This window comes from Ceratotherium simum, chromosome 9, assembly GCF_057802395.1.
Source record: "Ceratotherium simum simum isolate JZ-2026a chromosome 9, ASM5780239v1, whole genome shotgun sequence".
In the NCBI taxonomy this organism is placed as follows: Eukaryota; Metazoa; Chordata; class Mammalia; order Perissodactyla; family Rhinocerotidae; genus Ceratotherium; species Ceratotherium simum.
In genome coordinates, this window is record NC_141908.1 from 78,099,816 (window position 1) to 78,388,173 (window position 288,358).

General features: G+C 44.1%; 4 protein-coding genes and 4 non-coding genes across 15 annotated transcripts; 7 read left to right on the forward strand and 1 right to left on the reverse strand.

The window, feature by feature from the left end:
- The first annotated feature begins 54,000 nt into the window (after positions 1–54,000).
- FZD7 (frizzled class receptor 7) lies at positions 54,001–58,568 on the forward strand. Its single transcript, XM_004426869.2, has one exon. The coding sequence runs from the start codon at positions 54,741–54,743 to the stop codon at positions 56,463–56,465; it is 1,725 nt and encodes a 574-aa protein (XP_004426926.2). The 5' UTR covers positions 54,001–54,740; the 3' UTR covers positions 56,466–58,568.
- A 30,689-nt stretch (positions 58,569–89,257) lies between these two features.
- Positions 89,258–200,308, forward strand: KIAA2012 (KIAA2012 ortholog). Of its 3 annotated transcripts, none has more exons than XM_087434964.1 (23): positions 89,258–89,341; positions 90,529–90,813; positions 109,459–109,618; positions 111,682–111,837; positions 115,442–115,581; positions 116,627–116,810; positions 117,408–117,550; positions 120,276–120,444; positions 122,877–123,023; positions 125,861–126,031; positions 128,424–128,534; positions 137,862–137,930; positions 146,422–146,498; positions 164,741–164,878; positions 174,002–174,074; positions 188,476–188,566; positions 190,592–190,757; positions 192,697–192,811; positions 194,080–194,408; positions 196,415–196,617; positions 197,270–197,442; positions 198,250–198,469; positions 200,170–200,308. In XM_087434964.1, the coding sequence occupies exons 1-23, from the start codon at positions 89,258–89,260 to the stop codon at positions 200,306–200,308; spliced, it is 3,543 nt and encodes a 1,180-aa protein (XP_087291090.1). The 3 variants fall into 3 exon arrangements, with proteins under 3 accessions (XP_087291090.1, XP_004426858.2, XP_087291091.1); XM_004426801.3 differs by having other exon boundaries at positions 128,427–128,534; XM_087434965.1 differs by lacking the exon at positions 137,862–137,930 and having other exon boundaries at positions 115,442–115,575; positions 190,598–190,763; positions 192,700–192,811.
- A 3,249-nt stretch (positions 200,309–203,557) lies between these two features.
- Positions 203,558–227,581, reverse strand: SUMO1 (small ubiquitin like modifier 1). The gene is made up of 5 exons (XM_014784745.2): positions 227,426–227,581; positions 215,680–215,754; positions 211,508–211,585; positions 208,400–208,471; positions 203,558–204,113 (listed from the first exon to the last, which is right to left on the reverse strand). The coding sequence occupies exons 1-5, from the start codon at positions 227,435–227,437 to the stop codon at positions 204,045–204,047; spliced, it is 306 nt and encodes a 101-aa protein (XP_014640231.1). The 5' UTR covers positions 227,438–227,581; the 3' UTR covers positions 203,558–204,044.
- A 21,063-nt stretch (positions 227,582–248,644) lies between these two features.
- On the forward strand, positions 248,645–277,952 carry NOP58 (NOP58 ribonucleoprotein). 6 transcript variants are annotated; one of them, XM_004426804.3, is made up of 15 exons: positions 248,646–248,883; positions 255,839–255,915; positions 258,076–258,128; positions 261,992–262,113; positions 264,107–264,243; positions 266,967–267,031; positions 268,293–268,427; positions 269,192–269,337; positions 270,189–270,315; positions 271,971–272,134; positions 273,074–273,208; positions 273,454–273,515; positions 274,289–274,422; positions 276,929–277,089; positions 277,666–277,952. In XM_004426804.3, the coding sequence occupies exons 1-15, from the start codon at positions 248,839–248,841 to the stop codon at positions 277,714–277,716; spliced, it is 1,614 nt and encodes a 537-aa protein (XP_004426861.1). In that variant the 5' UTR covers positions 248,646–248,838; the 3' UTR covers positions 277,717–277,952. The 6 variants fall into 6 exon arrangements, with proteins under 6 accessions (XP_087291750.1, XP_004426861.1, XP_087291754.1 ...); XM_087435628.1 differs by lacking the exon at positions 255,839–255,915 and adding an exon at positions 258,326–258,444 and having other exon boundaries at positions 248,647–248,883; XM_087435626.1 differs by lacking the exon at positions 248,646–248,883 and adding an exon at positions 258,266–258,444.
- LOC147916352 (small nucleolar RNA SNORD70) lies at positions 257,434–257,521 on the forward strand. The gene has a single exon (XR_015553304.1). It is a non-coding gene; the product is annotated as a small nucleolar RNA SNORD70 (small nucleolar RNA).
- Positions 258,222–258,306, forward strand: LOC147916353 (small nucleolar RNA SNORD70). Its single transcript, XR_015553306.1, has one exon. It is a non-coding gene; the product is annotated as a small nucleolar RNA SNORD70 (small nucleolar RNA).
- LOC147916354 (small nucleolar RNA SNORD11B) lies at positions 269,398–269,482 on the forward strand. The gene has a single exon (XR_015553309.1). It is a non-coding gene; the product is annotated as a small nucleolar RNA SNORD11B (small nucleolar RNA).
- Positions 270,473–270,556, forward strand: LOC147916355 (small nucleolar RNA SNORD11). The gene has a single exon (XR_015553289.1). It is a non-coding gene; the product is annotated as a small nucleolar RNA SNORD11 (small nucleolar RNA).
- Positions 277,953–288,358: the final 10,406 nt, after the last annotated feature.

Below are 288,358 nucleotides of genomic sequence, written 5' to 3' on the forward strand. Positions count from 1 at the left end.
CTCATTATTTGTTTGCTTTATGCTTTTTACTTTTTTATTGAGGTAGAATATATACATTAAAGCCCGCAAATCTTAAGTAGAGAGCTTGATGGATTTTTACAGATACATACAGACATGTACCCTCCACCCACACCAAACTCTAGAACATTTCCAGGAGGCTCCCTCATGCCCCTTCCAAGGTAACATCAGCCTCCAGAAGTAACTACACTTCGGGCTTCCGTCACCATAGATAGCGTTGCCTATTCCAGGGCCCAGTGTAAGTGGGATCGGTACATACGCTTTTGTGTCTGGCCTCTCACACACAACATTTTACCTGTCACACTGGCTCATGTGGTTGAATGGAGGGGTACTTTGGTCTTTTTCATCACTGAGTTGTATTCCATCGTATGAAAATCCTTATTCTCCCCTTGTCCCTTCTGACGTGAGTGGCAGAGTGCTGCAACCTGGAGCTGGAGGCGAGGATCCAGCCTGGGGAGAGGAAATGAAGGAAGACTAGCTGCAGAGTCCTCAGGAAGGACGGGGGAGCCAGCACTGCTGTCTTGGGCCATTTGTCCCGGGCACTCTTGCTGAGCAGGAAGGAAATTTCCGCCCCGCCTCTCTCCCAGCCCCAGCAGCCAACTGCTCCTGGGCCATCACCCCCTTCCCCAAAAGCCAGCTCCCCAAGGACTGAGGGGAACCCAGGGCACCGGAGGCTGCTCCACAGACCAGTGTGAGGAGAGACCATTTATTTTATTTATCTCCCTCTGGCTGACTAGCCAAACCAGTCGAGCACGACAACAGTCTGCCCATTCACGCTGAGTGCCAGCCCCAAGCATTTGTTTCTGTTTCTCCTGTTTCCCGTGGGTGGTGGGCAGGCACTCTCTCGGCTCCTCTCCACTTTTCCCTCCTAATGACAATCATTTGTTTTAACAGGACTGCAGGCGACCGTGGCTACAGAGCCCAGGCAGGGCCAGCACCACGCCAGCGAGCGCAGCCTTCCCCATATCCCAGGGCAGCCTAACGTGACATATTTTTTTTTTTATAATTTTATTTATTTATTTATTTTCCCCCCCTCAAAGCCCCAGTAGATAGTTGTATGTCATAGCTGCACATCCTTCTAGTTGCTGTAAGTGGGACGCGGCCTCAGCATGGCCGGAGAAGCGGTGCGTCGGTGCGCGCCTAGGATCCGAACCCCGGGCCGCCAGCAGCGGAGCACGCGCACTTAACCGCCAAGCCACGGGGCCGGCCCTGACGTGACATTAAAGCAGCCTGCTCTGCCACTATCCTCTTGCTTGCTTGTTCTGCAGGGCCTCTGGCTACTTTTAGAATTTCCCCACTGCCTGACGTGGCCTCCAAATATCTGACCGTCTTTCCTCTGGTTTCCAAAGACAAATGCCATGACCTCGTTTACACACCCAGCGCCTTAAAGGTCTGAAGACCAAAGAACCGTCCTGGGCAAGGGCACCTGGCATGGCCGCTTTGGAAGGAGAAAGCCCTCACCCTGGGAGTGGGCTTTCCGAGTGAGTCCCAGTCTTCATGAAAACAGAAGGGAGCTTCCGAAAATGTGAAAGGGGCTCATTGCCGAGACAACAGAGCTGCCCACAGCCACCCTTGGCCACCTCCTCTACCTGCCCTTTTCCACCCCAAACCTAAGGGTCCTGAATGGCCACCCTCCACCCAAACCCTCACCCAACACCAAGTTATCAGCCCGGTCCCCTTGTCATTGCCACACACCAAGTCTGACCCCAGACCCAGCCTCCAAGTCTCTCTCCTTCGATTCTCTACCCAGCATCCCCCCTACACACATGCTTTGCCCATAAGGCCAAAGCTTTACCCTTGACCTCGATCTTTCCCTTTATTCGGAAGGGAAGTTGCTGCTGGTGACTCACACGTGAACTCAAGAATGGTGGCTTGTGGACTGCTCACCACACTTGGATTTGAAGGACCAGAGCCCGCCTGACTCCAGTGCCTCTGCCCATGAGACCTTGGGCTCAGGCCCTGTGCTGAGCCTCTGTTTCTACATCTGCCAGCTGGGGTTATTAATACCCTCCAGGCCCACTCCATAGAATTGTTTCTCATCACAAAGTAATACATGTTTGTTGAAAGCGATTCGAACAACCTCAGCCATGAGGGGTTGGGGTGTGCGGGGGGTGGCGGGCAGCACCAATCTCAATGGCTGCTTTTTTCTACACTGGGTTCAGGGAGCTTCTGCCCACCCGATTCCCTCCTTCACTGCATGTTTGGGCCTAAAGGACGTGCCCTGTCTGTCCAGGAATAATAGTCAAGCTCCCAGGCGCCAGGCAGTTACTATGTGCCCAGCAGTTACAGCCTCATCTCATTTAATCCTCACAAAAATTCTTTGAGGTAGGTATTCTTAATCCCATTGTATCCAGGAGGAAACAGGCCCAGAGAGGCTGAGCAACTTGCCCAAGGTCAAATACACAAATAGGAAACAGAGGAGCCAAGGTTTCACTTTAGAGCGACTTCTTTCAGTCACCAGGTTACACTGCTGTTGTGGGCCGACGTGTGTCCCCCCAAGACTCTTGTGTTGAAGCCCTGATCCCCAGTACCTCTGAATGCGGCTGTATGTGGAGACAGGGCTTTAAAGAGGTAATTAAGTTAAAACAAGGCTGTTAGGCCCGATCCAATCTGACCGATGTCTTTATGAGAAGAGGGAGAGCCCCCAGGGATGTGCACGCACAGAGGAAAGACCATGTGAGGACACAAGGAGAAGACGGCTGCCTACAAGTCAGAGAGAGAGGCCTCAGAAGACACCAGACCTGCAGACACCTCGATCCTGGACTTCCAGTCTCCAAAACTGTGAGAAAACACATTTCTCTTGTTTAAGCCCCCCAGTCTGTGGTATTTTGTTATCACAGCCCTAGCAAATCAACACGACAGCCTCCTACCCTCCTTTGAGAATGGCCCAACCCTTCGTCACTGCCCTGGCTGGCCGCACAGACTGCCCAGCACTCAGAGGAGGAACAGAGAATCTGGTGAAGGACAGAAGGAAGGGAGGAAGGGAGCTAACACCGTCACTCAGCCCTGGGCCCACTCCGACTGTCACGAGCCATTTTCTCCTGGGTGTCCCTGGGGTGGAGTCTCCTCTGAGCCCCCCAACTTCACCTGCTGGAAGAAGACCCCTGTTTCCTTCTAGCCAACACGACCACAGATGCATAGGGTCATGCATAGGCAACAAGCAGTGGGTGGGGATCTGTGCTGAGGTGAACAATCCTCCATGCGGAGCAGCCTGCATCAAGTCCGGGAACAGAAGGTGAAGAAGAAAGACTGTGCGTGGCACGGCTGCTGCAGGTGCTGGGGAGGCCTCCGGAAGGGTAGAGACAAGAACAGTTACCCTAGGCCCATGTGGGGGTCTCTGAACAGGGACAGACTTCAGAGCTGCCCATGTGGTCCCCTTTTCTGCCTTGTCAGCCACCCTGGCTTTCTCCCTCCCTCTCCCCACTTCCAGGCATTAGCCCGAGGCCCTGGACCTCAGTGACATTTAACCAGACCCAGCCAGGTCAAGAGCCAGCGTTGTATCCCTCTTCAGTCCATAACAATGTGGACAAAAATTTCAAGACTTTTCTCTCCTTTCACTCCTGAGACCCTGTCCCAGGTCCCTAGTATAAGTTTCCTATTGCTGCTGCTGCAACAAATTACCACAATTTAGTGGCTTAAAACAACACACATTTATTATCTTCCTGTTCTATAGGTCAGAAGCGTGACCCAGGGCTCCCCGGCCTAAAACTGCGGTGAGGGCAGGGCTGCAAGGGAGGATCCATTTCCTTGACTTTCCCAGCTGCCTGTGTTCCTTGGCTCATGGCCCCTTCCTCCATCTTCAAAGCCAGCAATGGCCAGTCTTTCCCAGTTGCATCACTGACTCTGACCCTCCTGCCTCCCTCTTTCACTTACAAGGACCCTGTGATTACAATGGGCTCCCCCAGTTAATCCAGGATTATCTCTTCATCCGAAAGTCAGCTGATTAGCAACCTTCATTTCCCCTTGCCATGTAACAGGGTGTATTCCCGGGTCCTGGGAATTAGGACCTGGACATCAATGGGAGGCCTTGTTCTACCTACCACATGGCTGGACTTACTGACTTCCCACGGAGGACAAGGAACCATATAAAATGTATTCCACCCCTCCCCCAACCTCCTCTGCCATCTCCCACCCCTCTTCCCCTTCATAACAAACCCCACAGCTCAGCCCAGCCAAGTGTCGAAACAGCATCTGCAGACTCGAAGGTGTCTTCCCGGACCCGCGGGGCACCGCCTCAGGATGCCTGTCCACGTGGCGCATGTTGTCCAGATTCAGGACCTGCCGTGGGAACAGACAGCTGAACCGACGGCTAAGGAGGTCAGGCTAGTTCCCCTGGTTCTTACAGCTCAAGGGGAGGACGTCCCACTGGGTTAAGGATTCCATTTCTCAACCCTTGTGCCCATGATGGTCCAGTCATCCAAAAGCAATTGATTCCTGAGAGACTTAAACCCACCCAAGATGCAGGGCAGGCTGGCCGCTCACGTCAGAACCCTGCTTTCCAATGTGGAGCCAGAAGGCTATCTGGTGAGCACAGAACCACAAGAAAAAGAACTTCAGTTGTCTGGAGGGTATGTTTCCATCAAATTATGGAGGCTCGATGACTCACGTTTTCCCAGTCTCCAAACACTCTTGTAAGGTGGCCTCAGAGTTTCCGAATGAGTGTTTTAAATAAGTGCTTCCTACACACACCCTCTCCCATCCTCACAGCTCCAGGATGACCCCAAGTGTGTGATTTCTTCCCTCCTACCCTGTCAAAATACCTCAGAACAGGCACCCAAGGACCACGTTCTTTTATGCAATGTACGTGCTAGAGCTTTACCCACCCACAGGTGTCTGGAGGAGCCACCAGACTTTGGCGCGGGTGGAGGGGAAGGTGGGAGAATGGGAGTGGGGCGGTGAGGTCCAGCTTGTCCATAGTTGAGAACTTTGCTACAGCTCTGTGAAATAGAACTACAGGATGCGAAAGTTGGAAGAGAGACCTCAAAGTTCATCTAATCCAACCCCAGCATTTTACAAATAAAGAAACTATAACAACTGTTTGGAAAGTTAAATGTTCTATATAATTATGGCTGTTGTCATCTTCATCACCGTCATCATCACCACCACGATTTGGGAGCCTGGATTCCACTGTCCACAAATGAGTCACTTTGCTCAGGATCTTTTCTAGGTTTTCTCACCTCCACTTATGTAGAGTCCCTATAAACTATTCTGGCTGTTAGAGGGAGAAGGGAGACAGCCTCAAGTTCAGGAGCGTCCAGGAGATGCTGAGAGCTTACTCTTGGGCAGGGCCTCCATGGGCATGCACTGGCCCCCGCGCCCCTGACTGCAAAGGGCTGGGAAGGCGAGGCTAAATACTCAAGAAGTCACTTTGAGTGGGATTATGACTACAGACCAATGTAGGAAATGCTGCAGGAGTGGGAGACTGCCAGGGGGCTTTAACTTAGCAGCAGCTTTAACACATGCATTCCAGACCTGGCGCCTCGTAGGCACTATTCCATTTGATCATCACACTGACCCTTCACAGTCACCCCAGTTTTGCAGATGAGGAACCTGAGGTACACAGAGGATAAGTAATGTGACCTTACCAAGGTTAAGAGCCTGGCAAGTGGCAGATTCAGGATGCGAATCCAAGGTCCGACCCCTAATCCCCATCTGCATTTCCCACTGGGTGCAGAACATTCTGGGACCCCATTTTCCCATCCCATCTCCTTTTTCTCTCTCACTCCAATATTCCCTTTCCCATTGATGGGGCTTAGGGCAGGCTGCTCCAAAATTATGCCAAAGTGGCATATTGATAATTTTGAATTAAAATTACTTGAGAAACAGCCGGTACAAGAAGGACACTCTGTCCCTCCTTTCTGTTTCCCTGAAAGCAGGAAATAAATCTCCCATGTGAAAGGTACCCTCTCTGCACCAGGAGATAGAGAGAGATCCTTATAGCCAGAGATTGGGAATTCAGGGCCCAGAAGGCAGTGTAAAAAAATTGTGTTTCGGGGGCCGGCCCGGTGGTGCAAGCGGTTGGGTGCATGCACTCCGCTGCAGCGGCCCGGGGTTCACCAGTTCGGATCCCGGGCACGCACCAACGCACCGCTTGGCAAGCCATGCTGTGGAGGCGTCCCATATAAAAGTAGAGGAGGATGGGCATGGATGTTAGCCCAAGACTGGTCTTCCTCAGCAAAAAGAGGAGGATTGGCAGATGTTAGCTCAGGGCCAATCTTCCTCACAAAAAAAAAAAAAAAAAAACTGTGTTTCATTTCTTCACTAATTAGCACCCAAGCCTAAGTTTCTTTGTCTTGTCAGTTCTATACAATTTATTTATTGTTTCTTTGTCTAAAAAGTATATAAACAATCTGCTTTGGTCACTTCTGGGGTCCCATATCTATGAGACCTCCATACATACAAAATTAAATTTGTTTTTTTCCTCCTGTTAATCTGTCTTGTGTCAACTTAATTATTAGACTAGCCAAAAGAACCAAGAGGAGTAAGGGGAAATTTTCCCCTCCCTGACATCACAAAGCTGCCAGGGGATTGACTCACATCCATTTCTTTGCCCAACCCCCTGCCCTCAGCCTGGCATGCTATTTCTAGAGGGAAGAAGCTGAGGAGGAGCACAGGAGTGGCTGTTTTTGACTCTAAACTCTAACGCAGCCAAAGCCAGAACCCAGCACTGGGCCCTGCCCACTAGGGGACTTCATAAGTGATGATGAAGATGGTGTTGGTGGTGATGACAGTTGGAGGGGAGCAGGAGGCTGAAACGTTAGGGACAGGGCAGGACAAACTGAGTAAGACTATAATTTGCCAAATCCTGCACCAAAATCTTTGCCAGCCACAAAATTGCTACGCTTATGCCTGGACTTCTATTGCAACTCGACTACTCTGAGCAGCCATCTTGCAGCCTTTCCAGATCCTGGGTATGGAGCCATAAGGTGACTTGTTCTCCCCTCACTCCCATGGAACTCCTGACGCCTGGAGTGTGGACGCGGCCTCCTCTGGGAGGCTCCAGGATGCCTGGAGTCAGAAGCAGGAAGATGCTTTCTGCTGTCCCCACCCCTTGAACCGGTTCCAGCTCGACAATGCACTTGTCAAAGCCCCTTGGAACTGCCAGGGTAGACACACTATAAACATTCATGTAGTTACAGGATCATAATTACACCTTCCATGTACAGAACACCTTTATTCCCCAGAGCAGGCGGCTTCTCACATTATCTCATTAATCCTCCCATCCCTGGGAGGCAGGGAGGGCCCAGGGTGATTACCCAAATTTCATTGAGGGAGAAGGGAGAGGGGGGAAGGAGGAAGAGGGGAGAAGGTGCTTGCCTGGGGTCACACACTTAGTCCCACACTTAGTCCCAGGGTTTAGGTAGAGTCTGTGCTGGGGCCTTGGCCAGAAGTCAGAGAAATAATAATAATGGCTGCCCTCAATCGAGTGTTTTCGTGAGACTACACCAGGCAGCCACAGGCACGTTTTTCCCTGGTCCTGGCACTGGCCTTGTGAGGCTGGATTATCACGGCTCCTGTCTTACAGATTGGGAGACTGAGTTCAGAGAGGTGAGCTCCTTGCAAAGGTGTCAGAGGCAGCCTGGCTCCACACACTTTCTTCTTCTTCCAGCAGACCCCTAGCGGCCTGCTCCCGAATCAGGTCTCCTTCCAGAGCAATAACAGGTAAACAAAGGCAGCGCATGTTCAGCGGGGGAGGGGGTGACGCCCTCCTCTGGCCCCGAGAAGGTCAGAGCTGTAGCAGGGCAGGCAGGAGGCCGCGAGGCGGCTCATTACGTAGCGTTATGGGATCAATAGAAAAGGCCTAATTCACTGAGAGCTGCACCCCACCCCCACCCTCCTCCAGTCCCATTCCTGTTTCCTGGCTCATCCTTTTGACACGGGGACAATTACCACTATTCATACCCACCCCGAGGCCACCTGCCACGGACCCATTCTCATGTACATGAAGCTAAAGATCAGGCACAAAGCAGGCCAATCTGGGGTTCTCCACCAGACCTGGGAGTGGACCCTCTGTGCATATCCCCCCTCAAGGCGGTGTAGGGGTGAGGGGCTCTGCAAATTCTGGGGATCCAGCCGGCCCTGGGAGCCCCAGTCAAGGAGCCTGATGCTAGAGACTCCTCAGGCCTGCTCGCCCACACCAGGGCCTCACATTTGTGACAGAGGCTCAGCCCATAGGAAACTGGCCTTTAAAATTAAGGCTGTGGTGGTGCTCCTGGGCAAAACACATGCTTTGAGGGTCCCAAATTCTAACCCCATGCAGAGTGCCTGGAAGGGGCTTTGGAGCCAGCTCCTACTGGCTCAAGGGAGCTGATTGTTAAATTTTCCGAAATTTTTTTCAGATAGTTGATGTCACATTGGTGGCTTGAAATCAGCTATGGTGGGAGTATTTAAACCATGTTAATCGGCAATGCTACAAACCACCTCCCCCTTCTCCCCAGGCAGTTGTTAAACGTTTACCAGCACACTGCTGCCTGGGGGCAGGAGCAGCAGCCTCCCCAGAGCATCTAGCGGGTCTGAAAACCAAGGGCCCAAATCTCACCGAGGCCGAGGTGTGGGGCGAGGGGTGTTCTTTACAGCATGGACTGTCTTTCTTCCTGTATCTTGCTGGGCGTATCTTGCCACCTTGGAGAAATGTTGTCCTCTAAGCTCCTTCTTGAAAAGAGGTGTTATTTGGACCCAAAGAATGAATTCTCGGTGTGGAGAGACTGTCCATCCTTGGCTGTCAGGTCTTTGCATGGTAACACTAGCCCAGATGCTGAACCATGCCTTCTGCAGAATTACTGCAGTTTTTTGGTGAATTAGGCTGCCTTTATCAATTGCTGCCTTTGAAATTGGGGTAACAACAAGGCCTTTCCCAGCTCAGCCCAGAGAGCACTGCCTGTGGCTGAGACTGCATTTGGAACTTCTCAAGTGTGTCTCAGAGAGACACGAAATGGCCCAGCTGATTTTCTCAAAACAATCACAAGCTCTTCACCCAAGAAACAGGAGGGCAAGAGAGAATCCTCCATGAGTACTTTTGGAGGTAATTTTCAGGGTGAAAAGCCTTGTGAGTAGTACTGACGACAGTGACAGCCCCCGGGCTTGCTGCTTTATGCTTGAGGGTGGTGTAATTAAGAATGAGAATAAATGGCGAGCCTCTGCCGCCCTCCAGACACCGTCCAGGGAGCAGTCAGTTAGACTGTCCCCACTGTGCCCTCTTTGACAGGAGTTCATTTCACCCCATTCACTCCCAGCTCTGAGCGCCCCTCACTCACGCAGACTCCTCACTTCCGCAACCCAAATCCCACAGGTCCCTGCAGCTCCCAACTGTGGCCGGAGGGCGAGGGCATCTGGTTCTGCCAGGCTTTTCTCAGGGTCTCCAGACCTCTGCAAGTTCTTGCTGCTCAAACCTCCTCAGGCCTTGTCTCTGGGCTGCACAGTTGAGCATCATGTGTCTTCACAGAGAAGGAGGAGACTTCAATGCCTTTCATTTGTGCAACAAATATTGATTGATCTTCTCATGTTCTGGGTGTGGTTCTAGACGAAGGGATGCTTCTAGTAGACTATCTAGGGGGCTGCTCTAGACTGAGCAGCCAGGAAAGGTTTTTTGAGGAGGTAGCATTTGAGCTGAGAGCTGAACTACAAGACCAGAAGATGGGGTGACATAACCTTTAATTCTTACAATTAACTGCCAGGAGGGAGTAACTGATGCCCATTTTACAAGTGGGAAAGTGGAGACTCAGCAAGGTTATGTAAGTTGCCCAAGGTCACAAAGCTAATAGGTGGTAGAGAGCCAGGATTTCAACTGCTCTGGGTTCAAACCCTGCCTCTAGCATTTATTTACTCTGTAACCTTGGCTAGTGACCTCATCTCAGAGCCCCCATACACTAATTATGAGCTCCCTCTTTTTTCCATAAAGAAGCACATCTAGTAAAACTTGTTCATTTAAAAAATATGTGTTGGGGCCGGCCCAGTGGCATAGCAGTTAAGTTCACGAGCTCTGCTTCTGCAGCCCGGGATTCGCAGGTTCAGATGCCAGGCGTGGACCCACAAACCGCTTATCAAGCCGTGGGGTGGCAGGCGACCCACATATAAAGTGGAGGAAGATGGGCATGGATGTCGGCCCAGGGCCAGTCTTCCTCAGCAAAAAGAGGAGGATTGGCAACAGATGTTAGCTCAGGGCTAACCTTCCTCACCAAAAAAAAAATGTGTTGAGGGGGCCCACTATGGGCCAGGACTGTTCGAGGTGCTTGGGACAATAAAGAAAAAGTGCTTGGGACAGTGAACAAAAAAAGAGATCCTCAGAGGGTGGGGGGGGTGGAATTTTTAGATAGGGTAGTCAGAGTAAACCTCATTGAGGAAGTGACATTTGAACAGATTCAAAGGAGATGAGGGAGTAAGCTACGTGAGTATTTTGGAAAAGAGTTCCAGGGCAAGGAACAGGCAGTGCAAAGGCCCTGAGGCTGGAAGTAGGTTGGTGCGGCTGGAGCAGAATAAGAGACGTGAAAAGTGGAGAGGTGATGTAGGGATGGCAGGGAGGGGTCAAGAAAACTCACTTTGGTTTTACCCTGAAGCTCGCTGTCTCAAGCCTCGAGCATCTGGATTCCGCCTAGGGTCTGTTAAAGCTCTACGATTCTGTGGTTGTGTAAGAGAGAGCACTATCTGTGCCCACCCCCACCCCCACCCCCCGTGACTGTCAGCTAGGCTTGCCTCTGCTCTAAGCAGTCTTCTGAGGAGAGAGGTTGGCACTGGGGAAAGCCTGGGAATGACTCTTCCTCAGATCCCAGACTGGAGAGTATCAACTAAGGGACAGTTGTCTGCAGGCTGAGGTGGCCTGGGTTACACGACACACCCGACTCTGAAAGCTCCCCAGCTTTTAGAAAATGGGAGGCGTTACAAGGGACATGTCAGATTCAGGAACCATGCAGGAGAGTTTCAAAAGTTTTTTTTCAAATTCTGGGTATTCTGCAAGACTCCACTGGTTCTAGCCCCATCCTAGGGTGGTAAGAATAAACTGAGAGGCAGGCTAGCCTCCAGGTTGCTCAAGAAAGACCCTGAAGATACCCTCTGCCATCTAGCTCTTTGTTGGGGAGGGTGGGGGGTGGGTTAGAGGACAGCAGGAGGGAAGCTTCCAGACCACTCTGGGACGGGCTTGACATCCATCCCCACTCCTATCATGAATCTAGTTGACTCTGTGTCCAGGTCTTCCAGGTTTTTTCTTTTGGGGATTTGTTTTTATTTTCTTCTACTTCTGTTTCTGAGTTTCATTCATTTGCCTTAAATAGATCAGTAATGGCCTCAAACTGGGTATGGAGCTGCGACTGAGACCACTGGGATTCCTAATAGCCTCCCTCGGGGTCCCCCTGTCTCCTATCACCCTGAGGAAGCAGCAGAGGGCCCAAGAGTATGGCCAGCACAAAGGTGAGGCGTCCCTCACTGACCTGCTCACGAGACAAATGCAGTCACAGCTCCTCGTGACTATGCAACAGAAACAGACGCTTCGTGTGAGTCTCAGGGAATTTCTTCTGTCCTTAAGGAGTCTGAAACCAGCCAGGTTCCAGTTCTGCCAAGAAATCCACTCTCTAGTCAAGGAAAATTCTTGGAGCCAAAAGCACGCTCCGCCGCCCCGCCCCAACACGCACCTCGGGGCACCTGTAAATAAATCCATTGTCCAGGCCGAGCTCAGCCTGAATTCCTCAGCGGTTAAAAGTGTTGGTTTGTTTTTTCCTGCTCTTTGGGGGCTGGTGCAATTTCATTAGATACATTTCCTCATTCCTCCCTTGCTGTCCCCAGCTAAGAATCCCTTTGCCCTTTGATATCCTTCTTCTTTGCATCTCTGAGATCCTCGCAGGGCATTGTCCTAAGTTATTCCCCCACAGGGACTGTCAAATAACCAAGTAGCCAGTCCACTCACCGCTCCATTTACTTCTTAACACTCAAGAAATGCACTCATTTAACTGAGGTTTTCTAAAGACACATCTAAGGGCGAGTGGAGATGCACAAAGAGACAAAGATAGCTTTATTCGCTCTAAAAATCTTTATTTTTAATAAGTCTTTTCTTTCAACAGAAAGCAAAGAAATTCCTGGGGAGAAAGATGACTATTCCCAAGCCAGCAGGGAAAGATGTCGCCTTTTACCTCCTTTGTCTTCTATCCAGGGCTCAACTGGACCATCTTCCGTTGGTCCTTCCGTAGAAAAGGCTCTTGTTGCAAACACCCGAGACCGGATGAGAACCGGATTGTTCAACCCTGCCTTGGAAACTCTGGGCTAAATAAAGCCCGGCCGAAGTCTTTATTACCTTAGTCACCAGGATCGCAGGCCCTGTAAAAAGTGGAGGCACAGCTGCGTTCCTGGGGCAGGGTCAGAGGTGCCCGTCGCTCCGCCTGGTATGACGGGGCCAGGTGGTCCCTGGAGAAGGGCACAGGGCAGGGTGTATACAGCACTGCCTCAACCTCTCTCTAGCTGTACTAGGTTGGGTAGGTTACTTGACATCTCTGTGCCTCATATATAAAGTGGGGATGATAAAAGTAGCTACCTCTTAGTGTTGTTACAAGGATTCAATTAGATAATCTATATAGAGCGATCAAAACAGCGCCTGATGCATCGTAAGCATTAGCTACATGTTCTTATTATCATTGCAGTAATATCTGATAATAGATAAAAGCACACGTCTCTCTGATAGGCTGTACAGAGCAAAGTTTGGGCAAATGCTTCATTTCTCCAGATATTTATATGCACCAAGCGTGGCCCCAAGAGCAGAACCTGCTTCAACCCCTCAGCCCCGGCCGCGATGCCCGGACCCTAAGCCCTCGCTGCGAGCCTGTCCTCTCGCCTCCTGGCACTGAGCTGGCAGCCAGCCCCAGCCCCACATCAAGCGCAGAGAGGAAAGGGACGGGGAGCCGGCTGCCCTGTCTTCTTCAGTCTCGGGGGGAGGGGGCGGGGGGAGGGGGCAGCAGGAAGCAGCAACAGTTGGGACTTTGGCAGGAGGAGTGAAGTCCTCAGCCAAGGAGTGACCAACCAAGCATGGGACAGTCTTGCTTTCCTCCTGTCACACACAACTGCCAGCACGCACCCTCACAACACCCCCAACACACACACAACACTCTCAACACTACACAACTCCCCAACACACACACAACACTACAACACCCCCCAGCACTACATGATAGGTCAACACACACACAACACCCCAAATACTACATAATACATCAACATACACACACCAAACACAACATCACAACATTACACAACGCTCCCCAACACTACACAACACCATAATACACACAACAATCCCAATACTACACAATACATCAACATACACACAACACTCCAACTTTGCATAATACCACAACATCCCCCCAACACGCATACAACACCCCAACTCTACACAACACCCCAACACACACAGTGCCCCTAACACTACATAATACGCCAACACACCTACAACACCCCAATGCTATACAACACCCCAACACACATAGACACTGACACATAGACACTCTATACGCTCCATCTTGCCCTTTTGTCTAGGACAGACCCTAACAGGGAAGACTCAATTCTTGCCTGTGATGGAGAACTAGGGTGGAAGGTGAAGGAAGGTGGCAGGACACCACAGAGACATTGGCACTAGAGGGACTGTGTGAATCTGGGCTGACGTGTGTCCCACCTGTGGAACTTGGCGAGGGGGTTCATGTCTCTGAGCTTCAGTTTCCCTGCCTGCAGAATAAGAATAAGGTTTACATTAGAAGAGCATCACCGGGATTACCCCAGAACAACGAGAACACGTGCGACACAGGCGCCCGGTGGCAGCATTGCCCTGTGAGTGGAAATGGCTGTGGTTGTCATGGTTCGAGACTCTTGCTATTGCTGAGAACAGGGGAGGGAGGGGATGCTGAAGATGCTCGAGGTGAACCATCGAAGGAAGGAAACCTCCCCCCAGTAAGAAGTCAGCCCCCTTTGTCCTCTCGGGAAGTTTCCACAGCGTCCCCAGAAACTCACATCTGTCATGAGCTCCAGCTTGGGTCCTTAAAAAAGGGGACAGCCGTTAGCAGATATATTAACTAGTGTCATCTTATTGACCCAAATGACTTATTTGACCAGAAGAGTCCTTGCTTTATTGTCCCAACTGCCTGTCAGCAGGAGACAACCTGGTTGTGTTTCACACAGCCAGAGAGAACACCAGCCCCCATCGCGTTCTTACACGTGACCATCCCCCACAACTGAGCCCTGGGCAGGATCCTGAGTCCTCGCTAATGACAGTCCCAGGGTGGGACATTCACCCAGGTTCTCGCTCCGGCTATCCCGTCTTCTTCTCTGACAGCGCTCTTTCCCTTTTCAGGGTCCCAGACTCTTTTAGAACCTGGTGAAAGGAACAAGCTCTTCCTCGCAGTTTTGTTCTGACTGATCCCCCTCAAGACCCCTGTTGCAGGAGATGAGGGACCCCAGCTCCTGCTTCCTGTCTTGGCTGTTCCCTGCAGAGTCGACGGGAGTTTGGCTTCCCCGAGGATCAGAGAGTCCTTCCACCTGGCAGCCTACGCAGAGCCAGCCTGTTGAAGTGGGCGGCCCAGTGTGCACCACGCGGCTCGGCTTAGAGCTCCGGTTCTGGCAGTGAACCCAGGGGGCCAGGCCAGGCGGACACACACGTCCCCTCTCTTCTCCAGCAGCGGGAGCCTATGTGTCTGTCTGCACGATTTTCAGATTTGCTACACTATCCCACATGTCTGAAGAAAACTGAAAAAAAACAAAGCATGGGCCAATTCCCCAATATTCTACAGCCAGAGAGGAGCCCGTGGTCCTGACCGGGTGCCGGGGAGAAGGCAGGCTCTCCCCTGGGCCACAGCCAGAGCGCAAGCTCAGCGGGAATGACCAGCGGGACCTGGGCACCCTTCTGTGCCGAGAGTCATGGCAGTCACTCAGCTAACTCCCTCAACACCCTGTGTGGTGGGAACTACGGTCCTCGTTTTATAGATAAAGAAACAGGAACACTGACGGAAAATATCTTGCCAAGACCCCAGCGTGGAGGAGCTAGGATCTGCCCCAGGGACTCTAACCCTGAGCCCAACCTGCTAATGTCTACACACACCACCTGCTAGCCGTCACCTCATGGTGGTTATTATAGACGTGGCGAGGGGAGAGCGGGAGAAAATAGACTTTCCCACAGTGCTCACCTCCGGCATCCTCTCCAATGACGTCACACTCCCGAAGATTTGAGTCTAGAGAAGTGAAGTAACCATGGAGCAGGGCTGGCTCCCTGATGCCCTCTGGCCTCACCCGCCCGCCAATTTCAGCTGCCCAGGAACAAAAGTCACGAGGGAGGGACAGGTGTTGAGCTTAACACTAAAGGGCTCCCTTCTTTTGCGGAATGAGGGCGTCCGGGCTTTCCAGACTGGACCAGAGGCCCGCACTCCCACGTTTCTCCACCCAGACCTGCTCCTTAGGGAAGTGCCTTGTCAGGGCTGGCGGCCAGTCCCTTTCCTACGTCCACAATAGCCAGTATATTGGAGGCTGGATCAGGACTCTAAACACATACCCTGGTGGCCGCCAAAATGTCACTAGAACACTTTCATCTGAGTTACAGAAAGTGAGATACAGCTTTCTACTCAAGAACTAAAACATAAGCTGCTTTGAGCCTAGGCAATAGTGTGTCCTAAGTCACATGTCCCTCACAAAAGGCCTCGCTACAAATTCCGGCCCCAAGCCCCTGCCATGAGCACACTCTCTGAAGTCCAGGCTATGCACAGAAGACAGCCCGCTTCACAGTCTCAACTCTACCAACAATGGCATGGGGTTGAAAACAAGACTGTATTTTTGACCCAAATCACACACTTTTAGACACCTGGCAGCAGATTCTACATCCAAAATGCCAGAGGTCCCCTATGGACATATTCCAGATTGATTTTATAACCATTCTGATCAGTACTGGAGAACAGCATGCAAGCAAAGCCCATCTCTGTCGCCACGCTGGGAATTTCGTGTAAAACCCCAGAAGCTACTCAAATGCACAACTTGACTTCTTCCCATAGTATTGCCAAGCTCCTGACACCCCTCTGGTTGACTTGTTCTTGTGGAGGACCAAAGTGGGAGAACAGTTTGGGAGATCTGAATGGAAGCCAGAGCACAGCCTTCTTCCACAGATGTGGAAAATGAGACCCAGGGAAGTTAAAGCACATCACTCAGTACATCTCTTGGGAAGGGCCCTGTGTTTGCAGACAGAGAATCGCGTTGGAGCGCTAGTTCTGCCTCCTCAATCTCGTCGGTAATGTTACTTATAAGCCTCAATTTCTCGTCTGTAAAAGGGGGCCATAAGCCCCATCTCACAGAACGGATGCAAGGATTACACAGCATACTGAAGCACATGGAAGTGCTTTATAAAATGTAACAGGTTGTGCAAACACAGTGTGTCATCAAAGGCACACCCCACCACATCACTCTCGTTCCTTTCTCTATTGAAAAGATCAGAGAAGCAAGGGCGGATGTCGGGATGTTTGTGCCGGCTTTACGCACACTGAATTCTCTTTTAATTAAGATCCTATCTTTTCTTTTCCTCAGGATGGGGGAGAGCCTGGCCTGGTCTTTACAGCCTCCAGACCTGCATATGTCACCGCTGTCAGTGGAGGACAAAACCCAAAAGGAGAAGGGAGAAAAATAAATCTTTTGTTTTTGAAGCTAAATAGCCCAAAATGCAGCTAGATAAGTTCCATAAAGGTTTGGCTTTCACCAGCACAGAGTGGAAACAAAGCAGGCCCCTCCCCTGGCCATGCCCTCTGACCCCTCGGCATGGAAAACCTCTGCTCTCAGCCTCTGGCTCTGGCTTCAGGGTTTCCTCAGGGGCTGTTTGCCTTGGGGGGTTGGGGAGGGGGCGGTTTAGCACCAGCCCAGCTTCCCAGTGGCTGGGGGAGATCACTGATTAACAGTCACGGGTAGCGTTTTGTGTCGGCTGTAGATTCTCGCACAAGGTGGGTTCAGAGGGAGGAACGTATTACAGAAATGAGCCTCCTGCCACTACCTTTGGAAATTCAGGGCTCAGGGCTCAAAGTGTAAATATTTCACAGGGTGACCCCCTTTCCTTCTGTTTTCTCCCCACTACCCCTCCCCTCACCCTGTGCATTAACCCATTCTCCCTGTCCAATAAGGGCCACCGTGTCTCCTCTGGGCTTGGTTCAGTCTGGGTCTGTGGCCGTAAATCCCTTCAGCCTCTATAACACAACCGATGGTAATTCTCTTTGCTCCTAAAGTCACCACTGGCCGCAGCCCTGGAGCTGGAAGTGCATTCTATTATCCTTCCTTCAGATGCAGCACAGTCGGAGGAGGAAGCCCCAGGCCCTCAGGATGAACTCAAGAACAAAGAGAAAACAGTAAGAAGGCTGGGGGAGGCGCTGGGCGGGGAGGTACGGGGTGGGGGGGTGGGGGGGTAGTATTCTCTCTTTCCCACAGTCAATCCCAGCAGAGCTCGAATATGCTATCAGCGTCAATATTCTAATTGGCAGCAGGTGGAGGCAGAAAGAGCCGAGGAAGCCAGGAAGTTGAGCACTCAGATCTGAGACCTATCTTTTTGTGTGTGTGTGTGAGGAAGATCAGCCCTGAGCGAACATCCATGCCAATCCTCCTCTTTTTTTTGCTGAGGAAGACTGGCTCTGAGCTAACATCTATTGCCAATCCTCCTCCTTTTTTCCCCCAAAGCCCCACTAGATAGTTGTATGTCATAGCTGCACATCCTTCTAGTTGCTGTATGTAGGACGTGGCCTCAGCATGGCCGGAGAAGCGGTGCGTCGGTGCGCGCCCGGGATCTGAATCCGGGCCGCCAGTAGCGGAGCGCGTGCACTTAACCGCTAAGCCACTGAGCCCCGTCTTTGAGTGAAGTTTTCTCATCAGAAAAACAGAAGAAAAGAGACTTACCTTCTGTACCTCACAGGAACGTGGGGAGGACGGAAGGCAATAGTGACCCTGGAGGCCCTTGGTGGGCAGGCGTGTGAGTGCCTGGGATGCAGAGCCCCCCTTCCTGAGTCCCTGCGGTGGCAGAGGTTGTTGCCGACAGCACAGCAAAAACAAAACGATGACATTGCAAATTCTGAGATGGACGTGAGCAGGGGCCCCGTGACGAGCCCTTCACCTGGATTATCTCATTTAACTAACTCCCACACGGCCCTTGTGGATCGGCTGCTTTTCTGATCCCCCTGGACATGGTGAGGAAAGAGGCCCAGCAAGGCTGAGGAGCTGGCTCAAGGCCACAGGACAAGGCGGTGGTGGATCTCGGCCCTGAACCTGCATTTGCTGTGTGACTTTGGGCAAGCTATTTCAGATCTCCAAGGCCCGGTTTCCTCATCTGCAGAAAATAAACAGGCTGCACAGGATGTTCTACAAGACCCCTCAGGCCTGAGAATACTGGACTGCCGTTCTTGACAATTCTACCCAAGACTGTATCAACAGGCCAGCGCACATTCCCTTAACAAATGTCTGTGGGGTGGACGAACTGGTGGCTCGGTTGGTCCAGCTGTGCACACACCCTGTGGAGGGCCCTGCCTGGCTGCCTCTTCCAGGGCGGTGGCTCCTGTTGGTCACAGCAGAGACCCGGCCTGTGGGGTCCGTGCCCAGTGATGGGCAAGCTCGTCAGTCGAGACGCCACAGGCCGCAGAGCAGGCCAGATGGACGTGGCTTTTCCCAAACAGAGGAAGTACTCTTCCTGGCACCCGGCCTCCCTGCTCTGTGAGCAAACCCAGAAGGAGAGCCACCCTGCAGCCTGCTGACAGGCACTGGGGTGGCAGCCCGCCAGCCAGGCCCACATCCCTCAGTCGGCTCATTCTCCTCTCGTCTGCCCCGGGGCGCTGCTCCGGTCCTCTCACAGGTCCCACAGAAAGGAAGCGGGGCCAGAGCAGACTGAGGCAATCCGCTCTCAGCCAGCCTCTCCACAAGGCGATTTCGAAGGCTCCACTCTGTGGGAGTTGCTGGGGACGCTCCAAAACCGGAATGGCTTCAGAGTCTCCAGAAAGATTTCCTGTCTCACCTTCACCCCCGCTGCCTGCTCTTCCCAGAATGTGAGATGAAGGTATTCCGGAAAGCTCCCGCTGACATGCGAGCTTACCTCTGGGCTGTCATAAACGTAGGGCAGGGAGAGTCACATTGTGGTTGGAGGGAGGGAGCGGGGCCGTCCACTGACTCCCTAGGCACAACCTTCGGTGGAGCTGCCACAACTCTGCCTCAGTTTCCCCCAGGGTAAAAGTGAAGCCCAGTCCAGTTTGTGGGCAGTTTGACTGTGGGAGTATCTCGGAGACTTCAATACATATGACCAGGGACAACATGACCCAGTGTCTTGCAGACCTGAGTCTTTCTTTCCAGGTTTATTGAGAAATAATTGACACATAACGCCAGCCAACGTTGTGTGAGTTTAAGGTGTGCGATGTGGTGATTTGATACATTTATAAGTTGCAAACTGATTACAATCATAGTATTAGCTACCATCTCCATCCTATTACATAGTTACCATTTCTTTTTTGTGGTGAGAACATTTAGGATCTACTCTCTTAGCAACATTCAAGTATACGATACAGTGTTATTAGCTATAATCACCATGCTGTACGTTAGATCCCCAAACTTGCTAACCTTATAACTGGGAGTTTGTGCCCTTTGACCAACATCTCCTAATTTCCCCCACCCCCCCAACCCCTGGTAACCACCATTCTACTCTCTGTTTCTCTGAGTTTGTCTTTTTAGATTCCACATAAGTGAGATCCTACAGTATTTGTCTTTTTCTGTCTGACTTATTTCACTTAGCATAAAGCCTTCAAAGTCCATCCAAGTTGTTGCAAACAGCAAGATTTCTTTCTAGATCTGAATTTTTATAGGATAAAATTTTTTTTCTATTTATCAGCTCTTGTCGTGCTAACCTATGTGCGCCTAAACTGAGATTCAGAACAGAGGAGGCATTAGTTAGCATTTTCCCAGACCTGATCCAAGTTAGAGGAACTGATTTTTTTTTTAACCTCAACAGAACAACCTGTTCCCTGCAACAGCTGGTAAGTGAACTGCACGTGAAAAATGCTGACCCCTGTGGGGCCCCAAAACCCAGTTATAAAGTGTCAGGGAGATGCCAAGTCGTCTCTGACAACCCTGGTGACCGGTTAGCTGGTCAGCCACAGGTGGTCAGGGCATCTTATCACTTCCCTCTTCCTTCTTCAAGATGCAGAAGCTTTTCTCCAAAGACAAAGGAAAAAACAGAGGGCCTAGAATGTGTTTTCAGATTCCTCCCAATCACACCTTCTTGCTTCTAGGCAATCCTGTTTCCTCCATTGGCCAATGGCAGGGAAAATGTACTGCCAGAGAGGGTCTGAGGATCTGAAGGTCCGCTGATGTGATAGAGCATCTCTGTGGCATGAGGACAGCAGGTAGGGTAAGCAGGGATAAGTGAGTGGGTCATGTAACTGTCACCGCCTCATTTTTCCCCACCTGTGGAAAGGGGGCTGTGCCTCCTTATCTCTTTGGGATGACAGAGAAGCACGTGACATAGCAGGGCGAGCATTTGGGGGGTAAACAAAACCGTACTGGAGGATTTCAGGGATGTTTTAAAGCTGTTTTCCTTTGATAAATGAGAGAAAATTATGGTTTGTGCCCAAATTTGCCTGGGCAACAACTGACATTTATATGGATTTGGTAAAATAAGCCAGATAGTTTTCCTTTACCAGATGCCATCTCTGGGGCCCAGGGGTCTTCACAGACCAAACTCTACCGGCATGAGGCCACCCTCCTGCACCCCATGTCTATGCCATCACGCTTCCCCTCCACCATGACTGTGCAGTCTTCAGATAGAGCAGCTGGCTTTGAAATGGCTGGAAGCTGGGTTTCCAGGCCCAGTGATGGTTCTGCGCACACCCATTCATTTCTTCTCGACTGCTCTCCTGGGAGGCCACAGTCAGGTTTGCCAGGGGAGGCTGGTCAGGGCAAGAGCCACACGTCTGGAGTTGTGGCAAGAACAAAGCTGATGATTCAGTGGGGCAGGAACCTGTGACCTCAGGCCCAGTGGGGCTATAATCAGCTGCGCTGAGCAGCCATTCCCCAGGACTTACAAGTCCCAAGACATACTTAACCGTCACTTAAGCAATTAGATAAGGCCACTTGCCCAGATCCGGGACTACAGCTCTTTAAATTTTTTTTCTTTTTTACAGATTTTGGCATATCTTGATAAATGTGTTTTCCGAGTTTTTTTTCTTTTACAATCTAAAACAACTTTGGCTTGTATACATGAAAAATCTAAGACCAATGCCCAGCACATTAGTATGGTATGCCATAAATACTTATTTTAAAAATAAATTCATTCATTCATTCAACAGATATTTACTGTGCACCTACTATGTACCAGGTATTATTCTAAGCTTTAGGGGACACTACAGTCCCACAAATAACACAGACAAAATTTCCTGACATCAGAGAGCAGGAAACAAATAAAAACACAATTTCAGACAGGAATATGTGCTATGAAGATAAGTTAGACAAGGTAACTAGAATGAAATGGTGACAACTACCACAGGGTCATGAGGGAAACCCTTAAAACATCTGAGTGAAGATCTGAATGATGTGAGGGAGGAAGCTTGGAGGAGCATTCCAGGCAAAGGCTCTGAGGCAGGAATGTGCTTGGCATATCTGAAGAACAGCAAGGAGGCCAGAGGCTGGAGCAAAGGGAGGGAGTGAAGATAAGAGGAGATGACCTTGGAGAGGCTGCCAGGGCCAGAGCATGCTGGGTCTAGAAGGCCATGGTAAGGCTGTGGGGTTTTACACTGAGTAGCTAAGAAACCGTGGGCGAGTTTTGAGCAGGGATGTGGTAGACGGCCACACTGTGGAGACTAAGCTGCAGGGGAGTGAGAATGAAGGATGGGAGATCATGGCGGGCCGAGCCCAGGTGAGAGAATGGTGCAGTGGAGGCTGAGAAGTGGTTATACATTGGATGTGCTCTTAAGGTAGAGCCAACAGGATTTGTAAATAGATTGGAGTGAATGAATTAAAACTACTTAAAAAAAATCCCTCAACAAATAAGTCAGCTAGGCCTCTCTGAGCTGAGAGAAATTTCGGTGGGGGCTTTTGTTTATATATTCATTTTTCTTAATTTTACTCAGTTCTTCAGTCTTCGGCTATTAGATTTACTATGACAATAAGTGGGGTTTAGTTCTACACCCAAATCAAACTCTCCTCGACCATGCTTCTGAGATGCCAGGCCCAGGAGGTTGGGACCACAAGAATTCATTCTTTAGAAATTCTGTTGCTGGGCCGGCACCGTGGAGTAGCGGTTAAGTGCACGATCCGCTACTGGCGGCCCGGGGTTCGGATCCCAGACGCGCACTGACGCACCATTTGTCCGGCCTTGCTGAGGCGGCGTCCCACGCACAGCAACTAGAAGGATGTGCATCTATGACATACAACTATCTCCCAGGGCTTTGGGGAGAAAAAGGGGAAAAAAAAAAAAAGGATGAGGATTGGCAATAGATGTTAGCTCAGAGCCGGTCTTCCTCAGCAAAAAGAGGAGGATTGGCCTGGATGTTAGCTCAGGGCTGATCTTCCTCACACACAAAAAAAATTAAATTAAATTAAAAAAAGAAATTCTGTTACTGATTTGCCTATTCTGTATGCTACCTCGAGATAAGTAGGCCTAGAAATACTACCTGTCTGGAAAAACATATTGCTAAACTTGAAGACAACAATGAAAAGTATTAACGGGAATTATGGGGCAAAGGCTGCGTGATTTTTCTAGCAATGAGAACTACGGGAAAACACTTGTTTTTAAAAAGAAAATATTTTAAAAGTCTAAACACATGGAGGGAAAAATCCATAACGTTTCAGAATCTAGCAAAATAAGCAAAAATAAAACAAAACAATAAAAGCCTCATAACTCGATTACTGATGTCGCTGTGAATGATCCTCTTTGTCATTTCCACCATAGCATAATGACAGACAAGTTACACACCTCAGGTCACACTCCAGGCTGAGGCCTAGACCTCCTTTTTTCCTAAATCAGACACTACTAAGGCAAGACAGATCTCAAAGAAACTTGGCGAGGATGAAAATAATATGGGAGCACCAATATGCTGTTTGTTGGTTTTAATGCAACATGCTTCATCTTGCACTTTATACAGAGTGTGCTTGGATCAGAATATCAGGGATTATAAAAAGATCAGACTTTTCCTGTCTAGAATCATAGACAGGTACACAAGAATGCTGAGATTATCTGGTCCAGATCTAAGGTATTTGACAACTGGAATGTCAGACCAGAAGGCACCTAGAACGCTGGGCTGGTGCATACTGGTTCAGCATCAGCCCTGGTCCAGCTCCCTCATTCCCAGAGGAGGAGCTTGGCACCCAGGGAGGTGTGATGACCTGACCAGGATCACATAACCAGCTAATGGCTGAGCTTGTCAAAAACCAGTGCTTTTTCCACTACAATATTCTGTCCCTTATTTAATACTAAACACCAAATATAAATACCAAATAATGAATTACCATGGTCTCAAGATAACTTTGGCTCATGTCCTAAAATTCCAGGAGTAGGGCTGACTTCAGGAGCAGCTCAAGAAAGGGATCAGTTTCTCTCTCCCTGTCTCTTGGGTCAGCTTCTGTGGGATTGGCTTCTTTCTCAGATGGGCCCCCCCCTCATGGTGATAAGGTGACTGCTAAAGCCTCTAGACCTAACGTCATCCCCTCAGGTCAAGTCTAGCAGGAGAAAAAGTTTCTCTCTCTCTCTCTCCCCCTACCCCCACCCCCACCCCGTGTGTGTGTGTGTGTGTGTGTGTGTGTGTGTGTGTGGCCTAGGGAACGGATGAACCGGATGAACCGACTGGCCGAGGATTAGGTCTCTCCCTACCCTCTGCCTGAAAGTGAAAAAGGGGTGTTTCCCCCAAAGGAGACCTGGGAACTCCACCCAGAAGTGGGGAGAATGAGTGAATGGATATGTGGAAGGAGGGGCTGCAGGGAGACCCTCTAGGACAGAATGTGGCAGTGGACAGGAAAGAGGAGGAGGACCCTGTCAGAGACTGTTTCCTTTATCATGTGGGCCTATGGCATTCGCAAACCCTAAATCCAATGGAAAAACTGGCTCTGGTGTGTTACAAACAAGGAACACAGGAGTCCAGAAAAAGGAGGAACAGTGATCAGCATGGGGATATGGGTAAGATTTATGGAATTGCTGGGTTTGAATCAAATTTGGGAAAAAAAGGGAAGCAGATGAACCAGAAAGAAGAGAGAAGTATTTCGAGTGGGCAGGTGGACCTGATGCTGGAACAACTGAGTGTGTGAGAGGTGGAAGGCCTTCACCCACTCACTCACTCATCCATCCCTTCATTCATCAATGAATATTGATTGAACACTCACTTGTGCCACACACAGCAATAGGTCCTGGGGCTGGGACAATGAGTAGGATACAGTTGCTCCCTCAAAGAGCTGGAAGCCTAGTGGTGTCCACAACAAAGAGGCTGGAAAAGTGTCACAACGAGGGAAAGCCCCGAGTGCTGTGGGAACGCATGCGGACGCCTCACTGAGACCCGGGGAAGGAGAACGTGAGTCTGAGCTGAGCCCCGGCAATGAGCCATGGAGAGCTAAGCAAAGGGGGAGAGAGAGTGGTCCCAGCTGAGGGAAGAACACCCACATGGGCTGGAAGAGCAGGTCAAGTGGATGAGGGGGTGGAAGGTCTTGAAGCCAGATGTGAGAGTGTAGACGTGATGAGACAGGACAGAGAAAACCACTGCAGGCCCTACACAGGGTCAGACATCTTGAAAACAGTGTAGAAGCAAACCTGTTACAGCGGGTAGGAGCAGGATAGGACTCAGGATACTATCTTGCTAACTAGGAGGTGGGATTTCTGACCTCGGGATATGAAGTCCAAATGGAAGGATACTTGAGGTTAGGAAAACAGCCCAGCTATGCCAACCAGACGTGCTCGTGGTTAGAAGAAAGTGGAGGATGAGTGAAGTGAAGATGGGAGCCTAGAGGAGCCACGGAAGGAAGGGCAATGGAGAGCAACGGCGGAACATTATTTCAGCAGGAGTGCTGATGACAGAAGCCAGAATGCTCCGGCAAAAAACCCAGGAAGCTGGATAATGCCAAGTTTTGGCAGGGGTCTGGGGACGTAGGGACCCTTGTACATGCTGATGGGAGGGTGGGCTGTTGCACCAATTCTGGGGAGCAATCTGGCACATTTGGTGAAATTAAGTATAGGTAGACATTATGACACAGCAATTCCACTCCTGGGTATAAATCTCAAATGCATTTCTAACCTACAGTAATGCTGAGTGCAGTGTTATCCGTGGCAGTGGAAAATTGGAAGCAATCCGAGGGTCCACACCGGGAGAATGAAAAACATACACCATGGAATATTACGTAGCACTTAAAAACCTGGCGCTAAACAAAAAAAAAAGCAAAAGACAAAATGAGCTACATAGCAGTACCATTTTTATAAGTAAAAAGTAGATGGTGAGAAAATGTAACACTGTGGTTTTCCCATCCTCTTCCGTCGGCACTCCTGATCCCCTTTTCTGGGTTATTTTCCCAAAGCACTTACCACCTTCTAACTACTGATAATTTTCTTGTTTTTATGCTTATAGATTACCGTCTTTCATCCCCTGTTAGCCTATACATTCCATGAGAGCAGGATCTGGATGGCTTTGTTCACTAATATCTCCCCAGATGCTTGGCCCATAGAAGGTAGTCAACAAATGCTTGTTGAATGAATCAATGAACAAGACAACGATACACATTTTCCAAGAACACGTACAAACCGAAAGATCCACTTTAAGCACGTGGGAATAGTGCTTAAACAAGAGCTCGGCCAGGAGGGGTATGAAGGAGAGATGGAGGCCAGAGGGGCCACGCTGTGTAGAACATCCTGGATTAAGACGTGTGTCGGTGTTTTCTTAGTTCCGTTTTCTCCCACCTGCCAGTGGCTGGCCTGGACCTGCGGGCAGCCGTGCCTGACTTTTCCAAGACATCAGGTCTTGAAAACACAAGCCTGATGATGCTGTGAGTCCTTGCTGGGACACCAGAAGTCTGAAGGATTCCAGGTGCATGGCTCTCAACAAACGCATTTTAGGAAAGGTGTTAGCTGGATGAGTCTGCCCTGGGGTCCACTCGGGCCCCTTAAAAGTTTGGCCAGTTCTTGGATTTGGAACTCCCAACCAGTTCACATGCATCAGCAGGTTTAAAACAAAACAAAGGCTGTATTCATGCTAGAAGGTTCCTTACAAGTCATCAGTTTCCTCATCAGCAGCATGAGAAATATCTAGAGAGCTTTGGAAAACACAAATACTCAAGCCTAATCCCCATGGAGATTCAGATTCAAAAGATCTTAGGGGGCCCAGGAATGTGTTTTGTTTTGTTTTAACTCCCCAGGGGATTGTGGCCCAGCCAGGCCCAGAGCCCCAGCACTGGGCAGTCAAATCCCAGTCCATGCCCAACAGCCAACCTGGCTCTCCCCAGGGAGGCAGGAAATCTGTGCTCTCCTCCACCCCCCCACTGGGAATGCTGGAGGGGGGCTTCAGGAGGGAAGCAGTCGGAACTCTGGGTGGAGGTGGGCAGATAATGGGCCAAACCACCCCCTCAGCCCTGCTCTAGTATCAGCATTCCAGGCCCACCCACCTGGGCCCTTGGTCACCAGGAGACCTCACGCGTACACACAGGCCCTAACCTGCCCTGAGCCCAGATCTGGTGCTTCCCAAGCTGCTCTCTCAGCCTGCTTTGAACAAAGGCGATTGTTCTCCCAGGAATGTACTGCGGGGAGATGTCTGTCCATCCTTCCCTCTCTCCCATCCCTTCTGTCTCTGCTGCCACCTTTAATCCCTGGGAGGGACGGTATTCTAAACACGACTGCTCTTGGCTACTTTTTCCTCTCTGACTTGAAAGTCACACACTCATGTGTGTGGTTATTTGTGCACGAGTCCCTCCTCCCAGGGGAGCGCCCTCCCGAAGTCGGAGGCACATTTTCCACCCTGGGGGCTGAGGTGCAGGGAGATGAGGGATTTTTAAAAATACACATTTGGAGCTGCCCACCTTCCTGTGGGAATCATCCTATTATTTAAAGGATGGATTGTGGCTGTCCCCGCCCCCACCTGATGAAGCAGTAAATTGTAACAGGAGAATCTGGCTCAACAAGTTTCCGATTCAAACGTTATCTGGTGGACAAAGAACTCTTTGAATATGGTTTTGTCTCTGGCTTCTTGTGATGGAACAGAAAGTTGTGTTTTCACTGCTGCTGGAATTCTTCTCTCCCTTCAGAAGCGTCCGGCGGCCACTCTCGGAGAAAGCAGCCTTGGGCCGGATGGGGGGCAGGGGAGGCCACGTGGCCAGGCCATTTCCTGCTAATTAACACATGGATATTGATAATATTTCTCTCTAGGAAGCCGATGCTGATAAGGCAGTCCGGTCACCACGTCAATAGGCAGAGGGCCCCTCTCTCGAAGAGCCCATAATCCAAACACGCTTGGGCGGGTGATTGATAGAAAGCTCCCATTTTAAAAGGATTCCAAATCTAAACAGAATGTGTCTGGTTACTGACAAAATTAAATTACCCTCTAGTGGAGGAACTTCCCCTTCCAGTGAAAACAAAGTTATAGTTACAGATAAAATAGAAACTTGGGTGTAAATTCTTAGAGGCTTCTAACAGCAAGCAAGCGTGATTGTTAAATTTATGGGCTTAATTTTATTTTATGTTTGTCCCACTTTGATATACTTCAAAAATGTGAAGGTACAAAAAACTTTGTGTGTAGCACTAGACGGGTCAAAAGTCCAATCGACTCTGGTTGAAAGCACCTGGAGGCCCAGGTTTTCCTGAACTCTCTCCTCTTTGGCTGCTCTGTGAAATATCTCTTTTTCTCCCTAGAAACACGATAACCAGGCTGCCCAGGAGAGAAGGGCAGGGTAGAAACTTTTCCTGTGCCGTGGCCTCCCTTTCCCAGGAAAAGATTGCATTTAACACCCTGCCTCCATGGACACTTCCCATCAGACTTTCTCCTCACTCTCGGTGCTCCCAGAAACCAGGCCAACATAGTAAAACAGGAAGCAGCCCGTGAGGGTTTCGGTTGTCAGATTGGCCAACAAGAGAGCACTCCAGTCCTTTGTTTTATTTATTCGACTGGTCTTTGCTGAGTGTCTGCTTCAGCCGCCAGAACCGTAGGCTCTGAGAAGAGCACAGGAGTCTTCAGGGGAACTCACGTTTGTAAATTACATTCCCCTTCACAACACGCTTTCGCCCTCTGGGACGGATGCTGAGCGAGAGGGAAAATGGCCTCTGGATCTAAAACGCTTGGAGACTGTGGAGGGAGGTCAGATTGCAGAGAAGAAATCTCCAGAGAAAGGCACAAGGCCTCGCTTGATCCAGACATATCAAAAGTGCTGCCGCCCAGAGAAGAGAGAGCAGACAACCCGCCCCCCAGGTGCTCCCAACCGAAGAGTCTAGAATTTCCAATTCTGAGGGTTTGGTTTGTTTAGTGTTTCAGCTGGAAAGATGTCTTCCTCCGAGACCCAAACCTCAACAATAAGCCCCCTCTCTTTCCTTTGAAGCCAGTTTCAAACCTCCTCCCTGACAGAGAAACTTTATCTCCTACATCCTCTGCACTCTTTCTGGTTATGTCCACAGCCACAGGGCCGGCGAGTCCAGCTGGACCCTGCCACAGCCCTGTTCTGAAGAGAGATGTGTCATCAACATGGTTTATGTTTGGGGGAAATTTGCTTGTATTTTGCTTTTGATTAATGAGCTCAGATGTTACATTAGGGAAGGCGCCCCCCCTCCTCTCCATTTGTGGGCCCCACCAAGCTGGGTGGGTTCTCAGGAGGGCCACGGAGGCAAATGCGAACACAAGCGTTCCCAGGGCTTGGCAGGGCTGCACGGTGGTCAGGTGATGGCTCTTCCATCACGCTGTCATCGCATTGCAGAAAACACCTGAGCAGCCCAGCTGCAGCATGCTGGCAGCAGAGAGCTGACCACAGCGGGAAAGGCACCGGCCAATCCCTCCCGTCCTTCACAGACTCCCTGCAATGTCTGTGGTAAGTGGTAGGTTCTTCACTGGCCATGAGACCACTGACCCACCCCTGGGCTGGAGCAGGTACTCAGTCGCCATGCTGAGCAGTCTTGCGAGGACTTTGGTGTGTCCCAAGTTAGCGTCAATACCATTTGTTACCACTGTTACCAAATCACCCATCCCTTGATACACTCCAAGACAGTCCACTTAGGCTCCCTTTCAACCAGATTGCCATCCCTTAAACTCTTCCTGTGTAGAAATTGTGGACCCCCAACTGTTGGTATGGCAGTGGTTTTAAAATTCAATTCAGAACAAATTTAATGAGCATCTATCATCTCCATTCATTTCACATTTATTGATCTCTTATGTGCCCACCAATGGGATACAACAGTGAATGAACCTGGCCATCAAAGTTCATTGAAGGAACTTCCAGGGCAGTGCGAGTCCTTTATTCTCCAGTCTTCCTGAAAAATTCCCAGATGCCCTCTCCCCATTTATTTGGCTCCCCATCTCCCCTAAAACCCACCCCAAAGAGAAATAGCTGTAACAGTTGGCTAGAGTATCAGAAATCAAGAGTACAAAAGAATGTGTTTAAAATCAGACATGGGTTTCAATCGCAGCTTTACTACTTGCTTATCATGAGACACTAAACTCCGTAACATCTCTGAGCTCAGTTTCCTTCTTTGTAAAATGGTGATGATAAAACGTTCTTTAAGGGAGAGCAGTGAAGACGAACGAGCTAACAAGTGCACATGGCTAGTCTGGGTCCAGACACAGCTGTGGGCCCTGTCGAGCAGCAGCTGCTATCCTGGTGGTGGTTATCCATTCTCATGACTATGTCTACCACTGTGTTAGTAACAGGTTTGTGCTTCATGAGGGAGAGTAGCCTTTAGTGACAAGCAGTAATATGGGGACACCTTGGGAGGACAGCCCCTCTAGGAAGCAGCATATCTCAAGTCCCAAGAGAGCAGATCACATTGTACCATTTGGATTTTTCACTGGAGGTGGCATTTTTCAATGACAAAAGCAAATATCCTATCGTTCTGGAGGAAAAAGCTACACTGAGGGTTTTTTTACTTACATGTGATCTTCAGTTGCTTCTTTCATCTGTAGAGTCAGTCTTCTTCAAAAAAATTAAGCTGTTCTCTGCTGCATCTGTGAAGCTCAAATGAAAGATGCTGAATTGGAATCCAGCTCTGAGTTACCAGAGGGAGGGATGGAGGCACAACAAACACTTCTTTTTCCTCAATTTTCTTTTAAAGAGTTGGCAGGTCATGATCAAAACATAATTGTCATCATCTAAAAATGCTTTATAAGTGAACAAGTATTGTTTGGTTTTTTGTTTTTCCTTTTTTTTAGCTTGAGGAAGTCAGAGTGCTACAAGGGAGAATTACAACGTGATGTCCCCTTTCTTCATCACCTTGCACAAGCAGAGAAAATAAATAACTTTATGAATTCACCCAGGACAGTCCATTCAGACCAGATCAATAGTTTATAGCTGAGTTTACAGTAGTCAGCAAGCAAATATAGAAAAACTTATATGTCAATTTGGGTTTTATTGTACAGAAAGGATTTTCATTTTTAAAGAGAATCTCTAGTTTTGGCTTATAAGGCCCAAGACGATAAACTAGACAGATACCCCCCATGCATAAAAACAATTTCCTTCAATCAACACAATAACTATAAAGTGGCTTTCATGATATCCCTTTTCAGATTTTGGTATTGAGCCCAATTCATAATTTGAGTACAGTTTTCCTATTTTTCTTGCCAATACATTGAGTGCATGTATTTCTCACTGTTTAAATCAGGGGGAAAGTTTCATCTAGGATTATTTATTTTCACTCTTTAATTTTAATTCATGTGCCTCTGGAGAATGTATCTTTTGTATGGTTCTATTTCCAAAAACTAAAGGAAAACAGAAGATGAGATGTGATTGGCCAGTTCCTTTAGAAGGTTGTTTGGAGGGGTCTCTCCTGAACTTTGTTTTTGTAAGTCATATTTCAACCCTTTGATCTTGACAGCCCTGAAATACTACCTTAAAATTACATCATAACTATAAAATGACTTTTGTTGGCTAGTGGAATGACTTTTCAAAAAGTTTCCACTAAATATACAAATATTACAGTGAAAGGATGTCAGAATGTTCCAAATGATTAGTGATGGTATTAAAATTGCCAGTATTGCTATATATTGTACCCCTAAGAAATTTAGAATATTTATGGGAAGGCCTTCATCAAAGTAGTCTGAGTGGTTTTTTTTCCTTTTAAAAGTAATTGGATATTTCTTCTTTTAGACTCTTTCACATGCTTTGCTATAACTCGAAGCCATTTAAACTATTGATTTTTTTCAGTGAGGAAAAATAGCTTTTATTCATGCAAGAGACAGTAGAGCAACAGAACCAAATAATATCTACTATCATCTCAAAATGTATAATTCAATAAATAGCTACTGTAGATTTACAACATCTCACATGATACAAATTCAACTATATGCACATGGCCCATCTCTCCCACCAAAAGAAAAAGAAAAAGAACACTTTCAATAGTGTGTACATTCCAATCCATCCACTCACTCAAGGACAGGCCCCAGAGTCAGCAAGACGAGGGGCACGGAGCTGCTGTTGGCTCTGCTGGTTTTACTTCCCTCGTTCCTCTCAGGGGTGAGGCTGAATGTAAGGCCAGGGTTTGAAAGATAAGCTAATGGTTTGGGGTACATCAGAGCCTCTAAATAAGACCCAGCTGATTCATCTGGTTCCCAACCAAAAACAAAACAAAAAAGCAGTCTGATCCATTGTTGGAGACAAACCTGGCTGTGTTGGACCTAGTGAGGGCTGTCCCTGTATTGTAGTTCATAAGCCATTGAAGAGACTTTTCAAGGATAATCTTGCCCTACCCCTTGTGGTAGATGCTCAGTACAATGTAATCAAGTAAGGTGCACATGTTGTATACAAAGCTTTGTGTTGAAATTAGAGGGGGAGATTCCTGGATCACTTAGTGGGCATTTTAGGGGTATGAGAACCAGATTACTCGCACATGTGTACATATATATACACACATAAAACTTGAGAACGAGTCACATTTTTGTCGAGTGGGCCAATCTTGACAAGTCTTTGTTTAACTAATCTTTACTTTCCTTATTAGGAACTGTGAGCATGTCAAATGAAAGAAATTTAAAAGGTGAGATAAGACAGATATTTGTTTTTAAATTTCTGCTTTTAGAATTAATTATTGATGGAGTTAGAGATTTTGTTGTTGGTGGTGGTGGTTTTTTAGAACAAGCTAGTGATTTAAAAACAGAAGTGTAAACACAGAGAGTTTATTTACTTGCTGATCATGAGCTACACTAGCCAACGGAAGGCTTTTGTGGGTAACATGTATAGTATGTATCCATTGTATACTCACGTGCCATAACATCAACCATTAGCTGATACATGCATGCTGGGTTCAGTGAATTGCCCCCCTTCCCCAAACAGTCTCAGTTGCACCAAATCTAAAATACATCATGCCAAGAATTTCCCCCTCATTGTTTTGTTTTTGTTTTTTTTTTTTAATTTTATTTATTTTTCCCCCAAAGCCCCAGTAGATAGTTGTATGTCATAGCTGCACATCCTTCCAGTTGCTGTATGTGGGACGCGGCCTCAGCATGGCCGGAGAAGTGGTGCGTTGGTGCGTGCCCGGGATCCGGACCCAGGCTGCCAGCAGCGGAGCGCGTGCACTCAACCGCTAAGCCACGGGGCCGGCCCCCCCTCATTGTTTTAACAGAGAATATTTTCAAGAAAAGCTAATCCACCTGTTTCTAATTCAGTTACAGCTTATTCCCTTAAGATGTTACCTTGCCTGAGCTAGCTCTACCCAAAAAATCCTTTCACTCTTTTTTTTCCCCCCCAACACCCCAGTAAATAGTTGTATGTCATAGTTGCACATCCTTCTAGTTGCTGTGTGTGGGACACAGCCTTAGCATGGCCAGAGAAGCGGCACGTTGGTGCACGCCCGGGATCCGAACCCGGGCCGCCAACAGCGGAGCGCACGCACTTAACCACTAAGCCATGGGGCCGGCCCCTACTTTTTTTTTTCTTCTTTTTTTTTTTAAAGCTTCTTTGCAAACAGGTGGTCCTTCAAACATCTGGGGGCCTCCGCAGCCCTCAACTCACGTTTGATTCAAACTCAGATTGAGCCTTTTTTAATCAATTGGACTCCCCAAGAGGTTGGAATACGTACCACGTCATGATCAGGAGGAGAGAGCTGTGAAACAAGCCCTGAATTTTCTCACAACTCACACCTAATCCTTCCCTCTCTCCTTATAGGATCAAGTGGAAATTGCAAGGGTTACACGTAATACCTCATTCAAGCTGACCTTTTCAGTTCAAGAGAAGACACGCTGATCAGATAGGGAATGTGACTTTTAGACAGAGGGCCATCCTGTCTGGGGACAGCGTCTTGTAGGGATTACATCAACCAATCTTGGTAGCTTTATTTTAGAACTAGAAAGGATGGCAGGAAAAGCAAAGAACATCCTCATTAAAGCTCATTTACAGGAGAGGCTCAAAATCCTCCTTTTTTTTTTTTAATAATTTTATTTATTTATTTTCCCCCCAAAGCCCCAGTAGATAGTTGTATGTCGTAGTTGCACATCCTTCTAGTTGCTGTATGTGGGACACGGCCTCAGCATGGCCGGAGAAGTGATGCGTTGGTGCACGCCCAACGAACTCCGGGCTGCCAGCAGCGGAGCGTGCTGTACATCATTATTTTAATTGTCTGCAGCCCTTGGGTGAGTTTTAATCATCTCACTGGGCTGGCCACAAGCAGGGCTTCGGACATTAGTTAAGAGTTTTCACAGAGGTATTTGGTGGCCACCAACTCAGGCGGAACTATAGGAACATAGTCGTTGACAAGCTTTGGAACAAGATTTGGGTTTGTTTGGTTTTTTTCCTTCTCTCATAACATAGGAGCTGATTGTCTGGTGATGTAACAAAAATAAACTGGAATCAGGCTCTGGCAAAGGTTTTGATTTGATCAACAAAACACTGCACATTTCCCTGCTTTCCACACAGCTCTCTCTTCTGTGGGTTCGTCCCTGCTAAAAGTGTTCCCTTTTCTCCAACCCTCCCCACAACTTTCCTAGAGAAAAAAGCTCCCATTGCACAGTGTTACTTATCAGGCAAGGGAGTGTCAGTTTCAGAGAAAGAAAGATCCAGCCAGAGAGAAATGGAGATCAGCCTGTGCTGGAATCAGCCGCACACGCGTCCTTTCTATCGCTATTATCCGTCCTTCGTACACCTTTCCCCTGGAGAACCACAGGCCTGTACCTCAAACCCCCTCCAAAGCCCTCAGCTGGAGAGCGGATGAACCGCTGGGTCTGGCTGTAGATTCCACCAGCAGCCTCGGGTGTGTCCCACCTCAACTCCTCTTTACACGAAGCCACCTGATGAATGGAAACTGGAAGCATTCTTTGGATGTTCCTGGTATTTGAATCACTGTCTAAACAGGTTTGACATCAAAAGTTTGGAAACTTTTTTAAGAGAGAAAGGGGAAAAGGTGAGGGAAAAGATGGGAACTATCTGTCAAAAACGTAGGTGATCCTGCATTATCTCAGAGCAGACCTACACAGTAAGCCAAGTGGTGGTCTCCAGAGGGCAGGGGTGGTGTGGGCTGCATTTGGACGGCCCCATCAGAGATGGTGATGCCTGCTAATATTGCTGCCACCCTTCTGTCTGGGCTTTTCTTGTCACATCCTTCAACATTGCTCTAGATTCCTGTGATTCTAAATCTCTGTGGCTATGCAGAGAAAAGTGAAGTCCAGCTGAAGCAGAAGTAAAATTACCTTCTTGTAGTTTTGCTTTCAAGTGAGTACTGGAAAACAAGGGAGTTGAGGAGGTGAGCTGGGCTCCCCAGAGAATCTCTTGGGTTATAAGGGAGGTGTAGCTAAGGGTGGCCCACGAGGAAGTTCTCCAAAGTAAAGGGCAAGACCTTTAGTGCCCACTGGAGTTGCCAGGGAAACTGGCATGGAGGAAGTCAGCCCAAATGGGCTTGTTAGTAAACACCTTAGATTCACTGTCACACACGAGGCTGGGGGATCGACGTGACATGGCAATGGATATGGAAAATGGTCAGGGCAGAGGGGGAAAGTGAACTAACCATAGTTACGTGGATACCAGGGGACAATGAAGGACTGCGGACTAAGAGTAGACGGCTGGTTGACATTGAGATTCAGAAAAAAAAATCTTTCTTTAAACAAATCAATACCATATTCCTGCTATGGAGATAAGAAAAGTGGTGATGAATCAGCCCAGAATAACCTCCACGGGTGCCAATCTTTTTGGAGACAGGACAATCTGTGAAGCCTCTGATTTCCCCACATTCTCCCTGCCGCTCCTTACAGCGCAGAGTGACGCTGATTTATTAAGCCTAAGTGAACCGAGGTTAATTTAATTTTGAGGATTTCTCAACAGGCTTCAGATAATTAGAGACACTTTAGGTTGTTGTGAAACTGAAGCTGGAAGTCACTGTCATCCCACAAATCTAGAACTAGCAGAGCAGACTGACCATCTCAGGGGAAAAAAAAGTATTAACAGAAACCCCCTTTTTCAGGTAAGGGCAAATGACAATAAAAAGAAGAAGCAATTTTATTTGATAAGTGATTTCATGGCCTCTGAGGTCCACCCTTCCGGGATCCAGCTGTGGGGCTCCAGCCTGGAGAGGTAGCCTGCCCGAGCCTCAGGCCGCGGAACTAGGGCCAGCTGGGAGAGGCTGGCCAAGAGCCCCCAGAGGTGAGTGCGGAGAGTTGGTGAGTTTCTCTAAACAAACAGCACACACAGGCATGAGTACTTGAGTGAGGACTAATTTCTATAAACATTTCCTTCTGAGCAAACTTCGAGGCACAGGCAGCTTTTTCCCAAAGACAAGGAGAGAGATGAATAGAGACGATGGCACTCACTGGTTTCTTTGTGACGTCATATTTTTCATTATTTGCCAGAAGTAACAATGTACACACCGAGATGGATAACAGGAGCACCCCGAGTTTACAGCTCAATCTCCTGTGAAGGAAGTCTCTGAAACTCTTCTGCTCTGAAGTCCTTCTATGCCCGCAGACTTGGCCCTTCTGACAGCAGTCGGGGGCGTTTTCAATGCTCTTCAGCTCAGGGCTGCATCTGAAGTGGAGAAGACAGGCTCGGCTTCATCCACAGAAGCTGTAAAGCAGACTCCTTACTGAATATCTGCTTTCTGCTGTCCAGTGCCACGCGAGGCCCCGGGGGGAAACAGGAACAGGACCCAGCTCTTGCCCTTGAGAAGTTCGTGGTGCAGTGGGGGAGCCAGGCGCCAGGCTCCTCACACATAGCTGCTCCTGAACGGGGGCCATGGTTGCTAGGCAGCTGGTTCAGAACAGTTATTCAAGTCAGGAAGTCAAGTCCTGCTTTTAGCTCTGCCCCTTGACATGTGAGATAAGTCACTTGTCTCAGGATCCTCTGCCCACAGTGTAACACATATAATTAGAGAATTACTTAACATCTCTCCTATAATGAGCGGCAGTTGCATATGCTCAGATATATTTTAGTGATTCAAATTAAAAGGGAATATAATTCTGTTCCCAGGTCACCTTGAGTGAAATCCAAGCACCTTTTCCCACCAGTCTTATTGGTCATTATTCTATTTCTTTAGTGTCCTCCCAGACGCCATTCACAAATTCAGTAAGTGTTTGCTGAGAGAATGAGCAAATGACTCAAGACACATTTTGATTTCCTTGAATCGTTTGTTGGCCCCTCATGCTACAGTATCTAGCACACAGACAACCACGTCCGTTAGCCTGGATACCTGCTCAGGATCCATTCCCCCTTTTTCTAGCCATAGCCCCTCATTTGGCTTTGGGAACTATCCCTCCCTATCAGATACAATCATGGTGGTTCCTTTATACAACCCTAAGCTGGGCCAGCAACAGAACATCAGAATTTTAATCTTGAATGTTCTTGAGAATGGTCAGAGTTCAGCTGAGACTGCGATATCCTGAAGAGATTGTTCCTTAGTTCCTGCTGCCTGGACCCCAGGACCTGCCCTGGCCCCTGTCCTCCAAGCTTGTATTTTCTCCTTTCCCTTTAGTTCTGTGACCTACCTTCATATCCTTACAATAAATATCTCTTGCACTTAAATTAACTAGAGTTGGTTTCTGCTGCTTATAATTGGAGTACTATTCTAACTGCTGTACACACCTTCAGAAAAGGTCCAGGAAATTAAACTAGGACACCAAATAGAAAAAGAGAACTTTCAGAGCTAAAAAAATTTTCAAAATCTAGTCCAACCATTTTGTTTTGCAGATAATCTGACCCAGAGAAGTTAAGTGATTTGACTAAAACCTTAACACTGGTTGGTGCGAGTCAAGTCCAGAGCCCAGGAGAGCTGGCTTCCTGTCCATGTTCCTTTCCACTTCTCACTCTGTTTCCTGTCCTCAGGTCTTGTCTTCTCCTCTCTTCGCAGGTCATTGCCTGGGGCTGCTTTCATGATACAATGGCAGAGTTGAGTAGTTAGAACAAAGCACAAATAGTTCACAAAGCCTAAAATATTTACTATCTGTCCCTTTACAGAAAGTTTGCCGATACCTGCCATACACAATATGTAAATGAATGAGTATGGCTGTGTTCCAATAAAACTTTTTTATAGACACCGAAGTTTGAATTTCATATAATTTCCAAGTTTCTCAAAATATTCTTCTCTTGATTTTTTTTTCAAATATTTAAAAATGTAAAAACCATTCTTAGCTTGTGGACTGCACAAATACAGGCAGCGGATCTACAGGTGGTAGTCCACCGGTCCCTGGTTTAAGCCAGTTTGAATTAGAGTTTCTACTACTTGCAATGAACTACAACCTAAGTGACACAGTAGAGTCATCCATACATGTATTGATCATCTACTAGTGCTAGGCACACAGTGAAGAATAACATAAAATCCTTCCCCCAAGGACCTCAAAATCTAGTTAGGGGCTCAAGACCTTCCACAATAATCCACCATTTATTGCGTACTTATTACAATGTGCTAATCGCCTTGCCCTTAGATGAATTATCTTATTTAATCTTCATTAACAATGCTGCTAGATGGCTTATACTATTATTGCTATTTGACAGATGACGAAAGTGAGGCTCAGAGAGATCAAGTCCCTCGCCCAAGGTCACCTGGCGAGCAGGTAGTAAAGGGAAGACCTGAGCCAGGTTGTGTGACTCTCAAGCCTGGGGACCTAACCACGGTCTGTGGGAAGCCTCCATAGTGTGGCTCCAGTCCACGCTGTGGTTCCCACTGCCCACCATCTGCCCTCTCCTCTCCTGTCCTCACAGCCTGGGGGACTCACGGTGCCCGCACCAGTCCTGGGCAGCTTTCCCTGCAATGCTGCTCAGCCCTCTGTCCCAGTTCTCTGAACATCCCAATCACCAACCCTTAGTAACTAGTCCTTCTGAACACCCACAGCACCTGAGGTCTGGATTACTCTTCTTCATCTTACAGAGGGTTTTGAGTGTCATTTAACTTTGTCTGTGTTTGCTCTCTCTCCCCTGACTATCCTTGTCAGGGGTGGGAGTTTCCCTCTGCCTCTTGGGTAACAGGACAAGCGCACAGTGAGCTCAAAAACCTAGCAAAAGAATGAGATAAAAGGAGAGATTGGGGAGCTAAAGAAACAATTAAGAAGCAGAACATCATCACTTCTATAAATGAGAAAAAACAAATGCACAAAAAAGACCACCCCACCCCCCAAAAATAAAACAAACACATCCAGGAAATACTTAAGGTAATAAGAGTTAAAACAGAGGGACAAGACAAAGATTAAAGCAACTATAAAGAAAGAAATAGAAATAGGGGATAAATTGGTGTCTATACCTGACAGAGAAGCCTCCTCCACGTGCCAAAAATAGAACCAAAAAAATATTTGAGGACATAAAACAGAAACATTTCTCCAAATTCAAGGAACATTTGAATCTGCAGATGAAGAGGGCTCATTCTAAACAAGGGAAATTTGATACAGAACCATCAATAAGACTTAAAGAATAAAGAATTCTTCAAGCATCCAAGCAGAAAAATCTAGGGCCCTACAAGGGGAAAATGATAAGCCTGACTTAGTCCTTCATTGAATAGCAACATTCAATGCCAGAAGGTTCTGAGGAAAAGAAAAGGTGACCCAGGAATATTACCTTCAGCAAGCAGCGATTCACACACAGAGGGGTAACACTCAGACATTCTCAAATGTGGAAGAATTCAGTCAATAGAGCACTGATGAGTCCTTCTGCAGGGGTAAGGGGAGAAAAAAACCTACCCGACAACGAAATATCGCCAGTCAAGAAACAGATCAAATCAGAGAATTAGCAATGTGAAAGTTTAGTAAAAGGACTAGCAGTAAACATTGAATCCAGAGGAGTAAACCGCAGAGAAATAAATGGAGGCAAATCAGAATGCAGGTGCTATAAACCCAAACAAATTACAAATAACAGAAGGATCAAAGATGGGGAACCGGGAAGAAGCAAGAGAGCACTGAGACGTCCAACCGCCTGGCAGGAAGTCAGTCAAAAGCACCCACCCAGCCTTTCCTTTGATTCTTATCATCTATTATTTTTTTTCTTAACCTTGGAGTGATCTTTTAGGAACTAATATACCTTGTTATTTAGAAACTAATATTTAAAGGTCATCCATTTCACCTGAGTGCCTTTCTTCTGTTAAGTTCAGGTAAAACCAAAGCTAATGTTTTAAATTATTTTTAAAAACATGCATAATATGATCCTGTTACTATAAAATTATTTCTGTCCTCTCTCTCTCTCTCTCTGTATATATATATATACATAAAGTGAAATCTGGAATATATTTACTAAGTGTCGTTCATTGGTTATTTTTGGATGGTAATAGGAACAGTAGCTAATTCTCATCATGGACTACAGTATGTGTCAAGTACTATCATAGGAATTTCACATGTACCCACATATTTCATCCTCCTAAGATGCCTAAGTGGTAGACACTATCATCACCCCCATTGTACAGGTGAGGAAACAGGCCTGGGATGCTTCCCATAGTGACACAGGTGGCAACTGGTGGAGCTAAGAGTCAAACCCAAGGCTTCCGGCCCCGGACCCCGTGTTCTGACGCAGCACCCTACATTGCTTCTCCACAAGCAGGTAGTAGGTCATTTGTTGCTTTCCTTGTACTTTGAATTTTTAATTGATGATTATGTATCATTAAAAAAAAGTCATTACCAAGCTATAAAAGAGCTTCTACTTGGAAAACAGGATGAATACTCCCAGGTATTACACAGCCCAACTGAGCAGATCCTAAACCCCCCACCCCCCACACACACATTCTCCTCTCCTGACTACTATTCTAGGCAACTCCTTGGAGGGAGAGGGGGCTGGCTGTTCAGGGGATTAACTCCTTAACAAACTAGCACAGGCTTTGGAACAATAGATGGTCTGAAACTTTAATGATAATCATTGCAAAAGGGGTGAATAGAAATTCAAAACAGCATACCTGTGTTTTATTGGCTTTGGGCAGATTAGCTGGAGGAAATAGGCATTTTTAAGGGATCACCTCTGGGAGAGAAGAAAATGGGTAATAAACAGAGGTTGAAGAAGCCCCAGGTGTGTGCGGTCACGCATCCGGGTTACTGCCTCTCCAAACAACCCGCTGGACTGACCAGCTCTGTTTTAAACGACAGGACTTAACCAGCGTGCTGCGTTCTGCCCTCCAAGCGCCATACAATAAGGGCGGTGACGGGGAGCAGCTCCTGGGAGGGCGGAGGAACAGCTGTTTGTGTCACCTGGGAATGGTGCCCACATACAAATCTCATCTCTTTGACAACGATTCTAAAGTCCCCTTGTCACTGTCACTCACCCGCAAAATTAATGACTAAAGGGGAGAAGGAGAGGAAATGCCTAGCCCCGGCAACAGAGAGAGACTGAGAGAGGGACAGAGCAAGTTAATAAATAAAACAAGAGCCTGAAGGGAAGAGCTGCTTTGTCAGAATATAAATATTTCCCTTCTCCTTTTATCTTTAATGTAGTGTGAGAAGATTATTAAAGGGAAATGCATCTCTGTCCCTGAAGCCCTTGCACAAGCCTTGCGGGGAGCTGCCTGCAGAATGGGCTCGCCTAGCCCCATGCTTATAAACTCTTCCCTGCTGGAAGTGAGCATAACGTGCAGAGCAATAAAGAAGGGCTGAGGGAAGAAAGGGAAGCCATTGTGGCCATTAGGATCCTTATCTTGATGGGCCTGGTGTCATGTTATGTTAATCACCGGGAGATGCTGAGAGACTGAGGATGAGGAATGCCTGTCTGCTCAAAGGCTTGGCTTTGAGAGTCCGAGGGAAGCTGGCATTGCTAGACTTTTACCCCCACTCCATTAGAGAGACAACAGCCAAATTTAGATAAAGGAGAATTTGTCTCCAAGAGTGAGACAGACGTAGAAGCTGACGGGCCGGGAATGGAGGGGTCCTGTGAGTAGTCCTCCAAGGAGCCCTCCGGGGCTGCAGTTCTCACATCTCCAAGAAGACAGCCAGTGTGGGCAGTCCCAACATCCAGCCTTCCTGCACCCAGAGCCGTCACTATTCCAATAACACAGAAGATTTTTGCCCTCCACATCTCTTTCCAGAAGCCCTAAAAAGAGGATGAGGCAATCAGACCCTGCATACCCATTCAGGCTAGCACAGAGCCTTGTACAGGTGGGCACCCAGGAAGCCCGAATGACATGATGCAGGGACCGTGCTGATCTTGATCACCCCCGTATATGTAGGGCCGAACACAGGGCCCAGCGCAACTGGTTTTGGATGGATGAATGAACACGTGCATTTGGACACAATGAAGGGGTCTCTTGTCGGCCATCTTTGCTGCCTCTCCAAAGGATCTGGGTTCTAATCAGGATCAGGGCTCCACCGAACTCTGGGGCTATCACATCTTTGCTGACCGTTTAGAGATATTCAGCCATGTGGTTACACAAGGATAAGCCACCCATTCATCAGGTGCCAGAGTCTAGGCAAAGGCGGGGTGGGCGTGGGGGCAGACACAGCTAAAGATGCTTGCCAAAAGGTGTTTCTCCTTCACTCCTCTTATTGAGTTTTCCCAGGGGGAGCTGGCTCCATTTGCTTTACCGCTATACCCACCCCACAACATACCCTTGCATTTTATTTCTATGTTGTAATTGATGGAGAAGACAGAAATTTTTTAAATCAGCATTTCTGGCTCTCTTGCCAGGGTGTTCATTTATGTCCTTGCACTTAGCAAGGATTTGCTGCCGTTTCAAACCCATCAGGCACGACGTAATTGCTCTGGCTGCAGAACTTACTTTGCATCCCCATTCAGGCTCCTTCTCGTTATGATGTCTTTTTCTGGTCTCCTCCTCACTAATTTTGTGCGTCTGGTTCCCTTTCCCAGTGAACCCCATCTAGGTTGGCATCAAGACTCAGCTACAAATCAGAGGGCTCGAGTCATTGCTATTCCACTGTGCTCACCACTTTCAGGACCAATTACATCTTATGGCAATGTCTGTGTTACAGGGAAGTGTATAATTCAGAGATGGTGAGCCATCCTCAGCTCGTTCCTAGGGAATCCCTCGCCCGCCATTCTCAACATTGCCTGAGAACTATTTACAATACCTGATTTAACATTCCACCTCCTGCACAAGCCCTGTCCAGCCTCCCTTCAGCCTCGGCTGCTTTGGGGGCCTAGAATCTTGAGAGGGCCTATTTCCAGTGTTCCCACAAACAGTCCAGAGGAGGAGGCGTGGGGGAGGGTGGCACTCCCGGATCTGCAGGGCGGTTGTGTGGAAGAGGGATTACATTTGCGCTGTGAAGATCAATGGAAACCTTGGAGAGGCAAATTTCAGTTCAATACAACCAAGGCCTTCCTAACAATTAAAGCTAGCCGAAACAGAATGGGAACCCTTTAAAGAGACCCCTCTCTCCCTGGAGTTCAGGCAGAGGTGAGATCTCTCCAGCCAGAACTGCACAGTGGCCAGCGACACACACACCTGACCTTGGTCAGCATGATCAGGCGGGCCTCCAGTTCTTGAGCCAGACCGTCTGGGTTCAAACCCCAGCCCTGTAACTTACTAGCTCTATGATCTTAGGCAAGTTATTTAACCTCTCTAAAAAATGCAGATAAAAACTCATTGGACTTTCTGGGCAATTGTGAGGGTTTTTTTTTTTTTAATATTTATCAAAAGAATCTGTGGTTTTTAAACAGTAAGATAGTGTTCTAAGCCTTTGGGTGCTCCAAGCTCTTACTGGTTTATAGAACTCATAAAAGAGAGGCCACCGCTTTTCACTAGCTATGACATGAAACAGCATTTTCTAATTAATTGTTATTTTACATGCATACATAAACACAAATGTTAGTGTTTAAGCTTTCGGAAATTGTAATGAGGAAAATTCTTTTAAACCAACAAATTGAGCTGCATAGGGGAAGGTAGAAAACAACAACTCATTTGTTCCACAAATATTTATTAGGCACCTACCTAGTGCAAAGCCTCTTGGGAAACACAGCTATGGCATGGATGCGGATGCTGCCTGCCAGGGGCTTGCCGCATAGCAAGTAAATGTCTCGCACCCTTCCATTTGCCGAACTGGGCAGGGTTCCGTGGGCTCTGTAAATTTAAAGTGCTCTGTAGGGCAGATGAATTGGTTTGTATCCCAAATGAAACGGGCAGGACAATAATATAAGGCAATGATGTAAAGCATGGTGAGAAATATACCACTTAACATTTTTTCCCTGTTTCCCAGTAGAAGTTCAGCTTCTCTCAAGACTGTGATCATGTTGATAAACTCTATGTGCATATTGCCTAGGAATGAAAAATAACTTTTTTTCTTTCATTTGTACTCAGCACAGTTCTTGGTTCTGAAAGCCCTATGCCTAAAAAGGACATGGGTAGAAATAAACACGGGATGCCCAAAATATCTTTTTTCTATGGCTTGTAGGCATCCAGATTTGGAAAAGAAAGCTTTCTCTTCAGTAGCTCCTGTGGTCGGTAGCAACGTTCAAACGGCCGTCTCTTCAGCTTATTAACTCACTGGAAGCATTCAGATGGAAGCATGCCTTTCCCCTGGCCCTGCCATTTCTACAGTATTTCATTCTCAACTTAGCATGGAGGATGCTGGCGGCCTTTTGAGAAACCAGAAACTTGAGCCCCTGTCTGCGGAGACCAAATTGTCTCTTTAAACCATTAAAGAACAACAACAACGATCCTTTCTGGAGCGTTTGCAACACGCCAGGCACTCAGTCCATCGCGTCTTCTCACCTGATCTTCACGGTCCTCTGAGGCAGGTGCCGTATGATTGCTGTTCTACAGATGGGGAAACTGAGCCGCAGAGACGTTAAGCAGCTTGTCCAAAGCCACACAACTAACAAGCTGCTGAAGGAGGATTCAAATCCACAAAACCCGTGCTCTCAACCATCATTTCAAACCGCATCTCCAAAGAAAGGGGAGGGGAGTCCCCATTATACCAAAAACAAGAGCTTTCAAAATACTTAACGGAAAAACGACTTTATCGCTCCTCCTAGCAGAGTGAGAGATGTGAGGTGGTTATAGGGAAGGCCCCGCATCCTATCCACCTTACAGTGATCCAGCATCCCGTGAATGCCCTGGTCTTGTGATATCCTCTCCTACAGCTGGCTACAGAGGAGGGAGATGGACACGTGTCCTCCTAGAGGCTTCCATGGGAAACACACGCTCACTCTGTCTGCTCTCGGGGACTTTCTCCAGGCCAGACACAGTTGGATGCTCAAGTAGCTCCCACACTTAGGAGCAGGCTCCACTTACTCCCTTTCTTCTTTCCTCCCACAAGTTTTTTTCTTCAAAGCAAGACCTGGGTTCAAAGTCCCGTTCTTCTACTCACTATCTGTGTGATCTTGGACCTCCCTATACCTTGGTTTCCCCATCTATAAAATGGGTCCAATAAACAGTAACCATCTCAAAGGGCTGTTGTGAGGATGAAGAATCAAGGAGATAGTGCGGGCTAAGGGCTTAGCACAAAGCCTAGCCAAGCACTCAATAAATGTTACAGACAATAAAAATAGTAATGATCCAAGGGGGCCGTCCCAGTGGCATAGTGGTTAAGTTCACGCACTCCACTTTGGTGGTCCAGGGTTTGCCGGTTCAGATCCCAGGCGTGGATCTACGCACCACTTATCAAGCCATGCTGTGGCAGGTGTCCCACATATAAAGTAGAGGAAGATGGGCACGGATGTTAGCCCAGGGCCAATCTTCCTCAGCAAAAAGAGGAGAATTGGCAACAGATGTTAGCTGAGGGCTAATCTTCCTCACCAAAAAACAACAACAACAAAAAAAATAGTAATGATCCAACTAATCCAGACATTGGAGTCCGTCAGCTGGCCTTCTCTTACTGTTCAGCTGGAATTTAAGTCAGGATATCAACCCTGGTGCTCAGACACAGCAAGACCACTATGGTCCTCAGAACTAAGGCCTTAACACAATGGGTAACCTCTGGGAGCCATGGACTAGCTTCATAAATTGTAGGCTAGGGGAAGAGGAGTGGAGTTTCACAGGTAAACCAAAGCCCCTTTTGCTAGAGTGAGAAGTCTGTCGCCTCTTCTGTTTATCTCTTCTCTAAATGTTTCCTCTCCCACCTCTTGGGCTGTTTTCAAAACACCTCCATTTTGGTAGCAGCTCTTCACAAGTCTGCTGGAGACCACAGGCCAACAGCCCATTGCCCAGCTCAAACGGCCCCAGGAACAGCCCCAGATCCCTCCCCCTGCCTCTGGGGTCCCACTGGCCCTGACAGTGGTTTCTGCAACCCCCCTTCCAGTTTCTTCCTGACAAAGCACAGCCGTGGGGCGTCAGCTCAGGCTGTGGCCTCTGAGCAGAGCAGCCACACTCACCAGCATCCAGTGGATGTTCCAGGCACAAGCCAACCTGAGGCCCTCACTCAGCCAGTCACTCGGACCTCTTCACTCTGGAGCTCACACACGCCACTTCCAGCGTGAGGGGAGCAGGAAGTAAAGAGAAATAAAGTTGAGCCATTATATGCAAAGCTCTTGGATAAAGCACAGGCCTAGGAACCCAAAACTGTGGATTCTAGTTCTTTCTGTGAACCCTTGGACAATTCACTCCACCATCTCGGGCTTTGGTTTTCTCATCTGTAAAACGAAGGGGAAGAATTACTGAACTCTGGTGTCCTTTCTGAAAAATAAATCCCCAAACTATTCTCCAACTCAGCCCTCCTTTTCAAATCTCCTAGCTCAGGGCCAAACTCCCATTATAATTCTGAGACAAACTCAAGGTCATCACAGAAAACCAGATTCGTTTGTTCATCAAGACACTGAGTTCCATGATGGCAAGGACGCGTTATATCCTCTGCACTTCGCACAGTGCCTGGCACATGGTAAACTCTAAATACAACTTTTTTAAATGAATGAAGGCCATGTGGTTTTATTTCACCATTTTCAACTGAAGATGTATCTTATTCACTCGTGCATTCATTCAGTCACTTATTGCACACCCACCAGGCGCCTGGCGCTGCGTCTCGCTGCAGTGTGACTACCCAGGATTTGAACAACTTTCTGTGATGACTTAACAACAAAGTAACTGGTGACAGAGGAGGGGAATTAAAGCAAGGAGAGATTTCTCAACACATTAATGAGCAAGTTAGCTAAGAAATACAGGGCTTCTCTGTTCCCGTACCAGAGACTTGTGATAGCCAGCTTCACACTTTCAAAGCCAAAATTAACACCATACAACGGGAGGCCCCAAATAAATTCAGATAAGACCTAAGCCAGGGAGGGACTCCGATTTACTAATGAAAAGGAGATCTCAAAGCCCTTTCTAGTCTCCACGCAGCTCCCTCCGCCCTCTCTTAACCACCTCTTTGACCCGCCACCTCCCTTTGGGGACCCCACCAGGTTGCCTGGGCCCAGCCACTCCTTGGCTCCTCCCTCAGGTAAAGCCAATCTCAAATTAAATCACAAAGAGAGGCAGCCAGTCTGCAATGATCTGTGTTTATTTAGTAAATGGGTTGATTGCCCTCATTTGTGGAGATGAAGAGTTAATTTCCCAATGCAAAGAGAGCAGATTTCTTGGAGGGCAGCCCCAGATAATTAAGAGGAAAAAACAAAATTCAAATACCTCCCACTCCGCCCCTTCCCACCCAGTTTTGGCCTTTCGGTGGCCTCTCCGCCAAGGTAGCCACAGGCCCAGCTTCAGTGAGGTTCTGACCCAGGGGAGGGAAGATTTGGTAAACAAAGGCTTAGGAATTCTTTAGGCCTTTTAAACTGACTTCTGGCAAATTCGAGATTGTAGAACAGTTTCTCTCTTCCCCCTCTTCTCGCTTTGAAAGGCAAATGTTTTGAGGTTTGTGTTCTCTCCCATTCACAGAGTTTTTAATCAAGTGAAGTCAAACCACTTGGTCCACACCTTTATTGAAGAGCCTGGCTCTAGAGTGTCAAGCACTATTTTACAATAAGAGGGAGGAGGGAGGGAGAGGGAGCTGGAAAGGGGACTCAGCGGAAATGTGAAAGAGAAGAAAAGCGGTGGGCAAGTGGCCCTTAAGCACACACTCAGGGCACCGCGTGTGCCTTCTCTGCACACGTCGGGCACGGACGGCGAGCTGCCGAGCCCCAGCTGTGCCAGTCATAGGGAAGTGGGGAGAGACTGGCTCGCTCTGTGGGTAACTTCCACAGAATGCACGAAAAAGCCCCTACTGAGGGAAGTCCCCGCCCAGGGGAACAACCCCCAAATAGACCCCGAGGCTCTCAGAGCTGGGCCAGGCCACAAAGCCCAGTTCCCTGGCTTTACAGATGAAGAACCAGGCCCAGAGAGGTTAACCGACTTGTCTGAGGCCAAGGGGTCAGTGGCTGGACCAAGACCCCAAGAATTCTTCTCATTTCCCTGGCGGTAACTGAAGCCTTGCCTGTGTTTGATCCTCAGGAGAGAGAAAATGCACCATATCCATCTCAAAACAAACTTTCATATACTTGGGAAGACAGTTAAAGGACTTCATATATTTTTCCAAGTGAAACAACAAAATATTTTCATCTTGTCATCTCATCAGCTATTTTTTACCCTGGCTGCATAGTAGATGCACTGGGGGAGCTTTTAAGCAGATTTTCCAGGGGTGGGGCCCAGGAAGTAGTTTTTTTAAAGTAGATTTTTTTTAAAAAATTAAATCTCTTCCACCACCTCCACCCTCTCTGAGAATCACCTTTTTAACTTATTTGGGTTATTCCTCCTACTGGTTCCTTCATGCCACCTAATTTACTTCATGCATCCTAAGTTTACATGCAACGTAAAAACAGTGGCAGTGCATTGCTGACCCGTCTAGCCTGTGGTCTATCATGATTCCCAGGTCTTTTGTTCCCAGCCAGTCTTTCGCCATCCTGTATCTCTGCAATTTATAGTTTTTTATTTTCACTGAACTTCACCTGACTGATGAATTGTACAATTTGATTCAACATATCAAACACCTACCTGTGAAAGGCAAAGGAGAAAAGTAAGACACAATTCCTACACTCAGGGGCCTTCCAGATGAACAGGTGGGTAAGGGAAGCACTAAAACACAGGAGCAAGTACCAGGACATCCCAGGAGCCGCGGAGCCTGCAAAGACAGCTGTGAAGAAGCTGACCTTGGATGAGCACCTACTCTGTGCAGGCACCATGAGATCAATCAGGATTATGCTTGGCTCAGAGGCAGGAGAAAACCTGTCATGTTGCCTTAAACAGACAGGTTTATTTTGATCTCCTATGTGAGAAATCTAGGAGGAGTGCATCCCAGGTTGGTGTGGTGCGCCACAGCGTGAGGGACCCAGGCTCCTCCTAACTTCTTCTCCTTTCCCAAGGTCATCGCACGGTCCACAAGGGCCTCTGGAGTTCCAGCCATCGGGGCGGGGGGGGAAGGACGGTACACCTGCTCCCTTTAAGTTGCACACAACACTACTGCCGACATTCCACGGGCCAGAACTTAGTGGATGGACGTAAGGGAGGCTTTTATATGGAGTCTTTATTCCAAGTGGCCATATGTCCAGCTAAAGGCTGGGGACTCCCTTACCATGGAAGAAGGGAGGAACAGATACTGGGGTACAACTAGCAGCTTCCACACCACGCTAAGGACTTCATATGCTTTACAGCATTTATTTTCCACAACTCAGGAGAAGAGGTCTTCTTGGTCTTTATTGCAACACTTTTGCAATTGTTCAGTCACACGATTGAGTCAACTCAATGTCAACTGCAGTCCTAGGAGGTATCTTTTCAAATTCTTATCCAAGCCATTGAGCAAGACGAAGGTGGCTGCAAGACTGAGCCTCTTTAGTCAACCCCAAATGGATGCCTCTCCTGGGCTGGTGCTGATCCTCGGAGGTCAGCCTGCTACAGCTGTGGGCCTGTCCCTGGAGACAGGCAGAAGAGACCTGTGTTTTCACCCTTCTTCCAGGCCTGGCACTCTGGTTAGCGAGGTTCTCTCTAGTTGTCAGGAACACACAGGCAGTCAGGTGGCTTCATTAACGGGCAAGGTAGGATTCCAAGGGAAGGAGCTAGGAAATGCTCTTGTGTTCTGTCTTCTTGTCATCTCCTTTTGAACCAGGTTTTTCTCCTCTCCTTCCCGCTTTCCTCCCACCCTCCCTTCCTTCCTCCTTTGGCTCCACTCTGAAAGGATCTGCTCTCCTCTCTCCATCTCCAGCTCCTGCTGCCACCATCTGATTGCTCTCTCTGCTCACCTCACTGCCTCATGGCTCTTGCTTCCTCCAAGCTTCTACTGCTTCCTGGTCTCTGCCTGTTCCCTTCTCACTGAATGTCTCTCTGTGTCTGCCAGTATATTTTACACTCAGGCTCCCCGAGTGAAAGGACTGATTGGGTGGCCACCCAACATCCAGTGGGTACACCTGTTGGACAGAGGTCTCACTCCAGACAACCTCATGGCTGGGTCAGATGCTTGCCTATTCCTGCTCAATAGTCTGAAGTGAGGGGTCACGTGGTACAAGGTACAAAGATGGCAACATTAGTCTGAGGAAATGCTGTGAACGAACTGTGGGAGCAGCAGTTACATTTTAGAGTAGCCACTGTGAACTTGTTGAGACCCATAAATAAGGGCCCAAACCCAGAATCACACCCTGCAGCCAGACATGTATCCAACCACCTCTCTCCCTCTCTCTCTTACACACACACACACACACACACACACACGCACACACACCCCTCATACGCCTCATCCTCCCTTATGGTTCTCATTATTCCATCCTTCAGTTCAAAATGTAATCAAGTAGAGTGAGGACTTGATGTAAAACCCTATGAACAGCAGCAGAGTATTGTCTGATAGAGCGCTGGAAAGTGAGAGGACGGCACAAGAAAAGACCTGGCCAGGTTCCACTCTGCTATACACATGGGCGCTAGGAGTCAGAATCTACCCAAAAGCACGAACAACAAAAGACATTCTATAAGGCATCAGTGACACAGTATAATGCTTTGGATTACAAGTCTGGGTCAACAGTTCTCAAACCTGACAAATTCAAAAGAATCACCCAGTGAGGTTTCAAAAATTAAGTCCCCAAGTCCAACGCCAGACATTCTGACTCAACACGTCTAAGGTGGGGCCCAGGCTCCTAAAATTTTTTTTTTTACTCCTCAGGTGATTCTGATGACCAACCAGATTTAGGATCCACTGCTGTAGCTCCCATCCTCACTCTTCTAGAAGGTTCCCTGGGGGCTTTCATTACCCCTGTGTGTCCTGTTCCTGCAGCTTCTCCTCCTAGGTCTCTGCTGACTGCCAGACACAATAGATAACTAATACAACCCTCCTCGACCAACAAGGATAATGGTCAAAGAGATTCAGTGACTGAATCTATCATACAAATCACCTCTGCAGGGTGGGGCCTGGCTTACCTAACAGGATTTCAGCATGGCCCTCCTCTCATTCAATCTAGACATCTCTAACTTTCATAACACTTGAAAGTCCGCTTTAGGGATAAGAATGTTCCCATTTTTGGAATGATCCAACTCCCCAAACTAAAACGAAGTCAATGGCAACCAGGCAACTGGAAATTCCAAGTCCTCAACATTATAAAGTCACAAACTGTCTCATAAGAGAGGCCAGAAAGGGAAGTATATGCTCAAACTGCCCTTTCTGGTCCTGCATGAGCGATTCTTGCAGCTGGAGTTTCACTGCAACCACAGGATTGTGGCACCACGAAGCAGGCCATTTTCAAATCTGGCCTGACATCAGAATGTAATTCGACTAGATAAACCTGGGACTTGGCCAAAATAAGTAGCATTTAAATAACTGGTGCCAATGAATAGTATCACTTTTCTGCGGTACCATATGACTATGAGGTGAAGAAACAAAAGCCTTTGTTATTTTAAAGGGCAGAGACAATTGGAAGATTTGCAGCAGACAGTTACAAAATTTTCCACCCTTGGCTCTCCAAAGAAGATACCAGTTAGTGGCTTTGGGAGTCGGGTGTGGAAGACGTTGCTTGGAAAAGAAAATTAGATTGATCCTGGACAGAATGTGAACCAATGTTACTACATTTATCATACAGCCTAAAACAGACTATTTAGCCCCCTACATTGTGAACTTACTTTTCTGATCTACTCCCTTTTATTACTTACCTCCTTGAAATCACAGCATTCTATATCAGGCCAGGCATGGAAAGCTACCGCACCCCTCTCACAAACAGCACATTCTTATTTTTCAGAATAATTTTGGAGTGGGCTTTTTAAAAATCATCTTAAAAAACAAAACACAAAAAATTGGCCTTTGCTTCTCTGCATTTTGCACTTGTCTGCCTGGGACAGAGCAAGAGGACTCCCATCTGTGATACTTGCCATCTGGGATGCATTTTCTGCATCTTATACGTAGATTGTTTCAAAAATATTTCATTCGTCCCTCGTATTTTTTAAGGGCTCTTTTTTTCTTCCTAAATAGTTATCCCTATTACCTAACGTCAGGGAGCTGTCTGGGGCTATAAGAGTAGAAGCTCATCAACTGAACTGGTTTTCGTTGTATTTGAGACACAGCATTTTATCCTGTTGGTTTTCTTTTCTTTTCTTTTCTTTTTTTGATGACAGTGCTTGCTATTTCTCTCTCAATAAGCAAAGATGACTTAGATCAGTGGCCTGATGAATAAGCATGAAAATTTGATTTAGAAAAGGAGGATATCCTGAAGCTCACGGAGAGAAGAAAAGATTTCCAACCCCCCACCACACACACTTTAAATGACAAAGCAAAGCAGCAGCATTGTCATTAAGCAACGTCTTTCAAAGCAATATCAATGCTCTCTGGTGTTAGGCAAGAGGAATAATAACTTAGAAAAAGAGGAGCCCTTAAAAAAATACTAGGAAAGAATGAAACATTTCTAAAGCAAATATCACTGATCGTTCTAAGAAGAAGATTACCTTAAGGGCAGATACCCCAAAAGAAAAAATAAAATACGGTTCCATGTGTGAGGGAGAAACTGATGCTTTGGAGGAAACAGACGAGGATTCCCGTTGAGGTCCGGATGGAGAATGCGAGCAGTCTGACACCCTACGTTGGCCCAAATGATTCAGCCCTCCAGACCCATTAACAGCAGTGGGAAAAGACAAAGAACCGTGAAGAGGAAGGAAAGATTCCCAGTAAACTTGAGTAATAGAAAACAAATAAGAGAAAAACAGAGGAAGCCAAAGTCTCCTATGGAAGGGAACCAATTAATTGTCTTAGATTTCAGAGTCGTTTTTTTCTTGCCGGACAAGAAGCTCACAGGGCAGCAGAGGCAGCAACTTCTGCAAACACGGAACCTGATCAGAAATCCCTCAGGGCTCCAGCGCCGGAAGGGCTCGGCCCGGAGTAACGTTTCTTAAAGCACAGAATTGCCGTGTGTGTGTGTGTGTGTGTGTGTGTGTGTGTGTGTGTGTGTGTGTGAGAGAGAGAGACAGAGAGAGACAGAGACATTTTTCCTTTCTCCACGTGTCCCTCTTCTGCGCGGGGATCCAGGGAGGGGCGCGTCCCCGGTAACTGCTGACCTCGCCCGGAGGGACCCGAGCGCCCTGCGCAGGACGAAGATGGGACCGGGAACAAAGAACGCTCGCCAACCAGGAAACGCTCCCCGAGAACAAGGATAACCTCTTTGTGTTCTGAAAACTCTTTAATTAGCAAATGCCCTGGTGTGTAATACGCATTAAAACTTTCCTACGCAGATTCCAAATAGAGGATCCCATCACTGCTTCCGCAGCGACCACATGCCGAGCGGCCACCCGCAGAGGCAGGGAGCACACGGCCGTCGACGACGCGCCTCACACCGCGCCGCGTCCTGGGCACGGGGTCTGCGGTCACTTGACGAGCTTTCCCCAACCCGGTCTCAGCGTTCCCGCAGCCCCACTCAAGCCTCCCCAGGCCCCGAGGCCCCGGGCGGCTCGCCTGGGCCGGGGTCCCCCGTGCCCTCCCGGGTCTGCGCCTCCGCCGGCTCCGCCGCTCCCCCTCCACCACCGGGGGCGGGGGGGGGGGCCTCACGGGGGCGGGTGGCGTCTGGGCAGAGAACAGCGACCCGCGAGGCGCACGCCCTCCGGCCCGGCACCGAGCCCACATTCCGGGCCCGCCGCGCCCGGCGTTCTCAGGCCGGCGGGGCCCACGTGCCTCGGGGTCCCGTGCCCCGCGGCCGCGACGCCGCGCGCTTCCCGGCTCCTCCGCGCAGGAGCCCCCCGCGGGGCGCCCTCCCGTCAGGAACGTGTAGCTCTCGTCCCGGAAGACGAACACGTCTTTCGGGCAAATGCGCTTTCCGGCGCGTTTGCCCCCGGCTCCCCACCCCAGAGCGAATTCAGGGTAAAAGTTGTTCTCAACTTTCCCTCCCAGCCCCCCCTCAGGAATCCGCCCAGAGCGCTGCCGACACCGCCTCCCGGCCCCCCGCCGCCCCTTCCGACGCCCGCCCAATCGGGAGGCGGCCGCGCGGAAAACAAAGGCCGCCATTGGGCCGCCGCGGAGCCGAAGGCCCGCCCCGGGGCGGCTGTGAATGGGGGGAGGGCGGGGGGCGGGGCGGCCGGCGCGTCCGCGCCCGGCGCTTCTTCTGGCGAGCCGCGCGGCTCCGAGGCGTTACTCTGCGCTCCCTCCGGCCGGCGGCGGCGCCGGCACCCACGGGCCGGGGCTGCGCGGGGCTGAGGCCAGGCCCAGGCCGCGGGCACCGGGGCCTCGCAGCTTTGGACGCGGCGTAACTGGATTTCCAGAAAGCGGTCGCCGAGCTCTGGGCTCCCAGGCGCCGATCGGACTCGGAGCGAGAATCAGCCGTTTGGCTGAAACTTGGGGCCGAGCTCTCGGGGCTGAAGAAGGAGCGCGAGTGGCGAAGGAGGCGGCGGCGGCGCGCGGAGCCTGGAGGCGAGGAGGCGGAGCAGCCCCGCCGAGGCGGCGTCCTCGGCTCCAGGCGGCGGCGCGGGCTCTCGCTGCCGGGGGCGGACTCGGCGCGGGGGGCGCGCGTGAGTGCGCGCTGCGGCTCGGGGGACTCGCGAAAACTTTGAAGGGTAACCGGAGACGCTTGTTGCTCCTCGCCGCGGAAAGAGCCGCACCGTTACGTCGCGGCGGAAGAAGGCGGCCCCTCGGCGCCCCCGGCCCAGGCAGACGAGGTCGGGCCCCGGCGGCCGCGCGAGTGCTGGGCGGAGAGGCCGCGGCGCCCCCGCGGTGCGAGCACCCCAGCTGCAGCGCCCCCGGCTCCGCGCCGCCCACGGCCCGGCCCCGGCGCCGGGGAGACTCTCATGTGCCGGGCGCGGCGGCGCCTCCCCGCATCCAAGCCTCTCCCCGCTGCCTCGTCGCGCTCCTCGGGCTGAGAGCGTCGCTGCACCGCGGCCGGCGATGCGGGGCCCCGGCGCGGCCGCGTCGCGCCTGCCCCTGGGCCTGTGCACCCTGGTGCTCGCGCTGCTGGGCGCGCTGCCCGCGGGCGCCGGGGCGCAGCCGTACCACGGCGAGAAGGGCATCTCGGTGCCGGACCACGGCTTCTGCCAGCCCATCTCCATCCCACTGTGCACGGACATCGCCTACAACCAGACCATCCTGCCCAACCTGCTGGGCCACACGAACCAAGAGGACGCGGGCCTCGAGGTGCACCAGTTCTACCCGCTGGTGAAGGTGCAGTGTTCGCCAGAGCTGCGCTTCTTCCTGTGCTCCATGTACGCGCCCGTGTGCACCGTGCTCGATAAGGCCATCCCGCCATGCCGCTCTCTGTGCGAGCGGGCCCGCCAGGGCTGCGAGGCGCTCATGAATAAGTTCGGCTTCCAGTGGCCCGAGCGGCTGCGCTGCGAGAACTTCCCGGTGCACGGCGCCGGCGAGATCTGCGTGGGCCAGAACACGTCCGATGGCTCCGGGGGCCCGGGCGGCGGCCCCACCGCCTACCCCACCGCGCCCTACCTGCCCGACCTGCCCTTCACCGCGCTGCCCCCGGGGGCCGCCGACGGCAGGGGCCGCTCCGCCTTCCCCTTCTCGTGCCCCCGCCAGCTCAAGGTGCCACCGTACCTGGGCTACCGCTTCCTGGGCGAGCGCGACTGCGGCGCCCCGTGTGAGCCGGGCCGCGCCAACGGCCTCATGTACTTCAAGGAGGAGGAGAGGCGCTTCGCCCGCCTCTGGGTGGGCGTGTGGTCGGTGCTGTGCTGCGCCTCGACGCTCTTCACGGTGCTCACCTACCTAGTGGACATGCGGCGCTTCAGCTACCCCGAGCGGCCCATCATCTTCCTGTCGGGCTGCTACTTCATGGTGGCCGTGGCGCACGTGGCCGGCTTCCTGCTGGAGGACCGCGCCGTGTGCGTGGAGCGCTTCTCGGACGACGGCTACCGCACGGTGGCGCAGGGCACCAAGAAGGAGGGCTGCACCATCCTCTTCATGGTGCTCTACTTCTTCGGCATGGCCAGCTCCATCTGGTGGGTCATCCTGTCTCTCACCTGGTTTCTGGCGGCCGGCATGAAGTGGGGCCACGAAGCCATCGAGGCCAACTCGCAGTACTTCCACCTGGCCGCGTGGGCGGTGCCCGCCGTCAAGACCATCACCATCCTGGCCATGGGCCAGGTGGACGGAGACCTGCTCAGCGGAGTGTGCTACGTGGGCCTGTCCAGCGTGGACGCGCTGCGGGGCTTCGTGCTGGCGCCTCTGTTCGTCTACCTCTTCATCGGCACGTCCTTCCTGCTGGCCGGCTTCGTGTCGCTCTTCCGCATCCGCACCATCATGAAGCACGACGGCACCAAGACAGAGAAACTGGAGAAGCTCATGGTGCGCATCGGCGTCTTCAGCGTGCTCTACACCGTGCCGGCCACCATCGTGCTGGCCTGCTACTTCTACGAGCAGGCCTTCCGCGAACACTGGGAGCGCACCTGGCTCCTGCAGACGTGCAAGAGCTACGCGGTGCCCTGCCCGCCCGGCCACTTCCCGCCCATGAGCCCCGACTTCACCGTCTTCATGATCAAGTACTTGATGACCATGATCGTAGGCATCACCACCGGCTTCTGGATCTGGTCCGGCAAGACCCTGCAGTCGTGGCGCCGCTTCTACCAGAGACTCAGCCACAGCAGCAAGGGGGAGACTGCGGTATGAGCCCCGCCCCTCCCCCACCCCGACCTCCCCAGCCCTGGCGCGGGGCGAGGCGCGCCCGGGAAAACGGCGGGTGGGGGGCTCGTTTCTGTAACCTGCTCCCCCTCCAATGAGAAGTGACCTGGAAGATAGGGGGTCTGTGTCGACTGCGGGCGAGGGGTGGGTTTGCAAAGGAGGCCTGGGTGGAGAGACGCTCTGGGTGAAGAGACTTCTGGCAAAAAGACTTCCAGGATAATGATGATGATAATGGTAACGATGGTGTGAATCATGTACGGTACGGGCCGACGTGGGCCTCTCGAGAAGCTTGAGACCAGCAGACATTGCCGTGCGTTCTCCCGGCTCCGGGGCAGACCCGGGACTGCGAGGATTCCCCTGCTGCACGGCAAGTGGCCGGTCCGCACTCCCGTGAGGCCGGGGTGAAAGGTACAGCGCTGTCTGCGTGGCCTCTTTGTCGGGAAGAGGGAGGACTCCCCGCGGCGGCCTTGTCAAGCGGTGGTCAAACCATAATCTCTTTTCACTGGGGCCAAACTGGAGCCCAGATGGGTTAATTTCCAGGGTCAGACATTGCAGTCTCCCCTCCCCGGCCCCTCCCGCCTGTTTTTCCTTCCGTTAATCCTTTCAAGTCTTGTAAAATAAGCATTTGGAAGTCTTGGGAGGCCTCCCTCCTAGAATCCTAATGTGAGGAGGCGGAAGAAATGAAGATAACATTTCCAGGTAAGGCAAAGGGAATGAGTAGTAGGTATGTCTGCTATATTTTTATTTTCTGGGGAGGGCAGGAGGAAGAAAGAAGGGTGTTTTATTTGGTTTAATACCCTGAAAAGAAGTGACTTGTTGCTTTTCAAAACAGGAATGCATTTTTCCCCTTGTCTTTGTTGTAAGAGACAAAAGAGGAAACAAAAGTGTCTCCCTGTGGAAAGCAGAACTGTGAAGACAGCAACTTTTATAGACTAAGTGGCGCAAATCTGAGGTTTCCCTTTGGATGTTAATTTGGTTGAGAGAAACATTCCTTTTTAAGGAAGCGTGAAGGGCACTGTGCTTCCATACACCCCTTTCGGTCAGAGGTTCCGACTTGGCTAAAGGAAATGCAAGGGGTTTTGTTGTGTTTGTTTTAAATAAATTTAATTCAGAACACATGAACGCAGAACACAGGCTCTGTTAAAACGTCCAGGGAAATTTTGCTCTTTTATTTTTTTCTTCCTATAAACCTGTATTTAGGTTTTCCCTCAATTTTTTTCCTCAAATTTGAATCCTTCAAGCTAAAAGGAAAAGCATAATGCCTTCAACCTCATAATAAAGAAAAGTTAAATTTTTTAAAAAGTAAAGAACTATTTTGTCCTGTTTTAGTTCCATAAATCAGTTTATGAAACATCACGTGTATGCTGACCCTGTCTTTGTGTGGCTGTGTGGGGAGGTGACCTGCAGAAATGATAGTGAATGAAGAGGACAGTTTAAACCATGGGCCCCATTTTTAAGGAAAGTCACTAAAAGAAGCTAAACTTCAAAGTAATTCTGGAGTTCTTTGAAATGTGCTGGATGACTTAAGTTTATTAATGTTAAATCATGTACTTTTGTTTCTATAATAGAACTCGGGTTCTTTTGCATAATGGTCTAAAGCTGAGCGGAGAGGCCTGGGAGCTAACCTTAACTCCACCCTTGACACCGCCCTCCAATCTTGCGACACTAGCCCTTTTCTCAAAACAGTTTTTAAATGCTGTTTTAAACAGTTCTTAAATCATAGAGGGTACTGTCAGGAGTGCACGTTACTTTATAAATGTAATGTTCAGCTGAGTGGAGCTGCTTTTTAAATTAAACATTGACCTTGTGTTTCTTAAACCTCCAAAACTGTCTCATTTGTCAGATTTTTAAAACTCCCACGACACAGTTTTTGGCATCTTTTGTGTTGTATCTCTTGCATGTGAAATTTGTAAAATAGAGACAAGTGCAGTATGTATATTTTGTAAATCTCCCATTTTTTGTAAGAAAATATATATTGTATTTATACATTTTTACTTTGGATTTTTGTTTTCTTTTGCCTTTAAAAGTCTACAAGGAAGCCCCACTTTATCACATGTACAGATCACAAATAAATTTTTTTTTTAAATACAACGTGAATGTTTATTTAGTTTACGGTCCTTATATGTCATTAAGCCGAAGAGCAGAACTTTGTGTTATGGAAAGAAGGTATGGAGGGACCCCATTCGAAGGAAGGTGTTATATATTATTGAGGTCGTTTATCCTTGCCTTTTAAAATACAGAGTGTAATGAATGCCTTGACTGTCCATTAATTTGTTTTCTGTTGTTGCTGCTCCCTGCATCCCTGCACAGCACCCCCCCACACACGCCCATAAGCCTTTTCACATCCAGCTTTGGATAACTTATTGAAGGTACAGAATAAGCATCTCTTTTAGAGAGATGCTCTCTGATCCATGTTTTTACTACCCTTTGGAGACGAAATCCGTATTTGAAAGACGACTAGAAGATATTTTTGGTGTGCTTGTGTGGTGATGTTTTCCTTGGGAAGAATTCAGTGAATTTTTATAAGTGATTGGTGTTTTTGAATTCTAATGCCCCTTATCTACATGGTTAATACTTAAATCCTTTGGGTCAGTTGGCTGGGAAAGTCAGTAGATGATTCCAGATAATAGCAGGGGTCTTGCATGTGGAGCCTTCTCAGCTGTGGGCTTCACTCCACCTTCTAGGTCAATTGAGCCAGAGGTCAAGTGATTCCCCGAGGTGGCAGAGGTGACGGTGACTCAGCAGTTCCGGCAGGAATAGACTCCACGCTGACCCCAGGATGGCCTCAGAAGCCACCAAAGCTATTCTTTCCTCTTGCCGGAGAGGCTCACTTTGGAATCCGATCAGACTGAGAAGCCTTGCTATCCAGGCACTTTGATATCAAAGAGTCCCTCAGGGAAATGATAAAGGCGTTTTAAATACTTCCAATTCCAAGCTTCACTAGCTTTTTTTTTTTCCACGCACCTCTCCTTTAATTCAGGTGCTGGCTTCCTGGCTTTTGCTAGTAGAGTGCCCCGTTCTGGGGCAGCCGTGGAGACCCAGCAGCAGACTAGATGCTGTTTCTCCTTCCCTGCTTCGCTCTAAGTGTCTGTACTTCTAAAGATCAACAGAAACAGTTCGGTTTTTGTTTTAATTAACAGGCTCACACTCATGGCTGATGTGTTTTACAAACACCTGGAATGAAAACCAGTGACAGACAGTCCTCCCCAGGAGGAGGGAGCCGCCGCTGCTGTCTGTGCAAAGCAGCTTTAGGGTCCTCCTGGGTTTTGAACATCACGATGGGTGTGAGGTCATCTTAACCTGTGAAGATCTGGGCATCAAGGAAGGAAAAAAAAGCGACTTCAAGTCTCTTAAGGTTTATCCAGTTTTTGCTCATAAAATGACACCTTTTAGGTTAAACCATGCCTCTTTTAACACCACACTAATACTGCCTGTTAAGAATGTTTGCTTTTAGAGTAGGTGGAAGGCTCCCAACGGGGTTTTTCGCTCACAAATTAACTGCTAAAGGCACTTAGACCCTTCTGTGGGAGAGCTGTGTCTGCTCCTATAAATGTGTCCCCTTCCTCTTGTCAGCGCAGCCTTGTCCTTCAGGGCTCTCAAATGTTGAAGAGCGCTGGTCTTTAGTGAGGGAACAAAGACTGTGTATGAATAAATTACTACCTGCTTTTTTGTAAGCAAAGATAAAAGTGTTCAGTTTAATCCCTTTCACATTGTGGTGCGTCCTTATGAAGTTGATTCTTACCTAAGCATTTTAGAAGCTCAAGGATTTTTAAGGAGGTGCATCTTAGCAGAAAATATGTGAGAGAAAGTGTTTGTAAAAGGGCATGTGTAGAGTTTTAAGAAAAACATTGGCAGGAGCTTGGTGTTAATCCCTAGATAAGGAGCAGAAACACTTGTGAAAATTTTCTACAGGTTATAAAACAAAATTAGTCTACACAATAACCCCACACAACACCTAATCTTTTTAAGTAGGTATGTGAGAAATCTTGGCAAGAAATGAATGTCCTGTTGACAACATTTTACCATTAAAGAAAAAATAGAATTTTTTAAATGTGCCTCATAGAAAATAGTAATATTAAAATTCTCTGGGCAGAACTATAGAGTTGTAACAGCTGTAGGTTTGAGCCCTGTAATTATACTGGGAAATTCTCTTCTAACTCTCCCATCTTTAATTTCACTGGAAAGGCAGGTGGCTATTTATAGACGGTATATTTTTATATGTGCATATGTGGACGGTGAATAACGGTCTACAGGGCTCCAGGAAACCCTAGAAGGGACCCAAACCATTCCAAAGTGGACTTAATTCATAGATCTGTTCTCTTTTTCTCTTATTGCACCCTCAGTGCCATTAAACTGATTTCATAAAACTTGATTCTTCAACTCCTACCTTCCAATTTGCAACATTTCTTCTATCTGAATCTGTATTCCTCATTTCACACACAAGTGAACTAGTAAAGGATACCATTACAATGTCAGGTCTTTGGTAAACACACACTGTGCCTCTTATTCTCTTTGGTTATTAAAAAAAGTAAACTTCAGTCACTTGGAATTTTCTCAATTAGTAGACGGTGGTGGAAAAAGGGAAGTTCGACCAAGATAACAGTAGTTTATTGTAGGTGATCCAGTTCAAGACGGCCTGATCAAGCACACACCCCATAAAAGGGACTGTGACAGGGACTGGGGGGTCACAGATAAAAGTAAGAAAAACACAGTCCACCTGAAATAACTGGGGATGCAGTTCAGGCTGAGGAGTGCATCTCCCAAGGAGGAATAAGCGACTAATTGTATTTCTAGACAGAACTTGGCAAGTGTCATTCTAGAGGCACAAATGCTATTTGGAATAATATTACTTGACATTTGGTGGCATTTACTGTTTTAAAAGCTGCTTTCACATTCATTCTTTGACTTTATCCTCTCTTATTATAACAACCCTGTAACGTGGAATAATTCCTGTTTTAAAGATGAAGAAGCAGAAAGGCTCTGTGAGGTGAAGTGACACAGGAGGAGGAAGGAACCGACCTCAAGCCTTCAGATTCTGAGTTCAGTGCACTTTCTATACTACACCCCACAGCCTCTCAGGAAAAGCACTGGGAGGTTCAGTGGGGGGAATGACCCATCGAATTGCAGAGGCGGGGTATCCAGCAAGAATGCATTTCCCAAGACCCCAAATTATACGATCCTCCATAATTCGTGTGCTTTTAGATTGGTTTCTTCACCTCCGTGGGCCTTGCTTACCTCATCTGGTGAAGGTGACGTCTGAGCCGAAGGCCCTCCTCCATTGTCCTGCGATTCCAAGCAGCCAGTATGACGTACAAACTGGCCTGTCCGTTTGCAGACCATCCGCAGCTGTTTTGAAATCCCTGACTGATTGTTTTTGCCTCCTATAGGCCAGTGTGTCCCACTTCTCAGCCAACCAAGCTAGTGTGTGGTCAGTGAAGGAAAATGAGTTTTACACTGGCCTTTCCAAGCTCAATTCAAAAAGTAAAGTCCTTGCTATGTTACTGTGGACTGAAGCCAAAATACGACATTTGGGATTGTCTAGTCTCTCGAACTGGCTGCTGCACCACTCTTCACTCCTCTTCATCAGCAGTTGCATCCACCGTCTGACAGTTCGCCTTCCTCAAAACCACAGGGGCTTTATTGTCTTGGTTTCTCTCAAAGGCCACGTCTATATCACAGCCAGGTTGGCTGCAGTCTCATTATCTTGGAATTCCCATTGCTGGGTATTTCAGAGCCAAATCAACATTTCATGTGGCTGAAATAATAGGACAGAGGCTTTTGGTTCTGATCAGTTATACCCAGGCAAAAACTGAAATGCTTCCCTAGGTCGTTGTTCCTTAAGCCTCTTTCAGGAGACTGCAAACTAACAAAATAAGATTGAAGCTATTGTGAGGGTTCCAAATGTGCTTGAGCTGGGGGTCTACTTCACTTTGCAAAGACCTTTTAGGGAGTGCAAGCCCACCTCTTTTGTTATTTATCTTCCTTTAATGCTTCACACCTGCAAATCTCTGTGGGTGGCTTGGTCCTGGCATGGGATTCAGCCTAGAGGTTAAAAGCTGGTCTCTGAGAGATGAGCCCCTCAGGAGCAAGAAAGGGCAGTTAGGAGGCAGACACAAAGGAGGTGAGGAGCGAGGAGATAAAGTTCCGTAGCGTCCATGAGTGAAAACAAGCTGCTGGAATGATCCAGGTGAGACAACAACCTAATACTACTCACCCTAGAAAATGTGATCCCCCAACTTCTGCTTGGCCTTACAGATTCTAGAGGACAATTCAATCAAAGGGAAAAGTATCTTGGGGAGGGTATGGCAGGACAGGGAACAGGAAATACAGTAGCAACAATGAAAGGTTCTGCAGCATAACCTAGCACCAGCTATATCTTTTAATCTCTAAAGGAAAACAAATGGCATGTAGCAGTTAGTTCCAGTTTCCAGATCTGGGATCGCGGAAAGGAGAGATGGGTGGCAGCTGGTCCCTGAGTTGCTTTGTGTATCAAATGTAGAGAACAAGTCTGTGAGCTAAAATCATGAATTATCTTCAGCACCAGCAAATTGTTTCTCGAGGGCCTAGTACTGCCAGGCGCTGTGCTAGGCCCTGGGTTTACCACCCTGGCTTCCGGAACTTGTTATCCTGAGTCTTAGTCAGAGCTAAGCACACACTCCTCACCTCACTAATTTTCCACGCCAGCTGCTTGAGGGGGGAGTGGACCAAAACCACCATCCTTTGTGTTTACAAACTAGCTTCCTCCCCACGGTCCTAAAGTACCAAGAACAAATGGGCAGCGGTATCTTTATCACGTTCTGAAGATGAGGAGTCCAGTGAGGCTCAAAGCCGCTTGTTCAGTGTCACGGGTAATCACAGGCCAGGGCCCAGTGAAGGGTCCATGCAGGTCTCCCGAAGACTCTGAATCTGGCCATCTTCCCCCAGAGCAGAGTGCTTTGAAGATGTGATGTGGCTGGAAGGAGTAGGACCTAAGAGGGACAGGGGAGTGAACGTTGACTTGGACCAGCTTTGTGAAAAGGAGCGTGATTGTATGAACATGAAGCCAACGGCAGTGAAGATTGGCTTTTCGCCCTTTGTTGACAATGATCATTATCTTAGTAATTAGTAACATTTATTGAGCACTGACTGTATGCTAAACTCTGGGCACAGTATAGCATAGGAGTTAAGATAATCCACACGAAGCCACTGTTAGCCATGGTACTTGGCATGTAATAAGTGATCAATAAACATCAGCATTGCTATGATTAATATGTAATTACCTCATTTGCTCTTCGTGACAACCCTACGAGGTCGGTGTCATTAGTCCTCATTTTACATATGAGGACACTCGGGCTCTGACAGGTGAGCTGCAGAGCAGCAAAACTGGCCCTCCCTGTGCCCCTACCCACCAGGCTACAAGTATTTCCTGAGGCCATACTGTCTTCCATTCTCTATCATTCTTTTTATTTAATCCAGGATTGAAGTGAGAATAAGTGAGGAAAATGATTTACATTAGAACAAAATGGAATTGAGGAGGGCATTTTCCGTGCTAGTCCCAGGAAGCACTTTTTTTCCTTTTGAGAAGCAGAAGACTCATAACTGCTGCTTAAATTCTGGAGGCTGGATGCTCCCCGCTCTTGCATGAGTTTCTGCAACGGGGTTCAAGGGCCTGGCAGCAGAATGGGCCTGAGAAAGTGCTCCCCTGATGGCAGCAGGGCCCCTCGGAGTGCTGGTCTGAGAGCCCCTGCAGAGGCCTCCTCCACTGCTTCCACCCTGCCCGCTCCAGCCTGAGGGCTGGGACAGGGCTGAGTGGGAAGCTCGTGCTCCTGGCAACCAGGAGTCAGTGAACAGGCGCACGAGGAAAACAAACCCTGGCACCGCAGAACCCCCCTTCCTAAAGCCCTACTGGGAGAATCACAAGACTTGGCCCAGTGTTATTATCACATATATCATATCAGTATTGTCGTAATGACATGATAATACTGTAGCTGTCATTTAATGAGTGCTTACTCTGTGCGAGTTCTATGTTAAGCACTTACATTAACTCATTTAATCCGTACAACAACATTATGAGATGGAGATTTTTCTTATTCTCATTTTATAGGCTCTCAATATGGAATTCTGGAATTATGCTGAGCATTAGAGTTGGACATGAGCGCAAGAGAGAGCTTGTGCAAGCGTCCTACTCTAAATACCCTTGTATTATCCCCAGCTTATAGAAGGAGCAACTGAGGCACGGAGAAGTGATCTGGGCATTAAGGATGTGGAGGGGGGAATATTTTAGGTCTACTTCCCACTGAAGTGCTCTTTAACAAACAGGAAACGATTCTGGGGAAAGGAGCAAAACAATTCCAGAGAACGGGGTTGAATTCCCCTTCCCTTCCACTCCTGGCTCCAGGAAGTGTGAATTCTGAAGGCAACACTTCTTTTGTTGTTGTTGTGCCTTAGCAAAAAAACACACGTGACATAATTTTCATGAGTTGCAGCAACAACAAATCCAGTGTGTTAACAGAGAAAGCAGTGGGCTGTTGCCTCTCTCCTGCTGCTGAATGTCGGGGGGAAACAGCACCTTGCTCTCTGAGCCCACTGCACCGCCCCCTCCACATTTCTGCAAGCTGACGACATTTGCCAGCAAGATAACCAGACCTCCAACAGGACGAAGGGTCCGGTCATGCAGGACTCGGTAGCAGGAACTGGTAAATAAGAAACTCAAAAGGTTTTGCCTAGTACAACTGTCTGCTAATCTGCTAACTAAAGCCTAACATTAGTTATCTGTGATGGGGATCTAGAGCCAATTCTTTAGTTTATGGGCCTAGGTGAGCTTTAGGTTGCTTAGAAATTGTAGATTCTCACCGAAAGTCAAGTCATGCATAAAATAGATGAAAGGTTGGCAGTGTGTGTGCACCTATACGTGTGTGTGTGTGGGTGTGTGTATGCATGTGTCTGTGCAGACTATTTCAAATGAAAGGGGCCTTGTGTGTGTGAGATAGTTCAAACTGGACTTTGATCTGAAGGCGGGTAGACTTAAGGAGGGGAAATCTAAATGTTACAGTAAGATCTTTTTATTTAATCTGTTACTGAAAGACTCTATCTTACCTGAACTCCCCTCTCTGTCTCTGTTTTGTCTCTCTCTTTCTCCATCCTTCATGACTAACTTTGAAACACCATCCTTACAGCTGCATTTTTCACTGTTCACTTCTGGGTCTCATTCCATGAGGCTCGACACGGATGTCACTTGACACTCTTGCGCAAAGACACAGACCAGCCTGAAAGGAGACTATTTAATTTTTAGCAGAAATGAGTCCATCCTAAGGCTGATTTGTTGCCATTTGCATTTAGCATTTCCAAGGAATTATATTTGTAAATAACGCACTTTTTTTAGGGAAAAGTTAACTTGCCACTAGTACTTGCAGCTTCCAGCATAGCACGCGTCTGCTAGCGCTTCATGCAGCATTCTTCAAAAGCCAAATGGCTTGATGAAGTTAGAAGAGCCCCAGAAAATGAGAACAAATGTTTCAAACCAAACCATCCTCTCAAGTCACAAGAAATTTTCATTTTACTGTCAGCACAGTGGCTGACAAAAAAGAAGGCTAAAAATTAAACTTTCAAGTTCTCCATTCGGAGTCCACTTGGCGGGGGTCCCTCTACAAAAGTGAATTCATATTTCACTTAAGGTGGGAATCTATTTCACTGTAAGAGTTAAGTGAAACAGCGAGGAAATTCAGTTAGTTCATCTCTGATGAGAGGAAGGCGGTGTACAATGCCTCCATTCACCAAGTGGTTTTGGTCTACAGGTTGTACAAAATGTTTACTTCAGATAACTAAGTCCCCTTTCAGTGCACACCACCACTATTGTATATTTATAACTGCTTTGTGCTTGTCTCTCAGGATTGCTCAAATCCGTCTGAGCAGCTGAAGTGGCCACTGAAAAAAATCTAAATGCAATCTCTGCTGTCCACTCAGAATGCTTCCTAAATGGCCTTTTCTCATTTTTAAATTATAAAACACAATTTTCTGCTAGTCAGAACGCCAGGTTTGGACTCTGCTTATGAATAGAAAGACTCAACAGGTTCCACGTCCAAGACAGTCACTGTGTGTGTAGGAATAAACATTATTGTGTCTCTTAATCCTGGCTATTTGATTTTTAAAATGAAAGAGTTTAACCCAGAGTTAGCCTTTTACATAGGACCTGCCTTCAAGAAAAGTTAGAGTGGCGCTAACCTCATTTCTTGGGGATACATCTTTTAACCTAGAGATCTTTCTTACCTGTCACTCTGAACCAAGAAAAAGGAAACACAGAGATGGAATGCGTTCTGAAAAAAAAAGATCAAAGGGAAAAGAAAGGAGAGAGCGAGCAAGAGAAAATTCTGAACACAGCCCTACTTCTGAGCCACTGACACCTTGATTCAATCATTCCTTTGACAACTATTAACTGACTTGCCATCATCCGTCTCATTCCCTGTATCCAGAGTTATAACAGGTGGTAACATTAATTGAGGGTTTTGACGTACCAGGCACATACGCAGAGTGTACCAAGCCCTCCACACATCTTATCTCATTTGATTCTCTCAACAGCTCTCAGACAGATACTATTATCCCCACTTTAAAGATGGGGAAAGCTGAGACACCAAGATCTAAGTAACTTGCCCAAGACTCCTTGATTCCTGTACTGTGCTGTGTCCCTCCTCCTGCTTTTTTTGTTCCAACTCTGATGACTGACTTGTTAGTATCGTAGAATTGACTCTTTCCTGAAATATCACTAAGACTGATTAGCTTCTCTTGAGATTGTGAAATACATTTACTCTAAGTCATGTGTTACTTATTAGCAGGGAATTAGAGCCTGTTCTTCCATGATCTACGTTTCGTGACTTCACCTCACATGACAGGGCATCCCAGGAGGATCGTGGCCACCAGTGGGGGAGCTGATAGACTGGTGGAGCCAAAGAGGGTTTGGACTGAGCTCATCTCATTGTGTTTTTCCATGAAAAGGGTTGCAGGGGAGCCTGATAAGAGCCCCCCCGGGGCAAAGTGACTCCAGAAGGTCAACATCCAAGTCCAGGTGACTCACTGCACGTGCTCGCCAAGTGTTCATCCTGTGTCCAGTCTCCAACTCCCGCTGAAGATGAGGGATTTGAGAGATAATGACAGATTCCCCAAGCAGTCCGGGAGTTGTTTGGAAAAGATGAGTTAACGGCTCCCTCCAAGAAAGAAAAATGTCATCACCGTTATTCCAGTTTGGGGAAATAACTTCGACTCAGTCGTTGAGTGCATAGTGCTAAGATGGTCAAGGGACACAAGAACATCTCACAGCCAACCTAGGTTCCATCTCCCCCACAGCCTGAGATGTCCTTTCTACCTACCAATGGCATCCTGGGTAAGTGAGCACGGATATTTAAAAGCCCACCCATCGGCACTGTTGGAGGAATAAGGCAAAGCAGGCATCTCTCTCTCAGAGAGCCAGTGGTTGTAGCTCCCTCTGCAGGACTCCCCCCCCAGGGAGGGGGGCAGTTACGAGGGAAATACTGCTCCCCCACGGTTGTCAGGGACTGGCGTGCTCTGCTGCCTTCCCCTGCAGTCCTGCAGGTTCTTGGTGTTTAAGAGGCCTTACAGACTGCCAGGACAAGGTCAATGGTTTAAGATCCAACAGCTTGTGCCATATATTTTACTCTGCCAGCAACTGCAATTTATCCTCGGCTCTGTCTTCTCTCTTAACCCCTACAATCAGCCAACCAGCTTGGATTTAGTCCCTCCCCACGGCCACCATCTCTTGCTTAGATCACTGTAATGGTCCCCTAACTGGCCTACCCGCCTCCATTTTGGTCCCTCCTCCAATTCGTCCCCACCCTGTGCAACTATGACGGTCTCTTCCTTGTTTAAAACCTTAAGCACAGCATACAAGGCCTTCCATGATCTCTGCCCAGCTCTCCAGTCCCATCTCCCCCCATTCCTGCTCTGCAGAGAGTACCTGGTAATGCTGATCTCTTTACAGTTGCCCTGTGTACTCATGTATCACACAAATTCATTTTTTGGTGAAAGGGAGAATTTGTAGCTACGCTGACCGCTGAAAGCTAATCAAGCCCCTTCTTGGATGCATTCCAGCTCTCTTACTCCCTGCAAAAATGGATAGGAATGTAGATCCAGATGAAAACCAGAGTGAAGGCCTAGATACCTCCATCATCACCCTGGGACACTCCTACATCACCCCAGGACAACTAAAGAAATCCCAGGAAGAACGGCTGCTACCGGACTAAACAAAAAAATCAAACGAGATCATTAAGTATTATTAGTGCCTAGAGAGCAGTGACTTGTCTTGTATTTAATTTCTCGTGCTCAGCGTAATATTCAGTACATAGAGATGCTCAGTGTACTGGGTTGGATAGTGTCCCCCCATATTCAAGTCCTTCCCAGAACATCAGAATGTGGCCTTGTTTGGAAATAGGGTCATTGCAGATGTACGTAGTTACATTAAGATGAGGTCACACTGGAGTAGAGTGGGCCCTTAATCCAATATGACTGTCATCCACACACAGGGAGAAATCCACGTGATGACAAAGGCAGAGACTGGAGTGGTGTGTCTACAAGGCAAGGAACGTGAAGCATTGAGGCAACTCCGGACACGGGAAGAGGCGGGTGGTTTTCTCACCTGGAGACTTCGGAGACAGTATGGTCCTGCTGATACTTTATTCAGACTTCTGGCCTCCAGAACTGTGAGAGAATAATATCTGTTGTTTTAAGCCCCCCAGTTTGTGCTTTGTTCTGGCAGCCCCAGGAAAGTAGCATACTCAGTGAATGTTGGATAAATAAATAGAAGGATAATTCAATGGATCACATGTGGGATATTATTTAGAGCCAGATAAAGTACTGGCACTCTTAGAAATAGGATTTGTAGGTTATCAGCCAAAATCAATTTCTCCTGCCCCATGACTCCATAACTAGATTAGAGCTGAATGTATAGTTGGAATCCCAAATGCTAGTTTTGCTGTAGACTGGCTACAATACCTCGCTAGAGCTAGAGAGCAAAACTAAGAACCCAGAGGTTCTTCTCAAGGAATCACAGATCCTTGTGGAAATCTGATGGAAACCATGGGCTCAGTCCCCAGAAAAATGCAAGTATGTCATACATGCCCAAGATTGCAGACAATTTCCTCCTCCCTCCCCAAACCCATTGAACCAAGATGAAGAACTCCTGAGTCAGAAGATACAGGTAGAGAGGCCGGCCCTATGGCGTAGCGGTTAAGTGAGCACGCTCCACTGCTGGCAGCCTGGGTTCGGATCCCAGGCGCGCACCGACGCACTGCTTGACAGGCCATGCTGTGGTGGCATCCTACATAAAGTGGAGGAAGATGGGCACAGGTGTTAGCCCGGGGCCAGTTTTCCTCAGCAAAAAGAGGAAGATTGGCATGGATGTTAGCTCAGAGCTGATCTTACAAGAAAAAAAAAAAAAGATACAGGTAGCATATTTAGGATTTTTCACCAATTCTTTGGACATACTGAAAACCGAGAAAAGCAACAGAGTTGTGTCTCCTTTTTAAATTACACTTTGCCAGATCATGAGGCCCCCATCACTTAGAATGGGCTTCCGTAGCTCATCAAAGAGTGATGATGGAACAGGAGAGCAGCTGGCCTGGAAATATAGAGACCTGAATTCCAAATCCAGCTCGGCCCTTTAGTTCTTTTGTTCTTTTTCCCTTCTGTTCACTCCCAGCCCCAGTGAAATGTGGATGCTTTTAGGGTCAGAGGACAGGTTATGAGATGATGCTGGTAAAGCACTTTGCCCCCAGGAAAAGGTTCCTGTGTAAACACGAGATATCATTAGACATTATCAAACTGCAGCCCAGCCAGCATCCACCCAGCCAGTGGTGAGTCCTCTTTCTTATCTGCTGTTGGCCAAACTGGGCTCTTTCTCTAAGGCAGAGTGTGTGGGAGGTCTCCTGCCAGCTGGTGTTGGGGACTCTGATAAGTGGCCCCCATCACCTCCCCTTGAGCAGTGCAAACAGATCATTCGACTACATCTGATTAAAGGCTCCGTCCTTTACTAACAGCCCCAAATCTCTTTATATGCATACATATTAGAGCAATAATCTTCAGGGAATTCTTCCTTTACTGTGTGTGCTAACCTCAATGCAAATTATTCAAATATATCAACAGGAAAATAAATCTTTTTTTTTTTTTAATTTTTTGTTTATTGCAGTAACATTGGTTTATGACATTGTAAAAATTTCAGGTGTACATCATTGTACTTCTATTTCTGCATAGATTACATCATGTTCACCACCAAAATACTAATTACAACCCATCACCACACACATGTACCTAATTATCCCTTTCACCCTCCTCCCTCCCCCCTTCCCCTCTGGTAACCACCAATCCAATCTCTGTCCCTATATGTTTTTTTATTGTTGTTATTATCTACTACTTAATGAAGGAAATCATACAGTATTTGACCTTCTCCCTCTGACTTATTTCACTTTGCATTATACCCTCAATGTCCATCCATGTTGTCACAAATGGCTGGATTTCATCGTTTCTTATGGCTGAGTAGTATTCCATTGTGTATATATACCACAGCTTCTTTATCCATTCATCCCTTGATGGGCACTTAGGTTGCTTCCAAGTCTTGGCTATTGTGAATAACGCTGCAATGAACACAGGGGTGCATGTACCTTTACAAATTGTATTTTCAAGTTCTTTGGATAAATACCCAGCAGTGGAATAGCTGGATCATATGGTAGTTCTATCCTTGATTTTTTGAGGAATCTCCATACTGTTTTCCATAGTGGCTGCACCAGTTTGCACTCCCACCAGCAGTGTATGAGAGTTCCCTTCTCTCCACATCCTCTCCAACACTTGTTGTTTCCTGTCTTGTTAATTATAGCCATTCTGACGGGCGTGGGGTGATATCTCATTGTAGTTTTGATTTGCATTTCCCTGATAGTTAGTGATTTTGTACATCTTTTCATGTGTCTGTTGGCCATCTGTATATCTTGTTTGGAGAAATGTCTGTTCAGGTCTTTTGCCCATTTTTTAATTGGGTTGGTAGTTTTTTTGTTGTTGAGATGCATGAGTTCTTTATATATTTTGGAGATTAACCCCTTATCAGATGTATGGTTTGCAAATATCTTCTCCCAATTGTTAGGTTGTCTTTTCGTTTTGTTGATGGTTTCCTTATTTCATGTTCCATGGCTGTGATTTTTTATTTCTTAGGAATGATTACATAGAATTTCCTCCTTTTCTTTCTGCTGTTCTTGGCCAATTTGAAATAAAGAGAAAAACATGATGACTTTTGGTTTCAGAGACATTGGGTTTAGAACTTATTAAATGTAACAAAAAGAGAAGAGTAATTTCTACAATTAGTGAATTGCAGTCAAATGTAAATGTTTCAAACTAACACTTTTTATCCCCTCCCCAAAATGGCAACAAAAAACAAAGCAATGGCTTGAGTTCTATGGGAATTTGTTTTAAAAAAACTCAAGGGAGCTTTTTTCATCGTCAGAATTGACAAGGACAGTGAACTGAAAGAAACTTAAAATGACAGCAGTGATTTTCATCAACGTGAAAATGACATAGAATCTTAACTCAGACCCTCAAGAAATCCCACTACAAAGGAAAGTGAGTTTACCCACAATCACCCACTCCTCATGCACACGCACTAAGCGTCCATCACATATGACATGAGCCAGCGCTCTGCATTGGGTCAGAGTACAGTTCACCAACTTTCACCAGTCATACTTTTCAACCAGGAGGACAACCTTCAAAGAGATTGTTGAATCCTAACCATGCAGAGCAGGAGAATCTTCTCTCCCATCCTCTTTCCTATTATTCTCTCCTCCCTCCCTCCATCTTTCCTTCTCTCCTTTGTATTGTGTACCAGGCACTGTGCTAAGTAAGGTGAACAGCATACATTCTCCTAACTACATGATCAGTATTTAAACCATTGGGATCGTAGATCTCGGAACTTTTGGATGGACAGAGATGGGCCTCAGGAAGAGGAAATTGTCTTTGATGTGTGGGAGGGAGGGGGAAGGGGAGGAGCCGGAAAGGATAATTGATATGAACGATGGCCCTTGGAAGGTCCTATTTCCGACCAGTTTGAAAGGCGTGGTTATGAAGTACTGCTAATATTCTCACCTTTTTACTTCCTCTCCTTTCCCTCCAGTGGATCAAACATTTAACAGCTACTCAGAACTACCTTAAGTGACCCCCTCAACCTGTGATATATGATCTGTGTATTGGTACCCAGGATACATGTATTTATATCACAGGCTAAATTATGAAGGCATGGTGTTCTCCTAAACCTTTTCCTCTCCGAATGCTGTGTCTTAGGAACATTTATGGCTCATCAAAAAGGAGGAGGGACGAATGAAAGAGAACCCCAATGGGTTTTAGAAAAGGTATACATTAAAGTTGTTTATTTTTATTTATTTATTTTTTTGTGTGAGGAAGATCAGCCCTGAGCTAACATCCGTGCTAATCCTCCTCTTTTTGCTGAGGAAGACCGGCTCTGAGCTAACATCTATTGCCACTCCTCCTCCTTTTTTTCCCCCAAAGCCCCAGTAGATAGTTGTATGTCATAGTTGCACATCCTTCTAGTTGCTGTATGTGGGACGCGGCCTCAGCATGGCCAGACAAGCGGTGCATCGGGGCGCACCTGGGATCCGAACCTGGGCCGCCAGTAGCGGAGTGCACGCACTTAACCGATAAGCCACGGGGCGGCCCTAAAGTTGTTTAAATACATATTCAACATTTACTAAAAATAGCTCTGATTGAAGGAGAAAATTAATTAAAGTAGACAAAAAGCTTCTAATCAGATTTATGCTATCTGATCATGTAATTAGACCTGGCTTTCAGGTCATCTGACAAGTTTATTTGAAAAGGAAGAGAGACCCTTGTTTATTGGAATGTCGATAATTTGGGTTGTTAAATTGACTCCTGGTGTGAATACGCCAACGCCCGCTGTTCTCTAAGAGGCAGCGTGGACAGTTTCCAGGGAAAGTTCACATTCCAGGGGCAGCTTTGGAATCTACTTTCCATTGCAACCCCAGTCTGCCACTGGGACTTGACTTCGTCCCAACAAAACGCCATCTTTCAAAGGCAGCCTCACCAGGCAGCCGTTGCCACGGCCATGCCAGGGGCCGGATGAGGAGCCCAGCGCTGAGGTGGGCCATCCAGATAACGGAGGACATTTCTGAAATCTTACCTTCCCCGTGTCCAAAGCACTAAGAAGCACGAAGGGGGCCAGAGGCGGTGACTTCAGGAGCTGACAGTGAGGATTCGGAGACGGCGTTAACACTCTGACGCTGTCAGCCCAATGGAGCTGCAGTGGAGGGGGCAGGGGAGCACTAGATCTTTCTCCTCCTGGGGATCCCAGATTCCCAAAAGCAGTGTGGCCAATTGCCTGCTAAGAATGAGTACATTCTATAGGGATTTAATAAGGAGCAAAATAAAGTAATCCATTACCCACTTGGAAGCAGAGGCACGTTTTGAAGTCCCTCACCACTTGAAGCTCTAGGAAACTGCTGTTTTCTTTATTTCTTTATTTTTTTTTTGTGTGAGGAAGATCAGCCCTGAGCTAACATCCATGCTAATCCTCCTCTTTTTTTTTTTGCTGAGGAAGACCGGCCCTGCGCTAACATCTATTGCCAATCCTCCTCCTTTTTTTCCCCCAAAGCCCCAGTAGATCGTTGTATGTCATAGTTGCACATCCTTCTAGTTGCTGTATGTGGGACGCAGCCTGAGCATGGCCGGAGAAGCGGTGGGTCGGTGTGCACCCAGGATCCAAACCCGGGCCGCCAGTAGCGGAGCATGCGCACTTAACCGCTAAGCCACAGGGCCGGCCCTGCTGTTTTCTTTATAGGGAGTTTAGGTAAGAAGGAAGGTAGAGACCCAGGGTCCTGAAAGAGCAAGTGGGGATTTCAAAGCCTGGTTTGATCCTGAAGGCCTAACAGATGACCAATTCTCAATAGGTAATCATAACAGCCACCATTTATTCACACACCTGTGGCTCATACGACCTTGCTGTTAATGCTTACAACAGCAATAACCTTGCAAGGTTATCGGTATTATTTCAGTTATACAGATATGGAAAATGAGGTTCAAAGACATTAAGTAACTGGTCCAGGATCATATGGTAAAGTTTAGCCAGTTCTTAAGCCTGTCTGACTCCAAAATCCATAGTATGTCCGCTGCCATCTGAGTGACTGGCTGCCCTCTCCCCACCCTCTGGCATATTGGCCTAGCCAGTGGGACAGCACAGGAGGTCATGTGATATGTTGCTCTCTAAATTGTTCTCTGTTTCCTCTAGCCCTCTCTGGAGAGGACTGTGCATTTATATCCCAGTCTCCTGTTTTTCTATTTTGCTTTTACCTTCCCAGAAAATGGAGATCCATCAGCCAAAGCAGAAAAGAAAGCAACTGCCATTTCTCCGTCGGCCCACATGGTTCACTTGAGGTTGGAGGATGTGCTGGACCCGGCTGAGCCAGGATGGGTGAAGAGCATCTTCTCTTCCCTCCTCTGCCTCTCTTAGCTCCTGCCAAACAACTCCCAGAAAACACACCCCTAAGTGGGTATAGAAGAGGGTCCCACTTCTATCAGGCAGAAGATGGAACATTCTTAATAGTCAGAACCATTTTGTTTTTTTTGGAGGAAGATTTGCCCTGCACTAACATCTGTTGCCAATCTTCCTCTTTTTTCTCCCCAAAGCCCCAGTACATAGTTGTTTATCATGGTTGTAGAGTTGTAGCTCTTCTATATGGGACGCCGCCTCAAAATGGCTTCGTGAGCAGCGAGCAGGTCCGCACCCAGGATCTAAACCTGTGAACCCTGGGCCACGGAAGCAGAACAGGAGAACCTAACCACTACGCCGGCCCCAGAACCATCTTTTTAAAGCACAGATCGCATCAAGTCACTGCTGCTTCAAAACCTTCAATGGCTTCCCGTCACAAACCCTAACATTGGCCCACAAGGCCCCACTTGATCTGGCCTCTACCTGCGCCCCCCCATCTCTTACTACCCTCCCCGTTGCCTACTGCCCCCCCAGCCACACTGGACTCCTTTCAGGTGGTCACACCCACCAAGCACTCTCTTACCTCAAGGCCCTCAGTGTGGGAACGCAGTGCCCACCCACTGGCTCCCCATAGCCTGCAGGCTCCTTTTCTCTCTGAGAGTCCTAGCTGAAATGTCCCCTTAGAGAGGAGTTCACTGACTCCACTATCTAATTAGGTACCTCTCCACCTTCATTATTCTCCACCTAAATTCCCTGTTCAATTCCTTTTTGGAACTTACTACAACTTGTAATTATACATTTTTGGTTTCCTTGTGTATCACTCCAACTAGGCTTCTAGCACAGAGCCTGGCACATATTAATGTTCAAAAAATATTTGTTAAATGAACGAATGTGCTAGCTCCAAAAACTGTTTTGTTTTTCTTGACGTAATGGCTATAACAACCAAAACATTGTATCCAACATATTCTTTGGAGAAGAACTGGAAGATGCCATTTCCTGCAGAAATGCCGATATGTAATTACATAAAAGAAAAAACCCGTGATCAGTGCAAGAAGGAACTCAGGTGTAGAAATGTCATTCACAACCAGCATTATCATGGAGATTTTAACTATCTGTCTATGTGTCTGCTGCCCCAGTAGACTCTGCGTTCTCTGAGAGCTGGGACTGGGTTGTGTTTATTTTTCATGTCCAAATCATAATGCCTGGTACAACTAGTTGTTCAATTAACATGTGTGAGGAAGGAAAAAAGGAAGAGGGACGGAGGGAGTTAGTTTCACGCAAGAAGCTAGTGCTACACATAAGAAGTGCCCAACAGATTTGTAACAGACTGACAACGTATTGAATCAGAGGACCTTTGAGTTGGGAGCCATCTTCCTTGTCTAAGTCCCCAAATGAAGAAATTTCAGAGCAGAGAGACTGAGTGGCGCATAGCCAGTTAAAGACATAAAAAGATGAAAACTCAGGTCTCCTGACTCTAAATCTAGTGCTGTCTCCCTATGTTATGCAGATTCCTTCTGGTCAGAGAAATAAGAGGCACCTGAAAGTATAGCCCAGCAAATCTGATGATTTGGGGTGTGTGGGAGAGGGTGTCCAGTAACTTCAAGACTGCAGTCCCTTATGGAGCTGAAGCCACTCTCTGAAGCTCTGAAAATCTCCCAGATCAAATCCAAGAGCTATGCGCCCTGACATGGGTTCTTCCCATTCTCAGTCTCGTCCAGAGAGGTTGTCAAGCTCTCTGCAGAAGAGCGAGGTCTGGGTGTCTATGCCCGGCTGAGCAGTGGTGCATAAATATATGTTGCAAACATATTCTGTGTAGTATAAATATGATTTTGTCTTCTCAGAACCCTCCTTCCTCTTTTGAGAATGTCCAAGATGCGCGTAGTGACCATGAACCCCACCATGTTGGTGTAACATGGACCAACCACATCCCTTCCCTGACCCAGTCTCCCTGAACGCAGCGGATCGTTGCGAGGGTGGGCCCAGTTGAGCTTCCTCCTGGGAATTAGAACTAGAATTGAAAAGGGTCCTTGGGCCATAGGATGTAAAGTGCAGGAGCCCTCAGTGGCCATCTCACTGGCCTCAGAATGAGAGGCAGCCAAGCAGCCAAATGCCCTTCAGGTCCCTGACTCTGCTTGTTCCTGAGACGCGGCTCAATGTCCTCATCAGCATCATAGTTAACCTTTTTTGCTTAATGTAGTTTGCACTGGGTTTCTGTCATTTGTTACCAAAAGAGTCCCAACGAAGAAAATACACGTTTCTGTTAAAAAACAAACAAATAAACTCTGTTTAAAGAAATAATTAGCATAATAAGGGAAAAAATGAGGATGTCTTTCTAATCATCCTCTAGGTCTACTTCCTTTTCTCTGGGACTCGCCTATGTGCACTTCTTACTGCCTAAAACGTCTCTTACCCTGGAGAACATCCAATAGCGCCAACTTCTAAGGCATAGTGGTGATTGGGAAAGGGGTGGGAAACAGCAAAGCAAATGGAACAGTTGGTTGGGAATGCACTGAGGACACCCATCTGGCACCTCCACAAGGGGTGGGTGTCTGGCTGGCTCCTCCAAGAAGCAGACACCAAGATAGGATTAGATGTGCCAGAGATTTATTAGGCAAAACACCAGTGAGAGCAAATGTGGAGGGAGCCAGGACAACTGCCAGACCGGGGACAGGTCCGACCCCGTGGAGGGGGGCGAAGGAAGAAAGTTTGGATGGAAGTATCTTAGGCTGCTGTGCAGTTGTAAGAAAAAGCTCAGCAAGGCTGCCGGGGAGTCCTTGAGCCCAAGTCGCCCCCCGAGGAGTCCCACATGGGCAGTGCCTCCCGAGAACAAGCCTGCTGCTGCAGTACTTCTGTCATGCTCTGTCACGGCTGGGAGCAGCCTGTGGAAAGCCTGGCCTCAGCGCAAACATGGTGATGGATTTCAGAGCGCACCGCTGGGGCCCTCGGTTGATTATGGTCGATTATGCTCCTCGCGGTTGGAGATCTGAGAGGCGCTTTTTCATGGCCACCACAATCTGCCTCTTCTCTCCACATGACCCCATTCAGTACCTATTTCGTCAACGTCCACTTGAATGCCACCTGCTCCTCTGCCCTGATTTCTACAGGCAAAAGTACTCTATCCCCCTGAATTCCCATAGCGTTTTCTCCACTCCTCTCTCACACAACTTAGTACTTCCTATCTTGTATTACTTTCTTGTAATACTTTCTATTTTGTATAGTGTGTGTTATACGCAGCACACCCAGAACACCCAGATACAACTAACTCCTGCAAGACACTATTCTGTAAGGGGACTGAGGTCGGGGAGGGGCTGCTTACCTTATTTGCTTACTCTGGGCCCTGGAATCTTGACCTGAATACTCTGAGTTTCCCTCATTTAGATATCCGCTTTATCCCCTTTATTCTCAGACTGTGGTATGTTCACATATTACATTTCTAAAGTTGGGATGCCACTTGTAACTTATGTCAAAAGAAATTTGCCACCTGCTGGCAGGAGAATAAGTTGAGACAGAGTTGTTATTGTCCACCCATGGGAGAACTTAGCGAGGCATATTTACAGTAAGTGAAGCAAATGTTTACGGCTGAAGGCATGACTGCACTTTCATGTTTTCTAGCAAAACAACACCCCAAGCACTTCAGAGGACACAGGAAGAGGATTGCCAGTCTGCACAATGGGCACTATAATTACATATAATAAAAATTGAAACATATCTCAGGAGAAATAGCAGAATTTTTAAAGGAGGTTGGTATGATCAATTCATTCATTGCAAAGTCACCCTCAGGTGTCAAATATCTTTCAGAACCTTCTGGATGACTTTCAAGAGAAGCTGTTTACCTTCTAGACAGGAATAATTTAATCACAGGTGGGACAAAACTATGAGTTTAACCAAACAGGAAATACAAATGAAACCCTGATGTTCTACAATATGACTAACAATTAGACTGCCTAGCCTCCATTTGCTGAGGAGGTCACGATCACCAGGCCAGGTGATAAAAAAGCAGAAAATCCCCGTAATGCTATGCACAACTGCCAACGGTCACAAACGATTCAGAACAATCCATAGGCTGAATCTGAAAGAGGTTTATTCTCCAACATTGAATGAGGTACTGAAAAAGAATGTATGGATAAATGTTATTTTGGATGTTCATATTTATTGTAGTGTTTTTTCCCTTAAAACCTGTTATTAAATCAGCAGTGTATCTTAAAATATATGGCATCTTGGAAGTGAGGAACTAGGGTTAATATACTAATAGGTGGAATGGTTCTTGAACTTTTGACTTTAGGTTGATGCCAAAAGGATTTGTGAAGAATGATTAAATCCACATCCTGTAATGCGAATTCTGTGCAGTTTATAACATTGAGTTGGCAAACCTCAGTGTATGTATCACAGTCACGCTCCCTCCCTTGCCTATGGAAGACACGACTTGTCAGCCATGGAACTCTTTTTTGCTAGGCCAACTCTGCAGAATTATTCTCAATCAAGTGTTTTAGCCAGCCACCACCAACTGATCAGATTCAGTACCTAATAGGAAACCTATTTGCCATCCTTATGCTATGTTCTTATATGGAATTAACTCCAAAGAATACACAAGGGTCCTGACACCAGTCTCCTCTTTGTCCACCCTAAAGAATTAGTGAAAACTCACAAGACTGTGGCTAAAAGAACCATTTGGGGATCAGCTTGGATTCTTCTCGCAGGTTCTGGAATCTCTAGACCTCACATTCCACATTGCTTTGGGCCATCCCACCTCGTTACTAACCACAAAAAGTTGTCTTCATTTACGTATTTACTCTGTATACAGCCTTTAAGTACCAAGCATCTTTCAGCTGATGTAGTCAAAAGATTTTTTTCCTTAAAATACTCCCTACAAATGCTTGCCGTCTGTTCTGCTAACGAATGAAAATGGCCGTGTGCTATTTAATAAGGTTTAACACTCTAACCAAGGGTTCTGTGCCTTTATTCTCTGGGTCTTTAATCTGAATGTGCTTCCTTTGTTAGGAAGGATAAGAATCACTTCCTGCTTAGAATCCGAGCTGAAAATGTGTCCCCCATTTCAGAGGGTCTTGAAACTTCCTGTGTCACACCATCAAGCTTCCCCCAGGGAAAAGCAGCTCAGGGTATTACTATTTAATGGTGCCAAGCCCAGGAACACAGAGGCTCACTGTCGCCTGGCTTATCTTCCCTTGTTAGGCTGGGAGCTTCCCGAGTCCAGGGACTATGCTATTTATCTATTTATCCCTATTACACTATCTCTGATCAAAACAGTCATATAGAAGGTGCTCAATATTTTTTTTCCTTTGTTTGGATGAAAAAACTCTCTCATAAAGACCATTCTGGAAAGGGCTCACAGGGGAGAGGATGCTTCCACTGCACTGGGCCACATCTCCATTCCAATCTGTTGTAACTCTTGGATCTGAAGAAGGAGTGAAGGAGTCTTGTTTCTATAAATATTACCTCCTCTCATCTCCATCCCCAAGAATCCCTGATATTTAAGGAATTCCTCAGCCTAAAAAATAAATAACCATAGAGTGCCTTCCACCTGCTGCATCTGTGGTTCTCAGTGCTGGCTGAACATTAGAATCACCTGGGGGCTCCCAAAAATGATCATTGCCAGGGCCCTACTTCAGGATAATTTAATCAGAATCTAGGGGGCGGGATCCAGACACATCATTTCTCCTAGTCCTTGCAACAGCCCCACCTGATAGGTGCTATTATCCCCGTTTTCCAGATGAGGAAACTGGGGTTCAGAAAGGTTAAGAATTTTCCCCTTACACATCTAATGAGAGATAGAACAAGTCTGGTCCCCAAATAGCTCTCAAATGTATGTTGTTTTTGTTAAGTGCTCTCCATAACGTATTTTAACAACATGTAAGGCAGCACCACGAGCCCTTACCTGCTGAGCTGCGGACAGGCTGGTGTCGGACACAGAGAGCCATTCATCCGCACACAGCAGGAGATGCCCCTCGCTCGCCCAAGCAGAGTAGCCACAAACCCTAACTGTCTCTGAGTTGTCAGCTGTCCCATTACATCTTGGCACCATGACCAGGATGACTGTTTTCTCTTGAGGAACCAGAAGGTCAGGGCAGCACAAATGTTAGTGTGGGTGGCCAAGCCAAAAGTCAACATGTTGTGTAAACATTACTGTGAATTTTGAACACTTTTACTTCCTGCATGATGCTATGTGTTTAGATTTCAGTGAGTATAAGTACATGGGATGAAATCTGATTAAAAAAACATGAAATGAATTAACGGATTGATATGGATAAACCGAAAGCGGGGATGTGGGCCTTCTTCGTCAGCTCTGCTTGCTGCTTTCATTTTAGTTATTCCCCAGACAACACAAGAAAACTCAAAGTGATTCTCAGGAAGACTAAAGAATTCCCTGAAAAACGCCCATCTTTATGAGTGAGAGAATCTCATCAACTTTTTTTCCCAAATGCTGCATGAAGAGCTACTTTTTCCTGCTGCTCTTAGCGAATCTGGAGCTGCCGAGACTTCTCGCGGCAGGATGGAGCCACAGCCAGACGCCGGGTTCTAGTGGAGGCCGACGTCTCTCCCCAGCTTGTGGCTGTCAGGGGACAAGCCTCCACAATATGGATCTCGTTGTCTGAACTCCCTCCGCCCAGCAACACCACTTGTCAGAGCACAGAGCCCGCGGTTAGATCACAGATCAGCCCAGGAAACAGCCAGTCATGAATCACCAAGGTTCATGGACTTCTGCCCAACAAAGAACTCCAGCTCTGGGAAACTTTCTGGCCTGGCCTTTCTCTCTGTCCCAGTGGAAAAGCAGGTAATTTCCAACTGGTCCTGTAGAAAACCAGTGCAAGGATCACACAAGGCAGGTGTATTCAGCCCAGTCCACTGCTTTATCTTCTCACATCCACAAATGCTATTTTTCATACCAGCTGCATCCTAAACCCTGAGTTAAGATGGTGATTAGTGGTGGTGGTGGGCGTCTCAGTAGGAGCTTTTGTAAGAAGAAAAGGCTTTGATTGAGCCAATGAAAGCTGTTGCCAGGGAACCAGATGCCATGAACAGGCCACTCCAGCAGCGTAAGAATACAAGCCGGGACCGCTGGACTGAGCATTAAGTGTACTTGGCAGCCGAGTCCTACAGGGCCTGTTAACCCTTTGTGCACCTAACCCTGTCTAGACAGTGAATCAAGAGAAGGATTATAGTACAAAAAGCCACCCCTGCCATCAGTCTCTCCCATTGGAATGTACCATTTCAAAGACGCTCTCCCTGCTTGACTAACTCCCCCAGACGCCCGCTTTAGAGTGGGTTGGCAGCAGAGGTGGGCATGAACAGGGCTGGCTAGGACCATGAGGTTCTGCAGAGGGCGCTGCTCATACCTGACCACACGTTATTACACCAATTCCTCTCAACTTGTGGTAGAGTCTTATCTGGTCTTTTGGCCTCTGGAGGAGGGACTCTGCTGCCCCAAGTGTGTCTGCTCTGTGACACACCTTCCTTAAATGTATACTTACAGAGCCCCCTGGGGCCAGCCAGAAGTCAGCAGCCCCTGCCCCATTTTAAGGTAACAACCTAGAGGAGCGTGGACACAGGCTCCTTTCTGGGAAAATGGAGGAACGGGCGAAGCCACTGTGGATGGGCCTCCCAACATACCTCCCAAGGGATACCATCCTCCATCTTGTCCCTTTTCTTCATCTCCCTCATTCCTCCCCCATCAATCCCAAATTCAGGCATCTGCTTTGGGTCTCATTCCTGCACAGTGTGGTGAATTCAATCTCTGCAGAGGGACTTGCATCTTAACTCAGTTCTCAGGAGGATCTGAATGCTTTCCCAAAGGAAACTATGAAGGTTGAACAACAGGGAGTGAGGGTACCTGTGGGCCAGGGGCTCGTGAGTTCAAAGGCGAACTCTAGCAATGCTGGGCCTTGAGGGCAAGGTTCTCCCAGAACCCAGGCTCCCTCATGACCTTCCTCTTTCTCAGACGTCAGCTCCAGCTCCCTGGCTGCTCGCCTCCCGGGGCTGAGAGTGAGGACACCCATTTGTACATCAAAACCTCACTAAGGTGGCAAATAGTGGGAAGAGAATTTCTTCATACTTTGCGTTATGCAATACCTACGGCCCTGAAAAGATACGTGTTTCATACATCAAATTAACATTTCTCTAAAACGATTAGCAGACAGCTCACAATTTTTACTCTGTGGTCGTTAGAAGGTATAAAAGCTGTTCTCTTCCCAGAGTTCACAGTGTCAACTGGAAGCCGGGTGACAGAGACGTGTCCAGTTGTGCAGACTTACTGTGTACTGTACATGAGATTCTCTAGTGTAAGGAAATGGCTTTCAGAGCATCCTTTTGTACAGCAGAACTTCCCTCTTGCATGCTAATAGTGGGGAGAGAATTCACGTTCTGGATTAGGGAATGGGATTGTTTGTTAAACAATACTTTCTATTTATTGAGCACATACTATGTGAGGCACTACACTCAGGGCCTTACAGGTCATGTTATTTGTTAATTAAATAAACATCATTATAACAACTTTTAATGAAGATCAAAAGAAAAATTTACCCACAACCATACCCATGACATACGATAAAACATTGTATCTTCTTACTTCAATGTTCAATGGTTCTAAATGATCAGAATCCATGCAGTTCTGGTGAATGGCATCTGCTCTGAGATTCTCCCCTGAGAATTAAAGTCACCATTGCTCTCAGCACCCTCTAGAGGTTTGTTACGTCTGCCCCCAGTCACTGAGCTGCTGGCCAGAATAGTGACTGATGTTCCCCATGTTACGAAAGAACCAAGAATGTGTGATTTTTATTTCTTCTCCAACCTTACTATCTCCCCACCATAAATTTAAAAGCTTGCAATTACTGTGAGCACTCCTACTAATAAAATGAAGCCCTGAGTAAAAGCATAACTAAATATTTCAGACTCCCAAAGCAAACCCTTCAGAAAGATCTAAACTAAGTAGATCTCCAGTCCCTCCCTCCTGAGCTAGGCAGGCCATGTGGTCATAATTTATATGGAAGGAGAGAAAGGAAGCAGGAGTCATCACTGACACTTTCTCCCTCCCTGCGATTCTAGAGTATTCTTTATTGCCTTTTGCATTTTCTTCTTTCAAACCTGACCTGGCCACGTGAGAAATTAGCCTAGCCTCTGAACAAGCCAGGTAACTTATCCTCAGCAGGTCTGTGCTTCTTCCAACAAGTCTGGAGGGCTGTATCTTCCACACTGATTCTCTTGGTGCCCTTTCAGCCTTCGAATACCAAGTTTTTGTTGGTTGGAGTCTTTAGCCTATGGCTCTAAGCTTTGTACTATAGGCAAACTACTAGCTACTAAGACAGGCGTTGGTCTAATTCTCTTCTTTCGTATATCTTTCATATTGGCTTAAAGATCATTACCCATCTCTCTGGCCAAGTTAAAAAACAAGCAACAAATATTTATTCAGCTGTTACTACATGCAAAGGGTGCTACAGGAAGTACTAAGAATTATGAGATGCCATCCCTACCTTCCAGAGACTTACAGTCTAGTTGGGTGTGTAAAACACAAGCAAATGGAAAGGGCCTTAATAACACAAGGAGATGCTGATTGTCAAATACACGGCTCGCATTTAAAAAATCCCTTGTTTTGACTTTCTCATATAACTTGTCCTTAGTGCTTATGGCGGATAACTGTGGATGGCTCTATCAGCCTTCATTCCGCCCTCCCTCCAGTGCGGGAGGTTAGAAAGCTGGACGTGTGATTTCCCAGACTCCCTTGCAACTAGATTTGCAAGATAAAGTGAGGAGAAGCAAGGTTGAGGAGGTAAAAGTGTTTCAGGCCTTCGCAGCAGCCGGACGCAGATCCATTGTCCAGTCACAAGCTTTGTGGCTGGAGAGGGCGCCGAGGTGGCCTCCATCTCAGCATCTTCCTGACTGCTGGATCTCAGCCATCATGTAGCTTCCTGTGAATAGTCGCTCCTACTCTGTTGCAGAAGTGGGATGAACAGGAGACTGGGATTAGGACCAAATTTGGACAAGGTCCCATTTCACCTCTGGTTTGCTCTGTGGCTTTGTGCAAACCATTTAATCGCTCTGTGCACTGATCTTTCGTCTTTGGGTAACAAGGGTAACACTAATGACTCTTCTGCCCCTGCAGGTGAGCACAATTCTTAGAAAACACTCCCACACTGCCCTTCAAAGGGGATGGGGAGCCTGACACTATCCCACAGGCCACCTCCCCAGAGTGGCATCCATTTACCCCATGCACTTTGGAGCAAGGGACAAATTCCTGAAAGCACTGGGGACATGACCATTGAATAACATCTCTTTTCTTTGTTTCATGTGGTTTCTGTTTGTTTACAGAGTGCCGTGGTTGTTCGTGATGCTTTACAAACCATAAAAACTAGGTCTCCACCCTATAGAATTTACAGTGTAATTTAAACAGACGTGCTGCATGGGCTGACAGGCCAGGCATGCCAGGAGATGGGGTTGGTGTTATATAACATGGGTGTGGAGGGTTTCTTCTTGAGTTATAAATACTTTCCAGTTACAAGGGCCTTTCATCTGGGATCCCCAAGCACTTTAGAATAGCAATAACCTCGATTGCTTTCTAAATGCACTTTCCATAAACTGCTGTGGGGACTGAGTAAATGCTTTTAAATGTCTATTAATTGATTTGTACATCTGTTCATTGTCCATATTAAACAGCATAGATGTAAACACGACAGTTTGCAGGGGCCCACTTTGAGCTGTGGTCTGGCTGCTCACAGATTACAACCTCAAAGAGGCCTGGTGGCCTTGCCACAGCAATGGGAGGGCCAGATGAGCACTTGGGTATTTTTCCAGGTGAGATGTTCACTCAACCTAGACGTGTTGGGGGCCTGGTTCACCATTTATTATTTATATGGGTGAGTTAACATTTCCAAGTCAGGAGAACTCAGAGAAGGAGTTTCTACTGGAGGAACTTGGGGTCATTTCTTGGCTGACGATAGTGGTTCTCATTGGGGTCCCAGTTCTCTCTCATTTTCCTCTTGTGCTACCTTACTTCCCTGAGTACTGGCGTTTCAAAATGGCAACATTTGTATTTCACTGCAGCTGGTGTTGAGTTTCCCCTTCCATGTCTCACCAAAGGCCATTGAGCAAGTGATTATTCCTGCCCTATTTGGCAAATCCATTCAAATCCAAGGGAAGGTGGGCCTGGGTGGCAAGGCCCTGAAAGTCTGCCCAGAGGTTTTTGAGATAAGCATCCTTCCTTCTGTCCATCCTTTACACTGTTCTCAGAAGTATCCTTCTGAAACCCAGATAGAATCACATTACCCCCCGCTTTAAAAAACCAACCTGAAGAATTAAGTCTAAAGAGCGTTAGCAGGTCCACGTGGCCTACATGGCCTCAGCCAGCCAGCCTCTCTCTCCAGCTTCATCTCTGCCCGCATGATCCCGAGGCTTTGGCTACACCAAAGAAGTTGCCCCTTCGCCAGAGACCTCAGACTTTCCTGTCCATGCCTCCTGCAATCTCCTCTTTTGTCTTCCCTACTCACCATACACCACTGCCCATTAAAGCCACCGCTCGTGTCCCTCATCTTCTAGCCTTTGTGAGGCCACCACCAGGCATCACCCCCATCCTCATCCCTGCCTCTTTTCCTAGAGCGCCCACATATTTCCAGCTTCATTATCCATTACCACAGCTGTCACATCATCTTTTAGTTCCTGCTTGACACACGTACGTCTTCTCATCTTGCTGGAAGCTTCTTGAGGGCAGGGACCATGTCTCACATAGAGTAATCTCTCAGTAAAGTTTTGTTGAAGGGTCCTTTTGCACTTTGAAGGGGCGGAGAAGGGAAAGAGAGGGAGCACCTGCGGCTTCAGACCCCGGTTAACTATGTGGGACCCTCATTTTGTAGGATTTTGTCTCACCTGCTCTGAGGAGGTCACTCCACTATAATGCTGACCAATCGGCTTTCAGATCATAAAGCGCTAAATTCAGTTTTTTGTTTTCTTTGCTATACATCTTTTTCTTCGATTTTAATTGTAGTAAAATATGTATAACACAAAATTTATCATTTTAATCATTTTTAATAATATTTTTATTTTTATTTGCCCAACTTTGGGTCACCGCCACAGCATGGCTGCTTACGAGTGGTGTACGTATGCACCCAGGAACCAAACCCAGGCCTCTGAAGAGGAGTGCGCTGAACTTAGCCACTAGGCCATGGGGCCAGCCCCAATTTTAAACATTTTTAAATGTACCATTCATTGGCATTAAGTACATTCACATTATTGCACAGTTATCACCACCATCCAGCTCCAGAACCTTTTCATCTTCCCAAAATGAAACTCTGTACCCATTAAACACTAACTTTCCATTCCCTCCTCCCACACCCTCTGGCAAACACCATTCTGCTTTCTGTCTCTATGAATTTGACTACTCTAATACATCATATAAGTGGAATCATACAACATTTGTCCCTCTGTTATTGGCTTATTTCACTTAGCATAATGTCTTCAAGTTTCATTCATATTGTAGCGTGTGTCCAAATCTCTCTACTTTTCAAGGCTGAATAATATTCCACTGTATGCACATGCCACATTTTGTCTATCCATTCATCTGTCGATGGACACTTGGATTGTTTCCACATTTTGGCTACTGTGAATAGTGCTGCTGTAAACACAAGTGTTCAAATACCTGTTTAAATCCCTGCTTTCACTTCATTTGGATTATATACCCAGGAGTGGATTTGCAGGATCATATGGTAATTCTGTTTAACTTCTTGAGGAACTGCCATAATGTTTATCACAGCTGCTGCACCACTTTACATTCCCAGCAACAGTGCACGAGTGCACCTAATTTCTCCACGTCCTCACCAACACTTGTTATTTTCTGTTTTTGTCTTGTTTTTGTTTTTTTTCAATAATAACTATCCTAATGGGTGTTGAAGTGGCCATTGTGGTTTTAACTAAATCCAGTTTTGAGCCTCTACATTCACTGTCTTGATTCCCCATGATAAATCCAATCTAGTTATGCAATACGACCTCTGTTTCTTCCTCATGAGTCTTGAGCTGGACTCCTGGGAAAGTAGCCCATACAGAAGGAGATCTCAAAGGTACCTGGGCCTGTAGCCTGTTGTACTTCTTCCTGCAGGTCAGCAGGGGGCACTCTCACAAGACCACCAGGGAGGTTCAGCCGACAGATGACAGGGCAGGTTGGTTTCCAGGCCAATGCAGGGTCCTAGACCACCAGCAAAAGGGTCTTTTTGTTCCCTGACCCACTTCTCCCCATCCATCCTCCTCACAGTGTCAGCATCAAGGAGAAGCAAGCAGCCCAGGCCATGGCATTATTTCTCAAGGAGGGTGCCACTGGCATTCGGAGTGGGACAATTATTCACTATGCAGGACAGTCCCACACACAGCAGAACCTTGAGCATCCTGGGTCCCTGCTTGCTAAATGTCAGCTGTGGCCCCCAGTCTTTGTGACAATCAAAATGCCCCCCACCCACATCTCCCAAGTGCCCCTCCTCTGGAGACGGGAGTTGCCAAGTGAGAACCAGGTGTGCAAAGGAATCTGGAGATTCCCAGTATCCCGCATGCACTTGTGCAAAGCAGCAACTACTGTAGAGAGGCCTCGAGTCCAGTAAGGAGATGCTGGAGCTCACCAAGGAAAATGTCACAGGTCCCTTTAGGTGACCCAGATGACTCCTCTGAGTCTGTTCATGGTTAGTTGACAGTGACCGCTCGCATATCAGAAGGGGGAAGACAATTTCTAAAAGAAGATGAGTACTATAACAGAAAAAATATCCCAAGATGCCCCCCCACCCTCGAAATCAGGACTTGAAATCTGAACCTGGTCCCTTCAGTGTCTCCTTGACCCTCCCTCCTCCTGGTGGCGAACGCTGCCCTCAGCAGTCTCTACCTTGCTGAGACTGGTTTAAGGGACTGCACTTCCCCGTGCTGCCATAGCAACCGGGAAACAAGCTCCTTTCACAATGAGGAGGATGGTGCTGCGGCCAGCCCTGTAGATGCACACGGCCGGTAACAGAGCAACAGCACCAGGGGACAACAAGGTACAGGCGAAGGGAGAGAGGCTGCCCGGAGCGTGGACAATCCAGCACTTGAGGAGTCTGGGTTTGCGGTTTACTTTTTCTCCCGACAAAGACACACACTGTCTAAACTGTGTGGCTGGTTGTTATTAAGAAGCTGCTGTATGAGGGAAAAATGTATTTAATAAAAGGCCCAGTGTTTGTGGTCTTCTTGGGCTCACTGCTGAGCTCAGGAAATCTTGAGGTGTGACCGATTTTCAGCCTTCAAAACCAAGATGAACTGCCCTTGAGAAGGGTGGGCACAGGGGAACATGTTCTCGCTCTCTCTCCTGAGCCGGGGACATGGGAGGCTGGTCCAGAACAAACAGAAGTTAGAAGTCTATTTTGAACCAGAGGTGAGTCTTACAGCTGAATAAAGGCACATTTCGGGGCTGGGGAGGAATGTTCTATTTTTCCACGCAGGGTTGAGCCATGTGTGTTTGGTTTGTTTTGTTAGGGGAGGGGGGTTACTGGCAGATCTTCCCTCCTCCTTGGAGAAACTCAAGAAAATAATGTAGTTTGCCTGACACACCAAGATTGTCACTAGGACCCTCTTCCTTCCCCTTGCACACTCACTCACAGCCTTGTTTGCTTTAGACCAAAGGAGATTCCAGATTGTCTAGAATTTGGATGGTTTGGTTCAAGACCAGAATTTCCACCTGGGTTCTAGGAGAGCTGATGGCTGTTGGTTTTTAGAAGTCTTGCTCTGTGGTTGAAATGCTATGTATGTTCATACCATTTCAATGGCTTCCTTGAACTTTCTGGAATTCAACCCACAGGACTCATATTTAATATCAGCAAAAAAAAATAAATAAATCTCATTTTAGAAGATTTTAAAGAGGTGGCAAAATTCCCTTGTTGTACTGGAATTTTATTTCGTTACATCCTGCCAGGAATAAGAAATCCATTGAGAGTACTTTGAAAATTTTTGGATCACACAGACATTTCCATTGTCATGGTAGTTTGTCATGATATTTGACCTTTGCTATATTAAAAGACATATAAAGTTTCAAAGGACCTCTGTGGCCAATGGCATTTATTTACTTACAAGATATCTAACTACTTTATAGGCTCCTAAATGGCCAAATTAGGTAATGTTACAGAGCATCTGGAATGTATAGAAATTCTCCCTGTGTACAGCTGAAGTGATGGGTTGGAATGGTTTTCTCCTATTTAAACTGCTAGCTAGTCCAGGTTTAATTTCAAAGTTACCTGCTGCCCTTGATAATTCTGACTACTACTTGCGTACCAGGGAACTTTAACTGGCCTGTAACCTACACTCTGCACCACTGAGGCCTCCAGGCATGAATGGCTCTCCCGAAAGTTGTAAGGGATAAAACAGAACGGGGCCCTGAGTTCTGCCACTTCTGAGATGTGGAGAGCAAAATCAGTTGCTAAGAAGAGTGATGGTGTTCCATGACACCATGTGAGCAATGCAGAGACAACCAGTCACTAAAAAGCGTCAAACACCTTGTACAAGCAATATTTGCTAGAAAAGGGCCTTCCACAGGGAATCCTTCAAAGTGGCTTCTTCCCATTGCAGGATTACTTGAACTGGAAGTCCCCAGAAGATTATGTCCTACTCAGCAAACCGCAGGACGAGGGCAATGCCAACCAGCACACGTGGAGCCTCTTCCTCCCTAAAACATTCAGCACTAGAAAGGGCGCCCTGATCCTGTACTCAGAAGGTCTAGCCATATCAGCATGGACCCCCGAAGAGAGAAGAAAAGGTCCCTACCACCCCAAAGGTCACAGAAAGAGGCTGGATCTTGAACTGCACACCCTACAGGACCTCAAGGAAGCCATCCTGGCATACGGAAGGAGACAGGTAGGCAGAGCAGTACCCCGGGGTCAGGGAAGGCACTGTTGCGTGTCTAGAAATCCACTTGTAGTTTTGGATATAGCTTCTTCTCAGACCCAAGGAAGGTGTGAAACCCTCAGACCTCCATTTCTTCCTCTCTAAAATGGGATTGTACTCTTGGTCCTATCTGACGCACACAATTGTTACGAGGCTTAAATGAGATACTGTATGTGAAAGGGCTCTGGAAAGCATAAAGAGCTACATCGTTATTATTTTGTGTGTTCCTTCCCGCTAGAGTAACACAAAGTCCTTTTTAGCATTCAGACAGATCCAGGCCAACAGACGTTTCATCAGAATCCTTGAAATCCTGTCTCGTAGCCACAAGCACCATCATCACACGTCTGATGTTCTTGGCTTTGTGGAAATGAGAGGGAGACATTTTTAAATATTTACCTTGAGCCCTTCAGCGTCTGCAGGCTAAGTTAATGGCTTTTTCCATTCTGAATTTAATATTAAGGGGAAACCCTTGTGCTCATTTTTCTGATTCATACTTTCTTATGTCTTATGAGATGTGCACATGGCCCCTGCTTTATATAACTGCACACATCAGCCCTTTGGCTGAGGCCATGAGGGAGGCTGGGAAGATGTGTCACTTTGTGAAATTCTAGGTTATAGATGAGGAGTTACTCCCTAGTTTAGAAGTCTCTGCTGGCTTCTCATTCCCCACAGGATAAAGTCATTAGCTTCTTACACCAGGCTGACTTTCTCTTCCATTTCTAGCCAGCTCTCTCCCCTGTTCTTACCACCACTGTGACCTCCGACCCCTCAAGGCCCTATCCATGTGAAGAGCTCACCCTTCCGCAAACACCCCATGCTCTTTTGTGACTCTACGCTTTTGCACATGCTTCTACAGCTGGAAAACTCCCCTTCATCCTTCAAAACACAACTCAAATGACGTCTCCTCGGTGAAGCCTTCTCCCACTTCCCTGTCAGAGCTATCCCATTGCTCCCTCCTCCACGAACATTCCCATACCATCAGGCATTTCGATTTCTCTCTTTGCCCATCTGTTGCCATCTCCTTGAGGGCAGGGACCACGTCTAAATCATTTCCAGAAAATGGTGAGTACCCATAAATGTGTGTGGAATGAATGAATTAATCATGTGCGAGGCTTTCAATGTTTCTTAGGTCATCTCCCAGCATCATGATTGGGCAATTTATCACCTACCCCACCCTAGGCAGAGCTTCCAAAAGGGAAGAGTCCTCTGCTCCTTTTCGTTTTTTCAAAATACAGAGAAGTTTAATGACCTTGACCAAATGCCCAATTGTCTTTAAAATTATAAATTCTTGGATGAAAGGAAACCAATTGTTGTTGAATGCTTACTAATACTTTATAGATATGATTTTATTTAATCTTCACAATGACCTTGTGAGATATGGTTTTTCTTGGCCCCTTTTATAGACGAGGGAACTGAAGCTCAGAGGAGTTAAGTGATTTGGCCAAGGTCTCAGAGCTAGTAGACAACAGAGCCAGGATTCAAAGCCAGGACTGCCTACCTTCCAGGGCCAGCATGCTTTGCACTTCGCCCTATTGTCTGTGGACTTGGAAGGGCCTCCAGAACTGTGCCAGGCCTTCGCCTGTTTGCCATTACATCCTCACCCTCCTCTTACCCTGCTCTGCATCACTGTGGGGTTGACCACAGGCTACATATGATGCCACAAACATCTATGTCAACTGGCTTCTAATTGAATTTGCCAATGGAAGACACCAGAAGGAGATTGGCGAGGGAGAAGAGAAAAGCCAGGGTATTTCTCCCCTCTCATTCTACTTGGGATGGTGAGAAGCACCTGGATCGCCTCTGTGGTCCAGCTCCCAACAGACAGGCCCACTGTGGTTCCAGGTTCCTTCAGGTGACCCCACCAGCTCCTCCCTCTGCCCTTTAGCCTAGGGATGGTGCTGGCTTCCTGATGTCACTAATCTTAGCATTGCCTCACCATCTTTCTGGCTTCTGAGCTCTCTAATCACCTGTGTAACCAATTCCCTGAATTAAATTTCTTCTATTTTTAACTACTTAGAGCAGTTTCTCTTTTCCTGGTTGCACACCGACATGTAGGCTAACTTACCACCCAGAGTAAGACTACCTCCCACAGCTGTCAGATGCTTGTCTCTACACAGCTTAAAAATTTCAGGCAACAGGGATCTCACTACTTTATAAAGTAGATGAGCCTATTTGGGGACAGCTTCATTTTTGGTTAGACTTGGGCTCAATGAAAAAAAGAAGTTCCTGTCTCCCTGTGGTAAGCATCTACTAGATTTATAACACACACCTGTACAAAACAGAATACTCCAGGCCAGCTCCAGGTGGGTGGGAGGGAAACCGTGTGAAGAAATCAGAACGGAAAGGTTTGGAATAGTAGCAGGGAAGGGATTTAAGATTAGAGGACACAGTAAATTAAAATAGGAGGAGAAGCAACTCAAAAGGGACTTGGGATTAAAGAAAATGAACACGTCAGAAGAGGAGAGCTACGGAAACTACAGAGCATCATCTGATTATGAAAACTACAGACTGTAGAAACTTTTTATAATTTTATTTATTTATTTATTTTCCCCCAAAGCCCCAGTAGATAGTTGTATGTTATAGCTGCACATCCTTCTAGCTGCTGTATGAGGGACGCGGCCTCAGCATGGCCGGAGAAGCAGTGCATTGGTGCGCGCCCAGGATCCGAACCCGGGCCGCCAGTAGCGGAGCGCGTCCACTTAACCGCTAAGCCACGGGGCCGGCCCAAACTTTTTAAATCGTAATATCCAGTGCTGGGAAGGCTGTGGGGAACTGAGCTGTCTCATACACAAATTCACTCGACATTTCTGGAAGGCATTTTGGCAAAAGCCTAAAAAGGGCTGATCCTCTTTGATTCAAGATTCTACTTTTAGGAATTTACCTTAGGAAATAATCAGAGATGTGCCCAAAGACTTATGAACAAGAATGTTTATTACAAGATTATTTATTACTATACAAAACACTGAAAAATAATAGATGTCCAACAATGGAACATTGACTAAATAATTTGTGTACAGTCATATAATGGATTTTGAGTTAGGCAATAAAATTACGTATTAGTCATGAATAACATGAGAAATATTCACAGTGTATTTTTTAAAAGCAGGTTACAAAATAGTATTCATGTGATAAGAATACCAATGTTCATTCACATATTTTTTTGTATTTACTATGCTCCAACCACTGTCCTAAGTGCTTTCCATGTATAACTCGTGTATGCTTTCTGTCCATTCAGGGGTAGGTACTGGTATTACCCCATTTTAAGGTGAAGAAATTGAAGCACAGAAAGTCTGAGTAATTCACTCGAGACTATACATCCACATAGATAATCGCACCAGAATTCACATGTAGAAAACATCGCATCTCTAATATAATCCCAATTTTTAAAAATTAGTTATACCAACAGAAGGATATACATCAAAATTTTACCATGGGTGGTGGGATTATAAATCACATTTTTATTTATACATATCTTTTTACCAAATTGTTTTTTAAGTCATGGAATTTTTAAAATAAAATAAAAATCTATGGCTTTGAAGGAGGTAGACAGTGAAAGAGAGAGGGAGGTTGGCCCAGAGAGCCAGGTGGGATCAGGAAGGGAAAGGCAAGAGCAAATAGTGCTGTGAGCTGAGCCCACCAACAACCACATCATCTGTTCCTCAGGCCAGTATTTCCTTGTCCAAATAGTATAGATTATAAGTTAAAAACACCACACTCAAAGTAAAAGAGCCAAAATGGGGAGGAGAAGAAAGGGGGGATGGTTAAGTAGTGCTGCTCACAGAAGGCTCTATGCTGGTGGAACCCTGAATCACGAAGCCCATAAAACGCAGGCTCCACCCAGACCTGTGAGAATCGCGGCCATCACCGGGAGGTGCAGTTACAGCTTTAAAGCATCTCCGGGCGTCTCCACTTCTATATTTGGGTCTAATGACAGGCAGGCACGTAGCAGTACGTCTGGGTTTCATAGCTCAACATATACCTACTCTTTAACATTCTTGACGGCCCAACTTCCTGATGAGCAAAGATAAAATGCTGAGTCAAGAGACTAGTCGTCAGAGGTCTCCCACTTCTGGATACACACAGATATGTTGCTTGCTTGTTTGCTGTTTTTAAAAAAAAAGAAGGAAATATTGTTCCAGCATTCCCAAGGTTAAATCCATTCTTCTTGAAGCCTTTAATTCATTCGGCTTCCCATTATTTAGAAAGCAAATAGCTGTAAAACCTAAATAACCATAATTTGCAGTAGTATCTAAATGATAGTCATAAGATGCTCTTGAAGCATAGCAGAACCCTCAAGTGGCACTCAAATTATCGAAAATATTAAATAATTTTCACATTGTTTTAGTATTTCTTGTTCTTATATTTTTAGAATTTTGTAAATCTGGTGATATTTTCTAAATGTCCAACAATGGAACACTGATTAAATAATGCATTAAAAATAATTTGTTTTGAAAATTCAATTCACAGAGCATCCCATTTCTCTGAGGGGTAGATTTAGATTTAGATTTAGATTTAGGATTTAGATTATTATAGATGATTTCAACCAAGGTTCTATTGCGTCTGCCATCTCCCTTATATATGTGGTTACATTTAAGAGTATTGTCAACCTTGTCCCTCTGAGTCTATTCCAGCTCATTCTATGCTGCCTAATTTCTCCCCACATCTCAATACTCAAGGCGCTTACTCTTTCAGCCAAAGTTCAACCTATGACGACACCCTCAGGTTACTATTTTATCAAGTAATATTGTGAGAAATGTGTTTTCTGAATGAAGTTTAGTTTTCCATCCTAACCATAATGTAGGCTCATCATACAAAGTATAAAAATATAGAAAAGAAGGAAGAATAATACATTATCTTTTCAGCCAAAGATCAGGAGGACGAAGTTGCCTTTGCAGGTCCTAACCAATAACCTGCTCCTTGTTTGGTGGTGTCCCTAAGAAGTGATGGGGCTCTGATGGCCACCAACAGAATGTCGAGTGGTCCCCAAAGCCATGCAGGGGAGAAAGTGACTGTCAGCCTTCCTTCTGCCGAGCATCCTCCACGTGAGCAGCTTCTGAGCAGTGGCACTGGGAGCCTTTAATAAACCTAGAAGTAGGAAAGATCAGGCGAGAATCATGGGCCAACCGTGACTGTGAGGTCATGGCGACGTCCACAATAGCCAACATTTAGTGCGTGCTTAGGGTGTGCCAGGCATTTAATCTGTAAACTCACTCAACCTACACAAGCCTGCGGGCTGCGTGCTTGCCTCACCTCCCTTTTGTAGAAGGAAAACTGGGGCTTGCAGTTAATTAACTTGTAAATGTTACAAGGGTTGCAAATATGTAACAAAGTTACACATCTAAGTGGTGGGGCTGTGCTTGGAGCCCAGACAACTCTCCCAAAGCCCCACCCTGAACCCCTAGAGAGCCTGATTTTGAAGATTCCCCATGCCCCAGAGAAAAGAAGTATCTCCCCAACTTTAAAAGCATTTTTAAAAAGGGATCTGGGTCTTCCAACACACCTCTTAAAACCCCTTACAATTCTAGGAAAGCAAGTCAGATTTTCACTCAAGTCAATCTGGGTTATCGGTAACATGTTCATGGTAAATCATATATACGGTCCAGTAGACTCCTGTTTTTCTAGGCTTTATGTACTTCATCCATTGGTTCCCTTGTATAACCAACGGAAAGAGAATATTTATATCAATGGCTAACACTTAGGTGACATATGCTATTATACTCGTCATCATTCTGAGCCCCTTACCCTTATAATCTCCTTTAAACCTCACAACAACTTTATAAAGTATGTACTCTTTTTTATTGTGGTGAGATATACATAACATAAAATGTACCACTTCAATCGATTTTAAGTGTACAGTTCAGTAGCATTAAGTACATTCACATTGTTGTGCAACCATCATCACCATCCATCTCCAGAACATTTTCCATCTTGCAAAACTGAAACTCTGTACCCATTAAACAATAAATCCCTATTTCCCCCTCCCCCCAACCATGACAACCATCATTCTACTTTTTGTCTCTATGAATTTAGTCAAATTCAAACTCTAAGTACCTCATATGAATGGAATCATATAGTAGTCGTCCTTTTAGTATTTTGTGACTGGCTTACTTCACTGAGCATAATGTCTTCAAAGTTCATTCATGTTGTAGCATGTATCAGAATTTCCTTTCTTTTTAAGCCCAAATAATATTCCACTATATGTATATAACACATTTTATTTACCCATTCATCCATTGATAAACACTTACATTGCTTTCATGTTTTGTGTGAATAATGCTGCTATAAAGATGGGTGTATAAATATCTGTTCATGTCCCTGCTTTCAATTCTTTTGAGTATATACCCAGAAGTGGAATTGCTGGATCATATGGTATTTCTATTTTTAATTTTTTGAGGAACTGCCATACTGTTTTCCATAGTGGCAGCTGCGTCATTTTACATTCCCGTCAGCAATGCACAAGGTTTCCAATTTCTCCACAACCTCATCAACACTTGTTATTTTCTGGGGTTTTTTCAGGTTGTTTTTTTTTTTACTGAGGTCATGTGGGTTTATAACATTGTGTAATTTCAGCTGTACATTATTATCTATCAGTTTCTGTATAGGCTGCATCATGCTCGCCACCAATAGTCTAGTTTTTATCTGTCACCATACATATGTGCCCCTTTACCCCTTTCACCCTCCCCCCACCCCCTTACCCTCTGGTAACCACTGATCTGTTCTCTTTGTCCATGTGTTTGTTTATCTTCCACATATGAGTGAAATCAGGTGGTATTTGTATTTCTCTGTCTGGCTTATTTCACTTAACATAATACCCTCAAGGTCCATCCATGTTGTTGCAAATGGGACAATTTTGTCTTTTTTATGGCTGAGTAGTATTCCATTGTATATATATACCACATCTTCTTTATTCATTCATCAGTTGATGGGCACTTGGGTTGCTTCCACATCTTGGCTGTTGTGAATAATGCTGCAATGAACATAGGGGTGCATAGATCTCTTTGTATTGTAGCTTTCATGTTCTTTGGATAAATACCCAGTAGTGGGATAGCTAGATCGTATGATATTTCTATTTTTAATTTTACGAGAAATCTCCATACTGTTTTCCACAGTGGCTGCACCAGTTTGCATTCCCACCAGCAATGTTTGAGGGTTCTCTTTTCTCCATACCTTCTCCAACACTTATTATTTCTCATCTTGTTAATTATAGGCATTCTGACAGGTGTGAGTGATATCACATTGTAGTTTTGATTTGAATTTCCCTAGCAATTAGTGACGTTGAACATCTTTTCATGCACCTATTGGCCATCTGTATATCTTCTTTGGAAAAATGTTTGTTTGTATCCTTTGCCTATTTTTTGATGGGGTTGTTTCTTTTTTTGTTGTTGAGTCATATGAGTTCCTCATATATTTTGGAAGTTAACCCCTTGTCAGATATATGATTTGCAAATATTTTCTCCCAATTGGTGGGTTGTCTTTTCGTTTTGTTCATGGTTTTCTTTGCCTTGCAGAAGCTTTTTAGTCGGATGTAGTCCCATTTGTTTATTTTTTCTTTTGTTTCCCTTGTCTGAGTGGACATGGTATTCAAAAAGAAGCTGCTAAGATCTATGTCAAAGAATGTACTGCCTATATTTTCTTCTAGGAGTTTTAGGGTTTCAGGTCTTACATTCAAGTTTTTAATCCATTTTGAGTTAATTTTTGTGTGTGGTGTAAGATAATGATCTACTTTCATTCTTTTGCATGTGGCTGTCCAGTTTTCCCAACACCATTTATTGAAGAGACTTTTATTTCTCCATTTTATGTTCTTGGCTCCTTTGTCAAAGATTAGCTGTCCATAGATGTGTGGTTTTATTTCTGGAATTTCAATTCTGTTCCATTGATCTGTGTGTCTGTTTTTGTACCAGTACCATGCTGTTTTGATTACTATCGCTTTGTAGTATATTTTGAAGTCAGGGATTGTGATGCCTCCAGCTTTGTTCTTTTTTTCCCAGGATTGCTTTGGCTATTCAGGGTCTTTTGTTGTTCCATATAAATTTTAGGATTCTTTGTTCTATTTCCATGAAGAATGTCATTAGGATTCTGATTGGGATTGCATTGACTCCATAGATTGCTTTAGGTAATATGGACATTTTAACTATGTTTGTTCTTCCAATCCATGAGCATGGAATATCTTTCCATTTCTTTATATCTTCTTCAATTTCTTTCAATAATGTCTCATAGTTTTCAGTGTATAGGTTTTTCACCTCCTTGGTTAAATTTATTCCTAGATATTTTATTCTTTTTGTTGAGATCGTAAATGAGATTGTATTCTTGACTTCTCTTTCTGCTAGTTCGTTATTAGTGTATAGAAATGCAACTGATTTTTGTAAGTTGATTTGTACCCTGCAACTTTGCTGTAGTTGTTGATTATTTCTAATAGCTTTTTAGTGGATTCTTTAGGGTTTTCTATATATAGAATCATGTCATCCACAAACAGTGAGAGTTTTATTTCTTCCTTTCCAATTTGGATACCTTTTATTTCTTTGTTTTGCCTAATTGCTCTGACCAAAACCTCCAGTACTGTGTTGAATAGGAGTGGCAAGAATGGGCACCTTTGTCTTGTTCCTGTTCTCAGATGGATGGCTTTCAGTTTTTCACCGTTAAGTATGATGTTGGCTGTGGGTTTGTCATATAGGGCTTTTGTTATATTGAGGTATTTTCCTTTAATACCCATTCTACTGAGAGTTTTTATCGTAAATGGATGTTGGATCTTGTCAAGTGCTTTCTCAGCATCCATTGAGATGATCATGTGATTTTTACTCCTTATTTTGTTAATGTGGTGTATCACGTTGATTGATTTGTGGATGTTGAACCATCCCTGTGTCCCTGGTATAAATCCCACTTGATCCTGGTGTATGATCTTTTTTATGTATTGCTGTATTTGGTTTGCCAATATTTTGTTGAGGATTTTTGCATCTATGTTCATCAGCGATGTTGGCCCGTAATTTTCCTTCTTTGGGTTGTCCCTGTCTGGTTTTGGTATCAGGGTAATGTTGGCCTCATAGAATGAGTTAGGAAGCATTCCATCTTCTTCAATTTTTTGGAATAGTTTGAGAAGGATAGATATTGAATCTTCTTCGAATGTTTGGTAGAATTCTCCAGAGAAGCCATTAGGTCTTGGACTTTTGTTTTTTGGGAGGTTTTTGATTATTGTTTCAATCTCTTTACTTGGGATTGGTCTCTTCAGATTCTCTATTTTTTCTTCTTTTTGTGGGGGGGGGATCAGCCCTGAGGTAACATCCATGGCAATCCTTCTCTTTTTACCAAGGAAGACTGGCCCTGGGCTAACATCCATGCCCATCGTCCTCCACTTTATGTGGGACGCTGCCACAGCATGGCCTGACAAGCGGCGCATCAGTGCGCGCCCGGGATCCGAACCTGGGCTGCCAGCAGCGGAGCGCGCATTTAACAACTACGCCACGGGGCCAGCCCCTCTATTTCTTCTTGATTCACTTTTGGGAGGTTGTATGAGTCTAAGAATTTATCCATTTCTTCTAGATTGTCCAATTTGTTGGCATATAGTTTTTCATAGTATTCTCTTATAATCCTTTGTATTTCTGTAGTATCCATTATAATTTCTCCTCTTTCAGTTTTAATTTTATTTATTTGAGCCTTCTCTCTTTTTTTCTTAGTGAGTCTGGCTAAGGGTTTGTCAGTTTTGTTTATCTTCTCAAAGAACCAGCTCTTAGTTTCATTGATCCTCTCTATTGTTTTCTTAGTCCCTATTTCATTTATTTCTGCTCTAATTTTTATTATTTCCCTTCTTCTGCTGACTTTGGGCTTTGTTTGTTCTTCTTTTTCTAGCTCTGTTAGGTGTAGTTTAAGATTACTTGTTTGAGATTTTTCTTGTTTGTTGAGGTAGGCCTGTATTGCTTTAAATTTCCCTCTTAGCACTGCTTTTGCTGCACCATAAGAGTTGGTATGTTGTGTTTTCATTTTCATTTGTCTCCAGGTATTTTTTGATTCCTCCTTTGATTCCTTCATTGATCCAATGGTTGTTCAGTAGCATGTTGTTTAGTCTCCACATATTTGTGGTTCTCTCAGCTTTTTTCTTGTAGTTGATTTCTAGTTTCATAGCATTGTGGTTGGAAAAGATGCTTGATAGGATTTCAATCTTCTTAAATTTATTGAGGCTTGCCTCGTTTCCCAACGTATGGTCTATCTTCGAGAATGTTCCATGTGCACTTGAGAAGAATGTGTATTCTGCTGTTTTGGGGTGGTATGTTCTATATATATCTATTAAGTACATCCAGTCTGGTATTTCACTTAAGGCCACTATTTCCTTGCTGACTTTCTGTCTGGATGATCTATCCATTGATATAAGTGGGGTGTTGAGGTCCCCTACTATTATTGTGTTGCTGTCAATTTCTCTCTTTAGGTCTGTTAATAGTTGCTCTATATACTTTGGTGCTCCTGTGTTAGGTGCATATATATTCATCAGTGTTATGTCCTCTTGGTGGAGTGTCCCTTTTATCATTATATGCTGCTCCTCTTTGTCTCTTATTGCCTTTTTTATCCTGAAGTCTGCTTTGTCTGATGTAAGTATAGCAACACCTGCTTTCTTTTGCTTGCCATTTGCTTGGGGTATCATCTTCTATCCCTTCACTCTGAAGCTATGTTTGTCTTTAGGGCTAAGATGTGTTTCCTGGAGGCAGCATATTGTTGGGTCTTGTTTTTCAATCCATCCAGCGACTCTGTGTCTTTTGATTGGAGAATTCTATCCATTTACATTTATAGTGATTATTGATATATGAGGTCTTAATACTGTCATTTTATCGCTTGTTTTCCAGTTGTTCTATATTTCCCTTGTTTCTTTTCCCTTGTATTTCTGACTGCCATTTCAGTTTGGTGGTTTTCTGTGATGGTTTTCTCAGTTTTCTCTTTATTTATTATTTGTGTCCCTGCTGATTTTTTGTTTAGTGGTTACCATGAGGTTTGTATAAAAGATCTCATAGATGAGATAAGTCTTATCTCCATTAGTCTAAGCAGGTTCCATCTCTTTCCTCTTCCCCTTCTGAGTTATTGTCATCACAAATTGTTCTTTTCTGTGTTGTGAGTTTGTGACTAAGTTGAAGTATTTATAGTTATTTGATGCTTTCTTTCCCTTTGTCTTTTGTGTGTGTGTGTGTGAGGAAGATCGGCCCTGAGCTAACATCCCTGCCAATCCTCCTCTTTTTGCTGAGGAAGACTGGCCCTGTGCTAACATCTGTGCCCATCTTCCTCCACTTTACGTGGGATGCCGCCACAGCATGGCTTGACAAGCGGTGCATCAGTGCCTGCCCAGGATCCGAACCCCGGCCGCCAGCAGTGGAGTGTGAGCACTTAACTGCTACACCAGGGGGTCAGCCCTCCCTTTGTCTTTTATGTTATAATTAAGTGTTTACTAACCTATTCCGATGTAGAGCTGCAGTTTTCTAGTTCTTTCTATTTATCTCCTTGATCAAGGTTTTGTAAACTTTTGCTTTTTAGTTTCAGATGGGAGGGCTCCTTTTAACATTTCCTGTAAGGCAGGCCTAGTGGTAATGAACTCCCTCAGCTTTTCTTTATGTGGGAAAGCTTTTATTTCTCCATCGTATCTGAAGGATAGTTTTGCTGGATAGAGTATTCTTGGCTGAAAGTTTTTGTCTTTTAGTATTTTGAATATATCATTCCGTTCTCTCCTAGCCTGTAAGGTTTCTGCTGAGAGATCCACTGAAAGCCTGATAGGGTTCCTTTGTAGATTATTCTCTTCTGCCTTGCTGCCCTTAATATTTTTTCTTTTCCATTGACTTTTGCCAGTTTTAATATTATATGCCTTGGAGAAGATCTTTTTGCATTGATGTTGTTAGGAGTTCTATTGGCTTCATGAACTTGTAAGTCCAGTTCCTTCCCCAGGTTTGGGAAGTTCTCAGCTATTATTTCTTTGAACAAGCTCCCTGCTCCTTTTTCTCTCTCTTCTCCCTCTAGAATACCTATAATCCTTATGTTGCTTTTCCTAATTGAGTCAGATATTTCTCAAAGAATTTCTTCACTTTTTTTAAATCTTAGTTCTCTCTCCTCTACCTGCAGCATTTCTGTATGTCTATCCTGTAAATCACTAATTCTGTCCTCCATAGCATCAGCTGTATTTTATATGGAGTCTAGATTATTTTTTATCCCATTAGTTGTGTTCTTCATATCCAGAATTTTTGTGGTTTTTTTTAGAGTTTCAATCTCTGGTGAAGTATTCCTTGTGCTCATTAATTTTATTCCTGAGCTCACTGAACTGTCTTTCTTAGTTTTCTTGTAACTCAGTGAGTTTCCTTAAGGTAACTATTTTGAATTCTCCGTCATTTAGATTGTCAATTTCTGTGAGTTCAGGATTGGTTGCTGGGGACTTGTCGTTTTCCTTCTGCTCTGACGTGTTAATGTAGCTCTTCCTGATGTTTGATGAAGTGATCCTTTGCTGGCACATTTGTGGTAGTATCAGGTCGCAGATTCCACCTGCCACCACTGGGAGGGGGACAGGAGCTGTGTTTTCTGATCCCGCCCTGTCTGCTGGAAGTTGTGCTGGTAGGGCTTCTCTGCATTCATGCACTGGCTGCAGCCGCTTGGCAGATCACGCTCGCACACGCAGGCAGGGCCTCTGTGCTCCACTGGTGGGTCACTGTGGTGCAAGACCACTATGCTCAGCAGGAGACCAGCCGAGCTAGTGTGCTAGGTGGGAGGGGAGGGGTGCTTTCTTTCACATGTGGGCTGGCTCTGCGCTCTCAGGTGGCTTGGCTGAGCTGCTGCACTTGGTGGGGGCTCCTTCATGGGGGCTGAGCCACCACACTCAGTGGGGAGTATTCCCATGGGTGGGGCTACCATGGCACAATGGATGCTCTCACAGGCCAGGCTACAACTCCAAAAATGCTCATGCAGGCTGGGCTGCCCTGCCTCCTCTTACAGTCATGCTGGCCACTGTGTGAGGACCCACGACCTAGATCTCTGCCACTGGGGAGGGGGAGGGGTTCGCTTACCTAATTCCACCACCCCCCAGGGATCCAGTCCACCCGCCTTCAGATGCACAGCTGCGTGGATCTGTCAGATGTCCTGTTGTGCTATGCAGGGAATCCTCTGCTGGGTGATGAATGTCCATTTAGTTGTAACTTAAAGGGCAGAGACAAAGGGAACAACTCACTCTGCCATGATGCTGATGTCACTCTCTCTTTTATTTTTTTTTTTTTAGTAATAGCCATCCTAATGGGTGGGAAGTGGGATCTCATTGTGGTTTTGATTTGCGTTCCCTAATGATAAGTAACATTGAGTATCTTTTCATGTGCTTATTGGCCATTTGTCTATTCAAGTCCTTGGCCCATTTTTTCAATCAAGTTGTTTGGGTTTTTTGTTGTGGAGCTGTAGGAGTTCTTTATATATGCTGGATATTAATCCTTATCAGATATATCATTTGCAAATATTTTCTCCCATTCTGTGCATTGCCTTTTCACTCTGTTGACAGTGTTATCTATTTTTGTTGTTGTTGTTGCCTGTCCTTTTGGTGTCGTATCCAAGAAACCATTGCCAAATCCAATGTCCTGAAGCTTTTCCCCTATGTTTTCTTCTAAGAGTTTTATAGTTTTAGCTCTTATGTTTAGGTCTTTGATCCATTTTGAGCTAATTTTTGTGTATGATGTAAGGTAAGCATTTAGCTTCATTTTTTTTGCGTGTATAAAGTATAATATACTTTTATCATCTTCATTTGACAGATAAAGAAACTGAGGCATACATTGGTCAAGTAATTTCCCCAAGGTCATACGGCTAGTAAATGATGGAGCCAGGATTCAAACCCAGGCAGACTGAGCTCTTATAGGAATTGGAGCTTAATGTTTGCTGTTTTCAATTCTAGTTACTGTACCTTTGCTTTTGCGACATATGGCTGGTCAAATCTTTGATGCTAAGTGGTCTGGTCAGGAATCAACCCCTGTTACAACATTGCAACTATGGGAAAATTCAGACCACTTCATGATTCTCTTCTTAATGGCCTGATATCCAGGAACACATAGTCGCCAAAGATATATGGAAGAGATAGTACCATTTGCACAGAAGCTCAGAAATTAAGCCTGCAGAGAAAGGGGCCAGCTGAGAGTGGTGGTGTTTGCACAAGGCTGACTAAAGTCAGTTGGGGTTGGAGAGGGCTTCCCAGGCACAGCTGCAAGTGGCCGCACACCTCTCCCCTCCTGCTCCACCCCCTCCTCTCCTCCAGTTGCTCTCACCTGGCAGCCCCAAGGCTGGCTCCAGTCACACCTGCACAGGTGCAATGACAATGGGCGGTCACCCTCTGCTCTAAGGCTTGGCCTGCCCAGAGCACACTGACTCCAGCGAGCCCACCTGAGGGGCAGGAGATGCCAGCTGCGTCCTGCTGAGAGAAGGCCTTCTGACTGCCGTGGGCAGCTCAAGGCATTGGTGGTCAGCAGTACAGTACAGACACTTTTGGGTCTTTCTATTCAACTGAGCTAACATCTGATGAGTAGTTATCAACTAGTCCATACCTAGAACAGTGCCTGACATGTGACAGATGCTCAACAAATTGTTGTTGGGTGAACATAGTAGTTGCCAGGGTGTGGCAGGGGGAGGCCATAACCTCTACCTTGCAGGGTGTACAGTCTGGGCAAGGAGACATATTTGTGCCCAAGTGACATTTGATACAAGGCAGTCTATGAGAGGAGCTAGACTATAATTTATTACTATGCTGTCAAGAGGCAAAGAAGGTGGATATTGTGTTTGCTTCTTACTGGGAAAATCCAATGGCTTCTTGGAGGAGGCAGAATTTGAGCTGAGTCTTGTGAAAATAAGTGGAGAGAGACCTTCTAGGCATAGGTGAGTGAACGCCTAGGAGAAACAGAAGAAAGTCAGGGTAACTGGACAGGTGTGGCCCCTAGATGGCAATGCACCTGGAGAAGCGGGTGGGGTCAAACTGTGGGGGATCTGCCTGCCAGTGCTGGGATTTCTAGACTTCTCTCTTCACCCCTCTGCCAACTCCTGCACACAAAGGCTGGCCACCCTCTGTGGTAAGATGGCAGCTGGCTGTCCAGGCCTTTCTTGCCTTCCTGGGGGCTCTGGCACCCTGCCACCCCATTCTGCTGGGCAGGAGCAGAGCCTGCACCGCTCCTTCCATCCTCTGAAAACCCTTGGCTGCCAGCACCAGGGCAGGGTGGATGTGACCGCCAGTGAGGGGATGGGGACAGGTACAGGGGGTCCCCTTTGACCCTCTGCATACAGAGGCCTGGCGGGCACTAGGAAGGCAGCTGCCAGACAAGTCCCTCATTAAAGGAAGTGCACCCGGTGGAGTGAGGGTAAGAGGCCGCTCCAGGCACACTAATTACTCATTTCAGAAGAAATCAGAAGCTGGGGTTGATTGGCAAAGCCAAGGCAGGTCTGAGCAGTCTGAAACCATCGCCACCAGCTTCCTGCAGTGGTTTATTTCTCTGTTCCAGAAACTCCCTTCCCGGCTCCCTTCTGTCTCCCTTTATGTTTTAGAGTAACTTTGGGTGGTTAGAGGTCCAGCATAATGTTGGGGAGAGAATGGAGAAATATGTATGAGAGGAGGGTGGGTGCAATAAAATGAACTAATTTTTTAACAGGTTTTCCATTTATAAATATAATCTAACCATATTATTGAAATTTTGATTTTATCCAAAAAAAAAAAGAGAAGAAAAAACTATCTGTAATCTTATGCCCAACACCGTAATATCACTGTTGTTAGAATTTTAATGTATTTTCTTCCAGTCTTTCCACCATTGTATACATTTATAAAATAAACTTTTATGAGATTGTACTACACATTCTTTCTTGCAGCTTGCTTTTTTCCACTTACCATATTATCCCACGTGTTGGAAACGAGCAAGTAGATTTAACCCTGAGTGTCTTCTTGATAGCCCTAAGCAGGCCCTGGCCCGCCCTCAGTGCTCCGGTTTCTCCAATGAGATGTGAAACTTATCAGTCAGCTTCACAGGCATAATTTGAGAAACTACTAAGAGAAACCAGAAAACTAGAAAAAAATTAAAGAAGCTGTGATAGGTAGGATAACGGCCCCCAAAGATGTCTACGTCCTAATCCCTGGAATCTATGAATATATTAGGTTAAATGGCAAAGGTTGCTAATCAGATGGCCCTCAAACAGAGAGACTCTCCTGGATTATCAGGGCAGGCTCAGTGTAATCACAGGATCCTTAAAAGCGGAATAAGGAGTCAAAAGGGAGAACCAGATTGACGGCAGCGTGAGAAGGACTCAGCCCGACATTGCTGGCTTTGAAGATGGAAGAAGGGGTCACAAGCCGAGGAATGCAGGCAGCCTCTAGAAACCGGAAAAAGCAAAGGAACAGTCTTCCCTGGAGCCTCCGGAAAGAACACAGCCCTGTCAGTACCTTGATTTTAGCCCAGCGACACCCACCTCAAACTTCTGACCCCAGCACTGCAAGGTAACAAATGGCACGTTCAAGCCACTTTGCACTTTGTTACAGCAGCAGCAGGAAACCAACACAGAGGCCAAGAGCAGCTTTCAAACTCTAAGCAAAAATGGATCTAGATACACCAAGTTCCAGGACAAAGGATTCCCCAACTCTTCTTGGCAACTCCCTGCCCCATTGAGCGAGCTGCCTGGTAAAGCTCCAGACCCAAGCTGCTGTTCAGAACTACCCACTAATGAGAAACAATAAGGGGCTCTGGTCCAGGTCAAACAGCACGTTGGGCCATCTGCGCCGGGACCTCAGCCTCTCTGTGCAGGCTTGGTCTTGCTGCATTCTGAGAGAAGTCATGTGAAGCAAAGATTTATAGGGAGGAAATGAAGTTCCAGTTTACCGGAAAAGGCCTTCGATCTGATGGCTCCATATCCCCGGGCTTAACCCAGCGCTGGCACATAGCGGATGCCCAACAGATACTCACTGCCTGACCCAATGAGAAAACAGAAGGAGGGAAGGACTTGTCCTTTGGCTTCCACTGCCCTCCCTACAATTCTTTCTCTCTGGTCCTCTGGAAAAAGCCTCAAGATTTACTTGGGGCTGAATTTTTTAGGCTCTTTTTGTGCTTAAAATACCTGCCACACAAACTGTCCAGACATCAAGGACCAGTCGATGCTGTGTGTTTGGGTTCCAAGCATTCATTCAACTTACAAATTTCTAGAGAGTAGAGCCAATTGAATAACAAGCCATGCTTTCTTTTATCTACTACTCAATATATTTATTAGTTATCAATCTGCCTTATTTGTCCCTTTTTCTCCAGTGCCTAGCATAGTGCTTGGTGCATTGTAGGTGTTTGAATAAATGAATGAATGAATGTCCTGGACACCTGTTTCTCTCTCCCCAGCAGAGGTATTCCTTCATCTTACGGACTTTGGCTTCCCAGCCCCCTCGTTAGCTGAAGAAGAGTCTCTGGTGGTCAGGAATCCTCAGCTACAGCGGTGGGCTGCCCTTCTGTGGCATTTCCATCTCCTGAATACACCAGAACAGGAGCAAACCACTGCTTTGCCCAGCAGAACAAGGACCCAAACCCTAAGGCCTTCCTCTCCCCATCAAGCAGGTTTTATCTTTCCCTCATATTTTTCTTCCTCACCTGAGAATGGTGATTACCTGGTTGGTGGGGAGACACTGACTAGAAAGAGGCATGAAGGGTCTTTCTGAGCTGATGAAAATGCTCTGTTATTTTGTTTTGTGTGGTGGTTACAAAAGTGTATAAAATTGTCAGATTTATTAAACTGAGAATTTAGGTTCTGTGCATGTTGTTATATACAAATTATGCCACATTTAAAAAAAAAAACTTTTAAAAGAGAAGAATTCCAAGGTCACAATCAGTTCATCAGTCAAGAATGCCATGATCAACTGGTGATGTCTGCCATGGACAACGGCAGGGGAGAGATGTCAACACACGTACCACGTGTTTGCTATTCTTGGGCTTAACTGGTCATCCTTAAAGAGTTTCTGCATCATTTAAGTGGTTATAATATTAACTCGTCCACTTTAAAGGATTATAATGAGGTGAAAGTTCTTTGTATAATATAAATCTCTAGCCAAGTACAGAAGTTATTATTCACATTTATTCCCCACGATGTCTTGCACAGTGGGACTGACTTTGGCAGGTAGGTTCCCAGAAAATTCTCATTGGCTGAAATGAAATGCAGCAGAGCCAGATGTTTTCAAAACGTCAGGCTCCCTGTGAACATGGACACAGCTTGTCTGTTTCATTATTCATATTACAAACATCGAATGCCGATGCTGAGTTGTCGAGCTGGCTTTCCCACTGCCGTGCAGGGCCACTTTCTAAGGTACTAAAATGATTTCCACAGGCTGAACTAAGTAATGTGTTTTCTTTTGAGGCTCTTTATCCTTTTCTGATGTTCTGTCTCAAGATGGGGTCTGGTATTTCTCATTTCTCCTTCTCCTTCCAACTGCAAATCTGCAGGGCCTCTCAGGTCTTTGCTTCATGGGCTCTTGGTTTATGTCTGTTGGCTGAGGCATCTGTTTCTGGTGCCTTCCCGCACCTTCTGGGAGTCTCCAGGATTACTGATGAGGGTTGTGCTAACCAGCCTATATCACTGGGAGGCTCAGGGCTCAGCAGCCATGCTGTTTCCTGACTGATGTCCCCACAGAGGGAGCAGGACAGAGCCTGGCAACCGTACCTTCACTTCCGAAGCCAGCCAGAGGGCCAGGCCCACCGGCAGATCCAGCCCGGGTATTCGGCCAAGAGATACCTCCGAGGCCTCTTGCGGACAAGGTCCCCTGACACCATGTACAAGCTCCAATGTGCAGGTCAGTGGGGAAACGGGAGGAGGTGCACCCTGAGCTGCCCCGCCTCACATTCTGGTGTGAGAGTATGTTTTCCATCAAGGTCTAAAACACCAGAATTTCAGGAGCTATTTTGTGTTAAAGCAAAGGTGCTCAAGCTCGGTAGCCCACGAGCCTCTATAATTCCCTCTTTATCCTCCCTGACCTTTGCAGAGGAACGTCCAGCCTGAAGTCTCTCTCACTCTTCTTACCAGCCTCACACTCCATATCCCAAGCGGAACCTTCTTCCCAACCTTCCCTACTCAGAGACTTCAGATCCTCCAGTTCAATCCCTATCTTTTACAAATAAGGGAAAAAAGGCCCAGAGGGGCAGAGTAATTTGTCCGAGGTCATTCAGCCAAAAGCAGAGCTGGGACCAGAAGCCAGATCCTCCCCACACCCCCTGCTCCACTTTCTTCCCAGCATTCCCTAGTTCGTCTTCTGAGGTGATCTCAGGTCCTGCAGGAAGTGAAAGTGTTAGGCCTCCTCCTCTTAAAGATGGCGGCTCTCCAGCACAGTCCACCGAGGAGTAAGATGGACACCCTTCTGCCGAACAGAGACCCCCAAGTACTCTGTAAAGGCTTAAAAATGAAAACAGGAAATGGTTGGGGATTAGAGTTGCCAGATGTAGCGTTTACACACACACAGTTAAACTTGCAATATTTGGGACATATTTCTACTAAAAAAGTGTTCATTGTTTATCTGAAATGCAATTTTAACTGGACATCCTGTATTTTATTTGGCAAACCTATTGGGGATGAGAGGGTGAGCAGCAGGAATTGCCAGTGCCCACTGAGCTGTTTGTCATTTCTCCAGCACCAAAAACAGACAGGACCAGAGGAAGACTGACTTTCTTCTTCCTTTATAGGTTGACCTTGGAAAAGGAGAGAAAACAACTTTCTTTCCAACAAGATGATGACTTGAAGGAAAATGAGACATGTGGGCTTGTCCAGTAATGGCTTTTACTTTCATGGCAGGCCCACAGTTACAGACAGTTCCATTTACTTAACACTTGTGAGAAAGAGCTTCTTAACCAAAGATGTGTTTATCCTTGGGTGGGGCAGAGGGCAGAGCAGGCCACTGCCACAGAGTCTAGGCCCAACATCTTCAAAGATAAGAGCCCCTCTTAACATCAAAAGAAGTCTCAGACCCCTCTATGGAAGTCATATGGCTACAATGTGTGGTTTAAGAAAAGATACATATGTATGTGCATTCTTGGGCCCTTTGCCATAATTCCTCACCAAAGCCCCTCTTGAGGGTGAGACTCTCAAGCTGGAGGGGCAATGGCAAGACTCTGGTATGAGACCACTGGCCCAATGTCCTCTGCCACCCCCTCCCTTCACATCTCAGAGCTCATCACCTTTGTGATGCTAGTATGTCCTCTGGTCCCATCTTTCCACCCCCATGATATATCCTCCCCACCTTCAGGCCCACATCTTTTACAAAGACTTCTCTGACAACTCCAGCCAATGTTGAGCTCCTCATTGTCTGACCTTCTATCACCCTGACACTTGGGGCCACACAGTGAGCACAGAAGAGTTTTGTCTCTTCAACAGACTATTATTGCCTTCATAAAGGGCCCATGTCTGGTTTTTCTGTATCTACCCCACTGCTTCAAAGAGGCACGGGCCCATTGGTAAGCCCTTAATAAATACTTGTAGAACGACTGGATTGAGAATCATGGGGCCTACAGAAGCAAGCAGGATACATCCAGGAGAAACCTTTGGATTCTCCTCCTGAGGCAGGAGGAAACTTTTACTCAATCTCAAAGAAGCAGCCATGTTTCTTGCACCAGGGAGACCCAGGTCTTGAGAATGGTGGAGTGGAAGAAACACACATGGCACAGGACCAGAAGCGCCCAAGACATTGGAAGGAGAATCAGTGGGTTCTCATCCGATTTTTTAATCTCTCTCATCCTCTAATTGTCTTCCCCAATGGGCAATATCCAAAGCCAAGACTAGTGCAAGTGGGGAACCTTGTAGTTATCTCCAAGACCTCTAGACTGGGGAATCATTATTTCTATCAATAACTCCCGCCCTACACTTCAGGATACATCAAGGATTCTGTGCTGCTCCAGGACAGTCAACTTAATGTATCAAAGAATCTCAGGCCACAACAGGATCTTTCAGGCATACCCCCAAAATACCATCTCCTGCCTGTCTTCCCTCCATTTTGGATTCAACAAGGAAAATCTTTTGAAAAAGGTACTCGTTGATTTTTATGACCAGTTCTCAAATATTTGGATTTTTAACACCTTAAAGTGGAGTTTCCCAAAATGAAGTCTAGGGATTCTGGGTTTCATTATTCTCATCTGTAAAAATGAGAGGGCTAATCTAGACCAGCACTGTCCAATAGTACTTTCTGCAATGATGGAATGTTCTATAATGTGTGCTGTCCAGTATAGTAGCCGTTGGCTGCATGTAGCTATTGAGCACTTGAAATATAGGTAGTGTGACTGTGAAAGAAACTAGTTTTTAAATTTTAATTACTTTTAATTAATTTACATTTAAATAGCTACCTGTGGCTAGTGGCTACTGTATTGGACAGTCCAAGTCTAGACTCTAGATTTTAGATGATTTTTTAGGTCTGTTCCACTCTAACATTCTTTAATCCTATAATTTTATGGAAATATCACATGAAAAAATACAGGCTTTGGAGCCAGAAATCTGGATCGCAAACGTTGTTCTCTCTTACTAGATATAAGATCTTGAGCAGTCACTTAACCTCTCCTAGCTTCTGTTTGCTCATCTCTGTAATGGGCGTGATAAGACCTACCTCATCACTGCAAAGAAAATTATTGTGAGCTGTCTCTAGGCTGTTGAGAACTACAGGGATTTTACCTGTCAATATTGTTCTTGGGAACTTGAAGCATTAAAAGAGCGAGAAGTTGCCTTTGCTAAGGCAGATGGGAAAAGATGACTGGGTAGCACTAATGTACAAAAAATGGGGCCTTGGCTGGTACCAGAGTTTTTGAGAAAACAGAAGGAAAGAACAAGAGCCTAACATAATATAAAGTTAATTTTTCTGAAACGAAAATGGAATTTTCCAGAAACAATGGTAGTGCCCTGTTCTTGTCAAAGCATCTGGTCAGAATAAGTACAGCATCTGGTCTATCAAATGAGTGAAGAAGAATGCAGCAGGTTCTCAGAGTCTGGTGCCATACACTTACCTTGAGCCTTGACTCTGGCAGCAGGGAGTTTTGGTCGTTATCTGGTCCATATGTAGTTCATCTACAGGAAATATGCTGCTCAGGCAACCGTATTTCTCTTTGTAAATTAATACCCTGGTCTACAAACCAGTCTCTATGCACTTGTGGGTCAACATCCTTGAGACCAGTTGATTCTGGGGCACTGAAGAGATCGAGGTTCTGGGCCATCCATGTCCTGGGAGTAGTGAACTTGCCCAGGGAATGCTCCTGTGTTGGGACCTGCTGCCCTTCCCCAGGTGGCACCCCACCTACCCATTGCCTTATGCTCTCTCTCTTCAAAAATCCTACTGTCTCCAGTTAATATCCTTAGACAATGCCCTAGGATCCAAAAATACTGGACAGTGGATTGCAGTACTCCCATTTTTGGGGTGGATCAACATTGCACACCTAAGAGATTAAGTGATGTCCCTAATTGAGGCCATATACCAAGGAGCTGTCACAATCAGACAGAAAACAGAGAGGCAAGGTAGGACAGTGATTTGACATGTGGCCATTAGCTCCAGATTCCAAGCCATGTGACCTCCCTGGGCCTCATTTTCCTCCTCTGTAAAATGGAGATGACCACCCCACCTTTGCCTCACAGGGTTGGATGTGGCAGTTACATGGGATAATGTACACCCTAAGTGCTCAATAAATGTTAGTTCTAGACCTCCCTAGCTTGTGTCTGTTAAGTATGATTATTAACTAATCGCAATGCCCACTTGCCCATGATCACAGGAACCACAAACCAATTTGTAAAGAAGTAAAAACAGCTCAGGGGCAGTAACTTGAACCCAGACTGATGGTTTTATTGGTTTAACTTTATCTTCCTTTGGCCTCCTACTCTTTGCCAGACACTTTATTTGCAAAGGTAGCACAAGTCCTGGCTGAAGATCCCAGATCCCCCAACAGTGTGATGTTGGCCAAGTCATTTATGTTCCCTGCATCCTCAGTTTGCTCATCTGTAAAATGGGGGAAATGGTGTGTGCATTCCACCCTCTCTGGGTCGTTGTGAAAAATCACAGGAGAAGACACAGCCAGAAAGCTCTCTAAGAGCTCGAAATTGCTACCCCAGTGCACATTATTTGGGTGATCTGAATCCATATGTGAAATACAGAGACAAAGTTTTCTGGTGTCCTTTCAACAACTGAAACTTCCAAGACCTTGCTTCCAAACCTGTTTCTATTAAGCATAAAAAAATGAGCCAGAGATGATGTTTACTGAGAATAATCTTGGTTTCCCTTGCACAGATTGAGTCATATGTTCAATATTACCTGGGATTCAGGTATTCAGAGAATACCTGAGGCATTCAGAGAATGCCTCTCTATATCCCCCTGCCCACTTGGCCAGAGTTTCACTTCCTCTACCCTCAGAAATGCACTTGGTTCCAAGTAAATCCGACCAGGGAGGATGGACGTAAAGTCTGGCTTGACCCCAAAGAATCATCTAGAATACACAAAAAGGTCTTTAGTGCAACACCCTGTGTGGAGTTGACGTCCTCTTGGGGGCAGGCTATACGGGCCCTGGGCCTCCTCAGATTGAGGGGTTCCCAGGGCTCAACAGGCTTCCCTGGGCCACAAAACCTGAGCAGCCCCCTTTGAACCTGAGCCTGAGTGAGCATCTGTTCCACCAACACTCTTGGCATCAGCTCAGACCCAGAGTACCTTCAGGCGCCAATGGGCAGAGGCAGGAGAGCTGGAGGGAGGGAGTAGCCACACACTTGGGCACGACTCTTGACCCACGACACCAAGGATGGGAATGACGTAGGGAATAACCAGCGTTGGGGAATACAGAAGCAAGGTGAGGCTGGCCGGGAGCCCCCAGACGTCCAGGGCTCCAACATACCCCGGGGCCCTGAAGGCTTCCAGAGCCCTCAGATGAAAGACAGCCCACACTGTTCCACAGAGCCGCACGCTGAGAGTGGGGGTGTTGCTAAAGCAGCTCCAAACAAGGGAGCTTTGCCAGACTGTTTCAGCAGTAAATCTCCCTCGAGTGAGTGATGAGAATACCTGCAGGACCTTTCAGCCATCGGTGAAAGATTTGTTAACTATGCCGGAATCACTGGTTGACTCAGATCCTTCCTGAGGGCTGCACAGCCAGGGTACCGGCAGAGAGCTAAGCAGCAGTGCCCCCGCAGTGCATTCGGCAGAGGTTTGTCCACAAGTGAACAACCGGCAGACAGCCCAGGAAGTCAGTCGCTTCAGACTGAGCATCCCAGTGACAGCAGAGCAAGGCTGCAGGTCACCCACCGTGATCACACTGCTGTCACCCACTAGTCCCTCAGTTTACAAAGGGCTGTCACACTCATTATCTTATTTGAGCTCCAGACAACTCTGCAAGGAAGAGAGGGCAAGGAATCAGGATCCCCATTATACAGATGAGGAAACTGAGTCCAAGAGATGAAAACTCAACCCTGAGTCTCCTGGCTCCCAGGGCAGCTCTGTTCCACCCAGCTGGCTGCCACTGTCATGGAGAACTAGCAGAAATAGGGAAGGGGGAGGAACAAGGGCCTTGACCAACACTTTTTCTCAGAAAAGCAGGAAGAGAGCCAGTTGGGAAGCAGCTAAGAGCACCGTGCCCATCTCTGGGGTTACAGACTGACCTGCTGTTCACCTTTGCAGGTCAGCAGGGCCCAGATGAAGGGGAAGCTGGGGCTGGACACGTGGACCAGGGCTCTGTACCCAAGCACTACGGCAGTCGGGGGACTCACGTACCGCCACTCAGGAAGCAGCCCTGGCGGGGAGATGAAGCCCCCGCGGAGGTACCGTTTCTAATGGGCCCCTGACACAGTTCTTCTTGACCTCAGAGGGGAAGCTTCCTCCCTTCACCATTTCTCAGGGTTTTCCAGAGAAGAGAAGAGTACTTTGACCCTCTGGACCACTGTCTCCCTAAGTGTCACCTGTGGAACCCTAGCATTGCCAGATGCTCCACAAAAAAAGGGGTTCCCAGCCAACTACATTTGGGAAATGCCGCGTACCGTTCTCTCCTCCGGAGAGGCCCAGGGCACTGTTTGAGACGTTCAATCGCTAAAGGAGCCAGTTTAACTTTACTCATGGTTTTCCAAACTTGTTTAACCACAGATCTTCCCCACTCTCTTCGCCCCATCTAGGCAGATGTGGTCTTCTCTAGAAAAAAGGGGTCTCAGCCTTAGAGTCGGAAAAGCCTCGGTTTGAGTGCTACATCTTACTGGTTGTGGTGGGCCTGTCCAAAAAACTTCACTAACCTTGAGCCTGAATTACCTCTTCTGCAAAATGGAGCTGTTATTACGTATACCTTACAAGGTCGCTATGAGGATTAAATGAACTAAAACGTAAAAATGCTTTCTAAACTCGCAAGCCTGTGTGTGTGCGTGTGTGTAGATGACAGTGGTACAGAGCAACACAGACAACACAGGCTCCTATCTTGAATAAACTTATTTGACTTACAAGAAGGTCATGTGCCAGTGAGAACCGGGACGGGGGAGAAGAGAGGCGCCACACAGCGGAGGGGAGAGGGGAGAGACAGCTTATGATGGACAAAGACAACGATACTAGTGCTTCATTTTGATTTTTGATTTTTTTTGCAAGAAGGCAGTACGTGTCAGGCATAGCTAAATGTCATTCTTTCTCTCACCAACAATAACATGTTTTATTGTAATAAACAGCCTTAGAGATCTCGCTATTATAAGCATGGTTTTCTTCCCAGGCTGCAAAGGAGATTTCATGCTTGGAACCACAAGTCTAGCCACAAGGTCTTACTGTTAGAGGAACCTGCTCTGTTCCCTCACAAAAGCCTGCTCACGGGAACGTGTCTCTGTCATTCCCCAGGACACGGCCATAGAGAATCACCGCCGTGTACACGCTTCGAAGGCAAGCCGCAGTGAGAAAACACAGCGGACCTCCAGGGTGGCCCTTGGGCACGTCCACATCGGGCATTCTTGTCTCCTGGGTGACAAACCCCACATTACGTTCCATGGAGGCGCCTTCCCCAGCAGGAAGGCAGACCTCAGCGGTAAGAAGTCTTGCTCGTTGATCTGAGTAAACCTAGTCATGCAGAGCTCATTGGAGAACACTGAGGTACTCGGGGTGTCACCTCCTCGTGCCACTTAGAAATAATAGCCACAGTCCAGTCAGAGGTGGGAATGAGACTCCTCTTTGCCCAATACTCAACTACACGCATCCTGCAATCAGACCGCCCGGGTTCAGATTACTCCCACTTACTAGCTATGATCTTGGGCAAGTTATTTAATCTTGCTCAGTTTCCCCGTCTGCGGAATGGGGGTTCTAATAATACTTCCATGGGGCTATTGCAGGGATTGAGTTAACGCATGTAAAATTCTTTGCACCATCCTTGTCCCACATTTAGCACATAACGCATATTTATTATTATTAGGGTTTTCATTCTCTCCATCACCTGACTCAGCCAGCAAGAACCCCACCCGGATAACGAGATGAGGGCTCCCTGAACCTGCCCAGCCAAAGCCACGGCTGTCTCAGTGCCAGTCTTCTCTTTGCCTCTCATTAACCCCAAAGAGATAAAAGTTGCAAGTCAACCGTCCACCCAGATACCTGCAGCTGATCAGCTCTCCTTCCCCTCCTGTTTCTACAGACAAACAAGGGAACCGGAAACTCCACAAGGGCAGAAGCAGCCACTTGTTACCGGAGCCTCCTCCTGAAAGATGCTTTTTCCCTCCTGTAGTGTCTGCCACTGCCTCAGAAAAACACACACCTGGGGAAGTGAAGAAGAAAAAGGTGTGTGTGTGTGTGTGTGTGTGTGTGTGTGTTTAAAAGATTACTCTCGATCTAGGAATGAGGTGACTCAAAGGGATGTGTCCAACAGAGGACTGGCCCTGCTTGCTTCTGAGCTCACCATGTGGAGCTGGAACAAAGCTGTAGTAATTTACTAAATGCTGCAAACAGTGAAGCATAGGTCAAGGAATTTCAGCTGCCTCAGTTCTACCTTAAAGCATATGATATTTCCGCCCTCTCTGGCGGCAGCAGAATCCTTTGTTCTGTTAAGAGGCTGGGGCCTACTGTAAACATGCAAGGACAGAATTTGAGCTTGTAAGAGATTGACCCACTTCAAACTCAAAATGCTGGAGATTTTGAATCCAGCAATGGTTTTGCTTAATTGAGGGTCTGTCACCTTTGAAAACATATGGTAAATTTTGCAAGTTTACCAACTGCTTCAGAAGTCAAGTACACCTTCTTCCTTAGAGACATCCTTTGCTGTCTCTGGCCCGGTCCTGTCTTGCAATTCTAAGTGGGTCTCCGGTGGTTTGGAGGTCCCTGTGCTGCGTAGGACGAGCAGGGCCTCCCCATGCTCTGCCCTGTAGTGGCTGTGAGCTTGAGCAGGTCACTCACCCCCCTGAGCTGCAGCGACCTCATCCGTGTGCTTGGAGAATAATGTCAACCTCGCAGGGCTGATGGAAGGATGAAAGGGGACGATGCATGTTTGTGAAAGTATCTCGTGTCCAGTTGCGAACTACAGCAGTGTTAGTTACTGGTGGGGATTCGTGTCAGCTGAAACGGCCTTGGAGGAGCCACGGGCGCTCCAGGTGGTCCTGGTGCCAGCGAGGGAGGTTGTTTTTAGTCTGTTCAGGATTTTCTCAGATTTCCTGTGTCTAAGCGGATCTAAACTTTTCCATCCACACCAGAAGGGCCTCTGTCTTCCCAGGTTCCTTTGGACCAGGAGTAAACAGCAGGCCTGACCTGCCAGAGTCACTGTAGGCCTAAGGGAAGCCCTCAATCTCACACCCCAGGTCAGCCCAGAGCCGAGCCAGGCTCCGAGGACAGGAGTCCCTTCCTTCAACCTGTGTCTGTGGTTCAGCAGAGGAAAGCAAAATTTTCTACTATGTCAAAACTCTGTAAATTTTTAATCAGAATAAAGAAATTAAGGCTTGGTTTGTCAGCCATATCTCACACAAATCATCTGAGTTTCTGCATCGATTTCTCAACGCAAACCTTGTCACACAAGATGCGCAAGCTCAGAATTCAGAAAAGGGCGGTTGGCGGGCGGCTGGCACCTGGGCAGGGAAGGGCTCTAGGGACAGAGATCCTGTGTGCGTGCCTCTGGTTAATCATTTGCTTAATGTCTCGAAATTATAAATGTTACCCTGCATATGTTTGGTTAAATTTCCTTCCTCATGGGCCGGCCCTGTGGCTTGGTGGTTAAGTGCGCGCGCTGCGATGCTGGTGGCCCGGGTTCGGATCCCGGGTGCGCATCGAGGCACCACTTCTCCGTTCATCCTGAGGCCGAGTCCCACATACAGCAACTAGAAGGATGTGCAGCTACGACACACAACTATCCACTGGGGCTTTGGGGGGAAAAAATAAAATAAATAAAATCTTAAAAAAAAAAAAAAAAAAAATTTCCTTCCTCATTCAACTCTAAGCATGTAGGGTGGTTACGTGTGTTTCTGATCTCTTTTCTTTTTGAGCACTAAAACAGTGAGAACTGTTTTTATTTTTCCTCCTGTGAAACTGGACTCCCTGACACCCAGCACACATATACATCTCACAGAGCCAAGATCATACATTAAAAGCTGCAAACTAAAAGGAGAAATTTTCAGCAGCTTCTGCCTAATTGGAAACAGGAGGCTCTAAGTCCTACCCCTTGTGTATGTCTCTCTCTCTCTGTGTATATACACGTATGTATACACACATACACACACACACACACGTTTTGAGGTTTTCTGGACACAAAGAAACTGAGCTAGAGTCGTGGCTGATTCTGACACACAGAGATTCTTTTTTACCCACGTTATTATTGCAGAAGCGTGGGGATGCCTAGGTATTCTGCTAGTGGTGAGACTGGGTATTAAACTCTAAGGAGAGAAGAGCCTGCTCTCAAAGAAATACCACAGAAATAGTCCTGGTTCCAAAACGACTGTGACCGCGTGTCATCAGCTCACTCGGCCCTCGCAGCAGCCTTGTGAGCTGTGGGATGGCTGCTCCCATTTCACAGAGAGGAAGTGGAGGCTTGCGGCGGTTACAGGAGGTGAGCAGACACAAACTCATGGTCCCGTTTTCCATCCTTTCTTCCCTAGCACGTCACAGTGTCAATGTTCTCAGCTTTGCTTTTTCCCCTCGATCAGAAGCCTCGACTTCTTTCTCCGTACGTAGCAAGCAGCAGCGTCATTTCAACCCGGCTCGGCTTCCCCGGCTGCGAGGTCAAGAAAGACCATATTTCCTCCCAAAGGCTCTGGAATTGATCTGTTCCTACTTCTCAGAGGACTCGGAGGCTGGATTAACGGGGGCACAGCTGTGTTCCCAAGAGGCCAAGCAGGCCCCCTGGACAGACACCCGGCTCCCTGGTGGGTCAGCGTCACTTCAGCCCTGGGGCTGAAGCCACATCACGCCTAGCAGCTCCTGGTGCTGCAGATACAACGAGACACACTGTCATTTGTCCTCTGCAGGCCGCAGGGTTGAGATGCCTGCCATATTGGGTTTTGTTTTGTTTTTCAATTTTCTCCAGGCATCAAAAGCTTTGAAATTACCTCCTATCTCAGAAGAACCACCTAGAGCCCTGGACCCCCTGAGGAGTCAAGTTAAAGCCCATGAGCCCCCTGCAGAGCTCTTCATCTTCCCAGTGGAGATTCATTTCCACACTCAGCACCCCCCAAAAGAAAAACCACACGAAAGAGGTAGGTCCCTGTGGGTGGGTCTCCTGAGGGAACTTGGACAGGCCAGGAAGGACCAGGGTGTGGGTCCCACTAACGCAACCATCTCCTAAATCATGGCTGACCCTCCCCAGGGTCATCCCCTTCAGAGAACTTTTCTTAAAAGAAGGAAAAAGAATAAATCTAGAAGTAGGCCTCTTCTGGTCATATTCAACGCGATTTTTTAAATATTTATTGAGACCTTCATTAAGCAGTGCATTCTGCTAAGCTTTGGCACAGAATGGAAGTCAGGCATACACACAAATAAGTCCAATGCACCACAGATGTTATAAAGGTGCGAAAATTTTAAGGCAGTTTACAAAAAATAAACACAATGTATAAAACAGCATAACTAAAATTGAAGTTGGAAAAAAACTGGTTAAAAGAGTAGAGAAATGATGTTATCAGACAGCTGGGATGAATTCATTGCTTTAGGTAAGCACTGGATTTAGATGAGTTTCCTGGCAGCCAAAGTAAAAAGGATCTCTGGATCTTCATTTTATAAAAGAAAGATAAAAGTTTGAAGAGCCACTTTCCCGATTTTGAATTAGGTTATTATGTAACATTAGATGATTTCTACAATCTTTGTCAGGGCAGAGATTTTGTGCTTCTAAGCGAGGTGCTAAGAGAGTACGGGTAAGGGAGAGATCATTCCAACCAGAGACTCAGGGCGGCTTTTTGAAGGAGGCTTCTGAGTGGTCGCTAACCCTGCACCCCAAGGAAGAATTCTTTCTGACCTTCTCCAGTCATTCCACAGCACCCTGGCCTAAGACACGTTCTTGCTCCTGGGACCTCTCTGGTTAGCCTGAGGCAAAAGGTTCAGCTTTAAACAGCTGACGTTAGTGTTGAGGGAGTCCTAGTTCTGAGCTTTGTAGAAACTTCAGCAGAAACTGCTACTGATTTCTCAGAGAATTTTTGTTCTGTGTCTGTTTGGAATTCTCACTATGAAGAAGAATGCCTAACTGTTGGGCTTGAAAGACCAGTCAATGGAAGGGGGTATAAGGGATTTTCTCAGGTAATGAAAATGTTCTAAATCTTGGTTGGTTGCATAGATATATACATTTGTTGAAATTCAGTGAATTGTACACTTAAGATCTGTGTGTTTCACTGTATATAATTTTACCTTTCAAAAAAAATTACGTGGCTCCTAAAAAAAAAAAGACAGTTTTTTAAATGTAAGTTTTATTATTATTCAGGTATGGTAAAGCCAAGAGATCAGGAGACAATTGCTATTGAAAAGATAGTTTGTTACTCACAGTTCCCAAGAGGAGGGGGCACGCCGGGCCATGCAGGGCCACATGCAGAAGCACTGGGGTCAGTTAGGAGGCAGAAGGGCTGGTGAGTGGGGAATGGGCAAGAGGATTGCCGTTTTAGGGGAAGGAATGGACAGGGCGGGTAAGCAGGTTTGCAGTTGGCTAGTTTGCATAGTTTTGGCAGGCTCTGGGCACGGGGGCTGGCCCCGGGGTGTCTAAGGCAGGGGGATAGTGGCCTGGGAGTGTAAGAGCTGGGATAAAGGAGCCCTGCGGGTTAGGAGCCCTGGATTGGTGAATTTGCATATGAAATATGAACTCACAGATGGTCCTTTACTATCTCTAGGAATTGGCTAGCCCTGGGAGGGACAGACTCCCCAGGGTCAGTAAGGTCCCAGATGTCAAAACGCTGGAATAAACAGATACCAAGACAAGACTATTAGCAGGATTCAGTTAAATCCTGAGTATCTTCCATGATGACCCTAGAAGGAATGTTGCCAGGCCATCGTGAACCAGATTTTTAAAGTTATTAGACACATTGAGCTTGCCAACACACTGCCAAATGAAAAATAGGAATAGGAGTTCAGAGAAAGTGATCCATGGAGTTCTTCCTTCTTTTGTATGTCAGTGAGGTCTCTTTCAGCAACGTGTCAGAAGCCTAACTCAAACTGTCTTAAGCGAAAAAAAGGATGTATTAGCTCATGTAATTGGGTCAGGCAAGGATCAGCTAACTCCAGGCTCAGTTGGATCCAGGTCTCAGAAAAGTCATCTGGGCACTATTTGTCTAAGTCTCTCAGCTCTGTAGCCTTTCCTCTCAAGCAGGCTGTCACCACGTAGTGGTAAAGATAGCCTCTTGTAATTCCATGCTAACCTCGTACCTGTTAACCCCAGTAGAAAGGATATGCCTCTTAAGAGCTCTTGCAAAAGTACCAGATCTGCCTCTGACTGGGCTATGTGCCCCCTGGACCCAGTCCCTGTGGCTGAGGCGATGAGGTGCTCTCAGTAGCCAGACTGCAGTCACGTGCCCATCCCTGGAGTCAGGGAACGGACACAGCTATGCCCAATCCACACGGTGTGCGCTGGGGAGATATGGCGCCCCCAAAAGAAGACAAAGCTGGCAAAAACCACAGACATCTACTACAACTTGGCTGTCTCGTTGTCTCCTAGGAGCTCCACACCCTGAGCCAGGAGCAGAAACCCAAGAGGCCAGGCCTTTCTGGAGGCCTCCCCTGAAGCACACGTCCCCAGTGAGGCCAAGGCAGCTAACAGTGCGTCTCCCAGTGGACACCGGCAGGGACACACTCTCGCCTCAAGGTAGCCCCTCCCGCCCTCCAGCACTCCACAGGAGTCTCACTCCGCAGGGAAGCAAGGCAGCACATAAGGATCCTCAGCAAGAAAGGAGCTAGAAGGGAGGTCAGCTCCCCCCGCCACCTGAAGATGGCTTTTGTTCAGACAGCAGCTGTCTTAACCAAGGTGCTGCCGTCAAAGCAACTAGTGTCTAGCTCATAAGTTACTGACTCACTAAATCATCCCCCTGCTAATGTTTTCTGGTTGCAGATGTAAAATAGCACCAAACTTTTACTAAAAATTTGCTGCATGCTCTATAGTTTATCTTATGTTTTTAACCAATGAAATTTGCTTTCTAATCTGTTTAGGAATATGTATTTATTCACTAAAAAGTCCATAATATCAATAAAAGTCACTCTAATTTTTTAAAACATCATACAGACGTTTGAAATTATACACATGGGGGCATCTAAGTGTATATCTTTACATGTTCGCTAAGTTGACAGTAATGGGCCATAATTAGAAAGCCCCTCATTTTCAGAAAACTGAAACTCCTTTCCGAAGGGTGAGATGACAGTATCACAAATGTTAAGTGACCCCTGACCAGTGGATTCAGAAGAAGGAGAAGGAGGAACATTGATATTTATGGAGTTCTTCCTCTGTGCCAGGCTCTGGCCTTAGTCTCTAACACATCTTATCTTGTTCACTGCTCACAACAATCCTACCCTCACCTCCCAGATCAGCCCTGAGAGCTAACTTGTCTGCGGTCACACGCTGCAGGTGGCCAGGCTGGGACTGGAGCTCAGGCCGTCTGTGCCAGCATCCTCCCATTGCACCGCACTGCCTTCCAGAATAAACAGAACGATGAGCCCAGGTCAGGACGTTCTTGAGACGTTTCAGTTTGGAGAACTCCCTTTGATTATTGGGGCAAGGGCTTGTTTACTCTGTCTCTTAAGTGAGAGTTCATCACCCGAAAGACTTTGAAGTTTCCTTTTAAAAAATCCAGATACTGTATGGGCAAGGGTCGCTCTGTGTACAAACAAGTAAGAAAGCAGCTTTCCCCTGCGGCTGCGGGCCGCAGCGACCGGAGCACGGCCTGAGCCACCAGGGGCGGTGGCGACACTGGCAAATCGCATCTTTGATGTTGTCCACCTCGCACTGCCCTCCGCTTGTTTTGAGCTGCTGTGTCCACCAGGGACCACGTACCTATAGCTTGTCCCTCCTCTGGCACCCAGCCAGGGGGCAGCTGGTCTAGAAGTCCCTGGTACCTGGGTGTTAGTTCAGTATGTGACCCAACCTCGTAGTAGACACATAAGGAAAGGGATCCAAAGAATCAAGTGTTTTGAGGCAGTCTTTCTCACACAGGGGTCCCTGGGCAAGGTGTTCTGAGCTAGGAACTGGGACTGTCCCATTGCTGTGCAGGTGGCACACACCCGTTTACTTGCTCAGCCCTGGATTATTTCACCTCTAATATTATAAAAATGAAGCCAGATTTTGTGTATGCACATACACACATACATATTTGATTTTATTGCTGACCCATGGAGGGTAGATTGCAGACTTTGTGCATTTCATCCCTTATCGGCACATATCTCCTAAGAGCAAGGATATTCTCCCTCATAACCACAATGCAACTATCACAATCAAGAAAATTAACATTGATATGATACAATTTTCTAATATATAGTCCATGTTCAAATTTCTCTAATTATACCAATAGTGTTCCTTAGAGTTGTTTTTTTATCCAATCAATCCAGGATTCGACTCGGGATCATGCACTGTATTTAGTTGCCACATCTCTTTAGAATCTTTTTGTCTAGAACACTTCCCCAGGCTTGTTTTTCATGACATTGATGTTTTTGAAGAGGACAGGCCAGTTACCTTGCAGAATTAGCCTCAATTTAGATTTGTCTGTTTCCTCGTGATTAGACTCAGATTAGACATTTTTAGCAAGAAAAGCCAAATATGTGATGTTGTGTCTTTCTCAGCGCATCACATCAAGGGACACAAAACATCCCTTTATATTTATTCCATTTGTTGTCATTTGCTCCATTATGGGCGTGTGAAATTTCGTTATTTGGTTAAAGGTGGTGTTGCTAGATTCCTCCATGGTAAAGACACGTTTCCTTGTGTAATAAACGAGCAGCGTGTGATATTTTGAGATGGTGTGTGAAGCCAGCTTTTAAACACGAGCAGCAACTGTGTGTTGAACATGAAATGAAGACACTCTCTCTGAGATAAAGACAAGGTCTCAGTCACGCAGATTTCCGGGTTTCACCCTCGACAGAGCAGTCCCTGCTGATTTTCAGAAAGAGACAAAGAGAGGACGGGCAGGCGTGCTCTCTGGAGCGCTATCATCCGCCCGGCACCCTCTCAGTCCCCCTGGGGGTGCCACTGTGTGTTTTATGACCTTGAGAAGCCGCATGATCATTGGTTTGGCTGAGAAAACTTGCTTTGTGGTTGGAACTCTGTAGCCAATAATCCCATGGGCTCTAAAGCTGGGGTCCCCTGGTAGAGCCTCTGCACCAGGGGCTGGAAGGACCTAGCAGCCGCTCTCGTCTTTCTTCCCTCTCAGGAGCCCATCAGTATGAGGAGAGTGACAACAACCACTGCTCAGTTCCTCCAGTTCTGGGGTTGCCCAACCAGGGGCCACTGTTCTAGTCAAGAGTGATTTCACCTCGGCCTTGGGAGACAGCTGGCCCGCTCTTCAGCAGGTCCAGAAAAGAGGGGCAAGGTTGAGAACGGGTGGAATAATCCACCCTAAACAAGAGGAGCCGTCAACCAAGTTAGAAAAGAGGCTCCTTCTCCTTCTTGCTGGTTCAGAGGTTCTCTCACTCATGCTTTGTCTCCTTTTGCTCTTGAAGATGATGATGCTCCACCCCACAATGTGACCCCACCACTGTCCCTGATTAAAGGAAGGAAGAGACCGGAGAGCCCGAGGGGCCTGGACAGCCCCAGGACATCAGGCCACAGCACCCCCACAGGCCCCCCGGACATGAGACGGCTCAGGGGGACACTCCCAGCAGAAGGACAAGGTAATCACTCCTAGGGTGCCCGGATGGGGTCCTTGTCTTGTCTGTGGCTCTGGGCTCATTTTAGTCATCTTCCAGGGCCATGTGGCAGCCCTGATGAGGCTGTCTGAGAGCCACTCCACTGGGAAGGGGACATGGGAAATGTTTGCAAGGATGTCAGTGGGATTCGTGTTTACCACGAGTATTCCTAAAGAGTCAGCGCATGCTTTAAGGGTTTGCTGCACCGACAGCACTGCCAAGCTGTGCTGTAGCGACAGATGACGCAGCTCCCTGCTCCTCACGGAGACACGCTATGGGGTTCACTGCCCAACACCGAGCCCTGACCCTCCCCAGCTGAGGGAGCCTGGTGACCCTGCCAACAGGAAGAGTGCCCAGAGAGAAGTCACCCTCAGCCCAGAGCAGGGCCTGAGGCCTGTTCACAGGCAGAGAGGGACTCTGGATTTTTACTGAAGGGTGAGGCAGCAAGGCCACACCCTCTGTGACTTAGACTGAGATACTCATACAACAGCCATAAGGCAGAGACAGTGCAGTAACAGCTTCTGTGGGGGCTTTGAGCTAACGGCAGCTCGTAAAGCAAAAACGGCTTAAAGTCCAAATTACCCCTGAATATGCCTTAGGGAGGTGCCGTGCTGGAAACCCACAAACTGTCTTCCAGACGGTGCAGCCCAGCCAGCTGTTCCTCCCTCTCGAGCGCGGGGCTGCTTTCTCCGGTGGAGCACCAGATGCAGGAGATGGTGTGTGTTTGGGTGCAGGACAATGTGAAGAAAGTGTCTCTGTCAACAGCAGAGTGACAGTCGGGGCTTTGAGAAACGCACACTCCCAGAGGAGCGTGGGGACCGAGAACCCCAGGAGGACAACAGACCCCGCTTCTTTCATTGCCACCTCAGGCTCACTCGGCGACAGGACGCCTCACCCTTTAACTCTCTCTCCCCGAACCCCCCCAAGCAGGTGCAGGTGAAGCCCTGTAAGCATAAATCAAATACATAGATCAGTAACTCCATATGTGTCTGCAGCCTCTCTGTTTAAGGGTGAAATGGTCAAAATCAGATCCCCTCCCTGCCCTCACCTCCCTCCCTCCCTCTCTCTCCCCAAAGACGGCGTTTTCCCTTATAAACTCTCTCAGGCCGCACCTCTCTCCTACAACCCCTCCCTTCTACACTTCCATGGCAGTGATGCTCTATTAACTTTGATATAAATGAACCAAACTTAAGGTACAGTCATGCCAGCACCAAGGGTGTTCCTAGGAGGTTGCATAGCTCAGGATAAATCACACCACACACACACACGCACACGCACACTCACACTCCTACTCCTCCTCGGACATCACCATAAAGGGAGACTCTGATTAGAATGAATGCCAGGGCCACAACTATGGGAATAGTGCAGGCTGAAGCCTCGAGAGTGTAGGTTGAGTGTGTGTAAATGAATGTGTGTGAGGGTAGGTGTGTGCTTATAGCCTATGTATGTGCCTGTGTGTGCGCTTGTGTGCATACACGCACCCCTACGTGTGTATGTGATTATGCAGGCGTGCCTGCACACAAATGTGCATGTGCTGATGTGTGTGTGTCTGTGTTCATGTGTGGTACATGTGCATACACGCACACACACTTGCATATGTGTGGTTGTGCATTATGTGTGTGCGTGCTTGCCTTGTGAGTGTGCATATATGCATGTGTGTGTGTGCACACAATTCTGTGTAAATATGTGTGAGTGTGTTTCCATGTGTGTGTGTCTTGCCTCTGTGTATGTGTGTGTGTTTGCATACTTGTAAGCGTCAATCATGGCTGGTGGCCAGCTCTGCTCCTGACCCCTTTGCCTTGGAGATGGGGAAGGTAAGGTTACAGAAACACCTCCAATCTTTCTAAGCAACTGCAAGAAATACAACTCCCTTCTCCTTGGCCTGAGCCCCCTTGAGTCACTAAGCAGTTGCAGCATTTGAACCACAGGGTATGGCTGTACATGCTGAGCACTGCACAAAGACATGTGACAGAGAGGGGAAGCAGAGGCTGCAGTCACCAAGCCCTGTGCCCAGGGGCTAGGCTACATACACCTGGAGGAGAGGGCTCCCCGTCCTTCACACAGGTGCCCCTCACCAGCCTAGCCTTGCCCTGTAGGGCTGCTTGAGCACAGAGGGGCCCCCTCTTCCAGGTTCTCACAGAGGCATGACAGGGTCTAGGGGCAGCCCCACCCTGTTCATCCTTCATTGACCTCTAGAGGACAGGGCTAAATGGTGGCCCTGCTCTGCCAAGTCCCAGGAGTAGGGCTGACCCTGCGCTCTGGTGAGCCCTGAGCTCATTGGCCTCTGTCTGCGGGGGACTTGGGGAGCATGGTCCAGGCTCAGCCTCCCTCCCCTGCACTGGTGCTAACACTGCCCACGCTTGTGCTTATTTTCAAGAAGATTCCAGAGATGCCACATTGGGACACTTCTTGCTGGGTCCAGATGGAGAAAACGTCTGCCTGTCCCTCCCAGGGCCTACCCAAACCGAGGCGCTTCTGTCGGGTGGAGGTAAGATGATTCATCCCAGGTCAACCTCATTTTCATAGGGGAAGATTTTACCTGCAGCTTCCAAAACTTCCCAGCAGCAGAGACATCATTAAAAACAGACACAAGTCAGCCAGTTTCTCCCCTCTCGCTAACACAGAGGTGCTTCTGTAGCTCAGACACAATAACCCAATGTTTGCACAACAAGTTTACTCTTGCTGGAGCATCTGGAGAGAGACATTCCTGGGGAATGGCTTGGAGGAGATATAATGTGCCGCGTTGATGTCTTGATGAGAATGATAAAGCCCTTTTGGTACTTGCCCAAACTAAACACCTTTTCTCTTCTTTCCAACTGCCCTCCGGAGGCGGAGGTGGCTAATTGGTAAGCCAATCAGGTATCCTCATGACATGCATTGGTTCATTGCTGCGATTCATCTGGCTCCTGAGAGATATCAAGGCAGTTTCCAAAAACCCTTCTGGCACGTTAACTTTTTGGAAGAGAGATGCTGGCTCTGGGCAATAGCCATTTTGCAAAGAAAAAAAAAATGAAGTCAGAGGGTGCTGAATGTCAACCACCCAGGATCCATCATGACGTGTGTGCATGAGTCGGGCAGCCAGCAGAGAGGTGGATGAGGGAGATTAAAACCTGCACTCATTGGTGGGTTATGTCACAAAAGGCATAATAAAGCAAGCATGGATTCAGAGCCAGGAGACTTGCATAGCCCTGGCTTGTCATCTGTGCTGTCAGATGACTTTGGGTCAGTCCTTCCCTGTGTCCAAGGTCCTCATCCCACCTGAAATGAGGGGATTGACTCTTCCACTCCCAGCAGCTGGGAAGTTCCTTGACTATTGCTGCATTTCACTTGTTGTGTCTGTTGCTGTTGAGGTAGCCACCTAGTGCATGGGTTTCCAGAAACTAGAATGCATTTGGTTCCAAATACAGCATTAAAGAACTTCCACCACCACTTGGGCCATCCCATGATGTGCTTATGAAAATAACTTGGTTCTGAATTGGCAGAAGCAGGCGTTAGACAGGTGGAGGCCACTGTCAGAGTGGCACAGCTGGTACAGCAGCTGGACAGCAAATATGGTTCTGTTCACCTGCTGCACAGCTGTCCACTCCGCTCCAGGAGACATTCTGGCAAAGCAAAAGCCAGAAGCAAAAAAGGAAATATGTAGGCTTTCAGTTTGTTGTCACATTGTTGATATGATGTTTTGGTCATTTTGGTATCCCTGGCACCTAGCACAGTTCCTGCCACATCATAGCAGGATCATAATACATGTTCATTGAAAAATCTTTCAATAATTTCCACACAAAAGAAAGAAAGAGGGAGAGAGAGAAATGAAACTTATGCTGAATAAATGGAGACTTGCCTGCCATCTTGTCTCAGCCCCATGAACAACATATTTAATCCTACTTGCCTCTCAAACCTAAAGGCATTCACTGCAAGCTTGTTGAATGAATGAATAAATGAATGAATGAATCAATTAGACAGTCAGTCAGGTGCTGGCCTCTCTCCAGCCTTTCCCCCACATACAGTTGGTGGACCTTCAAGCTTGATGGCAACTGGAATGTGCCCTGGAATGCAGGGCAAAACCTTAAACCCACATCTCCCTACAAGGCCCATAGAACAGATGTAGCTTTCAAAGAGTCTCTATTAATGGGAAAGGTTTGTTGTTGTTGTTTTGTTATGTTTTGTTTTGTTTTGAGAAGCAATATGCTGAAAAAAATTTTCCACTCTTGCAAAGGATTTGCTCCAACCACACCAAAGTCGTTGCAGCTCGGTTTCTTCAAATCCATCTTGCTCACCATCCCCGCCCTGCCCTTCCAGTCTCATCTCCCTCTATATTCAGGCCCACCATTTTCTCATCTCTTTGATGGCCCAAACATTCAGTCTTCCTTCTCTTGTCTCCCCACCTTTGCCTGGTTGCCCCCAAATATTTAGAATAGCTTTAAGTTCCAGGCAAAGGCTCATCTTTTCTGGGACATTTTCCTTAATAAATCCACCTCATCTCAGACAACTGCCTCAGCCCAGTCCTCTCTCTCAATCCTGCTTTTGTGATTATTGTATTCATCTGCATCTGTTTTCTGTTTAGCTCCCAAATATATTGTATGAGTCCTAGCGAACCTCTTATCTTTATCATGTGTCCAAGAAATGCTTGTTGATTGACTGAATACCCGGGGTGCCACAAAGGAAAGTTCTTTTGGGATCATAGTTGGTTTTTTTTAATTTAAAAAAATCTTGAGTAAGGGGGGAATATGATCTGTCTGGTCTTTCTGAGACTTTCAGACTCTGTCAACATCTATTTGGAAATAAATTCTTAGGCAATTAGATCATGATATCTTGCTTTCAGACAGCACAGAGAAATGAGTATAAACCTTCAGAAGAAGAGAAAAATAGCTGTGAAGACTAGAGCTGGAATTTGACCCTCTCGGTTGTGTTGGCATATTGCAACACTTAGAAAATTCAAAGGCTTAAGAAAGGAAAAGTTAACTTGGAAGGACAGAAGTCAAAATAGTGGATATGCTCTCTGAATTTCTTATCCATGATTCAAATCCTTCGTCTATTCTCCTAGTCATGGTGGCAGCAATAGATTTCTTTCAGAAATTCTTTTATTCAAAGATTTTTATTGCAATAAGTTCAAGGATGTCTGTACCAATAACTCACTCTGGGACTTCAGATCCCGTGTAAATTTAAATTCTTGATCTCTTTCAGAGTTTCCAGTTAGCACTGGTTCTTGTCCTAAATGGATTTTTACCCCAAAAATGTTTCTTGTGTTTTGGTCATTTAGTCAGCATCCTTCTCTCTTGCAACTCTTTCTTGGTGTGGTGATGCTAAAATACATCCACAAATTCCTTGACACTCGTTCCTTCAAAAGAACAAGCCCAATTCTCCTCCCCTTGAGAGTGGACTGGACACAGTGGCTCAATACTAATACGTATAGAATATGACAGAAGTGATGGTGTGTGGCTTCTGAGACTGGGTCAGAAAAGGCACCACGGCTTCCTCCTTGCTCTCTCTTTTGGATTACTCACTCTGGGGAAAGCCAACCACCACGTCTGTCATGAGGCCACTTGAGCAGCCTATGGAGATGTCCACACGGCAAGGAACTGAAGCCTCCTGCCAACAGCTGGAATGAACTTTCCATGCTTGTGAGTGAGCTGCCTTGAGAGGAGATGCTCCAGCCCCAGTGAAGCCTCCAGATGACCGCATCCTGGCTGACTCTGTGACTGCAGCCTCACAAAGGACTCTGCACCAGAATCACACACCTCAGCCTCTCCCAGATTCCCGCAGAATCTGTGTCAGATATAATAAAGGGTTATTGTTTTAAGTCACTAGGTTTGGGGGTAATTTGTTTTCAGCGATAGATAATATCCTTGGTGTCATTTCCTGGTGGTCTGCAATTTGGCAAACAGAAAGATGAAGGGTCCAAGAATATCCCAGCTCTGAAAACACTGATTATTTTGGGGCAAACATATGCTAAATGGTTGGCTTTCTCTTTGTTTTCCCCATTTGGCATTTGAGATCATGTTGGTTTGGAGACCCATGGGTAAAAGAATCCTTGTATGTTGGTGGGGTAATTGGCAAAGACTGATTTTTCTTGAGTAGCCTTTCTCATAGCAGCTGTTGCCTTAGAGAAGAAGCCTCGAGATTTGAAGGAGGAGAAGTCCTTTAGATGAGTCAGTGTGAGGAAGAAGAAAGAACTCTGGACTAAATGTCCAAAGTCGTGGGTTTTGTTCTCAGCCCTACCACCCGCGATATCTGTGATCATGGGCAAGTAATTTCACTGCTGTGGACCTCGGCTTCCTCATATGGGAAAAGAAGAGTTGGGATTAGATCCAATCCTCCCAGCATATGTCCCACAGAACTCTAGTTCCTCAGAAGGTTAACAAGCATTATGTAAAAAATGAAAGGTTCTGAGGTCGAATAAGTTTGGAAACCAGTGGCTAAAGTTAGTAAGTTCCCTTACTGTGGGACTTCACCGAGCCTCTAATATGCTAGTGTGAATGAGGATACGCATTGTTTCCCAAACTTAACTGACCACTGGATTCTTTATTGTTTTTAGCAAAGCGTCATGTGGATATAAAGTTTCTGGAACACACTTTGGGAAATGCTAAACTGATGATTTCTAAGGTTCCTTCCAGAGGAAACTCTCTCAGTGGGGCAGTCCTGTTGTCTAAATCCTGAAGGGGGATCTCAGCCATTCAATAATTCATGACTGTTCTTATTTTCATTTTCCAAACATCACTTCTAAATCCATCCATCTCTGAGTGAGGAGTTGAGGAAGGTAGAAGGAAGCCTGTGTGGCAATAAGGCCCTTTTGCCCAATTAGTGTTTGTTAATAACCCATAAGAAATTATGTTGACAGTTCTAGTGATCTCAGGGCAAATATTGAAATAAAGGAAAACCTGGCTGGATGTGGTCACCTGGCACCCAGCATTTCCTTCCAGAGGGCCTTCCTGTACCACAGAGGCTAGAAGGCTGAAAACTGCATTTCCCAGATAACCTAGGGGCTGGATGCAAGTTACATTCTGCCAATTAGATGCACTCGAATGAGATTTGGAGGGCAGAGTGAGGCAGAGGCACTGAAGCTTTTGGTTCCTGATGCCGGCAAGCGAGGCCATGAAGTCTGAGTGTGTCAAGAGATAGCACCAAGTCTCTGTAGTAACTCTGTTTCTTCTTAAAATGCCGATGGTTCCCATTCTCCACCAAGCTCTGATCCATATACTCTTCCTAGAGAAATTATGGGAGATTCCCCTGAGGCTCGGCATGGGGCTAACTTGGGTCCATCATGTGTACGCCAGGGCAGGTTGGGGTGGCTGTGTTTGTCCGGGGCTTCAGAGAGAAGTAGGGTTCTTTCCCTCACCGTAGTGAAACCAGCCCAGCCTCGGCAGCCCACGCTGGACCGTGTTCTGAGAGCCACTAGAAAACCCTAGGCAGTCTCCTTTCCTCTGACAAAAACCTCTCGTGATTCCTATAAGCACAAAGACTCCCCTACCTCATATTTGGCTGAAAATGCGGTGTCATCACTGCTCTATGCCTTCCAAAAAAGAAAAATGTCAAAAATAATAGTTCTCTCTGATTCTGCTAGAAATTTTTTTTTTGGAGAAAAAATTCAATATGAAGTGTTGAAGAGTATTTAATTCCTCTTTATTTTTTGCATATGATCGTACTTATTTTTTTACAGACCCTGTGAAGCTACAAATTTGACCTCCCTTGCATTTGTTCTGTTTCAGAGGACCCTAGAGCTGAGAGGGAACACGGGCATCAGGTTCATGAGTGTGTAAGCAGAGGAAGCATTTTGTCAAACAGACTTGCTGAGAACACCAAGAGATAAAACGGATAAAAGCACAGCTGCCTGGTGAAGTGGGGATGGTCTGACTGGTCCTCCCCACTTCTCCACAGTCCAGCTAGTTCTTCTTCTCCTAAGATGGTTCCTGGGTAGAGGTCTATGCAGAGCCGCCAGAGCTGGGAGACCACGGTTTGAAAACCCTCTCATTTTATGGATAAGAAAACTGAGGCACAGAGAGGTGTGGTGATTTGCTCAAAGTCACACAGCTTCTATGTGGCAAATGTAAGGCTCAAACCCGGATCTTCCCACACCTACTTAGGTCAAAACTCTTCCCACTAAATCACACTGCCTCTAGTCCATCCTGTCCAAGTTTCCAGGTTTCAAGTACTAGCTGAACTCCCACCTTCACTGTGACGCCCTACCTTCCCCCTCAGCCCACATCCATTGCTACTTCCTCGGGTTCCACTGATTCTTGCTGCCTGGGCCTCTCACCAGGCGCTCCCTCGCTTCCTTTACCTCTTATACCCTTTTCTTCTTTCTTCTCCGAGATTTAAAATTCCTGTGGGTAGACCCCCTTCGTCTACTTCTGAATATCCCAGAAACACTGCCCATAAATACTGATTGAGATTGTGAGTAGGAGAGACTTGAGTTGTTCCCCAATATCCATTCTTCCATTATTCCTTTTATTCCTAGAATCCCCTATTCTGAAGTTTAGCTGAACACATGGCTGCCTAGCTAGAAATCTTACCTCCCAGCCTCCCCGGCAGCCAGGTGAGGCCATGTAAGTAAGCTATGGCTGGTGAAATGCGAACAGAAGCAAGGTGTGCAACTTCCAGGTCATGTCCTTAAAAGGACACTGCTTGCCCTCCTCCTCTTTCCCCTTGGTCTTGGTTGAGGTGGTAAAATAGCTTCGACCATGTGGAAGAGGGCAAAATTCTATGGGGTGATGGCGCCATGAGACAAAGGGAAGCACAGCGCCTGGATAACTTCATGGAGCCGAGCCACCCTGGTCTGCCCGCCGGCCTCTGAACCCTCACGTGAAAGAGAAATCAGTGCTTATCTTTTGGAGCCTCTCTGTTACAGCCACTTACCACGTTCCTTAGCCAATATAATGCAACTATAATAACATCCGCTAACCTAGTTCACGTCGCTTTGCGACAACCAAACAAGACCATCATCTTGTAAAAGTGCTAAGTAAAATTCCAATATAAAATATCATTGGGCCTAAAAGAGAGAAGACCCATTACGTGTTTGACCCCCTTTGACAAAATGTGCTGACACCTACCACGTGCAAGGGACAGGGAAGGATGTTGATACTGAGAGTGAACACCCTCACGCACTGTGCTGCCTATGTCATCTCGTTCCGTCACCCCCATAATCCAGCGAAGTGAGCATGTTCATTCCCATATCACAGGTGAGGACATTCGAAGACGAGGAGGTTAACGCCCGGGCACGTTGATTACACCCGGAGGGCGGCAGAGCCCGGATTTGTTCCCAGGCCTGTCTGTCCCAGAGGCTGTGCTCTCCTCACCCCACTTCCCAAGGCTCCACCGACCCCGTGGCTACTGCCCTCAAGGACCTCACAGCCGGTGTGCGAACAGATTCACAAGCAACTAGCCCTACCACAAGGCCGAATGCAGCAGTGCTGTGAAAGAGGCTCAAGCAAGAGAATTCAGGGGTCTTCAAGGAAGGAGCGATTCCTTCTCACCTGGGGGAGGAGGAGGGGTCTTGCAGAGGAATCCCCGTTTGCAGTAACCTTGGAGAAATTAGTAGAAGTGGATACAAAGCAGAGGGGAAGACAGGAGCAGCGGAGGGGCCAGCAGGAACAAAGGCAGAGGGATGGGACAGTGGAGTCCACGGGGGAAGTGGCGAGGAGCGCTGTGCATGCCCCAGGGTTTCCTGGGGGAGACGGGCCCAGGGCCGCCAGGGCCAGCCCAGGGAGGCCTTGTGTGCCGACACGGGGCTGGGACGCTGCTTTCCGGGCGGCAAGGAGCCGCAGCCGCGTGCGGAGGGCGTCCCGCAGCCCGGCGTGTGAGCCCGCGGGCGGGGGCGGGGGCGGGCGAAGGCCGAGCGCCCAGGCCGAGCGCAGGCAGCGGGCGGCCGGTGGGGGGCCGCCCCCTGGACGTGGGATCTCCGCCCGCGCTCGGAAGCTCAGCGGCCGGTGACAAGCCTGTTTGTGGAGCCCTTGACAAAACCGGCTACAATTCTCGTCTCCGATTTTCTACTCCGATTGCCTTTTTTCTGCCTTCCCCTTCAGTTAAGAGGGTCACTTTGCGGGCGGTGTGTGTGTGTCTCGTGCTTGTACTCGAGCCGAGACGGCACTGACGGGCGGGCCTGCAGCCCGCGCGCCCCTCGGCGCCCCCTCCCCGCGGGCCCGGCTCCCGGCGGCGCCCCCTCCCCGCGGGCCCGGCTCCCGGCGGCGCCCCCTCCCCGCGGGCCCGGCTCGCGCGCCTCGCAGCCTGTCCGTAGGCCACGCGGCTGTTTTCTGGCTCCTGTGCCCTCGGGGAAGCGGCCGAGCTTCCGAGAAGACAGCCGTGGTAGATCAGAGTGCGAAGGAAAACCTGGCAGCCAGTTCTCGGGAGCTGCGAGTTAAGGCAGAGGGCAGGCGCTGAGCAGCCGTGGCAAGTGTTTCCACAACCCTCTCCTACCCTCTCGCCCGACACACACTGAGGTTTCTCTTTCATGGTTGTTTTAGCCTCTTTTTCCCTTCCAACCACCGACCACTCAATTCTTTGAGGGAAAATTAACATTCATTATGCAATTTCTCTCTCTCCTTTTAATCCGGAGTGTCTGTCTCCAAGGTCCCTACTCAATAATTAATGTTTGTTCTCATTTCCCATTCTCCAGAGCATCTATTCTTGAACTGTAGGGTCAACAATTAACACTAATTATGGCTTTCTCTCTCTCCAGTGTTGGTTCTCAGAATCCCAAGCTGCCCGCCTCAGCCTGAGTTAGGAGTGTGCGTGTGGCTGTGTGTGTGCGCGCGCGTGTGCTCGCCGAGGGGGAAAAGACTGAGGAGCGGGCTCTTCCAAGCCCCACCGCAGTTCAGCAGATCAATAAAACCAAACATTCTTTTTGGGCAACCTGTCTAGTATATTTATTATCAGTAATGAGACGATGAAGTACACGTACTTGCATACACACATCAGTGGATTTGGAAATGGCCGGGGGGCGGGGAGGGGGGGGGGTTAGAAGGAAGATCTCAAAATCTTTTCTGGTTTGAATTTTCTGTGATTCCCTCTGACTTTTTCTTCCCTATTGCTATTCTCTACATATCTCACACCTCTCTCTCTCTCTCTCTCTCTCTCTCTCTCTTTCTCTCTCTCTCTCACTCACTCACACACACACACACACACCAAATTTCCCATTAAAAACCATCTTCCATTTCAGATCCACTTAACTGACCTCTTTGTGATCTATTACCTCTCCCTTAACTGTCTTTCTCTGGTCTGTCATCCTCATTCTTTTTGGCCATTAAAACAGCATTATTTTAACTAGTTTTCATTTTGACTGAAAAGGACGGCTAAGAGACTTGTTCTCACCCAAGGTGACTCTAAGAGATGGCAAAAACTTCATCCAGGCTGTGCAAAAGCCAGTCTGTCTTTTTAGCTGGAATCTCACACGCTAGAATTCCTCCTGTCTCCCCTGGTCCAGCCCTTGTATTTGTGCTACAGCTGGAGGCTGGGGCTCCTCCCACTGTCTGTCATCCCCGATTGCTGCCCACCTGGGCCCACGCACACCTGCTGTTCAAATCCGGACACCTCCACTCAGCCAGTGTCAGGCATTCACTGTTTCATGCTTGTGCTCTGTCAGAAGTCCTCCTCTCAGAATTTTAGCATCACAGTCCTTAAACATCTTGAATAAAAATGTTACTTTCTTCAATGCTTTTAAAATCCTGGATCAACCTTCTCTCCATGATAGCCTCTATGGATTTTCAAAACCATCCAATTCATTACGAGGCTTAAGCATCAAGGCATCCACTTTGTTTTCCCCTATCGTGGGGTAAGGAAAATAGCTTTTTTCACACTCCAAGGTAAAACCCTTATTGTTTTTCAGCCTATGAATGGGTCAGTTCAAATACCAGCCAAGAAAAGGAGGGATCTAGAATTCAACATCTCCTGAAAGGTAAGCTTTTCCCTAAAAAGTCACCTCTACTTCTCCTCTTTGTCATTTGACTCACGTACATAGTATTTCATACCTCGACCTCCAGAAACACACAATTTCCCACCAAATATAGCAGTAAGTAGGAAAGAGGGTCCTCTTGGACAGCCTGAGAACCGTGGTGTCCTCATGAGTTACTCACGGGCAGCCCCGTGTGCTGTGGCCTGAGTGTGAAGATTGGGGAAAAGAAGTTGAACCAAGCACTTGTGCCTAGCTGGCCCAGAAAGAGAAGGTGCAGGGCTGTCCTGTGGGCTCATACGCTGCACAAGTCACATCACAATGAGGTGGACATTGCCCCCTAGGCTTGTGCACAGCTCAGCTGCACAGTCACAGACTAGGACACTATCTGGGAAACACTCTCAGGCTTGTATCCTAAATGGAGGACTGGAGCCACTTCTGCCTCTCCAAGCTTCCTTTTGTCTTTCCTTTCCCCCATGGAGAAATAAGCAAAAACTAGGAGTGTAGGCTGACTTTGTAGCTCCCCCTCCCCCCGCCACTATTGCTGCTTCTGCTTCAGACCAGGGGGAAAGGATGATTATGCAGAGATTCTCTCTCTCCTAAAAATAGTCTTTGATTAATAGGCAAATGTGTGTGGTCTTCCACACTGCTTATTTTGGGGCGGGCAGAAATGAATCCTGCATAAGGGACCTGCTATAGGAACAGGAAGCAATGCCACAGATGGAGGGCGGGAGCCAGAGCTGGGTGGAGGACATTGTTCTTGCCAGAGACTGCAAAACTGGAAGAGAAAAGGCACCGTCATATGCCTGCCAGTCTTGAAGTCTGTAGGCAGAGAAAGACTTGGCAGCTGGCGCTCTGTGTTCTCCTTCTCGTCCTTGGGTGGATCCTGGCCACAGTGGAAGAGTTTCAGCATCCGTTCTGTGCCTTCTCACTTGTTGGCTGGAACCAGGCCAGACCAGCTCTTAATAGGAGCGACCAGTGAAGGGTGATGATGGATATAATGATGATGATGTTGATGTTGATGATGATGATGATGATGATGATGGCTACCATTGTTATCTTTGATACGCCAAACATCGTGCTGAGTTCTTTACATTTATTACTTTTCTTCATCCTCACAGTACTGATATGAGGTAAATTCTATTATTATCCTCATTCTTCATCTGGGATAATGTGGGTCAGAGAAGTTAAGGGATTTGCCCAAGGTCACACAGCTAAGTGGTGAAGCTGGGATTTGAGCCCTAGGAAACCACATTTTACCACTATGCATGGTTAGTGGTGGTGTCAGTCTAAATAGGCGTGTTCCATCTGACAATCTGTGAGAGTTGAGGAAGTTCCTGTTCATGACCATACTAACAAATGGCTTCTGTTGCACATCCTTTTCTCTCTCCAATTCCCCTTACTTGGCATCAGACACCCTTTTGTGAGTAACACTGAAAATGATTTACAACGTTTAGAGATGTGTGGAGAAGGGGAGAAGCAGAAAAAAAGTAGGAACAATTTGGGAGAACCAAACTCTTGAGACAGATTTCCAAGCAAGATAGGCCTGATAGGGTAGCTCTCCAGACCAGAAATATTCTTCCTAATATGGCCCAAAATGTTACAATTTCAGTGCCGGCCCCGTGGCGCAGCGGTTAAGTGCGCGAGCTCCGCTGCTGGCGGCCCGGGTTCGGATCCCGGGCGCGCACCGACGCACCGCTTGTCAGGCCATGCTGTGGCGGCGTCCCATATAAAGTGGAGGAAGATGGGCATGGATGTTAGCCCAGGGCCGGTCTTCCTCAGCAAAAAGAGGAGGATTGGCATGGATGTTAGCTCAGGGCTGATCTTCCTCACCAAAAAAAAAAAAAAGTTACAATTTCACTTCATTCTACTATTAAAATCTCACTAGTAATAGATTCAGTTTCAATTCAGAAGTATTCTCTTGAGAGGCTGATACTTCTGAGAAGCTAACAGTCATTCACATGTTAGTAAAAATTTATTTAATCACATGGCTGTCCTCTTGCAACTTAGCTGAGAACAGCTGCTCTGAGAGACTAAAAATGCTGATGGGGCGGAAACAGCGGTGGGTAATTTGGGGGTAAGCGGAGTTTCGAAGATTTAAACATACCTGCCTCATGGGGTGCGCTGAAGGGTGTGGGTCAACAGAGGATGTTCGCTCATGTTCGCTACATGGGGAAGGAGGCACAAGAAGGAGAAATGGAAAGGGAAATGGTTGAGTGCCGAAGACAAGCTGGACTATTTCAGAATTGCCCCCTGGCAAGCTCTATATCCAGGAAAGAGAAAGAAAACTTCTGTTCCTTCTCATCTCTCCTCCTAGAAACTAAAAGACCCAAGGCTAATGCAAATCTCTGTTATTTCCAAGCTTTTGAACATACTGTTCTTTCTGCCTGGAGCAAAATTTCTCATCTCCTCCTAGGCCTTGACATTTTTTTAATTGTGGTAAAACACACATAACATAAAATGTGCCATCTTAACCATTTTTAAGTGTACAGTTCAGTAATGTTCAGTAGATTTACATTGTTGCGCAACCAATCTCCAGAACTCTTTTCCTCTTGCAAAACTATAACTCTATACCCATTAAATGACAGGTCCCCATTCCAACCAGCGTGCCCATATAAGCAGAGAGTCTCTCTTTCAGGGCTTAGAATATAGGAATCTTATTTGTTCCCTTGATTGGGTCAATGACCTTAACAAAAAATTCTTACATCCCTTTGTGCTTAACATTTCCCATTTGTTTTTAAGAAAATGGATATAACAGCACACTGAAAGTACACGATAGCCCCTGGGATTGAGTTCAAAGAGCAATTTAAAACATCTATTCCTTGGAATCGCCTATAGAGCTTTCACAACTTTTTGGTCATTTGATATTAATGAATATTTGCAGGAAAAAATGATAAGATTCTAAAAAATTATATAAATGGTGGACTTTGGGTATTTGTGGACTTGAAGGTCAGTTTCAACTATTTGCAAATGACTTCAGAAGTCAGGGACACATACAGTTGGTCATTTTACAGAGGCATGAAGTCAAATCATAGACATCACAGGCCGGGAGACGGAAGACCATCACTAAGCGAGTGAGCGCGCAGAGCCAGCCTCCAAGCGCCCGCATCGCGGGGTCGTGGTCTATGTTTATTTACTGTGACATCTGCCAGAGCTCTTGTGAAGTTATTTTTTAAAAAGAACAACACTGATTTTTTTATATAAGTATTTTTTAATGGCCCTAAAAAGAAGGCCAGCTGCTGGGGCTGGTGATGGAAGTAAGAGAAAGTGAAGTGGTCTAACAATTTGATGATTATCTGCCAAAAAAAATAGTTTTATAAATCACTCTAATCCTTTATTTATAGACTCATTAAGAGTCTGAAGAACTCCCCCTCTTTCTTCATTTCTACTTAGTTTTATTGGGGATATGATATACACTAGGGGTATTCACAAATCTAAGGATTCTGGAAATTCTCAGGGTGCGTCCCTCCCCAGTAGCCAGCGTCTGCTGCTCACTTAGTGTGTGTATGATACGCACGAGGGATCAGGGCCTTGCTCAGGCAGTGGAGTGTGCTAAACACATGCAATTTAAGGCTGGTATGGATTTTAAGATGTCTGTCTGTGTGTGTATCAGTTATATTTCTCAATCTATAATACAGTTTAGAATATTAATTTTTCTTCCATTAGAGTGATCAAAAAATTATAACTTTTATTAACTAGTAATCCATAAATACTCTTTTCTGTTTTATCACCCTTTAGACATTTGTGCTATTTTCCCATCAAAAAGACCATAAAGGGCCAGCCCCGTGGCTTAGCGGTTAAGTGCACGCGCTCCGCTGCTGGCAGCCCGGGTTCGGATCCTGGGCACGCACCAACGCACCGCTTCTCCGGCCATGCTGAGGCCGTAGCCCACATACAGCAACTAGAAGGATGTGCAACTATGACGTACAACTATCTACTGGGGCTTTGGGGGAAAAAAAAGAGGAGGATTGGCAATAAATGTTAGCTCAGAGCAGGTCTTCCTCAGCAAAAAGAGGAGGATTAGCACACATGTTAGCTCAGGGCTGATCTTCCTCACAAAAAAAAAGACCATAAAGAAGCATGAGGGTTTTCTTAAGGATTTTTTTTCCCTCTTAGTTTCTCTTTTGCTTCTTTTACACATCTCCCTGTGGCCTAAGAATTTTCATTTGCTGTTGTCTTAGTTCTCTACAACACCTCAGAAAATTAATGAAGACACAAGCATCAGAACATGTCCAATTGAAGGAATTAGTAAGTCTGTTTTACAAAGCACATAAAGATTGCTCATTCATTCATTCATTCAATAAACACTAATTGACTATCTACTAATGCCAAACACTGTGTCAGGCACAAGAATACAGTTGAGAGACCAAGTCCGTGCCTTAGAGTGGTCTACAGTCATGGAGTGTGCTGAGAGCCATGAATGAGCGCAGGCTAACTCAGCCTGAAGGGTGAGAAGACTTTTGGAAGGAGAGAACACTTAAGCCGATTTTCTAAGAATATATATAGGAACTAGCTAAGTGGAGAGGATGGAAGGGGAGAAGAGGCAAGGATACTCCAGGGAAAGGCACCATATGAAAGTTAGAGAACGTGGCGACATGGGAGAAACGTAAGCAGCTTGTAATGACTGGACTCCAGGGCCCGTGTAGGGGGTAGTGGTGAGAAACGCAGCTAGTGGGGCAGGCAGGAGCCAGATCAGATCGTGAAGGGCCATGGGCAGCAACCAAGGAATTTATCTCAAAGGCTGAGATAAGAGGTGAGATCCTGTTTACGCAGGAATTGATATAACCAGATTTTTATTCCAAAGAAATGACTCTCCCGGCTATGTAGACAATGGATTGAAGGGGGTAAGATTAGAGGCTGGGAGACCAGATGTCTGTACTTGTTTGAAAGCAAGTGACCAAGAACAATATTTCCTGCAGAATTAAGACCACCACATGAATTGAGTGGGCTGGCCGCTTTGTGTGTAGCTCCGCCTTCAGCCTCTGTTTTGAATTCCTTCTTCCACCACAGGGATCCTTATTAATCCTATAACGCATCTTGATTGGAGGGCTTCTCACGTAGTGGATATTTTGTTGCTACACAACTTGAATTTAAATTCCATCATCTAGTTGTCTTCCATTTTGGGCTTGGTAAACTGCCATGTACCTTTGAACCTCTCCATAAAAAAATAATTTATGAGCTTTTGAGAGAAGTTAGTGTTCCCAAAACTAAAGCCAGACCCTTGAGACTGCACTAGCCTTGGTCTAAGAAGATATAAGCATGTAAAAGAACTGTTATCCCAAATTGGAAGAAAAATATTGCCCTTGCATTTAGTAGGCATTTCCATATTTAAATTCAGACTGACTCATATCTCCTAGATCTGTCTACTTGGCTCCTTTAATAGAGCTCCCTGGGGTATGTCTTGAGCCTGGAGACTTTCTCAGGTCTTGAGCAACTGTTTGATATGCCCATCTCACCCTCCTCCTCCTCCTCCAGGAAGATTTAAAGTGAAAATGTGTAGCATAAACAAGGTCTTAAATCTTGTCCAGAGAATTTGATAATGACAATACCAAGAGGCCATCTTGGGTCTTGGTCTCCTGCATTAAACAAGCAGACTGGAGATTTACTATAACACATCAAACACTCTGTAGGTCACAGGCATCTTGAGCCATATCACATAAAACAAAGTATTTTTAGAAATCATTCTTGAGAAAAGGTCAGCAGGACTAGGTAAAGGGACCCGAATTATCCTTCCTTTTATGGCTTAGTTTATACTGAGAAGAATTTTTTTTTAATAATCTGGAATCTGCCTTTGCATCTTCCATTTTTGACCAAAAAAACAAAACCATGAAGGTACAAAGGCTGTCTTTTAGGCCTCCTCCCATTGGTTTGTGCCAGAGCTAGCAAGTCCATGTGCAAAGCTCTGAGAAGGCAAAGGTACCTTCTGAGATCTGTCTGGCATTGGATACATCCCCTTCCCAATGATGAACCACCACAAGGAGTGGGGGAAGTTTCCTGAGAGCACACTGACCATCAAAGGGCACTCAGGCCTCAGAAATGCTGTGTGCGGGGAAAGGCCCTACACATATTTAGAGAGGCTCCTGCCCTTGTGGCCACAGAATGCTTGGCCACTGTGGAGCATGCGGGTCTAACATTCTTTCCGAAGCCCTGACATGTATCTATGAAAGGGCCAGGGGGCCCACTTTGCCTGATAAGGTGACTTTTTGGAGTTCGGTCTTATTCTAACACCAGATGGGGCCCACCAGAGCATCCCATACCAAGGGAAATAAGTATTCTGAAACAATGGGAATAAATATGACTATGTTTCATTTTGATTTAAAACAATGAACAACAACAACTTGGAAATTAAACATTGTCAACATAGGTTTAAATAGAAAGAAATTTTAAGTTACCGTATTCCGGGCTAGAATCAGATGCTCTTTCCTGCTTTTCAAGTTTTGAGTGTTTGGTGAAGGATCCCACGATTTGAGGAAGGAGCAAGAGGTTTGGGCCGAGACCCCATCTAGGAAGGGTCATCTCTGAGACCGCCTGGTTATCTGGTGGGAATGCTATCTCCTCGCTAAAAGCCTGTGGTTAGATTAATGCTAGCGTTTGAAAATCTGCTAGATCCTGATGGTGGGCAGCCAGGGAAGGAATGTGTTTTCTGTTTATCTCTTTAGTGGCAGAAATGTTCATCACAGAAAGACTCTGAGGTCCCAGGTTCAGGCAGGCCTGGAAATTGTGCCTTCTGTAGTATGAGTGTACACACCAGCTCCAGAATGATGAAAAAGAACCGGCCTGTGTTCACAGCCAGTCGCCTGCGTTAGTCGACTGGTTAGTCAGTTTCTTCGGCTTGATAACAGGGGTAGATCCACCACACTGTTTGGAGAGGAAGTTTTACCACCCCCATTGCTTTATCTCCCAGGAATGCAGTTTGAGTTGTGTCTCCTCCTTGACAGCTTGGACCTCAGTAAATTACCAGGGTCTTGACCCAAGAGATGGAGAAGTCCTAAGCGATTTTTCAGTCTCCTATCTAAAAATGTGTTTACATTTCTTGAACTCTGGCTGACTGATTCATTCTCCTGGTGTTGCAAGAACTTTCCTTATGCGTTAGAATTTATAAGTTTCATTTCTAAGAGACCCAGGGCTCCTTCCAAGCCACAGTGAAGTGAACCTCATCGCAACGCAATTCTGCTGGGCCGGAGTTGTCCAGAGGATGGATCGTGGCCAAGCAGCTGTGATGTGGCAAGCTCAAGTGGGGCTAACAGGAGGCCGTGGGATGTGGAGGGAGAAGTACGAGATGCTAAGTCAGGAGATCTGGGTTTGGGTTCTGGTCTTGAACTATTTCAAGGTATGGCCTTGAGCCAATCACACAAAACCACTCTCTGGGCCTCAGTTTCCCCAGCTGTTTTAAATAAGAAATGTTTTAAGTCTGTGCAGAAGCCATTTTCAAATGAGACAAAAAAGGACAGCTGAGAATCAACAGAAAAGGAAAGGTCAGCCCACAAGGAACGAGGAGAGGCTTCGGGTCAAAGAGACAAAGATACAGAGTCACATATGGCCAGAGACTCTTAAAAGAGCTACTTAGGAGGAGCAAGTACCATGGAAAGAACTTTTTGTTGGACGCTGGTCCCACACAGGAGACTAAAATCCTTGTCAGAAGAGCCATGTGCTTAGCTAAATCTGTTCCTCAAATAAACATTCCTTTACAAACATTAAATTTACTTTCTTAGGGGAAAAAAGAAAACAAAGTAAATCTATCCTTTGGCAGCTTGGGGTTTTAGAGTCAGGCAGTCTTGGACTCAAATCCTTCCTCAAAACCTGGTGGTTATACAACCTCAGGTAGGTTCTTCTCCAGTGTGGGTCAGTGTCCACGCCTGTAGAGAGCAGTGGAACAACCCTGGGGGAAGTCAGGGACCGCTCGCTCACACCACGGCCGTGTGCGAGTGGCTCCTGCCTAGTGGCGGCTGCCTCATGGCGGGCTCTGATTTCCCTTGGTCCCCTCCCACCAGCCCCACTGTGACCTTTGCCTTTCTTTGCTTGGTGTGTCTGCCTCTCCTGTAGCACCCCCCACACTGTGAGGGAAAAGGGAAGTCTCTGATCTCTATCTGGAAGGTCGCAGATGCACTTTCCTACTTCAGTGAAGTACGATCATGCAAAATTTATATTCGACAGCATCAGCAGATTTTTTTCCATCAATATTTCCTTTTTAATTTCAGCTTTATCTGAATTTTAGTAGCACAAAGAATTTACTTTTGTTCTTTTCAAGAACAACCAAAACAAAAAATAAAATAAAAATTTGCATATGAGCTCTTAACACTATATATGACACGGAGTTTAGACTGTGCCTATAGAGGTTATGGGTATTATTTGGTGAGTAAAATATGCATGCCATAGGGGTGTGTGTATTTATAATGTTACACATATGAACTAGGTGTATATGTATATGGTATATATAAAAATTCATGAGACCTAGATCTGACAACCTTGATCCTTTTCTCTCTGATTTTCACCATAGCAAACACTGAATCTGGAACTGATCTTCACATGAATCTTAATGAAACCTCACCACTGACCCAAAAGCCAGAGAAGCAGGTACAGTATTGGCTCTGAGTGAGCATGAGACTGGTAGTCAGGACTTTTGGGTTCTTATCCCAGCTTGCTGTGTGACCCTGGGTGAGACTCTTCACCTCTCTGGGCCTCATTCACCTCATCAATAAAACAAGACAAGTGGACTATAAAATCACAGAGGTTCCTTAACTCATAGACTTGGAATGTCTTAACTCAACTTGGACTGTTTTGTCTGGCTCTTCATGTGTGTGAATAAGCTGAATAGGCCTTTCCCTGACTTCTACAAAGTCAAAAAGGGAAACACAGGAAGGTATGCTCCATCGAGGCAGACTTTGTGCCAATGGGCCCATTTTTCCACTCCAATTCTCATTCCTAATGGGGAGAAAAAATTAGCAATCAAGGAAAAATGTAAGGATACCATGAAGAAAGGAGAGGCAGCTTCATCTGGATGGATTAGTGGTTTGAGGACATGTGTTCACAAAAGGTTATGCTTGTTCCTTCTTTGGAAGCTTTGAGGCTTGTTCTGTCCTCAAACTCTCTCTAGAGAGACAACTCGGGGGCATTTCTAGAGCTGCCCCTCCCCCCCAGGGGGTCTCAGGGACCCTGAGGCAGAAGCAGCCCAGGGGGTCTCAGGTCTCTCCCCGCTGGGCAGCAGCCTGGGGGTCAGGGGGCAGGAAGGGGAGCATGATCTTATTCCCCCTTATCTCCAACTTCCTGCCACAGCCTGGCTTTCTCCTCTTCCCTCAAACTCATTAAAAAGCAATAATAAAGAAAGCAGTTTTGTCCTCCTGCGTGGGTCTAGCTGGGGTCTGAGGAAGGCCCCCAACCCTCACGTTAGACCCCAGCCTGGGTCAGGCTTCCCTGGGGAACAACGAGGCTCAGCCGACCCTTCCTGCTCCTGAGGAGCCACAGACCCCACGTCTGCATTGTCTGTTAACATGCCCACTTGGAAGACACCTGTATAAGGGGTCTAGAAGCTTTCCTTCTTTAGGAGAGTCTGTGACTAAGGAAAATATAACATGCTACGTTTTGATAATTCCACAGCTCCAAAGGCCTTGCAAATACCTCACAGAGCTAAACGCTCCCAATCCACACAGCCCGCCGGCCGCGTGTCGGGACACCTAACACCACCGGCAGTAAGACGGGCTCAGTCACGTCACATGAAGGCCTGGACTGAATGATGGCCCCCGCAGTCAGGAGGAACACCAGACCGGGGGTCTTAAACCCTAATCCTGGCTTTCCCGGGGAGGCTGTGGCAGACCGCCCCCTCCGGGAACTTCACGCCCCGCCTTCGCGAACGGAGGGGGGCTCCCACCTGACAGTTGGGCTGTTCAAGTCACAGCAGCCTTATTTCCTTTCGGAGGAGCCCCCCAAAGGAAAGCCATTTGGGGAGCGCTCTAGGGAGCCCCACCAGCCCCCAAACACAGAGAAGATGGGGGCGGGGAAGGGGGTCTGCCTTGCCCCCCCACCCGGTACTTCTTGAGGCTAAAGGCCCTTTATTAGATTAATCACTGACTTCAGATTTAACTACTTCCTCAACCTACTCCATGTAAATGACTAATTTCATGTTTACTACAAAGCATCTGGAAAGGATTTAGAAACAAATTTCTGCCCAGCAGATTTCAGTTAGGACCTTGATGGGCCTCTGGCAAACCCGGGGGATCCCTTCCGCGTGGCCTGCCCTCTCTGAAGCGGGCGAGGATGTCACTCGAGTTGATCGCTATCAGCATCAGCCGTCTCTGCTCCTCTCTCCTTTCCACTAATCCCCACTGACTCCCCCCCCCCCCCGGGGTCTGACCGTATTAGGAGTGCAGTCGCATACACGACCTTTACTTTTTTATCACTGTGCTAGCTGCGAGGGGAAAAACAGCCCACGGTGGGGTCTTGTGGCATCGCCATGCTGTAACGAGAAGTCACAGACCTAGATTTGGAAACAGTTTCTGACGGTGGGTGGGAGAGAAAGCCGGACGGCTGCGCCCAGACTGGGTTCGCGGGTTCGCGGGTTCGCGGGTTCGCGGCTCCGGGGCTGCCCCGGGCGCCCCCTACTGGTCGGATCTAACTCCGCCGCTGCGCGCTTCCTAAGCCCGGTCCGCGCGGTGCTCGGAGCGGGGGGGTTAGGGCTCCCGCCCCAACACGCGGGACTGCAAACGGTGGGACCAGCTCCCGAGACACCCCTTCCACGCCCGGCCGAGGATCAGGGCCGCACCGTAAATCCATAAATAGAAAAGAGAGGAGCAATTGACATCGACGACTTTCTAGGAGCTGGAGGAGGGGGTTAAGTCGGGGAAAGGTTGGGAAGAAAACTACAAGGGGAAATGCGGAGATGAAAAGAGCACTGAAAAAAGAGAAAGGAGACAGCAGACATGTTTCAACTCCAAGCCCCCATTTCCTCTTTCAAATGAACTGCCTCCCCACTGTGAACAGAATCAAGTATTTATGAAGGCATTTTTTGCATATTGATAGCTGTGTATGGAGCAGTGCCAGTTCTGAAGTCCTAAAGGCATCGTGCCCTTTTTTAATGCAGGTCCTTCAGACTCTTCACGAAATTGAGTATTCTCCTGCACATTTGCTTTCCTTTCTGCCTGTGGCTCCTCCTAAGGCCTTTCATTTGATTAGGGAAATTAGTTCCTGGGACACCGTCAGAGACCAAACACTGCTCTCCCCGGTGGCCGGCCGACATCAATCGCTAGACAAGCTTTTCCCCTTCCCCAGGGCCTCCCTGTGCAGAGGCCGCGGGTTGAGTAAGGTGACCAGCGCCTAAAAGGAGTATTAAAATTGTAGCTGAAAATTCTGGCAGGAAATGTTAACATATCTATGCTGTGGGGGGAGAAAGTAAAACAAAATTGCATTAACTACAACAGCATTACTATCTATGCTCAGTAAAGATCACATTCAATTTTAAAAGAAAAACATTGAGAACTAGTTAGAAAAATAAGCAAAAGACATAATTCATATTGAAAATAATAGTAATAGAAAACGATTATGGAAAAATATTCATCCGGAGTGGCAATTTAAATGCAAATTGAGGCAAACTGGAGGTACCATTTTTATGTTTGAGATGTGTGCCTCCTCTCATTTTTTTTAATGGTAACACCCAATACTGCTGAGGTTTTGGTATACTTACACACTCCTGGTGGGTTGTAATCTGGTTCAACCCATTTGTAAAGCAAAATGGCAACATGACTTGTGTGAAACATGAAAAAATATTCATACCTGTTGATTCAGTATTTCTGACTTCTGGGAATTTATCCTAAGAAAATAATTCAGCAGAAAAAAGTGAGCGAAGATGTCCATTGCACCATTATCTATAGCAGAGAAAAACTTGGAAACAGCCTGATAGGCCAGCCTCAGAGAAATGATTCCCTGTGACATATCCCTCTCAATGAGGGGTTAATTCAGTCATTAAAAGATGATGCTTGTGGGCTGGCCCGGTGGCTTAGCGGTTAAGTGCGCGCGTTCTGCTACTGGCGGCCCGGGTTCGGATCTGGGCTCGCATCGACACACCACTTCTCCGGCCATGCTGAGGCGGTGTCCCACATACAGCAACTAGAAGGCTGTGCAACTATGACATACAACTATCTACTGGGGCTTTGGTGGAAAAAAAAAAAAGGAGGAGGATTGGCAATAGATGTTAGCTCAAGCAATGGATGTTGCTGGTCTTCCTCAGCAAAAAGAGGAGGATTAGCACGGATGTTAGCTCAGGGCTGATCTTCCTCACAAAAAAAAAAAAAAAAGATGATGCTTGTTCAGACTAGAAATTGATTTAATACTGATGGTTTAATGCAGGGTTTCTCAACCTCAACACCACTAACATTTTGGGCCAGATATTCTTTGTCGTGGGAGCTGTCCTGGGCCTTGTAGGATACTGAGCAGCATCCCTGGCCTCTACCCACTAGATGCCAGTAGCACAACCCCCACACGCACAATGGTGACAATCAAAAATGTCTCCAGACCTTGCCACATGTCCCCTGGAGGGCAAAATCACCCCTAGCTGAGAACCAATTTAATTTTAAAAGTGGAAATCCAAGTGGTGTCAACTATGACTGCAACCATGTAAAAAAACAAGGAAAACAACTGCAACAAACTGCAGTCATGTTACCTTGAAATTAGGGTGTATTGGGTTGAGTTTTTTGTTTTTATTTTGTCTTCCTGGTTTTTCATTGTTTTTCACTTTTTTCAAAATTCTCCCTATAAGAAGGAAAAATGGATCATGAGGATACCTGGTTTTATTCAAGTCTGGCTTTAAATGATCTAGGGGTCACAGCAAACAACAAGTACACAGCAAGCTAAACCAGGGTCAACACCATAGCACCATTATTTTTTAACTACTGTTAGTTAAAATTATTTAGTATTAATTAGGTTTTTATTAGATTGTTGGATAGGGCCATCAGAATTCTCCTTTCAAGGATCTCAACCTCTTTTCAGCATTTTATCCCTCTGATCCTAGACTTTGAGGGACAATGAATTCACCTCTTTTTCTGAAAAGTTTGGATCTCAGAGCATGAAACTCTCTTGTCCATCCAGACCCATCTATGTAAGTTTGGGACGGGAGGGCCCTGCGCCGGCTGGTTTATAGAGCTGTCAGAGCAGAGAGGTTGTCAGGAACGAGTATCAAAGTACAAGCTCAGATGGTAATTAGATTTCCCAGGAATTGTTGTATCTCTGTTTAAAATAGGAGAGAAACCATCTCGGCAGTTTTCACATTGTCAGTTCTCTCCCTCTGTTGGAAGAGCAAACATCCTTTCCCCCTCGCTTTATCCTGGGGTTTGGTTTTGTTGCTTTGTGGGGATTAGAACTTTGGTAGTGTCCTAAAAATCCTGTTACACTGCAATTATGTCCCTTTTTCCTATTTCACAAAGCCACTTCTATTTCCACCTATATTATCTCTTGAGTTCAGATTTCATGAGTTTACGACAGTATAAATTCATACTTGATCTTATGTGTCCTAAATTTACCTCTTTTGGATTTCAAAGAGTAGCCCGTAATTCTAGCACACTCAGGTTTAGGTTGAATAAACTTGTGTTTACCCCATCTGTTTCCTTGGTGGTTTCGCAGATGGTGTTCATATCCCCTTTCAGCCTTCCTCTTTCAGGACAAAAAAAAAAACCCACCTGTAGACACACTAAGTTTTTGTACAAGGTACAAAGGTACTCTTTTGTTTCAGTGTCCTTCTGAGCCATACCCTGCCTTCTGTTGAACTTTTTGGCTGTTATCTAAAAGAACAGGTTACTAATCTTTAAAGACAGACTTTTTTTTCTTATTCTGCCTTATTCACCTTTGTACCCCTTGTGTTTAGCACAGTTCCTGGCACATGGTAGCTACTAGGAAAAATAATTGATGAATAAATCTTTTGTTGACATCAAGGTCCACGTCCTGGGTAGTAAAAGCCCTCAATCCTCTAAGTGGGATTCTGAGATTGCACTTGTGTTATTTCCAGATAATGATGCAGAAGTTCAGCTGACATTTATCTAACAACCCAGCAACCTCTGGATGCTTCCTGCTGTCGGTTGCCGATCTGATATTTCACTTTCTGGAAAAGCTTTGGGTCGTGTGCAGATCAGAGATGTCACTAGCCATCCTTCTTGGAGATCTTTCTGAGGCTGATAAGGGAGATTGGGCCTAGCAGGGATCCCAGGAGAACAACTGTCTGCATCTTCCCATCTAGGGAAGGAGCTGTACCCACCACCTCGTTACTCCTTTCTCAAGGCAGGCACAGCGCTTCCCCAGGTCCAGGCTCCGTCCCTCCCCCTCCCTCCCCACTCCTCTCCCCCTTCCTCTCTCCCTGGTTTTGTAAATAGCTTTGGTTGTGCAACTCGATTCAAAGGTTTTTTGAAGATCTAAGCAAACTTCATCTCCTGGTTCAACCTTCCCCATAGGATTACTTTGTCAGCCCCAAAACTCCATTGGCAATTTAAGGATAATTTACTGAGAGGGGTTTGTTTTTAATTACAAAATCAAGGCTTTTATTTGTTGAATTTTCACTGTGACAATCATTTATTCTAGTAAGTCTATATTTATTGATCTGTTGGCTCCTAGTTCCAAACAGATGCAAGAAATGTGCCTAGTTAATTTTTTTCTTTTTTTTTTTATTATGGAAAATTTCAAACACGTGCAAAAGTAGAGAGCCTAGTATAGTGAACCTCCACGTACCTATCATAAGTTTTAGCAATTACCTCCCCATCACCTTGAGAGGGTCTTTTTAAATGGTGATAACAGCTGATGTTTTCAGGTTTATTATGTGTGGGTTTTGGATTCTCTCTCTTGATTCTTATAATATCCCTATGAGATAGTTACTGTCCCCATTTTACAGATGAGGAAACAGATGTCACGACAGACAAGGCTCTATTCAACGTGTGGCCTGCGCTTGTGAAGAGCCTGCTGGTTAGGGAATCCCACAGGCTGCATTGAGAGCCCAGCTTCTGCCACAGTGGTTGTGTAGCTTCAGGCTGGTTATTCAACCTCTCTGAGGCTCAGTGTCCTCATCTGTAAAGAGGAATAATTTATTTCCCTCATGGGATCATGACAAGGAGTAGATGAAACAACATATGGGAAGGGATTAGCACAATGCTCGTCACTAGGCGATCCCAATAAATTATCATAGTAATCATTACTCTCTTCCCCCACCCTCTGCTTGAAAGCCTTTATAAAACAGAACTTGGGGCTGGTATACAATCTAAGGGCTCAGACATGGAAAAGGAGAAGCTTGAAAAGCAGGAGTAACTTAAAGGACCAGGAGCCAATCTACCCACTGTTCCCCGCCCCCGCCCCCGCCCCCCGCAAATGTCCTCCCTCTGTGCTGTCTGGCATTGTGTTTCACTGCCTGCCATTCTATCTGTTAGAGATTCCTTTGGGTTTCTCACATCTCATTGTGAATTTTTTTTAATTGTTTTCCCGCCCTACACTAAGGGAGCTGGAGGCCGGGGTGGGGGGAGGCAGGGAACGTTGGAGCCAAGAGCACAGTATCCAGCAGGTGCTCACCCCCACAGCACGTGGCTGCCCCAGAAAACTTAGAGGTCAGAGGACAGGTGGACCCAATGGAGGGGAAGGGGCAGGAAAGGAAGGGGAAGGACATCTTTCTTTCTCTTCTTCCAGCCCTCTGCTGTCCCAGCGTTACCAGGGCTAGTTCAGCTCTTCGTCCAGCCAAATTACGGGTTAGACAAGCCCTTATGGGCCAGCGTGGGAATCAAAGCACCTTGGGTAACATTTCTTTCTCCAGTGAAAATCAACTGATTTAAAAATGGCCTTTTTTACAGTGGAATCCATTCGCAAATTGAGATTCCCTGTCTCTCTGCTGGTTGTCAGACTGGAAAAGTTGCAACAGACCCAACATGACAAGGAAGTCACACAGTTTGGCTTAAAGTTTGAGGTTGGAAGGAGCTAGGGGCTTGTTCAGATCTTCCACTCTACACCCCACTGCCTCCCGTCTCCCCATCTAAAGTAGGTGCGTCATCTCTCTAATACAGGCAAGGTTCCAGCCTGAAGACAGCCAGACGCCCCCTCACAGAAAAAGCTAGTTTCTACCTCCCCTAGGGCAGAAGAGATCACTATTTTGGCTTAAAATTTTTCTCCTCCAGCTCCTGCTAAGCCAGATAAACAAAGATTCTGTTGTGTCAACATAGCACTTAATTAAACTGAGGACAATATCAACTAGAACTCCAGGATAAGATTTACTTCCAGATAGTAGACTCCCAGAATCAAAGTGTCCTGGGTTTCATTATTCAAAAGTTCCCTGAGAAGAATGGTGAGGTAGGGAAACTGAGGCACAGAAAGCTTAATGACATGGCGAAAGTCCCTCAGTGAGTCCCTCACGAAAGCCAAGACTGGAGAGTGCAGTGCTTCTCTTCCTAGTCTAATGTTTGCTAGCTAAACACTCAGGAGGATGTAAAATCTCCTTCCTTAGAGCTGAGGCATAAAAAAGTGGATGGAGACCAAAATTCATGACAGGAGGGGAATAAGAAAGCTCTTCTCTGGCTTCTAACCAACTATATCTTCACCACGCCTCCTTGTAGAGCCCTCCTAAACTGTCCACTCAGCCCCAAACTGCCTTTAGAACATGAAAAGTGGGCCAGGAGGTCAGGTGCCAAGATGAACAAGATGAACCCAGGGGACGGGCACAGGGGCCCCAGCAGACGTGTAGTGGGTGGAACCACGCTGGTTTGCGTCCTTTCTGCTCCTCAGGAGGAGGCCGTGCAGGTGGGCTAGGTTGTTGAATTGGGATCCTGGTGCTCCATCCGGCCTCCTCAAGACTTGGGGTCTTCTGCTTCCTCAGGCCAAGGAAACCTAGACAGAGACAAGGTCTCCGAGTGGGAATGGGGGTGGCTAGGGAGGCCGACCCTGTGCAGGCTGGGTCCCCTCCAAGTTAGCCTGAGTTGATAGTGTGTACAAAGCCCCTCCCAATCAGATCCCTCCAGGCAGCCCTGTCCCAGGGAGCCCAGCGGAGTTCCAGCCCCACTCAGCCCCACCTGTGTCCCCATTCCTACTGCCCACTTTTAGTTCCACAGGCTGCCATTTGCAAGAAATAACAGGACCTGAGTAGGCCAAGCATGGGGAAATTTGCCAGGCCCTTCAGCTCATAGCTCCAGGCAGGGGTGGCCCTTTCCAGGATTTGGTCTCCACCCAGCCAGCAGGGTACATGGGGAGGGGGAAGCTCAGAACCTAGCCCTCCTTCTCCTTCACCTCCAGTGACTAAATCTCTCAGATCTACCCACCCACATTGGGATTCAGAGCTCCCCAACCTAGGGAATTGGAGGGACAGACTCTCAGCCAAGGAGCAGGCCTGGTGGTCCAAAGGAGAGACTGACTCTTTTTCTTTTGTTTGCTCACAGGAGGGGACAAACGCCCTGTGTGCACAGAGGTTTGATGTGACAACTTGATAGACCACATAAGGGTTTCAGCAAAGGCCTCGCGACCCCGCTCTCCATGCATTAAGATAATGGCGGAGTGTAGGCCCCGGCACATTTCAGATCTTGGCTACAAAGACCCTCCTCCCTTCTGTTTTCTTCCTCCAGCTCAGCTTGCCCACAGGTTCCCAGAGACTCTTGGCAGCTCGCTCTTGGGCAGATTGAAGCTGTGAGCTGCGTGGGAGGCAGTCAGACAAGCGAGAGTGTTGCAGCCTCCTTAATGAGGGACAATAGCTCTTTAGAGCCACCAAGCCGCAGTTACAGAGATGCAGAAGCCCAATTAGAAGGGAGTGGGAGAAGTGGAGAGGAGGGCCTGAGAGGGCCTGTGGGACAGATCCCTATCTTTGGCGGCTCTGGGGGTCCCTGGCTGGAGATCTAGCTGGTTGGGTTTAGAATCTGCTTTCCTTCCTAAGGTGAGTGTCCCAGTGACTGTAGAGCTAGCCCATGAGGTGACCCTTCCAAATACACACACTGAAAGGAGGAGGAAAAAATCCCTGGGGAGAGGGTTTCTCCTTGAGTTTGCAGCTCAGATATTATAACCCAAGAGTAAGAAAGGGAATGCTATTTGTTTACTTTAACAGACGTCCTCTGTAAGTTTTGCCACATTATATATGTGTGCGTACGGATATTTGTACACGGCCCGTAGCTCTCTTTTGTTCTGGCTTTCAACTGAATCACATTATGTTTACAGTGAGATAGTAATCCTGGATTTTCCAGGGCCCAGTCTGTCAGAGTGTAAGATTAGCTCTTGAATTCATTAACAGTCATCTCCTTTTAAATGTCAGATAACTTTTTAAATGCCAAGTACTTGCGCAATGCCTTCTGTGCAATTCAAATCAGCTTTACCAAATTAACTAATTAATCTTTATTGTTTCATTTACTGAAGAGAGAGGCTTCCAAGTGTTTTTAGCAGAAGGTAAAAATATTAAAAGTATTTACGGTACAATATAGGTGAAGGAAGGGGTTTTGATTTCCTGCTAACCATTTCACCCTTGCATCAGTTTTGTAGCCGTTCCCCCTGAAGCGCACACGTGAAAGAAACAAAAAAGCTTCAGGCATCTCTGCTTTCTTTCACTTCCCCCCGTTTTCCTTCCCTTCTCTTTAACCTTGTGTTTCTTCCCCCTTCTACACCTTCAGACTTTGACTCCTGTTTACTATGTATTCTGCTGTCTCTGCTCTCAAAATAGCCCAGGAGCTGCAAGTGTCAGTTATGATGGCTCTACCACCCAGAGGACAGACGGGTGCCTCACCGATCAGGGACGGAGCCCAGAAGCCTGGGGCAGAACAGGCAGAAATCAGGAATTCTACTTTCCTTTCGAAAGAACCTCTGCCCAGTTTAACCTGCAAATAATCAGATAGAGGCTATAGTGACTGCTAAAGATAGATCCTTCCGGGGCTGGCTACTTCTTGTCACCCGCTCTCTGCTCAAATGTCACCTCCTCAGAGAGGTCTTCCCTGACCACCCAAAGGCCAGTCCCAAACCCTCCTCCATCAGCTCTCTCCTATCACCGTCTCATTGTCTTCACTGATTTTTCACTATCTGAAATCATCCTGCTTATTTATGTGTTTGTTTGTCTGACACATACAATATCACTCAACAAATATCAGTTTAATGAATAAATGAAATGCTATCTCAACACATGGCTTTCTTTCCTGGTTTCAACTTGCTGACTTTTTCTCCTCTTATCACTACCTCTCAGAATCCTCTTTACGTATTTAATCTTGCCTTTCCTCCCATCTCCCAAGCCCCATTTCACTAGCATTTATTTGTTAGAGCATTTGAACACAATGAGCAAAACCAGTACTTCACATTCCAGCAACTAGAGAGCTTCACTGAAAACATTCCATCAAGCTGGAATTGATGGCCCTAAACATTAGGGAGATGAGCCACACAGTCAAGGGAATTGTTTTATCCAAAGATTTGTGGATCGAGTGATTTGGAGGGACTTTTCTCAAAGTCTCGTCAATCTCAGCCCCACAGAAGGAGTTAAAGTGATTCCAGCCACTGGAACTGGTCTTGGCTATGAGTTTTGTCCTCTAGCCTAACACAAAATCTTCTCTTGGAGATAACGGAGAAATTTCCCTCAAATCAGTGGTGTCTGATTTCTATTATTCCACCCAGTGATTCATGCATGATTGGGGGAGCTAGAAAGCTTGACATGCTTTGATTCTCACTTGGACCAAATGCTTTCATTTGATCTAGAAATGGGGAGGGGCTATCTCACTCCAAGAAGCTAATCAAACATATGGCTGAGGTGACAAAAAAATTGGATATGTATTTGTCCAGAAAAATCTTTATCTCTAGCCAAATTTCAAAACAAAGGAAAAGGGGACCGGCCCCGTGGCTTAGTGGTTAAGTGCGTGCGCTCAGCTACTGGCGGCCAGGGTTCGGATCCCCGGGGCGCACCGACACACCACTTCTCCCGCCATGCTGAGGCCGCATCCCACATACAGCAACTAGAAGGATGTGCAACTATGACATACAACTATCTACTGGGGCTTTGGGGAAAAGGAGGAGGATTGGCAATAGATGTTAGCTCAGGGCCGGTCTTCCTCAGCAAAAAGAGGAGGATTAGCATGGATATTAGCTCAGGGCTGATCTTCCTCACCAAAAAAAAAAAAAAAAAAAGGAAAAGGGTGTGGGTGTGCATCAGAATGCCGGCTGCTGGTAGGGACCCACCAACTGTTCATTCATCATTAATACTTAAAGTAATATAAATGTTGTGGGAGCGAGAGTTTACGACTGCCCAGAGAGACAGACATCCGAGAGTTAGTCTCTTGGAAAATATGGAAATGATCAAATCCACACCCAGGGTGATCTCATGGCACACTAATGTATGCCATCCCAGCAAATCAGCCCTAAAAAATAACAAATAACTTTCCTCTTTGAGGAGGAGGAGCCAGTGCTGCACAGAGGACAGGCCTCTGAGGTCGGCCCGTGCTTCCTGTGTCGGGTCCTCACCGCCCCCCATTTTAACTGCGGGGGGCCACAACGTGTCGCTTGCCTCCCATGTGACCGTTACTCGTTTGTTCAGCAAACGTGCTTCAAGTGTATGTTCGTTTCCAGACCCTGTGCCAGGCACTGCTGTTACACTGGTGATAGGACAGTCGTGGTTCCCGCCCTCAGCGAGCATGGTGGGGAGGGGAGGTGGCTGCAGGAGCATGAGCATCACTGTGGGCAATGCGGGAAGTGCTCGGTGCTCTGGGAGGTCGTGGGAGGCACAGGTGAGCCAGAAGGAGGGGGGAGTTGGGAGTGGGATTGTGTTTCCAGGAGAGGGAAGGGCATGTGGGACAGCCTTGCTCGAGGAGCTGAAAGGTTCAGTGTTGAGAGTTGCTGTTTGCATTGCCGTTCCCACAGTGAGGTCAACGCTTCCCACAGAGAGCCCCACAGAACCTTCCCTGGCCCTCTGCAGAGCTTTGCTCAAACATCGCTTTCCTGTGGGGGGTCCCTGACTAGGCTGCTTAAAACTGCAGCCTCCGCCGCCTCCATCCCCAGCTCCGCCTCACTCCCCTCTCTGCTTGTTGTTCTCCACATCACGAATCACCTTTGGACAAAACTTGCATTCCACTTGCTTGTGTATTATCTCTTCCCTCTCAGGGGAATATACATGCAGTTTTCATGAGAGTGGAGACTTCTGTCTGCTTCTTGCACTACTGTGTCTGCTCTGCCGGGCACAGGACAAGCACTCAATAAATATTTATTGAATAACTGAATGAGGCAGGAGAGATGGTCGGGGGCCAGGCAGGAAGGGCCTCGTAAACCTTTCAAGCGGGTTGGCCTTCCTGGTGAGGGCAGGGCTTTTGAAGGCTGTAAGCAGAGGATCGTGTGGTCCAGTTTGCATCTTGGAAAGATCAGCCAGGTTGCAGTGTGGGACATGGGCTGGAAAGCAACTTCGGATCAAACTCTGTAGTGCTCTGAAACATGACACATTTGCATGTCGTGGTGACAGGAGAGAGCACGCCCAAAAGATTGAAGAGCCCCAGGCCTCCTAGCCTCCTCTGTTAGCCCAGTCTTCCTTCCCTCCCTGCTGGATTTGTTCAAATCACTCCTCCTAACACATTAAATACATTTTAGGTTTGGAAATACACGGAAATCTTGCTATAACTCTGTTTGCGACAATGCAGATTTGATAACCATTCATCGAAGCTGCAGAAGTATCAAAAAGGTCTCAGCCAAGAATACTCTACCCAGCAAGGTTATCGTTCAAAATGGAAGGAGAGATCAAAATTTTCCCAGATAAGCAAAAATTAAAGGAGTTTGTCATCAAGAAACCAGTGTTACAAGAAATGTTAAAGGGACTGATTTAAGGGGAAAAGAGAAGACCACAAATAGGAAAAATTATCTATTTCCACGATTAGAACGTAATGGATACAAATGCACAAAAAAGAGGTTGGATATGATATCAAAAACATAAAAGGAGGGAGGAGGGTAGTTAAAGAGTACAGCTTTCAGACAGAGGTCAAACTAAAGTGACCATCAATTCTGTATAGAAGAAGTAAGGAACAGAGAAGGACTACTAAAACACTGAGGAAAAAAAAAAAGTTAAAAAATGGCAGTAAGTACATACTTATCAATAGCTACTTTAAACGTCAATGGACTAAATGCCCCAATTAAAAGGCATAGGGTGGCTGACTGGATAAAAAATCAAGACCCATATATATGCTGCATACAAGAGACACACTTCAGACCTAAAGACACTCACAAACTGAAAGTGAAGGGATGGAAAAAGATACTCCACGCAAACCGCAATGAAAAGAAAGCTGGGGTAGCAGTACTCATATCAGACAAAATAGACTTTCAAACAAAAACTGTAAAAAGAGACAAAGAAGGGCATTACATAATGATCAAGGGAACAATCCAACAAGAGGATATAACACTTGTAAATATCTACGCACCCAATGTAGGTGCACCTAAATATATAAAGCAATTATTAACAGACATAAAAACAGAAATAGACAGTAACACAATAATAGTAGGGGACTTTAACACTCCACTTACACCAACGAATAGATCATCCAAACAGAAGATCAATAAGGAAACATTGGCCTTAAACGACACCTTAGAACAGATGGACCTAGTAGATATATACAGAGCATTCCATCCAAAAACCGAAGAATACACGTTCTTTTCAAATGCACATGGAACATTCTCCAGGATTGATCACATATTAGGCCACAAAACAAGTCTCCATAAATTTAAGAAGATTGAAATAATACCAAGCATCTTTTCTGACCACAACGGTATGAAACTAGAAATCAACTATAGGAAGAAAATCAGAAAAGCCACAAATACATGGAGATTAAACAAAATGCTACTGAACAACGACTGGGTTAACGAAGAAATCAAAGAAGAAATCAAAAAATACCTGGAGACAAATGAAAATGAAAATACGACATGCCAGAATTTATGGGATACAGCAAAAGCGGTTCTAAGAGGGAAGTTTATAGCAATACAGGCCTATCTCAACAAACAAGAAAAATCTCAAATAAACAATCTAAAAATGCACCTAAAGGAACTGGAAAAAGAAGAACAAACAAAGCCCAAAATCAGTAGAAGAAGGGAAATCATAAAAATCAGAGCAGAAATAAATGAAATAGAGACCAAAAAAACAACAGAAAAAATTAATAAAACCAAGAGCTGGTTCTTTGAAAAGATCAACAAAATTGACAAACCTTTAGCTAGACTCACCAAGAAAAAAAGAGAGAAGGCACAAATAAGTAAAATCAGAAATGAAAGAGGAGAGGTTACAACAGACACCTCAGAAATACAAAAGATTATAAGAGAATACTATGAAAAACTATATGCCAACCAATTCGACAATCTGGAAGAAATGGATAAATTCTTAGAATCATACAACCTTCCAAAACTGGATCAAGAAGAAGTAGAGAATTTGAATAGACCAATCACCAGTAAGGAGATCGAAACAGTAATCAAAAACCTCCCCAAAAATAAAAGTCCAGGACCAGACGGCTTCCCTGGGGAATTCTACCAAACATTCAAAGAAGACTTAATACCTATCCTTCTCAAACTCTTCCAAAAAATTGAGGAGGGGGGGAAGCTCCCTAACTCATTCTACGAAGCTGACATTACCCTGATACCAAAACCAGACAAGGACAACACAAAAAAAGAAAATTACAGGCCAATATCACTGATGAACATCGATGCGAAAATCCTCAACAAAATACTAGCAAATGGCATACAACAATATGTTAAAAAGATTATACACCACGATCAAGTGGGATTTATTCCAGGTATGCAGGGATGGTTTAACATTCGCAAATCAATCAACGTAATACACCACATTAATAAAATGAAGAACAAAAATCACATGATCATCTCAATAGATGCAGAGAAAGCATTTGACAAGATCCAGCATCCATTTATGATAAAAACTCTGAATAAAATGGGTATAGAAGGAAAGTACCTCAACATAATAAAGACCATATATGAGAAACCCACAGCTAATATCATCCTCAATGGTGAAAAACTGAAAGCTATCCCTCTAAGAACAGGAACCAGACAAGGATGCCCACTGTCACCACTCCTATTTAACATAGTATTGGAAGTCCTAGCCAGAGCAATCAGGCAAGAGAAAGAAATAAAAGGGATCCAAATGGGAAAGGAAGAAGTGAAACTGTCACTATTTGCAGATGACATGATTTTACATATAGAAAACCCTAAAGAATCCACCAGAAAACTTTTAGAAGTAATAAATGAATATGGTAAAGTTGCAGGATACAAAATCAACATACAAAAATCAGTCGCATTTCTGTACACTAACAACGAAGTAGCAGAAAGAGAAATTAAGAATACCATCCCATTTACAATTGCAACAAAAAGAAGAAAATACCTAGGAATAAACTTAACCAAAGAGGTGAAAGATCTGTACACTGAAAACTATAAAACATTTCTGAAAGAAATTGAAGAAGACACAAAGAAATGGAAAGATATTCCGTGCTCTTGGATTGGAAGAATTAACATAGTTAAGATGTCCATACTTCCTAAAGCCATCTATAGATTCAATGCAATCCCTATCAAAGTTCCAACAACATTTTTCACAGAAATAGAACAAAGAATCCTAAAATTCATATGGAACAACAAAAGACCCGAATAGCTAAAGGAATCCTGAGAAAAAGAACAAAGCTGGAGGTATCACACTCCCTGATTTCAAAATATACTACAAAGCTATAGTAACCAAAACAGCATGGTACTGGCACAAAAACAGACACACAGATCAATGGAATAGAATCGAAAGCCCAGAAATAAACCCACACATCTATGGACAGCTAATCTTTGACAAAGGAGCCAAGAACATACAATGGGGAAAAGAAAGTCTCTTCAACAAATGGTGTTGGGAAAACTGGATAGCCATATGCAAAAATGAAAGTAGACCCTTACCTTACACCATACACAAAAATTAACTCCAAATGGATTAAAGACTTGAATGTAAGACCTGAAACTGTGAAAGTTCTAGAAGAAAACATAGGCAGTACGCTCTTCGACATCGGTCTTAGCAACATCTTTTCAAACACCACATCTGACCGGGCAAGAGAAACAATAGAAAAATAAACAAATGGGACTACATCAAACTAAAACGCTTCTGCACAGCAAAGGAAACCATCAACAAAACGAAAAGGCAACCTAACAATTGGGAGAAGATATTTGCAAACCATACATCTGATAAGGGCTTAATCTCCAAAATATATAAAGAACTCATGCATCTCAACAACAAAAGAACTACCAACCCAATTAAAAAATGGGCAAAAGACCTGAACAGACATTTCTCCAAAGAAGATATACAGATGGCCAACAGACACATGAAAAGATGTTCAAAATCACTAACTATCAGGGAAATGCAAATCAAAACTACAATGAGATATCACCTCACGCCCGTCAGAATGGCTATAATTAACAAGACAGGAAACAACATGTGTTGGAGAGGATGTGGAGAGAAGGGAACTCTCATACACTGCTGGTGGGAGTGCAAACTGGTGCAGCCACTATGGAAAACAGTATGGAGATTCCTCAAAAAATCAACGATAGAACTACCATATGATCCAGCTATTCCACTGTTGGGTATTTATCCAAAGAACTTGAAAACACCAATTTGCAAAGGTACATGCACCCCTGTGTTCATTGCAGCCTTATTCACGATAGCCAAGACTTGGAAGCAACCTAAGTGCCCATCAAGGGACGAATGGATAAAGAAGCTGTGGTATATATACACAATGGAATACTACTCAGCCATAAGAAACGACGAAATCCAGCCATTTGTGACAACATGGATGGACATTGAGGGTATAATGCAAAGTGAAATAAGTCAGAGGGAGAAGGCCAAATACCGTATGATTTCCTTCATTAAGTAGTAGATAATAACAACAATAAACAAACACATAGGGACAGGGATTGGATTGGTGGTTACCAGAGGGGAAGGGGGGAGGGAGGAGGGTGAAAGGGATAATTCGGTACGTGTGTGTGGTGATGGGTTGTAATTAGTATTTTGGTGGTGAACATGATGTAGTCCATGCAGAAATAGAAGTACAATGATGTACACCTGAAATTTTTGCAATGTTATAAACCAATGTTACTGCAATAAACAAAAAAATTAAAATGAAAAAAAAAAAAAGATGTACATCAAAATGTAAAAAAAATAAATAAATAAAACAATAATATATTTAGTTCCTAAAAAAAAAAAAAAGGAGTCTTGGGACCAGCCCGGTGGCATAGCGGTTAAGTGCGCATGCTCTGCTGCGGCAGGCAGCCCGGGGTTCGCAGGTTCAGATCCCAGGCGCGCACCAATGCACCGCTTGTTAAGCCATGCTGTGGCGGCGTCCCATATAAAGTAAAGGAAGGTGGGCACGGATGTTAGCCCAGGGCCAGTCTTTCTCAGCAAAAAGAGGAGGATTGGCATCTGATGTTCGCTCAGGGCTAACCTTCCTCAAAAAAAAAAAAACGGAGTCGTGGGTGGATGGTGATTTTAGCTCTGTCATTTACCAGCTGTAGGGGCTTTGGGCAAGTAATGTAACTGCCCAGAGCCTTCGGTTCTCACCTGTGAAATGGGAATAACGGTACCTGCCTCATGGGGTTGTTGTGAGGATTAAATACAATGATTACAACCCTGGGACACAGTAAGGTCCCTTTATCCACTTTCCTGTTACACTGACCCCAGGTGTGAATTAACAACCAGTCTCGGATTATTCTCTATACATCTGGATCCCCTGTGTCTTCAATGGTAAAAATAGGTGTTACTATTAGTGTTCCAACCATGAAAAAGGACTTTCTATAAATATTTGGGGATTTGGACTAGCTCTTGTCACACTGTATATCATTCCCATGAAAGTTGGGCTTTCTGCTTCTCTTCACAGGGAGCCCAGCAGTCCTTGGAGGCAGCAGCTCAGAAGACAGGAGAGCCTCAAAGTTGTGTAAATAAAGGGCTGATATGTTCAAACAGAAAAGAATTTTACACGCGCAAACTGCACATCGACATGACGCCGTTCCTGAAGGTGATCTCACACTGAGCAGACGAGGGGCTTCACAGACACGTACACAGACATTCTGGTTAATACACTTCTGCATGGTACAAAAACAGCCTCAGAAGTCCCTCAGAGCTCCTGCTTTATCAGAAGGGACAGAAAATAGCAGTTCGTAGCAGATGAAGAAAGAACAAATTAGGACAGTAATCACAGCCAGCCGTCAGGGACAAATCAGCTGGGTGTCTGGTTTGGGTGGTGGGGGACAGAGAACAGAGAGGAGAAAGGATAACCTTGAACCACCTCATAAAACAGGCAAATATATTTTATCTTGACAGTCGCTAACATAATTGTTACTGTTTTACTGCTGTAACTTGGTAGAGCTGACATTCCTACTGTAGAGAAGGCTGGTTCTTGAGTTAACTATTTAGAAGTGATCTGCCATCCCCTTCTGGATGTCTGACCTTGTCTTCTGTTCTCTGTGAGTTCATTACTCTCCCGGGTCAGCTTCATACCTGGTTAAGGGTACTGAGTTTCCTGTGGTGGTGATGTCCTTCGTCGTCTTTGTGATACTCCCTGCTGCCCCAGCACCTAACACAATGTCTGGCGTGTGGAAGGTGCTCCCTGAATGCCCCATAAATTGGCCCCCTTTTCATCCCACAGCCCTCCGCCCTAGGGCCCTCTTCCTACCCATTCTTTGACCCTCTCAGAGCTGAATGAACTGGAATAAATGACCATGGAGTAAAAGAAACTAACCAGAAACAAAGCAAGGCCTGGTGTGGAAGGATCTCAGATCCTTCATACTATCCTAGAGGACAACATCCCAGGCCCTCAAGAAGAAGTGCCTGGGAAGGACTTTCTTTTCAGAGGAAAAGAAACCAAGTACTTTTGGGGTTCGTGATGGTGGCACTACCCACTGCTGTAGACTGGCAGGGACTTCAGAGGTCGTGAACCTCAGCTAAGCCAGAGTTCTCAGGTTATACCTTCTCTGGGCTACCACAATCCCAGCTCTGCAAGGTAGGGCTTTGATCAAGAGTCATGTATTTGCCCAAGTTCTGTCTCTCTCCATGGCTGGGCTCTGCTTTCCAGTTTCCTCTCAGATAGGCTCTTTCCCCATGGTGTAAAGATGGCCATTGGCTTCTCTTTTCTAGATCATTCTGGAACTGAATCTCATTGGCCCAACTTGGATCACGTGCCCATGCCCTGATGAATCACCATGGCCAGGGGAATGCAACACACGGACTGGCCCAGCCAGGGGCCACAGGGACTGAGAGTAGGGAGGGGAGGAGTGTCTCAGAAAGGAAAACAGATGCTTCAAACCAAAATAAGAGAGAATGATTCTGCGCAGCAAAACAAAAGATGTTGGCTCCAAGTATGCAAAAGAATTACCTGGATTTATCACTTATTGTATTAGTCTGCTAGGGCCGCTATAACAAAGTACCACAAATTGAGTGGCTTAAACAACAGAAATTTATCTTCTCACAATTCTGGAGGCTGGAAGTCCTAGATCAGGGTGTTGGCAGGGTTGATTTCTTCTGAGGCCTTCTCATGGGCTTGTAGATGGCCATCTTCTCCTTGTGTCTTCACATGGTCTTCGCTCTGTATGTCCATCTCCTAATCTCCTCTTCTTATGAGGACACCAGTCTTACTGGATATTGGATATTGGATTAGGGCCCAACCTAATGACCTCATTTCACCTCTTTAAAGACCCTATCTCCAAATACAGTCACATTCTAAGGCACTGGGGGTGGATTTAAACATGAATTTTGGAGGAACACAATTCAGCCCAAAACATTTATATTAATGAAACTCTCCTTTTTTTCTTAGCAACAGCTTAGTTCTTCCCTTAGGGCTTGAAGAACTATGGTTGGTACTTCCTGGGATGAGATATCATGTCATTATCACTATTCATTCATCCATCCCATGGTGAGCATCTACTACCTACTATGCATCTGGCACTCTCTGGGCGTTTGTGGTACATCAGCAAACAAAACAGACTGAGATCCTTCCCCTGCTCCAGGCAACATGCATAGTATGTTAAAAGGTGATAATTGCTATGGAAATGAGATAAGAATATATTTATGGAGCATCTAGAAACTGCAGAATGCAGAGTGGGGACTTTTACAATAATTTTGTGTGTATTTAGTGTCTACAATGCTCTTTTGCTCAGCGATTTTGGCACTGTGTTATAGAGGGAAAGGCATTGTCATCCCTAAGGCCCACTTTCCAGTCCACATTTTTCAAGACTCACAGAAATTATGACTCAGCCTGCTCTATAAAGGACTCGCCGAGCACACACCAGGCTTGGTCCTGACTAGTCCTTGCCCAAAAGACCACATCTTTTCCTGGGAATGTTCAGTGTTAACAGCTCTCCCTAGGTAGACCTTCTCCTTGCTGACGTGGTAGCTCCTGGATTCTTAGGCATTGCCTTGTCGAAAGACACAGATCTCAGGGTTGTAGAGAAAAGGATGGTGTGTTCAAACAGAAAACATCCTCCTCAGCATCTGGAGCAGCATAGAAACCAGTTCATTCTACACATCTCCTTCGTGCATGTCCTTCCTTTCCACGGGGCACTTCGTTTATGTTTGCCTGCTGCGTGGAGGAAGCATGGCACATTTCAGGGGACGAGGGTAAGAGACAAAAGTATCGAGGCAGAAAAGGGGAATGGAAAGAGGTGAAATAATCACAATTGTTAACATTACCGAGCACGTACTCTGTGTCAGGCTCTGCTCTAAGTTTTCCATGCAAGAACTCATTTAATTCACAAAATGAATCTGAGAAGTAGGTCGTAGTACCCCATTTTACAGATGAGAAAACTAAGGCATTGAGAGGTTAAGTAACTTCCCAAATGTCATACAGGTGGCGAACGGCAGAAACAAGATTTAACCGGCCCAGTGGCGCAGCGGTTAAGTGCGCGCTCTCTGCTGTGGTGGCCTGGGGCTCGCAGGTTCAGATCCCGGGCGCAGACCAACGCACCGCTTGTCAAGCCATGCTGTGGTGGCGTCCCATATAAAGTAGAGGAAGATGGGCACGATGTTAGCCCAGGGCCAATCTTCCTCAGCAAAAAAAAGAGAAGAGAGGAGGATTGGCATCGGATGTTAGCTCAGGGCTGATCTTCCTCACAAAAAAACAAAAAAAAAGTCAGGCAGCCCAGCTCCAGAGCCCGTGATTTCAACCATCTGCTGTAACACTTCACTGCAGACCCCAACTGAGTCCCATCCAATCAAAAGCACTGCTTACCATGTTAGCTAAGCAGCCAGCACAGCTCCTTCTGGAAAATTCTGTTCCCCAGCACTCATCTAGACTGCTGCAGGGAGATTTTCTGACCCTGCAGGACTCTGCCCTTCCCCCTTATCCCACCTGCATTCTGTGGAGCCAACGTGAATCTTTCTCTGCCCGTGATCATTCGGGTCCCTTCAGACAACATACACTGAGCATGCTCTGTGCTGGGCCCTGAGAATATAGCTGGCCTTCCAAAGAGCCTGTAGTCCAAGACAGAGATAAACAGAGAAACAGGTAATATCAGCACAAAGTTGTGGCAGAGGCAGGCCCAGGTTGCTATGGGATGGACTCAATTCTCAGTGATCACACGTAGAATCCTCCTCAAATTTAAGAACCTCGTTATAACACTGGAGGCAACACTGTTAGCCCATTTTATAGGATAACCTGTGTCAGGCTTAGATTTGGGGAAACATGATGGATCCGGAGTATATCTGGGTTCACATAAAAATTGAACCATGTGTTTTAAAAATCTGTTTTTGAAAAAGAAATAGTAGTTGATGAATAAATTAGGGTAGAGATTTTTTCCTAGGAACTTTAGTAAATTATCAGGGTTAGGTCGTGGGCGGTGGGGGGAATAGCAATAATGCCAACTAATGCTAGCTACAGAGTTGAATATGCTTACACTCAACATTGACATCAAAGGGTATGTATGTTATGCCCAGAAGATGTGAAGAATGAGAAATAAGCTTCCCCCTCATGGCCGTCACACAGGCAGTTACCACTTGGTGCCCTCAGACTCGCGGTAGAGGAACCCGCCTGAAATCAGGTACAAGACTGAGTGGCGCCCCCCTGGTTTGGGGCCAGCCCCAGGTTTTACTTATGCAGGTGGGGTGGGCACGTCCCACCAAGCAGAGGATGACAGTGCCACTGAATCCTGTGGCCACATGGGGAGGGACAGCATGTACTTCAGTGAGTGGAAGTAACAGGGAAACAATGTTTGGCTTAAGACGTTGTCCGGGGATGGAGCAGGCCCCTCGGTAGACAAGTTCCAGTGCCCAGAGTCATTTAATTTTTATTTATTTATTTATTTTTCCCCCCAAAGCCCCAGTAGATAGTTGTACGTCATAGTTGCACATCCTTCTAGTTGCTGTATGTGGGACGCAGCCTCAGCATGGCCGAAGAAGCCATGCGTCGGTGCATGCCCGGGATCTGAACCCAGGCCACCAGCAGCAGAGCGTGCGCACTTAACCGCTAAGCCACGGGGCCGGCCCGCCCAGAGTCATTTAAACATGCTTTTTGACCAGTGGCAGAGAGCTGTAGAGGGATTGCAAGGTGGTTTCGAGATGCAAAGATTCCAGGACACTTGAATAATGATATTGCCAGGAAAAATATTCAGGACATTGAGTCATTGAGTCTGTTATATTTCCAAATGAAAGAAGCCCAGATTAAGTGGAATATTATCAACATTCAAGTATCAAACCAGGGCCGGCCCCATGGCTTAGCGGTTAAGCGCGTGCGCTCTGCTCCTGGCCGCCCAGGGTTCAGGTCCTGGGCGCGGACTGATGCGCAACTTCTCTGGCCATGCTGAGGCCGCGTCCCACATGCAGCAACTAGAGGGATGTGCAGCTATGACATACAACTATCTACTAGGGCTTTGGGGGAAAAAAATAAATAAATAAATAAATAAAGTTATAAAATATCAAACCAGTAGTTGGGAGGCCCTGGGTCTTCTCTGGCTTTGAGTAACCTTGTAACGCTTCTGGGACTCTGCTTCTCTTTAGTAAAATGGAGATAATAATGCTGGGACCTCCATACCTGCATCTCAACAGTGAGGCGGGAATTACATGAAATAATAATTTTCAAAGAATGTTCACATCGGCAAAGGATTCGATTCATAAGGGAGAAAAGAATAGACATTCATCAATCCCTGCTAAGGGCTGGGCGCCTCACATAGTGAACCTTGTTCAATCTTCCCAACCCTCTTCCTGGTGAGGGTGCAGACCCCACGGTACAGATGGGGACGCTGAGATGGTGAGATGAGAAGCAGCAGGGGAAGCTAGGATTCAAAACCACGAGACCCAGAATACCTGATATCAATGAGGTCTTTCTATTCTGTTCCTGTGAAGGATTTAATTGTACATCTTTGTTTCAGCTTTAGAACCTGGGAGGGGAGTAGAGATTTCATTTCTACCTTAATATCTTATGTTTAATATATTTTAATCTTAACAACACGAAATACCTTATGATCTTCATAAATTGGTTTCTTTGTTAAAGAAAAGTATGATTAATACACAAGAAATTTTGTGCTACCTTGAAGCGGAAACTCTCAAATGAAATGCTGATTTTCTTCCATTATTTAGAAGATATTGAAATTAGTCATTTAGATGCATGTGTTACACACTATGTTACTCAGAATTTCCGAGTGTATTTTCCTAATTAAGCCTTTCAAGAACTCTGTACAGGGGCCGGCCTGGTGGCATAGTTGTTAAGCTCACGCGCTCCACTTCGGCAGCCCAGGGTTCGTGGATTTGGGTCCCAGGCCTAGACCTACGCACGGCTCATCAAGCCTTGCTGTGGCAGCGTCCCACATACAAAAAATAGAGGAAGATTGGCACAGATGTTAGCTCAACAACAATCCTCCTCAAGCAAAAAAAAAAAAGAACTCTGTACAAATTTACTATTCTTCCCATTTCACAGATGGAGGGGCCGAGATTCAATGATAGCTCATGCAGCTGGCTCGTGGCTGACTGGAGCCTCACCTCTGACTCCTGCACCCCATGCTCCTCCACACTCTCACACTTCCTTATGAAAGCCCACTGTGGGCCTAGAAGGACCATGTTCAGATGGGGAGCTGTGCATGAAGGTAGAGGGCAGGACTGGTAGAAGGTTCTCCAAGGACAGATGAGAACTCCAGGTCACCTGGCCCAGCCCCTGTCAGTTGAAGAACCTAGGCTCAGGGGTTAAGTAACTCTCGCATGATCTGTAGGACATGATGTGTAGGCGTCGGGGTGCAGTGCAGGCAGTCTGACTCCAGGACCTGCACCGCAGCCGCGCGGGCAACTGTCTGTCATGTCCAGCTTCAAATACTTTACAAAGCGTTTGTTCCTCCCCACTCCCCAGCCCTACGTCACCACACTGCCACCAGTGCTCTCTCTAAATACAGCTTAGTCATATCACCGGTTTGCTTGAAATTCCTTACCACGTCCCCACTGGTCTTCCAGTTAATTCCTGGCATCAAAGATGTATTTCTTTTATAAACAGAAAAATATAACAAACGCAATTTTTTTAAAACTCCGAACTGCGGCGTGCAAGTTCTGGCCCGTCTCTAACTCACGCTGTCCCTGCACTGCAGCTACACCACACTGCTCCCTAACCCGCACCTGCTGCTTCCTCCCCACCAACTGCCCCACCTCCCCTCTCCGCAAGACTTAGCCCCAGGTCCACTGGTAAACAAACCTGCCCCGGCCTACTTTAGCTTCATCTCCCATGAGGTCCTGCAGAAACCCGTCATCGTCTGTCACAACGCTTACCACACTGCATTGCAACGGTGAGATTTCCCGTCGTCTCCACAAGTCAGTGAACTTCCTACAGACAGATCTTTCAGCTCTGTGCCTCCGGTGCACAGCACAGTACCGCACAGAGCAGACACTCAACATTCCTGAGCTGGATGAACCAAGGAAGAGCAAAGGACGAGGCCAGAATAACAGAGCCAGGATTTGAGTTTCATCCTTCAGTCTGTTCTGCTCCCTCACCAAGGATTATTACCTTTCAATCACTTGGTTTAGTCATTTCATTTGTAACTCATATTAAAAGTGACAGGTAGCTTTTTAATTAATTTTAGTTTTTTAATTCAAATTTTGAACCTGAAATATACTCAGAAGGTTTAAAAATTTTAAGTATAAAAGGGCATGTCTCCCAGCTGCTCAGTTCCCTTCCCCTGGGACACCACTGTTTCGAGGTTCCTGTGTACCCTTCCCCGGCTGTAGTGTGCATATATGCCAATACAGACAGATAAATACAGGGACATATTTTATACATATTTTGTGCACATTGTTCACAGTCTTACTTTTTTTCACTTTATCTTGGAGTTCTTTCTACATTTACTTGTAAAGAGGTGCTTTTTAACAGTTACATAGTATTCCATTGTATGAATTACCGCAATTTATTTGATGAGTCCCCAGTTGACGGGGCATTTAGGTTGTTTGCAATCTGTTGCAATGAATGACCTTAGGTATAAGTCATTTCACATGTGTGTTCATATATGTAAAAAATGATAGCTTTTTTGGCACTTTTCTAAGCAACAGAGAATTTCAAATTAAGACTTTCATTTCTAACAGGGACACAACAGAAGATTCTTTCCAAATCCCTCGCTCTCTCTGCCTCCGTCTCCCCATCTGTGAAATGAGAAGCCATTTCTTGCCCCTGAAGGCTCATAGCTGCATGTTGTTAAGACTGAAGGTTTATCTTTCTTGGATTTGAAATTCTTCCAAAGGAGGAAGCTTGTTTCTCCCTTTTAATCCAATTTCCTGTTAGAATAAAAGGACTTATAAACAGGAATTTTTTTAAATTTATCTCTTTTCTAGTCTTCTAACTTAGGAGTTTATATGACTGAGGCAGGTTTTTCCTGCAATAATTTTTTTTTAATCTCTCCATTTATTCAGGGATGAATTTTTTACTGCACCAGGCCAAATCTGCTGTGTCTCCAAAACAAGAAATGCAAAAGAAAGGAAATTACTTACATGCTCTTGCTTTTTTTTGTCAGAACATCTCCCCAGCTACGAACGCTAAGCTAACAAGTGAGAAACACGTAGGGGAAAGAGCCATTAAGTGTGAAGAGAATGGCAAACAGATTAGCAGATAACTAATTGTCTCTTCCCAAAGCAGCTTGGGTATTTGGTAATAAAGTGGAAAACTGATTGTGGCTAAAGGGTGAAGAACTTCAGTCCCAGAAGAAACTCCCAGGGCCCGCCCCATCAGATCCCTTCCCTACAACTGAAATGAAGCTGTGGATTAAGCAGAGAACCAGGTGACAAAGGCTGAGAGCCGGCTGCATCAGACTCACGGACTTTACTTGGGTCACTGACTCCACTGCCACGTCACTTTGGCTACTAAAGGGCTGCTCTTCCCACGCCCTAGAGGAGATCAGTGATTCTCAGTCCCCGCTGCGTACTGGAATTACCCGAGCTTTAAAAATGCCCCGCCTCCAGAAAGTCTAATTTTAATGTTTGGGGTTAGGTCCTGGGAATAATTTTTTCAAAGCCCCACAGATAAGTCTAATGGGCAGCCAGGGCTGAGAACCACTGCTACGGAGATGTCTGGGCGGTGGGATTGCACGCAGTTTGTGTGACTCAGAGAAAGAAGCAAGAGGGGACTAAATGTGATAAGAAACCCAATCCGAGGTAATCCTGGAAACCCCACAAAGGCCAATCTGACCCTTTTGCTCCCCTGCTTTAGACCCTCAGTGCCTTCCATTTGTTCTCAAGATAAAGACCCAAGTCCTTCAAGGTCTTGGGGGTCTGACTCCTCCCCACTCTTCCCACTTCTCTGTCCCTGCTCCTGTGGCACAGTCCTCCCTCAGGTCCTGGAGTACCCTGCTTCCTTCCACCAGGCAGCCTTTGCCTCTGACATTCTTCTCCCTGCCCCCAGTGAACGCCTACGCGTGCCTGGCATGGGGCACCGCACAGACAAACAGACAAGCCTCCTGCGAGATGTCCACCTAAGAACCCAGCAGCGCCCAGCACCACTCCCAGACCCGCCTGGCCCTTTAGGGAAGTTCACGCCGGGAACAGACTTCTTGGACACTTAAGTTAAAATAAGTTGACAAAGGGGAAGAAACAACTAAGAAAACTGGATTCTCTTTTACCAAAGGGCATGGACACGGAGTGTTGCATTTATTTTGTCTTATGTATCTTTTGTTGTGTGTTAACCTAATAGGAAAGTGGAGAGGAACTGGACCAGCCGGAAGAACCAGGAGGACCCCTCAGAGAAAATCGTCAAGACACCCAAGGTAGAGACAGCTGGGCTGGTCTTATAACCTCATCGCGTAATTGTCGGATGAACTTGACCCTGTTAAAGACGGCAGTGGGGAGGGACCTTCCATCTCCTCTCAGGCTCAAGTGCCGAGTTCAGACTCCCATGTGTTCTTAGTGCATCACAAGCCAAACGGTAATAACATGGCTTTATGTCCATGGATTTATTGAAAGATTTCTTTCCTGCCAGAGGCTGCAGATTGATGGGAGAGTGGAGACTTGGGGGCATTACAAAAGGCCCCACCGGCACTCCACCTCTCTGTTCCTCCTGCTCTCACAGGGGCTTGTCGCAGGGGAGGGAGCGGGGGTGCCCTGCCTAGAGGATAATATTCCAACAGAGGGGGGACCAGGATCTCTAGAGACCTGGCCCCTGTCACCCACCATTCTGGGTGGCCAGAGTTGCTTGAGTGTGCCTTCCTGCAAAAATGATGCTCTGTTTGATAATGACGATGATTCTAGGAAATATTGGGCCCAGAATTGGGCTTTTTGGCATAGTTCATATTCCCAGACCCTGAACTAGACTCTGGGCTCTTCCCTGGGGAACAGACACTGCAGTTGGCTGGGCCGAGGCAGCAGAGCTGTTCTTTATCGTCGTTGCTCCTTACAGGAGTGGAAACAGATGGGGGAGAGACTCGCGTTCTCAGGATAGATGCAGGGCCAGCCAGACAGGAGAATTGTGCTTGTTTTTTGCTGTACAAAGGCATCCAGCAGAGAGAGCAAGTGGGGCTGAAATCCAGCTATGCTCTGCTCCCTAAGCCGTGTACCGCAGCCCCAGGCGGGTTGATCCGGGGGGCTCCCATCCTACCTGGCCCTTCTACTGGACGCCTTTCTCTAAGTCACATAAGGTGCTCTCTGTAGGCTAGCAGCAGCAGATCTGAGCCCCTGAGTGGACAGCACGGGCTCTGGAGGTGGACTACCTCTGCCTTCAGATCTCCATACCTCGGTGTCCTCAACTGAGGCTGAAAATAGTGCTGCCCTCATAAGGCTACAGGAGGAATAAATGGAGTAATTCACGTACAGTAGCCCCTTAATGAATATTAATCTTGACATGGACTGCATACTGATTAAATCTCTACCCTCTCATGCTCACAGTTTACCAATCTGTGAAATGACACCATGATTCCTATCTCCTCCAGACCCCATGGGGTGAGGGAGACCACAAGAGCTCACTGGAGAGAAATGTGCAAAGTCATGGATTTGGGATTTCACCCTAAACTTGATCTTTTTCCGTTTATATCTTTTACGTCTATTTCTTTCAGTTGACATTCTAATAATTAGACAAAATAATTTTTTATACTCATTTAAAAAGATGTCACTGCTTTTGGATATCAGACAATAAAGCATTATGGTAGCTCAATCTCTGGGTTTGGCCAAGCTTTGAAACAGGGTTTCTGCTAACGTAAGTCTCCTGCCACCTCCATTTTCAAAGCTGAGTGACAACAGCCAGGGAGGCGTCAGTCAGTCTTCAGATCTTCTGCATCGTCAATCACGTATGCGGAATATGAACGCTGACAGGGCTCCAGGGTCTCCGCCAGGTGCGATGGTGGTGTTAGGTCGTGCAGAACATGGCCAGATCTCACAACGACCAAGTCACTCAAAACAGACTTCCTGTCTCATGGCAGAGGGACCGGCTCCAGCTGTGTTCCATGCAGTTTATTCAGACCGTCTTCAGCGCAGTGAAATATCACTGCAGAAAGTTAAAGAAGGCATCTGCCTGTCCTGAATGATAAATGCTAATGTTTAAAAAGGATTTCAAATCTTTGAAGGAAAAGAAGGAAGGAGTGCCAAGGAATTTTTTTTTTTAGCCATTTACGGATCAATTTTCCCCTCATTGGTCCCCTCATTCCACCCCTGGAAGAGGGGTGGAAAGGATTTTTTTTCTACTCTAAATTAAGTAATGATCTTCATGGTTAATTATACGCAGTGAGCCAGTGCCAGGTCCAATGAGAATACCCTGAGTCTTGAACTTGGTGAGAATATCGCCTACAAGTTTTCACAAGACAGGTCAGATCAGCAACCTCCAAATCAAAGAGGGTTTGGGAAATTGCTCTTGTTTTAAATACAAAACTTTCCTTTCCACCCCTCTTCCCCACCCCCAAAGTCCAAGGAAAGAATAAGATTTTAATTCTTTTTTTTTTTTTTTTGTGAGGAAGATTAGCCCTGAGCTAACATCTGTTGCCAATCCTCCTCTTTTTATTGAGGAAGATTGGCCCTGGGCTAACATCCATGCCCGTCTTCCTCTACTTTATATGGGACACCACCACAGCATGGCTTGACAAGCGGTGCGTTGGTCCGCGCCCAGGATCTGAAACTGCAAACCCCGGGCCGCCACAGCAGAGCGCAAAAACTTAACTGCTACACCACCGGGCCGGCCCCAAGATTTTAATTTTTGTTTCGATTTTTGTTTATTTCCTAGGCCAGTGGTTCTAGAACTTCAGAACTACTTGGAAGGCTTGTTAAAATAAAGAGTTCTGGGCCCCGCTCCCAGAGTTTCTGATTCACTAGATCTGGTCTGAGGTCATAGAATTTGTAATTTTAGTAAGTTCCCCAGTGATTCTGATGCTGGTGGTCCAGGAACCACACTTTGGGAACCACTGCCCTGGGCCTTGCTTTTAGGATTATTTCTCTGAATTTGGCAGTGACTCAATGTAATCTGTTTCTTTAAAAATAATGGGGGTGGGAGGTCTGGAGGGCACTGCTTAGGCAGCATCACAGTGATTGAGACCACCGAGTATCAAGTTTGATTCTCTGGGTTCAAATCCTGCTTCCACCCCTTACTAACTGCGTGGCCTTGAGCAAGTTACTGAACTTCTCTGGCCATCTTTTCTCTCATCTGTAAAATGGAGATACTAACTGTACTTATCTCATGGGGTGGTTGTGACATAAAGGAATTAATACCTGTAATATGCTTATAAGAGTGCCTGGCACAGAGTAGGTGCTCACTGGAGGTTGGCTGTTAGTCTGTTTCTTAAAAACTTTAAGTTTAGTAGCCATAATTTGTACCTTGTCAGGAGAAACTTGTTCTAAGTCGATAACATGATGATTTCTTTATTGTCCAAATCAGTCTCAGTGGCAGGAGGGCTTGCTCTTGGGGGACTGACCAAGTCCTCTGTGTAAGTCCTTTTGTGTAAGTGCAGGTGTGGGCAGCAGACCCAATCTGAATGGAGCAGCCTCACCAGCCTCTGCATTCCATGGAAGGTTCTATCGCAATAGTGACATAACCGCTTGGAATGTGGCAGAACTTAAGATATTCTTAAGAGGAGTGAGAGATTTAGGAAGCCCTGTCTGAGGTGCAGGGGGACCTAAGGAGTCACCTGAAACAAACGGGGGGAAAAACAAAAGGCAGGTCTCACAGAAACCCTTAGAAACCAGTGAGCCGTTTCTATTCTGCTGGGAAGAAAAGGCTCAGATTGTTACTGCTTTATTCAAGAGATGGATGTGTAGTAGTTAGGATGTTGGCACAACTGTTCTAACAAAGACCAAAATAAATTGACTTCAAACAGGATTCAAAAGACGTGGGTTCCGTTACCAGCTCTCCCCCTGATTAGGTCTGTAGTCCAGGGCCCTTCAGTTCTCTGAGCTACGGTTTCCTTTTCTGTAAACCAAGGAGGTTGGGTTGGATAATCCAGGGCCCCGTCACCCTCGTGCTCTCTGCATCTGTGACGCGCCCGGGATCTCACAGGGATAAGCAGCGGAGCCAGGAGGTGGGCTGGGCCTGCTCCCAGGGAAGGCCAGCCTGCCATTTCCGTGTGTCCCACATAGAGCTCTGCCGCCGCCCAGTCGCCCTGGGGTGGGCCCTGACCAAGAGTCTGAGGGGCCCAGCAGTCCCTGTGCTGCATGCGGGCCCTGGCTCAGCCACAGCAGCCAAAGCGTGAGAGCCCGGTGGGGCCGGGAGTGATAACACTGGATCCGCCCCGTCCTCCTGCACTGGCTCGAGGCCTCAGGGAACCCCTCAGCCTCTCTAGGCTTCCCCTTCCTCAACTGAAAATGTCAGAATTGGCCTTCCAATCTCTACTTCTCATTTTCTGTGGTTCAGCGACCTCGGAATTGTTTCTGTTAAGGGAAGAGCGGACTCCTGTGTCACCACTGAGGTAGTGCCAGGGTTTGGGCTCTCCTAAGTCTTTAGCCACTGACTGCAGGAATGGAAAGTTCCTTCATTTACTTAGCAAACATTTGCTGATCTCCTACTAAGTGCCAGGCCCTCTGTGGTTGAATCAGACATGCTCCTTATGGAGCTAACACTTTAGAAAAGGAGCCAGACATGTGCACAGATGGTCCCAACCATCTGTGTGTTCAGTGTGTTCCCTGCTCTGAGAGAACACAGGAAGGACAACTGATGCAGACTGGCGTGGGAGGGATGGGGAGAAGTCAGGAGAGCTCCCTGGAGGAGGTGATGCCTGACATGGAGGAAGGAGTTTACTGAACCCAGAGTGCATTCACCATTTGCATGAAGGCATTGAGACAGGGGCAGCAGTGTGTGCCAGGCACTAGGCTAAGCATTTTCCATAAGTTGTTTCATTTAACTTTTACAACAATTCTATAAGGACGGAGCTCTTAATATCTCCATTTGCCAGATGAGAAAATTGAGGCCCAGAGAGGTTAAGTAACATGTCTCTGGTCACAGAGCCAGGCAGTGGTGAGGCTCTGGGTCTGACTGACTTTCCCCACAAGGTCTCATTTTATCCTCCCCACAACCTTATGAGGTAAAATGCATTATCCCTGTTTCACAGATAAGGAAAATGAGGTGCAGAGAGGTTAGGTAACTAGCCCCAGGTCACACAGCAGTAAGTGGAGGCGCTAAGATACCACCCCAGGTTTCTATGACTCCAAGCCCCTGGCTCTTTAAGAGTTGTAACGCCATCCATGTGTTTCTGATTAGGAAATAGTTACAAAGTCGGGGAAACACCGCAAAATTATGGCAGCAGTTTTTTTTCAAGCCAGCATGAATCTTGGAGATTTAGAATCTCTAAAAGTTCTTTTATATTATAAATAAAAGAACCTGAGGTCTAGAAGTCAAGAGAATTATGCAAAATCGCAGCTAATTACTAAAACCAAGGTAACCAGAGTCTACTCGGTGTTGCTGGGTGTTTAGTTTAATTTAGTTCAGTTTAGTTCGGTTTTGAAGGCCTTTCCTCAGGGGCACTTCCTGCCTCCAGGAATCAACAGCTCCAGAAGGACCAAGGATCAAGACTGCCAACCTGTGCGAAGAAGTGAGGCGTAGCCGGTGTTGCAAGTTTCTCTTGGAGCTGTGGGGAAAACAGGGAGGCCAGAGTGTGTGCCCCGGAGCCGTGGTGGTGCCACCGCACCGGGATCTACAGCCTGGAAGGTGGTACCACGGCAAAGGGCCGCCTCGTGGTGGCAGCCGTGCTCCTTGCTCCTCAACTTGCTCTGTGTGAGGCCTGCACTGTCGCTGTCGGGAGCCTGGTACTGGGTTCAGAATAGTCTGCTGGTTCTTAGCAGCCTAGATGACCTACACGCTCTGCTACTGCTGTCTCTTTTCTCCTGGGAGTATTTCAAAATTGTCCTCCTAGTGGGCAGTGGTGCATCCTTAAGAATGTTTCCAGCTCACTCCACTCCGCCCGGGATGGAAACCCCAGGGAAGTCCCCAGAATCCCAGAACACAGCTGTTGCCCCTTGATCCCAAAAATTCTCTTCACTTTCCAGGAAGTAAAGTTCATTTCTAACTTGAGACTCAAATTCATCAAAAACAAAAAGCAGTTGAAACTAGAGACAAGGACAAGAAAAGCAAGGAAATTTATAGATCAACCTCACTTATGATCTAAGATGCAAAACTCCTAAATAAAATATTAGCCAATCAAATCCTTAAGCTTATATTTTATATATATACCATGACTGAACTCGGTTTATCCCAGGAATTCAAAGATGGTCTAACATTGAAAATCTGTTTATGTAATTCACATCAAGAGGTTAAAGGGGAAGAACCTTAGGGTCACCTCAATAGATGCAAAAGGAAAAGCAAATTTATAAAATTCACTTATTCATGCTTTAAAATGATCAAACTAGGCATAGAAGAGAACTTCCTGATTTTGATAGAGTTTCTACCAAAACCTGCAGGAAACCTCACACCTGAATGCTTGAACTTTGGAAGCATTCTCTTTAGGGACAGGACCAGGTAAGGACACCCTCTGTCACTGTTTCTATGTCGACACTGTATCAGCACAGTAGGGAAAGCACAGGAAGGAAAGGGAGAAAGATAGAAAGGAGGAAATGCCCCCGTCATTATTCTCAGATGATAGTATTATTTACATGGAAAATTCGAGGCCCACTAGAGACAAACTGTTAAAGACAAACCATTAAAAGACAAACGAAAAAATTCAGCAAGATTACTAAATAGAGATCAATACATGAAAATCGATTGTGGGAAAAAAACAGTGTTTCAAAACATAAAGCACAATTTATAATACAGTTTAAAAATCATTGTGACTACAGAAAACCGCAAACACACACAAAGGTAGACAGAACAGCACGATGAGTCCCATGCCCAGATGGTTCACCTACACCACCAACTCCTTCCTCCCCTCCATATTACTCTGAAACAAATTCCAGCTCCTCTCATTGTACCCATATACACTTGAGTATGTTTCTCTAAAAGACAAGACAAGATGCTTGACATACCATAATACCACCATTGCACCTAAAATTTAGAACTACTCTTTAATATAACTGAATAGTCAATCAGTTTTTTCATCATTCTAATTGTCTCATAATCATTATAATTGTTTTAGAGTTTTTTTGTTTGCACTGATAGGGCCTTTAAGTCTCCTTTAATTTATAGGTTCCCCTCCATTTCTTTTTTCCTCTCTCTTAGTTTATTATTAGGAAATGGGGTCATTTGTCCTGTAAATTTGCCCACAATCCAGATTTTGCTGACTGCATCCTCACAGCGTAGTTTAACATGTTTCTCTGCCTTCTGTATTTCCTGTAAGTTGGTACTTGGGTCTAGAGACTTAGATGCCAGTTTGGTTTTTCCTTTTGGCAAGACTGCTTCACGGAGGGCACTGTGTTCTTCCGTTAGGAGACGTAATGTTTGCTTGTCTCTTCGTGATGCCAGCAGCTACATGTCCGTTAATTCATTAGAGGTTGCAAAATCATGATATTGAAATTCTACCATCCTTTCTTCACTTATTACTTGGGAAACTCCTACCAATAAAACTTTTCCTCTTCTACTGTTTGGTTATCCAGTGGTACAGCTTATATACAAAGGTAGGATAAATGTAATTTTTAAATACAACATTCAATATATATTTACTAGCAAGAAATCTAAAAAAGATATGTGAGATTTTCATGAAAGAATTGGAAATTTTTATATATTTATTTTTTTAAGCACCTTTTTTTTTTTTTGTGAGGAAGATCAGCCCTGAGCTAACATCAGTGCTAATCCTCCTCTTTTTGCTGAGGAAGACCAGCTCTGAGCTAACATCTATTGCCAATCCTCCTCCTTTATTTCCCCAAAGCCCCAGCAGATAGTTGTATGTCATAGTTGCACATCCTTCTAGTTGCTGTACGTGGGACGCGGCCTCAGCATGGCTGGAGAAGCGGTGCGTCGGTGCGCACCCGGGATCCAAACCCGGGCTGCCAGTAGCGGAGCGCGCGCACTTAACTGTTAAGCCATGGGCTGGCTCCCGGAAAATTTTATTAAATTAAATAAAAATAGATCTGAATAAATATAATGTTCTATATAATGCTGTATATAATGTTCAAAGATAGAAAGATGACAATTCTCCCTAAATTAATCTATAAATTCAATGCAATTCCAATTTTTAAAAATCTCCAATATGGTTTTTGGTGGAACATGATAAGTTGATTCCAAAATTCATAAAGAGGGGCCAAAAATAGCCAATACAATTTTGAAGAAAAACAAAGAGGAAGAGTTTGTCCAGCCAAATATCAAAATTTAATTTAAGGGAATTAAAAATAGAGATGCCCTATGATCCAGCTATCCAACTACTGGGAATCTATCCAATGAACCTGAAATCAACAATCCAAAGAGGCTTATGCACCCCTATGTTCACTGCAGCATTATTCACTATAGCCAAGAAGTGGAAGCAACCCAAGTGTCCCTCGACTGATGATTGGATCAAGAAGATGTGGTATATATATACAATGGAATACTACTCAGCCATAAAAAAGACAAAATTGTCCCATTTGCAACAACATGGATGGGCCTGGAGGGTATCATGTTAACTGAAGTAAGCCAGAAAGAGAAAGACAAACACTGTATGATCTCACTCATATGTGGAATATATACCAACACATGGACAGAGAAAACTGTACTGTGGTTACCAGGGGCAATGGGAGTGGGGGGTGGGCACAAGGGTTGAAGGGAGACATATATATGGTGATGGACAAACAAAAATGTACAATCCAAAATTTCACAATGTTATAAACTATTAAAACATCAATTAAAAAAAGCAATTAAAAGAAAAAAGAAATAAAAAAAATTACTTTAAGGCTATATGATACTGGCTTAGGGACAGACAGAAGAGAATAGAGAATCCAGAAATAAATGTACCCATATATGGAACTGATATATGGCAAACGTGGCATTAAAATCAGTGAGGAAAGGGGCCAGCCCTGTAGCTTAGTGGTTAAGTGCTCGCGCTCTGCTACTGGTGGCCCGGGTTCAGATTCCCGGCGCACACGACGCACCGCTTCTCTGGCCATGCTGAGGCCGTGTCCCACATACAGCAACTAGAAGGATGTGCAACTATGACATACAACTATCTACTGGGGCTTTGGGGGAAAAAAAAGGAGGAGGATTGGCAATAGATGTTAGCTCAGAGCCGGTCTTCCTCAGCAAAAAGAGGAGGATTAGCATGGATGTTAGCTCAGGGCTGATCTTCCTCACAAAAAAAAAAAAAAAAACAGTGAGGAAAGAATGAGCTGTTATTCACTGTATAATTTTGACATAATTGGTTTTCCAATTTTTAAATCCTTAACTCACAAAATATAAGGTGAATTCAGGATCCAAATGTAACAAAGCAAAATTTTAAAAATTATAGAAAAAAATATAGAAGAATACCTTTATGAATTTGAGAAAGGGAAAAATTTCTTACCCATGATTCAAAGCACAAGCCATAAAGAAAATTATTGACAAATCCGACTACATCAAAATTTAAAGTTTTTGACAAGACAGCATAAAGTTAAAAGACAAATCACAGATTGGAAGACAATATCTGCAGTGTGTGTAACCAACAAAGCATTAGTATCCAAACTGCAGCAAGAATTGCTACAAATAGAGAAGGAAAAAAGATAATCAAACCAAATGAAAAATGGGTAAAAGACACAAACAGGCAATTAACAAAAGAGGAAACCTAAATAAATGACCATTTTGCTGCCAATCAGGAAAATTCAAACCAAAACAAAAAGATATATCATTTCATATATATCAGATTAGCAAAAATTTAAGAGTCTGTAAGCACTCATTATTGATGAGGATATGGAGTTTTAGAAATTCAGAGCAATTTGGAAATATCCAACAAATTGAAGATGCATATACCCTGTAACAACCCAACAATTCCATTCCCAGGTATACCTTAGAGAAACTAATTCATGTATGAATACTGACTCACTCAAGAAGGTTCATTGCAGCATTGTTTGTAATCACGAAAAATTGGAAATAATCAAAACAGCCATCAACAGCAAAATGGATAAATAAATTGTGGTATGCTTATACAATGGCATAACGCATGGCAGCTTAAAATAAATGAATGGAAACTACGTGTATTATCATGGATTAATCTCAAAAATAAAACGTTAAGCAAAATAAAGTAAGTTACAAATGTTATATAAATTATATGTTGATATAAAGTTATAATATGTAAAATGATATATGTTGCTTATAGGTGCATTTATATATGGTAAAGATATAAAAAATATGCATAAGGCCTGTGAAGGAGAGGAAAAAGTTTTTCTTGACCCTCTTAGGATCCCTGGCTGGGCCTAAAAATTAAATTGACAAAGACAGATTAACAGGAGAAGAGCACACAAATTTATTTAATATAAGTTTTATGTGACACGGGAACCTTCATAAGGAAATGAAAACCCAGAGAAATGGTTTGAGCATTTTTGTACTAGGTTTGATGAAGAGTGGAAAGTTGTGGAAAACGTCATAGGACAAAAAGGTATGAGCTAAAGGTAATAAACTGGGAGAAACTTAGCAAGGCCTGTTCATTGGGATTCCTCGCAGAGTCCCTCTGTCTTCAGAGATAAGGATGCCCCTTTCCTCCAGGTGGCTCCTCCAGCGGGGCACCTCTCACGTGAGCGTCTTACAACCTGCTTCTGGGAAGAAGGGGGAAGTCAGAGGGTCCTTCCTGCACCTGCCCTTTCTCATATTCCTTTAGCCCGAAATATTCAATATGCCAAGGTGCCATATTTTGGGGTAGCATGTTCTGAACCCAGTCAATTGATAAATAACATATTTAAAAGAATGGTTACCTCTGGGGAGAGACTGAGGGAAGTGGGACTGTACGTGATACAATGAAGTCTTGGACTGTATCTGAAATGTTTTATTTCTTTAGAAAAAACATGACTCAAATATGGCAAACTGTTAAGATTTCACAAAGCTAGGTGGTAAGCACATGGGTAATCATCATACAGTATTTTTTCTATGCATTCCTAAAATATTTTACAGATGTTTTTAAAGTTCTAAGTTATTATTCAAAGTACTGCCTTAGTTTATTCCAATACTTCCTAAATATCAGGTTATCTTACTACAGAGAAAAAAAAAAAATCACCCGTCTGTGGTCCGCATCCCAGAACTGACAGGGATTCAGTTCTAATCAAAATGGTGAAATTACACCAATGTAGAACCTCAGCTTTTGGTCAATACAAATGCGCCCTCTGCTGGTCCTGTGGCGTCCTGTCCCAAAGTTCAAAATCGCTGTGAAGAGGAGTGAATGTCTTCACTGGGACAGCTTTTACTGGGCTGTCTCATTGTTAGGGAAAGAAACCCTCACAGAATTCCCCTTATCACGAAAATGCTTAAATCATCTCCCACTGTCTGTTAATTTCACATATGATCCAAGATAAAATAAATTCCAAGGTACCACCCCAATCAATCCTCCCAGTTTCCTCAACCACCGTGTACATTAACAATTTTGTCCCTGCTCCAAAGTCTGGAGGTTGACTTGTGAGACAGTAGACGCCCCCTTAACGTTTGGGGATGCCAGAAGGGAACCCGAGCTGCAAAGAGGCTCTGGGGTGGGGGCGCGGACAACGAGGGAACCCTGAGAAGTGGATCAACTGTAGTACTAAGGGAATAATGCTGGGGGAGAACAGCTGAATTTTTTCTTCTCAAATCTTTCTTTAAATTATAATACCTTTAAATAAACAAAATTGAGGAAAAATTAATTAATTCATGCAAGAATCTACTGCTCAAAGAGAAAAAGAGAAATAGGGATTGAATATTAGGGTCTTCCTTTCAAAAAGTTTTTTATTTTTTGTTTTTATTTTGTTTTGTGTTAATATCCATCTTTCCCACTAAAATTTAAGTTCCCTGAGACCAGAGTGTATCCATCCCACTCACCACTGTATTCCCAGCCCCAACACAATGCCTGGCATGTAGTCAGTATTTAATAAACATGTGATAAAGGAAGGAATGAATGACCATGTTCTCAGAGTGTAAACTGGTACAAATTTTGTGGGGAACAATTTGGCAGTAGACATTGTGCCTTAAAGACTGTAATTCCTTCAATAACCATAGATGAGGATAAAGAGTAAGTCTTTTAATAATAAAAACACTCCTTTCAAGAATATGCTATGCAAAGTTCTTTATAAAAAATTTGAATTTTAAAAGTTACATGTGTGGGGGCTGGCCCCATGGCATAGCAGTTAAGTGCATGCGCACATCTCCTGGCGGCCCAAGCGCGCACTGAGGCTCCGCTTGTCAAGCCATGCTGTGGCGGCCTCCCATATAAAGTGGAGGAAGATGGGCACAGATGTTAGCCCAGGGCCAGTCTTCCTCAGCAAAAAGAGGAGGATTGGCATGGATGTTAGCTCAGGGCTGGTCTTCCTCACAAAAAAATAAATAAATAAAAGGGTAAATTTAAAAAAACAAAAAAAGTTACATGTTTGGTTAAGTCAGTTGTGGTACATCCATATGATGACATGCTATGCTGTTATTAAAACCATTTTTAAGAATATTTAATTATATGGGAAATTCTAATAACATAAAAGTAGATTCAAATTATATATACATTATTTTATCAATTCCATTAAAATACTTATTATATATGCATGGAAGTACACGCATCAAAATATCTGCAGAGGTTGTATGTGAGTAGAGTGATAATGGGTGAGGGTTTTTTGGTTCTTATTGTTGTTTGTTTTTACTAGGTGCCAGCATTGTTTTAGGCACTTTATTTGTATTAATATATTCTTTGTTAAGTTCTTTAAAACAGCTTTATGGAGGGATAATTGGCATATGATAAATTGCACCTATTTAAATTGTACAATTAAATAAGTTTTTTTGTGTTAAATATTACTATTTTTTCTGTAAAGATTTTAATGCAGTCAGCTTCACTTTTTCTTAGATTTTAATTATGTATAATTATTTGGTAGAATATAAAATTATTCAGCCAACAATTTTCTTTCATTGAAACATTAACCATTGCTATGATTTTGGGGTTTTTTCGAGTTTTATGGAGGTATAACTGACATATAACACTGTATTAGTTTAAGGTGTACAACATAATGATTTGATATATGTATATATTACAAATGATTACCACAATAAGGTTAGTTAACATCTATCACCACATATGGTTACAATTTTTTTTCCTGTGATGAGAACTTTTAAGACCTACTAGGTAAGTTTCAATATATGTACACACCCATGAAACCACCACCACAATCAGGATGAAACATTCATCTTTCCCAAACGTCTCTTCATGGCCCCCCCCTACTCCAGCCTCCCTTATCCCCAGAAGAGCACTGATCTGCTTTCTGTCACTGTAGATTAGTTTGCATTTTCTAGAGTTTTATATAAATGGAATCATATCATATGTACCTTTTTTTGTCTGGTTTCTTTCACTCCACATAATTCTTTTGAGATTCATCCCTGTTGTTGAGTGTATCAATACTTCTTTTCTACTTACTGCTAAGTAGTATTTTATGTATTGCATTGTACGTATCTACTAGTTTGTTTATCCATTCACCTGTTGATGGACTTTCGGGCTGTTTCAAGTTTTTGACTATTACAAATAAAGCTGCTATGAACGCTTGTGTACAAGTCTTTATAAGGTCATATGCTTCATTTCTCTTGAGTAAAATACCTAGGAGTGTAATGGTTGGATGATGTGGTATATATAATATTTAATTTTTTAAGAAATTATTTTCCTAAGTGGTTGTACCATTTTACATTCCAACCAGCAGTGAATGAGAATTCCAGTTCCTTTGCATCCTTGTCAACTCTTAGTATAGTCAGTCATTTTAGTCATCCTAATAATTATATGTTGATTGTGAGGGGTTTTTTTCTTCTTTATGCTTGTGTTTTCCAAATTTTCTGCAATGAAACATATCTTCCATAATTAAAAATTGTTTAACGTAACTAAAATAAAAGGTAGCATAGTCCAATATGAAGTCTTAGCCTGGGATTCTTCTCATTCTAAAAGAGCTACCCAACATAGTCTTCAGAGCACCCAGCAAAGGCTGCTAGCCGTGTGGCCTGCGTAAGCCTTGCTCATAGGATAACATTTGTTTTTTTAAATCGATTTTCTTTTCTATGTTATAACCACACTGAGGTTTTAAGGAAAAAATCCACACATAAACCTCCCAATCTAACATATTATTTCCTTTTTCTGTTTTCTCTCCAACCCTCATTCATCTACATACATATTTTATAGAGTTTTAACACATTACACTATAGTTTACATTTTTACTTGTCATTATATCATATTTTCCATATTGGCTTATTTATCTTTTTAACCATAATTTTAAATGTCAAATTAAATAAATTACTTCCCTATAAATTACTTTCCCAATCTCCTATTTCTGGCTGTTTGTAATTTTTCATTATTAATAATAATGTTTTAATAACTTTGTACAAAATCTCGTTTCTTCTTTTGAATTATTTCCTTATGATAAATACCCAGGAGTGAGATTCCTGATCAAAGACTAGAACATTTTTCTGGTTCTTGATACATACTGTCATATCGCTTTCCCAAAGGGTCTTACTAATTTTAATGTCACTTGCCGTGTGCCAGCAGTGGGTTCTGCTGCATTGCTAATTTCCGAGGTATAACATACCTCGTCGTGCTAATTTCTTGCTGTTGACTACTCACCGGGTAGACATTTTCCCACGTCTGGGATCATCCCTTGTTGTCCTTTGCTGATTAAGGATGCTCCTTGTCTTCACAGACCCAGAGCTGAGGAGTATGACCCTTGACCCTCTTAGTGCATCCCTGGCTGAGCACATCCAGACCCCGGAGGCAGACGCTGTCCAAAAGGCGTAAGTGTCCAAAGTTCAATGACATGGACTTCTCTAGTTTTATTTTGTTTTTCTTTGTTTTCAATTAATTTCATTTCTGTTTTTTCTAAGAGGCATGAAGATTCTCAGCTAACTGCATGCTCTGACAGCGTGCGGTTAAACTGCTGTCTAAGAAACAGAGATTCTTGGGGAGGATTATATTGTGATGTGTTTCCTCCTTAACCCATACTCTTTGGCTGGGTGGGTGAAGAGTAAAGTTTAACTCTAACCATGTGGAAGAAGCTTTCTCCATTTATCTGTATATCTGAGACCTACAGACGTGCCTAGAGAGCTGTCAACTCAACCCTGGTTTCTCCACTCAGCATTCACTCAGCTCTGGGTGAAATAAATAATACTAATACTATATAATAATAATAATAATGATGATGCTAGCGTGTATTAAGTGTCACCATGTGCTCACTATGAGATCACTGACCAGCAGCTCAGTGGTCAGGCCCAGTCACTGACCTAAGCCCTGTTTGGCAGTGGCAGCTGAACTGTTGCCCTGTTGTGACCTCCCATGAACCTCAGTGACTTGAGAACCTGCCCTCATCTGCCTCATGGTGTAAGGATTGCCTCCTGGGTCAAAAAGGCTTTGGTTCCCCAGGAACAGAGGGCGAAGGGCACTTGGGTGGTGAGGCAGCTGTCTGAAGAATTCTATTTTTAAACTTTTACTCCTCAAGTTTTTCTACAATGGATTTAAACTGCTTACAACAACAACCCTCTCACCAAAAAAAACATGAGATAATCAAAAAGAAATTGTTTTTAAATCAAGAGGAAAAGAGAAAAGAACACCAACACTCCACAAAAGTCTTTATAGTCATTGTGACTCAAGTTCAGACTCACACTTGATTCAGAGATTCCTGAAGGTGAAAGGGAAAAAACCAGGAGCAACGCGATCAAGTTTGTGGTTCTCATTTGCAGCATACCTGCTCCTCGGGAAAGAGAGGTTCTCCTAGCACTAACTCTAAAGGATATTTCTTCTATGGGTTTTTATAGAGTGACACTGAATGATTTAAAGACTCATATATTTACAGGAAGTTCCATTGACCTCATTCAACAAATATTTCTCAAGTTTCTGTAGTGAGGCTCTGTGCTAGCACAGCACAGTAAATATAATCCTGATTTAGCCAGAAAATGAAATGCCCAGAACCAGGCTGGCACACAAGAGCTGCTGGAGTCCATGTGCTGTTTCCTAGTGACCTTTTTACCCCAAGAACGTAAATCAGTTGACCTCAAGGCACATCGTCAGCGACAGCAGTGCCACCAGGGATCACACTTACACGGCATGTGCCCTTTAGTGGCTGGATCAGAAGACATCAAGGAATGGAAGGCTAGTTGCATCTTCCTAAGACTGTCTATTTTAAAGGTTATTTTTTTTTCAGCTAAGCCTTTTCAGCTAAGTAAATATAATCCTGATTTAGCCAGAAAATGAAATGCCCAGAACCAGGCTGGCACACAAGAGCTGCTGGAGTCCATGTGCTGTTTCCTAGTGACCTTTTTACCCCAAGAACGTAAATCAGTTGACCTCAAGGCACATCGTCAGCGACAGCAGTGCCACCAGGGATCACACTTACACGGCATGTGCCCTTTAGTGGCTGGATCAGAAGACATCAAGGAATGGAAGGCTAGTTGCATCTTCCTAAGACTGTCTTTTTTAAAGGTTATTTTTTTTTCAGCTAAGCCTTTGACGGAAGAAATTTCAGTTAGATAATCCTACCTCTTTCAATTAAAGGCATGCGTATGCAACCCCAGAGAGGCACGGTATTTCTCCTGCTCACTAAGTTTTAGGATTTAGCCTGAGAGAACCCCAAAAGTGAAGACCAAACTTTCTCATCTCCCTTATTTGGGGATGCGTTGAGAAAAAGAGAGGGGACCAAGTGTGTAGGATGCCCGACAAGGGCCTGGTGGGGAACAGGTGCTCAATTGCTATTTGTTCACTTCCCTCTTCCTTGTCCACCAGCATTTTCTCTTTAATTTGGGCCTGCTGGTTTGCTTTTTTCAAAGGGGCAGAGATTATGATGTACACCGTCTGCACAGAGGACTTCCAGGTCATGGACCTGAGTCCTCAGAGAAGTTGGGTCCTGTAGATACATCTCTTCTTCCAAAAGAAAAAAAATGGAAGACTGAACCAAGACTGTTTGACCAGCAGACACCAGCCAACATCAGTCATGTGAGTGTACACACCTAGGAGCTTGGTCCAAAAGCCCTACCTGGATCGTGTTCCCATCAGGGCTACCACATACAGTCGTGTAGATTGCTTACTATACAAGGGCACCTGACAAAGTGGGCAAGTGGGAGCTCAAATCCAGCTGTGGTCCACTCACATGCCCTGCCCCCCAGGGCATCCTTCTGAAGCATGGCATGCCCATTTCTAATTCCTACAAAGGTACTAAAAGGGAGCTTCAGTTTTTCTACACTTACACCACATCCAACACCAAATACGTAGCGGTTTTTCTCACATCAACCAATTCTCCAGCTCTCTGGACATCAACTGGGGGTCCTACAATTCAATTCTGACACTAACTACCTGGAATTAGCACAGACCCCACACGTTAAGGGCTCAGTCCCACAGACTGCCCCCACCTCAGACACTAATCGTAAGTCGCAAATTGTCACCTGTACTTCTGACCAACAGGCATTCAATAGGGGGCTCCCATGACCCCCTCCTCAGGTTCGATAATTTGCTAGAACAGCTCACAAAACTCAGGGAAACATTTACTTACTATTACTGATTTATTACAAAGGATATTTTAAAGGCTACAAATGAACAGCCAGATGAAGAGATACATAGGGCAAGGTCCAGAAGGGTCCAAAGCACAGGAGCTTCTGTCCCCGTGGAGTTTGGGGTGTGCCACCCTCCCAGCACGTGGATATGTTCACCAATCTAGAAGCCCTCGAAACTCCTTTGGTTAGGGTTATTATGGAGGCTTCATTATGTAGACATGGTTGATTAAATCATTATCTAATGGTGATTAACTCAACCTCCAGCCTCCCTCCCTTTCTCTGAGGTCAGGGATATGGGGCTGAAAGGTCCAACACTCTGATCAACATGGTTGGTTTCCCTGGCCCCTCCAAATCAGCTCATTAACATAATCTCAGGTGTGGTTGAAAGGGGCTTGTTATGAATAACAAAAGACAATCCTGTCATGTTTATGCTCCAGAAAATACTAGGGTTTTAGGACCTCTGTGCCAGAGACTGGGGATGAAGACCTAATATACATTTCTTTTTTTTTTTTTTCTTACTTTTTATTTTATTTATTTATTTATTTATTTTGTGAGGAAGATCAGCCCTGAGCTAACATCCATGCTAATCCTCTTCTTTTTGCTGAGGAAGACCGGCTCTGAGCTAACATCTATTGCCAATCCTCCTCCCTTTTTTCCCCCCCAAAGCCCCAGTAGATAGTTGTATGTCATAGTTGCATGTCCTTCTAGTTGCTGCATGTGGGACGCGGCCTCAGCATGGCCGGAGAAGCAGTGCCTCGGTGCGCACCTGGGATCCGAACCCGGGCCGCCAGTAACGGAGTGCGCGCACTTAACCACTAAGCCACGGGGCCGGCCCCTACATTTCTTATAACGTCACAATATCACAGTACTGAGTGGGTAGCCATGGCCCCACTTCGCCATCTTCTTTTTGGACGAGCCTCCATGTTGTCCCAGCCAATGAGGAAAGGCGAAGACTGACATGGCTGTGGTCATCTGCTTGTTGTTTCCCAAAAGTTAGCAAATGATGCAGCAATGAACAAAGCTGGCTTTGATTTAAACTAGTTAACCATTAACCATGGCAACAGCAATCTATCAAAGGTGAAAACTGCTTCACTTTGATCCAGCTCTGTAGACCATGATTTAGCATCCAAAAAAGGGGGCAGATCATAATGTGTATTCTATTCCTCTTTTCTCCTATAAAATACCAGCAGTCTTAAATCAAAGGCTGAACCTTAGGGTCTCCCCACCAGCTCCACACTGTCTAAGACTCGCTCTTCTACTTCATCTGGAACCCACGCAAATTCCATTCTAAGCCATTCTGTCACCTTGTTCAACAATCTCTCTTTGATGGATTTGTTTGTTTCCTACGCATACCATGGTCCCTTTTCTTAATTTTTCACCTTTAGGAGATGGAGTTGATTGACAAAGCTAAGAGAAAGAAAAGAACCAAGATGGACAAGTCCAAGGCACCCAAGGGGGAGAGAGAAGGAAAGGTTCGCAGGGAAGCAGAGGCTGCTGTCGGTAAGGGAGTGTCCCCATGAGGAATGACCCAGGAGAAGATGCCTAATGGGGGCCGGGAGGTGTCACAGAGAATCAGCGCAGATCCTATGGGACAATTTCTCTGTTTTGAGTCTCCTTGACCACCACAGCTAAAATGGTGTCGCAGCCTTATTTCATGTCAATATCTTAGGAGACGGGGATAGAGGAGACAGGGGGTTGCCTAGAGACCTAGGAGAGGACATGATAATAATAATAACAGCACCTCTTCACTGAACACCCACTATATTAGGAGCCCTGCACACATCATACCATGAAATCCCCACAACAGCTCCATAAAGTAAGGACTATTGGTACATCATGTAGCAGTGGAGGCTGAGAGAGGTTGGGTGACTTGCGTAAGATCAAACGGGTCAAACAGTAAAACAATGGACCCAGGGTCTGTCCCTGCCATTAGATTTCAAATGCACACTACTACCACTGCCTCTATGAACCAATCACTTTATCGTAATCTGAGAATTGGGCAGTGAGGGCATTTGGGAAGGGGAAGGATGCAACAAGCTCTGAATGGTTACCCCAGCTACCATTTTCCTTCTTGCATTGCACCTTACAAGAAATTCAGATTCCTACGTTCCTGAAGACTTTCTTTAGCCTAAAACACACACCCATCCTTACTGGCCACATGATGCAGAAGACCCTCCCAGCAAATCAAAGGCTGTCAGAAAGGATGACATTGGATAGTCTCCTGGGCCAGATCTATTTTCACAGTTTGCTCTTTAAAGTCTTGCTGAGTTTACATTGTTGTAGCCCAAGACTTGGGTAGCATTGGCAGGATTGGGAAAAGGAAATACCTGTGGCCCCCAGAGGTGAATTGAGGAAGAGTCCTTAGAGTATGAAAGGCTTAAACTTTTCCGGGTTACAAAGCTGCAACCTCAAGCCAGGCTCTTCAGGTATGACTTTCCAGCTGTGTCTACAGGTCTCCCCTCCACAGAGTCCTGTCCCCACCATAGGTCAGGGTGAAACAGAACTTTTTAAGTAGCAAGACTGCTGAATTACAGTTGATCCAAATAGGGTAAGGCAGTTTCTCAAAGGATGGTCTGTGGACCACCCTTCTTAAAACACTTGGAGTGGTGGGAAAATGCAGATTCCTACAGTATCAGACTCTGGGAGAGGGGCTCAGGAATCTGCAGGCCAGATGATTCCATTGCACACTGAAGTTTAGAAGTTACTGAAAAGGATGCAGGCATCACGTCCACTTAGCTATCCCTCTGTCCCTCGTTGATCTTCCCCAGGAAAGTCAAAGGAATCAAAGGCTGAAAAGAAACCAGAGCTAAATGCCAAAGAAAAAAAACGAGCCAAAAGGAAAAGGACACAGAAGGAAAGGAATCTGGAAACAGAGCTGAGTGGGCCTGATGTCACTAACTCTGAGGAAACAGAAGACACCTCAGAGAGAGGTTTCTTTCCTTCAGGTTCCCTCATAGAGGACCCTTGGCCTTCTCCCAAATACAATGCTCAGGAGAGCCGAGTTTCAGTAGATGGAAGATCACCACCCACCCAGACTGCAGCTGTCACTGGAAACATGGAATCCGAAGAAGAGAGAAGCCACGAGTCTCCCTCCAAGGTAGGTCCAATAATCCCACTTGGGCCAGAGGGATTTCTGTCCTCGCTGGTGCAACTGCAGGGGTGGGAAAAACTGCCCCAAATTATATTGCAGTTACTGAAACAGCTCTACTACATGATGGTTTTATTTGTTCTACTTTGGTAACTTCTGACCCTTTTAAGAAGCCAGACTTGATCAAAGACACAGGGTGGCAAAGCCCCTCTGAAAATGATGCACCCTGTGAGGCCCCCATACTGCCAGGGCATGTACCCACCCTGATTGGTTGGGTGGTACAAAGTGATTGGTTCATAGAGCGGGAAGTTGGCAGAGCACCCATCTGTGGGAGGTACAGGCCACCTAGAAAGGTGGACAGGGGCCATCAGAGCCAGGCACATGTCCATGATGTGGCCTGGAGTTCATGTATTGCTTGCCTCCCAAAGGCTGTAGAAATTCCTCCTTTACTGACTTGCTCTTCTGTGGCAAAGCTGGGCCACAGGCAGCGGAAAAGCACACACACAAGGTGCTTTTGCATATGAGAGCCATTTTGTTCCAGGAGGTTCGATTCTAATGTCAACTATGTAAGAGAAAAACTGAATGAGTGTAAGGAAAATTATCCTTGAAAATCCCTGTAATTAACCAAAAATAATACCATACGGACACATCTCTCAAGAAGACCAACACAGCCAGTTTTTCCTCTGCTATTGGAATAGATCGCTATTTCTTCCACTGAGATGAAGGTGCTGAACTGCATTTAGAGGTTGGTTGTACCAAAAAAAAGTATCTTTCAACGGTACAAGAGCACCCACAGCTAAGCTGCTATGAATTAAATTCGCCTAAGTTACATGTACATATGGTACAACTCTGCTGCATCTCATTTAATCTTTACAGTCACACTGTGAGCCGGGTATGACTGGTCCCATTTTACAGAGCTAGAAACTGAGGCTTGAAGGAGTTAAATGTCCATTGCCAAAAGTCACATAACCATCGAGTGGCAGAGCCACGACTGAAACCCAGGTCCTTTGACTCCAAAATCAGAGCTTGTCACTATTTTAAATTATTATGTTCTATTTATTTTATGGCCCATGGCCTTCCAAAAAGGATTTCAGAAAGATGTTTACTTCATAGTTCTCAATCCTCCCAGCTGCCTAGATTATGGAATTCTGCTCTACACAGCAGATGATATTTTAACCTATGGGGAGAATTTTTCTGATCCTGCTAGATTATCAAGTTTCTTGGATTTAGTGCCAATGCATAGTACCGTGCTGCCTCTGCAAAGGCTAAAAAGCAAGGAAGTCTCACCCCTTCTTGGACACACAGAGTTCCCAGGGAGGAGTTGCCTTCCAAGGTGCCCCTCATGGGCATATTTCTGACTGAGGAGGAAGCATGAGGGAGAAGAAGGAAAGCTAAGACATCCTTCACAGAAACTGAGACGCTTTCATTGAAAAAGTGAGTTGGCATGGGGTTAAATGTGTCTGACACGTCTATACCTAAGACTGCTCCTGGCAAAGCAGCCTCCATCTAGAACCTGTGGTTCCCAGCCCTGGCTTCACGACAGAATCACCTGAGAAGCTTTGTAAAACCACCGAGGACTCCCACCCAGGTATCTTTATTTATTGGTCTGGGTGGGGCCTTGGCCTCAAGTAATTTTTGAAAGCTTCCCGGGCAATTCTAAAGTGCAGCTAGGGTTGAGAACTCTAGACAGACGATGTACCAGACATCATGCTGGCACTGTCACTATTTCAATTAATCCTGGTAACAGCCCCAAGAGGAAGACAAGATCAGAAAAACTAAGTTGTGATCCCCAAACCCTGAAGCAAGTAAGAGAGAGACTTGGATCCAGGTCAGTCAGCCCCCAGAGCCCAAGCTGGTGGTGGTAGAGCTTACGCAGCGGTGGTCAGAGGTGGAAACCACTAAATGATTCCGAGTAGAGACAGCATCGTCCGGAGTGGAGGGGGGCTCACTGCCGAGACGAGCTCCCCTGGGGTTACCATGCTGTCCTTTGCACTCAGAACACTCTGGTTCCTCAGGCCCTCCTCACTAAGAGGGAGCAGGAGAAAGCTTTCCGGGACAGGTTGCGAGCCGAGAGGGCCGAGATGAGACGATTGGAGGTGGAAAGGAAGAGAAGGGAGCAGGAGGAGCAGCGGCGGCTGCGGCTGGAGCAGCTGGAGAGAGCAGAGAAGATGGAAGAGGAGCTGGAGCTGGAGCAGCGAAGCCGTGCAGAGGAGATCCGGTGGGTCGAGCAGCCTCGGAGGCCACGGCCGTGTTAGGAAGCAGAAGTGAAAGGCAGGGGTTGACCTTCATTACGGGCAAAGCTGGTTCTGAGGCTCATGCCCTGAAGGAAAACAGCATGTCTCATTTTTCTCTATCCTCAGTGATCCTAGGAATAATCTGGACCAAAGAAATGATGCAGCATCTTGACCATTAGGGTTACCCCAGACAGCTAGCTGTTCCTGGGGTCTTCTCGGGAGGGCTTTGAGATTCAGTCCAGCAAACGTTGGTTGAGTCCCTGCCACGTTCTCCGCATTGTGCTAGGCCCTTTCATAGGCCTGGACCCGTTTAATTTAATCTTCACAACAACCTTGTGAGACAAGAGATTCAAAATCCACTCTGTAATCAGGGGAAATGATGCTCCGGGAAGCTCGGGCCCCGCCCCAGAGCACAGAGCTGTGTGTCGAAACTCCCAGGCTTCCAGCCTCAGGCCGCGTGTGCTTGCTCCTGCTGTTCCCTCAGGCCTCCCTTGCAGACCGGGTCTGCTCTGAATGGGATGCTCCGGTGGCCTGGGGCTGCAAGGCCTCCCCCAGGGGCACTGCCCGTTGGCTTGTCTCACAAGGATGCCCCAGTGTTTTCTGCCATTTTCCTGACCATCTGGGGGGTCTTCTCAGCCTGCAGAAACAGAGGCTGGAAGAAGAGCGGCGGCAGCAGGAGGAGGAGGAGAGGAGGCAGCGGCTCCAGGTACAAGTGGCCCAGGAGAGAGCCCGGCAGCAGCAGGAGGAGTTCCGGAGGAAACTGCGAGAACTGCAGAGAAAGAGGCAGCAGGAGGAAGCCGAGAGGGCTGGTGAGGGGATTCTGGAGCTCTGCGTCTCCTATCTGGGGCAGAAATATTGTTATCCCACTGTGGGTGTTCATTTGCATCTCCTCAGTTATTCCTATCCTAGGCCAAAATGTGTGAAGCACGCCAAATGTATAAGCTATTTTTTTTCAAAGTGATTGATGTGTGTGACTATAGTGAGTTGAGATAGGAGATCAAAATAAGAAAGACTTGCTTGTGGAGAGGACCCTTGGATCCCACCCCCAATTCAGTCATCCCTGGACTGGGACCCTGGCCCTCCCCTGTCCTTTCGGCATTGCTCAGGAGCTGCCTAAATCAGAGATCCTAAGTCCTTCCCTAGCAGAGGGAAACAGTCAACCATCTGGATAGCTGCAGGGCCGCCTTGCAGGTGCTGATGCGTGGAATCTCGACAGCCTCACTTTTGAGGAAGAGGAAGGAACTTCAGCAGATGACACTCTTTAGACTGGTCAGTCCAGCCGAGTATCCACCAAGTTTCTCCAGACCCTGATCTGACACCCCTCCCCAACCCATCTGCATACCACCCCTAAGCACACCAGGCTCTGGAAAATTCTCCCCCAGGGTTTTGTATTAATTGCAGAGTGCACTGCACATAGTAGGTGCTTGATAAAGGACTTTTCAATTAGTAAATTAACCCCAAGGTAAGCCCCACAGAGGATCTGGCAGCCTGCTGGCAGGTAAGCTGTAGCCTATCTCATGGGGAGTCCCTGGGAATTACAGACTTGAGAGTTGGATCAGAGAATTGTTTTCTCCAGTGAGACCCCTGCTAAGCCTGCCCCCTTTTCTGTTCTGCAGAGGCAGAGAGGCAAAGGCAGAAGGAATTGGAAATGCAGTTAGCAGAAGAACAACAACGCCTGATGGAAATGGCTGAAGAAGAGCGGCTGGAGTACCAGCGGCGGAAACAGGAGGCAGAGGAGAAGGCTTGGCTAGAAGCAGAGGAGAGAAGGCAGAAGGAAGAGGAAGCAGCAAGGCTGGCTCAGGAGGAAGCCATGAAGCAAGCCCAGGAGCAAGCCAGGTACTGGATGTTTGGGCGACAGTTGCAACAGGGGACCGTTCAGGGGCCTGGCTGCCTGCTCTGGGACGAGCCTTGCACTGCCTCTGGACAAGGGAAGATTTCCCACGTCCTGTAAACATGATTTGGAAGAACTAAAAAACAAAGAGAGATTCTTTTGCTAGAAATGTCACAGAATTTCTTCATGGCTTATAGAACTTGTATTGAAGCTGAAAGTGAGTTTAAAGATCACCTGTGTCAGCCCTCTGGCTGACAGATGTGAAAGGCAAGTCCCAAAGAGGGGATGGATCTAGATCAGGGCCCAACAGTGTGTTAGGGTCAGTGCCAGGACCAGAGCTAAGACTCCCTGGTTCTGAACCACTGCCTTTTTCAATAAGTGTTTATTGCGTACCTATCATGTGCCGAACACTGTTCTGGACACTGGGAAATTCAGGAGGAAGCAAGACAGAGGTCTCCTCTCCAATGGCATTTATCTTCTAAGGGTTAGGGTAGGGAGACAGACCCTAAACAAATATTTTTTTTTTTAGCTAGCAATAAATGCTATACAGAAAAATTTTAAAGATGTGATAGGATTGCAGGAGGCTTAGTTTAGATTGGTTGGCCAGGGCAAAACTTCTCAGAAGAGGTGATACATAAGGTGAAACCTGAACTACAAAGGGTTATTCCAGCAGGTAAACAGTAAGTGCAAAGGTTCAAGGAAAGGAATGAGACTGGCATGTTGAAGAATAAAAGAAAGTTAGCACGGCTGGAATGAAGTGAACAAGGCACAAAGAATACTTCCAGAGGAGGTCAGAGAGGTAGGCTAAGACAGATCTCATGATGGCCTTGTTAGGAGAAATAGCACAGAATCAGCCATCAGGGGCCAACAGCATTTCCTCCTTTATTCTCTTACAACAGTAATGATCATTGATCTGATAGTAGAATCTCCTGGGTAATGTGGTTTCAATTGACTGTTTAAGCTGAATCTAAGCTAATAAATACTCTTTAGGGGCCCAGAAAGAGAAGGCAGCCAGCACCAACTCTTTTCCAAGGTTTTCCACCTAACCTTGAGTTGTCCTTTCCTGGACCTTCCTCAGCTGTTATGTGAATTACAAAACGGATCCTTAGAGAAGTCTTCATTCAATTTCAAAATTATGTATTCCATGTATCATAGCAGTAGGGCTGGATTCCTAAGTATTGAGACCAAAAGCAAACTATTGGAGTTCCAATTTTCCACAAATAGAAAACCGACAGGTCATAAGAGGGGAGGTTGAGCAATTTTGTAAGGCTAGTCCAAGCAGCTGAAAGCAGAAAACCAAGTAGCTGAAGGGGTGTGTGAGGGGTAGAGCCTCACTCCACCAAGGGTCAGAACTTGATGCCAGCTGGCTTTACTTCATCTTCACTTGTGTTGACATTGGCCCAGGTACTTTACCTCCTCTGGCCTGTTTCCTCATCTCTCAAACAAGGGACTCCCTTCCAGCAATACGAGTTTAAGAACTGTGAGTTATACCTTTTACTTTTCCAGTAGGAGGCCCATGACACTCTAAACCTCATATGTAAAGTTACTAAATGAACAGAGTATGATCTTCCACTAAAATGCAATATCTGTAGCCCCAAGCCTAACTGATGATTTAACTCAAATCCAAAATGCTTCTACTAGCTTAAAAGGGCACTTTCTAGGATACTTATTGAGTATTGGGATTTGGGTGGGGTTGTCTCCTTAGGCAAAAAGCTGCTTTGAAGAAACACCTTCAGTTCCATCAAGAACTCCTTAAGGAAGCCAATGGCCTGCAGTGGACACACAACATTTCCAGACCATGGGTCTTCTCTTACTTTCAGTTCCTACAAATACCCAGACCTTGAGGCTAAAAGAAAACTTAAAAAAAAGTAAGTTGGGAGCTGGTGACAGAAAAAAGAGAAACTTCCTTCTATAATGAAGTTCCACACTGAGCCCAATTAGTTCCATTTCATGTGGTTTACCTCTACCCACACCTAACTGCACCCCAGGACCTCCGTTCCCACCACCCCTCCCCACCACACATACTTGACTCAACCCGGTGAAACTCTTCACTCACCTAAATCCTTTGTGTTCTCTAGAACCACATAAATTCAGAAGCTTTGGTGCCTAAAACCGGCCCATAATTTTATAATTTCAGTTTGAATTTCAGTTTAATTTCAGTTAGTAAGACACTAACATAGTCTTAGGATAGTCCAAGTATTTCATTTCAGTCAATGTATCTCAAAGAGTTGCAGATTAATGGAAATTTTGTAATACAAATAATTCTGAATTAGCTAAGAGGAGCTAATTCATATTTTCATATATTAAGAATTTTATTGTAATCTCTTTAAAGGCAAAACCACATCCATTTCATCCTAAGAATCTAAAATTTAATGTCTATTTAAAACAAGGTAATCACTTGATAAATGTTCATTTGAGCAAAATGAGCTGTTTTGTGAGGTTATTCTCACATTCTCAAAGTATAGATTCTAGAGTTGCAGTGTCCAATAAGTAGCCATATGTAGCTATTTAAATGTAAGGTAAAACATTCAATTCTCAGTCGCACTAGCCACATTTCAAGCACTCAACAGCCACATGTGGCTACTGGCTACAACACTGGACAGCACAGATACAGAACATTTTCATCATACAAAGTTCTACTGGACAGCACTGTTCTAGAGCCCTGGAAAATTAACACATCTTGTTTTTGCTCCTAATTGTGCTTTGAAGAACCAACCACACAAATTACCCCATTTTTAAAATCACACTATCAAGGAAGAGTCTTGATTAGTTAATTGGTTTTTAACATCTCTTTAATATTAGTAAATAATAAGCATCTGTCATAGAATGACCATTAAAGGGGACGAAAGAGCGTTAGCAAACAAGATATATAAAAGAATGTTAGTTAAAGCAGCAAGCAGTATCTGAAGCTGAATTTTCCCACAAATTTCCTTTGGCTCTACTCTACACGTCACTGTCCACAGCTGAAAAATGTCCCACTAATGCTTGCAAGGTATTTGCTTTCTACAGGAACTGCACTTCTACGATCCAGAAGTCAAACTTAATTTTGACTCTGTATTGCTGTGTTATTGGACTTGCTTCGATTTGATGCTTATTTTTAACTCATTTTATGTAAAAGAGAAATAAAACGGCCAAAACACTGGCTGTAAATGTCAAACTTTTTCTCAAACTTGTCGACCCTACTTGCATTCTTTCATCATTCAATTCATTCAATAATACTTAATCAGATGAGAAAGGAGCATCTCGAATAATTCAACTAGGAACAGAAGAAAAGAACACTCAAGGAAAACATCCATGTGGGGGAAAGTACCATTACTGACTTTATTTTCTCTCTTCTGTTACAAATTTAGGATGCTGCAGCCAAGCACCAGGCAGGGTGGCTACACTAAATGCTACTCAAGGTCCCTTCCAAATCTCATATTCTATTAAGTTGTTGCTGTGAAAGGCCTATTGCATTAGCAGTACTACACCAGATAAGCATTTTGTTTTTTCTTTTGTGTGTGTGTGAGGAAGACCAGCCCTGGGCTAACATCCGATGCCAATCCTCCTCTTTTTTGCTGAGGAAGACTGGCCCTGGGCTAACATCCATGCCCACCTTCCTCCACTTTATACGGGACGCCACCACAGCATGGCTTAACACGCTGTGCGTGGCGTGCGCCCGGGATCTGAACCGGCAAACCCCGGGCCACCGCAGCAGAGCATGCCCACTTAACGGCTTACGCCACAGGGCCAACTCCCAGATAAGCACATTTTTAAGTTAACCATAGCAGAATCCAATGCATTTAGAAGAATCTAATAAACTAAAAACGATTATTTCCCCAGTAGCTAAGCTCCACCACCTAAATGCTGAGCCTTCAGTCTAAGATGCAAACAAAAATAAGATACCAAACTACATATTCAAGCATTCTGGATAGCTCAAATAGCCTACCAGGTTTCTTACTCAGGCCTGACAGAAATATGCAACTCAATCAGGATTTTCTAGAAATGGGCCTAATTCCCAGTCACTATTTAATATAATGGTAAATGCCAGGTGACGGTCTAACAGCTCTAATTTACCTAGACTATAAACAGACAATACAAATACTTTTTCAGTTAGGGTCAGATATAGAAATTTATAAGGCAAGCCAATCATTTTTCAACAGGTGACTTGAGTAGCGCATTTAAGCTCTAACAGTTTATAAAATGCATTCGAGATAGGTTTTATATTTGCTCTTCTCAATTAGTCAGATGACATTCTATTGGGAACAACATGAAACTGGATTACGTGTATGCATAGATATACTGAACTCTGCGATTCATCAAAGAATTAAAAGATTAAGCCCTCTAATAGGAACTAATTTGGTATTTTAATTTTACACAAACTTTCAATATTTAGGATATAAAGAAATAAAAGGAAATTATAAACAAAATATCCCAAACCTTAACTAAGCAGAGAACATTTTATAAATTGTTAAAGGGAAAACTGAAATTATCAATATAAATCAATTAAGAATTTTTGGTATACCCATTTATTCAACATGATTGGGTAACTGTATCATATATAGGCACCATACAGAAATATCAAGTTTTTTAAAAAACAGAACATTGAGTACTTAAGAAGGTATTGTGGTCTTAATTAACTCCCTAATGCAGAAGGCACTTCAGTAACTTTCAGTGCTTCAAAATCATGATCATCACTGCACAGTACTGAAGAAAAAATTTATTTGTACCACGTACAAACAATAATTTCCAAGTATTATGCAAGGAAACCTTATGTTTTAGGCATTTTCTTTTTTCTTTCTATACAATTAAAAATAAAATGAACATTAGTACAGTTTTTACAAATATTTTGTTTATTTTAATGAAGGTGGTACAGACAATGTCTATTTAAAACCCATATCCCAGGCCAAAAAGTGCAAGGAAAATAAACAAGAGCCATGCTCTGTTCTGTACACTTCTGTATCCATAACTTTATTAACTGGTAATGAAAATTAGAACTTTTCTAGGATCTTCTGACAAGATTTTTCTTCAATCTTTAAAATGCCTTCTCTTCAGTGAAGCTAGCTTTGGAGTTAGTCATTACTCTTGCCGTATCTGTTATCTCGACCCCAACCTGATATTCCTCTTTTTTGGTCCAGACCTTCAGGTTTTAAATGTAGCTTCAAGTTTAGGAAAGGTCATTTTTCCACAGTTCAGTTCTTGAAAAACTTCCATCTCCCACTGAAAGTCACAGTCCAGGAGTGAAGCAATCACATGCTAGAACTTCAGGGCCAATTGGAAAGTCATGATGAACACTCGCGTTGGTCGGTCTTATTTATCACAAGCCTGAAAATGCACAGTCCTGGAAAAGGTGGCCTCTCTGTGCATATATGTAATTTTTAACAAGGAGAGGGCAATATGAAGGGGGCTGAGGTTTGATCACTAAAAATCAGCACAATGAAAACAAACAATAATGAATAATGGGCACTAGAATTCCAATTACCAGATGTTTTGAAGAGGTGGGGTGCCAGTTTTCAATTCCGTTTTGAACACCACATTACAAAAGAACTATTTTTAAAAATAAAAAAGGATTGAGGGAAAAGAAAAAAATAAAAAGAATATCTAAACCGTTGAATGACCCCCTGTTTGTTCCTGATAAACTTCAATCACATCTTCTTCTTCCATCCCCAGCTGTAAGAGGGAAGAAAAATATGTTAGCTGTAGAATATAAAAGTACCATTTTTCAATTGGCTGCACTTATGTGGCCACTGTTTTCAAGAGCAAAAAGATACAAAACTGATCCACAGTCACCCTGTTCTAAGATTAAGAATCCTGTTTCTTCAATCTAAAGAACAGAGAGGTATGTCTTTCCTTCCGTGTGTATGTGTATGAAGCCCTTCATCTCACTTGGCTGACTCGACTTCACTTCTCAGTCTAGTCACTCACCATGTAAAATTTAAATGTTTTTGAAAAGTACCTTAAAGGAGTTTTAAATCTAATGAAACATGTATTCAATAGTTTAAATAATAGTTTGATGGCATATTTTCTAAAAAGCATTTTACTTCGAGATATAATTACTTGATAGAATCTTTCATTTCTTTCAAAAAACCTGATCTCACTTTGAAATAAATATGGTTTTAGTTAGAAAAATATTGCCTAAGGATTCCTTTCTAAGTGGTTTGCTTTGTCACCTACAATTCCTTCTGGCATATAACTGTTATTGTCTTTGATAGTGACCATTCTAAATGCAGAAAAGTTATCTATACATCTACTCTTATTCAATACCTCCACTTTCATAAGCTAGATTTTTCAGCCCATCCCTTCTCAATTCTTACAGAGAAAAAAGGGATCCTATAAAATGCCTTTTACAGAACATTAAGCAAAGTATGGGCAATTATCATTTTTTTTTAATATGCTTTATATTTATATGCATTGAAATATTCTGGAATTTTTTTCTTAGAGACATTATTGATAATGGTTGCCTCTGAGAAAAGGGAATGCAGATATTCAGAATATATTTATTTTCTATTTTATATACTTTGGTAGTTTGGTTTTTTTATTACTTTTAACTATGAGCATTCTTTATTTAAAAAAGAAAGAGTATGTCAGGCGGCATGGTGTCACACACAAACCCAGGTATTGCCCTCAGTGAGGGTAAGGACTGTGAACCTCTTGATTCTGCTGTGCAGCTGGGGTTAAGAAGCACTGTACTAGGTAGACTGAAAACAAAAACTACCACTGTTTCCACTGAACTACAATGGATCACAAAAACAAACGAAAAATAAAATTTTAAAGGAAAGTCTAAGAGCAGCAATCTCCTTTAATAAGAAAAGTTTTAAATCTTTTAGGTGATAGTTTTTTGCAGAATTACAAAATACAAAATTTAAAATATGAAAATTAAAATATGAAATTGAAATATGAAATGAAAATTAAAATATGAAAATTAAAATACAAAACAAAAACTAAAATATGCTAAGAAATCTGAAAGTAAAACACAGACTTATGTTGATGTAGGATTTTTTAAAGTGATTAGACTGGCTCTAGTGTCAAGCATATCTTGGTTGTGGTACCTATATGAATATTAAAATAACTATTAATTAAAGATGCTATTAAAACTTAATTTTAATTGCACATATAGCCTGGTAAATACTGCAAGGACTAAAATTCCAAACATTACAAGGAACCTTTACATCAGGAAGGCAGCACATGTCCTGGAACTATGGAGAGTATGAAGCTATCAGCTTCAAGAAGTACATTAGCAGGGACAAGAGAACGACAGTACAAGGGGGTCACTCCCTAAATCCCTGCTCTCTCCCACTGCCCCATTAGTCTTCTGAAAAGATAATCTCTTAATGATAGTGAGGAAGGGGTCACAAAAATGTCTTAAGTATCTACTGTGCTGCAGAGATCATGCCATGCTAGGACGGGGAAAATACAAGATGAGTTTGGAGCATCTTATCGTGCCAGAAAGTAAGAAAATACTCAAGAAAGTGGGTGGATACTAACGGGAAAAGTTTGAGGAGAAAAAGATATTCACATAGTTTCAAAGTATGTCCCCACAAATTACTCAATTACAACAGGTAAAATAATAACTACACAGTAAAAAAAAAAAAAAAAAAAAGACAACATTTAAACTAAAAATTAACATCACCAATAAGGGGTTTCATGTGCTCCAGCTATTACACCCTGAGAAAGACACATCACCATTTATGTAGTATTTCAACCGAAAATACATAATTGTGATCTAGTCTTGAGGAAACAGAGAAGCCCAAACCGAAGGACTTTCTAGAAAATAACTGGCTTCTATTTTTCAAAAATGTAAACGTCATGAGAGAGAAAGAAAGGCTGAGGAACTGTTCCAAATTAAAAATGACTGAAAAGATACCTAAATAAAATATGTTGATACTGAACTGGATCCAGTGATGAGGGAGAAAATTTGTCGTAAAAGACATAATTGGGACAAATGACAAAATTAGGCTGTAGACTGAAGCATTCTAACAGTGTTAAGTGTCCTAAATTTGATTAACAGTACTGTAGTTACGTAAAAGAATATACTTGTTCTTAAGAAATATACGCTAAAATATTAAGTTGTAAATGGCTATGGTGTATGCAATCTACTCCCAAGTGGTTCGGGGAACACATTTACACACATATATGGCGAGGAGGGAAATAATAGTTAAGCAAAGGGAGCAATGTTAAAAACAGGTGAATCTAGGTGGAAGAGAGTACAATTTTTTGTACTATTTTTGCAATTTTTCTGTAAGTTGAAAATTATTTCAAAACAGAAACTTTAAAAAGATGGAGACATGTCCAAAAGAACAGATACGAACTCAAAGGGGCCCCCACTGGCCAATATCTAAAGAAGAACATTCACACAGTTTCAAAGTATCTCCCACAAATTACTTCCTAAATACAAAGGAAAACAATAACTTTATAATACATAAATCTGGCAGTTACCACCTTAACTAAGTGACCAAAGTTAATATTACCCACAACAGGACAACTGGACATCATGTACCTCCTGATGTGACACACTTGAAGTACACGGCTTCACTCTGTGCTACTCCTACCCAAAATGCAAAACTGCATCTCATCATGAGGAAACATCAGACAAACCCAAACTGAAGGATGTTCTAAAACATAACCGGCCCGTACTCTTTTAAAAATGTCAGTGTGATGAAAAACAAAGACTGAGTAACTGATGCAGATTAAAGGAGGCTACAGAGGCGTGATAACTAGTTAGGATGTGTATCCTGGATGGGATCCCAGGTCAGGTTTAAAAAAAAATAAAAAGGCTATAAAGGACATTACTGGGACAAATGGCAAAATCAGACTATTTTGATTGCATATTCGATAACAGGACTGCACCAAAGTTAAATCTCTTAATTTTGATAATTGAACTGTGGCTCTTAGAAGATAACATAGAAATATTTAAGGGTAAAGGGTCATGATATCTGCAAATTAATCTCAAATGGTCCACCAATAATAATAATATATGTATAGAGAAAGAGTGATAAAGCAAATAGAGCACAATGTTAATAACTGGTGAATCTAGGGAAAAGATTATACAGGAGAATATCATACTAGTCTCATAACAACCCTATGAGTTTGAAATGTTTTCAAAATAAAAAATAACCACACATCATTCCCACTATCAGAATGTTATTTTGTATTTGGAGAGAGGAATCTGTATAAATATAAATACACACTCTCTCATACTTGCTTACTTTCAGAGGCCTCTATGGGGGGGTGGGGAGGGAGGAATATATAAACAAAGAAAACAGTCCCTAGGGGCTGGCCCAGTGGCACAAGCAGTTAAGTGTGCGCGCTCCGCTACGGCGGCCCAGGGTTCGCCGGTTCGGATCCCAGGCGCACACCGATGCACCGCTTGTCAAGCCATGCTGTGGCGGAGTCCCATATAAAGTGGAGGAAGAGGGGCACGGATGTTAGCCCAGGTCCAGTCTTCCTCAGCAAAAAAAGAGGAGGACTGGCAGATGTTAGCTCAGGGCTGATCTTCCTCACAAAATAAAAAAAAATAAAAAACAGTCCCTACAATAAAACAATTAAAGACACAGCAGCATTAAAAAACATAAACTAATATGACAGAGCCAAACATTTTACTATACACTAAGCTTCTGTCTTAAGTTCTCAAAACAGGTTAAAATCAAACCATAAAAGGTCACCATCACCATGAAAGTGTGCCAGAAATCTGCCAAATTTAAGGAACATCTCTCCATCTTCAAAATGATGTAGTATGTGCTTTCTGACAATTTCAGTACTCAATTCCCACTTTTCACTGGTACCTTTGAAGGCAATATATGGGAAGCTCAATCCAAAAGACTATTTTTCTCTCTGACAAATGATATACCACTTAAATCAGAGAATATTCAAGAGAAAGGCAGGTTAATACTAGTGAACCAAATCATTCAATGCAGAATTTAAAACTTTTCTTGACTCAGAGAAGAAATTTTACTCACTTCTTTTGGAGTGTGATTATCAGCAATTCTCTGACCTTCAAAGAGAAACCTGAGTGAATTCATTGGAACTCCCTAAAAATGTAAAAAAACACATATGTATATACAAATCTTATAAGAGCTAACAGAAACTTTGATGCATAATAAGCAAACATGAAAGCTTCCACAGAATACACAGAACATAAAATGAGACAGCTAATTCTACCATAATTACCATTTATTGAGTACCAATTTTGCTAGGCCCTCCCTGTACCAAGTGTTTTTTTGTTTTTTTGGGGGTGTTTTTGGTGAGGAAGATTAGCCCTGAGCTAACGTCTGTTGCCAATCCTCCTCTTTTTGCTGAGGAAGATTGGCCCTGGGCTAACATTCAGGCCCATCTTCCTCTACTTTGTATGAGGGACACCTGCCACAGCATGGCTTGATAAGTGGTGCATAGATCCACGCCAGGGATCCGAACCTGCGAACCCTGGGCCACGGAAGCAGAGTACAGGAACTTAACCACTATGCCACTGGGCCAGCAACCCCCAACTTTTTTTTTTTTTTTTGGCTGAGGAAGATTAGCCCTGAGCTAACATCTGTTGCTAATCTTCCTCGTTTTTCTTTTTTTTGCCTGAGGAAGATTAGCTCCGAGCTAACATCTGTGCCAATCTTCCTCTATTTTATATGTGGCTCACCGCCACAGCATGGCTGACAGCGGTGTAGGTCCATGCCTGGGATCTGAACCCACAAACCCAGGCTGCCAAAGCGGAACGCCCTGAACTTAACCACTACGCCATGGGGCTGACCCCTGTACCAAGTATTTTACATAGGTAATCATAAATGCTCATCACTACCACCCTAGAAGGTACGTATTATCATCTTATCTCCATTTTACAGCTAGGGAATCTAAGGCATGGACAGGACACACAAACTAGCCAAGAATTTAAGGTCAAATCTGTTCCTAAGCCTGTACTCTATTCTATACAGTTTCCTCTCAAATTTGTAAGCTAACAGAAATTGGATGAGCACTCTCACTAGCTTCCAACCATATAAGTACAATTGGTTTTAAATAGATCAAATCATAGAAATTTGGTAAAGCACAGTAGCTAGCCAGGGAGGCTACAGTAAACCTGTGATGGCACAGACAGCATTATATATATCACAAAAGATTAAAACATATTTTTCTAATCACTGAGTCAACAAAAATAGCTAAAAGGGAAGAGATGACATTTAAAGAGAAATCACTAGTATGTACATAAATCAAGAATCATTTATTTAGTCCAAAAGTATTAGGACAGTTTTGCTCAATACCTAACACATTAACATTTCCATCTTCAGTGTTTAAACACTGTCCCAGAAACATCCAAAAAAATTAAAACTATCTTCCAACATGCACTGTACATAAATATATGAGACCATGCAAACTTATCCTTTACTTGATTTTAAATTCTTTCTAGGGTTATATTAAATAATAGAATAAACATAACTGACACAGGCAGAATATTCTTTGATTTTAATTATAGGATCTTTTAAAAAAGAAACATTATCTTGTGTTGGCGTGAAAAAAGTTTCTATAGAAACCAATCTATAAAATCAAAATGGAAAAATGATTCAATAAATATTTACTTTATATGCTTTTCAATCTCTCTATTGGGTAAGTGTTCCATAGTTCACATAGTTCAGATAAATTAAGTCTCCTATTCGTTGCATATCATTAAATATAAGAAAAAAATTATCAAGCCTCTGTGAACTAAGTAAAATAACTTTTCTGAAGTTTTAAGTAGACTCTGAAGCAAAATAAGAAACTGGAAGTTGGAAATTATTCTAAATTGATGTTACATTTTAATTATCTCCCCAAACCTAGCGCTGTCCATTTTGGATCAAAGCTTAGTTTTCACTTCAGCTCTATGATTTACCTCTTTACTGTGCACTGTTTTTCCTTAATAATCAACTCCCTGGTCTACAGATGGGGTGAACAGACTATATAAACTTCTTCAGAGTTGTTAGGATGAAATGACAACTCACCTAAGTTCTTAGCGAAGTGCACTTAATATATGTTCCTTTCCCCTGATGAACACCTCAATTTTAGCTCCCATCAATATTATTACAACAAATGTGCCCCAATTAAGATTTTACTGAGTTTAACAATTAACATCAAAAACAGAAGAGACAGAAGTGTTTATTGTTTTACTTATCCCAACACCTAGGTGATCTCTTTTTCTTCTGGCAAGTGACTTTTATGTAAGTTACAAATTTAAACTGTAAAAAGCAAATCTTCTAAAAATAAAACCTACAATACTTGAGTTATTATCATGTAATATGATCTAATTATCAAAATATATCTTGGTTGTCTCCTATATATACCAATTCCAATTACACTTATTTAAAAATCTATTTTATTAATGATAATAATGGGTAACATTTATTGAGCATTTTTAAGCATCATGTTAAGGCTTTATGTGGGTCTTTCATCTTCTTGAGGTATGCACCGTAAGATTCCCACTTTAGTAAGGAGGAAACAAGGCACATAACTTGTCCAAGGTCCCCAGTCAGACAGTGGTGAAGCCGAATTTGAATCCCGGCAGGTTAAAGGAATTAGTTTTGATCTAACGATCTAGCTCAGGAAGGCCCAGAATCTGTGAGGATTTGAAATTAATAAATTAGACTGCTTTATGATTTTTTTTAAAAAGAGAAAATTCCTCGATGTTGAAAATACAGAATGCAATTATCAGTAATCTGTAGTACTATGTATAAAGATAAACTAATAACATTAATACTTAAATTTAACATACGGCCATAACACCCATGGTTAGAAACAAGGAAATTTCATAGTGATCACCAAAAAGTACTTGCCTTTACTATTACTCACACTGATAAGCTATCAAGACAGAAACATTCATATACCTATCTTTACAACTCTAAGTTACTTTTCAAACTAGTTGCACATCTTATGAATTCAAATTTTGAAATGGGCCACAAGGAGGAAAAAGCAATTAAACAGGGTATAAGGAGTATTCTCCTGGAGTTGCTAATGGTGAAAATAATAAAAGATCACTTTCCTTTTGACAATCTTCCTTAAAAGAAAAATTAATGACATATGAAGCACTGTATTTAATACCATAACATACAAACCTGTCTTTGACAGTAGGATTCTTTAAGTTTCTTGAGATGTGTCGTCATTTTCACTTTGAAGTGAATCTCACTGCTATCCTAAGGAGACAAAAGAAATTATCCCTCTTTGTGTAAACTACTTGCTTTGCTTGAAACAAATAATTTAATTACAAATACAACCGGCCCTCCATATCTGTTGGTTCTGCATCCACGGATGGACCTAACCATGGATCTTGTATGTACTACAATTATGATCCGACGTTAGCTGAATCTGCTGATGGGGAATCCACAGCTGCGGAACCCGGAGATGCCAAGGGCCAACTACGGGACTTGAGCTTCCACGGATTTTGGTATCTGCAGGGTTCCAGGGACCAACACTCTGCAGACACTGAGGGACAAATATATACTACAAATAGAAACATAAACCTTGTCACCTATACTTTCCCACCAAAATATTCTTTTTAGCATTCCTAACAGGTTTTATTAAAACCCTCTAATCATCCTCAAAGTTGTTTTATACACATTTAAAAAGAAATTTAATAAAACAAACATAATCTGTCTTGGGTGTTAAAATTAGCAGTATAAGTAAAAGCATGTATGTTAAAGAATGCAGTCCTTCATAATTGCATGTCCATTCTATTTTCAAAATAAAAGAACTTGAACTGTAACAAACCCCCAAAAGCAACTCAAAACAACAAGTACCCCCCACAACTGAAGTGTCGCTGAAGGTGGTCAAACCTACAAGAGAGACATAGACCATAAAATAACAGACCGAGAAACTTATTCTTGCCATAAAAAGTCACCCCAGAGAGTCTAGTCTCTCACCTGAGTAAAATGAGTAAGAACCTGAGTAGTGAAATTGATTTGTGGGACCACAGATTCTTTTCTTCTACCCAGACTGTCAAGCAAACTACACGCAATCATCAGAAAAAATCCTGGCACTTGTATACTGTAAAATTTCAAAGCCAATCCTTACAATTACATATCACAAATGTATGCTAGTGGAAGTTGCATGTTTATGACATTTTTGTTAGTGACTAGAATTATAAAGAAAAACAAATTCTCTTCCTATAGATAATTTCATAAACAGACAAAATTTCTATAGCATACATCACACCATACACTAAAATCACTTCCAGATTAATTAAAAGAGCAACATTCAAAAAAAATTTTTTTAATTTTTTTTCCTCACCTTAACAATTTTTTCTCTAATCTTGATATAAGGAAATCCTTAGTCTAATGCAAGATTTTAATCTAGAAGCCATAAAAAAGGAGATTGATAAATTTGACTTAATAAAAACATAAACCATTCATACAGTAAAAGGCACCATGAACACAAGAGACACTGGAGAAAACATTCACCACACATATAACAGGCAAGGAAAAAATCAAGAAAATGTAAAGAACTCTACAAAATCAACAATTTTTAATAAGGCAATCAACGGCATAGGACAGACATACAGATCAATGGAATAAAACTGAGAGCCCAGAAATAAAGCCATATATATCTATGGTCAATTGATTTTTGACAAGGACGCCAAGGAATTCAATGGGAAAAGGATAGATTTTTCAACCATTGGTCTGGGACAAATGGATAGCCACATGTAAAAGAAAGAAGTTAGAATCCACCTCAAACCCATACAAAAATGATCAAAGACTTAATGTAAGAGCTAAAATCATAAAAATCTTAGGAGAATCTATAGGTATAAATCTTTCTAACCCTGGATTAGGCAACACTTTCTTAGATATGACACCAAAATCACAGCAACAAAAGAAAAAACAGATCAATTAATCAAAATTAAAAACCACGTGCTGCAAAGGACACAACCAATAAAGTGGAAAGACAACCCAAAGATGGGAGAAAATATTTGCAAACCATCTATCCGATAAGGGTCTAATATCCAGAATATATAAAGAATTATTACAACTCAAAAATAAAAAGACAAATAATCCAATTTAAAAATGGACCAAAGATCTGAACAGACATTTCTCCAAACATGATGTACAAATGGCCAATAAGAACATGAAAAGATGCCCAACATCATTAGCCATCAGGGAAACGTAAATCAAAAATACGATGAGATACCACTCCACCCACTAGGATGACTGTAATCAAAAAGACAGATAACAGGAAGTATTGACGAGAATGTAGAGACACTGAAATCTTCATACACTGCTGGTGGGAAGGTAGAAGGACGCAGCCGCTGCTGAATACAGTTTGGCAGTTCCTCAAAAAGGTAAACAAAGTTACCACTATATTAGACCCAACAATTCCACTCCTAGATATATACCCAAGAGAACTGAAAACATAGGTCCACATAAAAACTTCTGTATGAATGTTCATAGCAACATTATTCATGATAGCCAAAATATGGAAACAATCCAAACATCCACTAACTGATGAACTGATAAACTGTGGTATATCCATACAATGAAATATTATTCGGCCATAAAAAGGAATGAAATACTGGTACATGCTACAATTTAGATGAACTTTGAATATATTATGCTAAATGAAAGAAGCCAGACGCAAAAGGCCATATATCACGATTCCATTTACATGCAACGTCCAGAATAGGTAAATCCATAAAGACAAGAACTAGATTAGTGGTTGCTAGAGGCTGGGAGGAGAGGAGGATGGAGAGTTACTACTAATAAGTACAGCATGTCTTTTTAGGATGATGAAAATGTTCTGGAATTACGTACTGGTAATAGTTGCATAGCCTTGTGAAGGTACTAAAGCCACTGAATTACACACTTCAAAATGGTGAATTTTAACAGGAAACAACAAGTGTTGGAAAGGATGTGGAGAGAAGGGAACTCTCATACACTGCTGGTGGGAGTGCAAACTGGTACAGGCAGTATGGAAAACAGTATGGAGATTCCTCAAAAAATTAAGGATAGAACTACCATAGGATCCAGCTATTCCACTGCTGGGTATTTATCCAAACAACCTGAAAACACCAATGTGCCAAGATACATGCACCCCTGTGTTCACTGCAGCGTTATTCACAATAGCCAAGACTTGGAAGCAACCTAAGTGCCTGTCAAGTGATGAATGGATAAAGAAGATATGGTATATATACACAGTGAAATACTACTCAGCCATAAGAAACGATGAAATCCAGCCATTTGTGACAACATGGATGGACACTGAGGGCATTATGCAAAGTGAAATAAGTCAGAGGGAGAAGATCAAATACCTTAAGTAGTAGATGATAACAACAACAAACACATAGAGACAGAGACTGGACTGGTGGTTACCAGAGGGGAAGAGGGAAGGGAGGAGGCTGAAAGGGATAATTAGGCACACGTGTGTGGTGATGGATTGTAATTAGTATTTGGGTGGTGAACATGATGTAATCCACGCAGAAACAGACGTATAATGATGTACACCTGAAATTTATACACTGTTATAAACCAATGTTACGGCAATAAACAAAAAAATAAAAGAAAATGGTGAATTTTATGGTACATGAATTATATCTCAATAAAAAATTTTCAAAACAAGATAATGGCAGAAAATGGGAAAAGGATATGAACACACAATAGAAGACTATAACCACAGTAAACAAAAAATTACACCTCATTGATAATCAGAGAAATGCAAAATAAAATTTTTTTACCTATTATACTGGCACAAAATTGAAAGACTGGTAATATTTCATGTTTGAGAAAATGTGGGGAAATGGTACTCTCATGCTTTGATGGTGAGAGTCCACCAATTCTGTCTTTTGTCCTTTAAAAAACCAATTAGGAAGATACACTCCTCCAACAATTTTCAGCTAACCTTAATTATCAGTAAACATCTCTTCAAAAAAGGTCAATAAAATACAGGCCAGAGTCTGGGGAAATGAGGTGCCAGGAAAGAGAGAAGGGTCAGGAAAAGAGCTGAGAGGCCCTTTTGTTTAAGGTTGGCCCCAGCCTTATCACTCAATAGTATTCACTGTATTTGCCATTGAAGCCTGTTAACCAAGACAAAGGGTTTATTTGGAGAAATTAAGGTGATCTAAAACTGCATAGCAGAGCAATTAAAAAAAACAGTATCAGCCTCTTCTACCTCCAACAGATGCATACAGTAAACGAAAACACCCTTTTTAAATAACTTGCCTTACTTAAATCACTTTTCCCGTGTGTCAGAAATTATTCACACATTCAAGGAAGAGTCAAAGGAGAAAAATAATGAAACTCACCTGTCCAATGACTTTGAGTTTTATGTATTCTCCTTCCTTCTTATCCCCCAAATCCTCAGTTGAAGGTTTTGCCTCCTGAAAGAAAAGTACATTTAAAGATAAAAGTTCCTATATGCTATTTAATTACTCACTTATGAGTACTCATTATTTTTGCTCAGGGTACAAAATCTGCACCTGAGAATACAAAGAGCATTTATTTTCCCTGCCAGCCAATTAAGCAAAAAAGATCTTAAGTCAATTACTGTCCCAAACACCAGTTCACTAGAAATCAAGAACGAGTTCTCTTTTATTATAATATCCTACAGCAATGGTTCTAAAACTTCAGAATCCCCTGACAGACTGGGTAAGACCGCTGGGCCCCACTCCCCGTTTATTCTGTGGGTCTGGGGTAGAGCTGTAACATTTCTAACAAATTACCAGACTGCTGGGCAGGGGAACAACCTGGAAACCATCACACTTACAGTCAGAGGAAGCTCGTTCTCCATGAACTCTTAACCAAATATTCAGAACCCAAGATTATCTTCTCACAGCCTATGGGGAGAAGTTAACTATTCCAATTACAAAACTATACTAAGAAACGTAAATTAATCACATTAGCACAAGCAAAGTCTATTTAGGAAGGAAAATCAAACAGCAAAGTATTTGGCCTAATGTACTCTAAAGTCAAAACAAATCAGTTTTCTATCACCTATTATTTTAGACTATCTAAAGCATTATATCCAATTTCAGAAGATTAGGCTTGGCTGAAAAAGAATTAGGGGAATTGAAGCGGAATCACAAAAAAGCACAAATGGTAAGCAGGAAAAGGGAAGAGGAAATCACACTGGAAGACAGAAGAAAAGACAGGCATAAAGGAATTCCAAATGAAGGGATACTGAAAAGAAAATGAGGCTAACAGAATAAATTAGTTGAAACAACTTCACCGTGAAGCATCTAAGTAAGCCACTTTTAGTAAAGGAGGTAGCTGGCAAAATTTCACTCAATGGTGTGATAAAAGTAGCTTTCCCACGTGCTATACCTTAGTTTGGCCACCAAATAAATCATCCACTTATTTAAACAATTACTATATTATTCATAACAATTTCAAACTGTTAATCCACACTTGATAAGAATACAACCAATCATATTGTATTTTATAAGTAAAATAACAGGGCATTATCTGTGTATCTCATGCCAGCAACTTAAAACTAATAAACTCTTTAACACTCAAAATTTAACAGAAGTAGCTTTTAACGTTAAGATACAGGTTCGAGTCCAGGGAAATGCTTAGATAATAGAATCGACTTCGTTAGTGTGAATCCTTGCCTGTGTTTCATTCTGCAATACTTTCAACATTTGCTGACTACTGCATATTATGGCAGCAGACAAAATTAATCTTCTTTAGTGAGACAGTATTTCACCTGAAAACTAGAAGACTGTCTTCAAATATCGTCTCACTACCACACTGCTATGAATTTATATTCATAGCAAACAGCTGCTGCTTCTCTTAAGCATCTAGAGAGGGCAAGGACAGCTTATTCCATGCAGTGAAGGGCAACAAAGAGCAAAGAAGCCCTCAGTCCTCTTTAACTGGGAGAAGGGGTGTTCAGAAGCTCTGAGTAAGTAAAGAAGGAGAACACCCCCCTACCACCACCCAGCAGCAATACATCAGCACGACAGGAGTGTTTTGCTCCTGTCTCTCCAAGATAGGGTAGCTATAGAGGCTACTCAGGCCAAGAGTTCTTCCCCCTCCTCCAATCCATCATCCACACTGCTTCAGAACTCTCTCTCTAAAGCACAGCTTCTCTGATCATATAACGAGCCCAGACAAAAAGCATTAACACCTTCCAGTACTTTAAGGCCCAGAATCAAACTCCAGAGCACCACATTCAGTTCCTCTATTACCAAGCTCAATTCTCATTTTTCTCCCACCACTTTCTTTACAAACCCAAGGATTCTGTTAAATTGGACTTTTGCTGTTCCCCAAATGTCTATCAGCATCTTTGCACCTTCAGCTCTTTGTGGTCCCTGTTTCCCTTACCTGGAATATATATCCTCCCTCAGCCTCTCTTGAAATCATCTCACAGAAATCCATCCCACACATCACATGAAGTCCGGTATTCAAAAACCATCTTCTAGGAACCACAGCACCACCCCCAACCTTCCAACCAGGATTAATACTTTCCTTTAATGCTCCTATTTGCAATTTACTCATATCTTTTATGGCATTTATTCTCATTTAAAAATACTCCCCCTTGACCGTCTTCCCTAGCTGTTGTCCTCATCTTTTTCTTCAAATTTCTTCAAGTTTCTTCCAAGAGCATTTGCTATCTCCACTTTCACTCTCAACCCATCGGAACCTGGTATATGCCCCATCATTCCACTTGACACTGCTCTCACCAAGGTTACCAGTCTGACTCCTTTTTGCTAAATTCAGTGGACAATTTCAAATCTCATCTTTAACTCTCTAACACAATAGACACTGATGACTTCTTTCTTGAAAACTCTTCACACCTTTGGCCTCCAAGATTCCATAGTCTCTTCATCTAGGCCATTTCCGTAAATGCTGGCGCTCCTCTGGATTCCATGTCTTCAATCCTCTGCTTTTTGTCTCCCTGGTTGACCCATGATTTCAACTTCCTCTCTGATACTAATGACTCACAATCATTCTCTCCAACCTGACAATTTTTCTGAATTTCACACTCATTTATCCAAGTGCTTGAATATCTCCACTTTGGATGTCCCATGGGTACCTCAATGTAAGTGTCCAAAACAAAGCATTACCTCTAACTTCTCTGTTAGCTTTAACTCCTCTTCCTGAAAACCACAATTAAAAGGGAAAAAAAACCTACAACTCCTCCTGGATTCCCAGTTACAATAAATGGTTACCATACACTCAACTCCCCACAACAAAAACTCGGAGGTCATCCTTGGCTACCCTTCCTCTCTTAAATCTCACATTTAATCATCATTCTGATGATTCTATCCCGTAGTGGCTTTCAAATTTATCTCATTCTCTCCATTCCACTGCCTTAGTTCAGGCATTTATTGTTGCCCATTAACATTAGCATAAGAGACACCCCCAGTCTTGCTCTCTTCAATTAATTCTCCAAACTACAAACAGGGCCATCTCTCTAAAATGCAATCTGATCTGCCCAGAATCTTCAGGGTTAAGTTCAAACTCCTTAGCTAACATACACTGGTCCTTCACGTGCTAGTCCTTATTCTCCTATCTCTCTTGCTAATAATACCCTTTGCTCCAGCAATACTGAACTATCTACAATTCCTTGAACATGTCACCCTCTACCTTATCTCCACTGTCTCTGTACATGCTAATCCCCTCTGCCTGGATGCCCTTTCCTACCCTAGTCCCCTTTCAAGACCACAGAGGCATCACTTCCTACAAAATGCTTTCCCTGATCACTCTCTTAAATGTCCCATACTACTTACTTTTATCTATTATAACCACATGTTTGCATGCCTGTATCTCCTACCAGACTAAGTTCCTTATTGGCATGCCTTATTCTTCTTCGTATTTCTGGTCAAGCACAGTGCCTGGTACTTTGAAGATATTCAACATGCTTGTTAAATAAATTAATGGTTTCTGTGACAGTTTTGTATGTCTTATCTCTCCTATAAGTCTACAAGGAGAGGGTCCTAAGTTTTTTCATCTTTATAATCTCTGTAGTGCCAGGCAAATACTAGGCAATTATTTAATACTTGCTGAATTAAGGTGACAGCATTACTTTCTGTATCATACCATACAATCTTACTAATGCTTCATACGTCTACTCTACACAACAGTCAGTCCAAATAAAAATCCTATCCGTTTTTTATATTCACAGTGGGAATAAGAGATAATTCACTTAATTCATAAGAACATGTGAACATCAGGATTTGATATTTCCAAAAATAAAGTGCCACTTTCCCTAGTCACTCCACTTTGGTTATCTCTTCCCAACTCTGAAGCACTACAGCAATGTCATCTGTACCACTTGTTTAATAGCCTCAAGCTTGCCTAATGCAGTCCAACTTTTCACATGCTGTCTTTTTTCCTTTGACAAACTAGTCTGGAAAATGAGATCTTAGACAAAAAAGGCCAAAGTTTGTCTCCAGTGATCTTAGTGTCTTTTGTATGCTGCCCTTCCGTCTCTCCCTTGTAAAAAAGCAGCCAATACAGAACGGTATGGCACACTAGTTACAAAACAGTGAAAGCATTCAGCACTGGGTCTGGGACACCCGGTCATCGGAGAAAAGAAAATCCCAGAGAGGGCTGGTTAATTTGGCTGGAGGGGATGCACAGCCCAAAAGCAGAAGAAACTGGTAATGGAAAGAAAAGTAAATGTATATACAAAATCAAAAAGGGTAACTGGAAACCTCTCAATTTTCAGGTCTGCGTCATCCAGAGACTGAAGCATGGTAACTGGAATGGTAAAAGGAATTTATCAGGCAGCAGGCACTATCAACTCTTCTGTCCAAGAGACAGACGGAACAGCTTGGAAAGAGAAGAAGGCTGGATAGTGAAAGAGAACTAGACTGGAAAGGACGGAAAACACAGCAATCCTCATTTAAAAATGTAAAAAATTCATGAGAAGGATTTTATTGTGCCATTTCAAAGTGAAAAAACAAGGACTTTGCTTAGAAGTGCTCTGGCAATCAGCAGGCTGACAATCCAATCACACTTCACTACCCCCAATCTGTCACTGACCCTTCCAGTTGAACAAGGGTTGTTCATTCTTCTGAATGAGGGGGTATTCTGAGAAAACCCAAAAACAAAGAATGCATTTACCCTTGTTTGATGACATTAACAAATCTGTTCACTTTTTAAGCTGTGATAACAGTATCCTGGTTATGTCAAAAGAAACAGCCCTTCTCTTTTAGAAATACATGCCAAAATATTTACAGATGAAATGATACAATGTCTGGGATTGGCTTCAAAATAACATGAGAGATTCGAGGGGGGGTGTGTAGCTGAAATAAGATAGGCCAAGAGACAGGTATATGGGTACGATTATATACACATTTAAATTTTCCATAATAAAACATTTCATAAAAATGGATTCACTCAAAGTTTCCAAAAATTCTGTTAACCACAGGTCTTATTATAATACATCAGTTTATTTCATTTTATTTCCTAATGAAGAAAGCTCAACAAGGGTTAAACTGGATAATTCTAATACTTATATCCATTATTAAAAGATACAAACTCCATAATTACAATAAAGTCTTCTTCCTCATACTTCAATGGATTTACCACAATTCTAAAAACGCAAAAATACATACAATTTCAGCTTCATGCTACATATGTACAAACTTAATGAGACAGTACTAGAGATTTGGAATGGAACTGACCAGATTTAGCTCCATAACTTCAAAGTTTAAGTCAGGCTGTCAAGACACTGGGTCTTCTGTAAATCTACATTCAACCCTACAATTGTGGTTAAACACTAAACATGCACAGGCAACTTCTCAGGAACTCAAAATTATAATTGAAAATCACACTGGTTGTGTAAGTCATACTCTCTGAGCCTAGACTACAGACCTATGCAAAGCCTGGAACAAACTGGCTTGACTGTATCTAAAAGCACTAGCACATAGATTCAGAGGCATGGCAGAGAGGCAGTTGTTAACTACCTATCCAATACCCATTTCTCCCTTCTTCCTTACAAAGGGAAGCCTAAATTTGCCCAGCTAAAAAAATATTTCCCAGCTTCTCTTATGGCCACGTGATGCAGTGCTGGCCAATGAGATATATGGTGACATACCTTTTGGTATACTTTTTCCCTTTGCTTCTTCCCTTTCTCCTGCCTGGAACAAAGATACAAAGCAACCTTTTTGTGCCCACAAGGAGACAGGCATGAGAGTGAAGACATCTGTTAAGGATGGAGGAGAAAGGAGTATGAAGGCTTTGTGGCGCTACCTTACCAACCCTGAACTACTTATGTCTAGACTTTTTGTTTCATGAGAAAAATAATCTGCATACTTGTTTAACTTACTATGTATCAGATTTTCTGTTATTCAGGCCAAAAGCAATCTAAATTGACATAGGAGGTGCTATAAATAGGTATCGTTTGGCTTATGTTAAAAACCAGTCCTAGAAAACTACATCAATGTGCATCAAAAGCAGAATGGAGAAGTAAATTGTGGTACACTCACACAATGGAATGCAACACAGCAATGAGATTTAACAACATACAACTATACACAATAATCTGAACAAATCTCCAAACAACGAGCAAAAGAAGCCAGCCGCAGAAGTACACACTGCATGATTCCATTTATATCATGTTATAATGTATAAAAACAGGCAAAACTCATCTGTGTGTTAGCAGTCAGGCTAGTGGTTCTTAATCCAGGTGCCAGCTGCATAAACGTGATCAGTTTGTGCAAGTTCAGCAAACTGTCCATGTATGCACACTTTTTCATACATATATTAATCTTCAGTAAAACCTTGAAAAATAACTGGCTCTGGACACCGAGAACAGAAGTCCAGCAAACAGAACTCCACCCTTCCTTCCTTCAGGTCTTTTCCTTCAGACTCGTATTAGCTCAGTAAAGGCAATCAAAGCCAAAAAGAATGGTCAAAATCTAACAGTATAACAAATACCACATTATCTTTAAATAAACCTACGTCATATTGTGGGAATATTCAAAATTTAAACTGTAAAACTAAGGTGCTCAATAATAGGATCTGTGTGAACTTACCGACATGACTTTTTAAAAATAGAATATCAGAGAATTATCTACCAAAAAAAAAATCACAATCTCAGGAAATTCTAAAATGGAATACTAAACATGTCGTAGAGAAAATCATCTGTAACAATCCCAATGACCTGGAAGAAGCAAATAATTTGATCTTGGAGATAAAGTTACCAGGTCTATTGCTAATAGAGGTCAAGATCAAGAAGGTATGCAAAAAAATCATAAAAGGAAAACTACTCCATTTTGACAACCAACCCTTCCTCCAAAACAAAACTTCATGGGAAGTAAAAGAAGAGGAAGATACCTGCTGCTTCATGTTTTTGAGGCAATTTGCCAATTCTAGGACCTAGAATGATGCCTAGAACATACTGACAGTCAATAAATACTTGTTAAATGAATGAATCTGACCACTCATTCCTTCAAAAATTTTTACAAGGGGCCGGCCCTGGGGCTCAAACAGTTAAGTGTGCACGCTCCACTGCGGCGGCCCAGGGTTCGCCGGTTCGGATCCCGGGCGTGCACCAACGCACCTCTTGCCAAGCCATGCTGTGGCGGCGTCCCATATAAAGTGGAGGAGGATGGGCATGGATGTTAGCCCAGGGCCAGTCTTCCTCAGCAAAAAAAGAGGAGGATTAGCAGATGTTAGTACAGGGCTGATCTTCCTCACAAAAAAAAAAACTTTTACGAAAGTATCCAGTCACTGTGGTGGGCACTTCAGGAAAAAAGGATGAATAAAGCCAGATTCCCGACCCTCAAAAGCAAACAGTCTAATGGAGAAAGACACTTAAGTAAATAACTGTAACACTATATTTAAAAGCTGTAATAGAGACATTCTAACTGCTCTGGGGTACTGAATGGTGTCAAGACATATTTGATAACCGCTTTATAGTTTTGAAATTTGAACTACTCAACTAACCTTCATGAGTACCCTAACCATAACAATCATATTCAGTTTTCAAAATACTATTAAATATTGTTTAGGTGACATTTTCTTTGAAATGTTTTATTATAATCTATACGTTTGCAACATCCACTAGCAGCACCTCATATATCTATCAGAGAGAAGATGGAATATATCATTACTCTTCTAGGGTATGGAATGCTTAATGTATGTATCACCACATGCTCAAGTCATAGCTACAGTTTAACACACTTATTCTGATATAAATAGTAGTATATATAATTATGAATTTTAATATCCATCCAATTCATCATATTTTTCTGCTCTCTCAAGCTAACAGCAAGATGAGTAAGCAACAGGGAGAGATAAAGAACACCGCAGGGAATAATGATATCCTAACAGAAGAAATACAATTAATGGAGTAGATTAAAGGTAACTGCAAATTCTTTGTTACTCTTCTCATTGAAAAATGGAGTCTAGATGGCTTTCCCTTGGTGACTATAGTTAATAATACTGTATTGCATATTTGAAAGTTAAGAGAGGAGATCTTAAAAGTTCTCATCACAAGGAAAAAAAATTTGTAACTATGTGTGGTGATGGACGTTAACTAGACTTACTGTGGTGATCGTTTCAAAATATACACAAATATTGAATCATTATGTTGTACACCTGAAACTAATAAGTTATATGTCAATTACATCTCGATAAAAATAAGTAAACGCCTTTCCCTTGAATTTGGACTGGCCTTAGTGATTTGCTTGACCAACAGAATGCAGAAGTAACTTCCAAGGTTAGATCCTAGGAGGCCTGGGATTTCCACCTGGGTTCTCTGGGAACACTCATCCTGTTGTTGTGGCAGCCCTGAGCTGCCACAAATCTGAATATCCTGGGGTCCCCATGCTGAAGAGAACACATGATGAGACCACTCAGAGAGGCCTCAAGACTATATGAAGAGCCCAGCCATTCCAGCCCCTAGGCACTTGAGTAATCCTAGCTGAGGTCCTACACACCAAGGAGCAATGATGAATCCAACCCACAGAGCCCTGCCCAATTGCAGATTTATGAGCAAAATAGAAGACTGTAGTTTTAAGCCACTAAGTTTTGAGTTAGTTTGTTAGGAACCAAAAGAGAACCAGAATTACATAATGCTTCCAAATCCTTGACTAAAGATAAAAGGGAATCATTCAATCAATCACTCTTTCTGAGGTGGGGGTGGGGAGAACGAACATTGTTATAACAGATTCAGTCAGCATTTAAAGCAAATCAGTCATCTAATTATTACAAATTAACAGACCCGAATTGAAGAGCTGAAGTCCACACTGCCTTTGATGCTTTTGGTATATGAAAAAAACATTATGAACCTGAATACAGGAAAGGAAGGGAAAATTAAAAATTACCCTGACCCGTTTGATATTAAGCTTCTGGCTCTATGTAAGTGCTTAGTTTTGCTGCAAGGTAATTAGACCAAAGGAGAGCACTCAATCTGTTACTGGTTAAAGTCTAGTCCCTTAACCTTTTTGAGGGATCATGTACTCCTGATGAAAGCTATGGGCTTTCTCCCTAAAAAAATATATACATGCACAAATACTCACAAAACAATCCATAAAATTTCACTGAATTTTCAGCCCTTAGGGTCCATGAACCTCAAGTTTAGAAACTAATTTAGAAGATTATTCAATAATAGTCCACAAATCCACCAGCTAATGGCAGCACTGTCAGAATTATAAGAAAGTGTTTCACTCAAATTCCAAAAATAATCATTTTTCATTAATCAATAGAGAACCCAGCAATTTAAGTCTTGCGTGAATTTAATGTCTACCTATTTTAACCTGAAATTATTACTCAATCTGAATATCTTAGCACCAGACAATAACCTTCTGAGACATGCCTCAGAAAGCAAATAATTCTAAAAGAATTTGGTTTAAATTAAGATTGTCTTTTGAGGACAGTCAGTCTCATACTGCTGATATTGCACAGTGGTAACTCAGGATTCTTACTCTCACTCATAAGCCTCTTAAGGTTAAGAGTTCAGCTTCATACCTCGTTAAATCCTTAGCACTCAACACTGATATTGTACTGGGTCCTGATCATTAATAATGATGCTGGTCAATCAGCCTAAAGCAACAGTTTTCAAACTTTTTGGTCTCAGGACTCTTTTACACTCAAAAATTATTTAGAACCCCATAAACCTTTTGTAGGTTGGTTATATCTACTGAGATATACAGTATTAAGACACTGAAACTGAGAAATGTTTTAAATATTAATACCTTTTTAAATAACAATAAACCCATTATATATTAGCAAATAACATTTTTATTAAAAATATTTTTCAAAACAAAACTAGTGAGAAGAGTGGCACTGGTTTTGCATTCTTGCAAATCTCTTTAATGCCTGGCTTACTAGAAGGCAGCTGGATTTTCACATCTGCTTCTACATTTCAATCTGTTGTGATATCACAGGTCATGTTAGTCTTTAGAAAACTCCACTGAACCCTCACAGCAGAACAAAGAGTAAAAAAGACACATAATGTCCTAGTAATATCATGAAAATAGTTTTGGCCTCGAGGACCCCCTGAAAAGAATCCAAAGAACCTCTGGCCTAGAACCACCTGTTAGTGTCCTAGGTCCTTCATGTTTTCCCTCATGTCTTTTTTAAATACCCTGAAATCAATCTGGAGGAATAAATTCTACAATTTACTTTATAATTCTTTCTGTATATTTCTTTCAACATGCTTCCTAGCCACTTCTGAGCATCAAAATAAAAGGCTGATGAAACAGTATTTACACCTGTTCCTCCCTCCCCGGTAACCAAGTAAACAACTACCTAGGGAAATACTTATAATGCCATTCCCATACCAACTTGGGAATTAATCTAGACTGTTAGTAAGAAGATCCATCCAAAACTAATCCAAATTACCGTTAAGCTTTAAAAACATAAATGTACACTTTGCATAACAGTACAAATCCACAAAAGCCTCACTTGCTCTCATCAAGTGGTACAAAACCGAACTGGGTTAAAAGCCAAGAGAATAAGCGTGTTAAATTTAAAAGCTCAAATACATTATGGAGTTGAATGAAAAACAATTTTCTAGATAACTATCACTAAACAAGCAAAAGGCCCAAAAATAAAAAGTCAAAGTCACCTGAGCAAACAAAACGAAGTCCGGACAAAAGCCTTATGAATTAAAAATTAGCCATAAGCGTACTTAACTACAAAAGATGAAGAGAAACTTTACGGAAAATCGAACACTCCTGATTGAGTGCAAATCCCAAGTAAGTTCTTAATACTAACCTTGAGATGGAGCACTTGGCCAAAATAGGCAGCTTTCTGCAAATATTCTGCAACTGCTCTATATACACTAAGTTTTCCTACTCTTTTCCTACAGCGGATTCATCTTCAGGTTAATGCCCAGACGAAATGTTTTCTGTTGCTGTAACAGTTTTGTTCTGCTTCTTTCTTGGTTATTCTGAGTGCTCTCTTACAACTGGAGAGTTGCTGAACCAATCCCGAGTAAGGAATGGGAAAGTACAAGAAAAGAGGCGACAGCTCCGCACCCCCACACGGGAAAAGACTCAGAGCACAGCGGCGGCCAGGCCCTGGCTGCAATCGCAATCCGGACGGAGAGCAGAGCTTTCTAGGTTCCCAGCAACAAGAGACCACGTCCCCCCTCTGGAACCACCCCAAGACCGAGAAGCAAAAAGTGGAGTCCACCCGCTTTTCAGGGCCACGGAGCCTCCGGGGCAGGGATTCGCTCCCGTTACATAACCGGGGCCTAGGGCCCTGCTTCTGCAGTCAGTCCTCGGAGAGGGAGGCGGACCGGCTCCCCAGGGACCCTCTCAGGGGGTGGAAACCGGGCTCCGCACCTAGTCGACCCCGGAGAAAGAAGGGGGCCGACTAGACGGAGGCCGCGGCCAGAGGCGCTGGGGGGCGGGGGATGAGCGCGCCCGGGAGCGGCAGGGCTGCTCCCGGAGGCCCGCGGCAGGCCCCGGCGTCTCGGGCCCCAGTCCACTCCCCTCCATCCCGGGCCGAGGCCCCACCGGCCGCCCCCTCCCCCAGTCCGCGCTCCCCTCCCCCGCGCCTCCATCCCCGACCCCGGCCGAGCGGCAGGAGGACCTGCCGAGGAAGGCCTCGGCCCCGGCCATCGCACGGCGCCCAGCCCGGTACCTGGTCAGACATGGTGACGGCGGCTTCCCCGGGGCTCTCCGCACAGCAGCGGCCTCGGGCAGGCAGAACCTCGCTCCGGGGTTTACAAACCCGTCCCTCTGCCCCACAGCACAACACCGCGGCCGCAGGCACTTCCGCTACGCCGCGCGTCACTTCCGCTACGCGCCGGGGGAGGGGTGGGGAGCGCGCAGGAGAGGCGGGAAAACGGTGGGGGCGCCGCCCGCGGGGGAGGGCGCGAGCGCTGCTGTGTTGGTGGTCGCGCGAGTGAGTTAACAGTCTCCTCGGCTCCACCGAAGACTGGGTCCCGCGCCCGTCCCCCGGGGAAAGTTCCCGGTCCCCAGCTTCAGTGTTGGGAACCTTACGACAGCCCAGACTCCTCCCTCTCGGACACCTTGCGCTTTCTGAAAGCCGAGCCCAGATACTTCCATTGTCTCCTCCTGGCCTTGCTCGTCAACCTCCCTAAATAAACTGGATTGAATACCTGTGCTTCTTACCCTAGAGCTAATGTTTTTGGTTAACCAGCGGTCCCCACCCGCCCCCCCACCCGCCGCGCGCCCCCCGCTAAACACATGACCTTGATTTTAAAAAAAAAAAAGCAAAACAAAACAATGATTCCATGGGACACAATCTCGATGGCCACTGAGGAAAAACATGCTGCTGAAAGTTCTAAACTGGTGGGGAGAGGAAGCTAGTTCCGAGCCTTGAATTCCTTGCTGTGAGTTAAAGAATGATCGTTCTACGATTTCTTCTTTAAAATACAATGGTTCTGGGCCAGCCCGTGGCTTAGCGGTTAAGTGCTAGTGCTCCGCTGCTGGTGGCCCAGTGTTCAGATCCCAGGTGCGCACCTAGGCACCGCTTCTCCAGCCATGCTGAGGCTGTGTCCCACATACAGCAACTGGAAGGATGTGCAACTACAACATACAACTATCTACTGGGGCTTTGGGGGAAAAATAAATAAATAAAATTATTTTTAAAAAAATACAGTGGTTCTACTGGGGTAAGCATAGAGAATAAGGATCTAGACAAATGGAGTAGAATTGAGATTCCAGAAATAAATCAATAAACCTTCACAACATCAATTAACTTTCCACAAGAATGCCAAGACAATTCAGTAGTGAGTCTTTCAACAAATGTTACTAGGACAAGTGGATACCTACATGCGAAATGAATTTGGTTCACTACTTCAAAACATGAAAAATCAACCAAAATGGATCAAAGGCCTAAATGTAAGAGCTAAAACTATAAAACTCTTAAAAGAAAACATAGGCATAAATCTTCTTGACCTTGGAATAGGCGGGAGCTTCTCAGACATGAGACCAAAAAGCACAAACAACCAAAGAAAAATAAATACATTGGACTTCATCAAAGTTAAAAACTTGTCTTTTGAGTTGAAAAGACAACCTAAAGAATGGAGAAAAATATTTGCAAGTAATATACCAGATAAGGGTCTAATATTGAGAATACATAAAGAACTATTACAACTCAATAATAAAAAGACAACCTAATTTAAAAATGGACAAAAGACCTGAATAGACATTTCTCCAAAGCAGATATACAAATGGACATGAAAAGATGCTCAACTTCATTAGTCATCAAGGAAATGCAAATTAAAACCACAATGAGATACCAATTCACACCCACTAGGATGTCTATAATCAAAAAGACAGATGATAATCACAAGTGTTGGCAAAGATATGGAGAAATTGGAACCCTCGTACACTACTTAGTGGGAATATAAAATGCTTTGGAAAACATTCTGGCAGTGCCTCAAACTGTTAAATATAAAGTTACCATGACCCAACCGTTCTACTCTTAGATATATACCCACGAGAACTGATGACATATGCCCACACGAAAACATGTACACAAATGTTCACAGCAGCATTATTCATAACAGCAAAAAAGTGGAAACGACCCAAATGTCCATCAACTGACTAATGGATAAACAAAAGTGGTGTGTCCGTACAATGGAATATTATTAGGCCATAAAAAGGAATGAAGTAGTCATACAATGTGGATAAACCTTGAAAACATTATGCTAAGTGAAAGGAGCCGCACAAAGTATGTTCCGTTTATATAACGTGTCCAGAATAGGCGAATCTATGGAGACAGAAAATAGATTAGTGGGCTACTGCTCCAGCCTTCTACTAGGGCTGAGGGATAAGGGAGGGAAATGGGGAGTGACTGCTAAGGGGCACAGGGTTTCTTTTGGGGGTGATGAAAATGCTCTAAAGGGCCGGCCCCGTGGCTTAGCGGTTAAGTGCACGCGCTCCGCTACTGGAGGCCCGGGTTCGGATCCCGGGCGTGCACCGACGCACCGCTTCTCCGGCCATGCTGAGGCCACGTCCCACATGCAGCAACTAGAAGGATGTGCAGCTATGACATACAACTATCTACTGGGGCTTTGGGGGGGAAAAAAATAAATAAATAAAATAAATAAACATGTTAAAAAAAAAAAAGAAAATGCTCTAAAATTGATTGTGATAATGGTTGCACAACTCTGTGAATATAATAAAAAACTAAAAATTACACTTTAAATGGGTGAACGGTATGAAATATTGATATCTCAATAAAACTGTTATATATATTTTTTAAAATGGCCCTGAGAAGAACTGCTAATAATAAGTGAAGTATAGGGTATTATTAAAGGAGCATATAGGACACTCACAGCCAACCAGGATGGTCATGAAAAGCTTCCAAAAAAATAAAATAATATCTAAACTGAAATCCAAAGAGTAAGTGGAAATAAGCTAGAGCAGCAGTTCCTAAACATTTTGGTCCCAGGCCTCCTTTAAACTTCTAAAAATTATTGAAGACCTCAAAGAGCTTTTGTTTGTGTGTGTTATATATATTGATATTTACCATATTAGATGTTAAAACTAATAAAATTTTAAAATATGCATTAATTGAAAAATAATAAGCCCTTTATGTGTTAGCATAAATATTTGTATGAAAAATGACATGTTTTCCAAACAAAAAAAACTAGTGAGAAGAGTGGCAGTGTTTTTCATTTTTGCAAATGTCTTTAATTTCTTTAATGCCTGACTTAATAGAAGACCGCAGCGTAGTTATATCTACTTCTTCATTCAGTTGTTGCCATATTGGTTGCAGTTGGTTGATGTATGTAAAGAAAATCCAGCCTCATACAGATAATTGGGGGAGGAGAGAGGACTATTTTAATAGCCTTTTCAGATAACTGTGAATATTTTTTTTAATAGCACATCCAAAAACTTGACAAGTGGTAGTTTCTTAATTGAAATGTGGAACTTGAAACCATATCAATGAACTCTTTGTGCTGTGTTAAATTAAAAATCCATTGGTCGGGCCAGCCCCGTGGTGTAGTGGTTAAGTGCTCACACTCCGCTGCTAGTGACCTGGGTTCAGATCCCGGGCACACAACGATGCACCACTTGTCAGGCAATGCTGTGGTGGCGTCCCATATAAAGTGGAGAAGGATGGGCACAGATGTTAGCCCAGGGCCAGTCTTCCTCAGCAAAAAAAAAAAAACAAAAAAAAGAGGAAGATTGACATGGATGTTAGCTGAGGGCTGATCTTCCTCACAAAAAAAAAAAGAAGAAATCCATTGGTCTATTTTGCACTTCATATAGATACTTTACCCATGCAAATTTTGTAACATCTCTGATTGGTCATTCAGAAAACATTGATTCACTGAGTTATACAGATCGCCTAAATGTTGACACATTTCATTATATAATATCTAAAAATCACACTCATCATTTTGACAGACTCATCAGAAAATGTCTTTAAGTATTGGGAAACTGTCAAACTCACAGGAATGAATACAAGTTTTCCAAAATGCTAATTTTTGCATGAAAGCTCAAATTTTGTCATTGACAACAAATATTGTCAGTTGTTTTCTTTAAGGGTTAGGCTCATTTGTTCATTTTTTGAGAGAATATCTCCTATATTTCTAAGTCGGAATAACCGTTATTGACCTGTCATTTGTTCTGTCACATAAAATTAGTGTTCCTTTTTTTTTTTTTTTTTTTTTGTGAGGAGGATCAGCCCTGAGCTAACATCTGCCAATCCTCCTCTTTTTTGCTGAGGAAGACTGGCCCTGGGCTAACATCCGTGCCCATCTTCCTCCACTTTATATGGGACGCCGCCACAGCATGGCTTGCCAAGTGGTGCATCGGTGAGCGCCCAGGATTCGAACCGGTGAACCCTGGGCCGCCGCAGCAGAGCGCGTGTGCTTAACTGCTTGCACCACAGTGCCGGCCCCTAGTGTTCCTTTTTTTAAAGTGACTAAATCAGCTTATAACTCGATCTCGTGTGCTTTTCCTCAAGATAGTCATCTTATGGAGCAGAAATGGCTGCATTTCTTCACGTAGAATACTAAAAAGATGTCAAGCATTGAAATTTAATAAAATTAATGTTTTAGTTTCCTATTGCTGCTGTAACAAAGTAGCACAAACTTCATGGCTTACAACAACGCAGGTTTATTATCTTACAGTTCTGGAAGTCAAAAGTCCTAAAATCAAAGTGCTGTGGGGCTGTGTTCCTTCTGGAGGCTCTAGGGAAGAATGTGTTTTCTTACCTTTTCCAGCTTCTAGAGACCATCTGCCTTCTTCATGGCCCCTTCCTCCCCCTTCAAAGCCTGCTGGATCTTTAGCAACTCCCTCCCCTCCCTCCCCTACCTTTTCTCCCCTTCCACCTCCTCAGCTTCTGTGGTTACATTTCCTTATCTGACTCTGACTCTTCTCTGATTTATAAGGACTCTTATGATTACATTGAACTACCCAGATAATCCAGGATAACCACTTCACCTCAAGATCCTTAATCACATCTGCAAAATCCTCTTTGCCATATAAGGTAACATATTCACAGGTTTGGGGGATTAAGAAGTGGCCATCCTTGGGAGGACATTATTCAGCCTACCATAATTAATTTTTTACTATTTCTTCAAGAACATTCTTAGGTGAAAATAGTTTTTTTTTCAAGTGCATCACAGTGAGAAATACAATGAATACTAGTACAGTTGGTGTCACTGTCTTGATTCATGCTGAAATGCCAGCAGTTTTACAATGCACTGCTTTTGCACTACCAGTGCTAATGCCCACACAATTAAAAAAAAGCAAGTAGGGGCCAGCCTGGTGGCGCAAGTGGTTAAGTATGCGCACTCTGCTGCGGTGGCCTGGGGTTCACCAGTTCAGATCCCGGGTGCGCACCGACACACTGCTTGGCAGGCCGTGCTGTGGCAGCATTCCATATAAAGTGGAGGAAGATGGGCACGGATGTTAGCCCAGGGCCAGTCTTCCTCAGCAAAAAAAGAGGAGGATTGGCAGATGTTAGCACAGGGCTGATCTCCTCACACACACACACAAAAAAAGCAAGTAATATGTTAATATTATTATGAAAATAGTTTTAAACTTGCAGACCGCCTGAAAAGGTCTTGAGTCCTCCAGTAGTCCACAGATCATATTATGAACTGGAGGACAGGAAGTAAGAGTGTTTCCCGGCCTAGACAAGTGGCAAGTGGGAAAGAGGTAAGCATCACAAGTTCTGTATAGTAGGAGTGTGGTTTGGGACGTAGGAGCTAGAAAGAAAACACAAGAAATGAATGTAAGGGCCATTCACAGAAAGTCTAGTAAACCATATTAAGAAATTTGGACTTAATCCTGAAAGGCCTAAAGTTGGAAGTAGAGGGGTGTGGAAGGCATAAAGTGTTTTTAATCAGAGGAAGTGATAATACCAGCTTGCAATGTGGGGAAGCAAGACACAAGAGAGGGAAATACGGTAGCAAGCTGCAGCAATAGTCCAGAAGAAAAAGAGAATGACAGGGATTAAATTAATGGTAGTAGAGATGGAAATAAGATGATACAATCAGCAGCTTTTAGTAACTGATTAGACTCTGACTTGGGTAACTTGACATGGTGATATCATTTTAAGATTTGGTAGAAAACCCTGGAGAAGAGGAGCAGATTTCCAAAGAAAAAAAGTGATAAGTTTTAGATGTAAGTGTGCAGTGTCCAGAGTCATCCAAGGAAAGATGTCCAGGTGGCCATTGATATGACTTGGAGCACTGAGAGAAATCTGGGCTGGAGATTTGTAAGTCATTGGCATATAAATATTGTTGATAATTGTTAACATTTATTGAGTGGCAGACCCTCTTTCAAGTACTATACATTTATTATTTCATTTAATCCTATAAAGTAAGTAATAATACTATCCTCATCTTATAGATGAGAAAACAGAAGCAAGAGAAAAAGAACTCACCTAAATAAGTGACGGAGTCAGTATTTGAACCCAGGAGATCTTGACTCCAGTTCCTTCAGTGACTTACAACAAGTAGAGAGGGCAGGAGAAATGCTACCTGTAGGATAACCATCAAAATCACCTGTGGGAAGTTTCAAATTAACCAAAGCTCTGAGATTCAGATGAATGCGTTTGGGAGTTTGTTCCTTTCTTCCTCACTCCTCACCTTGAGAATTACAGCCATAGTAAACTAGTTATTTCTGAGAGTGTCTTACATTCCTCAGGTGTGTTATGGCAATAAGAAGGTAGCTTGAATTTAAGATTTTGAAAGTGGAGAAATTCTTGGTGATAACAAGGACTAGAGTGTGGCCTTGGAAGTGAGTGGCTAAAATGTCCTGAGAAATGAGGAGATAGAGGAATATAAGAATAGCGTGTTGGAGGGGTTATTACACAGAAATTGAAGTCACTCTGGATGATAGCAGGGCTTGGGTGTGTAGGGAAGACAGTAAACCAGCGAATGAGTTTGGCGGATGACAGTAAAGAGGAAGGACAAGTTTTTAAACTAAATAGAGGAATGGTGGTCTGAAAGTAATATTGGAGAGACTGGGAAACACAAAGAACTTGGACCAATCTTCCAACATTTCTCAAAAAAGTTCTTGGAGAAATTAAAATTAAACATCACCTGCACATCTGTTATGTGCCTAGGCCCTGGGCCATTCTTTGACACCATCAACTCTTTATCTCTCTTCTCCTTCCCTTTCCCCAAAAAGAATCACAATAGGTTTTTCCTACACTAGCATGGCACTATGGGTGAAGCAGAATTCCACAGCTGTGTTAATTGATGGACAAACCAGCCAAGAATAAAAAACTGCTACCTAGGTAATACAATTACTATTACTAATAATAGCAAACACCATTTGTAAGGCACTGCCCTAAGCAGAGTACATAAATTACTTCATTGAATCATCACAATGACCCTATGAGATAAGTCTATAATAACATTATTTGCAGATGAGCAAAATGGGGAACAAATAGGTTACGTAACTTGCCCAAGATCTCATAGACAAAATGCTGGAATTTGAACCCAGGCAGTCTGGCTCTAGAGTCTATTGTGGGGGATCAGAATTGGCCACCTCAAAATATGTCTCTTTACCTTGATTATTTTCTCTGAAAGAAACTTTGACTTCTCCTTCACTAACTGCCTAAAAGGATTTAAGATAGAAGTCCTGTTCCCAGGACAGGCCATAACCGTAGATAGCTCTGGGTATGGATAGACTGGGAGGGTCCCTGCTAAGCCCATTCTTATCAAAGTTCTGTTTACCAAACATTTACGTTTGTGTGGGAAATCTCCATTTGTAAAAGTATCTCCCTCTCTGTACTGGGAAGAGGGGGGATGACCTTATCTCTAGAAACTTATCAGTGAGGAAGGGGAGCCCTTAAATCTGCATAATAAACTTACTCTTGTTTACTGTGTTTTTCTGGTAATCTTCCATAGCTGACTCCCCCCACCCCCAACATCCTCCTTTGTCTTTACCTGAATCTACTTAAGGAGAGAACCTCTGCCATTTTGTCCAGTTACCCAGTGGGTCTCTCCCATGTATACATGTTATAAAGATTTGTTTGATTTTTCTCCTGCTATTCGGTCTCACATCAGTTTAATTTGTAGCCCAGCGAGAAAGGACCCAGAGTGGGTAGAGGATAGTCTTCTGCCCCTTCACTATCATCTTACCCACTGACACCATGTTAACCTGCTATGCCAAGTCTCCTGATACACGTATGTAAGAGTATATCTATACAGTTTACAATCATATACATAAAACTCTTAATGATGGTTATTTCTTGAGCAGGTGATACCAAGCCTCTTAATCTCAAGTTCATGTGCCCAGTGAACAGTAACCCAATCACTGAAACACCAGTGCTTGGAGATAGAGAAAAGTTTATTCGAACTGGCCAAAATGAGAAGGCAGGAGGATAGGTTCTCTCAAATCCACCTTAATGAAAGAAGAAAGCAGGGGATATTTATAGAGCTAAGGTACTTGGGAGGAGGAGTTTTGGAGAGACAAAGGGGAAGTCCATATTTCTTTCACTCCAGATAAGCCCTGGGGCAACCAGACTTCTGGCCAGTAGCAGCAGCTGGAAGCTGGTTATCTGGTCGTCATAACTTCTTTAAAGGCATTCTTTTTCTTCTGCAAAACAAGCTCATAAAATCTTGTGACCCTTGAGTCACCCCTCAGGTTAAACAAGAAAGTAGAACATTAATAAGCTTATAATGATGCGAGGATTAACTTTAAACAATAAAACGCAAATTAACAAGGTTATAATGATGTGTGGATTAACTTCTTTTCATCTGTGTCTGTGTGAGGAAAAAGTCAAAGGGTAACCATGTTCTTACTGAATATTTACAGCAACCCTCAGGCACCCAGCTTCAGAGGGATTACAGAGACTTCCAAATTCTAGGTTACTTTTCTTTGATAATATTTAGATTGTTTGTTATACCATGAATATACTACTTCTGTAAACAAACAATTGTTTAGTTCCTGCCATGAGCCAGGCACTGTTGTAGATACTAGGGAGAGCAGTGTTTTAGTAATAAGGTAGCTAGCTACTAACAAATAACTCAAAGATGTCAATATCTTAACAAAATTAAGCTTTGTTTTTCATTCACATCACAGCCTGAATTGGGTGTTCAGCAGACACCTTTTATATTTTGATTCAAGGATTCTGTCTCCATCGACTATGGTGGCACTATCTCCCTTGGCAGGGATCTGCAAACATTTTCCATAAAGGAAGAGATAGCAAATATTTTAGGTTTTGTGGGACATATTGTCACAACTACTCAATGCTGCCATTATGGCATGAAAGCAGCCATAGACAATATATAAATGAATGGGCATGGCCATGTTCCAATAAAACTTTATTTACAAAAATGTGGTGGGCTAGATTTCACCCATGGGCCATAGTTTACAAATTCTTGTTCCAGGATCTTCTCAGAGTGCTGGACTGGATCCTCTCTGCATTCAAGAGGTCAAGAGAAAGAATGACATAGGCCTAGAAATGGGATGTGACTTCTACCCATATCCTGTGGTCAGAATCCAGACACATGGCCCCAACCAAATGAATCTGGGACATGTAGTTTTCTTGTGACTCAAAGAAAGGAAAAGAGATTGGTAACCATCTAGCCAGTCTGTGGCACAGTCAGCTCTTTTTATCACCAAATATCTTGTTTACTATTTTTCCTTTGTATAGATAATGTTCCCCCCATCCCCCAAGAGGGCAGCCCAAAGTCCCACCCAGTAAATGCATCTAGCTCAAAGTCCAAGCTCTGCAGGTGATGTCTAGTTTTCTTCATCAGATATGGCTCTTTATGGTCTGGTGACCTATGGACTAAAAAGACAAGTAATCGGCCCAGACACACCCACCCCACTGGTAATGCAACCAAAACAGGAAAACTGTGAAAAACATTCTCATTCAGAATAAGTAAGAATTGAAGACCCACAGTACTCACTGGGCCACAGCAATTCTGAAATCCCACTGGATAAATATAGTGAAGGGCTCCTTGTCTGGGGGTGGATCAACCCCTCTGGTGGCTCTGATACCTCACACCAGCCTGCTATCCCACAGGGGTGCCCTCACTCCACTAGAGCTCCAATATCCTGTGCTGGGCAACCAACTACATGAATGTCTTCCTCCCCTTGCCCAAGTTCTGACACCCCTTTCTGAGCCTCCTCTCTACAGGACACCCTTCTCACCCCACTCAAGCTCTGACACCCCTGTCCAGGTGACACTATGTTGACACTTCGTTTCTCAGCTCCACCTAATGACTTTTGGGATGGAATAGTTAAGGAAGGGAAAGAGAAAAAAGAAGATAAAATGAAGGGGAAAGAGGAAGAGGAAAAGGAAAAGCTCAAAGCCTTTCTTAATTAATTTCTTACTATTGAGGTCTAGAAGCAGTCAGAATTTTTACCTGCAAGGCCCCCAATTTTAGACTCTATTCTCTTCTATTTCTTCTTACAAACCCATGAGGGAATTCTTTCCTGATCTCATTGCTTTCTTATAATATCTTGCTACACATTGCTAAAAATAACCTCTATTAAGTTTCTATTTTCTATTCCCTTCCTCCAGGACTCAGTAGACACGTGGTCTGCTGCTCAAGTAACCTCAGGCAACAATTTTGCCAAATGTTTTGCGTCTCATGGCTAACCCAGCCGCTGATATTAGGTTCATTGTAGCCCACTTGCTATGTAAATGCCACATAGGTTTTTTTTTTTTTACAATAGCATTCCACTTCAAGCAGTAAACAAAATAGATAAAGCCTCTACTCTCGCTGAGCTTACATCCTACAGTATTCTTCCAACTCCTCATACGGTTTTATTTTAGGAAGGCCATGCTTGTTTTATTTTTTTTTATTTTAATTTTTTTATAATTTTATTTATTTATTTTTTCCCCCAAAGCCCCATTAGATAGTTGTATGTCATAGCTGCACATCCTTCCAGTTGCTGTATGTGGGACACGGCCATGGGGCCGGAGAAGCAGTGCGTCAGGGCGCACCCGGGATCCGAACCCGGGCTGCCAGCAGCAGAGCGTGGGCACCCAACCGCTAAGCCACGGGCAGGCCCCAGGCCATGCTTGTTTTAAAATGTACTTGGGATTTGTTTTAATCGGGTATGGTGAGACAGGCAAACACGGAAATGACTGTCATAAAGGAAGAAGTTTTTATACTCACAGATCCCTAGAAGCAGGAGGCTTGACACACCACACCACACGCTTGGCAGGACCACACAGGGAAGCACTATGAGGCAGAGGGAATGAGGGGAAAGTGTAGGCAAAAGGTTTTATTGTGGTTTTCACGGGCAGGAATGGATGAGGCAGGGTAAGCAAGGTGAGCAGGTTTAGGATTGGACAGTTTGATTTTGGTGGGCTTTCAGCTCTAGGGTGGTCCCTGGGTGTCCCTTACTGGCTTGGAGGTGATGTAGGGCAGGAGGACAGCGTCTCCAACGGCAGGAGCCTGAGAAAAGGAGGCAGGTGAGGGTATGGACTGAGGATTGTTTGGTTTGAATATCAAAGATCTGTTCCCAGGCAAGTCCCTCACTATCTCTAAGAATTAGCTAACTCTGGGAGCGGCAGTCCCTCCCTGGGTCTTTAAGGTCCCGAGATGTCAAAGCATCAGAAAATATAAAACATTTAAAAAAGCAATTAATATGATCCTGCTCTCTGACTGGAAGAAAACCCTACACTCTTCCTAGTTCCTTTCACTTGGGTCATTCTGATTTAGTGGGACTCAAGACTCAGCCACCAGGCCGGCCCCGTGGCTTAGCGGTTAAGTGCGCGCGCTCTGCTACTGGCGGCCCAGGTTCGGATCCTGGGCGCACACCAACACACCACTTGTCCGGCCATGCTGAGGCGGCGCGTCCCACATACAGCAACTAGAAGGATGTGCAACTACCACATACAACTATCTACTGGGGCTTTGGGGAAAAAAAGGAGGAGGATTGGCAATAGATGTTAGCTCAGGGCTGATCTTCCTCACAAAAAAAAAAAAAGAGACTCAGCCACCATTTCTCATCCTCAAATACACATCACCCAGATTCAAAAATCATTAAGATTTTGCACACTTCCTTCTGCTCTATCTCTCCTTTTCTCTCTCTACTGAATTCTCTTAAGGCAAACCCCAGACATGTCATTTCACCCCTACATACTTCAGAATGCGTTGCTTAAAAAAATGGATATTTTCTTAAATTACCATATTTTTTCTAGATACCTAGAAATAAAAATCACTCTTCTTTTAAAGAACAAGCAATTTGTTGACAGTTATGGTGCCTGTTTGTGGTAGGCAGGATAAAGGCCCCCCAAATTGTCCATTTCTAACCCCCAGAACCTGTGAATATGTTACCATACATGGCAGAAGGGACATGTAGACGTGATTAAGGATCTTCAGATGGGGAAGTTACCCTGAATTATCCAGGTGGGCCCAATATTATCACAAGAGTCCTTATAAGTAAAAGAGGGAGGCAAGAGAGTCAGAGTCTGAGAAGATGTGACATCTGAATCAGGGCCATGACTGTGGGAAACCTCTAGAAGCTGGAAAAGGCAAGGAAACAGATTCTCCTCTAGAGTCTCCAGACTCTAGATGCCCTGCCAACACACTGATTTTAGCCCAGTGAGGCCCATTTCGGACTTCTGATATCTAAAACCATAAGATAATAAATTTGTGTTGTTTTAAGCCACTAAATTTGGGGTAATTTGTTACAGCAACAATAGGAAACTAAAACACTGTCCTTGTATGTGAACATGAGTATGTTTCTAGCTGACACAAAAAGTACACAATTACTGAAACATACTCATAATAATTGATATCATTTGGATTATATATAATTTTTTTTTAATTTTTAATTATTTATTTATTTTTTCCCCCCAAAGCCCCGGTAGATAGTTGTATGTCATAGCGGCACATCCTTCCAGTCACTGCATGTGGGACGCGGCCTCAGCATGGCCAGAGAAGCGGTGCATCGGTGCGCACCCGGGATCTGAACCCGGGCCGCCAGCAGTGGAGAGCGCGCACTTAACCGCTAAGCCATGGGGCCGGCCTGGATTATATATAATTAACTTACAGAAGTAAGGAATTTTTTATTTAGCAGTTCTCAAATTTTGAGCTTGAGAAACAAGAGAACTTTCATAGTAGTGTTGAAATAATTAAATATCTGGAGAATGCCAAACATATTTAATTATAATTAATACTTCTTTTATCAGGTAAAAGAGAACTTCTTTGTGGTTGTCCACTGCTGTCTAGGAAACTCCAAATGAAGTTTAGGTGTAAAAGACATCTGAACAGTTTTATTATTTAGAATTTGGGGTTTGAATTTGAGAAGGACAATGTTTAAAAGATTTATCAGAGGAGACAAGATATGAACATGTCACAAAAGTAATTATTAATATCTATAAGCCAATCAAAATAAGAGTTCTATTAAACTTAAGATAATTTATAATCTAATTTGTTACTTTTTTTATGGAGATAGGCACAAGTATGCTAATATATTTACTCAGAAAATATTTCACAGTCACACAATAGAAGAATCTTATTTAAATCCTGGGCAAGCTAGGGATTTCTGAAGAATTTTTTTGTGTGTGTGTGAAAAAGATTGTCCCTGAGGTAACATCTGTGCCAATCTTCCACTATTTTGTATGTGGGACACCACCACATCATGGCTTGATGAGCGGTGTGTAGGTCTGCACCTGGGATCCGAACCCACAAACCCTGGGCCACTGAAGTGGAGTGCACAAACCCAACCACTATGCCGCCGGGCCGGCCCTTCTGAAGAATTTTATAACTGGATCTCTCCCTGTATCTTTATGCACTGTGTTTTGTAATGCTTGTTTGGTTGGATTATGGATCAATCTAGGGGCACAACTTTAGGATTTATTAACCCCTTCTCCATACATGGAGCTTTCTCTCATATCTTGACTTAGTTCATTTGTATATTTCTATGGGACTTTCCTCTTTCCCTTGAGAAAAGAGAAAGAAAAAGTCATGCCTGGAGAACCCTTTAGATGTCTCAGAAGATCACAAAGCTCCAGACAAGTCAGAAACAGTAAGTCCTACTCAAATTAGGACATTCTACCACACATTCAGGCCCATTCATAGAGTTGTTATATAAACCAAGTGAATCCGTTTCAAAGTTCTCTTTTCTTTGTTCTAAATCCATATGCCTGGAGTTGGAAAGTTGGAAACTGCAAAGTTTAGAGGGTGCACAGTCCTCCACAAAACTGCCCTCACTTCTGATACTAACTTGCATATTTAGGGGGTTCCCAGATCTACCCTCAGGTTCAATAATTCACTAGAAAGACTCAATGAAGAATTTACTGAAAGCTGTTATACTCGTGGTTACAATTCATTACAGGGAAAGGACACAGATCAAAATCAGCCAATGGAAGAAGCACAAACATCAAAATCTGGGAGAATTCCAAACACAAAGTTTCCGATGTCCTCTCCCATGGAGTTAGGATGTTGTCACCCTCCCAGCAATGATGTGTGACAATACTCACGGAGTATCGCCAACCAGGGAAACTCACCCAAGCTTTTAGGTCCAGAGTTTTTATTGAAGCTTCATGACATAGGCATGATTGATTGATTGATTGATTGCCCATATGGTTGAACTCAGTCTCCAGTTGGTCACACAGTTGGTCTTTGTGGCATCACCAACCCCCCCCAAACAAAGACACTCCTATCAGGTATGATACAGATTACCTCCCAGAAGCCAAGGGCAAAGGCCAGACCACTCTTTGGGCAAGATCAAATTATTTCCCATACATCGTATGAAAAGAATTTCAATTTTTTCTTTCATTGTATACCTTTTCTCCCCTTTGATAGTGGTCTTTCTGATTGCATACAAATGACACATTTTTATGACCAATTAATCTCCAATCGTTTTCAGAGAAGGGTGGGTAGCACAGATACAGAAATATAAATGAACAATTATAAAGGTTAGCTACCTTTCTTTTGCAGAGAGGGAAAAAAAATTTTCATTTCTACACAAACAGAAAACCAGCCACAGTTTGCCAACTTTAGCCAAGGGTTGGGGAAAAAAAAAACCAATTGGTTATAGCAGTTCCAGATCTCAAAGAGCTGTTTTCTGTTCACAGATACATAAAATATTTTTAGTTATTTAACTCATAATGACCCACAGATAAGACAAATAACATAGAGTGCCAGAACAAACAAACAGAAAGACAAATCAACAAATAATCAAAAAAACACACATAAAAGGACAGATACTCTGACTTCTGCTACCCAACCATGACAAGATTCCCTGTGTCTGTCTGCCATCTGGCAGAGACCAAATGGTTGTATCATAAACAAAAAAACAGATACATAAATGCCAGATTCCATGTTTCTGCCACCAGCAGTTGCACACAAATCAAAACCAGAACTACATCCAGACTTGTCCATTAGCTAGAAACATAGAACCAGAAACACAGAAAGAGGTTTCATCACAGTAAAGCTCTACTGCCACATGAGAGTGAACTCAGGAGCCAGGAAGATTATTTGTGGGTGGAAATAGCCCACATGGTACCGTTCTCTGGCAATGTAGTCTGCTCAAATCTGATAGACAAAATCCACCCAACTTTTCAGTGGAATCTCTAAAACTACCAAAAGAAGACTAAAAGAGAAAGGTATATAGAAAAAAAATTTACTTGCCAAGAAAGTTATGAAGGAGGCCAGTATTTAAAAGCCTTACTCACCACAAAACAAAACAGAACAAATGAACAAAACGTGTATTAAAAGGAAAATACTCAAAGTTACCAAGTTAACAATCTGTTAATAGAGGAAAAAATAGCAATTTTCTCACATGATTATCTTATCTGTAAAGCATTCCCCAAATCCTCAGATATTAGCATTGCAAAAGTCAAAGAGAGTTGTTTTTGTTTGAGAGTCAGTAATTTACAGGAAGGCTCGAAGTTTCATTTAATTTGGAATCTAGAACTAAATTTTTTTGTTGTGTTTTGTTTTTGTTTTCTCAGGGTGCAAAGTGGCATGTGTGTGTGTTTGTAATCTGTAGGATGTGAATGTATTTTTATCCTTAGTGGAAGCAGTCAGTGTCAATTTTGTTGAACATTTCTTTAGTTTTCTTCTTGATATGCCCTTCCTCTGATCTATTTGAATTATTGTCTTAATTTAATTACATAGTAATGGTTGCCATTTACTGAGCACTTAAGTTATGTCAAATAAAAATATTATCTTGTTTAATAGTCACAATAACTCTGTGAGGTAGATGTTACTCTTATTTTACACACAAAGAAAGTACCAAAGGGGCTGGCCCCATGGCTTAGCAGTTAAGTGCGCGCGCTCCGCTGCTGGCGGCCTGGGTTTGGATCCCGGGCGCGCACCGACACACCGCTTCTCCGGCCATGCTGAGGCCGCATCCCACATACAGCAACTAGAAGGCTGTGCAACTATGACATACAACTATCTACTGGGGCTTTGGGGGAAAAAAAATTAAAAAAAAAAAGTACCAAAGAAGTTCAATCATTTACCCAAGGACCCAAAGATCCATAAATTGTAAGAAGGGAAGCTGACATTTGGACTCCTGCTTACTTCTGTGGTATTGTAATTGTGTTGTACTAGTCTGCTTTCTCCACCAATCATTAGCTTCTTGAGGGCAAGAATTATGTATTGCATGTCTTTGAAGGACCAGAACAAAGTATAGGGTCTAGTATGTAGTAGGCATATAAACGAATAGGCTATCCTTTCATATTTTATAATCGTTTAACATGCAGAGAGCTTATTTTTGAAAAAAGATATTAAAGAATGTTGAAGTTAGAGAAGAGATGGTAATGTCAAAGAGAGAGACCAGCTAATAATTTGTTCAGGCCCATACCATGATGTAGTTCAGGGTCTGGACCTCAGCTTTACAAATTTTGACCATGCATCCAGAGTTGATTAGTTTAGAGGGAATGGCTCATTTTGTCCAAGCTCACGAGAAAGAGATGAATGGGTGCGACTGTATTTTAGCTGGTCACAGATGAGACTTTCTTGGGCTGCTTTGTAGGGTTCGGTGACACAGCTCACCAGAACCAGATCATCGCTGGTTTTCTGGGTGGACTAGCCTCCAAACTTTTATGTCTCAATGTTCAGGAGAATTTTTAACTGAAATAGTCAGGAATTCCATTGACGTAGATGCTCTCAATTCACATAGGGCCCACAGGGTAAACTGAGGGAAAGACATTGAGATTCATTCAGGTCCTGATCTGATGGCAGGACGTCCTCAGAAAATGCCAGACTGGAGAGAGCAACAACAGGGTCATGAGAGAAAATCATGATGTGTCTAGTTGCATGAGCCAGACTGAGCAGAAGCATGGCTGTTAGAACAGATGGTGGGAGGTGTGAGCCTGTTTCCAACCCATGTCCTAACTGTCTCTCTTTCCTCCAGGCACTGATGGTCTCTGGAAGGAAAGGGCTTTACCAAAGGAAAAATATGTGTCACAGGTTAGGGGGCACAAAAGCTGCCTCCCTGCTATCTGGAGAGGGACCCGAACCCCTGAAGGTGGTAGTCTACAGAAGGTGGGAAATGGCGTGTGCAGCACCTTTGTTCAATAAAGTGGCAGCAGTCAACAGAGCAGAAAGACCGCAATACTAGCCAACACCAGAGCAAGGGAATACAGAGCCATAGGCAGCAGCTCAACAATTGTATGATAGGAACAATCCGCGTGGTTCATCCTCTGGGGACTCCTAAAGGAAAGAGTGCAGGAGGCTGTGTGATCTTGGGTTGCTGTTACGAGAGGTTCGGGTATTCGATTGGAGATATAAAAGAAACTTTCCACTCCAAACAAATGGACTGAAGGTATATTTTATTATATAGAGGATAGTAAAGGTGATAGTCCGCAAACAGATTGGAATAGGTCAAATATTAAGAGGGAAAAACACCAGCTCAACTGGAAAAGGAAAACATCCACATTGACTGAAGGGAAATGACACAAATCAACCAGAAAGAGAAACACCAGGTTGACCGAAAAGAGAACACGTCAGATCGGTTGGTTACTCACAACATCCACGCCCCACTGCCGGGGAGAGTCCCTTCAATTGACACAGCTGGACGGGAATCACACATCCTGGGCAAGGTGTCCCTTCCACAGGTGAGACTCTCACCAGGCCTTGGTTTCCAGCAGTTTATATAAGCAGTTACAGAGTTTACAGAGCAAGCATTCAGTGTTCCCATGCACAAATGGTTGTCAGTGGCGTATGTGCACTGAGCCTCCTGGCTATCGTCCCAGCCCGGCAGTTGTGTACGTGCATTGTTTTCCCTTGGTGTCTTCCCAGCCCGGCACAGATGGCCAGTCTGCCCCAGGCCGTGACACCCAAACGACCTTGAAATTCTTACAAATTGCAACTATCTCCGTGGGAGAAAGGCCACTTCCTGGGAAAAAGGTCAGCTCCCACCACACAGAAAGCAGCTTTATATTTCTTTGTGTGCCAGTGGCTGTAGGTTAATGGAACGGCCAAATATGGCTGCACTCATGTCAAGACAGTTGCTTCACTTCTCTGAGAAGGAAAATGATGTAAAAATAAGAGCACCTACTGCCTAAGTTTGTTGCGAAGATGACATCACATGATGAGCACTGAAAACAAACAAACATACTAGTTGTTTCCTTGTTAGTGTCTTCGAGTGGATTCCAACTCCTAGCCACCCCGTGACCAGCAGAGCAGAGCCCTGCCCCGTCTTCTTGTGCCATCCTCTCCCCTTCTGGTGCTCTATCAGACAATGCTCCACTGCTACTCACAGGGTTTTCATGGCCAATTTTTTCGGAAGTAGGTGGCCAGGTCCTTCTTCCTAGTCTGTCCACTGAAACCTGCCCGCCATGGGTAACCCTGCTGGGATCTGAAATACTGCTGGCAGAGCTTTCAGTATCATAGCAACACACAGCCACCACAGTATAACACCCGACAGACGAATGGTGAGGTTTCCTGACGGGAACGAACCTGGGCCACTGCGGTGGGAGTGCTGGATCTTAACCGTTAGACCACCAGGGCTGGTTATACTAGTTGTTACAGCGATAAAAATGTTAATTCATTGGGCCGGCCCCATGGCTTAGCGGTTAAGTGCGCACGCTCCGCTGCTGGCGGCCCGGGTTCAGATCCCGGGCGAGCATTGACGCACCGCTTCTCCGGCCATGCTGAGGCCGCGTCCCATATACAGCAACTAGAAGGATGTGCAGCTATGATGTACAACTATCTACTGGGGCTTTGGCGGGGGGGAAGTTAATTCATTAATTTAAAATGGGGGTCATTTACAGTCATTTCAATACTGGTCCTACTGTTCTGAGAACACTCCTGCCCTGGTGTCTTTGAATACACAGTTCTCTTTGCCTGAAATTCGTTCTCTCTAGATAGTTTCATGGCTGGCTGCCTAAAGTTATTTACTCAAATGTCACCTTCTCAATGAGACCTTTCCTGACCATCCTGGAACATCTTATTCCCCTATCCAGCCTTATTTTTCTCTGTAGCATTTAGTATTATCTAATATACTAGATATTTATTTTCTGTTTCCCCTTCTCCATGAAGTACAGAGGTTTTTTCCATGTTTTGTTCACTGCTATGTCCTTAGTGCCTGTAAGAATGCCTGGCAGAGAGTAGACACTCAAATATCTGTTGACTACATGAAACATGTTCACTACATGGACTACATGAAACATCCAGAACATCTCCTTCCTGTTACAAGGCACATGAGTGGTCTCTGAGCAAGAGGATATCTTTTGCTAATATCAGTAGGTCTCAAAAAGTACCTGGGGCCTCTACCAGCACTGTGAAATAATTTAGTTCCATCATTCATTCATTCTAATCATTCATTTACTCATTCACTATTCATATTTATGGGGTCCTTAGCATGCGCCAGATACCAGCCTAGAACTGGGGATCCAGCAATGAACTTGCATGGAGCTTATATTTTAGCTGGGTCAGGGATGGGGTTAGGTGGTGGGGAGAGAATGGAAGAACTACATTCCTTGTCTTTGTCACTTCACCATGTTAAGCCACTACTAAAATTATAAGCCCTCTTCTGGGTTATCTATACTCTCTCATGTTCTCCTCCTCATACTTCTTTGTGCTATCTCCCCTTGACCTAGTACTTTGTTTAATAAAGTATTGAATCGCTTACTTTTCTCTTGCAACAGGGAATTTTCAGACAATTACTGTATTTGGCCAAAAGCCACATCCAAAGTCAGAGTCAGCTCTGAACCCCTGACTAATGCATCACCGAGCTGATTATATAAATGGCAATGTGCAAAGATAACTTCTAGGAGATGCCACAGTAAAGAGGTTTCTCATTGAATCAGTGGTTTCATTTCTCTTTGGGTAAAAGATGCAAGCTTTAGATGTAAGGAAAAGAATTTTACTTCCTGCAAACATTCATTCATTTAATGAGATCCTACTTCATGACTAGCACAAGGTGATGCCCTATACGGATACGATTATGTGTAAGATATAGATTGCACTCTCTCGCAGATGGCACTTCTGTTAAGGAGACTAGACAAAAAAATCTCGTGAATATAAACCATAAACAGAGTGCCTCCACTTCACTCACCAAGCCATTTTGGTTTCTCTTGCTTCCCTGACCACAGTGGATCCTATGGCTATAATCAATCATGCTCTTGTCTGTCCCCTAGATTCCCCTATCCTTTAACTTTCCCCCACTTTCATCTTTTCACTTATTCAGTCCAGGATTTTGATTCCTCTTGATCCCAAGTTGCAGAACTGCTTGAGAAAATCAAGTTACTTAGCGTTCCACAACTTTCAGCAGGTTGCAGCTTAATGTTTACAGGCAATCTGCATATAGAGCTTGGGAAGTAAGGAAGGAAATTTTACTCCTATTGGAAGCCAGACTTGTGGAATAATTGAGGTCTTTAAATCCGGCATGAGACTGAAGGATCCTATACCCACTACAGTCCTCCGCTCTACCAACTGAGCTATTGAAAGAATCACACTGAAGGGTCCTAGAAAAGCAAATTACAGTAAGACAAGGACCTAAAGTCTAAATGCATGCCCTAGAGTCACTGTAGCAAAAACGGGAGAGACCTACATATATTTGAAAGACATCCGTGCTAAAAATCAGTTTGGCCAGAGAGGAGAGAAGAGCCAGAGTGCTCCAATATACAGTGACAGTCATGGTGTCATTCTGAGGACTTCACTGCAAAGCATGGCTATCCCCGGAGTAAATTCTGGCGGCTAGCATTTCCCAAATTCCAGACGCCTGAGGCTAGCAGACGAGACAACTCCGCATTTCTGTATAGGTAAAATATATCATGTATGGGAGTTCAAAAAAATAATAATAAAAAGCCAAGTTTTTCCCCTTTAGACTTCCGTGCGGCCTAGCCGCCTAAAAGGTCGGCTCAGTCCTTAACACGTCTCGCGATATTTTCGTGGTCACCGTGTGGCGGGAACAAACCGGAAGCGATGGCTCGCTCTGCCGCACGTCATCTGTCGGAAGTGACGTTATATCCCAGAAGCCTTGGAGAAGGAGAAGCGCGTTCCGCGCGTTCCACGCACCTTGCGGTGTGGAACGTTCCGGCAACGTGGTCTGGGTTCTTTTGCAGGAAGGCGAGCGAGTTTGTGCTTGGTCAGGCGCGGCCTTGCGGGCCGCAGGTTTGGTCTTTTTTTCCTGGTGTTAGAGCTCGCGGCAGGCCGCGCCGCGCCCGGACCCGGCCTCAGCATGTTGGTGCTGTTTGAAACGTCTGTGGGCTACGCCATCTTTAAGGTAGGGGGGAGGTTGAGCGGTCGGAGGGGAAGGCGGATGTTGGGCGGGCGAGGAGAGGGCAAGGCGTGAGGAGAGGACGACGCTGCTCAGGGTCGCGTGGGTGCCTTTCATGTCCCCCTGCTCGAGAGGGAGGGAAGGCTCTGGGCCTGGGCGGCGCGTGTTTCGGTGAACACGTGGCCGCGCCGGGTTTCGTGTGAGAGGGTTTGGCCGGGTTAGGCAGGTGGACAGGAGCCGCATTAGAATTATACAGGTTAGGATAAATTTGGACTTTATTCTGAGTGTTTTGAGGGATGCTTGAAAGATTTTAAGGAGAGGAATGGCCTGGTCTGATTGTGTCTTTTAATAAAGTTGCTTTGCTGTGTGGAGAGTAGATTACGGGGGCGGGGGCGGGCAAGAAAGGAAGCAAAGATACTTTTGCGTTAATCTAGACAAGATGAAATTGCTTGGATTAAGGTTGGTGTGGAGGGAAGGAAATATCGGGAGAAATTTTGAAGGTAGGACTGCAGTATTTGGCTGATGGATTGAAGAGTGTGGGGTTTGGTATAAGTAAGTGGGTGCGGGATGGTAGGGAAGAGAGGAGAAACAAAGTTGCTGGGGTTTGCGGGGAGGACGGGGTTTACTAAACAGATCCGGTTGGGGCTCTGTGAAGCTTGCGATGTCTTAGACGTGGAAACGCGATTGTCATTTCATGTTTGAAGCCTAGCGGAGAAATCTGGGCTGGTGATAATCTGTATGGAATTTGGTTGTTTTAACAGGGAAAGTTTGGAATTAATTTACAAGTTTATGAGCACGAAAATGATTGAATAATGGGACATTCGTGTAGTGGGATGCTATTGAGATGTCAGGACGGAGGAGGTAAATTGAGTGCCGTCCACGTGCCAGGCGCTCTTCTGAGCTCTACAAATATAGCAACGAACAACAAATTTTTCGTGTATCTGCTGATAAGGCAACAAATGCTAGATAAATATGTATAATGTGATTCTAGTTGTGAGTCAAAAAACTATGTATATGGTATGGGTGCAGAAAGTCTGGAAGGGTACATACGAAAATGATTTGGCGGAGCTTTTCATTTTATTCCCCAAGTTTCTCTTCTGATATTTGAAAATATACTTCTGTTTACACTTGTTACGTTAAATACTTGTTATTTTTAAGAAAACTAGTAAAATAATAATTAAAATCAAAAGCTGACTTTGCTTATTTTTTCTCTCATTGAAGTTGTCTGTAATTGCCGACTTAGCAGTTTTAAAGGAATTTTAAGGGCTTTAGAGCCCAGGAACGTGTCTATTTTACTTGTCCTCACCTTTTTTGCAGTCTTTTCTAAATTCTTTTTGTGTGTGCGTGTGTGTGTGTGAGGAAGATCAGCCCTGAGCTAACATCCATGCTAATCCTCCTCTTTTTGCTGGGGAAGACCGGCTCTGAGCTAACATCTATTGCCAATCCTCCTCCTTTTTTTGCCCCCAAAGCCCCAGTAGATAGTTGTATGTCATAGCTGCACATCCTTCTAGTTGCTGTATGTGGGACGCGGCCTCAGCATAGCTGGAGAAGCGGTGCGTCGGTGCGCACCCGGGATCCAAACCTGTGCTGCCAGCAGCGGAGCGCGCGCGCTTAACCACTAAGCCACGGGGCCGGCCCCTCTAAATTCTTAAGTAGAGTTCTGGTCCTGTCCCCAAATTCTCTTAGCCAACGTGATCTGTCATATTTTGCATCATATCGGTGGATGAATTCATCTAAATTGATATTGTGTATACTGTCCTGAAGTGGGTGCTTAGAGGGAGAGGAGCGACTCCGCACCATCCATGGTTGCCTCTGATGGTGGGAAGGAGTTGGCTGAGCAATTGTATGGTTTATAGTTGCACATGCTTCTAGTTGCTGTATGTGGGACACGGCGTCAGCATGGCCGGAGCAGCGGTGCGTAGGTGCGCGCCCGGTCCGAACCCGGGCTGCCAGTAGCGGAGCGTGCACACTTAACTGCTAAGCCACAGGGCCGGCCCAGCAATTGTATGGTTTATAGACCTGGGTCGTAAAATATTCAACCGTGTCTCTTGATGAATTGTTGATTTCTGTTAATGAGGAATATTCTGCTCCATAAAAATAAGTCTTGAGTTTTCTTTCTTTTTTTTTTTGTGAGGAAAATCAGCCTTGTGCTAACATCTGCCAATCCTCCTCATTTTTTGCTGAGGAAGACTGGCCCTGGGCTAACATCCTTGCCCATCTTCCTCCACTTTATATGGGACGCAGCCACAGCATGGCTTGCCAAGCAGTGCATCAGTGCGCGCCCGGGATCCAAACCGGCGAACTGCAGTTTTTAATGTCATTTATCTGCAAGTTACAGTTAAATTGTGGTTTATGGTTTATGTAACTTAATATTAGAGAAATAACTAAAGGCTTGAATATATTGAAATATTGATTCATTTATAAGTACTTGCAATTAATAGTAGTTATTGATTCTTTCTGAATAAAATCAACATACCAAATGTTCTGGAATTAGTGATGATTGCACAGTTTTGTGAAAATATACTAAAAGGTAAGTTGTAGGGGCCGGCCCGGTGGCGCAAGCGGTGAAATGCTCGAGCTCTGCTGAGGCATCCTGGGGTTCTTCGGTTCGGATCCAGGGCGTGCACCGATGCACTGCTTGTCAGGCCATGCTGTGGAGGCGTCCCACATAAAGTAGAGGAAGATCGGCCCGGATGTTAGCTCAGGGCCGGTCTTCCTCAGCGAAACGAGGAGGATTGGCATGGATGTTAGCTCAGGGCTGATTTTCCTCCCCAAAAAAAAGTAAGTTGTACACTGTAAAAGAGTGAATATTATGGTATGCGAATTACATGTATAGAAAAGTAGATATACAGTACAAGGTGCTTTTCCCATAATCTTTTAAAATGCTGTGGTATAAAATTATATTGGTTGCATAAAATTCATGCTTTAATGAGAATGCTTTAAGAAGTTTTTTTCAAACTTTTTTGGCCTCAGTTCACAGTAAGAAATACATTTTAGGGCTGGCCCCGTGGCTTAGCGGTTAAGTGCGCGCGCTCCACTGCTGGCAGCCCGGGTTCAGATCCTGGGCACACTGACGCACCGCTTCTCCGGCCATGCTGAGGCCGCGTCCCACATACAGCAACTAGAAGGAAGTGCAACTATGACATACAACTATCTACTGGGGCTTTGGGGGAAAAAATAAATAAATAAAATTATTTAAAAAAAAAGAAATACATTTTATATCATGGCCCAGTATACGCATAGCCATATGTACAGAGTGCTTCAACAAGAATTAAATATCTTCAAAAACTTATTGCTTGTTAACAAGGTTATATATGACTGCAAAGACAGTATGTAAAAGAACTGTTATTGTTATTTCTAGAATATTGCAAAAACTCAACCTGTGTCCCTCATGTCACATGGCACACAGACTAAGACTAAAGACATCCTTAGTCTTACTCATCCCAGACCTTTTGTAGCTGTGCTGCCCAATGTGGTAGCTACTAGCCACATATAGCTATTTCACCCTTGAAATGTGGCTAGTAAAGCTGTGGAGATGAATTTTTTTAGTTTTAGTTCATTTAAATTTTAGTCACATCGTACAGTGCAGCTTTGTAGCGTAGTGTTGTGTGTTCTTCCGTTTCCTCAAAGCCTTGGGGAAGAGATTTTTTTTATGTGTATACCAGAGTTCATATATAACATGATTACTGAGCAGTATATTTTTTCCAACTTTATTGGGTGTACGTACTGTCTAACTCACCTATTGTAAATGTGCAGTTTGATATGTTTTAGTAAAATTTATACAGTTGTGCAAACACTTCTACAATCCACTATTAGAATACTTCATCCCAGAATTACCTTGTGCCCATTTGCAAGTCAGTCCCAGGTCTAGGCAGCCACTTTCTGTCTGTATAATTTTGTCTTTTCTAGAAATTTCATGTAAATGAAGTAATGTTATAGTTTTTTGTGTCTGGCTTTTTTCAGTTAGCTTGTTTTTGAAGCTAATCTATGTTGCATTTATCAGTTCCTTCCTTTTTGAATAATTTGCATTTGCAACTATTCAAGTCATCCTGTACAATCGTGTACAACTCAAACAAATTTCATAAAACGGTATTACCCATTTTTGTCTGTGAAGTAAACCTAAAAAAGTTAGCATTGAATTTTTAAATAAAATATAGAAAATCCCACAATAACCAATAAAAAAGTGAAAATTAGAGAAGATACTTTTTGATACAGTGCACCCTTTTCTACTTATAAACTCATTCCTGTCTGGAATAGAGGAGGGTGCTCTGGGTAGATCTGGCATGCTGTGAAATGCGTTTGTGTTTTTTATTTTTTATTGTGAAAAATTTCAAGCAGCCAAGTAGAAGATTACAGTGAACTTCATGTACCCTACCCCATCACTCAGCTTTGACAGGCTCATTTTGTGTCCTCTCTTTCCCATTCCCCTGTGCCACTGTATTGTTTTGAAGCAAATCCTGAACATTTAATTTTATCTGTAAGTATAAAGATTATAAAATATATGTCTGTTAAATATAAAGACTGGTTTTAAAACTAGCAAACAATGTAACAGTAGTGCTGAACATTTTAATGGTAACGATAGCTATACACTATTTCTTTTTGGAAGTGGAAATTATTCCATTTTAATCCAAAATGATAAAACCAAAAATGAATTTTGTATACAAATGTTTCAGATTCTTCTGTCTGAAAATGAATGATTAAAAATTTGAGATAAATGTATAACAGAAAATAGAGCAATTATCTCTAGTTCTACATGTTCAGACTGTCTTTATTAGTAATGTAGACAGTTCTTTATCTTGAACTTCGCTTCAATATGTTGTAGGACGATTGGGAACATATATTAGCCAAGGTTTTGTTTGCCATAACAAAGTCTTTGGAGACCTCTGAGTGGTCGTGAATCAACATGATTTCATTACATTTCCTTTTTTACTTTAAGATTTCTGATAATCTCTCTTAAATATGCCAATTTTGTTACCCAATTGTTATCTTCAACTATGCTTGCTTTTTGACTAGAGAAAATGTGAATTTTACTCATGAGTCATATCCCCTATTTCGTACATATCCTCTGAACAATCAGTGAATTTGGGTGGTTAGCTGGATTCTTTGAGCAAACTATTTCCAAAAGTCAGGACTCTTCTGTGAAATTCCTGTAACAAAAAATAACTTTGAATTAATATTTCAGTGCATTCGTGAGATTTGGTGGAATGTCTGGATTCTAAAGTTTTCATGATAAGCAAAATAGAACTGTTAGTGGCTTGTGATTTTTCAGTACAAACACTATGCTTTGCAATCATTTAGTGTTGTATTACTCTGATGGCTAAGTTTTTCCAGTTTGATTTATTTTGACCAGCTTTTCAAGTTCTGTAAATATATCTAGTTCAGCTGTGTCTGGGATTAAATAATTATTTATTTATTTTTTTATTTTTTTGTGAGGAAGATCAGCCCTGAGCTAACCTCCATGCCAATCCTCCTCTTTTTGCTGAGGAAGACTGGCCCTGAGCTAACATCTGTGCCCATCTTCCTCCACTTTATATGGGACGCCGCCACAGCATGGTCTGACAAGTGGTGCATTGGTGCGTGCCTGGGATCCAAACCCCGGCCACCTGCAGCAGAACACGAGCACTTAACCGCTATGCCCCAGGGCCGGCCCCTGGGATTAAATTTAAACAACACAACAAATCATGTTGCTAGACTCATCTGACAAATTAAAGGTGTTGTGCAACTTGCAATATCATATGTCTTAGTGTTTTATCACAAAAATATGTACTAGATTATAATTGGGTAATAAGTCTTACTGTGTAAATATTCTGTGATATTATAGATTTGATAACATGTTGTTTATCTGTGAGATATAGTTTTTAATTTATCAGCTGATTTTCCCCATAAAAGTACATGCATAAATATCTAAACATACTATATTTCACCAAATTTAATACATCATTATTTTACACTGCTAATTAAACTGAACTGCCATCAGTTGTAAGACATTCCAGTTTCAAGGACATTAAATATGGGGGAAGATGCATTTTGGAATTGATCCTACCCTATCTTATACTTGAGCAGTTGACATCACAGAGTATTGGTGAGGGTGTAGGGAAATAAGAACTTTTGTTCACTCTTGATTTAAGTGAAACTAATAGAATCTCTTGAAGGCAGTTTGGTAACATCTGTCAACATAAAATATGCATTTCCTATATGGTCCATTAACTCCGCTTCCAGTAATTTGTCCTATAGAAATACAACATGTATAACTCCAAAAATATGTTTTTTAAGGATGAGAAAAATTTAGAAATAACCTAAATGTTTATCAATAAGGGCATAAATGATGGTATATTCATACAGTGCAGTTCTAGGTTGTTAAAACCCAGTATTACATCCATGATATGTTAAATGCGTGGTATGATTCCTAAAAGTCTGCGTAAATAAAATGTTGCATAGACAGTCAAAAAGTCTTGAAGTTTATACCTAAATGTTAGTGATTGTGTTTCGTAGATTAAAAGTGCCCCTTTTTTTCCTTTGCATTTTAAAATTTCTTACTTCTAGATGTGTCTTACAATTGATGGTATCTTAGTTTTAGAGAAATCCGTAATACTTTTATGTGAGGATGATCATAGCAGTAAATAACAAAATTTGTTCTATAGAAAGTAGGCAAATAAAGTCTTTTGATGTTCTGTGAATATGATTTGCTTTGTGAAGGGGTTAGGGTCTCTTTAAAAATAAAAAGTTTTCAACAAAGACCCCAACTAGATCTGAATTCCATCCAGTTATTAAATGGGCTGCTTGAGCTACTAATTTGACCACAAAATTATGCGGGGTAAGAAAACTGGTTCGTTATTTCAGAGAAAAAAATAGCTTCCACCACCCTCATTTTATGTGTACAGTTGTACTTGAAGAGGGTAGCTATGTATGCCTAAGCTGTGCATAATAATTTTAAAGAAAATTATTTAAATGTCTATTACAGGTTTTGAATGAGAAGAAACTTCAGGAGGTTGATAGTTTGTGGAAAGAATTTGAAACTCCAGAGAAAGCGAATAAAATGTAAGTCATCTTGAAACTAAGAATTTAGCAGTTAACATTTAGGGTGTTTTTGTTTTTACATTTTTTTCCCTTCCTAATTCATATAATGTTAAGTTCATAACTTTTTGTTTTGAAATCTATATCAGCAGTAATATTGGTATGAGCCTAATTATTAGGTTCCTTATTTGGCGCATAGGCCATCTCAACTAATTTGTATTAGTTGCAGACTAGATTGGACAGTACCCCAAAATTACTATTTTGCAAGATATTTGAAATAAATTTCTGTTAAAAGTAATAATTATCAAAAGCATGGGTTGCTGATTGATTTAACTTTTAGTTTCTCTAAGTTAGTGGTATTCAAATGTTTTTGAACTTAATTCATAATTTATTCTTTATGACTTCTACTTCCTAGCTCCTTCTGGAGTAATAAAATAACTAGGTAGTAACTCCTGAAAAGGTGTACCTGACTTCATCAAGGTCTCTGGATGAGAAAATAAAGTATACCTTTGATGCCCTGCTTAAGGAATATGTGGTGGGAGAGAGAGCTGGCTTTTCCTCAAGGTAGAGTCAAGATGGCTATTTCACCATCTGTGAATCACCTTGTGAAATAGCCCATTTGGTGAATGTGGTCCTAGGAAGGACCTGACTTATCTCTTAATACATGTGGATTTAGATTGTGTCCTTGGATGCCAAAGGGCATTTGATAATTCGTCTGCTAGTGCTAATAAAAATTCATAAGAATAGAAGGAAACTACTTAAGCTTCTGAAAAGTGTTGGGGCCCGGCCTGGTGGCATAGCGGTTAAGTGTGTGCACTCTGCTGCAGCAGCCCGGGGTTCGCAGGTTCGGAACCCCGGGCGCACACTCACACACCACTTGTCAAGCTATGCTGTGGTGGTTTCCCATATCAAGTAGAGGAAGATGGGCACGGATGTTAGCCCAGGGGCAATCTTCCTCAGCAAAACGATGAGGATTGGCATCGGATGTTAGCTCAGGGCTGATCTTCCTCAAACAAACAAACAAACAAATAAATAAATAAATGTGTTGAACCCAAAGAAATGTCATACATACTAAACAGAGAAAATACAGAGTTGCAGCATTTGTGGTGGCAAAAACCCAAAATTTGAAACAGCTTAAATGTCCATCAGTAGTGGAATTGTTGAATAAATTGTAGTATATCTATAGATCTCTTGTTGACCTGGAGAAAGGTCCATGATATACTGAGAAGACCATGCTTCAGAGTAATTTGTATAATGTGATCCCACTTGGCAGTGTTCTTGTACATCTGTATGTGCATTTATGTGAGTATAGAGAGATAGGAACAAATGCCGCTTCAGAAAGATGGAAATGGGGGTGGGTTGAGATGGAATAAGGTGAAATCATTGTTTTTTCCGTAAATCTTTGTATTAAGTGCATATTTAAGGGACCCCAGGGTGTTCCCTGACCAGGTAAGAAAACCTTGCTTAAGATAACACTATTTTAGACACAATAGAAGACTGTTTCTCCTTTTTAAGGGGCTTTGGGTTGCTGAGTTAACCTGATTCATTGTTGTCAATGATGTATTCTTGTTGGAACTGAATCTAAGTGATCTAACTCAAAATTCGTCACTACCACTGAGGCAACAATGAATTGACTGTATGTATTTGTTTTGATATAAAATGATGTTATCCTGCACGTAGCATTTGGGGAGGAAGGGGGTAAAGTAAGGGTACGAGGAATCAGATCTGACGATAAGCTGTTCATTAATGGCATTGGTGCTAGATGAACATATCAGTGTCATGAGATTCCTGACCAAAGAGGGACTATTAAACCTTTTCTTAGGCCACTTCTATGCTTTATAGTAAAAGGCATCTGTGTCCAGCTTTAAGCAGCAGAGGTTTTGTTGAAGCTTCAGCATCTTTCTTGTGGTTTACATGTGATAGCAAACTTCTTTGCTGCTGTTCTAAGTTTCCTTCAGAGCCATAACCTTCTCTGTAATAGTGCAAACATTACTAGCCTAACATTTAGAGAAACTGTTCATTTTGTGAAGAATATCTAACTTTGCACCCTGGTACCCAATAACAGGAAAGTTTCTTTTATTGGTGTATGATTTGGAAACAGTCCAACACCTCTTTCCTAAATATGTGGCTTTGCAGAATCAATGGACCCTCATAACGTGTTTTTTGTTTTGCTTTTGTCTCTAGAGTAAAGCTAAAACATTTTGAGAAATTTCAGGATACGGCAGAAGCGTTAGCAGGTAAAGTCGAAGACTAGCTTTTTTGTTTTTAATCTCGGCAATTTGTTATCCTTATTAAAAGATTGTTTGCTTCAGTTGCCTGAGTTAACTTTATTCAATGTTGTCAATGATGCATTCTTTTTGGAACTGAATTTAAGTGATCTAACTCATTCGTCACTACCACTGAGACAACATTGAGTTAGCTTTTTTCACCATAGGGCTGATTTTTCCCCCCATGTGATGAGAGATCAGAAGTGGTTAAGTTGATCTCCCTGTGGAAACCAACAGCATAATGCTGAAGCACAATTCAGTAAAAGCTGTTCTACAAGGGACCAAGGTAATGTGGTCAAGTACACAGCTCTCTGATCATGTTAATCCAAGAGTAAAGTTGAGACTAGCCAGGATTCACAGTTGAAATAATAATAAAGCGGCTCTCCAGGGGTATACATTTTTCAAAAAAGCACAATATTACTAGAGATTTTAGGAAAACTAATAGAGGGGGTTTTTTGTGTGTGTATGTTCTAATACGAAAACTATAGAGAGGTGTACTGAGCCAGCCCTGATGGCCTAGTGGTTAAAAGTGTGGTGTGCTTCACTTCGGTGGCCCGGGTTTGGTTCCTGGGCACAGAACCACACCACTCGTCTGTCAGTAGTCATGCTCTGGTAGCGGCTCACATAGAAGAACTAAAAGGACTTACAACTAGAATATACAGCTATGTACTGGGGCTTTGGGGAGGAGAGGGAAAAAAAGAGAGAGAAGGATTGGCAATAGATGTTAGTTCATAGAGAATCTTTCCCAGCAAAAAAAAAAAGAAAGAAAGAAATGACCATTTTTCGGGTTTAGGGAAAAAAAAAGGAAAACTATAGAGAGACATATGAGTTACTTATCTAAAGGGGGCATGATTTTGAACGATTTAGAAGAATAGATGACTCGTATACTTTAGTGCTCATGCAATAACAGATGTACAGTAATAGAGTTTATTAACTAGTCTTGGCTTCAGTAGGCACTTGGTCTTATAAGATTTTTTTAATGTTAGGGAGAAAAAGAAGACAAGATATAAAACTCTAATCATTAATTTTTCAATTGCTTAAATTCTGTCTCAAATCAGCTTGGTGGTATAATTTCAAAATGAAGGACCATAAGGAAGAATATGGCTTAAAATTAGGCAAGAATTTGACAGACAGATAATTTTGTTGATCAGCCACAGGAGAACGGTATAGTTCTCTTGTGAAAATTAGGTATGTAACTGAATATGCTGAGATATTAATGAGCCACCCCAACCTTGGCAGAGGGATAAACTGAGGGAGGACCCAACAATGGGGCCAGTTTTTTTAATTTTTAAAGGTAGTTCTAAGGCTGCTTCATCAGTGCATCAATAATTAGAGCCTCATAGAGCCATAAAGCACAACTATGGTAATTTTTGCCTGGAGATTTTTTTTAAAGATAATTCTGTTCATCACAGCTTTAAATTAAATATGGGTAGAATTTTGGTAAAATCCCAAGCAAGACTGTGTTAGCCATTCTCCAATTCTGGGAGGCATTATTCACATAGACTGATTTGAACAGCTCCTCCTGGAGTTGAAAAGAGCTGCAGTCCAGATCCCAAGTGGCGTCTTTTGAATTCCTTTTGCATATAACCTCTAATCTTTTGGGGATATTTCTGACCAGTTTTTATTAAACTGTTAAATGGATAGATCCCACCTCTACCCAGACATGAAACAGGGTTTTACTATTAATAGTTAATATATTGATCACATAATGATTGTCAGATTTTGTACTCATCACTTCAAAATTATTTAATCCTTGAAATAATCCTATGAGGTAGATAAAATCACTGATTTACAGATGATAAACTGAGGCTTGAGAGGCATCTCACTTTCCTAGTGAGGTTTTGGTGTTCTTTAAAATAATGTTAGATAAATGGGGAAAATGCCAGACTAGGTGAGAATTTAAAGTCAAACCCTGACCCCTCCCCCCCAATCTAAGTTCCCTGAGGGCAGAGACTATGTTGTGGGTCACTGTTAAATCCCTAGATTCTAGCACATGAATATTTTGGGGTAAATGAATGAAAGTAGTGAGCTCTGTCAGGAATCTGGTCATAGAAACCTCTACAGTGCCTTTTCCCATCTATTTTTACCAGCAAGTTGAACATCACCTTATTAAGAGAGAGGAGTCCTTCCTGAGAATTAGCTTCCCATTCCCTGTTATAAGGCAGTTTTGAGATGACAGAACCAAAACTGAGTGGTTGTAGATGTCAGAGTATGCATTTAAAACCCATAGCCTAAGAAAGAGTCTGATGGGGTATGCTGTCAAGAATTTATATTGGTCCCAGAAATTTAAATATACCATTTGCATGGACAGGTTTATTTTTATTCTTGGTCAGATTTTCAAGGTGCAAGTCTTCAAATAGCCACAGTAAAATTTGGGGCCAGCCTACATTTGGATGAAGTGGAAAGACTGCTAGGGGGTGCTGGACAGTGGCCAGTAGAGAAGATAAGAAGAGGAAGGATTCAGCTTTCCCTTGGCCCTGTCACCGTCTCTGTACACCATCTTCTAAAAGTACATATTAGGAAGAGTAACAAGCCTTTTGATAAAGGGAAGGTAAATTTTTTAAATGTTAGAATAGATGTAGAGTAGACATTTTTAAAGAAATTTTAAATAAAGGAGAACACTAGGTTAAAGTATAAAAGTAGATGATATAGAAGATTGAAAACTAGAAGCAGGAAGTTGAATAAAATTTTTTAATTATAAAAGATTAAAAACTTGAAAGAATACAACTCTTAATAGAAAAGTTGATTATAAGGAGTCAGTGTTGTACAATATGTAAAAGGTTAGAACCCAGCAAAAGTAGCTTGAATCTTAGCTTGTTAGAATGTAGAGACCTCTGTAAGAGCTGTGTGGTCACCAAATAGTTTTTGTCCTCACCTTTCATCTTCCCAGGTAACGTGAAAGGGACTTGTAATTCAGATGGATGTAGATGTTGATCAGGAAGGAAGAGCAAGTACCTGGCTGATGAAGCACAGACTGCCTGGCCTTAGAAATTGTGCACACTTCCTTCCTGCCAAACATTTTAAATTCAGCCAAAACCCAGACAAATATCAGAAGAGGTATTAGTCCATGTGGGTCCAGAAGATCTAAGTGTAGGCCTAAGGAAGGGTCAGAGTTATAAAGTGGCAGATACAGAACTTGCCAAAAATGAAAGCTGTCCCAAAATCGAATGGGCTGCCTTCAGTAGTAAGTTCTCCGTCACTGTAGGTTTATAAGCAGAGGCGTGATGCCACATCTGGATTAGGGATTAGCAAAGATAGGGCCTCCACTCAGACATGCTTATACTGCAGCAGAACCTTCAAAATGAATACACTCTTATTTACCAGAGTCTTGACAGGAGATTAGAGTATTTCACATCCAGAGCATCGGGCCAGTCTGTCTGTAATGACATAGGAGAGTGAATCTATTTGTCATTCCAAAATAGATGTTTCTAACATTTTATGATTCTAGCTCTGAGTTCAAGAGAAGATTCATGTGGCGTAGGGAAAGGAATGCGAATCTATTTGTCATTCCAAAATAGATGTTTCTAACATTTTATGATTCTAGCTCTGAGTTCAAGAGAAGATTCATGTGGCGTAGGGAAAGGAATGCTGGCTCTGGTTTAATTCCTGATTCTGGAGCAGAATTGAGAGTGGGAAGATCAGATGAGATTGTGAAATGTGTAACTTGTAAAACATTTTTATGTTTATCATTTCATTTCAGAAGTAATATTAAGTTCAGCCCTTTTGAAAGGAAGTGTTTATTTTGCTTTATTTTTTAAATTTAAATAAAATCTTAAGCTCTTACAGTTAAAAATTTGAGAGTTAACTCTTTTGTCTTTCTTTTTCCTGAAAAGCATTCACAGCTCTGATGGAGGGCAAAATCAATAAGCAACTTAAGAAAGTTCTGAAGAAAATAGTAAAAGAAGCACATGAACCCCTGGCTGTAGCTGATGCTAAACTAGGAGGGGTCATAAAGGTAAAGTTATGATTTTCTCTCATGCCTGCTAATGAGAGCTCACCATACAGCACAGTGACGACAAAGCCTAGCTTTTGTAATGAGTTGTTCTAAGTTCTCAAACGTGATCTTTTTTCCCCTAGGCTACATCATAATTGATTTCCAATATGATTATGAGGACTAAGCATGTATAAGTAATGCCTGTTCATTCTAGAAAATACAAATACACCAAAAAATGGTAAAAATTAGCTTTCACCCTGCCACCCAGAGATAATCTGTTAACACTTTATGTATATCCTGCCATGTTTTTGTTTAGCCACTTTTTTTTTTCCATGAATGGGGTCATAACGTGTTTTTTTTTTAGTGTATATGTTTATTAGAAAACTTTGGTAGGGGATAGAGTTGCTAGAGATTAAACATAACATGAGAGTAGAAAGAAAGCCTGTAGAAAGCAGAAAGAAAGCAGGCTCCCAAACGTCAAAAGCAGAGCAGTTTGAGAGCCAATGTAGTTTGATCTTTAGTAGTTACAGTAGATATTACAGTGGCAGGTTAATTATCATGTTCATGAACATACCTCTGATTCTTGAAGTAAGGATTATATTATTTTGTAGGTAGGAAAGTGCTAAAGAGATTTGAGGGTTTTTAAAGCCAGGATTGTGAATTTAAGAATTTCGTTTAAATAGATTATTTCTTTTTTTTTTTTTTTTTTTTAAGATTTTATTTATTCATTTTTTTCCCCCCAAAGCCCCAGCAGATAGTTGTATGTCATAGGTTCACATCCTTCTAGTTGCTGTACGTGGGACTCGGCCTCGCGCTGGACGGAGAAGTGGTGCCTTGGGGCGCGCCCGGGATCCGAACCCAGGCCGCCAGCATCAGAGCGCGCGCACTTAACCGCCAAGCCACAGAGCCGGCCCAGATTATTTCTAATACTGTCAGTTAATGAAGTTTTCTATGATGATATCAATTTCTATCTTCATCCTTTGAAGTGCCCACAAATCTTAGTTTATATTTTTCTGTTAAAAACATTAAATTTTGGCATAATAAACATACAGAAAGGCCTGCAGCAGGGCAAATTGCTGAGTGGTGGGATTATGGGTATCTTTAATTTTTTCTTTTCAGTTTCTCTATTTAAAAAACTTATGGGGCCAGCCCGGTGGTGTAGTGGTTAAGTTCGTGCACTCTTCTTTGGTGGCCTGGGGTTTGCAGGTTCAGATCTGCGCGTGGACCTATGCACCACTCATCAAGCCATGCTGTGGCAGCATCCCATATACAAAATAGAGGAGGATGGGCATAGCTCAGGGCTGATCTTCCTCACCAAAAGAAAAAAAAGACTTGGACTGAATGTGACTTGTATAGGTACTAAATATTTGTTGCTTAAACATACAATATATACAGTTTGCATGCCTATCATTATTTGCATTTGGCAAACTAGAACTGTGTAGATTTGTATGAAGGAGTGAAAAACAATGAAGATGTGCAGAACAAAATTTATTATCCTGTTTGGGGTGTGTAAAAGTGTAAGCTGTGTTTATAAAGATTTGTGTATGTTTGTGACATATACATCAACATATGTATATATTTGGAAGTAAGTAAGGGATGCTGACAGTTACTTATCTTTAGGGAAAAGGATCCAAAGCTCAGAACTTGTGCTTTTCATTCACTTCCCTTGTCTATAGTACTATTGATGAAAATCTTGTGTGTGTATTACTTTTATAATTTTAAAAAGAAGCTAAATAATGTATGGTAGTAAATGACCACTCAAACCAGTAAAAAGAACAAAGCTGCTAGGTTAAGTTGTATTCATCTTTTTATGGCTTTTGATTCATGTAGCCAAGCTGCCTTCCAGGAATTTTGTACCACTTTTGGTTTCCACCAATATTCAAGTGTTCTTCCCACAAACACACTAGAAACTGCTTTTTATGAAACTGAGAAATGTATATATTTAAATCAGTGCTATTTAAATGATTTCAGGAAAACTTTCCTTTATTTAATACAGATGTTCTTGTTCTTATAGGAAAAGCTAAATCTCAGTTGTATCCATAGTCCTGTAGTTAACGAACTTATGAGAGGAATCCGTTCACAGATGGATGGATTAATCCCTGGGGTAGAACCACGCGAAATGGCAGCTATGTGTCTTGGATTGGCACACAGGTGAGATTTACTGGAAAATAAAGTCGACTTATTTTTATTTAATAAATTATTATATAACACTGTTCAAAGCATGTTACAAATACTGATTTAATCCTCACAGCAATCTTATGCGGAAGACAGTAGTAGTATCCTCATTTTACGGATGAGGAAACTGATGCCCAAAGTCAATGCAGCTGGTAAGGGATGAAGCCAGGATTTGAACCCAGGCAGTCTGGCTCCACTGCCTGGACTCTAAACATCATCATAGGCATTTTCTACCCTGCTAGTGTTGGATCCCACAATTGTTGGGCTTCCTCTTTTTTCTTTTATCTCTGCGAAATCATTTGCTACTCCTCCATCTACTTGCCATCTCCCAAAATTTTCTCATATTATGGTCTCCTCTTTTTTTTTTTTTTTCGTGAGGTAGATCAGCCCTGAGCTAACATCCATGCCAATCCTCCTCTTTTTTTTTTGCTGAGGAAGACTGGCCCTGGGCTAACATCCGTGCTCATCTTCTTCCACCTGATATGGGACGCCGCCACAGCATGGCTTTCCAAGCAGTGCGTGGGTGCGCGCCCGGGATCCGAACCGGCGAACCCCAGGCCGCCGCAGTGGAGCACACGCACTTAACCGCTTGCGCCACCAGGCCGGCCCCGCAATCCTCCTCTTTTTGCTGAGGAAGACTGGCCCTGGGCTAACATCTCTAGCCATCTTCCTCCACTTTATATGGGATGCTGCCACAGCATGGCTTGACAAGTGGTGCCTCGGTACGCGCCCAGGATCCGAACCAGGGCTGCCAACAGCAGAGTGCGCACACTTAACCGCTATGCCACGGGGCCAGCCCTAGTCTCCTGTGTCTTACTTGTCTGCATTGCTTGTTTTACTGTGATTTTTATTGAGTTTTTATAATGATAAGGTAAAGAGAAGCACATTAACCTATCATGTTTAACCAGAGGTCCATTAGAACACATTTCTGCTATACCGTGTTCCTGAAAAGCTTTCCATTCTGTGAAATTGCACTAAAATAACAGGATTTATGAAAAAAAAATAGGATTAAGGGTAGACTACTCAAAACGGATGCAACTTTGTAACCAGAGCACTATCAAAAACAGTAAACCGGCCCCCCCCAGGGGCTGGCCCAGTGGTGTAGTGGTTAAGTTCATGCGCTCCACTTCAGTGGCCCAGGGTTCACAGGTGCGGATTCTGGGCGTGGACCTATGCACTGCTTATCAAGCCATGCTGTGGCGGCGTCCCATATACAAAAAATAGAGGAAGATGGGCACAGATGTTAGTTCAGGGCTAATCTTCCTCAGCAAAACAAAAAAACTAATGCCCCGAAATATTAACACAGTTAAAAAAGACGTTAAATTTATAGTAAAGGAATACTGCAGTAAACAAAGGTCTGTACCTTTGAACAACAAAAAAAACCTGAGCATAGGTTGATGGAAGAGTTAAAGGTACTGAGTTAGAGATGAGCAAAATGCACAAAAGTCAGGAAGAACTTTTGTAATAAGCATTTCTTTTTTTTTATATATATATATATTTTTTTTTTTTTTTGGTGAGGGAGATCAGCCCTGAGCTAACATCCATGCTAATCCTCCTCTTGTTGCTGAGGAAGATGGGCTCTGAGCTAACATCTATTGCCAATCCTCCTCGTTTTTTTTCTTCCCCAAAGCCGCAGTAGGTAGTTGTATGTCATAGTTGCACATCCTTCTAGTTGCTGTATGTGGTACACGGCCTCAGCAAGGCCGGAGAAGCAGTGTGTCAGTGCACGCCCAGGATCCAAACCCAGGCCACCAGTAGCGGAGCGCATACACTTAACTGCTAAGCCATGGGGCCGGCCCATGTAATAAGCATTTCTAAGAGAAATAGCTAAACTGAGTCAAGATCCAAACTTGTGAGTAATTGACATTGTGCACAGCTGTCATTCTCGGTCAAGGGTAATCAAAAATATTCCTTAGAGGACACTTGGCAATGTCTAGAGATATTTTTGGTTGTTGCAACTGGGAGTGGGGTCTGCCACTAAAGAGGCCAGGCATATTGCTAAATATCGTACAGTGCACAGAATAGCACCCCCCCAACAAAGAATTATCAGGCCCACAATGTCAATACATGCGTGTGCCACATAATGACGTTTCAGACAATGATGGACCACATGTACAACAGTGGTTCCGTAAGATTAGTACCATATAGCCTAGGTGTGTAGTAGGCTATACCATCTAGGTTTGTGTCAGTACGCTCTGTGATCTTCGCACAACGACAAACTCGCCTAATGACGCATTTCTCAGAACGTATCCCTGTCATTAAGTGGTGTATGACTGTAGTGCCAAAATTAAGAAACCCTTAATATACAATATTGTTCCGCCACGGCTTGCTATTTTTGGGTGTTGCATTGCTGCACTTTTTCTTACCTGCTGGTATAAAGCATTAATATGCTGCAAAAGGCTTATGAACCAATATGACTTGTACTACACTGCATTATCCTATTTGTCATTCATAAATTAATTCATGTTACAGAAATAAAGTTTATAGCAAGACAGAAGTATTATTTTCTTTTTAAGTGTGTATTTTCTGATCTTGCATATTGTATTCTTGTTCAACTGATTCTCCTATGTAGAAACAAAAACCAAAACAATGTAACTCCAAAGAGAGGGATTTGGGTAAAAAAAAAGTTTTTAAGGTGTTAATTAAATGCTTTTCCTAGATGCTGTCTTGGTAATTGTTATTTTCCTCTTTCCCCCCAGCTTGTCCCGATATAGACTGAAATTTAGCGCTGATAAAGTAGACACAATGATTGTTCAGGCAATTTGTAAGTATAGTACGTGCGAAGTCTAATCTGTTTGTCTGTTCCTCATGCTTTTTCGTACTGTTAGGAAGAGAAAGATCAGCTGGAACTTTAGTAGGTGAGGTAAATAAATTGGAAAATGCACAGTAGAAAAAGGAAAAAATACCCATAATTTGACTAGTTGGGGATAATGTGAATTATACTATTAATATAAACCAATTAATTTGTCTTTTGCCATGAAAAATGATAAAACCGTAAATGGGATCTATATTGTGTTGTGTTTTACTTTTTTCACTTGTCTTTATAATAGGTCATTCTCCCATGTCGTTAAATGATTTTTGGAAACATCAAAGTCTAAACAATTTTCAATTTTAAACGTCTCTTTAAACAGCAATTGCATTTGGTATATACCCAAAAGAATTGAAAGCAAATACTCAAACAGATACTTATATATCTCTGTTCATAGTAGCATTATTCACAGTAGCCAAAAGGTGGAAACAACCCAAATAACCATTAACAGATGACGGGATAAACAAAATGTGTTATATATATATGGTGGAATATTATTCATGCTTAAAAAGGAATGAAGTTCTGGGCTGGCCCCGTGGCTTGGCGGTTAAATGCGTGCACTCCGCTACTGGCGGCCCGGGTTCTGATCCTGGGCGCGTACTGATGCACCGCTTCTCTGGCCATGCTGAGGCCGCGTCCCACATACAGCAACTAGAAGGATGTGCAACTATGACATACAACTAACTACTGGGGCTTTGGGGAGAAAAAAGGAGGAGGATTGGTAATAGATGTTAGCTCAGAGCCGGTCTTCCTCAGCAAAAAGAGGAGGATTGGCATGGATGTTAGCTCAGGGCTGATCTTCCTCACACAAAAAAAAAAAGGAATGAAGTTCTGATACGTGCTACAGCATGGATGCTTTTTAAAAACATTATGCTAAGTGAAATAAGCCACACGCACAAAGACAAATATTATGTGATTCCACTTACGAGGTACCTAGAATAGAAAAATTCATAGAGACAAAGTAAAAGAGATTACCCAGGACTGGGGGAGATAGGGATGGGGAGTTGTTATTTAATGGGTATAGAATTTCCATATGAAATGATGTAAGAGTTCTGGACATGGATAGGTGGTGAGGGTTGCACAACATTGTGAATGTACTTGATGCCACTGAAATGTACACTTGAAAATGGTTAAAATGGTCAATTTTGTATTTTGGCACGATAAAAAGGAAACCCTTTTACATTGCCATTTTCTTTTTCATTTTAATCTATTGCAGCCTTATTAGATGACTTAGATAAAGAACTAAACAACTACATTATGCGGTGTAGAGAATGGTATGGCTGGCATTTCCCTGAATTAGGAAAAATTATTTCAGATAATTTGACATACTGCAAGTGTTTACAGAAAGTTGGTGAGTAAAACTATATCCTTTAAGGCATTGAAAATAGCAATTTATTTGTATCCTAAAACATGAGTTATAGTAATTGTTTTTCTCAAACTTCCCAGAGTTTTTTGAGACTTATATATGATTTGAGAGTGTAGGCATATTAATGTCTAGTAGATTTCAGAAAGAAAATTAATTTTAACTCTGATTTTCTGGCCTGTGCAACAGAGAACATGGTTCTCTAATTTGATATTTCTTAAAATGGCTTCTTATGGTGAATGTGTCTCCGTGAATTTGCTGTTAATAGGGACAACTGTAGACCTGGGGGGATATTCTGAAATATATTAGTAATAATCAATATTAAAAGTAGTATTGCCATCTATACTGTTAGTGTTAAAGTCTATAATAGTAGTACAGTGATATTATTTAGAGGAGCATGCATTGTTAATAAATATGAGTTAACTTGGCTCATATTATTACTTCAAGAATATAACCTTAGCTACCAGTTGTGTATCACAGTATTAGTCTTGTTTCATGGAGTATTTTGTTTTGTTTTTATTCTAATTATCTAAATTTATATTTTTGGGGGGAGGTGGTGGGGAGAGATTTTAATCTCTAAAATCAAGCCTTCACGTAAGGAAAATTATTACTAGGTCAAACTTGTTCGCTTTTTGTTTTGTTTAGGCACCCATTTCGTTGGCTTATCTCTACTTTTTCTTTTGACTGTTTGGTGGATTTTGTGTAGTTTGTTGAAGAGTGATTCTCCCTCATCCTCTGCAAACATTCCACAGGCGATAGGAAGAATTATGCCTCAGCCGCGCTTTCTGAATTGCTGCCGGAGGAGGTGGAAGCAGAGGTGAAAGCTGCTGCGGAGATATCTATGGGGACGGAGGTTTCGGAAGAGGACATCTGCAACATTCTGCACCTCTGCACTCAGGTGCACTGTCCACATAGAGGGACTGCTTGTCAGGGTACCCGCTCTGTAATTATAGTTTTCTGATGGCAGTGATGATTTTTCAACTATTGTTCACCTGATAGATAAGTATGAGGGTGTTCAGTCACTACCTCATCTGATGCCATCTTGATTTATATACGTAAAGGGGGAAATATATGCCAAGATGAAGTTAAGAGTATTGTCTGATTTATTTGTACTGTTAGCATTGTCTGGATAATGAATTATAAATCCAGTAAGAAAGCAGAGAAGTATAGCTTGAGTTATTTAATTCTAACTTTTATGTTTATAGCCTGTAGTGATTTTTTTTCCTCATTTGGAGATAGGAATACAAAAAATCAGAGAGGATGACACAAATGTCTAGCCCTTGGGACATTTTTTTTTTTTTTTAAAGATTTTATTTATTTATTTTTTCCCCCCAAAGCCCCAGCAGATAGTTGTATGTCATAGCTGCACATCCTTCTAGCTGCTGCATGTGGGATGCGGCCTCAGCATGGCCGGAGAAGTGGTGCGCGCCCGGGATCCGAACCCGGGCCGCCAGCAGCGGAGCGCGTGCACTTAACCACCAAGCCACAGGGCCGGCCCCAAGGGACATTTTTAAATAACAGTAATATTGACTAACATTTTTAGGCAGTGTGTTAGATTGTGTACAGTATCTAATAAAATCTTCAACACAACTCTTTTATAGGAAACTGAGGTCAGAAACGGTTAATTTTCCCAGAGTTGCACAGCTGCTCTATGTTAATTTAGGACTCTGATGTTTTCAGACTTGTGAATTTTAGACTGTTTTTACTCTTGAGTCATTTATGACTTATTCATTTTGTTTCTTATACTAGGTGATTGAAATCTCAGAATATAGAACCCAGCTCTATGAATATCTACAAAATCGAATGATGGCCATTGCACCCAATGTTACAGTCATGGTTGGGGAACTAGTTGGAGCACGGCTTATTGCTCATGCAGGTGATGATTTTAATGTAATTTGTAAACATGGGTGTTTAGAGGTGAGTTGTTTTCTAGCTAGCATTTTTTTGAATCTTCAAACTACAGCTATGAAAGAAATTATAAATAATAGTAATAAATAGAGGTAGAAGGTATATGGGTGAGGACTAAGGACCAAGTGTTCAATGATGATTTGTGTTTGTATGCCTGATTTCCTTTTGGATAGTGAAGGCATCTTTAGTCACTACCTCTTCTGAGACACTTGTGGTCCGTTTTCAGAAGTTTGTTATGGTTAATTAGAATAATCAGAAGAATGCAGGAGGGTGAAATCAGTTAGTATTTTGTAATATTAAAACTCATCAGCTTACAGTTTGAATACTTTTAAGAAATCACAACATGTGATATATACCCTTGATAAGGAATCTGTTTCAGGGCCGGCCCTGTGGCTTAGCGGTTAAGTGCACGTGCTCCACTGCTGGCAGCCCGGGTTCAGATCCCAGGCGCGCACTGATGCACGTTTCTCTGGCCATGCTTAGGCCGCGTCCCACATACAGCAACTAGAAGGATGTGCAGCTATGACATACAACTATCTACTGGGGCTTTGGGGAAAAAAATAAATAAATAAAATTATAAAAAAAAGAATCTGTTTCACTATTGAATGTGCTCTTTTAATATATTTGACATCCAAAAATATTTTGAATAAGTGATAATAAAACTGAGTACATGTGTATGGTGATATTGTAAAGACAGTACGCTACCCAAAAATGCTGTATAGTTGAATACTTGGAAGTACAGTGAAATACTATTCATTATTTTATTATATTACTGGAGACATTGTTATAACCCATCAAAGTGTATATAGCTCCTCTAGCTGTATCATTAATCAGACAGATAGGACATTCAGATACCCTCAGCTGCAAGATTGGGATCATCTGGGCTGATTTTGTTGTCTGCATCCAAAATTTCATACGTTTAGTTAAATTTGCAACAATAAGAAATGCAGGGATTAACAGAAGTATGTGTTCATTGCATTTTAAACATATATCTAGTGGTTGAGTGACTACATTAATGTTGGGGGTGTTTTCTGACAGAAAATCTCTGTAGCAAATGTAACAAAGCAACAACTTCTGATATCTGATTAGTTTACTTGTAAGCGTATCTCCTCATCCATATCTTAAACAGTGGTAAATAAGGTGTGAGAAATTTATCACATAGTTCTACTACAGAGATGTCCTAATAATTTTCCATTTATTTGTATGTTTTTTTCATATCTAAAGTAGAATATGTGATGTCCAAGATGTCCAAGATCTCAGAAAAATAGGGGCTAGATTGGAGGGTAGTGTGAATACATGTTTATATTTCTCCCATAGTATGCTAATGGAATGCAGAATAATAATACCATCTCTCAGGTGAATAAATAAAATTGAACTAATTAGCTTAACTCTCAGTTTGTTGTTGACACTTGTCAGACACCTCTCCTTGTGATGCTAATGGATGGATCACAAATGCTGAGGCATCTGGATTCTTAGGGAATTCTGGACTGTAGAATCCTGTATTGCGTCAGATTTATTCTGGTGGCTTTAGTACTTAGTCTGTATAGGTCTTGTGTTTAATACATGAAACTGTCAAATACTTGGAAGTGCATTCGTGCTGTAACTATTTCTTTTCTTTTGAAGGTTCTCTTTTGAATTTGGCCAAACATGCAGCTTCTACCGTTCAGATACTTGGAGCAGAAAAGGCGCTCTTTAGAGCCCTCAAGTCTAGACGAGATACCCCTAAATATGGTCTCATTTATCATGCTTCACTTGTAGGCCAGACAAGTCCCAAACACAAAGGAAAGGTGAGTTACAGTTTTCCTGAGGTAGACCTTTTTTCTTTTGTTCTCCAAACAACCCATTGTCCTCCTACTCCATAGTATGCAATGTATCTTTCTCTTGTTTCATTCTCATTAAATAGAGAATGGTGAACTCTTTAAATAAAAAACATTTTTGTACCCTGAAAGAAAAGGTTAAAAGAAAGTGTTATTGGTTCGGTTAAAGCCATTTTTTTTCTGCTGTGTTAGTATTTTTTCTAGAATCCACTTGTCGGTGAGCATTGGGGTGAGTAGCACAGCAACAGTTTTCTGTGTGGTGGGAAACCAGTTTAACATCAACATTTATGAATTATGAAAAATAATAGCCCATGCACTGTGCTGAACATTTGTTAGGGCTTCAGTGAATTCTTTTAATAGCCCTATGAGATGGAGGTGTCTATATTTTACAGATGAGGAAACAGGCTTAAATTAAGTACTTTCAGGCTTTTTTGTGGGATACATAATTTAACAGAAACTGAAATTTTATAAAATTCAGATCAGAGTGATGGGAGAGATAAAGGGTTCAGTAAAATAAAATCTTAATTAGCTTGAAAAAGGGGCTACACTTTTTCTGGATGACCTCGTGGTGTAGAACTAATGTCACTGAGTAGAAACTAAAGGAAGACATTGGAAGAACAGTTTGAGCTAGTTTTAGACATGAAATACTGTAAGATCTTTTCATCCACTAAAATGATGGTGGTTATATGTAACCAGTTAGCCATTATATTTTAGCAAAGATTCAAATATAAGGTGGCTTGAGTTGTATGATTCATAATACTTCTGTAATTCCTGATTTTAAAGAATCCTAGCATCAATGATAGAGTTGATAATTTGCTGTAGTTTTCTCATCAATAAATTATTAAGGGGATTTTTATACCTCAACTTGGAATATAGTTTGAATGCCTCTAACTTCAGATTCTGTATTAGATTTCTCGAATGCTGGCTGCCAAAACTGTTTTGGCTATCAGGTATGATGCTTTTGGTGAAGATTCCAGTTCTGCGATGGGAGTTGAGAACAGAGCCAAATTGGAGGCCAGGTTGAGGACCTTGGAAGATAGAGGGGTAAGAACCACATCCTGCCTACTGCAGAAGTGTTAGCTGTCAAAAGTTAATTACTGAGTAATTCATGTACTTATTAATTCTACCTGCTAAACAGTTCTATTTTGATACATTTTAGATGTCTAATATATTTTTTTCTGCCTGCTGTTAACAGTTTCCCTTATGTTTATTAAGAATTGATACACTAGAGGATATCTTATGAAGAGATTATGCCTTAGAAAATTATTAATAATTTTTTCTTTTCTTAGATAAGGAAAATAAGTGGAACAGGAAAGGCATTAGCAAAAGCAGAAAAATATGACCATAAAAGGTGAGTACATTTAGGGGAGGATAGATGAACAATTTCTGCTTGTTTATATGTTGATTGTTGACAGCAGTTTTTTGTTATAAACTTAAGCACCTCAATATCCCCTAATTTGTGTGCGTGTGTTTTGGTGAGGAAGATCCACCCTGAGCTAACATCCTTTGCCAATCTTGCCCTTCTTGCTGAGGAAGATTAGCCCTGAGCTAACATTTGTGCCCATCTTCCTCCATTTTGAATATGGGATGCCGCCACAGCATGGCTTGACAAGCGGTGCACATAGGTCTGCATCCGGATCTGAACACGCAAACCCCAGGCCGCTGAAGCAGAGTGTGCGAACTTAACCAGTATTCCACCAGGCCAGCCCCAAAGTGTTTTGTTTTCTTTTCTTTTTCATTGAATTACCCAATGTTCTAAAACTTGAAATGGTTCAGTTTTTACTTTCTAATATAATCATTTGGAATAAAGAGATTTTCTCCATTTTTTCCCTATGCTAATTGAATATTTTTCTGTACCATAGTCACTACATTGATTACTAAATCAGAATTCATTTAGCTCACCACTTCTCTGAGAGTATGATTGACCTACCTGGAAACTATTAATACTTCTTTACCTTTCGGAAACTATTAGTTTTCCTAAACTGCCCCAAAGCCACTAAAATGAACCAGCATATTGTATGCTTATCTAAGTATTATCTAATGGCATTTCCTTTAAATCTCTTTAGAATTATTTCAATTAACAGGTATTTGTAGAGATTTTCTAAAATTTTTTGGCTCTTTCAGTGAAGTGAAGACTTATGATCCTTCTGGTGACTCCACACTGCCAACCTGTTCTAAAAAACGCAAGATAGAACAAGTAGATAAAGAGGATGAAATTATTGAAAAGAAGGCAAAAAAAGCCAAGGTTAAAATTAAAGGTTAGTTTGAATTTTTAAAATCTCTTTCATACTCCTATTCCTTAAGAAGTACAGACTTCATAAGTCTTAGGAAATTAAAGATTTTATTTATTCATTTTTTTCCCCCCAAAGCCCCAGTAGGTAGTTGTATGTCACAGGTTCACATCCTTCTAGTTGCTGTACGTGGGACTCGGTCTCGCGTTGGACGGAGAAGTGGTGCCTCGGGGCGCGCCCGGGATCCGAACCCGGGCCGCCAGCATCAGAGCGCGCGCACTTAACCGCTAAGCCACGGAGCCGGCCCAGTCTTAGGAAATTACATGCTGTTGAACTTTTTTTTTTTTTTTTGGTGGGGAAGATTCACCTTGAGCTAACAGCTGTGCCAATCTTCCTCTATTTTGCATGTGGGACGTTGCCACAGCATGGCTTGATAAGCAGTGTGTAGTTCCACACCTGGGATCCAAACCTGCGAGCCCTGGGCTGCTGAAATGGAGCCCACGAACGTAACCACTACACCACCAGGCCGGCAAACTTTATTGCTGGCCATTATTGCCCCATGCTGTTGAACTTTATTGTGAAACCACCCGTATTAAAAGCTAATGGTGTTTTTTAATAAGCCATCATGTTCTCTGGGAATAGTTTGGATATCATTAAATTTATCAGACTTCATAGAGGAATGTGAGAAGCATTTCTTTGAATATGTAGAATTATGTATCATGCTAAGTACACCAAAACTTCTGTTTCTGCTGTGAACTATTTTGAGTCAGCTTAAAATGGAAGGAAGAAAGGTATATGGTTTCTAAATTAGTTGCTGAAATATTTTTGTTATATAGTTAAGTGTAGAATTGATGTCATCAGTGGTTTTCTTTGTTTCTGTTATATGGGATGGACAGGAGTCATATACTAAGTAGCCTGCCATCAGAATAATCATATTTAGTAGGTGCTCTCCAGTGGACTAGACTGTCTTGCAAAGTTGACAAGCTAGTACCCCCCATTTATTAGCTGGATCTGTGCTGGAGCACCAACCAGCTTCTCTAGCAAGAGAGTCAGGCATTAAAGCAATGACTGATTTAATTTTTGGCTTCTAAATAGTTTAGTGTGCTAAAGCAAGTCAGAAGTGTGCTGTCAGCAAATGTGGACTCTTGTCCTGGATGAAGAAAATATAAACAAGTTATTTAACTCCTATGCTTCTATTTCCTTATTAAACAGTAAGGAGATCCCTAAACCCATTAGTAGCATTTGAAACACCAAACTCCAGATTTGTATCTTTATTTGTATATCCAACAAGCTTTTCAAACTTAACATTCCTGGAGCCTTGCCCCTCGCAATCTGTTACTCCACAATTTTCTCCATTTTATACAGGGCAATTCTAGTTGCTTTGACCTTTAACCTTAACTCTTCTCTTATAACCCAAGTCTATTCTGGCAGCAAATCCTATTAATTCTACTTTGAAAGGATACCCAGAATCTAACCACGTATACCCACCATTTCCATTCTTAATGTAGCAGCCACAGTGGCAGCCTCATTAGCTTTCTGATCTCATTCTGCTCTTTGCTCACTCCACTCCACCCACACTGGCCTCCTTGCTCTTCCTTGAACCTGCCAACTCCCCTCATCCCCAAAATAACCTTAGCATTTGCTCTTCTCTCGACCTAGAATATTTTCCCTCAAGATATGTGCACCATTTACTCCCTTACTTCTTGTAGGTGTTTGCTTGACTGTCCTAACATGTCCACGTGCGTTGCCCTCCTCATTGCTTCTCTTCCTGCTATATTTTTGTCTTTGGCACTGATTACCATGTAAAATATTGTATAGTGCATCATTCATTCATTTATTTATTTACTTTTGTCTCTCCACTCTCCTACTAAAATAAAAGATTCATAAGGACAGGGATTTTTGTCTGTTCCATGCATTTCTGGATCTCCAATTGTCTAGAATAGGGCCTGGCTTATCATAGGTATTAAATAAGTATTTGGTGAATGAATTTCTAATGATAGAAATTACCTATTATTGAGTCTTTGTTCTAATGGGCCGAGCATAACGCTAAGTATTTTGCGTGTGTTATCTCATTAAATCCTGGTAACAATCCAATGAGATAGACATTATTAAATGTTATAGATGAGGAAATTGAGTTTACAGAGGTTAAATGACTTTCTCCAGAGTCACAGCAGGTTGAATAAACCCAAGTCTCCTAACTCCAGAGCACAAACTTAATCATTTCTATTATAATTGACCATCTTCCCAAAAAACAGTGGGTTTGGCGATCACATGATTTGTTTTTTATACATAATTTTTATACATAGCTACATGATCATGAGAAATTTACTTCTCTCTGAGCTTTATATCATTTATAAAGTTAGTGGCATTGGACTAGGTAGGTGTTTGAAGGACCTTTCCAATTATAAAATTATGTAACAAACGTTGGATAGTTGACCAGATTGGTGGAGAAAAACTAAGACTCAAACGGTTTTTGGGGGAGTGAGGTCTGGTACAATGTTAATTGTTGTGTCTTTACGCTTACCCTCTTCAGTTGAAGAAGAGGAGGAGGAGGAGAAACAAGAAGAAGGAGGAGTACTAGTGGTGGAAGAACAGGAGACATCTGTGAAGAAGAAGAAGAAAAAGGACAAAAAGAAACACATTAAGGAAGAACTGCTTTCTGAGGAAGAACCATGCACCAGCACAGCAGTTCCTGTATGTGTGCTTTTAGTCACCAGTACTTGATTGGCATGGGCAGGGTCTCCATACTTTATTCTTTTTTTCTTTTTCTTTTCTTTTTTTTTTGCTGAGGAAGACTGGCCCTGAGCTAACATCCGTGCCTATCTTCCTCCACTTTATATGTAATGCTGCCACAGCATGGCCTGACAAGCAGTGCCTCGGTGCTCGCCCAGGATCTGAACCCGGGCCGCCAGCAGCAGAGCACGCACGCTTAACCGCTACACCACGGGGTCAGCCCCTCCATACTTTATTCTATTCTCTGTATCAGAAATGATCAAGCACTTAAAAAATAGTTTTCAGTGATGGGGAGGTAAAAATAAAATGACATTATTGTATTTATATTATAAAGGCCATTTCCCAAATCTAGGATCTTATTACAAAATGGGCTTGCTTGCTACAGATCACTTTCTGTATTTTTATATTTTAATCTTTCCCCCAAATTTGTTTTCGAGAGAAATAGATCTACTTTGCTTTTTATAAGGATAAATTGTTGTTATTACTCACCCATACATTTACAGCTCTTTCAAAAGCATTCTTGTGGGTTTTTTTCAGAGTCCAGAGAAAAAGAAGAAAAAGAAGAAAAAGAGAGAGAATGAAGACTAATGGAAGGGAACCATCATTGAATCTGGATTGAACCTGGATATATCATGCTTAAGATTCAGTCAGGAATATACCAGAGATGTTGTCTGAAGTAATGGAGGGGAGGTTGGATGAAACACAGTGATTAATCATCTAAAGCTTTTCAAACCTATTCGTGTCTTGATGGCAACTCTGTTAAACTTTATCGTGTCATCATTTCTTAGAGTCTTTGCTATACAAATAAAAATGTTTTCTTTGTATTTTAAGGCATTTCTGTGATTTCTATATTTTAGGTAGAGAATCTTTGGCCCTTTCTATATTTTATTTAGCATTTGATAATGATTGTTTTGATAATTATAGCTGAAAAGTGAGAGTTGTCAGTGATTAATTTGAAACTTAGCCTTTTGGAAGGCTGTGGTTAGATGGACCAATTTAAGAACCTCACTCGAATATGTTTCTCCTGCCTTTTTGGACTGTCTTTCATTTTTCTCCTATCTTTCTGCCAGTGTATTTATTTAAATAAAGCTGTGTTTTGGGTTCAGAATTTTAAAATTAGATGAGCAAAGCTTTTCAGTATCTCTTAGAAAAAAAATTGTGTCCCTAACTTTATTTACTTGTTGGCAATTCTGAAAGGTACAACAAACTAATTATTTATGTAAACCTTGATTTGTTTCTGTAGTAATATAAAGTGACTTAAAGTAATACAGAATAATTTTATAGTAAAGAATGAGGGATAAAGGAAAAACAAGATGAGCAAAAATGTCCGTAGGAGTAAGATGTAAACCAGGACATGGAACACTAAAGAGGAATCTTTGTTTCTAAGAGAGAGTTTTCAGTATGTGAACAGCAGCGTGGTTGACAGCTGTGTTGTCACGACAGCCACAAGTGTGATAGGAATGCTATGTCTTGTGTTTCTGTGTGTGCCACAGGCATCAAGCTCAAGCCCAGTTCTAGAAGAGCATTCAGCCGGGGGAGGAGCTAAAGGGTTATAGCTGAGTTCCACCTCTGCTTTTCCTGCAAGCGTGGGCAAGCCGGCAGCCCCTCTTCTGTTCCTCATTTGTAAATCAGATATTGGTCCACTTTTCCTCTCCTAGAAGTGGTTGTAGAAAATGAGCTGATGCAAACTTTCAGAGATGTAATTACATTTCAGATTTTGGTATTTTGATTGAAGTAAATTCTGCCTGAAGTACATGTAGCCATTCCTAGACAAAGTTAAAAGCTGGTTAGTTTGCTGCCAGGAGAATGTTGTCATTTTGCATCACCAAATAGTGCCCCAGACACATTCTTGATTTGGGACATAACAGGTTTTTATTTTTAAAAACTTGATGAAAGTGGCCCATAGATCTGCCAAGGGCTGTGTAGTCAGAAGCCTTATATCGGAAACAAAATAGACTGAGAATACTGACTAATCAACTTCTAGTCATTTTGAGTGGTCTCCTACAGGCCTGGGGAAACCTAGTTGAACCTATCAGCTTTCTTAAGTACTGAAGTCTTAACTGTATTAAAGCAGTAACCCAAAGGTAGGTTCTGGTTCGTTCTTTGTGCTAAAATGGAGCACTTGTCCTGTTGAAGAGCCTTGTGAAATTAGTCTGAAATGGAAGCTCACTTGACATTTGTGTACCTAATTTTTATTTATTTATTTATTTATTATTTGTGAGGAAGATCAGCCCTGAGCTAACATTTGATGCCAATCCTCCTCTTTTTTCTGAGGAAGACTGGCCCTGAGCTAACATCTGCCCATCTTCCTCTACTTTATATGGGACGCCACCACAGCATGGCTCCACAAGCAGTGCGTCGCTGCGTGCTGGGTATCCGAACTGGGGAACCCCTGGCCGCTGCAGGGGAGTGTGCGCACTTAACCGCTTGCGCCACCAGGCCGACCCCTTTGTATACCTATTTTTTTTTTATTTTTTTATTTTTTTGGTGAGGAAAATGGGCCCTGAGCTAACATCTGCCAATCCTCCTCTTTTTTTTGCTGAGGAAGACTGGCCCTGGGCTAACATCCATGCCCATCTTCCTCTACTTTATATGGGACGCCACCACAGCATGGCCTGACAAGCGGTGCGTCAGTGCATGCCGGGGATCCAAACTGGCGAACCCTGGGCCACCGCAGCAGAGCGCGTGCACTTAACCACTTGTGTCACTGGGCCGGCCCCTGTATACCTAATTTTGATTAGCAAATTTGGAGAATTTCTGTGACTGGGCAACATAAAATAACCGCTGCTTAAAAACTACTGATTCTGGGCCGGCCCCGTGGCTTAGCGGTTGGGTGCTCGCGCTCCGCTGCTGGCGGCCCGGGTTCGGACCCTGGGCGCGCACCGATGTACCACTTCTCTGGCCATGCTGAGGCCGCGTCCCACATACAGCAACTAGAAGGATGTGCAGCTATGACATACAACTATCTACTGGGGCTTTGGGGGGAAAATAAATAAATAAATTTTAAAAACCTACTGATTCTCCGTTGTACTCCACCCTTCAAAAATGTAAATCTACATATTCTGGTTTAAACTGCTTCTTTATATCTGCACTGTTTTCTGGCTCCTCAGTATGCTTATCGAGGTCTTGGCTGAGCTGTCCTCTCCAGAGCTCCAACCTCAGAACACTGCAGTTCTCTGTCCATGAAGAGTTGTCTTCAATTCATTCATAGCTTTTCTAAGGCCATCTTTTAAATTTGGCTCGGGCTCATCTTCTGTTTCAGCTGTACCACTTAGAATAACATGTATTAGAGCTGAATGTCTCAAACTTCACATAACGTAAGAATCACCTGGGGATCTTGATAAACTGCAGATTTGAGTCAGTAGGTCTGGGGTGGAGCCCAGGGTTCTTCATTTTTAGCAAGCTCTCAGGTGATGCTTGTGGGCGGTCATGCTTAGGGTAGTAAAGTACTCTGGCAAATTTCTTAAACTCGCAGAGCCTGTTTGCTTATCTGAAGCTGGATTGCTCTGAGAATTAAGTGAGAGATTGTTTGTAAAGGGGTTTTTTAAAAACCATTATTTCCTTCTGTGTTCCCTGAACATCTCTACTCCCGTTTGTAGACCTTCCCTGTATTTAGCCATCACTAACAGGGTTCCCGGCATCTAAGAGGGCCTTAATGTTTGTTTAGTGATGAGTGAATGACCTGTGGAGGAACTGACTAGGTTTTTGTGTTATTCAGAGGAAAGTAAAATTAAGAATGCCACTTGTGATTTTTCTTTCTTGACAAATGCTTGAAGACAACTGTTAACTTAAATGTCAGCCCTAAGTGACAGACCCAGGTGTTGGACCCTGAACTCATATGTATCTACCTTGTCCTGTGGCCGTTAACTATAGGCTCTATTGCCAAAAGTCGATGCTTGTTGACCATTTTCAAATACAACTTTGTAGACTATTTCCAGTAGTTTTTTGTTCAAAATAATTTCTCGTAGCAAGTGTCAAATGGTAATTCTGGAGTATTTGATAGTTTTGATACTGAATTTGGTTTTAGGAGAAATTAGAAGTAATTAGAACAGTGATTCTCAAAACTTGTGGGATTTACTATCACCTGGAGAACTTTTTAAATGATAAATTTCTGATTTGGAAGATCCAGGATATGGGGCCCAAGAATATGCATTTTGACAACTTCCCACCTGATGATGCTCACACCCTGACACTGTACTGGGAGGATTCCCTTCTCTTGTTTCGCTGTCCTTGTGGTACTCCAAACCAGAAGCTAACTGGATGGCCAAGAAGTCAGGCTTGTGTGTCTTGTTAAAATGAGGACCTTAATACCAGCAGCAGACAGCAGCTGTGCTGTTTCGCTGTAGATAGTTTGAGGCGGCCCCTGGGGCTGGGCCTTAATCTGGTCAGTGCTCTTCCCGCATAAATAAGGCAAAGCTTTGAATAGGTACAGGAAACACGATTATCAGCATTGTTTCCTGTCCGTGAGAATTTGCTTTTGAAGGAATGGATTTAATTGCTGATTCTGCAAGTGTTCTGTATATATTTAGTATAAAAGTGGGAAATCTTAGTCATTAAGTTTGTGAAAACAAAACACCAGATTTGGAGCAACATACAGTATACAGCGAAAAGCATCTTTGAAAGTAACATCAGTGAGATAAATTTATGGACTAGTCCCAGACATTGCCAATGGCTGAGCATGTCTCGGTCTTAACTTTGGTTGACTATAAACTTAAAGATGTGTTAGATCAGTGTTCATACCAGCCTCACCATTTGTTCTTATCCAAGTGTCTACTGTTATTTAATATTTTTCTTTGGAGTGCTTCTAGTTTTTGGTTTTTGTTGCTGTTTTATTACAAACAAAGCTTCAAGGAATGTCTTTATACATTTATCTTCATATACTTGTGTTGCTGTAGGATAAATTTCTAGATGTAGAATTAGTGCATCAAAGGGATGTAAGTGTAAAATAGATACTGCCAGTTTGCCTCCAAAATATTGTAGTAATTTATACTCCAACCAGGGTTGAGAGAAAGCTCCTATTTTAGGAACCATCTCATAATTGTCATTTTATTAGCATCTACCCCAGGCCCTTACTTGCTAACAGTGTTGCACATAGTTGTTAACTTTTTAAAAATATTACTGTGAATTCTGTGGTTTTAAACTGGATAATTTTCACTTTCTACCTCTTAAAATTCTATAGTCAAGATGTACAGAAGGGTTCCAGCTTATCAGTACAGAACTGAAAATCGTTCAAGATTATACACTCCCACTCAGCCTTGTGCTGCTAACCCAAAGCGGGAATTTGTGTGAGTAGAAAAAGATACCCCTTCTATACACTATACCGGTAGGTGCCAGAAACTTGTAACTATAAATCAATGACTCGGAGGTGACTGCCGTCCACCTCAGGTTTGTGCAAAGAACAACTTGCACAATTGTAAGCACAGCCCTGCACTGCTTCTGTGGTTCTTAATTATGGTCTACTGTCACTGGAAAACAAAATAGTAAGCCTAAAGTGATAATTAACATTTATTAAGCAGTTTTGTTTCAGGTACTATTGACTTTTAGTCTAACTACCTTTTCTAACAAATACTACTATTATGCTTACTTTACACAAGAGGAAACTGATGCACAGAGAGGTTACGGAACTTCCTGAGTGCCATTCAGATCATTCAGAATGCCTCTAACGCCAGTGCTCTGTTCTGAAAAGTGCAGCTACTCCATGTTGGAACTTGTCTTAACAGCCTGAAGATAATCGGAACCTTGTGGAAATATGTGGTGGTGGGTATATGGATATTCGTCCTATTATTTTCTCTATTTTTTTTCTGTATACTTGAAAATGATCATAATTAAAAGTCTTATTTTTTAAAGCAATAACATGCTATTTATTTTGCTTTAACTCTGTAACTTTGCTTTAACTTCTTTATCTCTGAAAACTAAGTTAGATCTTGACCGCATTCTCAGCAAGCATTTGGGGGCCCCAGTCTGGGCCAGGCACTTGTTAGATAGCCAGGAGAACTCGAGAAGCAGAAGATGCAGCAGCTGCTGCCGTCAGGGAGTTCACGAAGTGGGCCTCAAGCCTCAAACCCTCCTGCTGAAGAAGCTCATGTTCTCATTTAAGTCCTTTCTTGCTTGAGGCAGGGGGACGCAGGGAAGCACCGAGTAGAGATCTCCATAGAAGACAAGAAGTATGGAAGTTACCGAGACGAAAGCTGCCAAGTGGAATTTGAGGTTATGGAAGAGAAATCTTCCCTCTCCCTCTACTAGCCACAAGATACTACACGTTGAAGAAAGGAGGAAACAGAAATAAGAGCAGCAGAGACCTACCTCTTGGCAGGTAATAGAGTTGTAAGTGCAGCTGCATCCCATTGTACCCCATATCCCCACCCCGAAACCGTTCTCCAACCTCCTTTGAGCTTTGGTAATTTGGTGCTCACTGGGAGAGCCTAGCTGTGCCTTAGAAGTGTAGGGAAGCTATCATGTGAGTTCTCAGGGCCGCCAAACCTGCATTCCTCACCTGAGCCAAGAGGCTGAGAAGGCCTTGGTTTCTAGCAGGGGTAAATGTGCCTGACTCCAGGAGAAGAATTGGTCAGACCACAAATGCATCTATTTATATCCCATAATCTGCTGGACCAGCACATGTTAATAACCAGCTGGGCATGATGGAGAGGCCACAAGCCGACTGTCAGAATAATACACATACAAGTGCTGCCCAAGCCAAAAACCACTATGTGCAGTATTCTCGCTGTCATTATGAGCTGGTTTCACCACTTACTAGTTCATGTCCTTGGACAAGTCAGTTTCTTCATCTATAAAATGGAAATAATTCTGTTTATCTTATAGGGCTCTTGACAACTCCGATGAGATAATTGATGCAAAAATTCCTTGTAGACTGAATAAATGTAAAGTATTATTACTCAAAATCTGTTCTACTTAAAAGTGGGAAGACCAAAGAGTTATGTATTCCAGGGCGGAAGTTAGTGGAAGGGGTTAGGGAAGCTTCTGTGGCAGTCACCAGCCAGCCGTTTACCAGACCCATTTCCTCTTATTTCTGGGCACACAGCTACACTGTTCTCAGCCTCCGCGCAGTTAGATGTGGCCATGTAACTGAGTTCCAGCCAGTGGAATAGTAGTGGTAGTGATGTACATCACTTGGAAGTCTGGTCGGTAAAAATCCCCCACTGCACTCCTCAATGCCCTAACACTTACCCCCCACCCCCGCCACCCACTGCTGGCTCTATACAAACTGGGTAACCTTGGAAGCCAGGCGTTAAGAGAGAGAAGCTACAAGGTAAAAAAGCCCTGGGGCCCTGAATCACCAGTGGTTTGAAAGACAGCTACCCACTGATCAGGAACATCCATTTTGGACTTTATGGAGAAAGAAATAAATTTTTATTATGTTTGGGCCATTATATTAGCTTGAATAACATGAAATTGCCAATATTTAACAATTTTTGACCTATAAAAATAATTTCATGTGATTCAACCTAATAGATATTTTGATTTGTTTCAGCAGCTAGTGTAACCTGAAACACCATCTTAGAGGAAGTCTTTATAACAGCCACATTTTCAAAGGTGAGAAGGGAAATTAGGATTGCTGAGCTCGTGGATCAGAGATTGTACACTGCCTGCCTTTGGTCCAGATTTGGGTGCAAAAATATTTGATTTGCTCCACAAAACGTTGGCCCACATAGTTTTAAAAAGTTGAATTCATTGCCAAATCGAAAATATCTTCTTGTCCTGCAAAAATATTTTTGCTTTGTCATTTGTTTTTTGGCCTTCGGAATTGACATAGCAAAGAAAAAACCTAAAACCAAACTAAACAAAGTCAAAAGAACAAAACCTCTTTAATAAACAAAGAATCAAACTGTTTAGGTCTTAAAAGAGAGAGAGAAATTTATAATTATGGGATGAGGAGTTCTTTCTAAAATATATGAAATTCAGAAAAAAGAAAGGAAAAGATTGATAAAATTGACCACATAAAAACTTGTATGACAAGAATAGTGTAAAATAGTCAAAATATGACAAGGAGATGGGTTCTTTAATGCGTAAAGAGGTTAAGAAAAAGATAAAAAATACAGATAACAAGTAATCCTAGAAAAAGTGTACAAATGATCAATAAACATAAGGAAAGTTATACCCTATCAAATCACCAAAATTAAATAATAGTAATACCCAGTGTTGGCCAGAGTGTAGGAAAAGAGGCATACATTGTAGGCGGAGTATAAACTGGTAGGAGCTTTTCGAAAGCATTTTGCTAATCGATATGAAAAGTAAAAATGCTAATCAAGCAACGATACTGCTAATTTAATGTGCAAATATAGTCACAAAAGTCCCTAAGATGTCAGTACAAGGATGTTCATTGTTCATAATAGTAAAACAAACAACCAACCACAATATCCCATAAACAGGGGCTTGTAAATAATCATATGTCCAAAATCTGCAGCCATTAAAATAAAGCAAGATCTCCTAGATACACTATTTAGTGGAAAAAGCAAAGTGCAGAACAGTGTGAAACCATTGTGGTGCAAAATTTTTGAAAGGATATGTATGTAATTTTCCCCCCCACTGGACCCATGTACAAGACACTATTAACAGTTGCCACCTTTGGAGAGAGGGATTGGAGATTTGGGGATCAGAGGGTAGGGAGGAAGATTTTTGCTTTTTATTCCTTTCTGCATTGTTTCATTTTTAAAAAACCATGTGCCTGGGTTTTCACTTTTTTTTGTGCGAGGAAGACTGGCTCTGAGCTAACATCCATTGCTAATCCTCTCTTTGCTGAGGAAGGGTAGCTCTGAGCTAATATCTGTGCCCATCTTCCTCTATTTTGTATATGGGATGCTGCCACAGCATAGCTTGACAAGCAGTGCATAGGTCCACGCCTGGGATCCAAACCTGCAAACCTCAGGCCGCTGAAGCGGAACGTGTGAACTTAACCACCACGCCACCAGGCCGGCCCTTATTTTTTATTTTTTTTAATGTAAAATAAATGAAGCTATAGTCAAAAACTACCACAATATGTTTTATCTAAAGCTATAGTACTGGCTATTTGTTTTGTTCTTTATTGGTTTCGTTTTTCCCTGCAGAGATCATGAGGGTGTATAATTTTTGTTAGCTTTGTGGTTTCATCGGTGTGATCACCAGCCCTTTTCCAGTAAAGAACACAGTGGGAAGTATCAAGTGTAAACAGACACACTCCTTTTTTTTAATTTTAATTTTTTTATTGTGGTAACATTGGTTTATAACATTATATAAATTTCAGGTGTACATCATTATTTTTTTATTTCTGTATAGATTACATCATGTTCACCACCCAAAAACTAATTACAATCCATCACCACACACATGTGCCTAATCACCCCTTTTGCCCTCCTCCCTCCCGCCTTCCCCTCTGGTAACCAGAGGGGGGTACCAGGGGTAACCAATCCAATCTCTATCTCTGATGATTGTTGTTTTTGGACACACTCCTTGAGAGTCGTCCATGCACGTGCCCTCCTGTCGTCCCCATTACTCGTCTTCACGCTTCAGGCTAGGAAATCACCCCATGGTTTTGAAGGTATTAGGTTCTCATCCCGATTTTATAGCAGAAGAACTAGAATCACAGAAGAGTTATGGTGACAGAATTATAACTCCAGCTTCTACCTGTTTAATATACCAGAGAAACGTGTTTGTGAAATGCTAGGCTGGGGACCAAAGGCTTGTAGTAAGTATAAGTTAATGCAAATGGTCTGATTTGATCGGAAATGATCTGTAATAATTTGAAAGAAAACAGATACTGAGATTTTGCTATTCATTCTCTACTTGTTCTGGATGTGCTTTTCTCTTTCTCCTAGTCTTAGAGCTTTCCTCCATCTCACATCAATTCTTAGGACTGGGTTTTCTCTCCTCTTTCCAAATCACAGATGTTTTCCCACCCTATGAAATCTAGTGACTGGCTGGCCAGAGCATTACTGCAATTGTGTTCTTCTGAAGGAAATCCTTTTTTTAACTGCCAGGAATTTCAGGCTCCAAACTGGATGGTGAGGAAGATACTTTGGCATACTGCCAGGTAATTGCCTTCTTTTCCCTTTAGCTATGTGAAGGCGACTGGCTGGAGCCCAACAGTAAAACCACAGCCTCCCAGGGCTGAAGGGGACAGCCTTTCAGGGATCCTGGGAGGTTGAGACCAGTCATTTCTCCTCCACACAGACTGGACCTCTTTTAAACCAGAGCCTAACCTCACTTTAATGCCTTCCAAAGGAGAAATCATATGAACACCATTGATCACATATCCTAGTGTTAAAAACTGTGTCATAAAACCTTTTCTTTCATCTAACCAGAATTTGGCAAAATTTTCCTGCAAAAGACCAGTAAATATTTTAGGTTTTACAGACCATATGATCTCTGTTGCAACTACTAAACTCTGCCAGTGTATACAACACCAGCTATTGACAGGATCTAAACAAATGAGTGGGGCCGTGTTCCCAAAAAACTGTACAGATACTGAAATTTAAATTTCATCTAATTTTCACATGTCACATAAAATAATTCTTTTTCCCCAGCCATTTAAAAACTGAAAATCCAGGGCCAGCCCCGTGGCTTAGCGGTTAAGTGCGTGCGCTCCGCTGCTGGCGGCCCGGGTTCAGATCCCGGGCGCGCATCGATGCACTGCTTCTCTGGCCATGCTGAGGCCGCGTCCCACATACAGTAACTGGAAGGATGTGCAGCTATGACATACAACTATCTACTGGGGCTTTGGGGGAAAAATAAATAAATAAAATTTTAAAAACTGAAAATCCATTCTTATCTCATGGTCAGCCGGCTATAGTTTGTTGACCCCTGATGGAAACCGCTGGGTTTTAAACTGCTCTGGCAAGTGCTCTGTGGGAGAAAGAGCTGGCTGGGCTAGGCAGTCCCCACTCAGGACTCAGGGTATACTGGAGCCCCCTCCTTTTTTCTGTTTTATATATTGGGCTTCCAAGTGTGGTTTTATTTAAAGAGAGGGTTCCATAGCCAAAAGTGTAAAGTCACTGATGTAACCAGAATCCCTTTTTTGCAGCTTCAGCCCATTTTCTTTTGGTTTTTCTTGGTGGAGTTGGAGAATAGTTTGTTTTCTAGCTCATTTTAAGGGCCTCTCAAGTAATAATCAACGACTCAGTCTTAAACGAGCCTTGTCCTTTCATCTATTTCATAAGTCTGTCACACTCTGCCTGTCCTTTACTTTGCATTTGCCACCTTTCTCTCCACGTTCTCAAAGTCCTACAGAATTCCACAG

What these genes read in the sequence shown, in the direction of transcription:
- FZD7 (XM_004426869.2), top strand. Translation starts at nt 54,741, where the DNA reads ATGCGGGGCCCCGGCGCGGCCGCGTCGCGCCTGCCCCTGGGCCTGTGC.
- KIAA2012 (XM_087434964.1), top strand. Translation starts at nt 89,258, where the DNA reads ATGTTCTCGCTCTCTCTCCTGAGCCGGGGACATGGGAGGCTGGTCCAG. An exon ending in GAGATGAAGCCCCCGCGGAG is followed by an intron (nt 115,582 to 116,626) that starts GTACCGTTTCTA and finishes GTCATTCCCCAG; the next exon opens with GACACGGCCATAGAGAATCA. An exon ending in AATTCAACATCTCCTGAAAG is followed by an intron (nt 137,931 to 146,421) that starts GTAAGCTTTTCC and finishes TTTTCACCATAG; the next exon opens with CAAACACTGAATCTGGAACT.
- SUMO1 (XM_014784745.2), bottom strand. An exon ending in AACTCAAAGTCATTGGACAG is followed by an intron (nt 211,586 to 215,679) that starts GTGAGTTTCATT and finishes TTGTCTCCTTAG; the next exon opens with GATAGCAGTGAGATTCACTT. An exon ending in ATAATCACACTCCAAAAGAA is followed by an intron (nt 204,114 to 208,399) that starts GTGAGTAAAATT and finishes TCCCTCTTACAG; the next exon opens with CTGGGGATGGAAGAAGAAGA.
- NOP58 (XM_004426804.3), top strand. Translation starts at nt 248,839, where the DNA reads ATGTTGGTGCTGTTTGAAACGTCTGTGGGCTACGCCATCTTTAAG. An exon ending in AACTAGGAGGGGTCATAAAG is followed by an intron (nt 262,114 to 264,106) that starts GTAAAGTTATGA and finishes TTGTTCTTATAG; the next exon opens with GAAAAGCTAAATCTCAGTTG. An exon ending in CAAGTGTTTACAGAAAGTTG is followed by an intron (nt 268,428 to 269,191) that starts GTGAGTAAAACT and finishes AACATTCCACAG; the next exon opens with GCGATAGGAAGAATTATGCC.